Source organism: Sapajus apella, unplaced genomic scaffold (assembly GCF_009761245.1).
Source record: "Sapajus apella isolate SASKATOON/1434 unplaced genomic scaffold, GSC_monkey_1.0 scaffold2, whole genome shotgun sequence".
NCBI lineage: Eukaryota > Metazoa > Chordata > Mammalia > Primates > Cebidae > Sapajus > Sapajus apella.
This window is the reverse complement of record NW_022436942.1, coordinates 13,002,090-13,290,447: the sequence shown is the minus strand read 5'-3', so window position 1 is coordinate 13,290,447 and position 288,358 is coordinate 13,002,090. Positions and strand designations below refer to the sequence as shown.

Here is a 288,358-nt window from a genome sequence, read left to right as displayed (position 1 = left end):
AAGGGCTCTGAGAAGCCTTAACTGTAACCTATTTTACTTTATATTTTAAAGCTGCATTTGAGAGTCTAATTAGTCTTCTTTACATGAATTCCTTAAGATAAAGGAGCCTCCCAAACTATGTAGTTTCCCTAATAATCAGTTGTGGCTCAGACACCAATCAAGATTAAGACGTTTTTTAAAAAACATTTTCAGTCATGTAGGGGGTTCTAAAGATCTGGGGGGCTGGGGCTGATCAGGAAAATACACATGACCACAAGGTGGCAGTAGCATACACATCTTCACTGTGCAGCACTTCACTTTGACAGATTTACATGATGAGGAAGTCCCTCACAACAGCAGTCTATCTGGAGGCTACAGGTTGATTACTACTCACAAAGGGAGGAGGACAAGGGAACTCTTGAGTAAGACAGAAATTTAGAAGGTGGCTCTGTGTCTAGGCAATGTCAGCAGCCCAAACAGGGACTCAACAGAGAGTTCCAAAACGCTGCATAGCTTACAGTCTTTATGGCTCCAGGCTTATCTTACAATTTGCTAGCAGAGATTTGGCACAGTTTCACAGAATATTCGAAGCAGGCAGGCTCTAAATGGCTAAAACTGTGCAGATTTGATATTTGTTTCAAACAGATGTGTAAAAATTATAATTTGCTCTGCTGCTCAGCCTGCACTAAAGAAATATTAATAAATAGCCAGATGATCAATATACAGAGGCCATCTGTCTTAGTCTATTTCTGCTGCTACAACAAAATACTACAGACTGTATGATTTATAATGAACAGAAATGTATTTGCCTCATGATTCTGGAGGCTGGGAAGTTCAAGATTGAGGGACCTCATCTAGTGAGGGCCTCGTTGCTGTGTCATAACATGGTAGAAGGTGTCACATGGTGAGAGAGAGACAGAGAGAGAGAGAGAGAGATGGAAGCCAAACTCATCCTTTTATCAGGAACACACCCCCTTGATAACCAACTAAATAATGGCATTAATCCATTCATGAGGGCAGAGCCTTCATAACATAATCACCTCTTAAAGATCCCACCTCTCAAGACTGTTGCACTAGGGATTAAGTTTCCAGCACATGAATTGGAGGACACATTCAAACCACAGCACCATCTTTGGCTCATTAACATCACAAGTCATATTACACTACTAGCAATAGTAGTTCCAATCTATTTGTCCTAAACTAATTTCTCCTTTGTTTCAAGGTATTCTGCAAACATACTAGTTCAAATATAACAATATTTGATGAATCAATCATTAAAAATATTATAAGCAAAGGCTCTGAAGTCAGACCTGGGATGTGAGTCTAGGAAATTGCTTAGTCTCAATGTCTTCCTCTGTGAAATGACAGTAATAGTGCCTTGGCTTATAAAGGTGTTGTGCATGTTAAATATGATTATATAAGCAACTAGCTTAGCATTAGTGCTCAATATATTTTCATTTCCTTTTTCTGCTATCATTATTTTGGCTTTATTTATATTTCCTAGTCTTTCTTAGTTCCTCTCAACTCTCTACACTAAAGACCCTAATATTTGAAGTTAGTCTTCATTCAACAGCCCCTCAGGCACATTGTCTTGAATCAAAGAGATAATTGTAATTGTCACTTTTCTTGACCCTGTCCAACAATATCATAAGTTTCTTAAATTGCAGAAATCAAGATTGCCCAAGGAGTTTCTAGTAATAGCCACTAAACCTAAGCTCAACTTCTTATACCTGTCATTATTTCATTATTTGAAAGGATATTTGCACATGGATAGGACAATGTTTGTCTGTACTTTCCATTATAGATTCTGATCAGGGTTACAGTTTTGTTGCCCTTCTTAGGTATAGCAGAATATTCAGCTGACAACAGAGTTTCTCATGATTCAGAATCCTGCTCTGGGTAATAAATGAGGACTTATGACCTTTCATCTTTGAATATAACCACAGTTGTTTTCCCCTAAGTGTCCTTCCTTTCCTTCCCTCGTTGGCACATCTAACACTTTTCAGCCCACTCTCACTCTCTTGGGATATTCTTCTCACTTGGATATTCCTTTTTCAAAAAGATATTGGTACCCTCTGTATCCATGGAAATTATATTATGCCACCCTCTGAAATAAAACTAGTGTCAAAGGAACCTGTTAATGTTGCTTAAATTCATCTGAACAGTTGATTGATCCTGTTTGTTCTTTTTAAGCCATTCTATCTACAACTAAATAAAATGGCCCCTGATCCGTTCATGTCTGCTGTGTGCTAGGTACTGTTCTAGGCACTGGGAATATTGAAGTGAATGAGGTAGCAGTCTTGATCTCATGGACTTTAGTTTCTAGTGATGAGATACTGACAGTAGACAAGTCAGCATAAAACTAAACAAGATAATTTCAAACAAGGATAAATACCTTAACTGTTGTGTGTCTGACGAGGAAAAAAAAGAATCAGAGAGGAAACAAAAAGTTTAGAAAATTGCAGGGACTCTATGCCTTTCCCAGAGAAAGCCAAGGTGGAATGTCAGAGGTTATAGGACCCTAGGCAGATCTGAAGACTTAGGAGAATAAGACCCATGTCCCTTTCCTGAATAGGGCACAGAAAAAAGGCAAGATTACAGAATTTCCTTCAGGCCCTGCATGTTTCAAGAACAAAAGAAATGTCAATTTATGATGTCCATGTAGATGATCTGAGACACCTTCACAGAGTATTGTGTTTTCCAAGATGCAGAGATGCAGAAAGGGCATTAATACACAGAGTATTGTTTTTCACAAAAATGCAGATGCAGAAAGGGCATTAATATTCCATAGATCACTGGTAGGCCAAATAAGTCTTGTAATTGGAGCATGGATCTTGACCTTGAGAGATGCTTTTTTATTCTACTTTGCAATCTTGCTTTTAACCCCAATTGGTGTGATACAGGAAACAACTCCACCATTACAAAAAAACAATGTACTAAAGTAGAATGGAAAAATAGAAAAAAAAATGCCGAAAAATTAAAAGCAACGCTGTAGATAATTAAAAACAGTTCCCCAATTAAACTTCAGATCACGTAGCAGTGCTTGTGAAATTGACCTTCAAAAAGATAGCTGCCTGTACACATTTCATGATTTTTACAAAGGAAAAGTTGTTTTTTCCAGTCCTCTTTAGAAGTGCACAAAACGTTAAATGTATGAACATTTTCAGCCACCGACACACACTCCTACCTAGATAATTAATTCTTAAGTCTATTAGATTAACTTGACCATGGCCAAAGGAGAATAATTGATTGTGATTTTACAGATTAACTGAGTTTCTTTGGTGCTGAAGCTAAAATACCATTATGGGAGCAAGGTCCCTGGCAGAGGACTGGAAGAGGACAAGTGCTCGCACTCTGGGAGCTCTGTGTCACTTTCCATTCTCATCCTCTCTTTCTTCTCTCTTGATTCTCTAGTCTTGGAAATGGAATTTTTTTGAAGTCCAGTGAAATAGTATTGCTAAAGTCAAAAATTCTGAGAAAAGCCAATAATATTTACAGGTTTGCAGACTTAATATATGTGGGTTTTGTTTGCAGAAAACAAAGATAAAAACATAATAAAATAAAACAGAAAACAAAACAAACAATATCTACTCCTGAAGAAATAGGAAATGAGTATGATGAGTGGACAGAACAGTCATGGTATCATAAAAATAAAATTTAGTGTGTCTGTAGAAAAGAAAAAGTAAACAATTGGAAAGGACAATGACATGACTGTATGTGAGAAAACAAGTATATGTGTTTTTATTCACTATCCTTCACAATCAAGAAGGGCTTTTGAAACATACTTAGTTTTGTTTTTTTGTTGTTGTTGTTTTTACTTGTGAGCTTATTATTTTTATGGCTAATGACTACTTTTCCAAACATTTACAATTTTGTTAGACATATTTTGAAGTTGAAAACTCTGGAAATAAAGAAATTAGTTTTTAAGTATTTTTTTTTAAAAAAGACTCCAACACATGGTTTAATGACTTTGAAAGACAAGTGTGACAGGCTTATAAATATGGAAGAACACCAGCCTCCTACTAGAGATAACAAGAGATTATGTCGTCGTAAAGATAGACACCTTCCTGCAAGCTCTGACCCTGGAAGAATTCATTTTCAACCACTGAAAGCAGTGAATTCAACTAGTGAATTCTAGCATCAGCATATGACAAACATAAATGGAATTTAGGTATGATGTCAGGCCCCTTGCCTTTATGTGCTTGAAGTATATACTATGTTCAGGTTGCTACTAATTTTGTGACTTGGCAAAGTCTACCCATTCTTTATAGATTTTACTAGCTCTCCAGAGACCTGACTCATGGTTTCTTCTGCCTCCTAGTCCTGGTGGACTGTGTTGCTTCAGATGTCAAATAGACCTCTTCATTCTTCTCTGGGTTAAAACCGTTCCTAGCACACATGTTGCAGATACAAGACGGATATATGGGAATCATGAAAAAATAAGCATAATTATGGAATATTTAGCCTTCAATCTTCTCTTTCTGCCCTCTTCTCACTTTACCTCCTTCTCTCTTTCAGGAATAAAGTGAATCCTTCTCTGTGCCTCATGTGGAACAACTAAGCACTATTTTTATTGATTAAGAATGCCTTAGGGTCTCATTCTGCATAGCAATAACTTATGAAAGTATGCCTTCCATGCAAGCAATCTGTTGCCCAAAAGAGAACCTCTGGAGAGTAAAATTTTCTACCTCAGTATATAAATATGCTTTACACATCACTCAAGTATTTACTAAGCTGCTAGTGTCTGCCAGACACTTCCTATTACGTGTGATTCCCTATTATAAGCACTGGGGATGTGTTGGGGAAGACAGACAAGTGGCTGACCTCACAAAGCTGATGTGCCATGGGTGTGGGGTGGGGAGGGATGACAGATGGCAAACACAGACATCTGCAAACATATGCACAGATATAATGCAGTTCTACATAGCGATCGTTAGTATGCCGATGATAAAGCAGTGTAATGGAATAGAGACTGACTGGAAAACAGGAGTAGGTCTCCTGTCTTTTGTGTCTGTAGATGTGGGGATTAGGAAAAACATTTTCAGAAGAGGTAAGATTTCCATTGATATGTAAATGTGGAGAAGCAGCCAGCCATGCAAAGGTATTGGAGGAGGACACTGCAAGCAGAGGACTCTGAGTACAAACATCCTAAGAAAGGAACATGTCATGGTCAAGGGACAGAGTATATAATTTGGGTGGATGGACAAATGTGAGCCAGGGAAAGAGAGGTAAGAGATCAAGCTGGGGATAGAAGCAGGTGCCAAACACAAAGGGCCTTCTGGGTTCCAGTAAGAAGTTTGAGTTATACTCAAATTACAATGGAAAAATACTGGAAAATTTGGAGGAGGAATATGACACAATATGATTGTTACTTTTTAAAAGATTATTTCAGCTGCTGCGGGTGAAAAGAATATGAGGGCAAATGCAGAATCCAGGAGTCCATTTGAGGGGCTACTATAGGGTCACTTGGGTGGGGATGGTAACAGCAGAATTAGTGAGAAAGGGTCAAGTTGGGTTATGTTTTTGAGGTAGATCCTATGAAGCTTGGTGACAGAGTGTCATGTCATGCGTGACAAGGGAATGAACAAAATCAGGAATGGCTCCAGGGTCCTTCATATGTAACAGAGAAAGAAGCATAACTAAGGCATCTCCCACTGCTTGGTATAGGAACATTATATTTAGATTGTGTTATAATGAGATTTTTCTAGAAGGCAACAGAGTCAGATAAAGAGATAAAATTTGAAGTCAGACTCAGGTTTGAATTCTGACTCTGCTGCTGCCTCATGTACCTTAGTCACACTGTTTGACCTCCCTGAGCAAATGGAAATAATAATATGTATCTCATAAATTGTTGAAAAGACCCAATGAGATATTTTATGTAAATTGCTTGCCACATAGTAGAGATGTAAAAATATCAATCCCTTTCTTTTTGGTTTGTCTGGTAATTACCATCCAAAGAATAACAGTAGTGGGAGTAGTAACATTTCCGAATTTCTTTTTATATGCCACAGGGCTAGAGGTACAAGCTTACTTGCACAAACCGTTCCTGTTAAATTGCTCATGTTTTGCCACTTCTGGAAATCCAAGTTTCTTATTGTGTTGTATTGTTCAGTTTTTCTTCTATTTCTTTCATGTGGTTTGTCTTTGTGCATATGGCTTTCATATCACGCTACTGAGTTGTCTTCAGTTGTATGGTCTGATATCTACTGTGTTATTCATGTAGATAGCTTTATAGATTTTCTTTTGACATGTTTTTCTTTTATCACTAAAATTGTCCTGTGCCTCATGGCCCAATGTTACGCTTTTACACGTTCCTTTTCTCTAGTCTGGAAAATACTTTAGTGTCTGCCGAGGCCGGGATACAAATCAACAACAACAACAAAAGCCCACACACATTCCAGAGGTTTTTAGACCCTAATCACTTGAAGGGCAAATGGTACATTCAGCCCAAGTATTCTCTGCCTTTTACAATTGGCTTCCATGCAATCAGCTGGAAAAATATAATAAAATGCAAGTAAGGTCAAGCCAGGAAGGCTATCCCAAGTTCCTTCAGGCCACCCAAGTAATCACTTAGAAACCAAGGCCAAAGTAGCCCTGTGTAACCTGTAGTACGAGCACTACCTGGCTGTTGATCATCACAGAAGTCTCACTAAACAACAAGCCTAGAGGATAACTTTATCACAGGAAACAGAAAGGAAAGATGAGCTACTTCTCTTCCCAACTCTGGTGTCTTCTCTCAACTTCAAATGCCTTTAAATATATTTTTCACTCATTCATTTTTTTTCCATATATTCATTTGCTCTTTATTTAAGGAAACATACAGTAAATACTACTTATAGACCAGGTCTTAGGAATTTGCCAATTAGTAAACCCAACTTTGTGTGCTAGAGAAATTCAGCAAACTGGAAATGTAAGCAAATAAACAAATGACAGTCTGACATGCATATAAGTTTAAAAAGGTGCGGTAGTGGGAGGTGAAGAGAGAGCAGGCAGCAGGGAGATGCTAGAACAGCTTGGCAGAGATGTCACAAGCACTGAGCCTGAGGAAGGGGAAGGCTGAAGAGGCACCAAGAAATGTGCGAGTGAAGTGTCATCACATATACAGGGATACTGAGGGATCTGCTGTGAGTAGAGACAAGAATTGGTTCATCAAGTCAAGAAGAGAGGATTGGGAAAAAAAAAGCTTGGAAAAAGCTGGGAAAAAAGAAAGCTGGGAAATTAGGTACAACCAGCTTTTGAAATATGAGAAGATGGCATACAGGGACGATGAAAACATCATTGTTTTGTATGTAAGCTGGGCTACTTAGCTGCATGAACTTGGATTTAACATCTCTAAGCTTAATATCTCTGAACCCTAATTTATTTGCTTGTCAAGTGAGGCCAAGAGTCAGGATTGAGCTATAAATGAAATATGGTTTTTTTTCTTTTATTGTTCTTTAAGTTCTGGGGTACGTGTGCAGATTGTGCAGGTTTATTACATAGGTATACATGTGCCATGGTGGTGGTTTGCTGCATCCATCAACCCTAATGTCATCTACATTAGGTATTTCTCCTAATGCTGTCCCTCCCCAGCCCCCTACCACCTGATAGGCCCTGGTGTGTGATGTTCCCCTCCCTGTGTCCATGTGTTCTCATTGTTCAACTCTCACTTATGAGTGAGAACATGCGGTATTTGGTTTTCTGTTCTTGTGTCAGTTTGCTGAGAATGATGGTTTCCAGCTTCATCCATGTCCCTGTAAAGGACATGAACTCCTCCTTTTCTATGGCTGCGTAGTATTCTGTGGTATATATGTGCCACATTTTCTTTATCCAGTCTGTCATTGATGGGCATTTGGGTTGGTTCCAGGTCTTTGCTATTGTGAACAGTGCTGCAATAAACATACGTGTGCATGTGTCTTTATAGTAGATGATTTATAATCCTTTGGATATATACCTAGTAACGGGATTACTGAGTCATATGGTATTTCTATTTCTCGATCCTTGTGGAATCCCCACACTGTCTTCAGCAATGATTGGACTAATTTACTCTCCCACCAACAGTGTAAAAGTGTTCCTATTTCTACAAATCCTCTCCAGCATCTGTTGTCTCCTGACTTTTTAATGATCATCATTCTAACTGGTATGAGATGGTATCTCAATGTGATTTGGAAATTACCAGGACTGTTGTTCCAGAAGAACAAAGAGACGAGCTATAGTTGAAATTGCTGCCATTGGGGTTTACACTAGGTAGGAAAGGAGCAACTTCAGGAAGGAGTCAGAGAATGGAGGTGGAGGGTACAGAGGACTGAGCTCTGAAGGTTTAGGAGCAGTAACTCCGAGTGCGGCCACAGACAGCACTGGCATCACCTGGAGCTTGTTAGAAATGCGGAATCTTTCATCCCACTCCAAACCTACTGAATCAGAACACACATTTTAATAAGATTTCCAGATGTATATGTACATTCAGGTTTAAGGTGCACTGGTCTAGAAAGAAAAAAGATTTAGTGTTAGAGTATGAAAGATATCAGCAAAACAAAAGATTAGCCTAATAGTGTAAAATACTGAAGTTTGATATTTTAGAGATGATCTTTTTTTTTCTCCTTCTATCTTTATTTATTTTCTATCTTTTTCTTTCTTTATTTTTATAAATAAAAAATAAATGACAGAGCCTTGCTCTGTCATCCAGGCTGGAGTACAGTGACATGATTTTAGCTGACTGCAGCCTCTGCCTCCCAGGTCCGAGCATTTCTCCTGACTGAGCCTCCAGAGTAGCTGGGGTTACAGGCCTGCCACTATGCCTGGCTAATTTTTGTATTTTTAGTAGAGACAGGGTTTCACCGTATTGGCCAGGCTGGTCTCAAACTCCTGACCTCAAGTTATCTGACCACCTCAGCCTCCCAAAGTGCTACAGGGGTGAGCCAGCGGGCCTGGCCCTAGAGGTAATTTTTCTAAGCATGACACCATTAAAGGTAAAACCGTAATAAAAAGGCTAATAATTTAAAAACATAAAAATGTATGACTTCTGTGCAGAAAACCTTATAAAGGATATAAAGAAAAGGTTTAAATCAGATTATAAGAAAAATTACAAATTGGGAGAAGGAATTAATAGCTCTTAAAAAATCAAGAATGAGCAAAGCACATTAACAAGCTGTTCATAAAAGCAGTGACACAAATAGCTAATAAACACAGTAAGGGTGACCAAGCTGGTAAGCAATCAAAGAATTACAAGTTAAAAGGGTAAAGTAATATTTTGTTTCACTTGCCACAAAGCAACATTAAAAAGATTAACAATACCTGGAAGTAGACAGGATATCAGGAAATGGCATTTATGCTGTTTCAATGGTATTCTACATTAATACAATCTTTCTGGAGGGAAATCTGGGAATAGATGTCAACATTTTAAATGTGACATTCCTTGCTAGAAATTTATACTGTAGAAGTAATTTAAAGATGTGCTGAGTTTGTATATGTTAAGAGCTTCATAAGTTCTGCTTCTTTAAATTGTGACAAAGTAGATAAAACCTAAATGTCAAACAATAGCAGATTGGTTAGATCAGTGGTTCTCAGCTTGAGGCAGCATTGCCCACAGCAGACATTTGGCAATATCTGGAGACATTTTTGATGGTCATCACTAGGGTTGGGAGCTACTGGCATCTAGTACTGATACAGAGGACAGGGAGGCTATTAAATATCCTTCAGTGCACAACACAGCCTCCCACAGCAAAGAATTATCCAGCCCGAAATGTCAATAGTGCTGAAGTTGAGACACCCTCAAATATAAAGAATATTATAGCTATACAATTAATTATTTTTAAGTCATAATAATTTCAATATACATCTATATTTACTGACTAGGAAAGATAAATTGTTCAGTAGCAAAAAGCAGATAATAAAAGTAAAATGAATAGTAAGATCTCATTTAGATGAAGCAAACAGAAAACTATTCCTAGCAATATGTTTTTAAGGTGACCAACATGCTGAGTGCTAATCCACAAGCTGCAATGTTTTAATTTTCTTTTTTCAATCTTTCTGTATTTTCTGAAAAGTTTTTCCAGTGAACATGCATTCTTTTTTAAATCAGAAAAACAACAAAAGCATTTTCATCTAAAAGCAAAGCAGAGAAAAAAGCCCAAAAGTGTTAGAGAGGACCAATGACTAATTCTGAATGAAAACAGGATCAAAATGTCTTAGAGTGAATTACAACAGTGCAGAGGAGGTAAATATCACTGGAAATGGGAAATTCAGGAATGAAAAGGCCAGAGTGTTGGATCAGTTCTGTTTAAGGGCTCTAAATTCCCTAAGATAGTAGCAGGAATTGGGACAGAGGGAAAAATTATAGTCAGTGGCTAAGCCCCTCAATAGATGTCAACAAGAATAAGAACAGTAGAGCTAGACTTTGTGACTTTCAAACTTTTTTCTTTTGAAACTGTCACAAGAAAATATGAACAAGATAAAAGAAAAATTTTAAACTTATAAATTTTATGTACCTGGAAACAGCCGTTCTTTTTTTTTTTTTTTTTGAGATGGAGTTTCACCCATGTTACCCAGGCTGGAGTGCAATGGCGCGATCTCGGCTCACTGCAACCTCCGCCTCCTGGGTTCAGGCAATTCTCCTGCCTCAGCCTCCTGAGTAGCTGGGATTACAGGCACGCACCACCATGCCCAGCTAATTTTTTGTATTTTTAGTAGAGACGGGGTTTCACCATGTTGACCAGGATGGTCTCGATCTCTTGACCTCGTGATCCACCCGCCTTGGCCTCCCAAAGTGCTGGGATTACAGGCTTGAGCCACCGCGCCCGGCCAACAGCCGTTCTTAAAACATATTTAGGGGCAGGGCATGGTGGCACACACCTGTAGTCCCAGCTACTCAGGAGGCTGGGGCAGGAGGATTTCTTGAGCCCAGGAGTTTGAAGTTGCAGTGAGCCACGATCATGGCACTGCACTCCAGCTTGGGTAACAGAATGAGATTCTCTCTAAAAAAAAAAAAGAAAAAAAAAAAAAAAACTTCAAAACAAACACACACACATAGGTATTCATCAGTGCCCTAATGTCACATATTTATTTCTGATATTTCATTATGATACACAACACATCTATAAACATTCTCAGAGCTAAATCTTTGATCACCTCAGTACCTCCTTAGGATCAATTCTTTCTTTATTTATTTTTATTGTGTTTGGACTCTGGGTTACATGTGCATGTCCTGCATCCTGCAGGATTGTTCTATAGGTACATACATGCCATGGTGGTTTGCTGTCTCCTTCCCCCGCCAATCCCCGGCCCCATCACTTACATCAGGCATTTATCCCAATGTTATCCCTCCCCATCCTCCACGCCACCCCCCGCTGTCCCTCCCCTCCACCCCCCCACTTAGCCCTGTGAATGTTGTTCTCTTCCCTGTGCCCAAGTGTTCTCATTGTTCATCACCAGTCTATGAGTGAAAACATATGGCGTTTGATTTTCTGTTCTTCTGTCAGTTTTCTGAGAATGATGGTTTCTAGGTTCATCCATATCTCTACAAAGGACACGAACTCATCGTTTTTAATGGCTGCATAGTATTCCATGGTATATGTGTGAGACATTTTTTTTGTCTAGTCTATCATTGATGGGCATTTGGGTTGGTTCCAGGTCTTTGCTATCATCAACAGTGTCACAGTGAACATATGTGTACATGTGTCTTTATGATAGAATGATTTATAATCCTTTGGGTATATACCCAGTAATGGGATTGCTGGGTCAAATGGAATTTCTATTTCTAGGTCCTTGAGGAAGCACTGCACTGTCTTCCACAATGGTTGAATTAATTTACACTCCCACCAATGTGTAAAAGTGTTCTATTTCTCCATATCCTCTCCAGCATCTGTTGTCTACAGATTTTTTAATGATTGTCATTCTAACTGGCCTGAGATGCTATCTCAATGTGGTTTTGATTTGCATTTCTCTAACTACCAGTGATGATGAGCATTTTTTTATATGTTTATTGGCCGAATATTTATCTTCTTTTGAAAAGTGTCTGTTCATATCCTTTGCCCACTTTTGAATGGGTTTGTTTTTTCTTGTAAATCTGCTTTAGTTATTTGTAGATTATGGATATTAGCCCTTTGGCTGATGGGTAGATTGCAAAAATTTTTTTCCATTCTGTTGGTTGCCGGTTCACTCTAATGACTGTTTCTTTTGCTGTGCAGAAACTCTTAAGTTTAATTAGGTCCCATTTGTCTATTTTGGCTTTTGTTACCATTGCTTTTGGTGTTTTAGTCATGAAGCCCTTGCCTGTGCCTATGTCATGAAAACCTTGCCTAGGTTTTCTTCTAGGGTTTTTATGGTGTTAGTTCTTATGTTTAAATCTTTAATCCATCTGGAGTTAATTTTTGTATAAGGTGTAAGGAAGGGGTCCAGTTTCAGCTTCCTGCCTATGGCTAGCCAGTTTTCCCAACACCATTTATTAAACAGGGAATCCTTTCCCCATTGCTTTTGTCCAGTTTGTCAAAGATCAGACGGTTGCAGATGTGTGGCATTGCTGCTGAGGCCTCTGTTGTGTTCCATTGGTCCATATCTCCGTTTTGGTACCAGTACCATGCTGTTTTGATTATTGTAGCCTTGTAGTATAGTTTGAAGTTGGGTAGTGTGATGCCTCTACCTAAAAAACAAAGGAAAGCTTTGTTCTTTTTGATTAGGATTGTCTTGGCTATGCAGGCTCTCTTTTGGTTCTATATGAAGTTTAAAGTGGTTTTTTCCAGTTCTGTGAAGAAGGTCAATGGTAGCTTGATGGGGATAGCATTGAATCTATAAATTACTTTGGGCATTATGGCCATTTTCACAATATTGATTCTTCCTAACCATGACCATGGAATGTTTTTCCATCTGTTTATGTTTCTCTTATTTCTTTGATCAGTGGTTTGTAGTTCTCCTTGAAGAGATCTTTCCTTTGTTAGTTGTATTCCTAGGTATTTTATTTTCTTTGTAGCAATTGTGAATAGGAGTTTGCTTATGATTCGGCTATTTGTCTGTTATTGGTGTATAGGAATGCTTGTGATTTCTGCACATTGATTTTGTATCCTGAGACTTTGCCAAAGTTGCTTATCAGCTTAAGGAGCTTTTGGGCTGAGAAGATGGAGTCTTCTAAATATAAGATCATGTCATCTGCAAATAGGGACTCTTTGATTTCTTCTTTTCCTCATTGCATGTCCTTTATTTCTTTTTCTTGCCTAATTGCTCTGGCTTGAAATTCTAATACTATATTGAATAGGAGTGGTGAGAAAGGGCATCCTTGTTGTCTAGTGCCAGTTTTTAAAGGGAACGCTTCTAATTTTTGCCCATTCAGTATGATATTGGCTGTGGGTTTGTGGTAAATAACTTTTATGGTTTTGAGATATGTTCCATCAATACCTAGTTTATTAAGAGTTTTTAGCATAAAGGGCTGTTGAATTTTGTCGAAGGCCTTCTCTGCATTTATTGAGATAATCATGTGGTTTTTGTCTTTGGTTCTCTTTATGTGGTGAATTACGTTTATAGATTTGCGTATGTTGAACCAGCCTTGCATCCCCGGGATGAAGCCTGCTTGATTGTGGTGGATAAGCTTTTTGATGTGTAGCTGGATTCGGTTTGCCAGTATTTTATTGAAGATTTTTGCATCAGTGTTCATCATGGATATTGGCCTGTAGTTTTCTTTTTTAGTTGTGTCCCTGCCAGATTTTGGTATGATGTTGGTCTCATAGAAAGAGTTAGGGAGGATTCCCTCTTTTTGTATTGTTCAGAATAGTTTCCACAGGAATGGTACCAGCTCCTCTTTGTGTCTGGTAAAATTCAGCTGTGAACCTATCTGGACCTGGACTTTTTTTGGTCAGTAAGCTATTAATTGCTGCCTTGACTTCACACCTTGTTGTTGGTCTATTCAGAGTTTCAACTTCTTGGGTTAGTCTTGGGAGTGTGTAAGTGTCTAGGAATTTTCCATTTCTTCGAGATTTGCTGGTTTATGTGCATAGTTGTTTGTAGTCATCTCAGATGGTAGTTTGCATTTCCAAGGAATCAGTGGTGATCTCCCCTTTATTGTTTTTTATTGCATCGATTCAATTCTTCTCTCTTTTCTTTTTTATTAGTCTAGCTAGTGGTCTATTTTGTTGATCTTTTTAAAAAAACCAGCTCCTGGATTTATTGATTTTTTGATGGTTTGTGTGTGTGTGTGTGTATGTCTCTATCTCCTTCAGTTCTGCTCTGATCTTAGTTATTTCTTGTCTTCTGCTTGCTTTTCAGTTTTTTTATTTTATCTTGCTCTTCTAGCTCTTTCAATTTTGACAACAGGGTGTCGATTTTAGATCTTTCCTTGTTTCTCATGTGGGCATTTATTGCTATAAATTTCCCTATAGACACTGCTTTAAATGTGTCCCTTAGGATCTGGTACGTTGTGTCTTCATTCTTGTTGGTTTCAAAGAACATCTTTATTTCTGCCTTCATTTCATTGTTTATCTATTCATCATTCAGGAGCAAGTTGTTCAGTGTCCACGTGATTGTGTGGTTTTGAGTGCTTTTCTTAATCCTGAGTTCTAATTTGATTGTGCTGTCGTCTGAGACACTGTTTGTTATGATTTCTGTTCTTTTGCATTTGCTGAGGAGTGATTTACTTCCAATTATGTGCTCAATTTTGGAGTAAGTGCAATGTGATGCTGAGAAAAATGTGTATTCTGTGGATTTGGGGTGGAGTGTCCTGTAAATGTCTATGAGGTCTGCTTGGTCCAAATCTGCGTTCAAGTCCTGGATCTTCTTGTTGACTTTCTGTCTCATTTATCTATCCAATATTGTCAGTGGAGTGTTAATGTCTCCCACTAATATTGTGCAGGAGTCTAAGTCTCTTTGTATGTCTATAAGTATTTGCTTTATGTATCTGGGTGCTCCTGCATTGGGTGCATAAATATTTAGGACAGTTAGCTCTTCTTGTTGCATTGATCCATGATCAATTCTTAGACACGCAATTGCTAGGTTAAAAAGCACATATATTTTTAAGACTTAACATATTTGGCCAAGTTTACTCCTATAAAATGTCAAATGCATAATTTAAAAAATGTTAAAAAGGATTCTCATACAAATGTAGAGTAGGCACAGGCCAAGTTTTTATTTAATTCATTAATGAGAAAACCAGGAGGATAACAAAGCCAGTTCAAAGAAAGACATGAGAAATTAAGTGTGTATACATGCACACACACACACACACACACACACACACAATGTGTATCTTTCTATATGTATACATATGTATATTTGTCTATATATGTCTATACATATGTATAACTATTAAGTATATACATCTATTATGTACATATAAGTATATACATATATTATGTACATATATCTATATATGTGTATACATGACTGTATATACATATATTATGTATACATATCTATACATATATACATGTATTATGTATACATCTATAATATATACATAATATATGCATATATATGCATATAGATCCCATAATCTATATGATATATATACATATAGTATGTATTTTATGTATATATATACTACAGAATATACACATACATAAAATTTACATATATACATACATACCTAAGAAAAAGAATACTAAAATTATTATAAATTACTGCTAAATTAGATATACATCTGATGAATGTCCTACAGGGTGATAAACCATAACTTTTGGTGCTATCTTCTTTACAGAGCAGAAATCATTTTTGTCTGTGCAGGACAGAAATTTTCTCTCTATTGGATAAAAATACTAACACTTTACCAATTTTCTACAAGCTGACATCTGAATTTACAGTTGTAAAATGTGCAAATCAATAACAACAAGTCAGGATTCAATTCACCTTAGATGGGCTAGTTAGGCATTGCCCTAACATGAAAATGAATTATTCAATCATATTTCACCTTCCAAGTTTTGGAAAATCTTTTTCTGACCAAAGGTCATCCCAATTTACAGTCCTCACTGGTCATATGTGAAAGAGTCTGTTTGGCCCCTTGTGATTACTGTTATCTCTTTTAAAAATGTTTGCCAATTTCACAGATAAAAATAATATCACATAATTTTTAGTATTAATGTGACTGAACATTTTTCTCATAGTCTTATTAAACATTTATTGTTAATATCTTTTGCTCATTGTTCTAGTGGTGTATTTGTATTAGCCTTTTCCTTCTTGATTCATGTTTTTTGATATAGTCCTACCAGATTTTTTCTTAAATTATATATTGATTTATATTTTCTTCTATTTTTACTTCCTTAGCATTTTTATTTTTTCATTTACTTTTTCTTCTTTCATCTCATTTTTTAAAATGAATTTTTAGAGCAGTTTGAGGTTTGCAAAAAAATTGAACAGAAAATATAGAGTTCCCATATACCCTTTTCCTGCCCCACCCACAGACACAGTGTCCTCTATTATTAACACCTGGCATTAGTGCGGCGTATCTGTTACAATTGATGAGCCAATACTAATACATTATCAACTAAATCATAGTTCACATTATGTATGCTATGAGTTTTTTTAAATAGGAAAACTAGCTGATTTTATTATCAATGCCAAACAAATCTCTAAATCAACTAAAATTTATTTAATTCCGCATAAGGTAACTTTCACATTTTTCTACAACCACAGTAAATACAGTGCTTGTCATAAAGACACAGCCTTTAGAATTCAAAGCTTCCCCGCCTGCAAGATTACACATATGAAACTCTCACTATTGTTTATATAATGGTGGATTAATCAAATTAAAATAGTTATACAATCTAGAATAAAATAAAACAGAAATAATTTACTCATAAGATTCATACTTAAATCATCTTTATTTATAAAGTTCTAGCCTGGAATTATAATGCCATTAAGCTTCCATTTTAGCAAAAGTGTAAGTAAATATAAGTAACAGTTATACAGTAATAGCAGTTACTTTAAATTGAAAAAAATATCAGTCAAAATCATTTTTGAAGAGAGCAAAAAATATCGTGCAGTTTCTTGTTGTGGTCCTGGATGTTCAGTAGCAGGCTCGTTTGAAGATGGAATCAGCCCTGAAGGACTCGCTTCTGGATTGGAGGTGGGAGGAAAAATCCAGGTCTTGTGGAAGGTGAGGAGGAAAACTCCTCGGTGGATACACATTTCTCTGTTCAAAGAGATTGGTAAAAGATGTTTTATAACTTTGAGAACCTGCACTGTGCCCTAATAAATCATTAAGTTTATAACTTCCATTACCTATTATTTTATTTTAAAATTGACACCAGAATAATTACTTGATCTAACAAACTAATTTTTACAACATTGAGAAAAATGTGCCTCTTCAAATACAGATGATTATAGGAAATATCATTAATTTTTAATGTAATTTTTGTCCTATCTTAACACCTCTTTTAAAAAATTGGAATTATTTCAAAATATATAAAAATTGCCAGAAAAATAATATTTTTTCTTTCATTATCAAGGTCCTTCTCAAGGAACATTTCATGTAATGTAATTTTCACCAAACTTAAAATTCATATCAGTGATTCCTAATTCTGATTTGATATTACACTAAAACATTTCCAGTTATATCAGAAACCACTTTAAAATTCCCCCAAAGAAAATTCATTTTAATTCACTTTACACTTTAAAAAGAGAGGAGAAACAAGGGAAGGAATGACTAGATGAGACATTCATAGGCAAAGCCTAGTATTTGGTAACCACATATTTATTCTGCAGAACCCTATAGTTCAAAATGGTAAAGTATGAATATAAAAGCAATATATTACTCATTTTTCTTATGTGAAGCTTTAAAAGAATTCAACAAATTCAACAGTTAGTTCAAACATAATAAATGCATTTTAAGTTTTAAATAAGTAGGACTACATCAGAACTACTTATGAAAAAGCCTTTAAAAAATATCATAGCCAGTAATTTTAATGCTGGAATATAAATTTTAATTATTTTAACTAACTGCCAGAATAACAAATTGCTACCAAATAAGATACAAATAATTTTAGTTTTATAAGACCTGCAAAAAGTCAATTATTTTCTTGACAACCAAAATACAGAAATAATTCTATATTATTAAGATGAATCAATGTGAAACCTCAACATTCCACTTATGGCTGCCTGCCTTCCCCATTCAGAAAAGTAATGGTACACTCACAGAATGCTAGAACACTTTTTCCTCCTATGCGTTACTACATGAACAGATAGTAAAATTAATATCTCTAATTAATAAAACACATATTGAGCTTTGAAAAAAATTTTTAAAAACCAAGCATACTTGCAAATGGAGCATGTTGGTGGACCTGGGAGATCCCTTGGTGGAAAATCATCTCCAGAAGCTCCCTTTTCCCACAGAGGTGACAGGGGCCCAGTGTCAGAAGGACGCCTGTGAGAATCGGTTAACATATCAGAGCTTGAGTCTCCTCCTTCATTGGTAATCTGATGGTCCAGAGGATTGCCTGGGCCTTTTGAGCCTCTTCCTTCTCTCCTTGAAAGCAAAGGTGAGATTCTGGGTGGACCCTCCAATGAAGTTGGAGGAGACAGAAAAGCTCTTGTTTCAGATGAAGGCTGACCCAATGGTGAGGAGCCATATGGGGAAGGCTCTCTGCAAAATAGTGCTTTTGGAACATCCAATAAATGCAGATTTTTTTCAAAAAGTTCAAATTTATACTCTAGTTCAGTTAATTTTTGTCTGCTGTGAGCATTTTCTTTCCTTAAATCATGGAGATGTCTTTCAGCAGTTCGAGCTGCAAACCAATTATCATGCACTTTGTTCTCATAGGAAATAGTGCGCTTTTGATAATAATGCATCGTTCTCTCCAATTCTTCTTCAAGATCGTTGGCTCTCTTTCTATAGGTCTCCAGCTTTGCAGTGGCATGGCTGATCCTTTTGTCTACCTTAGAAAGTTTCTCTTCTGTCTCTAACCGGCAATTTTCCTCTGTTGTTAATTTCCCATAGAGTTTCATTTCATTTTCTTGATATAATTCAGTCATTACTTTAAGTTTCTGTTGAAGCTTCTGATTCTCACTTTCAAAACGTGTGTTTTCTGACTGCAAAGATGCTTGTTCAGTCTCAAGATTTTTAATACGTTCTGTAAGTTCTTCCTTCATTTTATCAACTTCAGATAACTGAATATTAATTTGGGATCTTTCTCCTTCTAAGCTTTTGAAAGAAGCATTGAACTTAGCAGCATGAATCAGTTTCTTCAAAGCTCTGTTTGGCGGATGATCTAAGTATGCAACATTTTCTGATTCACTGTTCATTTCTGACTCCAAATTGTCTTCATGTCTTCTGTCTTCTCCAAGTATAGCCGCCCAATCGTTCATCTTCAGCAAGTGTTCAGTCAGAGTCTTGATGTGACTGTCTTTATCACTGAGAACTTGTTCTGCGTGCACTTTGGAGTCTTCCAATGTTATTTTCTGTTTATTAAGTTCACTCACTTGTTCTTTCCACACTTCAACTTCTTGCAAAAGCTGTCTCTGGCTTTCCTGAAGTTGAGAATTTTCATCCAAAGCATCTTTTATTGCTATCTTCAGTGATTCTTCGTTCATTGGAAATAAAGTCTTGAAGGTCATTTTAGCTTCAGCGACTTGTGATTTGAGGGATTTTGACTCATCTTCTAGACACTGTATCTGTTTTGAAATATCCACCATCAGTTCATTTTGTTCAGACTGTTTCGATTTCTCTTCTTTTAACTCTCTTACTAGACATAACATTTCTTCCTCAAGTTCTGCATTGGACCTGCTCAACTTTTCACAGGTTGCCTCCAAGCTTTGTGCCTCTGTTGCCTCCTTCTCAAAGCTGGCATCCTTTAAAGATGACTCCACTTCATGGCCTTCATACTCTTTTTGAATAATGCTCAGTTTTTCAAGTAGTTGACATTTTTCCTCAATTAGTCTAGACAGGTTTTCAGCAAGCTTTTTCTCTCTTCCCACATAACGCCAACTCCTAACTGATCTAAAACCTCTCCACACAAAAAAGAAAACAGCAAAAAATCCAAACATAGCCGCCCATATCACCCATTCCCATGGAAAACCATAAGAATTAGAATCTGCTCCCATACTTTGACGCAGTGCTGCCACAACCCTGTGTAGCACCTCCAGAACCAGCCTCAAGTATGGCTGAGGGGTAGCCTGGGGCTCCTCCACAGTGCCAAGGCTTCTCTGGTGGTCGCCGCAGTAACCGGGGCCTGTGGGGGCCACAACAAAGGGCAGAGAACAGTCAGCCTTCTATCTGGAACCTGAATCTGCAGGGGGCAACTGGAGCGGACCACTGCAGAGGAGGCTGGGGGTGGAGCTGGAGACACGGGGGGAGCTGTGGGACGCGGGCACCCACATGCCTCACAGGCCCATGCTGCCTTTTTCTCTTTTATTTTCACTTTATTTTTAGATTGGGGTCTTGTCATGTTGTCCAGGCTGGTCTTGAACTTCTAGCCTCCAGTGATCGTCCCACCTTCCTCACCTAATTTTGGCATTTCAACTTCTACACTTCCCCCTAACTAGAATAATTTCACAGTTTCAAATTTGTATTCATTGTTCTTTGACTAAGCCTTTGTCAATACCATAACTGAAAAGGCTCTTCTACGTTTGATTATCCTTACTACTTCTCTAATACTGAAATGCATAGTCTCGTACATAAATTATGCAAAATACAGTTTTGCTCGCATATTTCTCATCTGAATTATATATACTTTTGACCTGAGACCTGTCTTACTCATCTTTTTATGTCTACATTAGTAAAATGGAAGTAACATGACACAACACTTATGATACTTATGGGTTTTTTTTTTTTTAGAAAAATGTCTCAAGTCATAGATATATATTTTTTAAATAAACTTTGAGATTTCCTTTTAAAGAGTCTTTAGACAGTTTTTTAAAAAGTCTGTAGCTGCTCATCTGATTCCTCATTTCAGGGCTTCAATAAATAACATAATACCTAATAAATAAGTAATACCCAATAAGACCTTCAGGCCCATATTTGCTGTCAGTGGCTAAGGGCAGGAGCATATATGAAGTAGAGGCTACAGCTGGAAAAAGCCTGGCAGTCAGGATATGACTTATTCTACACTTGCCACCAAGTAGCTAATTTAACACTTACACGCATCATTTAATTTTTGCTTTTAAGACAGAGCCTTACTCTGTCGCCCAAGCTGGAATGCAGTGATGCAATCCAGGCTCACTGCAACCTCCACCTTCGGGGTTCAAACGATTCTCGTGCCTCAGCCTCCCAAGTAATTGTGATTACAGGCATCCACCACCACATCAGGCTGATTTTTATATTTTTAGTGGAGATGGGGTTTCACCATATTGGCCAGGCTGGTCTTGAACTCCTGACCTCTAGTGATCCGCCACCTTAGCCTCCCAAAGTGCTGGGATTACAGTCATGGGCGACTGTGCCCAGCCCATATCATTTAACATCTAAAGGCTATAGCTACTTCATCTAGAAAATGAGTTTAGATTAAATGACTTCCCTATGCACCTCAGTTCTAAAAACAGAAACAAAGTATATTCTTTTTTTTTTCTTTTTGTCCTTTAGAGTCTGGGGTACATGTGCAGATCACACAAGATTGTTGCATAGGTACATACATGGCAAGGTGGTTTGTTGGCACCATCCCCCCATCACCTATGCCTGACATTTCTCCCCACATTATCCCTCCCCCACCCTCCCTCCTACTATCCCTCCCATAGCCACCCCCAACGGACCCCAGTGTGTGATGCTCCCTCCTTTGTGCCCAAGTGTTCTCATTGTTCAACACCCACCTATGAGTGAAAACATGCGGTGTTTGATTTTCTGTTCTTGTGTCACTTTTCTGAGAATGATTGTTTCTAGGTTCATCCATGTCTCTACAAAGGACACTAACTCATCGTTTTTTATGGCTGCATAGTATTCCATGGTGTATATGTGCCACATTTTCTTTGTCCAGTCTACAATTGATGGGCATTTGGGTTGGTTCCAGGTCTTTGCTATTGTAAACAGTGCCGCTACGGACATACGTGTGCATGTGTCTTTATAATAGAATGATTTGTAATCCTTTGGGTATATACCCAGTAATGGGATTGCTGGGTCAAACGGAATTTCTATTTCTAGGTCCTTGAGGAAGCACCACACTGTCTTCCACAATGGTTGAACTAATTTACACTCCCACCAACAGTGTAAAAGCATTCCTATTTCTCCACATCCTCTCCAGCATCTGTTGTCTTCAGACTTTTTAATGATTGCCATTCTAAATGGCATGAGATGGTATCTCAGTGTGGTTTTGATTTGCATTTCTCTAATGACCAGTGATGATGAGCTTTTTTTCATGTTTGTTGGCTGCACAAATGTCTTCTGTTAAAAAGTGTCTGTTCATATTTTTCACCCACTTTTTGATGGGTTTTTTGTTTGTGTAAATGTGTTTTAGTTCTTTGTAGGCTATGTGTATTAGCCCTTTGTCAGATGGGTAGAATGCAAAATTTTTTTCCCATTCTGTTGGTTGCTGGCTCACTCTAATGATTGTTTCTTTGGCTGTGCAGAAGCTCTTAAGTTTAATTAGGTCCCATTTGTCCATTTTGGCTTTTTTTGCCAATGGTTTTGGTGTTTTAGTCATGAAGTCCTTGCCTATGCCTATATCCTGAATGGTTTTGCCTAGGTTTTCTTCTAGGGTTTTTATGGTGTTAGGTCTTATGTTTAAGTCTTTAATCCATCTGGAGTTAATTTTAGTGTAAGGTATCAGGAAGGGGTCCAGTTTCTGCTTTCTGCACACTGCTAGCCAGTTTTTCCAACACCATTTATTAAACAGGGAATCCTTTCCCCCATTGCTTTTGTCCAGTTTGTCAAAGATCAGATGGTTGTAGATGTATGGTGTTGCCTCCAAGGCCTCTGTTCTGTTCCATTGGTCTATATCTCTGTTTTGGTACAAGTACCATGCTGTTTTGATTACTGTAGCCTTGTAGTATATTTTGAAATCAGGCGTCATGATGCCTCCAGCTTTGTTCTTTTTGCTTAGGATTGTCTTGGCTATGCTGGCTCTCTTTTGGTTCCCTATTAAGTTTAAAGTGTTTTTTTGTTTTTGTTTTTGTTTTTGTTTTTTTCAGTTCTGTGAAGAAGGTCATTGGTAGTTTGATGGGGATAGCATTAAATCTGTAAATTACTTTGGGCAGTATGGCCATTTTCACAATATTGATTCTTCCTAACCATGAGCATGGAATTTTTTCCATCTGTTTGTGTCTTCTCTTATTTCTTTGAGCAGTGGTTTGTAGTTCTCCTTGAAGAAGTCCTTTATATCCTTTGTTAGTTGTATTCCTAGGTATTTTACTCTTCTTGTAGCAGTTGTGAATTGGGAGTTAATTCTTGATTTGGCTCTCTGTCTGTTATTGGTGTATAAGAATGCTTGTGATTTCTGCACATTGATTTTGTATCCTGAGACTTTGCTGAAGTTGCTTATCAGTTTCAGGAAATTCTGGGTTGAGACAGTGGGCTCTTCTAAATATACAATCATGTTGTCTGCAAATAGAGACAATTTGACTTCCTCTTTCCCTAAACGAATACCCTTTATTTCTTTTTCTTGCCTGATTGCTCTGGCTAGAACTTCCAATACTATATTGAATAAGAGTGGAGAGAGAGGGCATCCTTGTCTAGTGCCAGATTTCAAAACGAATGCTTCCATTTTTTTGTCCATTCCATATTATACTGGCAGTGGGTTTGTCATAAATAGCTTTTATTATTTTGTGATAGGTTCCATCGATACCTAGTTTATTGAGAGTTTTTAGCATAAAGGGCTGTTGAATTTTGTCAAAGGCCTTCTCTGCATCCATTGAGATAATCATGTGGTTTTGTCTTTGGTTCTATTTATGTGGTGGGTTACATTTATGGACTTGCGTGTTTTGAACCAGCCTTGCATCCCAAGGATGGAGCCTACTTGATCATTATGCATAAGCTTTTTAATGTGCTGTTGCAATCAGTTTGCCAGTATTTTATTGAAGATTTTTCCGTCTGTGTTCATCATGGAGATTGGCCTGAAGTTTTCTTTTTTTGTTGAGTCTCTGCCGCGTTTTGATATCAGGATGATGTTGGTCTCATAAAATGAGATCAGGAGGATTCCCTCTTTTTGTATTGTTTGAAATAGTTTCAGAATGATTGGCACCAGCTCCTCTTTGTACATGTCATAGAATTCAGCTGTGAACCTGTCTGGACCTAGACTTTTTTGGTTGGTAGGCTGTTATTTGCTACCTCAACTTCGGCCCTTGTTACTGGTCTATTCAAGGTTTCAACTTCTTCCTGGTGTAGGCTTGGGAGGGTACAAGTATCCAGGAATTTATTGGTGCATAGAGCTGTTTGTAGTAATCTCTGATGGCAGTTTGTATTTCTGTGGAATTGGTGGTGATATCCCCTTAACGTTTTTTATTGCATCTATTTGATTCTTCTCTCTTTTCTTTTTTATTAATCTGGCTAGCTGTCTGTCTATGTTGTTCATCTTTTCAAAAAATCAGCTCCTGGATTTATTGATTTTTTGAAGGGTTTTTTGTGTCTCTATCTCCTTCAGTACTGCTCTGATCTTAGTTATTTCTTGTCTTCTGCTAGCTTTTGAGTTTTTTCAATGTTGCTTCTCTAGCTCTTTTAATTTTGATGATAGGGTGTCAATTTTAGATCTTGCCTCATTTCTCATGTGGGCATTTATTGCTATATATTTTCCTCTAGACACTGCTTTAAATGTGTCCCAGAGATTCTGGTATGTTGTGTCTTCGTTCTCATTGGTTTCGAGGAACATCTTTATTTCTGCCTTCATTCCATTGTTTATCCAGTCAACATTCAGGAGCCAGTTGTTCAGTTTCCATGAAGTTGTGCAGTTTTGAGTTAGTTTCTTAATCCTGAGATCTAATTTGATTGCCCTGTGGTCTGAGAGACTGTTTGTTATGATTTCCGGTTTTTTGCATATGCTGAGGAGCGATTTACTTCCAATTATGTGGTCAATTTTAGAGTAAATGTCATGTAGTGCTGAGAAGAATGTATATTCTGTGGCTGTGGGGTGGAGAGTTTTCTGGATGTCTATTGGGTCTGCTTGTTCCAGTTCTGCGTTTTAGTCCTGGATATCCTTATTGATTTTCTGTCTCATTGATCTGACTGTTGTTGACAGTGGAATGTTAAAGTCTCCCACTTTTGTTGTGTGGGAGTTTAAGTCTCTTTGTAGGTCACTTAGAACTTTCTTTATGTATCTGGGCACTTTTGTATTGGGTGCATATATATTTGGGATAGTTAGCTCTTCTTGTTGTATTGATCCTTTCACCATTATGTAGTGTCCTTCTTTGCCTCTTCTGGTCTTTGTTGGTTTAAAGTCAATTTTGTCAGAGACTAAAATTGCAACCCCTGCTTTTTTTTGCTCTCCATTTACATTGGTAGATCTTTTTCCATCCCTTCATTTTGAGTCTATTTGTGTCTTTGCATGTTATATGGGTCTCCTGAATACAGCACAGCGATGGGTTTTGACTTTTTATCCAGCTTGCCAGTCTGTGTCTTTTGATTGGGCATTTAGGCCATTTACATTTAAGGTTAATATTGTTATGTGTGAATTTGATCCTACCATTTTCTTACTGGTTGTTTGTTTTGCCCATTGTTCAATGCAGTTTCCTCATTACATCATTGGTCTTTACCGTTTGGATCATTTTTGCAGTGGCTGATACCAGATTTTTTTTCTGCATTTAGTGCTTCTTTCAGGAGTTCTTGTAGGGCAGGTATGGTGGCAGTGAAATCTCTCAGTAATTGCTTGTCTGTAAAGGATTTTATTTCTCCTTCACTTACAAAGCTTAGTTTGGCTGGATATAAAATTCTGGGTTGAAAGTTCTTTTCTTTAAGGATGTTGAATATTGGTCCCCACTCTCTTCTGGCTTGTAGGGTGTCTGCTGGGAGATCCACCATGAGTCTGATAGGCATCCTTTGTGGGTATCCTGAACTTTCTCTCTGGCTGCTCTTAGCATTTTTTCCTTCATTTCAACCCTGGTGAATCTGACGATTATATACCTAGGGGTTGCTCTTCTCAACTTGAGGAGTATCTCTGTGGTGTTTTTTGTATTTTCTATATTTGAATGTTGGCCTGCCTTGCTAGGTTGGGGAAATTCCCCTGGATAATATTTTGAAGAGTGTTGTCCAGCTTGGATTCATTTTCCCTGTTCTCTTCAGTTACACCGATCAAGCGCAGATTAGGTCTTTTCACATAATCCCATATTTCTTGGCATCTTTGTTCATTTCTTTTCACTCTTTTTTCTCTTTTATTGCCTTCTCTTTTTATTTCATTGAGTTGATTGTCAATCTCTGATATCCTTTCTTCTGCTTGATTGATTCAGCTATTGAAACTTGTGTATGCTTCACAAAGTTCTTGTGCTGTGTTTTTCAACTCCATCAAGTCATGTATGTTCTCCTCTAGGCTCGTTATTCTAATTAGCATTTCATCTAATCTTTTTTCAAGGTTCTTAGTTTCTTTGCATTGGGTTAAAACATGTTGTTTTAGCTCAGAGAAGTTTGTTATTACCCATCTCCTGAAGCCTGCTTCTGTCAGCTCGTCAAAATAGTTTTCTGACATGTTTTGTCGCCTTTCTGGTGAGTCATTGTGATCTCTCTGGAGAGGAGAGGCGTTCTGGATTTTGATGTTTTCATCCTTTTTGCGCTGGTTTCTTCCCATCTTCTCTGAGTGGACGTCCCTTCTGTTAAAGTTGGGGTTATTTCTCCTGTGTGAGGCTTTTTTTTTTTTCTAACACAGGTGTTTGTGTGCCACTTGAGACAGTCTGTCCATTGTCTGCCTGTGGAGGCGCTGCTGGGCTGCCTCAGTCTCAGCCAGGCTGCTGTTTATTCTTTTTTTTTTTTTTTTGGGGGGTGTGTGTGTGTATGTGTGTGTGTGTGTGTGTGTGTGTGTGTGTGTGTCAGAGTTTCGCTCTTGTTACCCAGGCTGGAGTGCGATGGCACGATCTTAGCTCACCGCAACCTCCACTTCCTGGGTTCAGGCAATTCTCCTGCCTCAGCCTCCTGAGTAGCTGGGATTACAGGCATGCGCCACCATGCCCAGCTAATTTTTTGTATTTTTAGTAGAGACGGGGTTTCACCATGTTGACCGGGATGGTCTCGATCTCTTGACCTCGTGATCCACCCACCTCGGCCTCCCAAAGTGCTGGGATTACAGGTGTGAGCCACCGCGCCTCACCCAGGCTGCTGTTTATTCTTTGCCTGGTTTCCATAATGGTGGGGTTAGCTCCACCTTCCCAATGGCAGGCTCTTTCCCTCTGCCAAGCCTGCTGTTCCCGGGTGGAGGATGTGTTAACCTTGAAACTCTCCCAGGAGAGGGACCCCGGTTGCTGGATCTTGTGGGGAAGGGGCCTGTCTGGTTGTATTCCCTTCCCGACTTTGAACGCTCCCTTTTGTGGTATGGGGAGTTCCTTTTTGCAAGCTTTCTCAGTATTAGTGCAAATCTTTGCCCTGGTCTGCGTTAACAAGGCACCAGTCTGGCTGGGGCTGCCGGCCTGGGCTGTCGTCCGGGTCTGTGACTCTGGGTGGTTCTCAGCAAGGCAGCCTTTTCCTGGTCTGTGTGCTGCCAAGGTCTCAGAGTGAATTGCTGTATCTGCTTCAGAGAACCAAGGAGGTGATGCCCACCCCCCATCCTCCGTGACTGATACACTTTCTAGGTGGGGCAGTGCCCCACCTTGCCTCGGCTGGATGGCTTTGGGCTGCTTTCACTGCCTTTTTGGGGGGTTAATCCCGCTGTTCAACTAGTCTCTTTAAAACAAAAGTGGTACCTCCCTCGGAGATGTGGTTATCACTCTGGTTCTGTCCCTCTGGGTGGTAGCTGAACTCTGGAGAAGCTTCCTTTCATCCATCTTCCCCCACTTCAAGATCAAGACCCTCACAAAGTATATTCTTTTATGGCCTCTGATGTCAAAACACTTTTGTAGAGTCATGCTAGGAAATAGTAAAAGCAACATTCATCAAGCTTCAGCTCTCATTCCTAACAAGGGCTCTGCTGACATTCGGGTTAGAATCACAAGGCAAGTTAGGATAGAATTAACATCTCAAACAAAGTAACCCAACAAACCAAACACTTCAACTAACCCAAGTCCTTAGTGCACTAATTTTAGAATAAGGGGGTAAATCACAAAAAACATTAAGTCTCAGAAAACATACTCCTGGAAGGGGTCTGCAAACTGTGGCCCATCACCCACCTATTTGTATAAATAAAGTTTGATTGAGCATAGCCATGCCCATGTGTTTACTTGTTGTCCATGGATGCTCCTGCATTACAAGAGTGGGGCTGAGTAGCTGTGACAGAAAACATGGCCCTGCAGAGCCCAAATATTTAACTATCTGGCTCTTTGCAGAAGGTTTGCCAACTCCTGTCCTACAGTACTATAAAAAAATGCAATTGGGAGTGGTTTTAAGAAGTTTTGGCTAGTGTTCACAAAAGAATGCCCCATAAACTATTAAATACTATATGTTTCAAAAGCATCAGGCTGGGAGTGGTGGCTCATGCCTGTCATCCCAACACTCTGGGAGCCAGTGCAGGGGAATCACTTAAGCCCGGCAGTTTCAGACCAGCCTGGGCAACAGCCTGAGACCTCATCTCTGAAAAATAAAAATAAAAAAAATTAGCCAGGTGTGGTGGTGCACACCTGTAGTCCTAGCTAACTCTCAAGGCTGAGGAGGAAGGATTGCTTGAACCCAGGAGATAAAGGTTGCAGTAAGCCATGATCATGCCACTGCACTCCAGCCTGGGCAACAGACTGAAAGGCTGTCTGAAAAATAAAAAGATATTTAAAAAGCATCAGATAGGCTTGCTCTGCAAAGATCTTAGATTTTTGTAGTCAGAAATACCTAGAATTGTTTGAATTTCAATTGTGACAATGAGTTGTAGAAACAAGTTATTTAAAACCCCCAGTCTTAGCTGAAAATGGAATTTGAGGCTGCAAAGATGACAATAGATCACAACATAAACTGCGTGGTGTACAGTCTAGAACACAACCTTAGTTTCCCACAATTTCCTAAATCCCAAAGAAAGAAAAGATGGGAGAGAAAAGCACTTTCACAAACCAATGAATGATGGCTCCCAATGATGACTATAACATTCTCAAATGAGAGAAATTAAAATTAAGAAGACAAAAAACCTGGCCCTACCAAAAGCTTTCACAACTAGGGACTTAGACTGGAAATGAAAGATTTTTAATAGGATTTTTTAAGAGAATGCAGGACAGGGCTAACAAAAAGAAAAAAAGCAATACCGTTCTACTCCACTTTGATAACATGGTAGGAGTTATTAAGAAATTATTTTAGGCAAACAGAAAGGAAAAGGGGTCCTTGGAAGGTTTTTCACAGCTTTTTGTCTAGCATAAAAGCCCTGGGTCTTAGACTCAGACTGGTAACCTTTAAGATGCAAATGCAAGCCATTAAAAACTGAGTTCACCCAAGTTGATGATTCCCACCGTTGTCCTCTTGCCCTTGCCCCAACATGTGCCTAACAGCATAGCCTCCCCCTCATATCAGCACGAGGGTAAAACATCAGGGCGCCCTGCATATGCATCTTAAAGGACGTTGTTTTATCTAATTCAACTCAAAATCCTGGTGTTCCTCCACTTATCAAAGCTGCATCAGTAACAAGGCAGTGTCCCAGGTACAAAGCAAGAACAAGGACTCTAAATATCATTCTGATATAACTTTAACAAAGGCTATACATTAAATGGGGGACCGGGCTCAGTAGCTCAAGTCTGTAATCACAACACTTTGGGTGGCCAAGGCGGGTGGATCACTTGAGGTCAGGAGTTCAAGACCAGCCTGGCCAATATAGTGAAATCCTGCCTCTACTAAATATTTAAAAAAATTAGCTAGGTATGGCAGCGGGCACCTATAATCCCAGCTACTCAGGAGGCTGAGACATGAAAATCACTTAAACCCGGAAGGCAGAAGTTGCAGTGAGCCAAGATTGCACCAGTGCACTCTAGCCTGGACAATAGAGTGAGAGTCAATCTAAATAAATAAATAAATAATCAATCTCAATAAATAAATAAATGGATGAATGAATAGATAGGTAGATAGATAACTTATCTTTTTAATGAAACTTGTAGTTTGTGTACTTATCAAGTTTTAAGTGGATCTAATTTTCAGATCACACATATTTGCGCTCAAGAACCTGTGTTTTTCATTGGATTTATTAAATATTTTCTTTTTTATCATTAATAATCTATCTCCCCATGAAGGCAAGAGCCGTATCTACCTTGACTACCACTGTCTCTCCAGTGCCATCTCAGCTGTATGGAATCTGGTAGAAACTTAAATATCCACAAATGAAGAACCTGTTCTTAGACTGAGCGGGAGCTCATCCTGCCATCTAGCGGTCCACATGAGTAACAGCTCCGTTAAATACGGTAGAGGGCAGGTATGCGTTCATACAGTCACTACTTTGGAAGAGAAAATTTTAAAGACAATACAGGAAATAACAAGAATAGGTAAGAGGTAAAAGACTAGGATGACTATCACAATTGGTTCCATCTCCTACATCTTCTAGAGAACTACGCAATGATCACTGATATCCAGAATAATGACCATGAGACACTGTCACATTAGCAAAAAAAGTATCCAATCTTTTGGCTTCCCTGGGTGACTTTGGAAAAAGAAGAATTGTCTTGGGACACACGTAAAATATGCTTAACACTAACAATAGCTGATGAGCGGGAAAAAATGTAAAAAGAAATCTTATAATATTTTAAGAAAGTTTATGAATTTGCATTGGTCTACATTCAAAGCCATCCTGCTATATGGCCCATGGGGTGTGGTTGGACAAGCTTATTTTAAAACATACAAAAGAAAATATTCCATTTGTCAAGGATTCTTGTTAACAAAAATTTTTTTTACTAAACTTCTTTCAGTGACATATCTTAAGAAATTCTGCTCACTAATGTTTTGGAATTCTGTATTTGTAATCAGAAAGTACCAATACTCTCCCATCATCCATGCAGTAATAAACCTGTATCTCACAGTGTTAGTAAATAGAGCTTACCTGATGTCTAGACCTATTTGGCAAATGTTAAGCTCAGACTATGCTGACTTTTTTGCTGAGGGCTGTCATAAAAGTTTTTGTTTTTTAGAGTTAAAGTGTATTTCTTTTTTTTTTCCCCATTTATTTATTTTATTGCATTTTAGGTTTTGGGGTACATGTGAAGAACATGCAAAATTGTTGCATAGGAACACACGTGGCAGTGTGATTTGCTGCCTTCCTCCCCATCACCTACATCTGGCATTTCTCCCCTTGCTATCTCTCCCCAGCTTCCCACCCCCCACCCTCCCTCCCCTATTTCCCCCCAACTGACCCCAGTGTGTAGTGCTCCCCTCCCTGTGTCCATGTGTTCTCATTGTTCAACACCCGCCTATGAGTGAGAACATGCGGTGTTTGATCTTCTGCTCTTCTGTCAGTTTGCTGAGAATGATGGTTTCCAGGTTCATCCATGTCCCTACAAAGGACCCAAACTCATCGTTTTTGATGGCTGCATAATATTCCATGGTGTATATGTGCCACATTTTCCCTATCCAGTCTATCGTCGATGGGCATTTGGGTTGGTTCCAGGTCTTTGCTATTGTAAACAGTGCTGCAATGAACATTCGTGTGCACGTGTCCTTACAGTAGAACGATTTGTAATCTTTTGGATATATACCCAGTAATGGGATTGCTGGGTCAAATGGAATTTCTATTTCTAGGTCCTTGAGGAATCGCCACACTGTCTTCCACAATGGTTGAACTAATTTACACTCCCACCAACAGTGCAAAAGTGTTCCTATTTCTCCACATCCTCTCCAGCATCTGTTGTCTCCAGATTTTTTAATGATCGCCATTCTAACCGGCGTGAGATGGTATCTCAATGTAGTTTTGATTTGCATTTCTCTGATGACCAGTGAGGATGAGCATTTTTTCGTATGTTTGTTGGCCTCATGTATGTCTTCTTTTGTAAAGTGTCTGTTCATATCCTTTGCCCACTTTTGAATGGGCTTGTTAGTTTTTTTCTTGTAAATCTGCTTTAGTTCTTTGTAAATTTTGGATATCAGCCCTTTGTCAGATGGGTAAACTGCAAAAATTTTTTCCCAATCTGTTGGTTGCCGATTCACTCTAATGATTGTTTCTTTTGCTGTGCAGAAGCTGTGGAGTTTGATTAGGTCCCATTTGTCTATTTTGGCTTTTGTTGTCAATGCTTTTGGTGTTTTGGTCATGAAGTCCTTGCCTACACCTACGTCCTGAATGGTTTTGCCTAGATTTTCTTCTAGGGTTTTTATGGTGTTAGGTCTTATGTTTAAGTCTTTAATCCATCTGGAGTTAATTTTAGTGTAAGGTGTCAGGAAGGGGTCCAGTTTCTGCTTTCTGCACATGGCTAGCCAGCTTTCCCAACACCATTTATTGAACAGGGAATCCTTTCCCCATTGCTTGTTTTTGTCTGGTTTGTCAAAGATCTGATGGTTGTAGATGTGTTGTGTTGCCTCTGAGACCTCTGTTCTGTTCCATTGGTCTATATCTCTGTTTTGGTACCAGTACCATGCTGTTTTGATTACTGTAGCCTTGTAGTATAGTTTGAAGTCTGGTAGTGTGATGCCCCCCGCTTTGTTCTTTTTGCTTAGAATTGACTTGGCTATGCGGGCTCTCTTTTGGTTCCATATGAAGTTTAAGGTGGTTTTTTCCAGTTCTGCGAAGAAGGTCATTGGTAGCTTGATGGGGATAGCATTGAATCTGTAAATTACTTTGGGCAGTATGGCCATTTTCACGATATTGATTCTTCCTAACCATGAACATGGAATGTTTCTCCATCTGTTTGTGTCCTCTCTTATTTCGTTGAGCAGTGGCTTGTAGTTCTCCTTGAAGAGGTCCTTTACATTCCTTGTTAGTTGTATTCCTAGGTATTTTATTCTCTTTGTGGCAATTGTGAATGGAAGTTTGTTCTTGATTTGGCTCTCTTTAAGTCTGTTATTGGTGTATAGGAATGCATGTGATTTTTGCACATTGATTTTGTATCCTGAGACTTTGCTGAAGTTGCTTATCAGTTTCAGGAGGTTTGGGGCTGAGACGATGGGGTCTTCTAGATATACAATCATGTCGTCTGCAAATAGAGACAATTTGACTTCCTCCTTTCCTATTTGAATGCCCTTTATTTCTTTTTCTTGCCTGATTGCCCTGGCTAGAACTTCTAATACTATATTGAATAGCAGTGGTGAGAGCGGGCATCCTTGTCTGGTGCCACATTTCAAGGGAAATGCTTCCAGTTTTTGCCCATTCAGTATGATATTGGCTGTTGGTTTGTCATAAATAGCTTTTATTATTTTGAGATACGTTCCATTGATACCTAGCTTATTGAGTGTTTTTAGCATAAAGGGCTGTTGAACTTTGTCAAAGGCCTTCTCTGCATCAATTGAGATAAACATGTGGTTTTTGTCTTTGGTTCTGTTTATGTGGTGAATTACGTTTATAGACTTGCGTATGTTGAACCAGCCTTGCATCCCCGGGATGAAGCCTACTTGATCATGGTGGATAAGCTTTTTGATGTGCTGTTGCAATCGGCTTGTCAGTATTTTATTGAAGATTTTTGCATCTATGTTCATCATGGATATTGGCCTGTAGTTTTCTTTTCTTGTTGAGTCTCTGCCGGGTTTTGGAATCAGGATGATGTTGGTGTCATAAAATGATTTGGGAAGAATTCCCTCTTTTTGTATTGTTCGGAATAGTTTCAGAAGAAATGGTACCAGCTCCTCTTTGTATGTCTGGTAGAATTCGGCTGTGAACCCGTCTGGACCTGGGCTTTTTTTGGGTGGTAAGCTCTTAATTGCTGCCTCAACCTCAGAACTTGTTATGGGTCTGTTCAGGGTTTCGGCTTCTTCCTGGTTTAGGCTTGGCAGGAGGCAAGTGTCCAGGAATTTATCCATTTCTTCCAGGTTTATTAGTTTGTGTGCGTAGAGTTGTTTGTAATAATCTCTGATGATGGTTTGAATTTCTGTGGAATCTGTGGTGATATCCCCTTGATCGTTTTTTATTGCATCAATTTGGTTATTCTCTCTTTTCTTTTTTATTAATCTGGCTAGTGGTCTGTCTATTTTGTTGATCTTTTCAAAAAACTAGCTCTTGGATTTATTGATTTTTTGAAGGGTTTTTTGTGTCTCTATCTCCTTCAGTTCTGCTCTGATCTTAGCTATTTCTTGTCTTCTGCTAGACTTTGAGTTTTTTTGATCTTGCTCCTCTAGCTCTTTCAGTTTTGACGATAGGGTGTCAATTTTTGATCTCTCCTTGCTTCTCATGTGGGCACTTATTGCTATATATTTTCCTCTAGAGACTGCTTTAAATGTGTCCCAGAGATTCTGGTATGTCGTGTCTTCATTCTCGTTGGTTTCGAAGAACATCTTTATTTCTGCCTTCATTTCATTGTTTATCCAGTCAACATTCAAGAGCAAGTTGTTCAGTTTCCATGAAGCTGTGCGGTTCTGAGTTAGTTTTTGAATTCTGAGTTCTAACTTGATTGCACTGTGGTCTGAGAGACTGTTTGTTACGATTTCCGTTCTTTTGCATTTGCTGAGGAGTGATTTACTCCCAATTATGTGGTCAATTTTAGAGTAGGTGTGATGTGATGCTGAGAAGAATGTATATTCTGTGGATTTGGGGTGGAGAGTTCTGTAAATGTCTATTAGGTTTGCTTGGTCCAGGTCTGAGTTCAAGTCCTGGATATCCTTGTTAATTTTCTGTCTGGTTGATCTGTCTAATGTTGACAATGGGGTGTTAAAGTCTCCCACTATTATTGTGTGGGAGTCTATGTCTCTTTGTAAGTCAGATTAAGAACTTGCCTTGTGTATCTGGGTGCTCCTGTATTGGGTGCATATATATTTAGGATCGTTAGCTCTTCTTGTTGCATTGATCCTTTTACCATTATGTAATGTCCCTCTTTGTCTCTTATGATCTTTGTTGCTTTAAAGTCTAATTTATCAGAGATGAGAATTGCAACTCCTGCTTTTTTTTTTGCTCTCCATTTGCTTGGTAAATCTTCCTCCATCCCTTTATTTTGAGCCTTTGTGTATCCTTGCACGTGAGATGGGTTTCCTGGATACAGCACACCGATGGGTTTTGGCTTTTGATCCAATTTGCCAGTCTGTGTCTTTTGATTGGGGCATTTAGTCCATTTACATTTAGGGTTAATATTGTTATGTGTGAATTGGATACTGCCATTTTGGTGCTAGCTGGCTGTTTTGCCCTTTAGTTGAGCTGGTACTTGTTGTTCCTTTATATGTGTAGAGCCTCTTTCAGGAGCTCTTGTAGAGCTGGCCTGGTGGTGACGAAATCTCTGAGTACTTGCATGTTCTCAAAGGATTTTATTTTTCCTTCACTTATGAAGCTTAGTTTGGCTGGATAGGAGATTCTGGGTTGAAAGTTCTTTTCTTTAAGGATGTTGAATATTGGCCCCCATTCTCTTCTGGCTTGTAGGGTTTCTGCTGAGAGATCTGCTGTGAGTCTGATGGGCTTCCCTTTATGGGTAACCCAACCTTTCTCTCTGGCTGCCCTTAGTATTTTCTCCTTCATTTCGACCCTGGTGAATCTAACGATTATGTGCCTTGGGGTTGCTCTTCTTGACGAATATCTTTGTGGTGTTCTGTGTATTTCCTGGACTTGAATGTTTGCCTGCCTTGCTAGGTTGGGGAAGTTTTCCTGGATAATATCCTGAAGAGTATTTTCCAGCTTGGATTCATTCTCTTCGTCGCATTCGGGTACGCCTATCAAACGTAGATTAGGTCTTTTCACATAGTCCCACATTTCTTGGAGACTTTGTTCATTCCTTTTTACCCTTTTTTCTCCAGTCTTGCCTTCCCGTTTTATTTCATTGAGTTGATCTTCGACCTCTGATATCCTTTCTTCTGCTTGGTCCATTCGGCTGTTGATACTTGTGCACGTTTCACGAAGTTCTCGTGTTGCGTTTTTCAGCTCCATCAATTCACTTATATTCCTTTCTATTTTGTCCATTCTTGTTAGCATTTCGTCAAATCTTTTTTCAAGGTTCTTAGTTTCTTTGCATTTGGTTAGAACATGTTCTTTAAGTTCACAGAAGTTTCTTACTACCCACCTTCTGAATTCTGATTCTGTCATTTCATCACACTCGTTCTCCATCCAACCTTGTTCCCTTGCTGGTGAGGAGTTGTGATCCCTTTTAGGAGGAGAGGTGTTCTGGTGTCGGGTGTTTTCATCCTTTTTGCGCTGGTTTCTTCCCATCTTTAAGGATTTATCCACCTGTCGACTTTGTAGTTGCTGGCTTTCAGATTGGGTCTCAAATCTTTCAGATTGATGTTCTGTTTGTTGATGATGAGGTTATTTCTGTTTCTTGGTTTTCCTTCTGACAGTCTGGCCCCCCTGCTGTAGGTCTGCTGAGGTTCACTCCAGGCCCTGCTAGCCTGGGGTTCATCTGCAGCAGCTGCTGAACAGCAAGGGTTGTTACCAGTTTTCTTCTTCTGCTATCTTTGTCCCAGAAGGATACCCGCCTAGTGTCAATCTGATCTCTGTTTTATGAGGTGTCTTTTTGGATATATAGGGGTCAGGGAGCTGCTTGAGGAGACGATCTCTTCTTTATAGGAGCTCAAATGGTGAGCTGCGAGCTCTGTTGTTGTTCATTCAGAGCTGCTGGGCAGGTACTTTTAGGTCTGCTGCAGCAGAACTCATAAACTGCTTTTTGTTCCCAGGTGCTCTGTCCCAGGGATTTAGGGCTTTATTTATGAGTTTCCGTTATGCTGCCGCCTTCTTTTTTTTTTTTTTTCCCCTTCAGACCTGCCCAGCCCAGCAAGGAGGCAGCCTAGTCACTGTCGGCCTATAGCAGCTTTGCTGAGCTGCTGTGGGCTCCGCCCCGCTGACGAGTGAACTTCCCTGCAGTCCTGTTTATATGGGTGTAGTTAGAACTGCTTTGGGGATGGTGGCCCGCCTCTGTTGGGGCGGAGTCTCTGCTGTGGCGGGTTGCCTTGGCAACGGCGGGCTGCCTCAGCAATGGCGGGTTGCCTTGGCAACGGCGGGCTGCCTCGGTAATGGCGGACGCCCCTCCCCCACAGAGCTGGACCGTCCCGGGTTCAGCTGCGCTTGCTGTGAAACTCTCAATCCAGAGTTTCTGGTTGCTGTTCTTTTGTGGGGGTGGGACCAGCCGAGCCTGATCGCCTGGCTCCCTGCCTCAGAGCCTTTTTTAAGTTGGTGTTCCTGTCGCCTGTTGAAGAGGCGCCGGGGTCTGTTTGTTTTCCCCTGCGGCCACTCACTGCGCTGGCTTAAACAGCAGCACTGAGGTTTGCGGCGCTTTTTTTTCTTTTTTTTGCCCTGGAATCTACTGTCCTGGTTCTCTGCTCAGTCCCCTTTTTTTGAACCAGCGTATGGGCGACTTCCCGTGGCTCCAATCGCCAGCCAAAAGGGCCCCCGGACCGGTGTATTTTGTACGGAGAACCGTGGCTCCGGGGCGCCGACAAAGCAGCCGCACGGGGCAAAGCAGCGGCCCCGGCCGGCACAGCCGCGCTGGCCGAAACAGTTGCGCTGGCGACCGTGGAGCTCCTCTGCCCGGGAATTTCCTAGTCTGTGGGCAATAAAAACGCGGCGTCCACTCACCCTCTGTGCTTTCACTGGGAGCTGCAATCCTGAGCTGTTCCTAAACGGCCATCTTCCATAAAAGTTATTTTTATTCTAAAGTCAAGACAAATTTGCCTTAAAGTGCTGAAATATTTAACTGAACTAAATGTTTTGTTTTGTTCATTTTTTAAAAAGTACAACTTCAAAATTCTCAAACAATTCTATACTCCAATTTATTTGAATGTACTGTTGGTGCAGTGGTCCATAAATATGATCTAATACTCTGTGACATTGATAATGACTAATACTACTGCTAATTTTACCAATACCAACTACTGCACTATTTTCCACATTCCTCACAATACCTGGGGTTGAAGGTGGAGATCAATACAGTTTTATTGTAAAGTAAAATTTAGCTCTGTGTTTTGTATCAATCTCATAAGACACACACATTCTATCAATATGCTTATTAGGACTGGCAGGACTAGACTTTAACAGTAAGAGTCTTTTTTACTGAAAATGAGAACATTACCAGATTCACTGCTACTGCTTCTTTCACAGCACATCTCCCTTATTACACACAGAGCCAGGCTTTCATCAAAAGAAAGGGAAATACTATCAGATTTGTGGCATTTTCTTTGTTGTTCACCAGATAATTCATCTGAATTTTCTTCTGGTTATGTAAAGAAAAATAAATGAATTGCTGTACTGTGATTTAGAAAATTTAGCTGTTTTGAGTACCTATTTGCACAGAAATTTAGTTTCAATAAAATTCGTTTCAAAAGTAAACACTGTTTATTCAATCTGTCCAACTATGAGTTACAGCAGAACACTATCTGTGTGTATTTGTTTATACTAAAAATACAAAAATGAGCTGGGCTTGGTGGTGGGCACCTGTAATCACAGCTACTCAGGAGGCTGAGACAGGAGAATTTTCTGAACCCAGGAGACAGAGGGTCCAGTGAGCTGACACCGAACCACTGCACTCCCGTCTGGACCACAGATTGAGACTCCATCTCAAAACAAAACAAAACAAAATCAACGTAGTGGAAGAGGAAGATAAAAAATGAGTAGGAAAAATATTGAAGTCAGAATTGAATGTAGACTCTAAATGTTATGGTTGCCTATGAATCTATAATTCCATATCCCAAATTTTCTTTCTTTCTTTCTTTCTTTTTGAGATGGGGTCTCACTCTGTCACCCATGCTAGAATACAGTGGTGCAATCTCAGCTCACCTCCGCCTCAACCTCCTGGGCAGCACAAGTGATCCTCTATATCAGCCTCCTGAGTAGCTGGGGCCACAGGTGTGTGCCACCATGTCTGGCTAATTTTTATTTTTTAAATTAATTTATTTTTTGAGATGGAGTTTCGCTCTTGTTGTCCAGACTGGAGTGCAATGGACGGCACGATCTCGGCTCACTGCAACCTCCACCTCCCGAATTCAAGAGATTCTCCTGCTTCTGTCTACCAAGTAGCTGGGATTACAGACATGCACCACCATACCCAGCTAATTTTGTATTTATAGTAGAGACAGGGTTTCTCCATGTTAGGCTGGTCTCGAATTCCCAAGCTCAGGTGATCTGCCTGCCTCGGCCTCCCAAAGTGCTGGGTTTACAGGCGTGAGCCACTGAGCCCAGCAAATTTTTTATTTTATGTAGAGATGGGATCTTGCTACATTACTCAGGCTCAACTAGAACTCCTGGGCTTAAGTGAGCCACCTGCCTAGGCCTCCCAAAGTGTTGGGATTACAGGCGTGAGCCACTGCCCAGCCCCAAGTTTTCTTAGTCCCAGTTTTAATTTTCTGTGTTCATTAGGATAACTAATTTTTTAAATGTGGTCTCTTTATGTGCCAGTGAGGGAATCAAGTAAGGAGTTGTCATCCAAGGATCACTTGTCCTTTGTCACAATGTTGAGGTCCTACAGTGAAGTCATTAAATGGAAATTCCTCTGAGGCTCCATGAAATCTTTCCCTGCACGTGAATGTCTCTGCAGCACTCTCCTGATTTACTCACCCGCTGCCCTGAGTTTTCCTTTACCAACCCTCAACAACATTGGCTCTTCTGAAGCAGATTCCTTGAACCTAGAATGACAGGGAGAACTCCATGTAGTCTAAGCAGAAAGGCTGAAATTTACACTCATATTTTTAAATAAGAAAAATAATCTCTCTCCTGGGCAGAGATTAGAAAGCAGGATCTCTCACAGACCTTCAATTTCCCAGTCCTTGTTGATATGTAAGCTAATTTTAGGTGGATATGACGGTTTTTAACATTTTAATAGTCATGCTTTTATTTAATGTATATTAGAAATATATATCTCGAAAAGTGGTAAAGATATGAAGTTTCATTTTAAGGTAAGTAAAAAGTGAACCAGTTTTTTAAAAAATACAAAGTAAAAGATAGTATATAGATAATATGCAGATACAGCAAAGAATTATGAGGATGATGTACAAATGACTAAAGTTTCAGAAACATGAGAATGTGGAAATCAGAATACATTGATATGGCCAAAATTGCACACATGTGCAAGAGAACCAGGAAATAGGCAAATGTAAAAATCAGAAACCTCTTTATGCTTATCACAAACTTGGATTTTCCCTATAAAAATCTGTAGTCTGATACAATAGCACACATCTGTAGTCCCAGCTACTTGGGAGGCTAAGGTGGGAGAATCACTTGAGCTCAAGAGTTGGAAGCTGACTGAGCAACATAGAGAGACCCTGTCTTAAAAAAAAAGGAATCTACAATGTGATGGTTCTAAGTCTGTTATCCACCAATACATACATGGTAAGCTTCATATGCACCATGTATTCTCATGGAAATACATGATTCCTGTGCTTCTTTGTAATGCCACCTCTCTCTACTACTCCAGAAGATGCTTTGGAAGGCAAGCAAATGGAAATTGTTATAATAAGAATCACTGTTCCAGCTGAGCACAGTGGTTCACCTCTGTAATCCCAGCATTTTGGGAGGCCGAGGCAGGTGGGTCACTTGAGATAGGAGTTCGAGACCACCCTGGCCAACACAGTGAAACCCCGTCTCTACTAAAAATATAAAAATTGCCTGGGCATGGTGGCATGCCACCAGCTACTCAGGAAACTGAGGCAGGAGAACCACTTGAACCCAGGAGATGGAGTTTGCAGTGAGCAGAGATCGCACCACTGCACTTCAGCCCAAGCAACAGAGTGAGACTGTCTCAAAAAAAAGAAAAAGAAGCATTATTCCACTCTAATTCATTTTTGTAATGTGTAAGCTATTAACAAATAGGTACTTTAACTCTTACTAACATTTTCAGCACACTCCATGACTGACTGACACCTGGTTGCCACTTGTCACAGCATAAGCATGCCTTATGGGTCTGAGACATCATGTGTGCAGACCCCTGTTGGGGAATTTGCACTGTAGGGGCTGCTTTCCTTATTGTCTCTGACCTAATACTGTCCTCTTTTCTCTTTACACATACAGACTGTTGAGCGGGAACTGCTGCTCCATCTGATTGATCGACTGTCTCGTAACCAGTGATTGCAGAGACCCTGAAATCACAAATCTGATCGACAGTACCCGGATACACATCATGCCTTCCATGAACCCAGATGGATTCGAAGCCGTCAAAAAGCCTGACTGTTATTACAGCATCAGAAGGTAAAGAGGGGCTGGCCTATCTTTATTTCAACACAACACAACACAAAGGCTCCCGCCAGGCACCTGTTGGCCTTGGCAAGAGGAGTGTGTCATGGTGGCAGCCCTCAGAGCCGGTGTCATGTCACTCATGTGCCAAAGCTCGAGGCTCATCAGGGCTGTGCCCGGCTCGCAGGAGGAAATGCCAATCAGGCTACTTTGCACAGGTGTCAACCTAGCCTCTCCATCTTCACTTGCCACTCCCTCGCCCTCCCCTGCCTCCACCCCTCTGGGCCTCCCTGTCCTGGAAAGACCAGGCGCTTTCTCACCTCAGTGATTTACATACTCCATTTCCTCCCACTGCCTAAATAGCATTTCCTCCAACTCTTTCTTCCCAACCTGTCATACACTAGATGCCCTGATAAACTCTCAGATCACTTTCCTTTCAGAGCACAACTTTCAATATCTAATTTCTTGCTTCATGTCTCTCTCCCCACTACGACACAAGCTACCTGCAGGCAGGAATCCTGTCCATTGTGTTTACCGTTGTTAGATCCCCAATGCCTGGCAGAGCACCCAGGCCCTTGGTAATGACCGGCTGATTTATTAAGCCAATAGTCCAAGACCTAACCGTAACCAAGAGCGGGTCTTGAAGAAGCTCTGATTTAAACAGTTTATTTTGTTTCAAGCTGCCTTTGGAGATTTGGAATTTCTCAGCTGTTTAATATACATTTGTATTTATGCAGTTTATAAATGTGTTTGCTTTACCAAAGCTGAACAAAATCTCACCACTTGATTCCCTCCAAGTTTTTCTAGCATATTTAAACACGGCCATTCCACTTTTCACAAATACACTTATGTCAACTAATGTGTTTACTGTTGTTTCTGTCATCAGTTGCTACATAATGAACCACTCCAAATTAGTGACTCAGAGCAACAGCCTTTTTATTTGCTATTGATTCCATAGGTCAGGAATTTGGGCAGAGCAGAGCAGGGATGGCTACTCTCTGTGCCACAGGTCTGGGGCTCAGCTCTGGTCTTTCTGAGACAGATGACCTGGAGCCGTGTGTTTGGAGTCTTAGCTCTGGCTGTCACCTGGGCTCCTCGTTTCTCCACAGGGACTCTCCACGTGGATACCATTAGGGTCTCAGGGTCATAAAAGGGAGAATGTAAGAGCAGAAGTCCCAAAATACAGACACTTACCAAAACTGTGCCTGCATCACAATAGCTAGTGTCTCGTTGGTGAGAGCAGATCATGAGGGAGGGGATGCCATGGGGTGAAAGTGCCAAGTGTGGGTCATGGCAGGCCACTAGGTCAGCCATCACCACACCCACACTCACATTTGGACAGACACCTGGAACCTAAAACAAAGGACCTGACACTGTAAGAATCCACTCCCTTATGCCCTATCAGCAAGCCCTAAAATATTCTTTCTTTTAAAGGGAAAATTACAACCAGCATGACTTGCATCGAAATTTCCCTGATGCTATTGAATATAATAATGTCTCAAGGCAGCCTGAAACTGTGGCAGTCATGAAGTGGCTGAACACGGAGACGTTCGTCCCGTCTGGAAACCTCCACGGTGAGTTACTCATTCGATAATGGTGTTCAAGGTAAGCAGGTGCAGGCCCGGTCCTGGGTTCCTAAGTCCAGAGTGGGACTGAAAACTACCTCTTTGCCTCTGGACGAGGACCGACTATCCCTTCCCCACTTAACTTCTCTGACAGGGTGAAAAGAGCTTCCTGTTCCCAAGCCTAGCCATCCTTCCTGTGACTCTTCAACAGCAGATGAGCAGTGTAGCTGAACTGACAACCCACAACTGGACATGCGTTGGTGAAATAGCGAAATTTACATTCCAGATGATAGGATAGAAGATAGGATCTAAATAGTCAGATTTAGACTCTCTGACAAGAGACAACATAACTAAAGTAACATAAAACTGGAACAACTCGCCTTTTCTGGCTAATCATATGAATGGTAATTGTTGACTCTTCTAAAACTCTGTGGAATGAGGACCCAAAATAGTACAGTACTTTTATTTCACCCCCATAATACCTAAGGAAATTGTCCTTACCTCCAGAAATTAGCAAGAGGGACTGAGAGAACATTTAGTTTTTAAGTTGATTTGGGAGTTTGGATTTGTATCTGACTTACTTGGGGGCTATCACCTTGTTCATTGTAGCTTTGTTTCTTATAAAGTAGATGAATAGAAGAAGCATTCATCAAGGTGGATGGAGGATTTCTCTGTAGGGAAATTGGAGGATCTGTGTGTCATGTGATTATGTATTTGCTAATGTGGTGTTTGTGTTTCCTCTTACTCGAAAGTCAGTTTAAAGGTCTTGCTTCATCTTTTAAATGCAGCAAAGGGCATTATACTCCCGAAGCTTAACTCCTGATGGTGAGGTTTTTCAATATCTTGCATATACCTGTGCTTTAAGAAATCCCAACATGAAGAAAGGAGATGAGAGTAAAAACGAAATGAACTTTCCTAATGGGGTTACAAATGGCTACTCTTGGTATCCACTCCAAGGGGAGTTTCTCTTCATTTCTTCCATTCTCCTTATTGCCTTCACCCAGAAGTGCCTGCTGGTTTATTTTGATCCGGCAGTGGTTAAAACACCTTTAGGCACAATAGGCCCTTCATTGTGTCCTTACCGGCTAATATCATAGAAGCAGTGGAGATGATTAATGGCTTGAGATGCTCAGACATGTTCCTTATTACCAAGGGCCTCCTTCATTCATTCAGATGCTTATTTTGCATCTGCCTACTGTGAGCCAGGAACTGTACCAAGACAGATGAACAAGACATACAGCTCACCCTGGAGTTGAATAGGGGAGACAGATATGCAGATAAGTAGTTGTGATAGCAGTGTAATTAGAATAAAAAACAGATTTAGAAAAGGCGCAGTGTGCCCCCAGGGTGCACAAAGCCAAAATACAATAGGGAGTAGCGAAGACCTTGGAGAAATGTAATGCTTACCTCACATCTAACAGGGTCAGCTGCTACTAGATCCAGCTAATTATTGCCATGCAACCGTGGGGAGCCAATACTGCCAGATCTTTCAGTTTGTAACAAGAAACTGGATTTGTACATGAAGTATCATGGTTCATAAGCCATTTTGCAGGCTCAACAAAGGAGCTCTTCAGACAGGATACTGCAGGAGGAGGGCCCCCAGTTCTCCACCCTCAGAATAAGATGGCCAGGTAAGGGAAAGGATGAAATTGCTATGTAGGCAACATGGAAGAAGAAACATTCTCTTTTTTTTTTTGAGACGGAGTCTCGCTTTGTTGCCCAGGTTGGAGTGCAATGGCGTGACCTTGGCTCACTGCAAACTCCAGCTCACTACAAACTCCAGCTCCCGGGGTCTAGCAATTCTCCTGCCTCAGCCTCCTGAGTAGCTGGGACTACAGGCACATACCACCACCCCTGGCTAATTTTTGTATTTTTAGTAGAGACGGGGTTTCACCATCTTTGTTTTTCTCATTTTTAACTTAATGAGACCGAGTTTCTCTCTTGTTACCCAGGCTGGAGTGCAATGGCGCGATCTCGGCTCACCGCAACCTCCGCCTCCTGGGTTCAGGCAATTCTCCCGCCTCAGCCTCCTGAGTAGCTGGGATTACAGGCACGCGCCACCATGTCCAGCTAACTTTTTGTATTTTTAGTAGAGACGGGGTTTCACCATGTTGACCAGGATGGTCTCGATCTCTTGACCTCGTGATCCACCCGCCTCGGCCTCCCAAAGTGCTGGGATTACAGGCTTGAGCCACCGCGCCCGGCCGGTTTCACCATCTTAGCCAGGATGGTCTTGATCTCCTGACCTTGTGATTCACCTGCCTCGGCCTCCCAAAGTCCTGGGATTACAGGCGTGAGCCACCGTGCCCAGCAGAGAGATACTCTTATTAGAGGGAACAATATAAACAGAAACCTAGGGTGGGAGGACAGGAGGGGAGACGGTAGACTGGAACTGGATTTCCAGCCTCAGCTGAAAACATTCCCTTCTAGACTAATTAACCTGACCCCACCAACCCCAAGCTGCAGCATGCATTTCTGCATGCAGGCCACTTCCAAAGGTACCTTCCCTAATGGTCACTTTGGATGCACAAGCTTTCAGGTAATTTTGCACAAGCTGCCATTTTTGGGCCTGGGCAGCTTTCTGTCAGTTTTCCAAGTAACATAAATAAACATAGGCCACAACTGATAGGCAGCAGGCCCAGGCAGCATCCAAACCTCTCTCGTGTCCAAGATACAGACCCAACCCCTACCCCTTAGGGCTCCTGCATAGTCTCTGCTTTCCACAACCTGTAGCTAAGAAAGGGTCCATCCTGTCCAGTGGCAGAGCTGGCCTCCATGTTCACTGTCTAACTTTCAAGGCAAATCCAGATGTGTAGGAAATTAGCTGGGAATGGTTGCTGCTGGGAATTGTTCCCTAGTGTTCCTGTGTGTGAGCTGTGTATTATTCTTAGACAAAAACAGGTGAAGCTAGCTGCCTTGAGGAGCCCAGAAGAATGTTTCTGGCCCCACCTGGAGGTTTTGTTGGCCAGGCATGACACACCTTATCCAAAACTGCTTTCTCCATGCTTGGCATTCTCAATACTGGCTGCTTTGCTAGGGATCCATAATGCCGCCTGTTTTCCTATTTTTTTGTACCTGAGACACATCCAGCCTTGGGGTTTGTCTTGTTTTCTTTCCTCTTTTCTTTTTCCTTCTACTATTTTTTGGTGAAAATGAGGTCAGAGAAATGTAAAACCTGCAAGGTAAGTTAAAGAAATAGAAAGGACAGAGAAATTCTTCCTGACTGGAATCTGGGCCTACATAGTTATTACTTAATATTTAGATAATATTTTTATATAATATTTTGACCACTTTCTTACCATTAATATTTTTTTAAATTATACTTTATGTTCTGGGGTACATGTGCAGAATGTGCAGGCTTGTTACATAGGTATACATGTGCCATGGTGGGGTTTGCTGCAATGATATCTCCCCTAGCTCCCCACCCTCCAACATGCCCCAGTGTGTAATGTTCCCCTCCCTGTGTGTGTCCATGTGTTCTCATTATTCAACACCCACTTATGAGTGAGAACATGCGGTGTTGGTTTTTTGTTCTTGTGTCAGTTTGCTGAGAATGATGGTTTCCAGCTTCATCCATGTCCCTGCAGAGGACAAGAACTCATCCTTTTCTATGGCTGCATAGTATTCCATGTTGTATATGTGCCACATTTTCTTTATCCAGTCTATCATTGATGGGCATTTGGGTTGGTTCCAAGTCTTTGCTATTGTAAACAGTGCTGCAATGAACATATGTGTACATGTGGCTTTATAACAGAATGATTTATAGTCCTTTGGGTTTATACCCAGTAATGGGATTGCTGGGTCAAACAGTATTTATAGTTCTAGATCCTTGAGGAATCCCCACATTGTCTTCCACAATGGTTGAACTAGTTTACACTCCCATCAACAGTGTAAAAGCATTCCTATTTCTCCCCATCCTCTCTAGCATCTGTTGTCTTCAGATTTTTTATTGCCATTCTAACTGGCATGAGATGGTATCTCAGTGTGGTTTTGATTTGCATTTCTCTAATGACCAGTGAAGATGAGCTTTTTTTTCATGTTTGTTGGCTGCACAAATGTCTTCTGTTGAAAAGTGTCTGTTCATAGTTTTCACCCACTTTTTGATGGGGTTTTTTTTTTTTTGTAAATGTGTTTCAGTTCTTTGTAGTTTATTAGTCCTTTGTCAGATGGGTAGATTGCAAAAATTTTTCCCCATTCTGTTGGTTGCTGGCTCACTCTGATAGTTTCTTTTGCTGTGCAGAAGCTCTTAAGCTTAATTAGATCTCACTTGTCAATTTTAGCTTTTGTTGCCATTGCTTTTAGTGTTTTAGTTATGAAGTCCTTGCCTATGCCTATGTCCTGAATGGTATGCCCAGGTTTCCTGTATATCTATCTATATGTATATTATGTATATCTATATATGTATATACATATAAGTATATACATATATACATATGCTGTGTACATAAATCTAAGTATATATGTATATGATGTACATGTATCTATATATGTATATGCATATCTATATATGTACATATATCTATATATCTATGCATAGATATCTATATCTGTGTATGTACATACATCTATATATACATATATTATGCACATGTATTATGTATATATTATATATAATGTATATATACATCACATAATGTATATGTATATATTGCATATAGCATGTATATTATGTATATATACAAGATACATATACATAATATATATACATACATAAGAAAAATACTAAAATCATTATAAATTATTACTTAATGAGATATAAATCTGATTAATGTCCTACAGGGTGATAAACCATAACTTTTGGTGCTATCTCCTTTACAGAGTAGAAATCATTTTTCTCTGTGCAGGACAGAAATTATATCTCTAGTGAACAAAAATATTATCTTACCAACTTTCTATAAGCTAACATCTGAATTTACAGTTGTAAAATGTGCAAATCAATAACAACAAGTCAGGATTCAATTCACCTTAGATGGGCTAGTTAGGCAATGCCCTAACTTGAAAACAAATTATGCAATCATATTTTACCTTCCAAGTTTTGGAAAATATTTTTCTGACCAAAGGTCATCTCAATTTACAGTCCTCACTGGTCATATGTGAAAGGGCCTGTTTGGCCCCTTGTGATTACTGTTATCTCTTTTAAAACCGTTAGCCAATTTCATAGATAAAAATCAAATCATAATTTTAAAAGTTTTAGTATTAACGTGACTGAACATTTTTCTCATAGTCTTATTGAACATTTATTGTTCTGCTTTAAAAAAAAAAAAAAAAAAAAAAAAAAAAAAAAAAGTCTATTAATGGCTGGGCCCAGTAGCTTAAGCCTGTAATCCCAGCACTTTGGGAGGCCAAGTTGGGTGGATCACATGAGGTAGGGAGTTCTAGACCAGCCTAACTAACATGGAGAAACCCCGTCTCTACTAAAAATTCAAAATTAGCCAGTTGTGGTGGGGCATGCCTATAATCCCAGCTACTTAGGAGGCTGAGGCAGGAGAATTGCTTGAACCCAGGAGGCAGAGGTTGCCATGAGCCAAGATTGCACCACTGCACTCCAGCCTTGGCAACAAGAGTGAAACTCCATCTCAAAAAAAAAAAAAGTCTTTTATTATCTATTGCTCATTTTTCCAGTGGTGTATTAGTCTTTTCCTTCTTGATTCATGTTTTTTGATGTATTCCTACAAGTTTATTCTTAAATTATGTATTAATTTATATTTTCTTCTATTTTTCTTTGGCATTTTTTCATTTAGTTTTCTTACCTCTCATTTCTTCAATGAATTTTTAGAGCAGTTTGAGGGTTGCAGAAAAATTGAACAGAAAGTATGGAGTTCCCATATACCCTTTTCCTGCCCCACCCACAGACACAGTTTCCCCTATTATTAACATTTGGCATTAATGTGGCGTATCTGTTATAATTGATGAGCTGATACTGATACATTATTATTAATTAAGCTCACAGTTCCCTTTAGGGTTCACATTACATATGCTATGAGTTTTGTCTACTAGAAAAACTAGCTGTTTTTATTATCAATGCCAAACAAGTCTTTAAGTCAACTAAAATTTATTTAATTCAGCATAAAGTTACTTTCATATTTGCCGAAAACCACAGTAAATACAGTTCTTGGCATAAAGACACAGCCTTTAGAATTCAAAGCCTCCGCAGCTGCAAGATTACATATATAAAACTCCGACTATTGTTTATATAATAGTGAATTAGATAAATTAAAACATTTATGCCATCTTTTTTTAAATGATCTTTTCTGACTGCATAAAATATACTCTCTAGAATAAAATAAAATGAAAATAATTTACTTATACGATTCATATTTAAATCATCTTCATTTACAAAATACTAGCCTGAGATTTATAATTCCTTTAAGCTTGAATTTTAGTGAAAGCCTAAGTAAAGTATAAGTTATACCGTAACTGCAGTTACTTTAAATTGAAAATGAGATCAGTCAGAATTATTTTTGAAGAGAGCAAAAATAATGTCAGGTTTCTTGCTGTGGTCCTGGATGTTCAGTAGCAGGCTCATTTGAAGGTGGAATCAGCCCTGAAGGACTCGCTTCTGGAGTGGAGGTGGGAGGAAAAATCCAGGTCTTGGGGAAGGTGAGGAGGAAAACTCCTCAGTGAATACACATTTCTCACTGTTCAAAGAGATTGGTAAAAGATGTTTTATAACTTTGAGAACCAGCACTGTGCTCTAATAAATCATTAAGTTTATAACTTCCATTACCTATTCTTTTATTTGAAAATTGACACCAGAATAATTGATCTAACAAACTAATTTTTACAACATTGAGAAAAGTGTACCCCTTCAAATACCCTTTAAAGGAAATATCACAAATTTTTAATGTAATTTTTGTCCTAACACCTGTTTTTAAAAAGAGAAGGGGTATTTCAAAATATATAAAATTTACTGTAAAAATATTTTTTTATTGTCAAAGTCCTTCTCAAAGAACATTTTTCATGTAATACAATTTTCACCAAACTTAAAAAACTCACATCAATGATTCCCAATTCTGATTTGATATTATACTAAGTCATTTCCAGTTATATCAAAGACCACCTTAAACTTCCTCCCAAAAATTCATTTTAATTCACTTTAAACTTTAAAAACAGAGGCAAAACAAGGGAAGGAATGACTAGATAAGACATTCATAGGCAAAGCCTAGTATTTGATAACCACATAGTTATCCTGCAGAACGTAAAGTATGAATATGAAAGCAATGTATTATTCCCTTTGTTATGTGAAGCTTTAAAATAATTCAATACATTCAAAAATTAGGTCAAACATAAATGCATTTTAAGTTTTAAATAAGTAGCAGTACATCAAAACTATTTATGAAAAAGACTTAAAAATATCTTAACCATTAATTTTAATGCTAGAATATAAATTTTAATTTTTTTAAATTCTGGCCAGAATACCCAGTTACTACCAATAAGATACAGATAATTTTAGTTTCATAAAACCTGCAAAAAGTCAATGATTTTCTTGACTACCAAAATACAGAAATCTAAATTATTAAGATGAATCAATGTGAAACCTCATTACATTCCATTTATGGCTGGCTGCCTTCCCACTTCAGAAGTTTCCTCCACTGTGTTACTACATGAACAGATAGTAAAATTAGCATCTCTGATTAATAAAACATATTGAGCTTTAAAAAAAAAATTTTAAAAAAACAAGCATACTTGCAAATGGAGCATGTTGGTGGACCTGGGAAATCCCTTGGTGGAAAATCATCTCCAGAAGCTCTCTTTTTCCACAGAGGTGACAGGGGCCCAGTGTCAGAAGGACCCCTGTGAGAATCGGTTAACACATAAGAGCTTGATTCTCCCCTTTCATTGGTAATCTGATGGTCCAGTGGATTCTCTGGGCCTCTTGAGCCTCTTCCTCCTCTCCTTGTGAGCAAAAGCGAGAATGTGGGTGGACCCTCCAATGAAGTTGGAGGAGACAGAAAAGCTCTCATTTCAGATGAAGGCTGACCCAATGGTGAGGGGCCATATGAGGAAGGCTCTCTGCGAAATAGTGTATTTGGAACATCCAGTGCATATGGATTTTTTTCTAAAAGTTCAAATTTAAACTCTAGTTCAGCTAATTTTTGTCTGTTGCGAGCATTTTCTTTCCTTAAATCATGGAGATGTCTTTCAGCAGTTCGAGGTGCAAACCAGTTATCACGTGCTTTGTTCTCATAGGAAATAATGCGCTTTTGATAATAATGCATCGTTCTCTCCAATTCTTCTTCAAGATCGTTGGCTCGCTTTCTATAGGTCTCCAGCTTTGCGGTGGCATGGCTGATCCTTTTGTCTACCTTAGAAAGTTTCTCTTCTGTCTCTAACTGGCAATTTTCCTCTGTTGTTAATTTCCTGTAGAGTTTCATTTTCTTGATTCAGTCATTAAGTTTCTGTTGAAGCTTCTGATTCTCACTTTCAAAATGTGTGTTTTCTGACTGCAAAGATGCTTGTTCAGTCTCAAGATTTTTAATACGTTCTGTAAGTTCTTCCTTCATTTTATCAACTTCAGATAACTGAATATTAATTTGGGATCTTTCTCCTTCTAAGCTTTTGAAAGAAGCATTGAACTTAGCTGCATGAATCAGTTTCTTCAAAGCTCCATTTGGAGGACGATCTAAGTATGCAACATTTTCTGATTCACTGTTCATTTCTGACTCCAAGTTATCTTCATGTCTTCTGTCTTCTCCAAGTATAGCCGCCCAATCGTTCATCTTCAGCAAGTGTTCAGTCAGAGTCTTGATGTGACCGTCTTTATCACTGAGAACTTGTTCTGCGTGCACTTTGGAGTCTTCCAACGTTATTTTCTGTTTATTAAGTTCACTCACTTGTTCTTTCCACACTTCAACTTCTTGCAAAAGCTGTCTCTGGCTTTCCTGAAGTTGAGAATTTTTATCCAAAGTATCTTTTATTGCTGTCATCAGTGGTTCTGCATTCATTGGAAATAAACTCTTGAAGGTCATTTTGGCTTCAGTGACTTGTGATTTGAGGGATTTTGACTCATCTTCTAGAGACTGTATCTGTTTTGAAATATCTGCCATCAGTTCATTTTGTTCAGACTGTTTCGATTTCTCTCCTTTTAACTCTCTGACTAGACATAGTATTTCTTCCTCAAGTTCCACATTGGACCTGCTCAGCTTTTCACAGGTTGCCTCCAAGCTTTGTGCCTCTGTTGCCTCCTTCTCAAAGCTGGCATCCTTTAAAGATGACTCCACTTCATGGCCTTCATACTCTTTTTCAATAATGCTCAGTTTTTCAAGTAGTTGACATTTTTCCTCAATTAGTCTAGACAGGTTTTCAGCAAGCTTTTTCTCTCTTCCCACATAACGCCAACTCCTAACTGATCTAAAACCTCTCCACACAAAAAAGAAAACAGCAAAAAATCCAAAAACAGCTGCCCATATCACCCATTCCCATGGAAAACCATAAGAATTAGAATCTGCTCCCATACTTTGGCGCAGTGCTGCCACAACCCTGTGTAGCACCTCCAGAACCAGCCTCAAGTATGGCTGAGGGGTAGCCTGGGGCTCCTCCACAGTGCCAAGGCTGCTCTGGTGGTCGCCGCAGTAACCGGGGCCTGTGGGGGCCACAACAAAGGGCAGAGAACAGTCAGCCTTCTGTCTGGAACCTGAATTCACAGGGGGCAACCAGAGCGGACCACTGCAGAGCAGGCTGCGGGGGAGCTGGGGGACGTGGGCACCCAGAGGCCTCACAGGCCCATGCTGCCTTTTTCTTTTTTTTTTTTTACTTTATTTTTAGAGATGGGGTCTTGTCATGTTGTCCAGGCTGGTCTTGAACTTCTAGCCTCCAGGAATCCTCCCGCCTTTGCCTTCCAAAATGCTATGAATATAGGCATAAGCCACAGTAGCTGGGCTAAAATTTTTTTCTACTTCAGTACATCCAAAATACCCTGATGAAACAGAATAAATATTTTCTTGGGCAGGTATCAAGCGTTAAAAATTATTTTCAGAAACTACTTTCTTAAAAGTTATTGTATTTCATCAAATCCAAAATACTGTTAATTATAAATCCCAGTGTACCACCAAGAAAAAAAGAAAAGATTTTCAGTTAAAGACATGATGTGTTTAGCCATAAACATTTTTAAGATGCATCCCAATTCAGAGACATTAAAATATAAAAAATATTGCATCTTAGGCCAGCAGCAGCAGCTCACGCTTATAATCCTAGCACCTTTGGAGGCCAAGGTGTGAAGATTGCCGGAGCTCAGGAGTTCGAGACGACTCTGGGCAACATGATGAAACTCCGTCTCTACCAAAAAAAAGTTAGCCAGGTGTGGTATTGCACACCTGTGGTCCCAGCTACTCGGGAGGCTGAGGCAGGAGAATCGCTTGAACCTGGGAGGCACAGGTTGCAGTGAGCCAAGATCGCACCACTGCACTCCAGCCCAGGCAAAAGTGCTAGACTGCATCTCAAAAAAAAGGAGCAAATTAAAAAGAAAATGGCAAAGATAACATTAGAAATCAATTAAATAGAAAACTGTACACCAAGAGGAAAAGGTATAAACCAATGATGGTACATTCGTGTGACAGAATTCTACTAGCATTAAAAGGGAACCATTGATACTTGAATTAGTGAGAAAAAATTTCGAAAATACTGTTTTCTTTTTTTTCAAAGAAAGGGCTAATTTTAATTTTTTAATAGCCAACTGAAAAATACAATCTTTTTTTTTTTTGAGGAATCCTAATGACTAAAGTAGATGATGCTGTTAGCAGATATTGAAGTAATTAGACTTAAGACATAAAATGATTGAAGCAAAGAAAGCACTGATTTGAAATTATCTTTTAAATTTAGATGCATAATTAAAAATGTATTAATTCAAAGTTCCAAGCATGAAATCCATAAATGTCATGTTTTGTACTTGCTTCTTGAAGATAAACTCAGTAGTTGGTAAGAATCCACACTCTAACAAAGCAGCAAACCACAAAACAGTTGTCTGCATGAAGAAGCCAGTAACTTTGCATTTGTATGTTTTTTAATTTTACTTTAAGTTTTGGGATACATGTGCAGAAAGTACAGGTTACTTTCATAGGTATACATGTGCTGTGGTGGTTTTCTGCACCTATTGACCTGTCCTCTAAGTTCCCTACCCTCCCCCCTGACCCCCAGCAGGCACTAGTGTGTGATGCTCCCCTCCCTGTGTCCATGTGTTCTAATTGTTCAACACCCACTTTTGAGTGAGAACATGTGGTGTTCGGATTTCTGTTCCTGTGTTAGTTTGCTGAGGATGATGGCTTCCAGCTCCATCCATGTCCCTGCAAAGGACATGATTTCATTCCTTTTTGTGGTTGCACAGTATTCCATAGTGTATATGTACCACATTTTCTTTATCCAGTCTATCATGGGTGGGCATTTGGGTTGGTTCCATGATTTTGCTATTGTAAATAGTGCCTCAGTAAACATACATGTGCATGTGTCTTTATAGTACAATGATTTGTATTCCTTTGGGTATATACCCAGTCATGGAATTGCTGGGTCAAATGGCATTTCTGGTTCTAAATCCTTGAGAAATTGCCATAGTGTCTTCCACAATGTTTGAACTAATTTATATTCCCACCAACAGTATAAAAACTTTGCATTTTATATTTCCATCTTCCAATTCATTCCCAGCTGTTCAAGATTTGGATTCCTGAAGGCTTCTTCGGAAAAAAAAAAAAATACAATTTTCAACAAATTATACCTGGCACAAAGAGTAGACATTGTATTATTCTATTTATTATAATGCTCAAGACGAGGCTAGCGCATCATGACATAAGTCACAAAATAGTACGTGTAGAAATGTTGGCAGGAAAAGAAGCACAAGGGCACTTTCCAGGTGGTTGACAGTGTTCTGCATCCTGGACTGGAAGGTGCTTACAAATGTGTATGTGAAGGCAAATATCAAACTATACAGTTAATATTTGTACATTTTACTGTTTATGAATTATACCTCAATTTAAAATAAAAACTCACTAGGATAGCCAGGCAGCATTTAAGCAACATGTTCCACATGGGGGACATAGGATATATATTGGAATTGTTCATATGTAAGGATATATATGTGGATGTGTTTGAGACACCTGTTAGATGAACAAGTGGGAATGTTGAACACATCATCAGTAATTATTTCAGCAGAGTCACGAGAATGAAAACTAAATAAAATTGAGTTGAGAAGAAAATAGGAAGCTACTGAAGAGACAACAAATGCAAACAACGTTTTGAGAAGTTTCATGATATGGGAGGGAAGAAATACAGGGAAAGGCATGAGAATGAGAGAAGAGAGGGAGAATTTCATGAAAGGAAAGAGAACATTAATTTTTGGCATGTAGTCTTCATGTAGGTGAGACAGGTTGGGACCCTAGTGGAGGGTAAGAGTCGAGATAAGAACAGGGACAATTTTCCATTGTCACAGAAGAGAAACTATGATACATAGGCACAGATGCTGAGAAGTTGACATATTTGCCCTTGGAAAGATTATGTAATTCTTATCTGGTGGCCACTTCTTTCTCAGTGAAGCATGAGATGAATTCATCAGCTGAGAGAGAAAGGAAAAGAACATGGGAGATTTGAGGAAAGAAAAGAAAATGTAAAATAATCATGTGAGAATACAAAAGTAATTATTAGAGAAGTGTCAGACTTGTTGGCCCATTTGAGATCAGTGATCATAAGTTTTAAATGATGCAGAGTTGTGTAGTTTTTTCAACAACATTCAGCTGCCCTGGGCTGCATGTTGTTCTGGATGTAAGAGTTGGGTGTTCTATCATAGGATAATTTTAACTAATGGGTTACTCAGACAGTTAGGTGTTGAGTCACAAAATTCAGAAATAATTTTACTCTTCACCTCCATAATAGATTCAATGTATTAACGTTACTAGTTCAGTAATCTTCACTCCATTTTTAAAGTTGTTAGTTCTATTTTTAAAGGGAAATGTAAAACAAAAGTGTCCTAAAACTGTTAGTTCCTCTTTTACATCCAGGAAAGTTTTAATTTTATTTTGTATTTTGAGTAAAAAAGACTAAAATGGAGTTTTTGTGCTTTTTAACTATATATATGGTAACATGTTTTATTTTAAGCTTTGATATTTTCTTCAATGTGCTGGAATAGTGTCTATAAATTCAATCCATGCCAGACATAGCAGAAGTGTGTAATATGAAAACAAAGGCATCTCAGAAGAAACTACAAGTTGTTGTAAAATAAGGCAAATTTGGGGGCCCAGTTTCACATAAATGCTCTGAATAAAAAATAAATTGTAGTGATAATTTAAGTGACTGTTTACCATACATAGAAGAAAAATGTGAGACTCAGTTCTCAAAAAGCAGGAGAAAATGGGCAAAGAGAGGAACTAATATGTGGCAAACTCTTACTTTGTCCCAAGTACTATATCAAGCACATTTAACAGGATCCTATTATCCATGGTTCATCTCACCCAAGTGCAGAAAACTAGGTTTGTTCCTGAAAACTCTTGTCATTTATGTGAAAGCATGGCCTGATGTGCATTTTCTTTATTATGCAGATGTACAAATCAACTAATTCTATTAACAATTATAAAAAGACCACAGATGCTTTTACCCAGAGAAGCAGGTAGAAAGATAAAAAATTTCTAATTTATTTCAATCACTATTTCCCACATAAAAATTCAGCTTAATCTGACATACACATGTCCAACAAGCATATTAAAAAAATATTCAGCATCACTAATAATCAGAAAAATGCAAATCAAAACCACACTGAAATACCATCTCACGCCAGTCAGAATGGGTGTGATTAAAAAGTGAAAAAACAACAGATGCTGGCAGGGTTATGGGGAAAAGGGAAAACTTATACATTGTTCATGGGAATGTAAATTAGTTCAGCCATTGTGGAAAGCAATGTGGCGATTTCTCAAAGAACTAAAAACAGAACTACCATTCAATCCAGCAATGCTATTACTGGGTGTGTTCCCAAAGGAATATAAATCTTTCTGCCATAAAGACACATGCACATGTATGTTCATTGCAGCACTGTTCACAATGTGAAAGACTTGAAATCAACCTAAATTCCCATCAACAGCAGGCAGGATAAAGAAAATGTGGTACATATACGCCATGGAATACTATACAGCCATACAAAAGAACAAGATCATATCCTTTGCAGCAACACAGATAGAGCTGGAGGCCATTATCCTACATGAACTAACGTAGGAATGAAAAACCAAATACGGCACGTTCCCACTTGTAAGTGAGAGCTAAACGTTAAGAACACATGGACACAAAGAAAGGAACAGCAGCCACCAGGACCCACTTAAGTGAGGAGGGTACGAGGAGGGAGAGAAGCAAAAAACTACCTATCAGGCACTATGCTTATTACATGGGTGACAGAATAATCTGTAGATCAAATCCCCATGATACACAATTTTCCTGCACAGGTGCCCATGAACCTGAAATAAATGTTTAAAAACTTAAACTAAAATTCAGCTTAAGCTGCTTTGTCATATAACTTGAATTGTTTGGGCCAATTCTTGCTTAAGTTTGTCTACATTGCATGACATACTACATATTTTTACTTTAATAGCTATGCAGCTATTAAAATTTTTAAATGGCCGGGTGTGGTGGCTCAAGCCTGTAATCCCAGCACTTTGGTAGGCCGAGGTGGTGGATCACGAGGTCAAGAGATCGAGACCATTCTGGTCAACATGGTGAAACCCCATCTCTACTCAAAATATAATAAATTAGCTGGGCATGGTGGCACATGCCTGTAATCCCAGCTACTCAGGAGGCTGAGGCAGGAGAACTGCCTGAACCCAGGAGGCGGAGGTTGCGGTGAGCTGAGATCGCGCCATTGCACTCCAGCCTGGGTAACAAGAGCGAATCTCCGTCTCAAAAAAAAAAAAAATTTTTAAATGGAAACGAAATGGAAAAATTAGGATATTATGTGGCTTGGTTGCTCTGAATAAAACACTTTGCTCCTTTTACAAGAAATCATAGTGGTAAACATGCCCTTTATAAAGCAACAGTGTGTGTTTATAACAGAAGTGCTTTAAGATCTTTTAAATGAGGCCAAGAGAAGTTTAGATATAAACTTCGTGCTGGTTTCAAAGATTTATAAATCCAGTCCATTGGCTGGGTTCAGTGGCTCATGCCTGTAATCCTAGCACTTTGGGAGGCTGAGGTGGGTGGATCACCTGAGGTTAGGAGTTTGAGACCAGCCTGGCCAACATGGTGAAACCCAGCTTCTACTAAAATTACAAAAAATTACCCAGACGAAGTGGTGGGCTCATGTAATCCCAGCCACTTGGGAGGCTGAGGTGGGAGAATTGCTTGAACCTGGGAGGCGGATGTTGCAGTGGCCAAGATGGTGCCATCGCACTCCAGCCTGGGCAACAAGAGTGAAATTCAGTCTCAAAAAAAAAGTCCATTTTAGAATTTTTTTCTCAGCTGAAACTTGGTTGTGAGTATATATGAGCAGCATCAACTAATAGATCTGTGCTATATTTTTTTTAAATCTCTATTTGTCATAAAAATCCATTCAATCAATTTCACTAAGACAAATTAGATTCAATATGTAAACCCACTTGTTCTTCATCAAAGTTCTAAATTTTGCAAATGATCAAATATCTTTCAACCAATTTGTAAACATATTAGCAATAAGATAACATGATTCATGGCTTTAGCAAGGTAAAATGGTTCAGCAAAGAATTTTTCATAATATATTTTAGGGACCAGCAATCTTTGGACATCATATTTTCAAAACTAAAAATCATCCCATTCTAGCTTGTGGAATTGTCTTTTAGTAAGTGTATAATGCTAACACTCCTAGAGATAGTTAAAGAAAATATCACATGGCCTATTATAGTTATTAATGGTAAGAGCTAAATTTTAAGACATTTAGGTGAGCCACAATGCATGGCAGTGGTCATTTCTAGCAGTTGTTATGAACAACTTTGAGGTTTAATGCAACATATTCTACATGTATTTCAGAAAATTACATATATACTGGAATTAATATTTATCTTAATGCTTTACAGTTAACAAAGTATTTTTTTCGTCATTAACTCATTCTTCCCTCACAACCAGCCCATGGCGTAGATGTTGTCATTCCTGTTTTTTAGGATAACAACATAATTAGAAAGTTGTGGAATTGAAACTCAAACACACATACTCCACTTTGTGACTCCTAAGCCAAGCTTTTCTCCACTGAATTATTCTGAATGTCTATTGAGATGACAGGCTCCATCTGTACCATGTATGGAAATATTGACATAAGATTTGGATTCCAAAATCATTGAGAAGTCTGTACAATGAAAATAGAAAGCCACAAAGTTGCTATAATGTTGTGTGATGTGGGGAACCTATCTTAATGTGGCAAGAGGCAAATTGCAATTGAAGACTATTTTTAGAGAATGGCTATGTGAGTTTTGTAAACTTAAAAATACTAGCATATGAAGGCTTTTTTCCCTATATTACAGATGGTGGCAGAGATTTTAACTAAATGAATGTGAAACATGCCTCAGTAATAATTACGTCCTAAAATTGTTTCTTATTTAAAAAACATGTATTTAGTGCCTCGTCTTTTCAAAACATGTGCTTGATATTAGGGTACAAAGTGAACAAACATAATAATTTTAAAAGCATACTCTTGTTTATTGGTGTATCTCTGGCAATGTTCTAAGGGCTTTATATAAATTAATAAATTTATCTGAGATTTCAAAACTTATGTTCATTACAATTAATTTCCATTTATTACTCTCAAATAACTCTTATAAATGGAGCAAAAAGATGAACAGAAATCAAAATGATTGACACACAGTCAAATGTGGAATGAGAACAGTAAGACAGCTGTGACCTGTAAGGGGGTGTGGTGGTCACGGTTCTCCAGAGAAACAAGAAAAATAGACATATTTGTACAAAGAAAAAGATTTATTATAAGAAATTGATGTACACAATTGTGAAGGCTAAGAAATCCCATGATCTTCACCTTGCAAGCTACAGATCCAGGAGAGCTGATCTGGGCACCTCATGGCCCAGTCAAATTGATGCATAAAATTAAATAAACATTGCAAGGAGAAAGAGCTTTGAACCTGTCCTGAATTCTGAATCATGTTCCATCACTAAGTAGCCATGTGATCTTGGGAAAGTTAACCATTCTAAACTTAGAAACCTAACAGCTGTCATCTGGTGTTGGGAAAGTTTGTAAGATGATATATACAAAGTCCCTAGCAGTGCTAGTCCCTAGTGGACAGGTATGGTACCCTGGCTCCTAATTAAATGTGCCTTCTCTAGCCATTCTAAAGCTTAATTCTGTATGACCATCTTGAGTCCTTCAGGTATGGTGGTAGCTGAGAAGAAAGCAAGAGAGGAAAACTAGGGCAGCCCCTTGGATGTGAGCCAAATGGCAGAGTGCATTTTCAGTCCAAGTGAATTCACACTTTATCTCCTAACCTCTTTAAAAACTAAGTAGGTATTCAAAGAATTTTCTCAAGAGAAAAGTACAGAAAGCAGAAGCTGGACCCCTTCCTGACACCTTACACTAAAATTAACTCCAGATGGATTATAGACTTAAACATAAGACCTAACACCATAAAAACCCTAGAAGAAAACCTAGGCGAAACCATTCAGGACATAGGCATAGGCAAGGACTTCATGACTAGAACACCAAAAGCACTGGCAACAAAAGCCAAGATGGACAAATGGGACCTAATCAAACTCCACAGCTTCTGCACAGCAAAAGAAATAATCATTAGAGTGAACCAGCAACTAACAGAATGGGAAAAAATTTTTGCAATCTACCCGTCTGACAAAGGGCTAATATCCAGCATCTACAAAGAACTAAAACAGATTTACAGGAAAACAAACAAACAAACAAACAAACCCATCCAAAAGTGGGAGAAGGATATGAACAGACACTTTTCAAAAGAAGACATATAAGGCCAACAAACATATGAAAAAATGCTCATCATCACTGGTCATCAGAGAAATGCAAATCAAAACAACATTGAGATACCATCTCACGCCAGTTAGAATGGCAATCATTAAAAAATCAGGAGACAACAGATGCTGGAGAGGATGTGGAGAAATAGGAATACTTTTACACTGTTGGTGGGAGTGTACATTAGTTCAACCATTGTGGAACATAGTGTGGCAATTCCTCAGGGACCTAGAAATAGAAATACCATTTGACCCAGCAATCCCATTACTGGGTATATATCCAAAGGGTTATAAATCGTTCTATTATAAGGACACATGCACACGAATGTTCATTGCAGCACTGTTTACAATAGCAAAGACCTGGAACCAACCCAAATGCCCATCGAGGATACACTGGACAGGGAAAATGTGGCACATATACAACATGGAATACTACACAGCCATAAAAAAGGATTAGTTCATGTCCTTTGTAGGGACATGAATGAACCTGGAAACCATCATTCTCAGCAAACTGACACAAGAACAGAAAATCAAACACCACATGTTCTCACTCATAGGCGGGTGTTGAGCAATGAGAACACATGGACAGAGGAAGGGAGCATCACACACTGGGGTCTTTAGAGGGTGTGGGGAGCTACAGGAGGGACAGTGGGGGGTGTGGGAAGTTGGGGAAGGATAACACGGGGAGAAATGCCAGATATAGGTGATGGGGAGGAAGGCAGCAAACCACATTGCCATGTATGTACCTATGCAACAATCTTGCATGTTCTTCACATGTACCCCAAAACCTAAAACACAATAAAATATATATTTAAAAAAAAGAGAGAGAGAAAAGTATTATAAGGAGTTAATAGCGCTTGGAGTTACTGATTTAATGGCACCTTATTTAATTAAGGAGTAGAGAAGCACATTGAGAGAGTCATAGATTGGAGCTTATAATTGAAGGATAACTCCAGGTAAGAATTACCTTTTTGTCCCTTTATCTCTGCTCTGCCTATTGAAATTTATACTTAAACATTATGGAAATATATATACCTAGGAAAAAGTAAAAGATCAACATCAAAGTTCTTAGTTTAAAAAGAGAGACCAAATTCACTTAGGATCTCAGAGTTGGTCTTCTTAGACTATGTGGAGACAAGAAAGAGAATAACAAAAATGAAAATCGCATAGGCCAGGAGGATGACCTCTGTCTGCTAACTAGTTATTACAAACAAAACTATCATGGCCATGATATAATTTGGTGGCCTGAGTCTCTGCAATGAGGTTGCTGCCTGGAAACAATGGGGTTTCACAGCTGGGGGGTGACCATAGAAGCTGAGGTCTAGTGCTCCCCGTCATCTACCAAATGAATTGAAATAAGAAAGATCGAAGTCAAAGTCATATAGAAACAGCAGAAATTAGGGCTAGAAGAGATTTATACAGATGTCTGATCCCACATGCATGTCAATATTCAGAAAAAAAAAAAAAAAAAAAAAGCTTTAAAAAGTGGGAAGAGGCTGGGCATGGTGGCTCAGGCCTGTGGGAGGCCGAGGCAGGTGGGTCACCTGGGCAACATGGTGAAACACCATCTCTATTAAATATACAAAAAAATTAGCTGGGCTTGGGGGCGCATGCCTATAATCCCAGCTACTTGAGAGGCTGAGGCATGTGAACTGCTCGAACCTGGGAGATGGAGGTTGCTGTGAGCCAACATCCTGGCACTGCATCCCAGCCTGCGCAACAGAGTGAGACTTTGTCTCAAACAAACAAACAAACAAAAACAAAGTGGAAAGAAAACTAGATAGAATTGCATCAAAAGATGCACATACAGTACTGTCTTTGTGACTTCAGGCAAATTACCTGATGCTCTTAGCCTCATTGTCCACAGTCATCAAATAGCAATGATAAAAATTACTTTGTGGCATTCTTATCAGGATTCATGAAACAAATGATGTAAAAATGCAAAACTATCTTTAAACTATTTAATACAAGGTCATAAATTGGCAGCCCCAAGGTATTTGTTTAGCCTGAAGAGTTTTTGTAAGCTTTTTTAAAAACTGTTGTTTGTATTTTGAAAATTTATATATGTCACATAAAATATAGAATTTGGATATCTCTTTAAAATAAGAAAGTCTAGCAATACAGAATTTGCATTTTCCCATAGCCGCAATCAGCTAGATATGAATAAAAGTCCTCATCACCATACATACTCGGGCAGTCTCCATTTGCAACAGTTCCCACCCAGCCCATGTCATTCATCAGTGTATATTCCTGGCCCTTGCTGGCATATACGATGCTCGCCCTTGATTAAGGCTTGATTAAAATATTAGGTTTTGTTATGTTTCAGCCACAGGGGTCTTAATGATCACTACAGGCTGATACATGTGTGTACTTTCCATGGAACAATGCAGAATAAAATAAATGTAGAATACATATTTTTTTAATCACATAGGTAGGAGTACAGAAGAAGCATTTGTGGAATATAAACTATTCTTGCAAAAAAAAAGTCCTAAACATATGACCCAACCATATTTCTCTTATATCTAGTGTAAATTTATCTATTTATAAAGAGAACCAAACAGTGGCAAAAACCCCAAGTCTGTCAGTTAAACTTCATTTCTTGAATAATGGGAAGAGTTGACTCAGGAGCACCCAGAGAAGCCAGGTGCTGGAATGTCTTCAATTGTGTGGCTCCATCTCCTGGTTTCAAATAGCTAGAAGGCAAATGAGGAACTCAGAAAGGAAATATAAAAAGTAGAAAATAAAAACTGCTGTACTCTCTGGTCTGCAAGTATATTGGTTTTTCTCTTTCTTGAATTTGGAAATTGAGCAATCTCTTCCTGCAGAATGGATAACATATAACAGGTACTTTTACAATGTAAAAAAAAAAAGTTTCTGTTAATTTTGGAATACATGATATTATCATTTCATTAGGCACATCACAAATTAATCTTATTTTATGGTTGGCCATGAATATAGAAAAGCAATCTTTTACTACCTCTCAATAAGCCCTTTCACCTATGTGATTTTGAGGATTAGAATTCACTTTAACAGAGATGATATAATATTATTGGACATGTGTGGCAGACATTACTAACTTCTCAGCAATATGGTCACACAAGAGAATTATACCTTCCTGCCACAATGGCTAACTTGCTTTGGACTTGAACAAAGTGACACATGTCATTCTGGGTAAAAGTATTTAACTGCTGGTCCTCAGTGCTCCGCTTCATTTTTCGCCATGTACTAGAGAGGCAGAAGCCCCCAACAGCCTGGGGAATCTGAATGACTAATGAGGAAGTCACTTCTGCTGATCCTCAGTGGACAGGTAGCAGGGGCAAAAATATGAACTTCTATGGTTTTAAGTCATTGAAATATTGGAGGATGTTTGTTACTAATGAATAGCATAATTTATTTTAACTAATTTAGATATGTAAAAGGACTCAAACTAGATATTTATTTCTGCACAATAATTTAAGGGAATTTGAGGATGGGAGTATATTTTCTTTCTTTGTTTCTTATGTGTTGATATTGGACAGTCTCAAAGATGATAAATACGCTATAATAGAAGAAAGTGCCCGTCTTGACACACATATGAACAAGTGTAGAAATCTCTTAAATTTCTGAATCCAAGCAACTTATGAAAAGACAAGTGTTAGGAAGAATGTAAAGAAGTTGAAACCCTGTGAACTGTTGGTGGAAAGGCAAAATGGTGCAGACACTACATAAGAAAGGATAACGGTACCTCAAAAAATTAAAAACACAAGCAGTATGTGATCTAGGTATTTATCCAAAAGAACTGAAAGTAGGATCTTGAAGAGATTAGCACCCTGGTGATTATTGCAGCATTATTCCTAATACCTACTATGTAGAAACATCTAAATGGCCATCAAAAGCTCAATAGATGAAGAAACTGTGGTATATGCAATGAAATATTATTCAGGCTTAAAAAGGATATGCAACAACATGGATGAACCTTGAAGACATTATGCTAAGCAAAATAAGCCAGTTACAGCAGGACAAATAGCACATGATTCCACTTATATGAGGTATCTAAAGGAGTCAAATTCAGAATCAGAGAGTGGAAACGTGGTTAACAGGGGTAAGAGTAGTGGGAAGTTGTTAATCGGTGGGCATAAACTTTTAATTATACAAGATTAATATGTTCTAGAGATCTTCTATACAACACTGAACCTATAGTTAACTTATTAATAGTTAAGTGTTTTGATTGTAAATTTAAAATTTTGTTAAGAGGGTAGACCTCATGTTTCACACTCTTACTACAATAAAATTTAAAATGTGTAAAATTTTAAAAGAAAAAAATGCATCTTTGCTTCTGGAGCTCTTAGATGCAGTGTTTCAGTCTATCTGAACATACTCTATCTAATACAATATGAGGATACTTCCTAAAGTTTATTTGAGAAAATTTTTTCCAGGTCATAAAATGGCTACAGTTACATTGTTTTAAAAAGCAAGAATTCAGGCCGGGCATGGTGGCTCACACCTCTAATCCCAGCAGTTTGGGAGGCCAAAGCAGGCAGATTGCTTGGGGTCAGGAGTTCGAGACGAGCCTGGCCAAGATGGTGAAACCCTGTCTCTACTAAAAATATAAAAATTAGGCGTGGTGGCAGGCGCCTGTAGTCCCAGTTATTCAGGAGGCTGAGGCAGGAGAATTGCTTGAACCCCAGAGGCGGATGTTGCAGTGAGCCAAGGTAGTATCACTGCACTCCAGCCTGGGCGACAGAGTGAGACTCCATCTCAACAACAGCAGCAAAAAAAAAAAAAAAAGAATTCTGCAAAGTATAAATAAAACAAATCATCATCTACCTTTCTACCACACCTGTTGTATTTCCTTCATTTGGTGTATCTGTGCATATAAATCAGTTTCATGTCTAGATTTCTCCACAATATTTTATCATAGGTATTTCTTAATGACAATATTCTCTAAAATTATGTATTCATCTATCTATAACAGTAATAATAATAGCAGCTACCATTCATTGAGCTCTGCTGTTGAGGAATTCTAGGTATTGTATATAGCACCTTACATATATTATCAGTTATTCCTTAGAATAGCCTTGTGTGGCAGGCATTTTTGAAGTTAAGTAACTTGCTCAAGGACATAATGTTTATTAGAAAGTGAGATTCAGATCACATCTGCATCCTCCAAGGCTGATGGTCTTAAGTACAATATTCTATGGAATAAAAATTCATTTTTAGGTACTTCTAAATTTTAACAATAAAAAACATCTTTATAAAAATTCTATGTACATTTTAAGTATCTTCTTAGGATTGTCTGAAGTAGAATTAACAATCTGAGGATTTCAGCATGTATGACATACTTGATATATATGACCAAGTTGACCTTAAAGATTATATTAATTTATTTTCCAACCAGCAATGAAAGTGATTTTCATTTTACTTAGCCCCCAACAAAAAATAGTTTTTTGAAAAGTCTTTCTCTATTGTAACTTACTGTCTTATTTTTAAATTATTTTATGACTACTAAGTTTATATGTATATATCATCTTTTCTTTCTCCAATGTCCTATTCATGCTTTTACCCATGTTTCTATTAAGGAGCACATAGTTTACTTAATAATTTGCGAGTGTTTTTGTTGTCTTAAAGATAGGAAACATCTGTCAGTCATATATGTTGCAAATACTTCCCCAGTTTGCCTTCTAATTTTGAAGTATTTTATGTAGAAAAATGTATCAATATTTTATTTATTTATTTATTTTTTTTTTTGCTTTTAGGCTTGGAAAAGATTTTATATTTTAAAATTTTCATAGCTTCTTAATTTTACTTTGAGCTCTTTAAACTCTCAGGAATTTCAACAAAGGCATGAGGGAAAATCTATTTTTTTGTCCAAACGATGCTATATTTCCTGTTTTACTTATTAAATGATCTTTCCATTCATCAAGTTAAAATGCCACCTTTAGCTTAGTATAAATTTCTATATTTTTTAGAGTCTATTTCTTGCCTTTCTATTCTGCATCTGTGATTTATTCTTTTGTCACTATTATGGTACATTAATAACTGAAGTTTTATAATATGTTTTAATATTTTCAAATGAAAGTTCAATTTCACACATTTTTCTCTCTCAGAATGTTTTTGGACATTCTCATCTGTTTGTTCTTCCAGATGATTTTAGAAGTGATTATGTCAACCCTGACAAAAAAAGCCTGTGAAGATTAAATTACATTAAACATACAAATTATTTTGCAGAGAATTATATTCTTAAAATAGCTTGTCTCCCGGGTATTCCAATGTTCTTAAACCCTAAGTCATCCTATTCTAAATCAGGACTATTTTTATGAACTTGAAGCTTCCTAGGAAATATTTCACAGTCCCGTCTCCAGCCCTAATAAACGTGGCCATTGCCACGTATGTCCCATTACAGCAAAGGATATAATAATATAGAATTATAACAGTAATATCAGGCTTTTTAATTATCCAGGTTGGCTTCAATGTCCTCTAACATTAAAACATGGAAACTCCATGCCCTTTGGTGATAAGAATCTAATATGTACATAATATATCAAAGCTAAAAATCTAAAGTCTATAAGCATTTCCCAGTTTGCAAAATCTTGAAAGGAATTAGCAGTCTCCTTTTCATTTTTTCCACAGAGGAAACTGGGAAGTTTTAATAGTATTTTTTATTTTCTCATAATCACTATAGTGTCCTGTTTCATGGCCTTATGTAGTATACATATAATTATAAAATTTTCCCATCAAGCAACTTAAAATACATTTGCCTTACCCTGAGTCAGGGAACTCTAAAAAATTAGTAATACAGAATGGGATCTATAGCAGACACAGTTTCCCTGAGGAATAACTGGCATTGCCAAATCCATAAAAAGAACATTCCAAGAATTGGGGACCAAAAACGTCCAAGAATGAATGAGCTGTCTGCTTCCCACATACCTCAAATCCCTGAGCAGCTTTGTGGGTATAGGACTGTGTGACTATAGCTAGAAGCTCATTAAATTATTGTGTATAAAACAGTGGTCAAATTTTAGACCACTATTATATATGTCTCTAGCAGAAAAAGAACTGTTTTGTAGTAAGGCAGGACTTACTAAAGGGTGTTCTGCTTTAATGTGTACATAAAAGGTGGTTCTGAATACGTTTGAAGAAGGCAGAGTTTAAGTTAAATAGGCCTCTTTACGATGGGATTTCACAAGGTCTTTAATATACAAATGTGAAGCTTCAGAATAAAAAGAATTTGCAGCACTTTCTGAACAACTGACACAGAATACTTTTTTAAGGTAGTCACTAACGATCCAAGGAAACTTTTCAGGAATACTAACTATTGGGATAGAAGCCACATTAGAAAGTTTTCTAGTTTTCCACCAAATAATAACAGCTGTTACTCACAATCATACATTTGCCTATAGAAAATAGAAATGTAATTACATGCTGGATTCATTAGTGAGTTTTCATCTCTGAATTTGGGTTACAAACTCACCCCACCACTTACTGGCAATATGTGTCCCTAGTTAATTTCAGATTTCTCATGTATAAAATGAAAGAAATAATAATATCTCATAGAACTTGTACAAAGATTAAAATAACAAATGCAAAAATGACTTTTTAAACTGTAAAAAAAAGTCTGTACATAATGTATTATACACCTGTTTACCTTGATAGAAGAGAAAATAGACATTTACACTGGAAAACTGCACATGATGAAATGATTCTCTTTCATAAACTAGTTAATGAAATCTACAAGGAAAAATGAGGGTAAATGCATTTTAAAACCCGAAAATGTTTCCATTATATTCACCCTCTATTCTAGTACCATATTGATTATTGTGTTAGTTCTATTGCCTTAGCTACTAAAAGATAACTCAAAATACTAGTGACTTAAGACAGAAGTTTAGTTTCCTTTTCTGTATCTGAGCGAGGGCAATTGAGAAGTAATGCAATGTCAAAGCCTGAGGCTCCTTCTGGTGGCTTTGCCAGAACTTGAGGGTCATATTCACCCACAAGGACCCAGAAGGAAAGGGGAAGGAAAAAAAAAGCAGTTGTATACATCACTCCTGCTTACATACTTTTGACCAAATATAGATGGCCACAACTAGCTGCAAGGAAGGCAAGTAATTATGGTCTTTATTCTGGGTGTCCATGTGGCCAGTTGAAATTTGAAAGGTCTATCATAAAAGGAAAAGGGAGAGAACATATAGTGAAAGACCATGGCCATTCACTTCCAAAATTATGTTATCTATTAATAGTATTAGGATCCTGAAGATTTTGTAATTATTTGCCCTGCATTTCTCAGATAATTATTATGTATACTAATCCTTGGAAATAAAGTTACTGCAGAGGATGTTTGCCCTCTATTTTAAATACTTCAACCTAATTTCCTAAATATCATATATCAGAGGTCTCCATGTCAATTAGGCCAATCATGGAGGGACGAGAGAAAGGCGAAGCCCAATGCAAGGAAATCCAAAAAATGATACAAGAAGTGAAGGGAGAAATATTCAAGGAAATAGATAGCTTAAAGAAGAAAAAAAAAAAAAATCAGGAAACTGGCTAGGCACAGTGGCTCACGCCTGTAACCCCAGCACTTTGAGAGGCCAAGGAGGAAGGAACACCTAAGGTCAGGAGTTTGAGACCACCTTGGCCAACACAGTGAAATCCTGACTTTATTTAAAAATGCAGAAATTAGCCAGGCATGGTGGTGGGTACCTGTAATCCCAACTGCTCTTGCGAGGCTGAACCAGGAAAATCACTTGAACCCAGGAGGCAAAGGTTGCAGGGAGTCAGCCTGGGCAACAGAGCAAGACTCCGTCTCAAAAAAAAATGAAGAAACTTTGGACACACTTTTAGAAATGTAAATACTCTGGGAAGGCTCAACAATAGAATGGAACAAGTAGAAGAAATAAATTCAGAACTCAAAGACAAGGTCTTCTAATTAACCCAATCCAATGAAAAAGTAAAAAGAGTAAGAAAATCTGAACAAAACCTCCAAGAAGTCTGGGAGTATGTTAAATGACCAAACATGATAATAATCAGTGTTCCTGAGGAAGAAGATAAATCTAAAAACTTGGAAAACATAATCGGGAGAATAATTGAGGAAAACTTCCCCAGCCTTGCTAGAGACCTAGACATCCAAAAACAAGAAGCACAAAAACACCTGGAAAATTCATCACAGAAAGATCTTCACCTAGGCACAAAGTCATCAGGTTATCCAAAGTCAAGACAAAGGAAAGAAACATAAAAGCTGCCAGATTAATAAAAAAAGGGAGAAGAATCAAATAGATGCAATAAAAAACGATAAAGGGATATCACCACTGATTCCACAGAAATACAAACTACCATCAGGGATTACTACAAACAACTCTATGCACATAAACCAGTAAACCTGGAAGAAATTGATAAATTCCTGGACACCTGCACTCTCCCAAGACTAAACCAGGAAGAACTTGAAACCTTGAACAGACCAATAACAAGGGCTGAAGTTGAGGCAGAAATTAATAGCCTGCCAATCAAAAAAAGTCCCAGTCCAGATGGGTTCAAAGCTGAATTCTACCAGATGTACAAAGAGGAGCTGGTACCATTTCTTCTGAAACTATTCCAAGCAATACAAAAAGAGGGAATCTTCCCTAACTCTTTTTTATGACACCAACATCATCCTGATACCAAAACCCAGCGGAGACTCAACAAGAAAAGAAAACTTCAGGCCAATAACCGTGATGAGCATAGATGCAAAAATCTTCAATAAAATACTGGCAAACTGATTGCAACAGCACATCAAAAAGCTTATCCACGACGATCAAGTAGGCTTCATTCTGGAGATGCAAGGCTGGTTCAACATATGCAAATCTGTAAATGTAATCCACCACATAAACAGAACCAAAGACAAAAACCACATGATTATCTCAATAGATGCAGAGAAGGCAGAAGAAACAATCATTAGAGTGAACTGGCAACCAAGATAATGGGAAAAAATTTTTGCAATCTACCCATCTGACAAAGGGCTAATATCCAGAATCTACAAAGAACTAAAACAGATTTACAGGAAAGCAAACAAACAAACCCATCCAAAAGTGGGAGCAGGATATGAACAGACATTTTTCAAAAGAAGACATATGAGGCCAGCAACCATATGAAAAAATGCTCATCATCACTGGTCATCACAGAAATGCAAATCAAAACCACATTGAGATATCATCTCATGCCAGTTAGAATGGCGATCATTAAAAAACCTGGAGACAACAGATGCTGGAGAGGATGTGGAGAAATAGGAACACTTTTACACTGTTGGTGGGAGTGTAAACTAGTTCAACCATTGTGGAAGACAGTGTGGCACTTCCTGAAGGACCTAGAAATAGAAATTCCATTTGACCCAGCAATCCCATTACTGGGTATATACCCAAAGGATTATAAATAGCTCTACTATAAAGACACATGCACACATATGTTCATAGCAGCACTGTTTACAATAGCAAAGACCTGGAACCAACCCAAATGCCCATTAATGATAGACTGGACAAGGAAAATGTGGCACATATACACCATGGAATACTGTGCAGCCATCAAAAATGACGAGTTTGTGTCCTTTGTAGGGACATGGATGAAGGTGGAAACCATCATTTTCAGCAAACAAAACAAGAACAGAAAATCAAACACCATATGTTCTCACTCAGAGGCGGGTGTTGAACAATGAGAACACATGGACAGAGGGAGGGGAGCATCACACACTGGGGTCTGTTGTGGAGGCCAATGGAGGGACAGCAGTGGGGTGGAGAGGTCAGGGAGGGATAACATGGGGAGAAATGCCAGATGTAGGTGACGGGGGTATGGAGGCAGCAAACCACATTGCCATGTGTCTACCTATGCAACAATCCTGCATGATCCACACGTGTACCCTAGAACCTAAAGTACAATTTAAAAAAAGCTGTGAGACAGAAGTACTAGGTAACCTATAAAGGAAAACCTATCAGATTAACAGCAGATTTCTCAGTAGAAACCCTACAAGCTAGAAGGGATTGGGTCACTATCTTTAGCCTCCTCAAACAAAACAATTATCAGTCATGAATTTTGTATCCAGTGAAACCAAGCATCATATATGAAGGAAAGATACAGTCATTTTCAGACAAACAAATACCAAGAGAATTCGCCATTACCAAGCCACCACTACAAGAACTGCTAAAAGGAGTTCTAAATCTTGAAACAAATCCTGAAAACACATCAAAACAGAACCTCTTTAAAACAGAAATCACACAGAACCTATAAAACAAAAAATACATATTAAAAAGCAAACAACAACAAAAAAAAACAAAAGTACACAGGCAACAAGAAACACAGTGAATACAAAGGTACCTCACATTTCAATACTAACATTGAATGTAAATGGCCTAAATCCTCCACTTACAAGATACAGAACATTCTTTTACCACAGAATGGGTAAAAGCTCATGAACCAACTGTCTGCTGCCTTCAGGAGACTCACCTAGCACATAAGGACTCACATAAACTTAAAGGGATGGAAAAAGGCATTTCATGCAAATGGACACCAAAAGCAAGCAGGGATAACTAAGAAATGAGACAGATAGCAACACAATAATAATGGGGGACTTCAATACTCCACAGACAGCAATAGACAGGACATCAAACAGAAAGTGAATAAAGAAACAATGGATTTAAACTATACCTTGGAACAAATGGACTTAACAGATAAATACAGAACATTTCATCCAGCAACCGCCAAATACATCCGGATGGGTAGAATTAATATTGTGAAAATGACCGTACTGCCAAAAGCGATCTACTAATTCAGTGCAATCCCCATCAAAATGCCACCATCACTCTTCACAGAATTAGAAGAAAGAATTCTAAAATTCATATGGAATCAAAAAAAGAGCCTGCATAGCCAAAGCAAGTCTAAGCAAAAAGAACAAATCTGGTGGCATTTAGGCACGCCACCTTGCCTAAAATAACAGTTCTTTACTCTCTGTGTCCAGTCAGCCCTCCAATAACACCTTACTCTATTCATTCCTCTGTATTTTTCCTCATATAGCATGTATCACCACCTCACATCCTATTATATATTATATTTTGTGTGTGCATGTGTGGATGTGTATATATGCATGTTTTTGGTATACTAACTAGTATGTACATCCATGAAGATAGAAACTTTTATTCTTATATCCACAACAGTTCTAAGTACATAGCAGACACAAAATAAATATTAATTCAATTGGTGAATAAATGAATCTTATTTTACCAGTTGAATATCAAGATATAAAAGAGAAAATGTAAAGTCCTAGGATCAAGGTTTAAAAAAAAGAAAGAAAAAAAAGACAAAGGTACAGTTTTGCTACTACTTGCAAAATCACTACTCTTATGATGATGACCTTACTATGTCTTTGAAGCCTTATATCTAATTTTGTAGAAAAGGGAACTATATCTACCAAAATAATTTCTGAATCTTAGAAATGTTTGTCAGAGCAATCAAAAAATGGAAAACTATGCAAAAGATAGAGTCAGGTGATTTATATTTTTAGGTATGTTCAGTTAACAATTTATAGTTTATAAAAACTTTGACTCTCGTAAGAAAAATGGTATCAGAGAAATTTCCAGGCTTTTAAAATATATATATATACACATATATATAATGAGTATCTACTAGTAATATAGAATTATGAAAAATTATGTTTCCTGACCTGTAAAAAGAGAACACATTCATGCCAATTTCATGGGTCTACCAAGACAAAAAAATCAACTTTTCACTTTGCTCACTACAGAAAAACATTGAGTGCCATTGTGGTGGCAAGAATGAACAACATTCATTCGTTGTTATTTTTCCTTTTGATCCTTTACAGTTGTCAGAGCAGTGATCCTAGCATGGTTCCACGCAGTCAAATCATACTCAACTTCTTTGTCATTATGTAGCTTCTTTTAGACAAGAAGAAATTTTAGCAGGTTTCATTATAATGTATATGCTGAATTCTTCATCGTTTACTCTGACACACAGGGATACTAAACACAATTTATTATTGTTCAGACCAATACCAGTGAAGAGAAATCCTCGGTGTTCACAAGTCATGAACCTTTATTCTTCATTTCAATAAGCACAATCAGCAACTCCTCTGATGAGGAAATTACAGGGCAGAAGACTTTCAGTTTCCTACAATAAGAAGTCGCTCAAAGCCTGGACACACCATATTTTAAATGTCTTACCCAAAAGTCCCACAGAAAAGTTATGTATGAAAATGATATTATTGGCCAGGCATGGTAGCCCATGTCTGTAATCCCAGCACTTTGGGAGGCTGAGGTGGCAGATAGCCTGAGGTCAGGAGTTCGAGACCAGCCTGGCCAATATGGTGAAACCCTGTCTCCACCAAGAAATACAAAAATTAGCTGAGCATGATGGCACCCATCTGTCATCCCAGCTACTCGGGAGGTTGAGGCAGGAGAATCACTTGAACCCAGGAAGCAGAGGTTGCAGTGAACTGAGATCATGCCACCTCACTACAGCCTGGGCAACAAAGCAAAACTCTGGTTTGGAAAGAAAGAGAGGAAAGAAAGAGAGAAAGGTGGGGGAGAGAGAGAGGGAGGGAGGGGGAGAGAGAGAGGGAGGGAGGGAGAAAGAGAGAGAGAGAAAGAAAGGAGGGAGGGAGAAGGGAAGGAAGGAGAAAGGAAGAAAGGAGAAAGGAAAAGGAGGTAGAGAAGGGAGAAAGGAAAAGGGAGGGTGTGAAGGAAGGGAAGGAGGGAGGGAGGGAAGAAAAATGATATCATTAACAATTTGCAAGGTATTGAGTATCTTGATCATAGAGAGATTTCAGAGACCCAGTACCTCAGTACTGGCTGACATGGGGACTCTGACAGAAGAGTGGACATCCGTGCTGTAGATGCTTCAGTGGTGTCATCACAGGCATAGTTTGATCTCACCTGACACAAAACGTGATTATAGTTTTAAGTAATAATCATAAAGGCAAGAAATTTACGTTTCAGTCTAATAAAAACACTAAGATCTTCCTTAGCCAAGCAGCTGAAATCCTGCTAATGAGATTCATCACTGGCCTGCTTAATTACCTCATACATCTTTATCTGCTGATTCCAGCTCTCTACACATGCAGATATACACATCATTCCTCATAGATTATGTGAATCTCCTAAGAGTAAAACATTCCTGAACAAAACACTATATGCTTAGGTAATGTAGCAGAATGATCTTTGAAGAACCCATCAAGAGATTTAACTATTAAGTCTGTTCCTGGACAAGTTATTTTTCAATTAATGTTCCATGAGTAAATCTATTGGAAGCACTGTGGTGGTTAACGCTGGAGAACAGAAAGATCACTCTGATGATAGTTTGGACCTCCACGTCAAGGATATGGGCACATCCTACTGTATATGTATTTCTACAGTCTCATAGAAAAATAGGATATGGCCACAGAGAATTATAGTATTACTGTATTCACTGCCACAGTAAGATGCATTTTTTATGAATTAAGAATCTCTCCATCTTTAACTATAGTCTCTAAAAGTCTAAAACATCTATTCTTTGAATATTTCATATCACTGGCCTGTAAAACTCCCTTGGCCTGATGCTTTGGTGGTGCTGACTGGAGAAAGAGCTCCATTTTTAACAGTCATTATTATTTGTTTTATGTTTGTTTTCTTGGGTTTTGTACATCATTATCAATTTGCTTCTGAATTTTAACAATATATTTAACTCAATATATCTAAAATCCTATCATTTCAACATATAATCAAAATTTAAAATTTTTAATGAGACATTTTACATTCTTAGTAAATAATGTCTCCTAAGTCCAGTACATGTTCTACACTACAGTACATCTCAATTCAGACTGTACACATTTCAAGTGCTCATAGTCCCACGTGGCTAGAGACTACCGCATCAAACAGGGCAGCTGCAAATCTTACCTCCACTGACTTTTGAAACCTAGTGATTCTCACACTACCTTGTTTTGTAGTGACTCTGCTGGAAATACCTTGTCTAGATTCTGACATGATTTCCCATTTCTAAGCTACTGTTCCCACTGAACTTTTAACTCCTGAATCACCGATTCCAGAAATGGATACTTTGCTTGGTTTTCTCAATTCCTGTTCCCTGTCTGACTAACATTGTCCTGCTGCTACATAGCTGGCATGACATCAAGTAATTATTTAGTCTTTGCTCATCAGAAGAGAGTTCTATTTTTATAGAAAATGTATCATTGAGTGGAAGAAAATGCTGAATTCTCTGTGGATTCTTTAGATTTACCTATGGGGAGCCTAACTATTTGGACTATAAAACTATTATCTGGTTCCCAGATCTACTCATGGCTACTAACTGCTTGCTGACATAGTACACAGAAGAAAACAGCTTTTAAACATCAGATGCTAAATATTATCTGGGTCTCTCTCTTTAAATTTGTTCAGTGAAAAATTCCAAATTTGTTCTTACAGGCCAATGAATGACTCAATGTTTCAAGTAGGATGGGGCCAATGTTACCCTCTGAGAAAGACAGAGTAAAAAAAAAGTAGAGGATCGATCCAAGATGGCCATTTAGGAACATCTCAGGATTGCAGCTCCCAGTGAAAGTGCAGAGGGTGAGTGGATGCTGCATTTTTATTGCCCACAGACTAGGAAATTCCCAGGCGGAGGAGCTCCACAGGTGGCCAGCGCGGCTGTGCCGCTGGCGGCGCCGCTGCTTTGCCCCACACAGCTGCTTTTCCAGCGCCCTGGAGCAGCGGTTCTCCGTACAAAATACACCAGTCCAGGTGCCCTTTTGGCTGGCGATTGGAGCCACGGGAAGTTGCCCATTCGTCTATTTAAAAAGGAGACTGAGCAGGGAGCCAGGACAGTAGATTCCAGGGCAAAAAAAAGCTCCCCGAATCTCAGTGCCGCTGTTTAAGCCAGCGCAGTGACTTGTCGCAGGGGAAAACACTCAGACCCGGCGCCTTTTCAATAGGCGACTGGAACACCAACTTAAAAAAAAAAAAAAAAAAGCCTCTGAGGCAGGGAGCCAGGTGATCAGGCTCGGCTAGTCCCACCCCCACAAAAGAACAGCAATCAGAAACTCTCTGGATTGAGAGTTTCACAGAATGCACTGCTGAACACGTGATGGTCCAGCTCTGTGGGGGAGGGGCGCCCGCCATTACCAAGGCAGCCTACCACTACGGAGGTAGCCAGCCAATGCTGAGGCAGCCTGCCGTTGCCAAGGCAACCCACCACTGCAGAGAGACTCCACCCCAACAGAGGTGGGCCACCATTGCCAAGGCAGTTCTAACTACACCCATATAAACAGGATTTTGGGGAAGTTCACTCAGCAGCTGGGCAGAGCCCACAGCAGCTCAGCAAAGCCACTACAGGCAGACAGTGACTAGGCTGCCTCCTTGCTGGGCAGGGCAGCTCTGAAGGAAAAAAAAAGAAGGCAGCAGCATAACGGAAACTCATAAAGCCCTAAACCCTTGGGACAGAGCACCTGGGAACAAAAAGCGGTTTATGAGTTCTGCTGCAGCACACCTAAACGTACCTGCCCAGCAGCTCCGAATGAACAACGGAGCTCACAGCTCAGCATTTGAGCTCCCATAAAGAAGAGACCATCTCCTGAAGCAGCTCCCTGACCGCTGTATATCCAAAGAGCCACCTCATAAAGGAGAGATCAGATTGACACTTGGCGGGTATCCTTCTGGGACAAAGATAGCAAAAGAAGAAAACTGGTAACCGCCCTTACTGTTCAGCAGCTGCTGCAGGTGATCCCCAGGCAAGCAGCACCTGGAGTGGACCTCAGCACACCTACAGCAGAGGGGCCAGACTATCAGAAGGAAAACCAAGAAACAGAAATAACCTCATCATCAACAAACTTAACATCCACTCAGAGACCCAATCTGAAAGCCAGCAACTACAAAGATGACAGGTGGATAAATCCATAAAGATGGGAAGAAACCAGCACAAAAAGGATGAAAACACCCGAAACCAGAACACCTCTCCTCCTACAAGGGATCACAACTCCTCACCAGCAAGGGAACAAGGTTGGATGGAGAACGAGTGTGATGAAATGACAGAATCAGACTTCAGAAGGTGGGTAGTAAGAAATTTCTGTGAACTAAAAGAATATGTTCTAACCCAATGCAAAGAAACTAGAACCTTGAAAAAAGATTTGACGAAATGCTAACGAGAATGGACAAAATAGAAAGGGATATAAGTGAAATGATGGAGCTCAAAAACACAACATGAGAACTTCGCGAAGCATGCACAAGTATCAACAGCCGAATTGACCAAGCAGAAGAAAGGATATCAGAGGTCGAAGATCAACTCAATGAAATAAAACAGGAAGGCAAGAATAGAGAAAAAAGGGTAAAAATGAATGAATAAAGTCTCCAAGAAATGTGGGACTATGTGAAAAGACCTAATCTACGTTTCATAGGCGTACCTGAATGCGACGAAGAGAATGAATCCAAGCTGGAAAATACTCTTCAGGATATCATCCAGGAAAACTTCCCCAACCTAGCAAGGCAGGCAAATATTCAAGTCCAGGAAATACACAGAACACCACAAAGATATTCGTCAAGAAGAGCAACCCCAAGGCACATAATCATCAGATTCACCAGGGTTGAAATGAAGGAGAAAATACTAAGTAAAGCCAGAGAGAAAGGTCGGGTTACCCACAAAGGGAAGCCCATCAGACTCACAGCAGATCTCTCAGCAGAAACCCTACAAGCCAGAAGAGAGTGGGGGCCAATATTCAACATCCTTAAAGAAAAGAACTTTCAACCCAGAATCTCCTACCCAGCCAAACTAAGCTTCATAAGTGAAGGAAAAATAAAATCCTTTGTGAACATGCAAGTACTCAGAGATTTCATCACCACCAGGCCAGCTTTACAAGAGCTCCTGAAAGAGGCTCTACACATATAAAGGAACAACCAGTACCAGCCACTCCAAAAACATGCCAAATGGTAAAGAGAATCAACACAATGAAGAATCTGCATCAACTATTGGGCAAAACAGCCAGCTAGCACCAAAATGGCAGGATCAAATTCACACATAACAATATTAACCCTAAATGTAAATGGACTAAATGCCCCAATCAAAAGACACAGACTGGCAAATTGGATAAAAAGACAAAATCCATTGGTGTGCTGTATCCAGGAAACCCATCTCACATGCAAGGATACACAAAGGCTCAAAATAAAGGGATGGAGGAAGATTTACCAAGCAAATGGAGAGCAAAAAAAAGCAGGAGTTGCAATTCTCATCTTTGATAAATTAGACTTTAAAGCAACAAAGATCAAAAGAGACAAAGAAGGACATTACATAATGGTAAAAGGATCAATGCAACAAGAAGAGCTAAGGATCCTAAATATATAAACACCCAATATGGGAGCACCCAGATACATAAGGGAAGTTATTAATGACTTACAAAGAGACATAGACTCCCACACAATTATTCTGGGAGACTTTAACACCCCATTGTCAATATTAAACAGATCAACCAGACAGAAAATTAACAAGGATATCCAAGACTTGAACTCAGACCTGGACCAAGCAAACCTAATAGACATTTACAGAACTCTCCACCCCAAATCCACAGAATATACATTCTTCTCAGCACCACATCACACATACTCTAAAACTGACCACATAATTGGGAGTAAATCACTCCTCAGCAAATGCAAAAGAACGGAAATCATAACAAACAGTCTCTCAGACCACAGTGCAATCAAGTTAGAACTCAGAATTCAAAAACTAACCCAGAACCGCACAGCTTCATGGAAACTGAACAACTTGCTCTTGAATGTTGACTGAATAAACAATGAAATGAAGACAGAAATAAAGATGTTCTTCGAAACCAACGAGAATGAAGACACAACATACCAGAATCTCTGGGACACATATAAAGCAGTCTCTAGAGGAAAATATATAGCAATAAGTGCCCACATGAAAAGCAAGGAGAGATCAAAAATTGACACCCTATCATCAAAACTGAATGAACTAGAGGAGCAAGATCCAAAAAAACTCAAAGTCTAGCAGAAGACAAGAAATAGCTAAGATGAGAGCACAACTGAAGGAGATAGAGACACAAAAAACCCTTCAAAAAATCAATCAATGCAGGAGCTGGTTTTTTGAAAAGATCAACAAAATAGACAGACCACTAGCCAGATTAATAAAAAAGAGAGAATAACCAAATTGATGCAATAAAAAACGATAAAGGGGATATCACCAGATTCCACAGAAATTCAAACCATCATCAGAAATTATTACAAACAACTCTATGCACATAAACTAGTAAATCTGGAAGAAATGGATAAATTCCTGGACACTTGCCTCCTCCCAAGCCTAAACCAGGAAGAAGCCAAAACCCTGAACAGACCCATAACAAGGTCTGAAATTGAGGCAGCAATTAAGAGCTTACCACCCAAAAAAAGCCCAGGTCCAGACGGGTTCACAGCCGAATTCTACCAGACATACAAAGAGGAGCTGGTACCATTCCTTCTGAAACTATTCCAAACAACACAAAAAGAGGGAATTCTTCCCAAATCATTTTATGAGACCAACATCATCCTGATTGCAAAACCCGGCAGAGACTCAACAAGAAAATAAAACGTCAGGCCAATGATTGCAAAACCCGGCAGATACTCAACAAGAAAAGAAAGCCAATATCCATGATGAACATAGATGCAAAAATCTTCAATAAAATACTGACAAGCCGATTGCAACAGCACATCAAAAAGCTTATCCACCATGATCAAGTAGGCTTCATCCCGGGGATGCAAGGCTGGTTCAACATACGCAAGTCTATAAACGTAATTCACCACATAAACAGAACCAAAGACAAAAACCACATGATTATCTCAATTGATGCAGAGAAGGCCTTTGACAAAATTCAACAGCCCTTTATGCTAAAAACCCTCAATAAGCTAGGTATTGACGGAACGTATCTCAAAATAATAAAAGCTATTTACGACAAACCAACAGCCAATATCATACTGAATGGGCAAAAACTGGAAGCATTCCCCTTGAAATGTGGCACCAGACAAGGATGCCCGCTCTCACCACTCCTATTCAATATGGTACTAGACGTTCTAGCCAGAACGATCAGGCAAGAAAAAGAAATAAAGGGTATTCAAATAGGAAAGGAGGAAGTCAAATTGTCTCTATTTGCAGACAGCATGATTGTATATCTAGAAGACCCCATCGTCTCAGCCCCAAATCTCCTGAAACAGATAAGCAAGCTCAGCAAAGTCTCAGGATACAAAATCAATGTGCAAAAATCACATGCATTCCTATACACCAATAACAGACTGAAAGAGAGCCAAATCAAGAACAAACTTCCATTCACAATTGCCACAAAGAGAATAAAATACCTAGGAATACAACTAACAAGGAATGTAAAGGATCTCTTCAAGGAGAACTACAAGCCACTGCTCAACGAAGTAAGAGAGGACACAAACAGATGGAGAAACATTCCATGTTCATGGTTAGGAAGAATCAATATTGTGAAAATGGCCATACTGCCCAAAGTAATTTACAGATTCAATGCTATCCCCATCAAGCTACCAATGACCTTCTTCACAGAACTGGAAAAAACCACCTTAAACTTCATATGGAACTAAAAGAGAGCCCGCATAGCCAAGTCAATTCTAAGCAAAAAGAACAAAGCGGGAGGCATCACACTACCAGACTTCAAACTATACTACAAGGCTATAGTAATCAAAACAGCATGGTACTGGTACCAAAATAGAGATCTAGACCAATGGAACAGAACAGAGGTCTTGGAAGCAACGCAACATATATACAACCATCTGATCTTTGACAAGCCAGACAAAAACAAGCAATGGGGAAAGGATTCCCTGTTTAATAAATGGTGTTGGGAAAACTGGCTAGCCATGTGCAGAAGGCAGAAACTGGACCCCTTCCTGACACCTTACACTAAAATTAACTCCAGATGGATTAAAGACTTAAACATAAGACCTAACACCATAAAAACTCTAGAAGAAAATCTAGGCAAAACCATTCAGGACATAGGTGTAGGCGAGGACTTCATGACCAAAACACAAAAAGCATTGACAACAAAAGCCAAAATAGACATACGGGACCTAATCAAACGCCACATCTTCTGCACAGCAAAAGAAACAGTCATTAGAGTGAATCGGCAACCAACAGAATGGGAAAAAATGTTTGCAGTTTACCCATCTACAAAGGGCTGATATCCAGAATTTACAAAGAACAATAACAGATTTACAAGAAAAAAACTAACAAACCCATTCAAAAGTGGGCAAAGGACATGAACAAACACTTTACAAAAGAAGACATACATGAGGCCAACAAACATATGAAAAAATGCTTATCATCACTGGTCATCACAGAAATGCAAATCAAAACAACATTGAGATACCATCTCATGCCAGTTAGAATGGCGATCATTAAAAAATCTGGAGACAACAGATGCTGGAGAGGATGTGGAGAAATAGGAACACTTTTACACTGTTGGTGGGAGTGTACATTAGTTCAACCATTGTGGAAGACAGTGTGGCCTTCCTGAAGGACATAGAAATAGAAATTCCATTTGACCCAGCAATCCCATTACCGGGTATATATCCAAAGATTATAAATCGTTCTGCTATAAGGACACGTGCACACGAATGTTCATTGCAGCACAATAGCAAAGACCTGGAACCAACCCAAATGCCCATCGATGATAGACTGGACAGGGAAAATGTGGCACATATACACCATGGAATATTATGCAGCCATCAAAAACGATGAGTTTGGGTCCTTTGTAGGGACATGGATGAACCTGGAAACCACCATTCTCAGCAAACTGACAGAAGAGCAGAAGATCAAACGCCGCATATTCTCACTCATAGGCGGGTGTTGAACAATGAGAACACATGGACACAGGGAGGGGAGTACTACACACTGGGGTCAGTTGGGCAGAAATAGGGGAGGGACAGTGGGGGGTGGAGAGCTGGGGAGAGATAGCAAGGGGAGAGATGCCAGATGTAGGTGATGGGGAGGAAGGCAGCAAATCACACTGCCACGTGTGTACCCATGCAACAATCTTGCTTGTTCTTCACATGTACCCCCAAACCTAAAATGCAATAAAATAAATGGGGAAAAAACAAGTATGTCAATAATTTTCAAAATATACCTAACTCTCTAACCCCCAGTTAACTTGGAAACCTTAATAGTGTTTTATAGTCTTTTAACTTCTATTTTACCTTTGAAGGCAAACCTCTGTGGTTACAAGCGTATGCTCACAGGCCAACTTTAACCTTGAAGATGTGTTTTGTTGAGTCACACATTGTTTAAAATTCATCTAAACCTACATTTTAAAATTGCGAGCACTCGGCTAGGTACAGTGGCTCACACTTCTAATCCCAGCACTTTGGGAAGCTGAGACAGGTGGATCCTTTGAGGTCAGGAGTTCGAGACCAGCTTGGCCAATGTAGTGAGACCCTATCTCTACTAAAAGTACAAAACTTAGCCAAGCATGGTGGCACACGCCTGTAATCCCAGCTGCTCAGGAGGCTGAGGTAGGAGAATCTCTTCAACCCAGGAGGTGGAGGCTGCAATGAGCCAAGAGCGCACCGCTGCACTCCAGCTTGGGCAACAGAAACTGTGTCTCAAAAAAAGAAAGAAAGAAGAAACTGGGAGCTTTCATATAAACATTTAGCTTTCTAGCTTCCTTTAAAAAGTTGTAAGGTTTATTCACACCGCATTCTTCCCGCATGGTACTTTTTGGCTGAGCTGGACCTCTCAAGAGGTACCACACTCTTTCTATTTGGATATATCCATTTTTATTTTTTTAAGGAACACATCTGTTTCAACTAAAGATTGAAATTTATTGGAATAAAGCCATGTGAAAATTATTTTAATAAGTATTTTGCTATAAAATAGAACAAAATGTATGAGACATAGATTCTCAGTTTATTATCAAATGGGCACCTATATCATCACAATTCAAACTATAACATGTCGCCGGCACCAAGGACCCCTCCATTTGTCCATTCGCAATCAGGCCTCTACCTTCCCTAGGGAAACAACCAGTCTTTTAACTCTTGAAATTTTTTTTGTTCATTTTGCTTTTCCAAGTAGATATTCACATTGGCAACAATGAGCAAAACCCTGAGGACAAAGTAGCATCTATACTCCCCCTTACATCTCTAACTTCCCAAATCCATTTTTACTTTATCCAAGAGCCTCCAAAAATGTATGCAGCCCTGAGGACACCTTGCTTTTAGCCCAGTGAGACCTGTTTTAGACTTCTAGAAAGTCAGATAGTAAATTTATGGTGTTGTAAGCCACTAAATTTGTGATAATTTGTTACAACAATGATGAAAACATAAAAGGCCTTTTAAAATCTTTGTATTCCTAACATGTTTGCTCTGTAATTTTTGCATCAAGATACAAACATCTCATACCATACGGCATTATAATTAACGTAATGGCCTGGTGCTATGCAATCCTTTCCACCGTGAATGTTTTTTTCTAATTTTAATATTACCGCAACTTTATTATCATTTTGCTGTTTTATTGTTACCTATCTGTTTTTATTTTCAAACTTCCTGATCATTGTTATTCTGTTTAACAATTTCTGTGATTTAATAATTGTTGTTCACAGTAACATGTAAGTTGTGCCTTATTTCTGCAATTTTGTCTCATGTTCTGATTGTTTATATTTTTCTCTCCTTTTTCTTTCATGTTGGATTAATCAGGACTTTGGGGCAAGGTGGGGGCTGTTCATTGGTTCTTTGTTTTCTCTAGTTATTCATTCTATTTCTGGCAATTTCCCTTTTTTACTTTCTTCTTTAGTTCCTTCCTTTCTTTTTTCCTTTACCAGAAGACATTAATAATCAGCTTTTGAGGGAAAAAAATAGCAGGGTTTTGACTTCTTTCTCTCCTGAACACATCTTCATAACCACTTTAACAATATTTTCATATCATGAGTTCCCCTTTTTTCAATTCATTTTTACTTTTCCTGGATTTTTCTGGATTCCTGCCTCAAGGAATTCTCCCAAAGGGTATTTAGATGGTAAACTTTCTGAGACTAACAAGTCTGAAAATGTCTTTATTTTACTTTCACACTGAACACCAATTTTCTGTATAAAGGTATTGGCTAAAACAATAGCATTGTCTCAAATTCTGAGGATATTCCTGCCTTATCTTCATGCATCTGGTGTTACTAATGAGTGAGTAGTGTGGTTTTGTCTGATATTTTTATGACAGGCACTTTGCATTTTGTTTTTTGTGGTTCTTGCTATTTTCTTTATCTTTGGCTTTCAGACATGTCACCACACTGTTTATAGGCATAGATGTGCTGTCCCCGTCCCCCGTGGCCCCAAATCTGTTCAATCTAAAGATTAGAGTCATTATTCTGTTTCCTCAATTATTTGCTCATCTTCCCCATGCTGTTCTTTCTCAGTACCTCCATAAAACCATATGTTTCTCTAGATCTGCCCTCCATGACCCTTACCTTTGCTCTCACATGTGGTTGCCTTAGCTCTTTGCACTCAGCTCTGGATGTAGCCCTCCAAACCATCACCCGTTTCAGTAATGCAGGCTTCAGTAATGTCCACTGTGCTATTTAGCCCGATTATTTCTTTCCCTTTTTTATCAAAAAGTTTTTAACTTCCAAGAACATTGCTTCTTTCTCATAATAGACTTTTCTTTTTTATAGACAAAGTATGCTTCAAATCTCCAGGATACTTATTTTGTTTATTCTAAAATTTTCTCTTTTCCCTGTATTAACTCTGTTCCCTTGGGGCATTTCTTTTCCTGTTTCTTGAATCTGAACCTCTCCTTCATGATCTGACTTTTCTCAAATAAGTGCTAATTTTTAATTACCTATTCCTATTTATATATTTGTAGGAGGACATTTCAATTGTACAGTGAGACTTAAGCACTCTTTCAGGGTATCTTTGGCATCAAAACTCCCACTTTAGAGAAATTTTACTAGTGGGCTTTGTTCTGAGAGTGGGGGAATGAACACAACTGTTATTCCATTCTTAAATTAAAATGTTGAGTTATTTATTCTCAACTGGAGTTGAGGGTATTCTAGGATTCTTCTGGGAAAATTCACATTTTATTTCCTTTACTTAGAAGGGATTATGTATTCTTCATCTGTTTTATATCTTCCAGAAATTTCTTATTGTTGTCGTCTTTTCTCTCTTAATTCTCATAATAACCTAGTGAAATAAATACAACATCATGTCCACTTTAAAAAGAGAAAACTAAGGGACAAAACCTTTAAGAAGCTAGCCTCAGATATCACAGTTAATAAGTGTCGGGATCAATATTTAAAATCAGATCTTGAGACCATGCACTGACTACATTCACCATTCAGAGCAGAGCAGAAAAGCTTCCCAGTATGTTTCATTTAGCTTTTGACTGTACAATATTAGGAAACATTAACAGGAAACTTAAAGTGACCTCCAGCCCACAAGGTTCAAGGAAGCTGACCTTTGCTTCTAAATCTGGGAAAAATAAACATCCCAATTGCCCAGCAAGATATGAACTTACTCACTTAAGACAATGAATGAATGAATGAATGAATGAATGAATGAATGTAGGTTTTCTCTAAGACTTGAAACGAACCTGAATAGACTGTATTTAAAGTTTGAAAAAATTCAAGGATTTCTTTGCAATGGTTCTCAAGTATCTATTAAGTTTCTTATTTGCTTAAATGGAAGTTCTGAAATAGTCACGTATGCCATACTTGTGACTAAAGCCAAAAACATACAGGAAATTGACCATCAGCTTTCTCATGAGAAATTTCAAGTGTATTTTTTGCAGTTAGGATACTCCAATGAGTGGATTACATACATACCAAAAAGAAACAGAAATCTTCTGTTTCTTAAACAGTTAAGAAACTTCCAATGTTTTAAGGTATTATTTTTCATATATGTATACATTTCATGTTTTTTCTGCCAAACATAATTTTGTATTCTCTATACTCTCATTTCTCTTTTTTAAGTGAAAATAGTTATATTTGGTTTGAGGGACTATGTTATATATTTGTTTGCTTATGTTACATAATAATTATATAATGTTAATATAGAAATGGTACAATTAGCTATAAACATAGTACCCAAAGATAACCATGTTTTTCAATACATAGATGGATAATGCTTAGACAGGCAAAATGGCTACTTTAAAAAATAGCAACAACATAGAATAGCCCTACACACACACACACACACACACACACACACACACACACACACACACAGCTATACATATATACATACATATACATACTGAATAGACTGTATTTAAAGTTTGAAAAAAATCAAGGATTTCTTTGCAGTGGTTCTTAACTATCTATGAAGTTTCTTATTTGCTTAAATGGAAGTTCTGAAATAGTGACGTATCCCATACACATATGTATGTATATATGTATAGCTATTCTATGTTGTTGTTGAATATATATTGTGTGTGGCATGTATGTATATGTATATAAACAGTAAATGTATCCATATATATGTTGTAGCTGAAAAAAATTTGCATACTGTGTGTGTATATATACACATATCTATGGTGTGTACATATATACAGTGCATATATACACTATATATTTTGCATATATTTTCATGGCATAAATAACCCACAGTATAGTGGCTGTATACTAGTCTATCTTACAGTTGTATACCACAGTTTAAACTATGCCCTCCTAATAATCATTTAAGATAGTCCTGATTTTTCTTAATTTTACACAATCCTGCAATTGGCTTCTAGCCCGGCACTGATTCTTTGTATGTATCAGACAAACTAATGTATTATCGTATCAGACAAACAAATATATTATCAATTGTTTGTCTGATACATACAAAGAATCAGTGTCTGGCTAGAAGAGAGTACTGTTCCAGTCAACTTTAATACAGAGAAATCATTACAATTTAAACTCCCAGAAAGAAGACATGAAAGGATACACATAAGTGGTAAAACATTAAAAACTGCTAGCAATGGTGATCATGAAAGTCCAAATAGTTCAGGAGGAGAGATGAAGTTCTCTTTCTTGAACTGGGGAGTGGTTGGATGGGACTCAGTTTATGATAATGAGCGTATATAAATGTGATATGCACTTTATCGATGTTTTGATGCCAGCATGTTTTTTGTTTGTGAGTTGTTTGTTTGTTTGCCTGTACTAGTATTTGTTCCCACTTCATCTATACTCCCCCTCTAATTTTATACACTGGACACCTAACAGCTATACTTTCCAGAATCCCTTGCCAGCAGAATTCATTTTAGATTCTTCCAATGATAAACACCCATGAGATGTGAAAGGCGAAAAGGAAGCAAAAACTATTGTTGCTCCTTTGGAGTAGCAGGCACATGTATGGGCTTCAGAAGACAGCCAACAGGAAGCTCTGCAGCAGCTAAGCTAGTAGGGGCTTTGCAAATCATTGACTCTGATGGTACTGGCCACCAAGATCATTCATGACATTTTTTCAATTATCTCTGCATCTTTCTGATTTCCCAAAAGCAAACTGTAACTTTAAATTTTATTGCCCCAGCCTTTCTCCTGGTGCTGTAATATCCTATTTCAAATCCACTCCCATTTGAAACATCTAGACATGTTTCTGTTTTCCTGACCATCCTATCACTTATACAGTGTTATTCTGTCACAGTCAAAATTTTTGAAAGTAAGCCAAAAAAAAAAAAAATGCGGCTTCTCTTATATAGTTTAATGCACCAATTAAGTGTTGACATTTGGTATTTCTACAGTCTCCGTAATTTAGTAAAAAAATTTACACTTTTCAAGATGCTTTCTTATTCATTATTGTATTTAATGCTAGATTTCTTGTTTTCACAAGTATTTATTTCTAAACACACAGAAGAATAATTTTGTAAAACTTTGCAATTTGCAAATTATCTCTGTCAACTCTTGCTCTAAGGCTAGTTTTTTTATATTCACCATTTTTGGCTAATAAAACTGAACTTGTTTATATCATAATTATTTTATTTAAGTGAGTAAACAAATGGTGTCAGTGCAGTTCTGCATTTTGGCAATGGATATATGTTTGTGTTTTAATCTATCTCAACTTTAATCCTCCTGATATTTTAAATTGTCAAATAGACTTGGCATAGATGTTAGGAAATTATGAATATTTTAAACAAAAGAATTTTTAATATTTATTTTAGCCTATTGAATCTAAGATAATAGTCTCAGATCTATAAAATAGTGAGTTAGAACAAAATTATATCTAGATTTTCTTTTCAGTTCTGTACACTATTCAAGCTTTAAGTGGAAATGACTTAAACTCAGGGAACATAAAATTCTTCAAGGGTCAAACATGTAAGAACTCTGCAATGGAAATGAAGACAAATATAAGAGAAATTTAAGAAGAGGTGTGAAGATTCAAAAAAACCCATGTACTCACCTCAGTTTCTCAATAATGCGTTCTAATTCTACTCGAACGGAAGAAACACTTAATATTTTAGGATGCGTAATATATTGCAGACAGTTTCCTACACTAGCTGACTTAATGATTTAACATTAGCTGGTTAAATAAATAACACTATAGAATACTTATCGCCTCCATTTTCACAGATCAGAGAACCAAGACAAAAAATGCTCCATCTATGTATAAAGGCCTCTAGCTTCGTATATTCCTCTGAGAACTTTGGGCTTGAGGCCTCAGCGTTCAAGTTGGAAGCTAATTGGAGGGTTTGATCATTCCGAAAAATCAAGTTGTTTTCCAAAGGTTTGAGGAGACCATTAATGTTTCTCACAGTTCTGCGTTTCTTCTGAAAAGAGGTTTGGCAGCGACTATCATGTTTTTAGTTTTTATTTTGTTTTGTTTTGAGACGGAGTCTTGCTCTGTCACACAGGCTGTAGTGCAGTGGCACGATCTTGGCTCACAGCATCCTCCACCACCCAGGTTCAAGTGATTCCCCTGCCTTAGCCTCCTGAGTAGCTGGGACTACAGGTGGGTGCTACCACACCTGGCTAATTTTTGTATTTTAGTAGAGATGGGGTTTCACCATGTTGGCCAGGATCTCCTGACCTTGTGATCCACCCATCTCGACCTCCCAAAGTGCTGGCATTACAGGCGTGAGCCACTGCACCGAGACTGTACTATAATTTTGTAGCAAATAACCATGGAAGTTAGTGATGGTATCTCCTTCTAGAGCAGAGGATAGATTTGCTTGCTTTTCAGAATAATAAAGAAAATGTCCTTCCACTATTTACAATAGCAAAGACTTGGAACCAACCCAAATGCCCATCAATGATAGACTGGATTTTTTTAAAATGTGGCATATATAGACCATGGAATACTATGCAGCCATTAAAAAGAATGAGTTTATGTCCTTTGCAGGGACATGGATAAAGCTGGAAGCCATTATTCTCAATAAACTAACACAGGAACAGAAATCCAAACACCGCATGTTTTCACTCATAAGTGGGAGTTGAAAAAAGGACTTCCACCAAGATGGCCAAATAGGAATAGCTCTGGAGCACAGTTCCCAGCCAGAGAGACTCAGAAGGTGAGTGATCTCTACATTTCCAACTGAGGTACCAAGTTCATCTCAACGGGACTGGTTGAACAGTGAGTGTAGCCCAAGGAGGGCAGATTGAGGCAGTGGGGGCACTGCCTCACCTGGGAAGTGCAACTGGCTGGAGGGCCCTCCCTCCCACCCAACAGAGGCCATCGGGGACATCTCCCACCACCCTGGAGCTCCAGTTTGGATGCTGCACTTCTCCTGTGGTCTTTGCAGCCCACAGACTAGCAGACTCCAACAGGTGCAGTGGGTTTCCAGGGCAAATCTGGGTGGCCAATTCAGCCAGTGCCCCAAGTTCCCAGCAAAAATCTGAGCAGACACTTTGACTGGCACCTGGAGCACCTGTGAGACAGAGTAGCCCATACTCCTGAGAGAAAGAGGGCTAAAGGCAGGTAGCCAGATGATCTGGCTCCACAGGCCCCACCCCCACCCGCACAGAGACCAGCAAACTGAATCCCACTGCCTTGGGATTTTCTTAGCCAGCACAGCAGTTTGAACTTGACCCTGGACGGTAGAGCTCGGTGGTGGGGAGGGGGCATCCACCATTACCAAGGCATCTGTAACTTTACTTGTGTAAACAAAAGCACAAAGAAGTTTACACAGCTGCTGGGGGAGCCCACAGCAGCTCAACAATGCCTCTGCAGGCAGGTTGTGACTAGACCCCCTCCTTGCTTGGCAGGGCATCTCTGAAAAAAGGGAGCAGCCTGTCAGGACTTATAAATAAAGCCACACCTTCCTGGGACAGAGCACCAGCACTTGAGCTCTGATAAGGGACACATTGCCTCTTAAAGTGGCTCCCTGATCCCCATTTATCCTAAGAGACACCTCATACAGGACAGCCCTGGCTGACATCTGGCAGGTACCCTTCTGGGATGAAGCTACCAGAAGAAGGAACAGGCAGCAATCCCTGCTGTTCTGCAGCCCCCATGGGTTACTCCCAGGCAAGCAGGGTCTGGAGTGGACTTCCAGCTGTCCCACAGCAGAGGAAAACTAAAAAGGAAATAAATAGCCTCAAAATCAACAAAAAGGACGTCCACTCAGAGACCCCATCCAAAAGTCACCAACTTCAAAGACCAAAGATAGATAAATCCATGAAGATGGGAAGAAACCAGCACAGAAACGATGAAAACACCAAAAACTGGAATGCCTCTACACCTCCAAGGGATCACAACTCCTCACCAGAAAGGGAACAAAACTATATAGAGAATGAGTTTGACAAATAGACAGAAGGAGGCTTCAGAAGGTAGGTAATAACAAACTTCTCTGAGCTAAAGGAATATGTTCTAACCCAATGCAAAGAAGCTAAGAACCTTGAAAAAAGGTTAGATGAAATACTAACTAGAATAACCAGCTTAGAGAAGAACATAAACAACTTCATGGAGCTGAAAACCACAGCACGAGAACTTCGGTTCGAAGCATACATAAGTTTCAATAGCTGAATTGATCAGGCAGAAGAAAGGATCTCAGAGATTGAAGATCAGCTCAATGAAATAAAATGAGAAAGAAAGAATAGAGAAAAAAGAGTGAAAAGAAATAAACAAAAGTCCTCCAAGAAATATGGGATTATGTGAAAAGACATAATCTACATTTGATCAGTGTACCTGACTGTGATGGAGAGAATGAATCCAAGCTGAAAAACACTCTTCAGGATATTATCCAGGAGAACTTCCCCAACCTACAGGCCAACATTCAAATCCAAGAAATACAAAGAACACCACAAAGTTATTCCTCAAGAAGAGCAACCCCAAGGCACATAATCGTCAGATTCACCAGGGTTGAAATGAAGGAAAAAATGCTAAGGGCAGCAAGAGAGAAAGGTTGGGTTACAAACAAGGGAAGCCTATCAAACTCACAACAGATCTTTTAGCAGAAACCCTACAAGCCAGAAGAGAGTGAGGGCCAATATTCAACGTCCTTAAAGAAAAGAACTTTCAACCCAGAATTTCATATCCCACCAAACTAAGCTTCATAAGTGAAGGAGAAATAAAATCCTTTATGGACAAGCAATTGCTGAGAGATTTTGTCACCACTAGGCCTGCCTTACAAGAGCTCCTAAAGGAAGCACTAAGCATGGAAAGGAAAAACCAGTACCAGCCACTCCAAAAATGTACCAAATAGTAAAGACCATCGACACAATGAAGAAACTATGTAAACTAACGGACAAAACAACCAGCTAGTATCAAAATGGCAGGATCAAATTCACACATAACAATATTTACCTTAAAGTAAAGGGGCTAAATGTCCCAATCGAAAGACACAGACTGACAAACTGGATAAAAAGTCAAGACACATTGGTGTGCTGTATTGAGGAGACCGACGTCGTGTGCAAAGACACACAGAGACTCAAAAAAAGGGATGGAGGAAGATTTACCAAGCAAATGGAGAGAAAAAAAAAAAAGAAAAAAGAAAAAAAAAACAGGGGTAGCCATCCTAGTCTCTGAAAAAAACAGAATTTAAACCAACAAAGATCAAAAGACACAAAGAAGGGCATTACATAACAGCAAAGGGATCAGTGCAACAAGAAGAGCTGACTATCCTAAATATACAGAAGCACCCAGATACATATGGCAAGTTTGTCATGACCTACAAAGAGACTTAGACTCCCACACAATAACAGTGGGAGACTTTAACACTCCACTGTCAATATTAGATCAACGAGACAGAAAATTACCAAGGATATCCAGAACTTGAACTCAGATCTGAACCAAGCAGACCTAATAGACATCTACAGAACTCTCCACCCCAAATCCACAGATTATACATTCTCCTCAGGACCACATTGCACTTACCCTAAAACTGATCACATAAGTTGAAGTAAATCACTCCTCAGCAAATGCAAAACAATGGAAGTCATAACAACCAGTCTCTCAGACCACAGTGTAATCAAATTAGAACTCAAGATTAAGAAATTCACTCAAAACTGCACAACTACATGGAAACTGAACAACCTGATTCTGAATGACTACTGGATACATAATGAAATGAAGACAGAAATAAAGATGTTCTTCAAAACCAATGAGAATGAAGACACAATGTACCAGAATCTCTGGGACACATTTAAAGTAGTGTCTAGAGGGAAATTTATAGTACCAAATCCACACATGAGAAGCAAGGAAACATCTCAAATTGACATCCTATCATCATGATTACAAGAACTAGAGGAGGAAGATCAAACAAATTCAAAAGCTAGCAGAAGACAGGAAATAACTAAGATCAGAGCAGAACTGAAGGAGACAGAGATACAAAAAACCCTTCAAAGAAATCAATAAATCAAAGAGCTGGTTTTTTTAAAAAAAACATCAACAAAATAGGTAGACCACTAGCCAGACTAATAGAAAAGAGAGAAGAATTGAATAGATGCAATAAAAATTGATAAAGGGGCTGTCACCACAAAATCCACAGAAATACAAACTACCATCAGATATTACTACAAATGACTCTATGCACATAAACCAGTAAATCTAGAAGAAATGGATAAATTTCTAGACACACCCTCCCAAGACTAAACCAGGAAGAAGTTGAATCCCTGAATAGACTAATAACAAGGTCTGAAGTTGAGGCAGCAATTAATAGCCTACCAACCAAAAAAAGTCCAGGTCCAGATGGGTTTACAGCCAAATTCTACCAGATGTACAAAGAGGATCTGGTACCATTCCTTCTGAAACTATTCCAAACAATACAAAAAGAGGGAATCTTTCCTAACTCTTTTTATGAGACCAACATCATCCTGACACCAAAACCTGGCACAGACACAACTAAAAAAGAAAATTTCAGGCCAATATCCATGATGAACATCCATGCAAAAATCTTCAAAAAAATACTGGCAAACCAAATGCAACAGCACATCAAAAAGCTTATGAAACATGATCAAGTAGGCTTCCTCCCAGGGATGTAAGGCTGTTTCAACTTATGCAAATATATATACATAATCCATAAAATTAACAGAACCAAAGACAAAAACCACATGATTATCTCAATAGATGCAGACAAGACCTTCGACAAAATTCAACAGCCCTTTATTTTTCTATTTTTTTTCCCTGAAGTTTGTGGACCTATGTCTAGAAATCAACAGCCCTTTATGCTAAAAACTCTAAATAAACTAGGTATTGATGGAACATATCTCAAAATAAGAAAAGCTATCTACGACAAGCCCACAGCTAATATCATACTGAATGGGCAAAAACTAGAAGCATTCCCTTTGAAACCTGGCACTAGACAAGGGTGCCCTCTCTCACCATTCCTAGTCAACATAATATTGGAAGTTCTAGCCAGAGCAATCAGGCAAGAAAAAGAAATAACAGATGTTTAATTAGGAAAACAGGAAGTCAAATAGTCTCTATTTGCAGACAACATGATTGTATATTTAGAAGACCTCATCATCTCAGCCCAAAATCTCCTTAAGATAAGCAACCTCAGCAAATTCTCAGGATATAAAATCAATGTGCAAAAATCATAAGCATTCCTATGCACCAATAACAGACTAATAGAGCACCAAATCAAGAGTGAACTCCCATTCACAAGTGCTACAAAGAGAATAAAATATCTAGGAATACAACTAACAAAGGATATAAAGGACCTCTTCAAGGAGAACTACAAACCAATGCTCAATGAACAGACAGATGGAAAAACATCCCATGCTCATGGTTAGGAAGAATCAATATCGTGAAAATAGCCATGCTGCCCAAGGTAATTTATAGATTCAATGCTATCCCCATCAAGCTACAACTGGCCTTCTTCACAGAACTTGAATAAACCATCTTAAACTTCATATGGAGCTAAAAAAGAGCCCACATAGCCAAGACAATCCTAAACAAAAAGAACAAAGCTGGAGGCATCACACTACCTGACGTCAAACTATACTATAAGTCTATAGTAATCACAACAGCATGGTAGTGGTACCAAAACAGAGATATAGACCAATGGAACAGAACAGAGGCCTCAGAAGTAACACCACACACCTACAACTATCTGATCATTGACAAACCTGACAAAAACAAGCAATGGGGAAAAGATTCCCTGTTTAATAAATGATGTTGGGAAAACTGGCTAACCACGTGCAGAAAGCTGAAACTGAACCCATTCCTTACACCTTATACAAAAAAATCACTCCACATGGATTAAAGAGTTAAACATAAGACCTAACACCATAAAACCCCTAGAAGAAAACCTAGGCAAAACCATTCAGGACATAGGCATAGGCAAGGACTTCATAATGAAAACACCAAAAGCAATGGCAACAAAAGCTGAAATAGACAAATGAGATCTAATTAAACCTAAGAGCTTCTGCACAGCAAAAGAAACAATCATTAGAGTGAACTGGCAACCAACAGAATGGGAAAAATTTTTGCAATCTACCCATCTGACAAAGGGCTAATATCCATAATCTATAAAGAATGAAAAGAAATTTACAAGAAAAAAACAACCCCATCAAAAAGTGGGTGAAGGATATGAACAGGTGCTTTTCAAAAGAAGACATTCATGCAGCCAACAAACATACGAATAAAAGCTCAAAACTGGTCATTAGAGAAATGCAAATCAAAACCACATTGAGATACCATCTCACACCAGTTAGAATGGCAATCATTAAAAAATCTGAAGACAACAGATGCTGGAGAGGATGTGGAGAAACAGAAATGCTTTTACACTGTTGGAGGGAGTAATTAGTGCAGCCATCATGGAAGACAATGTGGCAATTCCTCAAGGATCTAGAACTAGAAATACCATTTGATCCAGCAATCCCATTACTGGGTATATACCCAAAGGATTATAAATCATTTTATTATGAAGACACATGCACAAGTATGTTCATTGTGGCACTGTTTACAATAGCAAAGATTTAGAACCAACCCAAATGCCCATCAATGACAGACTGGATAAGGAAAATGTGGCACATATACACCATGGAATTCTATGCAGCCGTAAAAACGGATGAGCTCATGTCCTTTGCAGGGACATGTATGACTCTGGAAACCATCATTCTTAGCAAACTGATACAGGAATAGAAAACCAAACACCACATGTTCTCATTTACAAGTGGTTGTTGAACAATGAGAACACATGGACACAGGGAGGGGAACATCACACACTGGGGTCTGTAGGGGGGTGCGGGGCTAGGGGAAGGATAGCAGGGGGTGGGGAGGTTGGGAAGGAATAACATTAGGAGGAATACCTAATGTGGGTGACAAGGGGAAAGAGGCAGCAAACTACCATGGAATGTGTATACCTATGTAACAATCCTGTAAGATCTGCACATGTACCCCAGAACCTAAAGTATAATGAGGGGAGGGGAGGGGAGGGGAGGGGGGAGGGGGGAGGGGGAGGGGAGGGGGAAAGGGGGGAGTTGAGCAATGAGAACATATCGGGGGAGGGGACATCACATACTGGGGACTGTCAGGGCATGGGGAGCAAGGGAGGGAGAGCATTAGGACAAACACCTAATGCATGTGGGGCTTAAAACCTAGATGACAGGTTGACAGGTGACACAAACCACCATGGCACATGTATACCTATGTAACAAACCTGCACATCAGCACATGTAGTCCATAAAGTAAAATTTAAAAATAAATAAATAATAATAATATCCTTCTCTGAGGCACAAGTTGGGCAGGCTTTCTAGAAACTCCTTTAAAAAAATTCAGGTTTCCTCAGCTAAGGATCCCTCAGCTATAACACAAACTATTGTGGTGGCTGTGTCACTTTTCCTGAAACATGGGGGCAAGGGGAAACTAGACTGACATGAAGCTCACACTGTCTGCTTGCTATGAGTAAGAAAGTCCTTTGTCACTGATTCCAGGGTCTCTTGTCTTCTGCTGGTCTCCATAAGATTGTGGCAGTCTAACTTGCTAGCTTCAAAGTGGCATAAAAATCTCAAACTCTCCATGGTTTGTGGTGCAAGATTGCTATTAAGTGGTGGTATTTTTACTAAACCTAAACTTCTCTAACTGAAAATCTGTACACTTAACCAATACATGACACTAGCCTAAAATGACAGTAAGAAAGTAATCTTGACATAAGTATATTGGCCAGTACCTAAATGTGGGTAGTAAACTAGTCCTGGAGAATAATGGAGCCATTTTTTTTAAAAAAATTTCTTCTCCTTGAGATTCAAGTTTGTGTTCTTACATGCATTTTCTTGATACCATTGACTTCTTACATCATTCAGGAAGGATTTCCAGTAAATATTCCCCTCACTGTACACTAAACCCCCCAATTCCCGAAATTCACTTTTTCTCTTACCTATGAGGGAATTCAAATAATCTTTCATTACGATGTCCTTGTACTGATGCTTTGTTGTTGAGTTATTTCTTGGATAGGCTAAGGCCTATCCTTGGATAGGGATAAGTCCCTCATTTAGATTCTAATATCTTCATGGGAATTTTTTTTCTATTTTGCATTTTTCTTAATGCTTTACATTACCCCACATGGAATATCCTACAGGTAGTTACTTGTCAACTGATAAGCCTCCAACGAAGACAATTTGAACACACTCTTTAGTTGTCTGTGAATCTCTGCCTTCTCTATTGTTTACATTTCAGCATCTGAAAATAGTTGGACAAAACCATACACCTGAGTAAACTATTTCACTTTGCATTCATCATCTCAGATCTAATACGGCCCATCAAATTTATCTAGCAATCCTACTCTCTCAGGTAAGTCTTCTGTCTTACTCTCCTCCCACCACTTACTTTTCCCCCCTTCTCCTTATTCTCAGCTAGCAACTTTGCCTCTAATCTACATCATTACAAAAACTAAGGCTGTCAGATGACAATCCCTTCATCTTGCAACCACCAACTCTACCAATTTAACCTTCAACCTTCTTCATCTTCATGTTCCTATCAATCACATCTGGCAAGAAATAGATCTCATCTTTTGCGGAACTCATCAATTGTATCCTTTTTAAGAATATTAAAAATAAAAAAATTAAAAAAGATGTTCATCATATGCTGTTAGTTCAAAAAGCTAGTTACAAAGCAGCATATGTAAAAATTGTATATTTGTATGCACAGAAGAAACTTGAGCTATATAAAATTTTTAAGAGGGGTTTTTTTGTTTGTTTGTTTTTTTATATTTCAGTAGAGACAGGGTTTTACCATGTTGGCCAGGATGGTGTTGATCTCCTGACCTCATGATCCATGCACTCGGCCTCCCAAAATGCTAGGATTACAGGCGTGAGCCACTGCACTGGCTTATTTTCTTCTTAATAATCTTTTATATGCTCTAATTATTTTCACTACAATGTGCTACTTGTATAATAAAAGTGTTGATTTTAAAAACAATAGAAAAGTAGAACTTGGTACTATGGAAAGGAATCTTTTTTGATGTTTCTATCCATTGAGCTTACTATTTTATTTTGAATGGCTTCTTTTCACTAGGTAGATAGATAGATAATTTGCAAGAATTTGCTAGAAGATAACATTTGGAAATTATTAAATGGTAACCACTAAACTGCCCTCCAATCTCCACCACCATATTCAGCTACAACATCCCACCCACTTTATACCATTACCATGCTCTACTTTTTAAAATTTTTTCCTTTTATCCTTCTACGTGACGTCATTTATACATTAGCCTACTTGTCTATTTTTCTCCACCATGATGTAATCTCCAGGAGATCAGGGACTTGCTCATGGTCCCAGGTATGGGGACATCCTCAAAGCTATATCCCAGTACCTGGAGCACCAACTGGTATATAGTAGATGCTCAATAAATATGTGTTGAATTAAAAAAAGAGAAAGAATGTTAAACCTTGGGTCACTTTCCAGTCATGCATTCTCAGTCTTTTCCCTCTTACTGATGGACCATTCCTATTAACATGCATATGTGCGTTAGTGACGAGCTGCTTGTAGCTTTGTTCTGTATCATATTTCTTAGTCTGTTGAATTTCATTTTCCTCAAAATCAAAATGTAATCTAATAACTTAAAGAATATAACATGTCAGCTTTTCTACACAATGATTTTGCTGAAACAAAATCTTTGGAGTATCAATTCTGTGTCAGTAATAGGATGCTTAGAACTGACTTTCTATTTTAACCTTGAAAGCTAAAGACCTCTTCATTCTCATCTTATTTCTTCCATCTGTTTTAATGTTGATGACAATAATAATTTGCTTTTTCCTCCTTCACTCTCATGTGTCTTTATAAAATTAATAGCATGTTCTTTGATATACTGTTTTATTTTTACTATGTCAGACTCTTTAAAGTTTCTTTATATTCCTGTGTCATATCTTTGAAAATAATTTTTCATTATATCGATATTAAGATAATATCAAAGATAACTTTTTATTTTAAAAAATAGTTGCAATTGCTTTAATAATAGTTCCACATGGTTTTTAAAAATCAAATATTACCAAAAGATACATCCAAAAAAGCACTTATCCTCCCAACCACATGCCACCCCCAGTTACTGCCCTCAGACAGTAACTCTGCAACTATTTTGCTGTTTTTTACTTCCTCTGTACTTCTAAATGTGTGTATGCTACTTCTGGATTTATCAGTTTTGTCATTACTTTTTGACTCCTTGATATGGTCTCCTTCACCTCATACCCTTTCCCTATCCTTCCAATGGGGTCATAGTGCTTATATTATCATGAGTCATATTCCTGACTTATAGAACTTTCCCTTAATTGTAGAATTCTCTTCCCAAAGCCCAAACATATCAAATAATACAGCAATTTCCCTTCATTCCCGTGTTGTTCTTTCTCTTGGATAACCCATCCTCCTACTTCAGTCAGGATTTTTTTTCTGACCCTCACTCAGCATAGCTGTTATCCTGAAATTTTCTTTGCTGTTTTCCTGTGCAGAATTCTCTGTTTTCTTCATCCCAAGTCTTTCTATCACTTAGTTTATGCTCTCACTTTGCTAAAGCATATAGTCTAGGAACTCCCTGAGAGTAGGGTACATATGAATTAAACTTGGAGTTTTAACATATATAAATATTTCTTTGTTTTCCATCATTACACTTGATTAATAGCTCCTCTAAGTTTAAAGTTCAAGTTTGTAAAATATTTTCTTTCAAATTTTTGATGACTTGGCCTTATGATCATCCAATTTCCAGCACTGATATTGAGAAATCTAAAACCATTCTAATGTATTTGTATATAGCTGGTTTATTTTCTTGAAAGCTTTTAGGAACATCGCCTTATTCTTGTTTCTCTGAAATTTCACATGATATAAAATTGATGTAAACCCTTAAACATTTATTGTCTTGGACATTTGGTATGCCCTATCAATCTTGATTTGGATGCCCTTGAGAGTTTTTGGAAACTTTTTTGTTATTTAATTTTCTCCCCTACATTTTTTCTGTTTTTGCTTCCTATGACTACTAGTGGTAAGCTTTTGGCCCTCCAAGATAAGTCTTCAATTTTCCTACCTTTTATCTGTTATGCTCCAAATTATCTGGCATTTTATCCAGCTTTCCGAGAGATTTCTTCAACTTTTAAATTCACCATGTGATTTAATCTCATGTTTTATTGCTTATCTTAATCAGGGAAATGCAAGTCAAAATCACAATGACATATTACCTCATAACTTTTAGAATGGCCATTATAAAAAAGATGAAAGATAGCCAGTGTTGGTAAGGCTGTGGAGAAAAGGTAATTCTTGTACACTGTTGGTAGGAATGTAAACTGGTACCACCTTTGTGGAAAAGTAGTATGGATGTTGCTCAAAAAACTGAAAATGAAACTACCATATAATCCAGCAATCTCACTACCACATATATATCCAAAGGAAATGAAATCAGTATGTTGAAGAGATATATCTGCCTTCCCATATTCGTAGCAGCATTATTCACAGTAGCCAAGATGGAATCAACCTTAATGTCCATCAACAAATGAATTTAACAAGAAAATGTGATACACACACATATAACCACACACACATACACAAATAGAATATTATTCAGCCTTTTTGTCTGTTTGTTTGATACAGAGTCTCACTCTGTTACCCAGACTGGAGTGCAGTGATGCCATCTCGGCTCACTGCAACCTTCACCTCCTGGGTTCAAGCCATTCTTGTACCTCAGCCACCCAAGCAGGTGGTATTACAGGTATGCACCACCATATTGAGCTAAATTTTGTATTTTTAGTAGAGATGGGGATTCACCATGTTGGTGGCCAGGGTGGTCTCAAACACAAACCTCAAGTGATCTACCTGTCTCAGCCTCCCAAAATGCTGGGATTACAGGAGTGAGCCACTGCACCTGGCCTATTCAGCCTTTACAAAAGAAGAAAATCCTGTCATCTGCAACAACATGGATGAAGCTGGAAGACATTATGCTAAGTGAAATAAACCAGCCACAGAAAGACAAATACTACATAATCTCACTTTTATAAGGAACCTTAAAAAGTTGAATTCATAGAAACAGAGAGCAGAATGGTGGTTTTCAGGGGTTAGGGAGTAGGGAACATGAAGAAATGTTGGTCAAATGTATAAAGTTTAAGTTGTGCAGGATAAATGAATTCTAGAGACCTAATGTAAAGCATGGTGAATATAGTTAATAATACTGTGTTATAATACATGAAATTTGCTGAGTAGATCTTAAATGTTCTCACCAACCCCTCTCCCCAAAAATGAAAGACAACTATGTAAGATAGTAGATACTTTTATTGGCTTGGTTGTAGTCATCATTTCACAATGTATATGAATATCAAAACATCATGTTGTGCATTGTAAATATATATAATTTTTATGCATCTTATACTTCAATAAAGCCTGGGGTAAGGGAGGATAAATGATCAAGAGACATTAAGAAAGGATGCTGGTGGCTTCCATACTAGAAGGAGTTGAGCTGTGTGTGTGTGTGTGTGTGTGTGTGCGCGCGTGCACATGCAGGAGGTAACAGCCTGGCTATTCAATTTTCCCCAAAGAAGATCCCTCTTACCCTTCTTTACCTGGTTCTCATGTAATCCACAGTACAGATATCTGTAACTAAGATATTTATGAGAGGATTTACTGGCAAACAGGATGAAATCCAGCACCTTTGCAATCTTTAGACATCCAATATTTCAGAGACAAACTAATGGATATACCTACTACCTCATCATCTAGCATGTTCCAGTACTATCCTTGTATTATGTAAGCTTAAGCAGCGAAGTGCCTGGAAATGATGTCCTCTGCTTGTTTGAAGTATTAATATAAGAACTGCTTCATTAAACAGAAAAGAAAAGAAAGAGAAAGGCAGGAAGGGAAAAAAGAAAAGAAAGGAAGAAAGAAAGAAATTTACTTTTCACCATATAGTCATCTATACTATTAAAATTGTGTGCCAGAATTATGGATTATTTATTAAAAATGAGCATTTTTTACACTGAATTTATCAACCTCCTCATGAACCCACCTATCCCACCTTAGAAATTTTTCTTTTGGTAAAAGGCATCACCATTCGCCTAGTCACTCATATTAGACAGGTCAATATTTTCTTCAACTTTTATGTCAGCCTCAATATTTACATCTCATGAGGCACCAAATCAAGTCAAGTTTTATAGGACTGATTTGCATATCTAGTCTCTTTATCCTTATTGTCCCCACTTCATTTCAAGCCTTCAAAATGTCTAGTGGGACTAGTGAAACCAGCTTTTGTCTGGCTTTTCCTCCATCAACTCCTCCTGGTTCCTATCCACTTTCCAAATTGCCACTAGTTATAATTTGAAAACAATTTTAGTATGTCACTACTTCTTATAAGGCTTCCACATAGATACTCAATAAACACCCTATCCATTTGAGTTGATGAACTGAAAGAAACTGCAGAAAGAAAAATTCTATAAAACAAAAATAAAAAAATGCTAGGATTTCTTTTCATCTTTTCTAGGCAAGCCTGAAAAAGAAACTATTTTTTGAATCCCAATTTGTCAATATAAAAATAAAATACCACATTAACTGATAAGTGAATTTGCTAATGATTGCAGAGCATATGGAAGCTTTAAATTAAGCTCCAAAACATTTATTAAGTCATAGGTTTCAGTTACCTGTTTAATTACCATTTACAATGAATTATTCTCCATTTATTTTGAGAAGCAGTCAAATAGATGTTTGAATTATACTACAATTTGGCCAATTATAATTTAGTGATTGCTACATTTGAATTTTAAGTATGTCTGAATATGTATAAGACAGAAATCTCACCCAAAAAACACTTATACTTTAATAAACTGAACTTTATTTAAATTTTAGTAATTCAATAAGAGGAGCAGAAACGTATGTGACATTAGATTTTATGCTTGGTTAGTACTTAGGAAAACAGGACCTATAAACAAAGTCAACAATAAATCTGAAAGGAAACAATTTCAGAATAAAGATCATAACACTTTGTACATGAAATGGGGAAAAATGTATAGCAACAAAATCGTCAAACCTTTTTTATCCAAAGACAATTTAAAAACACACAAATATTTACAATGAAAATGAAAATAAAAGTATGCATGCTTTTTAAAATTGCTATAATGGTTCTCTCTCCTCCCTACTATGAGGGTTCCATCAGTAGACAAAATTTTGTTATCCTCCACTCTTGTGGGAAAGACATCACAGACTAAGTCTAAAATAAACCCTTTCTTGGCCAGGCACAGTGGCTCATGCCTGTAACCCCAGCACTTTAGGAAACTGAGGTGGGCGGATCACTTGATGTCAGGAGTTCAAGACGAGCCTGGCCACATGGCAAAACCCAGTCTCTACTAAACAATACAAAACTTAGTCAGGGCTGGGGGCAGTGGCTCATGCCTGTAATCTTAGCACTTTGGTAGTTTGAGGCCGATGAATCACAAGGTCAAGAGTTTGAGACCACCCTGGCCAACATGGTGAAATCCCATCTCTATTAAAAATACAAAAAATTAGCTGGGCATGGTGGCAGGCACCTGTAATCCCAGCTACTCAGGAGGCTGAGGCTGGAGAACCACTTCAACCCAGGAGATGGAGGTTGTAGTGAGCTGAGATCATGCCACTGCACTACAGCCTGGGTGACAGAGTGAGACTCCCTCTTAAAAATAAATAAATACACGGGTGTGGCCAAATGGCAGAAGAAGAGGCAGCTCTGGAATGCAGCTCCCAGTGAGAGAGACCCAGAAACAAAGTGGTCTCCACAATTCCAAACGAGGTACCAGGTTCATTTTGTGGGTCTGGTTGCACAGCGGGTATAAACCAAATAGGGCAAGTTGAGGCAAGGCGGGGCACTGCCCCATCCAGGATGTGCATGCAACTGACCAGAGGACCAGGGATCTCCCCCTCTGGGACTTTGGTTCATATAGAGCACTCCACCCGAGCCCTCTACAACCCACAGAACAGATCTTCACCAGGCTGAAAAGCCTCTGTCAGCACAGATCTAGGTGGAAGCACTGGCTGATGCTGAGAAAGCCAGAAAGGCAGCAGGACGGAGCTACCCACCTCTCAGAAAGAAGGGGAACTGAAAGCAGGGAAATAGGCCACATGGCAGGATGGGTCTCTCCCCCACAAAGCCTAGCAGTCTAAAAAACTCTTAACTTCAGAGTTTCGCAGCCAGAACATCAGTTAGAGAGTGACCAGGAATGATCGAGCTTGGCGGGGGGAAGGGCAACCGCCATTGCAGAAGCCGGCCTAATTTTCCTAAGTAAAGATGGAAGAAAAATACATAGCAGCTCCACTGAATCCATGGCAGCCCAGCAGTGCTTCTGCAGGCAGACAAAGGAAAGCCTGCCTCCCCAAGCAGCTACCTGAGATCAAAGCTAGATAAATCCAAAAAGATGGGAAGAAACCAGCACAAAAAGGATGAAACCATCAAAAACCAGAACGCCTCTCCCTCACCACGAGATCATAACTCCTCACAAGCAAGGGAACAAAGCAGGACAGACAATGAATTTGATGAAGTGACAGAAGCAGGCTTCAGAAGGTGGGTAATAACAAATTTCTCTGAGCTAAAGGAATATGTTCTATCCCAATGCAAAGAAACTAAGAACCTTGAAAAAATGTTACATGAGATGCTAACTAGAATAAACAGCTTAGAGAAGACTATAAATGACTTGATAGAGCTGAAAAACACAGCATGAGAGCTTTGTGAAACATACATGAATTTCAACAGCCAAATCAATGAAGCAGAAGAAAGGATATCAGAGATTGAAGATCAGTTCAATGAAATAAAACAAGAAGGCAAGAAAAGAGAAAAAAGAGGGAAAAGAAATGAAAGAAGCCTCCAAGAAATATGGGATTATATGAAAAGATCTAATCTACACATGATCTGTGTACCGGAAGATGACAGGGAGAACGAATCCACACTGGAAAACCCTCTTCAGGATATTCTAGGAGAATTTCCCCAACCTAGTTAGGCAGGCCAATATTCAAATAGAGGAAATACAGAGAACACTACAACACTCCTCTAGAAGAGCAACCCCAAAGCATATAATCATCAGATTCACCAAGGTTAAAACGAAGGAAAAAATGCTAAGGGCAACCAGTGAGAAAGGATGGGTCACCCAAAAAGGGAAGCCCATCAGACTCAAAGCAGATCTCTCAGTAGAAACCCTACAAGCCAGAAGACAGTGGGGGCCAATATCCAACATCTTTAAGAAAAGAACTTTCAACCCAGAATTTCATATCCAGCCAAACTAAGCTTCATAGGTGAAGGAGAAAGAAAATCCTTTATGAACAAGCAATTGCTGAGAGATTTCGTCACTAACAACTGAAGGAAGCACTAAACACGGAAGGGAACAACCAGTACCAACCACTGCAAAAAAGAACCAAATTGTAAAGACCAATGACAAAATGAAGAAATTATGCCAACCAAAGGGCAAAACAACCAACCAGTAACAAAATGGCAAGATCAAATTCACACAACAATATTAACATTAAATGTAAATGGACTAAATGCCCCAGTCAAAAGACACAGACTGGCAAATTGAGTAAAAAGCCAAGAACCATTGGTGGGCTGTATTCAGGAGACCCAGCTCACATGCAAAGATGCACATAGGCTCAAAATAAAGGGATGGAATAAGATTTACCAAGCAAATGGAGAGCAAAAAAAAAGCAGGGGTGGCAATCCTAATCTCTGATAAAATGGACTTTAAACCAACAAAAATCAAAAGAAACAAAGAAGGGCATTACATAATGGTAAAAGGATCCATAAAACAAAAAGAGCTAACGATCCTAAATATATATGCACCCAATACAGGAGCACCCAGATACATAAAGCAAGTCCCTAATGACCTACAAAGAGACTTAGGCACCCGCACAATAACAGTGGAAGACTTTAACACACCACTGTCAATATTAGACAGATCAATAAGACAGAAAATCACAAGGAAATCCGGGACTTGAACACAGATCTGGACCAAATAAACTTCATAGACATTTACAGAACTCCCCACCCCAAATCCACAGAATTTACGTTCTTCCCAGCACCACATTGCACTTACTCTAAAATCAACCACATAATTAGAAGGAAATCACTCCTCAGCAAATGCAAAAGAATAGAAATCATAACAAGCAGTCTTTTAAACCACAGTGCAATCAAATTACAACTCAAGATTTGGAAACTGCACAACTTCATGGAAACTGAACAACTGACCCCTGAATGTCAACTGGATAAACAATGAAATGAAGGCAGAAACAAAGATGTTCTTCAAAACCAACAAGAAAGAAGACACAACATACCAGAATCTGGAACACATTTAAAACAGTTTCTAGAGTGAAATTCATAGCAATAAATGCCAACATGAGGAACAAGGAAATTTCTAAAATCGACACCCTATCATCAAAATTGAAAGAGCTAGAGGATCAAGATCAAAAAAACTCAAAAGCTAGCAGAAGACAAGAAATAACTAAGAGCAGAACAGAAGGAGAGAGAGACACAAGAAAACCCTTCAAAAAAAATCAATGAATCCAGCAGCTGATTTTTGAAAAGATCAACAAAACAGACTGCTAGCCAAATTAATAAAAAATAAAAGAGAGAAGAATCAAATAGATGCAATAAAAAATGATAAAGGGGACATCACCACCAATTCTACAGAAATACAAACTACCATCAGAGGTTACTACAAACAACTCTATGCACACAAACCAGTAAATCTGGAAGAAATGGATAAATTCCTGGACACTTGCACTCTCCCAAGACTAAACCAGGAAGAAGTTGAATTCCTGAATAGACCAATAACAAGGGCTCAAGTTGAAGCAGCAATTAATAGCCTACCAACCAAAAAAAGACCAGGACTAGATGGGCGCAAAGCTGAATTCTACCAGATGTACAAAGAGGAGCTGGTACCATTCCTTCTGAAACTATTCCAAGCAATACAAAAAGAGAGAATCTTCCCTAACTCTTTTTTTTTTTTTTTTTTTTTTTTTGAGACGGAGTTTCGCTCTTGTTACCCAGGCTGGAGGGCAATGGCGCGATTTCGGCTCACCGCAACCTCCGCCTCCTGGGTTCAGGCAATTCTCCTGCCTCAACCTCCTCAGTAGCTGGGATTACAGGCACGCGCCACCATGCCCAGCTAATGTTTTTGTATTTTTAGTAGAGACGGGGTTTCACCATGTTGACCAGGATGGTCTCGATCTCTTGACCTCGTGATCCACCCGCCTCGGCCTCCCAAAGTGCTGGGATTACAGGCTTGAGCCACCGTGCCCGGCCTCCCTAACTCTTTTTATGAGACCAACATCATCCTGATAGCAAAACCCAGCAGACACTCAACAAGAAAAGAAAACTTCAGGCCAATATCCATGATGAACATCAACACAAAAATCTTCAATAAAATACTGGCAAACTGATTGCAACAGCACGTCAAAAAGCTTATTCATTACGATCAAGTAGGCTTCATCCCAGGGATGCAAGGCTGGTTCAACATACACAAGTCTATAAACATAATCCATCACATAAACAGAACCAAAGACAAAAACCACATGATTATCTCAATAGATGCAGAGAAGGCCTTTGACAACATTCAACAGTGCTTTGTGCTAAAAACCCTCAATAAACTAGGCATCAATGGAACATATCACAAAATAATAAAAGCTATTTACAACAAACCCACAGCCAATATCATAATGAATGGGCAAAAACTGGAAGCATTCCCTTTGAAATCCGGCACAAGACAAGGATGCCTTCTCTAACCACTCCTATTCAATACAGTATTGGAAGTTCTAGCCAGAGCAATTAGGCAAGAAAAAGAAATAAAGGGTATCAGTTTAGGGAAAGAGGAAGTCAAATTGTCTCTATTTGCAGACAACATGATTGCATATTTAAAAGACCCCATTGTCTCAGCCCCAAATCTCCTGAAACAGATAAGCAACTTCAGCAAAGTCTCAGGATACAAAATCAATGAGCAGAAATCACAAGCATTCCTATACACCAATAACAGAGAGCCAAATCAAAAGTGAACTCCCATTCACAATTGCTACAAAGAAAGAGAATAAAATACCTAGGAATACAACTAACAAAAGATGTGAAGGACCTCTTCAAGAAAAACTACAAACCACTGCTCAAGGAAATAAGAGAGGACACAAACAGATGCAAAAACTTTCCATGTTCGTGGTTAGGAAGAATCACTATCATGAAAATCATACTGCCCAAGGTAATTTATAGATTCAATGCTATCCCCATCAAGCTACCTATGGCCCTCATCACAGAACTGGGAAAAAAACCACTCAACTTCATACAGACCCAAAAGAGAGCCTGCATAGCCAAAATAATCCTAAACAAAAAGAACAAAGCTGGAGGCATCACACTGCCTGATTTCAAACCATGCTACAGGACACAGTAATCAAAACAGCATGGTACTGGTACCAAAACAGAGACATAGACCAATGGAACCGAAGAAAGGCCTCAGAAGCAACACCACACATCTACAATCATCTGATTTTTTACAAACCTGACAAAAACAAGCAATGGGAAAAGGATTCCCTGTTTAATAAATGGTGTTGGGAAAACTGGCTAGCAGTGTGCAGAAAGCAGAAACTGGACCCCTCTCTGACACCTTACACTAAAATTAACTCCAGATGGATTATAGACTTAAACATAAGTCCTAACACCATAAAAACCCTAGAAGAAAACCTGGGCAAAACCATTCAGGACATAGGCGTAGCAAAGACTTCATGACTAAAACACCAAAAGCATTGACAACAAAAGCCAAAATAGAGAAATGGGATCTAATTAAATGGTGTTGGGAAAACTAGCTAGCCATGTGCAGAAAGCACAGTCTGGACACCTTCCTTATATCTTACAGTAAAATTAACTCCAGATGGATTAAAGACTTAAACATAAGACCTAACACCATAAAAATCTGGAGACAACAGATGCTGGAGAGGATGTGGAGAAAAAGGAACACTTTTACACTGTTATGGGAGCATAAATTAGTTCAACCATTGTGGAAGACAGTATGGTGATTCCTCAATGACCTAGAAATAGACATACCATTTGATCCAGCAATCCCATTACTGGGTATATATGCAAAGGATGATAAATTGTTCTATTATAAAGACACATGCTCATGTATGTTCATTACAGCACTGTTTACAATAGAAAAGACCTGGAACCAACCCAAATGTCCATCAACAATAGACTGAATAAAGAAAATGTGGCACATGTACACCATGAATACTATGCAGCCATAAAAAATAATGAGTTCATGTCCTTCATAGGGACATGGATCAATCTGGAAACAATCCTTCTCAGCAAACTGACACAAGAACAGAAAACCAAACACCACATGTTCTCACTCACAGGAGGGTGTTGAACAATGACAACAAGTGGACACAGGGAGGGGAGCATCACACACTGCGGTCAGTTGGGGGGTACTAGGGGAGGGACAGTAGGGGGTGAGGAGGGTGGGGAGGGATAACATGGGGAGAAATACCAGATATAGGTCATGGGGGGATGAAGGCAGCAAACCACCTTGCTATGTATGTATCTATGCACCAATCCTGCATGATCTGCACATATACCCCAGAACCTAAAGTACAATAAAAATGAATAAATAAATAATAAATGTTTTCTCATTTATTAAGGATGGTATTGCATGAAGAAAATGGGAAACGCACTTACTAACCAATAGTTGGAGAGCTACCAACATATCCAATACCTTAAAACCTCAAAATTACAGGCTTCATTTTATCTTTAGGGAGAAGTTAAGACTCCTTTAGAAAACTGCCTTGTATTTGGCTCTTCTTGCAGAAGCAGGTCTCCTTAGACTCCCACAGTGGAGGAGAGGCTTTATTGTACTAAGTGGAGGGAAAATGCTGTGATACCAGGAGGAAGAAAGGATAGTCATAAGTAAGCAAATGTCAAAACCTCATGTTAAGTGGTGCTGATAGCATAGTCTATCAGATAGACAACATAGGGCCATAGTGTTTGTCCAGTAAAGCATAAGGGGTCTATTATTTGTTGAGAACAGCGTTATTCCTCTAACTGGTATGCTATGTCATGCTTAGCAGCTCTTCCGTTTTGAGGAGGGTAGGAGTGGTTTCTTCATCCTCCCTTTCCTCTCACACCTACCCCCGCCTGAATGGCTACTCAAGTCACACATGAAATGCCTGTGTATACATGTGTATTACCCATGCTTTACCCATCTATTAATGTTTTTCACCAAAGCAAAAGACACTTGAAAGAGAGGAACATGAGAAGTCAGCTCCTCAGAACTTTCCCAGTCCAGGTCAGAAGTTGGAAGCTTATTTGAATCTCCATGCAGGCCTCCCATATTCCCTCAGCACTCAGTCTGTGCAGATGCCAATGGCAATGCCCTTTCCCCTCTAGGCTGAAGCTGTTACAAGGAAGTAAAAACCTGGGGACTCCAATCTCACTCAAATTTAGCTTGAAAAATATATTCTTTGATCCATTAACAAATTGTTACAATAACTTTCAAAGAGCCTGTGAATATTTGGTCCTATTTGCAAATCTTATTTAAAATATTGCAATGTTATAAACTAATTAAAGATCCCTTTTACTATAAAAAAAATTTTAATGCTAATACATTTCCCTTTTAACTACTTTGCTCATCAAGTAAAACCTCTGTAAGCACGACATAATACTAATGTATCTAACAAATTGAACTTTTAATAAGCTGAATCTAAACATTTATTTTTATATTAAACATAAATTTTATAAGATATCAACTTAATATCATAAATCTCAAACAGTTAATTGGATACTTCAGATTAGAGCTATAAGCCTGACTGTATTTGATCAAGTTCTCTTATGTATGACAAGTAACAATGGTAACAGCAAATACTTATATAGTGGCTGTCATGTGCCAAACACTGTACAAAACAGTGTTTGTCCAACAAATATCATTGTGTTGAATTCGATTTTTTGTGTATGAATTACTTGAATGGGTATTTTTGTATGTGAATGTCTGTTTCCAGAAATAGTCTATTTCCATGTGCCAAATACCATACAAAAGGCTATAAAATAACAAATACATAAACATTTATGACTACTTGAACCCACCTATACATAATGTTATATCTTTCCACAGCTAGGGGAAGCATACTAGTCAATAAAGACAGTTTTCATTTCATTTGTTAGTTATGCTATAAGAGATTTTGGCAATGAAGTAAGAGATGGAGGCATCCAAAGCAATTTCTCTCATGACCAACAAAGAATACCGTGACAACACTGACATCATCCCAAGTAATTCTCAGTTACCTTCTGAGCATGCTTGAAAATACCAGTAACCAGAGATTTAAACCAAGACACTAATGAGATTATTGGTGATCCTACTGATAGAATTCACTAAGCTGTGTGTTGCAACTTGCCACAACGTAAGCTTCAGAACCTGAATAAAGAGATTGCCTTTAGGAGTCCGAGGCCCATGTCCTTGGACTGAATTTATATTAGCACTCCCTGATTATTTTGCATGCACTCAGAAATTTCATGGCTCACATTGAGATTCTTCCCCCTGAAGACTTGTAAATGCATCTCTCCTTATAACATAAAGACTGCAAAAATCCTCCCAGCAAAGGACCATACACTTAAATATTAAATGAATCACAGTACCCAGTTTCTTTATGCTGTAACTAAATCTAATAATTATACTATTTAAAAACAAGTAGGTCATTGAGACCAACAAACATGAGAATGCTAACATCACTAATGTTATTATTTCAACATCACTAATAATCAGGGAAATGCAAATCAAAACCATAATGTGATACCACCTTGCTTCTGGAAAAATGGCCATAATCAAAGAATCAAAAAACAGTAAACATTGATGTGGATGCAATGAACAGGAAACACTTCTATACTGCTGGTGGGAATGTAAACTAGTACAACCACTATGGAAAACAGTGTAGAGATCCCTTAAAGAATTAAAACTAGAACTACCATTTGATCCAGCAATTCCACTATTGGGTATCTACCCAAAGGAAAAGAAGTCATTATATGAAAAAGATACTTGCACACACATGTTTATAGCAGCACAATTTGCAATTGCAAAAATGTGGAACCAACCCAAATGCCCATCAATCAATGAGTGGATAAACTGTTTTATACATACATACATATATGTGTGTGTGTACCACATGTGTGTGTGTGTCACACACACACACACACACACACACACACACACACGGGGGTGGGGGGAATACTTCTTAGCCATAAAAAGAAAAGTGTAAGAGTGCCATATATAATGAAGAACTAGTCCTAGGCAACAAATATTTGTAGAACTCATCTTATTGAAACAACTTCCAACTCCTCCCAAAACTTTATCAAATGCCTCCCACATGGAAAGCGTTGTCCCCTTTAAGAAACACCATTGGGTCCCTCTTCTCCTATCAGCACTGAAGTGATCTAATACTATCCTATGCCACCCAACACTAATAATCTTACTATGAATACATCTAATATTAATAGTAACTTGATATATTTAATCTAATACTAATATCTAATTTATCCAATATTGTTAGTATGTAATGTAATACCAATCTAACACTCATTTAATACACCTACTACTATTGTTGCTAACATATCTAGTACTAACACCAATACTCTCACTCATAGTTTATAGAGTATATACAAACCACCCATCCACAGGGTGCCAGGGACTCTTCCATCGGATTGCTTCAATGCAAAATTGCTAAATTCCCTGAATCCTCAGGAAGACACATCATAGAAATAAGGGATTTCAAACACCCAGCATCCCTTCAGAAGTTCTCTTTTCCAGTGGAGGTTGTCACTCTTTAAAAAGTGGCTAAAGACTTCTTCCGAGAAGACTATCTCTCTAAAAGAAACTCTTGCAACAACCAACTCTTAATTTTAGTAATGAGAAATAGAACAAACTGGAGCAACTTTTCCCTCAGAGTAAACCTGCATTGTTAAAAGCCAGAGGGTAGAGAATTGTTTGTATTAGATGTAAATAATCCTTTTGTTGCAGGAAGCAATGTGTAGAAACTGACATTTAAATAAATATAACTGTAAACAATTCTTGCATATTATTGATCATTGTTTTACATGTTAAAGCCTTTATTCAGCCCAAAAAAAATCCTCGGGTGCTGTGATTCATACAGGTATATTACATAGTTATTGAAGTAGACACTTTGTTCAGAGGTTTCAGGGTCTTAATCATATTGATCTCTTTGGAAAGATACCCTCCAAAAAATAATTTTAAGGTTTAACTAAAAACCTGAAGATTTTATAGAAAGAAGTGGTTTTAAAAATTGTGTTGAATTCCATTTTTTTGTCTATGAATGACTTGATTGGGCTTTTTGTGTATAAATATCTATATCCAGAAATACAATACTATACTGATGTGTTTTTATGAAGCTAAAATTATATGTATTATGTGTTTTAAAACTAATTTTTTTATTTTTGCTGGCTTAGTCTTATGCCTAAAAAGAAGAGTTAATTCTAGACTAATAAGAAAATGGCTAAGGAAATACTAAAAGCTTGACTGCCCCAACCCTGAAGGTTAAAAACAAAGGCAGCAGAAAATCATGCCTAATACCAAAAGCAACATTCTAGAAAGATGGAGATCAAAGCAACCAGTCTCCCTCTTTCTTTAAAAATTAAAATTAAGGCTAGCCCCAGTGTCTCACACCTGCTATCCCAGCACTTTGGGAGGCCAAGGCAGGCAGACCGCTTAAGCCCAAGAGTTCAAAATCAACCTGGGCAACACAGTGAAGTCCCATCAACCCCAAAACAGAATTTAAAAATTGATAGAGGATCCAAGATGGCAGAATAGGAATAGCTCCAGAGTGCAGTTCCCAGCAAGAACAACACAGAGGGTGAGTGCCCACTGCATTTGCAAACAAATTTTCACTGCCCACAGACCAGGAGATTCCTGGGCCAAAAAGCACCATGAGTTTTCAGCATGGCAGTTTCAGCCATGAGATGCAGTTTTGCTCTGTAGCCCAGGCTGGAGTGCAGTGGTGCAATCTTGGCTTATTGCAACCTCCGCCTCCTGAGTCCCAGTTCAAGCAATTCTCCTACCTCAGCCTCCCAAGTAGCTAGGATTATAGGCACGAGCAACCATGCCCAGCTAATTTTTCTATTTTTTAGTAGAGATGAGGTTTCACCATGTTGGCCAGTCTGGTCTTGAACTCCTGACCTCGTGATCCACCCGCCTCAGCCTCCCAAAGTGCTGGGATTACAGGCCTGAGCCACCAAACCTGGCCCCTAATCTACATTTGAAAGGTGTACCTGAATATGATGGAAAGAATGAATCCAAGATGGAAAACATTCTTCAGGATATTATCCAGGAAAACTTCCCCAACCTAGCAAGCCAGGCCACAATTCAAGTCCAAGGAATACAGAGACCACCACAAAGATATTCGTCCAGAAGAGCAACCCCAAGGCACATAATTGTCAGATTCACCAGGGTTGAAATGAAGGAAAAAACGGTAAGCGCAGCCAAAGAGAAAGATTGAGTTACCCACAAAGGGAAGCCCATCAGACTCACAGTGGATCTCTCTGCAGAAACCCTACAAGCCAGAAGAGAGTGGGGGGTCAATATTCAACATCCTTAAAGAAAAGCACTTTCAACCTAGAATTTCATATCCAGCCAAACTAAGCTTCATAAGCGAAGGAGAAAGAAAATCCTTTATGGACAAGCAATTGCTGAGAGATTTCATCACCACCAGGCCTGCCTTACAAGAGCTCCTGAAAGAAGCACTAAACAAGGAAAGGAACAACCAGTACCAGTCACTCCAAAAATGTACCAAATGGTAAAGACCATTGACACAATGAAAAAAATGCGTCAACTAATGGGCAAAACATCCAGCTAGCATCAAAATGACAGGATCAAATTCACACATAACAATATTAACCTTAAATGTAAATGGGCTAAATGCCCCAATCAAGACACAGACTGGCAAACAGGATAAATAGTCAAGACCCATCGGTGTGCTGTATTCAGGAAACCCATCTCACATGTAAGGACAAACATAGGCTAAAAATAAAGGGATGGAGGAAGATTTATCAAGCAAATAGAGAGCAAAAAAAAAAAGGAGTTGCAATCCTAATCTCTGATAAAATGGACTTTAAATCAACAAAGATCAAAAGAGACAAAGAAGGGCATTACATAATGGTAAAAAGATCAATGCATCAAGAACACCTAATGATCCTAAATATGTATGCACCCAATACAGGAGCACCCGGGTATATAAAGCAAGTTCTTAACGACCTACAAGGAGACTTAGACTCCCACACAATAATAGTGGGAGATTTTAACACTCCACTGTCAATATTAGACAGATCAATGAGAGAGAAAATTAACAAGGATATCCAGGACTTGAACTCAAATCTGGACCAAGAAGACTAATAGGCATCTACAGAAATCTCCACCCCAAATCCACAGAATATACATTCTTCTCAGCACCGCATTGTACCTACTCTAAAACTGACCACATAAATGGAAGTAAATCACTCCTCAGCAAATGAAAAAGGATGGAAATCATTAATCAAATCTCTCCGACCACAGGGCAATCAAATTAGAACTCAGGATTAAGAAACTAACTAAGGCCGGGCGCGGTGGCTCACGCCTGTAATCCCAGCACTTTGGAAGGCCGAGGCGGGTGGATCACGAGGTCAGGAGATCGAGACCATCCTGGTTAACATGGTGAAACCCCGTCTCTACTAAAAATACAAAAAATCAGCTGGGCATGGTGGCACGTGCCTGTAATCCCAGCTACTCAGGAGGCTGAGGCAGGAGAATTGCCTGAACCCAGGAGGCGGAGGTTGTGGTGAGCTGAGATCACGCCATTGCACTGCAGCCTGGGTAACAAGAGCGAAACTCCGTCTCAAAAAAAAAAAAAAAAAACTAACTAAGAACCTCACAGCTTCATGGAAACTGAACAACTGGCTCCTGAATGTCGAATGGATAAACAATGAAATTAAGGCAAAAATAAAGATGTTCTTTGAAACCAAGGAGAATGACACAACATTCTCCTTGTGTACCAGAATATCTGGGACACATTTAAAACAGTGTCTAGAGGGAAATTTATAGCAATAAATGACCACATGAGAAGCCAGGAAAGATCTAAAATCGACACCCTATCATCAAAATTGAAAGAGCTAGAGAAGCAAGATCAAAAAATGCAAAAGCTAGCAGAAGACAAGAAGTAACTAAGATCAGAGCAGAACTGAAGGAGATAGAGATACAAAAAACCCTTAGAAAAATCAATAAATCCAGGAGCTGGTTTTTTGAAAAGATCAACAAAATAGAATGCTAGCCAGATTAATCAAAAAGAAAAGAGAAGAATCAAATAGATACAATAAAAAACAATAAAGGGGATATCACCGCAGATTCCACAGCAATATAAACCATCATCAGAGATTACTACAAACAACTCTATGCACATAAACCAGTAAACCTGGAAGAAATGGATAAATTCCTGGACACTTGCACCCTCCAAGCCTAAACCAGGAAGAAGGTGAAACCTTGAAAAGACCAATAACAAGGGCTGAAGTTGAGGTAGAAATTACTAGCCTACCAACCAAAAAAGTCCAGGCCCAGACAGGTTCACAGCCAAATTCTACCAGATGTACAAAGAGGAGCTGGTAACATTCCTTCTGAAACTATTCCAAACAACGCAAAAAGAGGGAATCCTTCCCAAATCATTTTATGAGACCAACATCATCCTGATACCAAAACCCAGCAGATACTCAACAAAAAAAGAAAACTTCAGGCCAGTATCCATGATGAACACAGATGCAAAAATATTCAACAAAATTCTGGCAAACCAATTGCAACAGCACATCAAAAAGCTTATCCATCACGATCAAGTAGGCTTCATCCCGGGGATGCAAGGCTGGTTCAACATACGCAAGTCTATAAATGTAATCCACCACATAAACAGAACCAAAGACAAAAACCACATGATTATCTCAATAAATGCAGAGAAGGCCTTCGACAAAATTCAACAGCCCTTTATGCTAAAAACTCTCAATGAACTAGGTATCGAAGGAACATATCTCAAAATTATAAAAGCTATTTATGACAAGCCTACAGCCAGTATCATACTGAATGGGCAAAAACTGGAAGCATTCCCTTTGAAATCCAGCACAAGACAAGGATGCCCTCTCTCACCACTCCTATTCAATATAGTATTGGAAGTTCTAGCCAGAGCAATTAGGCAAGAAAAAAATAAATAAATACAGGGTATTCATTTATAAAAAGAGGAAGTCAAATTGTCTCTATTTGTAGATGACATGACTGTATATTTAGAAGACCCCATTGTCTCAGCCAAAAATCTGAAACTGATAAGCAACTTCAGCAAAGTCTCAGGATACAAAATCAATGTGCAGAAATCATAAGCATTTCTATATGCCAATAACAGACTAACAGAGAGCCAAATCATGAGCAAACTCCCATTCACAATTGCAACAAAGAGTATAAAACACCTCGGAATTCAACTAACAAAGGATATAAAGGACCTCTTCAAGAACTACAAACCAATGCTCAAGGAAATAAGAGAAGACACAAACAGATGGAGAAACATTCCATGCTCATGGTTAAGAAGAATCAATATCATGAACATGACCATACTGCCCAAAGTAATTTATAGATTCAATGCTATCCCCATCAAGCTACCAATGACCTTCACAGAACTGGAAAAAAACACCTTAAACTTCATATGGAACCAAAAGAGATCCCACATAGCCAAGACAATCCTAAGCAAAAAGAACAAAGCTGGAGGCACCACACTACCTGATTTCAAACTATACAACAAGGCTACAGTAATCCAAACAGCATGGTACTGGGCCAAAACAGAGATATAGACCAATAGAACAGAACAGAGGCCCTGGAGGCAACAGCAGACATCTGCAACCGTTTGATCTTTGACAAACCTGACAAAAACAAGCAATGGGGAAAGGATTCCCTGTTTAATAAATGGTGTTGGGAAAACTGGCTAGCAATGTACAGACAGGAGAAACTGGACCCCTTCCTGACACCTTACACTAAAATTAACTCCAGATGGACTAAAGACTTAAATATAAGACCTAACACCATAAAAAACCTAGAAGAAAACCTAGGCAAAACCATTCAGGATATTGGCATAGGCAAGGACTTCATGACTTAAACACCAAAAGCAATGGCAACAAAAGCCAAAATGGACAAATGGGACCTAATTAAATTCCAGACCTTCTGTACAGCAAAAGAAACAATCATTAGAGTAAACTGGCAACCAAGAGAATGGGAAAAAATTTTTGCAATCTACCCATCTGACAAAGGGCTAATATCCAGAACATACAAAGAACTAAAAGAGATTTACAAGAAAAAAAAAACAAACAAACCCATCCAATTTTGGGAGAAGGATATGAACAGACACTTTTCAAAAGAAGACATATATGAGGCCAACAAATATCTGAAAAAATGCCATCATCACTGATTATTAGAGAAATGCAAATCAAAACCACACTGAGATACCATCTCATGCCAGTTAGAATGGCGATCATTAAAAAATCTGGAGACAACAGATGCTGGAGAGAATGTGGAGAAATAGGAACACTTTTACACTGTTGGTGGGAGTGTAAACTAGTTCAACCATTGTGGAAGACAATGTGGGGATTCCTCAAGGATCTAGAACTATAAATACTGTTTGACCCAGCAATCCCATTACTGGGTATATACCCAAAGGATTATAAATCATTCTATTATAAAGACACATGCACACATATGTTCATAGCAGCACTGTTTACAATAGCAAATACCTGGAACCAACCCAAATGCCCATCAAAGACAGACTGGACAAGGAAAATGTGGCACATATACATCATAGAATACTGTGCAGCCATAAAAAGTTACAAGTTTGTGCCCTTTTAAGGACATCGATGAATCTGGAAACCATCATTTTCAGCAAACTGACACAAGAGCAGAAAATCAGACACTGCATGTTCTCACTCATAGGTGGGTGATGAACAATGAAAACACATAGACACAGGGAGGGGAGCATCACACACTGGGTTCTGCTGTGGGGGTCCAAGGGAGGGACAGTGTTAGGGTGGGGAGGTTGGGGAGGGATAACATGGGGAGAAATGCCAGATGTAGGTGACAGGGGGATGGAGGCAGCAAACCACATTGCCATGTGTGTACCTATCCAACAATCCTGCATGATCTGCACATATACCCCAGAACCTAAAGTACAATTAAAAAAAAAAAAAGATGTAAAAATTAGCTGCATGTAGTGGTGTGTATCTGTGGTCTCAGCTACTAGGGAAGCTGAGGTGGGAGGATCACTTGAGCTCAGGAGGCAGAGACCACAGTAAGCCAAGATCATGCCACTGCACTCCAGCCTGGGTGACAGAACGAGACTCCATCTCAAAAAAAAACAAAACAAAAAATTAAAAATAAATAGGCATTTTTTCTCTGAATTATTTTTATATTTTGGGCAGTTTTTTAATTATTTTTTTAAATTTCAAAATAAAATAACATAGTCTAATGAAACTGGGAAATACAATTAGTTTTATTTCTTTTGTTTCGTTTTTACTGGTGAAGAATCTTTGAAGTAGTTTTGCAATCCCTGTTGGATACATCTGTGGAAAGCAATCAAAAATTTTGTCTTTTTTTTCCAAGGCTTATCTTCCCACAGGTATCACCATTCTACTTAGCTAGAGTGGAATTTTCCAGATTTTCTCTTAGATGTTTTCTAACTTTATAGTATAGGAGCTATCAAGAAGAAACTATAAGTTTAGCATCCTAACACAATATTATCTTCTGATTTTATTGTTAGTGGCAGATTAAGTCTTAAAAACTGTAATGATTCAATTCTTCACATTATAATGAAGAATTTCAGAACTCCCAGAGCAACAGGAGCATAGCAGCAACCTGCCTTTATTCTGATAGACTGGATTATGTGTTTTCTAGAGGGTTCACATTAGCTTTTCAACTTTAAAAAAATTATTTTCAAGTTAAGATTCATAACTGGAAAGAAAACTCACAGTCCTGTCATTCCCAACAATGCTGGCTTTCACCCAACATACACCAAGACCTGTATTAAAAACTTAGAGGCTATGATGGAATACAAGGCATCCATATATTTACAGAAGCATATTTACTGACATGAAAAGATGTGTGAAATATACTGTAGACTGAAATTACAAAAGATAATTCACCCTGTAGCCCTATTTTCCATAAGTATGTAGAAGTGAAAATTTTATGTAGTAAATGTTTGTCTCCCATCATCAAGTTGTATGGCCTTGAGTCCGTCTTACTCAACTACTGTAAACTTGTTTTCCATTTGAAATATAAGGAAAAGAAAGGTAGAGTCAGAAGCAATCATTAGCTATAGAACCAATTTGGACAGGCAACATGTTGTAAATTTCTATTTCCCTTTTAATGACTAGCGTATAGCTAAGTGTTAGGAGATTTTCAACAAATATTGTATTATATTTAACTTAATCAGATTGAATGGATGACATTTGTGTAGCCCACCTTACTCTGTAAAAGACAGTGTAAATTATCTGAGAAATGCAAATCAAAACCACAATGAGATACCAATCAGTCAGTCAGATTGGTATAATGTGAAGAATTGAATCATTACAGTTTTTAAGATCTAATCTACCACTAACAATAAAATCAGAAGATAATGTTGTGTTAGGATGCTAAACTTACAGTTTCTTCTTGATAGCTCCTAGACCATAAAGTTAGAAAACATCTAAGAGACAATCTGGAAAATTCCACTCTAGCTAAGTAGAATAGTGATACTTGTGGGAAGATAAGCCTTGGGAAAAAAAAAGACAATAATAGCCAATCAGTCAGAATGGCTATTATTAAAAAACCAAGATATAATAGATGTTGGTGAGGCTGCAGAGAAAAGGGAATGCTTATATACTGTTGGTGGGAATGGAATTTAGTTCAGCCACTATGGAAAGCAGCAGTTTTGAGACTTCTCAAATAACTAAAACTAGAACCACCATTTGACCCAGCAATCCCATTACCAAGTATACACCCAAAAAAAAATATCAGTCGTTCTGCCATAAAGACAAATGCATGCCTGTGTTCACCACAATGCTATTCACAATAGCAAAGACACAGCATCACCCTAGGTGCCCAGCCACAGTGGACTGGGTAAAGAAAATGTGTACCCAATGGAATATCATGCAGCCATCAAAAAGAATGAAATCATGTTCTTTGCAGCAATATGCATGGACCTGGAGGCCATTATCCTAAGCAATGTAACACAGAAACAGAAAACCAAATAGCACATGTTCTTACTTATAAGTGGAAAATAAATCTTGAGAACACACAGACATAAAAATAGGAACAATAGATACTTTGGATTCTAAAAGGAGAGAGAAAGGGAGGGTGGCTGTGGTAAAAAGCTTCCTATTGGGTACCATGCTCACTATCTGTGCGATGGGATCAATAGGAGCCCAAACCTCAGCATCACACAACATACCCTTGTAACAAACTGCACATGTACACCTGAATCTAAAATAAAAAAGTAAAGTTTTAAAGCCTCTCAGTCATCATCTATGTTATTCTGCCTCCTCCCAGCTGCGTGTATTATATTATGAATCAGACAGAAAGCTCTGGGAAGATAAACAGAAACCTACTCATCTAAGCAGTAACTGCAATGCTCAGAATTGCCTCTGCCCCCTCCAATGACTGTTTTTGTTTTGTATTGATGCTTGCCTGTTCTCCTCCCTCAAGGTGAGTTCTCAGTCCTTCCTTCCCTGAGGCTCCTCACCTTCACATAAATAGATATTGATTGACTCACCTCATCAACCTTCCAGGTATTTCTTTTTTTAAATATTTAAATGTACTGTATTTTATTACGTAAAAGTACAGTTAGTAAAGTAATATACTTATTTCAATATACTTTTTTAAAATTAGGGTACATGTGTAGATCACACAGGATTGTTGCATAGGTACATACATCCTGCCAGGTATTTCTAACTCCCAGTGGAATAAAGGATTTAGAAATACCTGGCAGATTGATGATTTAGGTATAAGCTAGACACTCCTCCCCACCATCATGTCATGTGTTTATATAGTTTATAAATGTATTGGTCATTAAAATTTCTTTTTTAAAATTCTTTCTTTTTTATTGATACATAATGGCTGTACATATTTTTGTGGGTCATGTAATAATTTCATGCATTCATATCAAATCAGGGTAATTGTCACCTTAATATTTAAATATTTATCTTTTCTTTGTACCTGAACCATTTGAATTATTCTCAAATAATTCAGGTACAAAGAATTTGAATTATTCTCTTCTCACTATTTTGACATGTACAATCAATGAATGTTAACTATGGTCACTCTATGGTCACTCTACTGATCTATCCACCAAGTTTTCTTTTTTCTATCTAAGTGGATATTTGTACTCATTAATCAACTTCTCTTCACCCACCCCTGCCCCAACCTTTCCTGGCTTCTGGCAACCACCAATCTCAATCTCAATCTCAATATCTCTCTCTCTCTCTCTCTCTTTTTCTCTCTCTCTTCATGAGATCCAATTTTTGTTTAACCTCCCACATATGAATGAGGACAGGCAGTATTTGTCTTTCCGTGCTTGGCTTATTTCACTTAACATAATGACCTCCAGTTATTTCTATGATGCTGCAAATGACCGAGTTTATTATTTTTATGGATGAATGATATTCTATAGCATATATATACCACATTTTATCTATTCATTCACTAATGGACACTTAAATTCCATATTTTGTCCACTTTGAGTTTTTTTTTTTGCAATAAACATGTACATACAGGTATCTCTTTAACATACTGAATTTCCTTGCTTTTGTATATATACCTAGTAGTGGAACTGCTGAATCATACGGTAGTTCTATTTTCAGTTTTTTTAAAAAACCTACATACCATTCTTCATAGTAGCTGTACTAATTTATATTCCCACCAACAGTGTACAAGGAGTCGCCTTTATCTACACCCTTACCAGCATCTTTTATTCCCTGTCTTTTTTTGATAAAAAGCGTCTCTAAACTGGAGTGAGAGATCTCATTGCAGTTTTGTGTACATCTCCCTAATGATTAGTGATGTTGAGCATATATATACATACATACATACATGCATACATACATTTGGCCATTTGTATGTCTTTTTTGGAGAAATGCCTATCCAGATCCTTTGCTCATTTGAATTAGATTATCTGTTTGTTTTTTGGTTTTTGTTTCTTTACTATTGAATTGTTTGAGCTTCTCATGTATCCTGGTTATTAATCCCTTATCAGATGGATATTGCTCCTATTCTGTGTGTCTCTTTGTTGATGGTTTCCTTAGCTGTTCAAAAGCTTTTTAGCTTAACATAATTCCATTTATCTATTTTTGCTTTTGTTTCCTGTGCTTTTGAGGTCTTACACAAAAAATCATTGTCCAGATCAATATCCTGGAGCATTATCTCAACATTTTCTTCTAGTAGTGTCTTCTTTTCAGGTCTTCAAGTCTTTAATTCATTTTTATTTGATTTTTGTATATTCTGTTCCATTGGTCCATGGGTTTGTTTTTATGCCAATACCATGATGATTTGGTTACCATAGCTTTGTAGTATATTTTGAAGTCAAGTAGTGTGACACTTGCAGCTTTGGTCTTCTTACTCAGGATTGCTTTGACTATTTGGGGTTTCACATAAATATAGGACTGTCTATTCTAGTTCTGTAGAGAATGTCACTGCTACTTGATAGGGATTGCATTAAGCCTATAAACTGCTCTGGGTAGTATAGTCATTGTAAAACTATTCATTCTTCTAATTCATGAGCATGTAATATCCTTTTTTGTGTATCCTCTTCAATTTTTTCATCAGTGTTTTATGGTTTTTCTGGTAAAGATCTTTCAAATTTGGGGTTAAATTGATTTCTAGGTATTTTATATTATTTGTAGCTATTGTAAATGAAATTGCTTTCTTGATTTCTTTTTCAGATTGTTTGCTGTTGGCATATAGAAATGCTACTGATGTTGTAGGTTGGCTATCCTGCAACTTTACTAAATTTGTATATCAATTCTAACAGCTTTGAGGAGAGTCTTTAGCTTTTTCTAAATATAAGATCATGTTGTCTATATACAAGGCTAATTTTACTTCTTTTCCAATTTGCAAATGTATAAAATTATACTTGTGGTGAGGTGGGAAGTGTGAAAGTGAGAGGGAGATCCCTGTATTTTAAAGTCCTGTATGTATACACACACATACACACACACACACACATATATATGCACACATATATTAGTAAGGTATTAATATTAAGTAAGTGCAAGGAAAACTGCAGGTTGATTTACTGGATTGAGTCATAGAATTCACTGGAGCAGCTTACACTAAGTTATGAATTACTTCCCTCTCATTACTCTTCCTGGACCCCTTACATCAGCTTCTCCACTCAACTCCAGGATACCAGAGCTGATGTACGGGGTGCAGGGAGAATAATGATAGGGAAATCCAAGCATAAACAGAAAATAAAGAAAAAATATACTGGACCTTTAAAAATCTATAAAATTGTATTACTTATATATTTAGCTAAAATTATGTGTGTGTAACTTTTAAAGCATATAAAGCTTTTGAATATATATCATATTTATAAAGAAATAAATTCCTGAAAATTGAGGTAAAGTTCATATAATAGTTAGCTATAAAAATGCATTATAAAAGTATAGACCATAATCAAGGAGAAATTTATTATACTCTGACATTAAGGTTATTAAGTGGTCAAGGGTAAAATATAATTGGTAATACGTTATCCAACTAACACGCTGTTTATGTCAAAGATCAGTACAAACTATCCAAAAAATGTTAAAAGAAGTTTTAATAGGTCAAATCTCTGAAATTAAAATCTTTAATAAATGAACATGCAAAGCAAAAGCAGAATGGCATTTATGGTACTAAATCATTTGTAGCTTGTTCATAATGATAAAACTGAAAAGATTATTAAGAATTTCTTTCTTCCTTTTTTCTTTTTTTTCAGACAGGGTCTCACTCTGTCACCCAGGCTGGAGCGTAGTGGTGCAATCATGGCTCACTGCAATCTTGACCTCCCAGGCTCAAGCGATTCTCCTGCCTCAGCCTCCTGAGTAGCTGGGACTGCAGATGTGCATCACCACACCTGGCTAATTTTTTTTTTTTTTTTAATTTAAGAGATGGTGTCTTGTCATGTTGCCCAAGCTGGTTTCAAACTCCGAGGGTCCAGTGATCTGCCTGCCTGGGCCTCCCAAAGTGCTGGGATTACAAGTGTGAGCCACTGCACCCAACCAAGAGTTTCAATAATAAGCTTTAGGTTAAAGGAGGCCTCAGGTTAATCTCAAGGAAATCAAATTTCCTGGGGAAAAAAAAATATCTGTTTAGATTTTTCTGTCTAACTGGTATATTCCATGAAGATAATACTTGACAAATAAAATATGGTAGCAGTAAAACTGTGCATAAAACTTAAGGTATAGAATGATTTACCTTTAGAATGTCCCAGATTATTAAAAATAATTTATAAAGAAAATGGTACTGAGAACATCAGCAGAGCCTTTTAAAAATGCAAAACATGTTCTAAGAGGTGAACTGTAAAACAGAAAGGCAAGAAAGTATTGAGAAGTAAAGCTAAGCTATAAATCAAGGGGATGGGGTTTAAAAGAATCCAGAGTATAATCAGAAAAGCAACATCTCTTAAATTAAAAAATAATAATACAGTAATAAGCTGGATGCGGGGCTCACGCCTGTAATCCCAGCACTTTGGGAGGCCAAGGCAGGCTGATCTCTTGAGGCCAGAAGTTTGAGACCAGGCTGGACAACATGGTGAAACCCCATCTCCACTAAAAGTACAAAAATTAGCCAGGCGTGGTGACAGACACCTGAAATCCCAGCTAATACTCAGGAGGCTGAAGCACAAGAATCGCTTCAACTGGGAGGTGGAGGTTGCAGTGAGCCGAGATTGTGCCACTGCATTCCAACCTGAGCAACAGAATGAGACTTGGTCTCAAAAAAACAAAAAAAGTAATAAGGTTCAGTTTCCAAAATTTGCATTCAGCTCTCCCATGTTAACCTTCCTTTTTTAGCTGTCCCTACCTCCAGGACTGTATTTATTTAGCAGTAGAAGGAATGAAATATAATACGAGTGGAAGACATATTTTTCCCACTGCTCTGTCATGGGACAACTGTCTACTCCTTCCTGATATAAAATTCTCAAAACTAGATTAGCACTGCCTTAGAGACTAGACACCATATTTATTAGATGGTCAAAATTATTTTCTGATTGTTTCCTATATTTACACATTGTCACCTTGAAATACACAGAATAAGATTATTTTAAATGGACATTCTTGGCCTGGTACGGTGGCTCACACCTATAATCCCAGCACTTTGGGAGGCCAACGTGGGTAGATCACTTGAGGTCAGGAGTTCAAGATCGGCCTGGACCAATATGATGAAACCCCATCTCTACTAAAAATACAAAATTAGCCAGATGTGGTGCATGCCTGTAATCCCAGCTATTCACGATGCTAAGACAGGAGAATCACTTCAACCCAGAAGGCAGAGGTTGCAGTGAGCTGAGATTGTGCCACTGCACTCTAGCCTGGGCAACAGACCAAGGCTCTGTCTCCAACGTGTACATTAGTAAAAAGAGAAAAGAATACCACCTTTCTAGAGCAGCCAGTATTACCTTAAGTCAGATTTTTGATTGCATATTAAGCTTGTCCAAGACAAGTGGTCCTCAGAGGTTGAAGAACCCACTCTGGAAATAAATGGGTAGTGAGTATCCTCTTTACTTTTCTCTGGGGCCAATGGAAAAGGCATAGGGAGGAGTGTTCAAATACTGTCATACTATCTTCAGGTGAGTTTCCAGCAGGCAATATCTACTAGTTAGCAATTTCCTTTTGTAGAATTCGTGTTTTGGTATCAGCAATTCTCCTGCAGTACTACAGACCTATATCCCTAAAACTGAGTAAGCAGTCTGCGTGCAATAGCTCATGTCTGTAATCCTAGTACTTTGGGAAGCCAAAGTGGGAGGATCGCTTGAGGCCAGGAGTTCAAGACCAGCCTCTGTAACATAGTAAGACCCTGTAGCTACCAAAAAAAAAAAAAAAAAAAAATGATGTTTTAATTAGCCGGCCATGGTGATGCACACCTGCAGTCCCAGCTACTTCAGAGGCAGAGGCAGGAAGATCACTTGAGCCCAGAAGTTTGAGGCTGCAGTGAGCTCTGGATGCTCCACTCTACTACAGCCTGGGCGACAGCAAGACCCTATCAAAATAAAATAATAAATAAATAGAGCATGCAGAACTTATGGTGCCTGTTCAAAACACAGCTGCATTTTTTTTCACAGCCTTTCAGTGGGACTAGGTAGTTCACTGAACTTAAAAACATTTAGAGCAACTTCTACAACTTTGATGGTCACTTTTAGGCAATAAAAAATTTTCAATCACTTAGCCAAAAATATAAACTGATTTCAGTAACTGATATGTCCAATCCACTGAAATAGTCAAAAACTTTAAATCTTAAAGGTTAATTTTCAAGTCTCCCTGAGTTTGGATTGCCTAGGAAAGAAAAAGGGACATTCTTGGCTTCTACCCATCTTTTCAGGTAGACTGTTAGCCAAGTTTATGGTCTTTGGAGGCAGATGGTTTGAAGGAGGAATGAGGAGAAAAAAGATCTAATTGACTGATGGCACTTGTTTTCTCATGAGCAGCTTCAGTGAGTTCTTTTGGAGGCTGATCACAGGGACTCTCCCTTGTATTCCTTTCCCTAGAGTTAACCAGTTTTTCTGGGTGGTCACTTACAGCTTTCCCCTTATGCCCTGGACATCTAGCATATATCTCTACTTTCTTTTCTCTCAGTTCTCACCTTTCTCAAGGCAGCGCCCTTGGACAAGATAAATGCAATCCCAAGGCTGGAAGAAATCCCACTCACCCACCCTTCTGCTTTTGGGGAGGAGAATGTAAGAGCTGCTAGGACAAAACAGCCCTCTCAGAATCCTCCTCCAATCTTCCAACTTCTAACTCACTTATAACCTTATGTGGAAGAGTAATTTAGGCATCATACAATGAGTGTTTGTTCAACTCTTTAACAGCTCAAGTATCTCACATTTCCTGTTGGAATGCAGCACCTACCATCTTGGAAACTTAGCCAGAACTGAAAATAAAATAATTTAAACAGCTTATGATCCTTGCTTAATTAAGCAAGTTTCTCAATTAAATGTTATTACCAGCTGGTTATGCTTTGATATCCACATATAAGGCATGTTGGGTTTTTTTTTTTTTTTTTTTTTTTTTTTTTAAGACAGAGTCTCACTCTGTCACCCAGGCTAGAGTGCAGTGTGGTAATCTTGGTTCAGGGCAACCTCTGCCTCCTGGATTCAACTAATTCTCCTGTCTCAGCCTCTCAAGTAGCTGGGGTTGCAGGTACCTGCCACCACACCAGGTTAATTTTTGTATTTTTAGTAGAGACAGGTTTTGCCATGTTGGCCAGGCTGGTCTTGAACTCCTGACCTCAGGTGATCCACCCACCTCAGCCTCCCAAAGTACTGGGATTACAAGCCTGAGCCATCGCACCTGGCCAGTCAATATGTTTTGAAAGTTGGTTTAGTTTTCTTATTTTGTTTTTTAATGAAATTTAGCCTTCAGATTAAATTGTTCCACATTTTAAATGCTATTGTGTTCATAAAGTTACAATAAATGTTGGGCAACGAATTTAATCTCTCTTTATTAAGGAAATTGTTGCTTATAGGTGTTTTCTGTAGGTGCCATTCTTCTCCACTCTATTTAGTAGCTAGTAGTCAACAGGGCTTTTGATATCATGGCAAACTATTTGGTAACCCATTTATTAGGAAAATATAGCAAGGCACCTTGGGTCTGTAGATTTTATAATTTATTTGTGTTTTCAGTGGGTAAAGGGGAAGGAATACAATATGGAAAACTCTTGAGTGTCTGAGTAGTGGAATTATAGACCCATCATGGGTGGGTGTTAATGTCAGAGCTTCCGGACATCTGAGGCAGAAGAGGAGGTTAGCAGGCCAGGGAGGGCCAACTCCTGAGGATGGATGGCCCTAGTGCTAGGCACTCATCTCCATGAGCCTCCTCCATTCTTGTAATTCTTTCAGGGAATACCATCTCATTCCCCTGAGTACCACAAAGTGGCTAGAAATATGGAGAATTTGCAACCTCTATCCCTTGAATTCTTTGGAAATACTGGCTGCCTCACAGTACTCACTGTTCCTATGCTGATAGTGAACATTTGCAAAACGAGCAAACAGCATTAAACAAAGGCAAGGTTCATTTACTTTGAACTTTCCAATACTCACTAAATTTATCTTGATTACCTTTAGGCTTCAGCCCACAGGAAAATGTTTTTCTTCCATGATTGTTGAATGTGAATCAGTGATTCTCAGATTTTGCTACACATTAGAATCACTTAGGCGCTTTCAAGAATCCCAATGCCCAGGGCTCCTTAAGCCAATTAAAGCAGAACTCCTAGGAATGAAACCCAGGCATCAGTATTTTTTTTAAAACTCCCCAGGCAATTCCAATATAGCGCCAAATTTAAAAATTAGGGCTGCAGTGTAAGTGACTCTGGGCCATGGTGGAAATAAAGGAAGGATACATAGGAAAGTTCTTCTTTAGCTTTTATGAATGACAACCAACAAAGATTACAAGTATATGCTGCTTTCAAAAATCCAACAAAGAAAAGCCAAAATTTATAAAATGATGATTTAAGGCTGAGCACGGTAGCTCACACCTGTAATCCCAGCAATTTGGAAGGCCAAGGCAAGCAGATCTGTTAAGGCCAGGAGTTCAACACCAGCCTGGCCAACATGGCAAAACCTCTTCTCTATTAAAAATACAAAATTAGCTGGGCATGGTGGCACATGCCTGTAATCCCAGCTACTCAGGAAGCTGAAGCAGGAGAATCTCCTGAACCTGAGAGGCAGAAGTTGCAGTGAGCTGAGACGGTGCCTCTGCACTCCAGCCTGGGTGACAGAGTGAGACCCTGTCTTAAATATATATACATATTTATATTCAAATATCTTTTTTTGGCTGGGCGCAGTGGCTCACACCTATAATCCTAGCACTTTGGGAAGCCAAGGTGGGTGGATTGCTTGAGCCCAGGAGTTCGAGACAAGCCTGGGCAACATGGCAAAATCCTGTTTCTACCAAAGTAATACAAAAATTACCCAGGTGTGAACCTTGAAAACATTGTGCTAAGTAAAGGAAGCCAGACGTAAAAGGCTGCATATCGTATGATTGCACTTAACATGAAATGTCCAGAATAGACAAACCTATACATAGAGAAAATAGATTAGTGGTTTCCAGGAGTTGGAGAAAGAGGGAAATGGGTAGTTACTGCCAGCAGGTATGAGGTTTATTTATGGGGGGGAGGGGCACTGAAACTTCTGGAATTAGTGTTAATGGTCGTACAATCTTAATATACTGAAAATCACTGAATTATATACCTTTAGAGGGTGAATTTTATGGTATGTGAATGACATCTGAATAAATGTTTTTAACCATGCCAATATGGAAGATGTATGTAACATAATGTGGAAGAGAAAAGTAAGGAACAAAATTACATAAAGGACAACAAAAATGTCTCAAGTATAAAAGAAGTTTTTAGAAGAACAGAATGTACTGATACACTGATAGGAAAAACCCTGATAGGAAAAAAAAAACTGATAGAAAAAGAAAGTACTTTTTCAGGCAGTTTATACAAAGTTAGGTGAAATATCTTTATTAATGCACAACCATATTAATGTAAAGCTGTGTTTCGGAAGGAGTTATTGAAACCACCCCATAATACTCCCCGTGACTTCGTCTCCCTGAACAAATGCCAGTTTATACTTAGACTTTATTTTCCTGGGCATCACATACAAATACTCGGTTGACAAGCTGGCTGAAAACAACTTAATAATGTAGCTTTTTTAATTTAGGCATCTATTCTATGAATTATAAGAACACAATTGGCTTTCATTATATATTGTTAAAGAACTGGTGATGATTTGTGCCTGAGCAGACAAGTCCCCAAGTTGGTGCCTAGTCTGAATAAGAGTCAGGAAGGACACTCCATGACTGGCCCCACACCAGGGAATCCCTGGTGGCCACACTGCTGGTGACACTGAGACAACACAGTCCACATCATGTCCACACCTCTACTGTCAATCAATGCTTCTCCATCTCTGATAAAACTGACCCCACCAAACCAATCAGGAAGTACCAATTTCCTTTAGAAACCCGCAGACTGCCAAGAGGACCCAACCCTCTTCTTCCACACCAGCATGAGCTAAATTCTCCCTTGAGTAAAAAGAAACTGTACCCTCCATCTCTCCCCTTTATTTTTTGTGCAAAAAATGTTCATAGCAACTTTATCTATGAAAACTAAAACTGGAAACAACCCAAATGTCCATCAACAGAACATCCATGCTCCATTCATTCTGAAGAATAAACTGTGGTACATTCTTCTCCTTAGCTAGCATTTCCACCTTCATTCTCCACCGGACCTCAGAAAAGGATAGCTGAAGCAATAAAGCCTGCTAACTTTATTTGTACCTTGTGGGTTGGTATTTCTGAGGAAAGGCATACTCATGTTAAGGAAAGGAAAAAGAATCTGCTGCTAACTTCCACCTGTTACTAGAAAATGCATTCTTTATCAGAGTAATATGCCTAAAATTGCCTAAGCCGTACAAGTATTGATAAAACGTAAAACTAAGAGCCACATGTTTGGGGCTTGCTGTTTTATTTTAATCAATAAAGTTTTTCCATTTTAAAAGACGATTTCCATTAAGAGAGTCTCTCAGAAGCTTTCTGGATTTGTTATGAATTATAAGGGCCAATGAGAAAAACATTTGAGTCAATATTTCCAGGAATCACAAAACTGTTCACACAGTGATGTAAGGAATTTGACAAGTGAATGTACAGCCTATGCCATGTTATTTTTATTTTTAGAGCATGTTGAGAAGTTGTTAAAGCTTCAAATATGCATCAGACATATTCCCAAGCACTCATTTGCTGGGAATAAATTCACAGATTTAACTCATCTGTGCTGTTTTAAGGATCCAAGACATATTCTAAAGAACAAGAGAATGAATCTTAAACACAAAATAGAAATTTCCCTAGGAATTATTTTTTCATATACTATTCCTGATGTGTATTCCATCCACAATCTGCTAAGTAAGCTGCTCATTGCTCAAACCAGTAAGGATAATAGTAGACCAGAGGTCTACTCTGGAGACCTAGAATCAAATCCATGTCCATTCTATTTCTGTATGTGTTCTTGGATAACGTTCTCAACTTTCCTGGTCCATAAAATAGGAAGTTACTTTTTTCTTTAGGGATACACATATATACAGTATATATAAGTGAGTCTCTGTGTGTGTGTGTGTGTGTGTGTGTGTGTGTGTGTGTGTGTGTGTAATTCCTTTGGGTATTGTATTAGAGTTCTGCAGAGAAACAGAACCAAGAGGGTGGGTGGATGGAAGGATAAATAAATGGATGGATGGATGGATGGATAGATAGATAGATAATCAGTAATTTGCTCATGCAGTTATAGAGTCTAAGTCCCAAGGTCTGCAGTCAGGAGCTGGAGATCCAGCAAAGCCAATCTATAGTTTCATCCTGAGTCCAAAGTCTTGAGCACCCGGAGAGCCAGGTTCTCTCCAGAAGAGCCAAGGTTCAATATGAAAGCAGCAGGCCTGAGACTCAAGAAGAGCCAATGTTTCCGTCTGACTCTAAAGGCCAGAAAAGACCAATGTCCTAGCTCAAAGCATTCAGGGAGGAGTAGTTCCCTCATATTTGAAGAAGAGTCAGCCTTTTTGTTCTACTCAAGCCTTAAATGATTGGATGAACCCTATCCACATTAAAAAGGGCAATCTGCTTTACTCAGTCTACCAAGCTAGATGTTAATTTCATCCCAAAACACAGATACCCAAAATGTTTGACCAAATATCCAGATACCCCGTGGCCCAGTCAAGTTGACAATACAAAATTCACCACCACAGATGGAATATATATTTTCCTTTGGGAGAGATTGATGCATGTTTTCACCTCTCTGAATCACTTAAAACTATGTCGAAAAGCAACAGTGAAAAAAGATGTTAGTTATAGGTTTGAGTGAGAGAGTGACTAGAAGGGGAAAGGTATGTACAATACTAAATAAAAACCGTCTGTCAAGGCAGAAAACCCCATACAGAGCAAGTGGGTAGGGAGGTCCCACAAATAGATGAGGAGATATCTTCCACTCAGGATAGAGACCCTAAAACTGGACAGAGAATGGTCTTCTGGCTATCACTTTACTTGCCAAGCCACATATCAATAAGGATATTTAAAATCTTGAACAACCAGCCCCAAGATAGAGCAGCTTCATGAACACACACTCTAGTTTTAGGGCTTACTTGTTTCACTTTTGGCATCACTAAATATCATGCAAGAGCCAGTAAAGAGTTCTATAAACTTCCTCCTCCTTTTCTCTCCCTTCTTGTTCTCTAAATATATAGAAGAATGCATTAAAGCACTGTTCATTGACGTTTAGATGCTCTCCCTTTGTTCTAAATACATCTCAATGTCTTTTGTACAGAACTGACTTTCAAGGTGGAAACAAAAAGGAAGCTTAACTGAAGTTTTAGTTTTAAAATTCAAACCCAGTGCAGTTGTCATGAGTATTGATGCGGTAATTCACTTAAAATACTTAGCAGGGTGTGTGGGTAAACATTCAGTGGATGCTGGTGGTCTTTTTTTAATTATTATTATATTCAGAGTCTTAACTAGTATCCTGGTCCACTGAATAGGTTAAGCTCCCCATCAAGCAGTAGTTACCTGCTTTCTTTACACTGGAAAGATATACAAATATCCTTCTTTACATTAGAAAGACATACAAAAATTTTTCTTTTTCCATTCAAAGCTCAGAAAATTAACTCTCATATAGCTGGATTATGGAAGTCTAGAGTTTCAAATGCAAAGTTTTCTTGGAGGGATTAAAATTGTTATTTATATTAAAATGTCTTTTAATAATAGAATTTGTTTAGGGGAGTACAATTCTTTTGCCCAGACACCTTGGATGGAAAAAATCAGCCATAGTATTATGAATTATAAATAAGTAAACCCATATACCAGTTTTTTGGGGGTTTTGAAGCAATTATTAAATACTGAGAAAAGTTCTTTTTTGCTTTAATAGAATCAAATATAAATAGCACTTGAGTTTCTCATATGGCATATTATTTATGATAAAATATATAATAAAATTATCCTTTTGTTTCTTCCATGTAAATAAATTATCATAGACAACTGAGTACTTTTTTTTGCATTACATTCATTTTCTTTTTGTCTGTCAAATGTATATTGTAAGTAGAGAAATATGATGAAATTTGCTTTGAATGCACTCTACTTGTGTGTGTGTGTGTGTGTGTGTGTGTGTCTGTGTGTGTGTCAGGGTTTCACTCTGCCATCCAGGGCAGAGTGCAGTGGCACAATCACAGTTCACTGTAGCCTCAACATCCCAGGCTCAAGAGGTTCCTCAGCATCCTAAGTAGCTGGGATTACAAGCATGTGTCACCATACCCGGCTAATTTTTGCTTTTTGTAGAGACGGGGTCTCATTATGTTGCCCAGGCTGGTCTCAAACTCCTGGATGCAAGTGATCCTCCTGCCTCAGCTTCCCAAAGTATTGGGATTACAGGCATGAAGCACAACACCCAGCCACTTCACAATATTTTTCCAATTCATAATTAAGTTATAATATAAAAGTCCCTAATATAGAGACATAGAATGATTTAGTAAGAAGAGGCTGAGATTCCTAGCCTGAGTTTGAATCTGAACTGCTTAATTTCTGAGTGTCCTAACACACATTCCTTCATCCTGTTTTGTCTCTTTTCTCATTTGTAAAATGAAAACTATCAGTACCTACCAATTAGGTATTATATAAGGAAACAAATATAAAACACCTGGCTCAGGCTGGGCACGGTGGCTCAAGCCTGTAATCCCAGCGCTTTGGGAGGCCGAGGTGGGTGGATCACAAGGTCAAGAGATCGAGACCATCCTGGTCAATATGGTGAAACCCCGTCTCTACTAAAAATACAAAAAATTAGCTGGGCATGGTGGCGCGTGCCTGTAATCCCAGCTACTCAGGAGGCTGAGGCAGGAGAATTGCCTGAACCCAGGAGGTGGAAGTTGCGGTGAGCCGAGATCGCGCCATTGCACTCCAGCCTGGGTAACAAGAACGAAACTCCGTCTCAAAAAAAAAAAACACCTGGCTCACTGCTTGGACTATAGCATTTGCTTAATAAATTGTAGTTATTGTGATTATTGGCAGAGTAAATCAATGTGATAACTGGTGGAGTTAAGATTGAAAATTATCTCCATTATCTGAAATAACAGTCTATTTTCAACCAAATTAAATGTAATGTTGCTTTTAGCCTTGTCCAAGCACATTCGTATGGTTCAAGATCTGGGAAAATGAAGACTAACAATCTAGTACCTCACATCCTTGAACATTTTTAAATAAAGTGTTATAGACCTGAGTCATTCACTATCCACACTCCATATTCCAGAATCCATGCAAAATTGAACATGATTAACAAATCATTTTTAAATTATTTAATTAATCAATTGTAGAGGATTGATTGTTTTTGAAGGCCAAAGGGTGGCTTCCCAGCACCTAGTTCTCCTTCCTAAACACATCTAAATTTCATCTTGAAAACCTAATTCTATACCCACTGGACATGGTCCAGTAGGCATATAGTCAGACTCCCAGCTCCCACTAGACAAAGGAGAGACCCATGCCCCAAAACGCACCATTCAAACATTCCCTCCTGGAAATGTGATTCTTGAGTGGAGTGACATAGAAATTAAAAATGGAACAGTTGATTTTTTTCCAAGTAGTAGAATCCTGTCTGTACTTTCCCTGTAATAAATCCAATGTGCTTTTATCTCGCAAGCAGCCTTGGAGACACCAGTTTCCAGCTTAGTTCCTCACCTTCCTATAAATTATGTGAGCCTGTAAGACTCTTGCAATAGATTCCTTCTTTCTCAGATTAGCCAAAATCATCTATTTCTGTTGTTTACAACCAAGAGTCCCCACTAATATATAAATCCAATGTATTGAGTGTTTCCTCAGCTAGGTCATTATTGGGATTACAAGCATGAGCCACAACGCCCAACCACTTCACCTTAACCAAAGAGATTCGTGAAGCTTGGTGCCCACTCCTACTTCACTGAGGAAACAGAACATAAAAAGAAATCGCTATTTAAGACAATGAGTAATAAGTGACAAATGAATAGTAAAAGCAGTATTTTGTAGGAGTTCATAGGAAAAATGTATTTCTGAGAGGCAGTGCTTTATTGCGGTAAAAATACAGAATTTGGAGTGCTTTCTAGTCCCAGCTCTACCACTTTTCATTTTAACTCTGCCACATTTCTCAATGACTCTAATCCCTCTCCCTTGCTGGGTCAAGCGAGTTAGTGGAGTTGAAAGCATACTATAACTGGGAAAGTACCACATAAATATTAGTTACTAATTATTTCTGTGAGCTGGGCATGGTCAGCAATTTCATGAGGTGAGCTATTCTATGTAAAAACTAACATTCATTGCATGTCTAATATACACCATGTGCTGTGCCAAATACAAAATTAGAATCTTAAAACCATCCTAGGAGGTATGTGTCATTATTTCCCTTTTACAAACTGAAAAATAAGATCTGTGGACATGTGGTAATTTGCCAAAGGTCAGATAGCTAGTAATTGATAAATCCTGGATTTGAGCTCCATCTGTCTGACTCCTAGTTCTACGTCATTTCCACATGCTACTACTTCCCTTAGAATGTTTTTAGAAAGCATAGGTCTCCAAGAAAGCAGAATACTGAGAACAAAGATATGCAGCTGGACCTCTTCACTCTCATTTCCTACACATGTTCACATCCTCCTGATCATCTCATCAAGTCTGTCACTGACCATCTCTCAAAGGCAAACAGAGAAATCCCACAGTTTGTCAGTCACAGAAGCCATGGACTTTGTAACAAGTTCATTCGGAGCCAGATGTAGTCTAGATTTCCAGATATGATACCAGTGAGGACACAGAGTAGGTGTGTGTCCTTGGGAAATGCTGTATTTTACCCTGGCATGTACTTGAGACATGGGCTTAGTAATGCTGCAAAAGTTCTATGCTACTACGAATATTCTACTGTATTTTCCCTCAAACCGAAATACATTACTAGCTCTAATTTCTAGCAAGTAGTAAGAATGTAAGATTTCTATTGGCAAAAGTTACTTGTTTTACTAAAAGTGAACTACTAACTTGCGATCGTTCAGCTCAGATCCGAAGAGACAACATAGGTATTGCTGTTGCACCAACTTTAAAAGACCGAAGGAAGAGTCTGGATATCTTTGGATCCTGACAGCCATATTCCAATAGGTTATTTTATGAAGTCAGGGGGCTGGGCTTTTCCTACAAAACTGAATGGAATTAAATCCACAGTTAGTCAAGGCCAACCAGAGGAAATCGCTTTTTGCTGAGTGATTAAGATCTCACAGCATGTTCTCTTTTTTTCCTTTGGAGCAGTTTTACAATGGTTCCACTTAGATTCAGCACTGTTTCCTGGTCATTAGAATACCTTAAATGGCCAACAATGTAGTGATTGGGATACTAATCTTATCCTGCTTATTACATAGAGGTTCATAAAAACAATTATTTAATGGCACAAACTTTTTAATTACTTGTGCTGCACTGATTGTACAACTGAATGTGGTTGTCCATTTTATGAATAAGGTTGAGCAGATTACTAGATTGCATAAGTCAGGATTATAATTCTACAGAACTTAACATATTATTCAGTCAAAAATATCCAGGAGCTATGCAAGGTAATATAGCAGACATGGATCTGAAGTTAGTAACCATCTGACTTACACTAGGAGAGGTATTATTACACTTCTGGGGAATAAAACATGATTCTTTAAATCTTACATCTAATACTTGCTGAAATAAAACAACATCCATACATCTGAGTCATTCTCAACAACAAAGTCTCTCCTTTGTTGTTGCTGCCAAAAGCCATAAGTTAAATGTTTAAATGAAAGCTCAGTCTTTCCACATATTGCTTTCACAGGAAAAGATGATAAAACCTAATATTTCCTGTCTAGTTTAACAGTATGGTCAATTATAAAGATTTAAACATAAAACCTAACACCATAAAAATCCTAGAAGAAAACCTCGACAAAACCATTCAGGACATAGGCATAGGCAAGGACTTCATGACTAAAACACCAAAAGCAATGGCAACAAAAGCCAAAATAGACAAACGGGATCTAATTAAATTTAAGACTTTCTGCACAGCAAAAGAAACAATCGTTACAGTGAACCAGCAATCAACAGAATGGGAAAAAATTTTTGCAATCTACCCATCTGACAAAGGTGTAATATCCAGAATCTACAAAGAACTAAAGCAGATTTACAAGAAAAGAACAAACCCATTCAAAAGTGGGAGAAAGAGACGAACACTTTTCAAAAGTAGACATTTATGAGGCCAACAAACATATGAAAAAATGTTCATCATCACTTGTCATCAGAGAAATACAAATCAAAACTACATTGAGATACCATCTTATGCCAGTTAGAATGGTAATGATTAAAAAAATCAGGAGGCGACAGATGCTGGAGAGGATGTGGAGAAAAAAGAACACTTTTACACTGTTGATGGGAGTGTAAATTAGTTCTACCACTGTGGACGACAGTGTGGCAATTCCTCAAGGATCTAGAACTATAAATACCATTTGATCCAGAAATCCCATTACTGGGTATATACCAAAGGATTATAAATCATTCTATTATAAAGACACATGCACATGTATGTTCACTACGGCACTGTTTACAATAGCAAAGATCTGGAACCAACCCAAATGCCCATTAGTGATAGACTAGACAAAGAAAATGTGGCACATATACATCATGGAATACTACACAGCCACAAAAAAGGATGAGTTCATGTTTTGTAGGGACATGGATGAATCTGGAAACCATCATTCTCAGCAAACTGATACAAGAACAGAAAACCAAATACCATGTTCTCACTCATAGGTGGGTGTTGAACAATGAGAACACGTAGGCACAAGGAGGGGAGCATCACACACTTGGGTCCGTTGTGGGGGCTAAGGGAGGGACAGCAGGGGTTGGGGAGGTTGGGAAGGGATAATATGGGGAAAAATGCCAGATATAGATGACAGGGGGGCGGTGGAGGCAGCAAAACGCCTTGCCATGTATGTACCTATGCAACAATCCTGCATGATCTGCACATGTACCCAAGAACCTAAAGTACAATAAAAAAGATTTATCTACATTAAAAAACAACTGAGAAACTAAAAAAAAAAAAAAAAGACGAATTTATCTTTACACACGTATTTGTTACCAGAATTTATCTTCAGAGACATAAATGATAAATTAATTTAGGAGGTTATGATTTGGCCTAGACAATATCACTTACAGTCAAAGAATTAAACAACAAATAGGCAACAAAAACGCACCTGTATATTGCCGATGTCCTGGCCCAGACTTCTTCCTGACTTCAGGACCATCAAGTTATCCACTGTTTAATCATGCTCCCAATAGCCACCACATGCTCCTTAATGTAGCAGTGATCTACAAAAACAATTTCAAGAAAGAGCATTTTCATTTATATTTAATAGCCCAGCCTTAATTTAACTAGATGTATATGGCTTTACTAGCCTTATAATCTTCATCTTCCCATCTATAATTTCGTCTGCTGTATCAGTTATCAATTGTTGCTTAACAAATTACTCTGAAATACAGCAGCTCAAATCAACAAACATTTAGTAACTGTCTCACTGGATCAGGAATCTTGGCACAACTTTGCTGGGGTCTCAGGCTCAAGGCATCTCACAAGGCTACAATCAAGGCATCAGCTGGGCTGCCATCATCTAAAGGCTTGACTGGGGAAGGATCTGCTTCCACATTCACTCATATGGCTTTTGGCAGGGTTCAGTCCCTCATAGGTTGTTGTCTAGAGGCCTCCCTCAGTGTTTTCACACTTGGATGTCTCCATAGGGAAGCTCACAACAGAGCATCTTGTTCTCATCAAAGCAAGTGCAAAAGAGAGAGAGGGTGAGCAAGATGGAAAACAGAATCTTTTTTGTCTTCCATCTTTGAATCTCAGAAATGACAGCCCATAACTATTTCCACATTCTACTAGAAGCATGTCACTGGGCCAACCCACACTCAAGAGAAGATTACACAAAGGCATGGGTACCAGGAGATGGGATCATTATTTGGGAGCCATGTGAGAAACTGCTTCCCACATCTACCAACAGAAATGGGCAAGGCTTGCCCAGTGCAGTCTCTACTCTAATTACACTCAAAGACACAAATACAATTATTAAGATACTGGAAAACAAAGTGTAATTTTAATTTAATCTGGATTCCCTTGTACTTCAAATGTATCTGTCTCTCTGATTTCCTGCTAGCCACTCCAACACCCTATTAATGGATTTTGATCAAATTCAGTGCATTACTATGAAGAATCAGAATACAGTATAGCTTAAGTATCTTCTGAGAGAAAAATGTTAATAAAAGGGTTTTAGAGATAAAATGATAGCATTAAGTCAGTTTAAGTATAGCTGACAAAGGCTGGTTGTTCTACTGCTTTTATACAGTTTTTTACTTCTTCCCTCTGGTAAATTTTAATTCTTCAATTTTAATGAAAGTAAATAAGTTGTTTAACGGGACAATAGAGGAGAGGTAAGATAAAGTGTTTGTTTATATCCAACTAAGAATACTTTCCTGGTACTCAAGGAAGAAGTGAAGATTACACGGCAAAAACAAAATCAGAAACTCAGAGTCTTGGCTGGGCACAGTGGCTCATCCCTGTAATCCCAGCATTTTGGGAGGCCGAGGCAGGCAGATCACTTGAGCTCAGAAGTTAGAGGCCAGCCTAGCTAACATGGTAAAATCCTGTCTCTACTAAAAACACACACACACAAAATTAGCTAGACATGGTGGCATGTACCTGTAATCCCAGCTACATGGGAGGCTGAGGCAAGAGAATCTCTTGAACATGAGAAGCAGAGGTGCAGTAAGCCAAGAGGGCACCCCTGCACTCCAGCCTGGGTGACAGAGTAAGACTCCATCTCAAAAAAAATAAAATAAAAAAGAAATTCAGAAGTCTTTTAGGACTCAGCCTTTTCAATGCAGCCCTTCTTCGAGATAATTCTGGGGGTTTTTTGTTTCATTTTTTAAGAGAGGGTCTTGCCATGTTGCCCAGGCTGGTCTCGAACTCTGAGCTCCAGAAATCCTCCCACCTCAGCGTCCCAAAGTTTTGGGATTACAGGTGTGAGCCACCATGCCAGGCCCTCTTCTAGATAATTCTTAAACCTAGTAAATGTCACATAAATCTTCTGGAATGCTTCCACCAATGCCATCTATGAGTCAGGCTACTCCTAAAAGAAAATATGTATGTATACATTTTAGGCAACACACAGTAATATTTATTATACATATATACACACATTCTTTCATACTTGGCCAATTTCTTTATGTATATAATTTATAAAGCTCTAATGGCTTCCTTCCCACTCTAGAAAATGAAGAAAGCGTGAGCAATGCTGACCCTGTTCTGTAAAAGTAATGTATTAGTCAGAGTATGCTAACGCCTATAACAAGTAAACCCAAAACTAATGGCCTAACACAAGAGAAGTTCATTTTTTCCTCTCACGGATGATTTTTGTCCTTACTCAAACAAGGACAGCCAAATCCTGCCACTAGATTATTGTCATTATCATTGCCTTGAGTGAATCTTTCCTGCATGGTGCTTCTGAAGCAGCCAACGAAAAAGAGCTAGAACTTTATCTAATTTACAGGTTGCAAGGCTTTCTCAGGCCAGTATTCTAATAAATATCTGTTAATATAACAGTATGGGCTTTTGTTGTAACATATTACCTAGTAGAGGGGATGGGGGTGTGGAGGAGACCCATAAACCTCACCTACCTTCAAACATTAGATATAATCTATATCTCTATCAAAAAATAATCTAAAAATTATAAATGCCCAAAAGACTTGTGTCAGTTTTCATGACAATAGTGTACAACTCTATTTTAAGAGGGAGTCTTGCTCTGTCGCACAGGCTAGAGTGCAGTGGTGTGATCTTGCCTCACTGCAATCTCTGCCTCCCAGGTTAAAGTGATTCTCCTGTCTTGGCCTCCCCAGTAGCTAGGATTATAGGTGTGCACCACCATACCTGGCTAATTTTTATATTTTTAGTAGAGAGGGGTTTCACCATGTTGGCCAGGCTGGTCTCAAACTCCTGACCTCAACTTATCTGCCCACCTCAGCCCCTTAAAGTGCTGGGATTACAGGCATGAGCCACCATGCCCAGCTGTATTATTTTTAAAACATGGCATCTTTTCCCAGCCTTCTTTACCCATATGCGGTTTCATATCCATATGCAGTTTCAGTGGTATGGAACAAATCCCCTATTTATTTGGCGTTATTGTTTACAGATTCCATAATGATAACTTAACGGCACTTAAGGGCACTGGTGCTCAGATAATTAGACATTTTAACAACAATGTTTTACTTTTCGTGACTCCAGAAGATTTTGCATTTGTCTAGACTCTTTTGGAAAAGTTATCATCATAGAAGTAAAAGCCAGTGCAACTTCAACAGCTTTTTAAAAAAATCAGAGTGAAATATTCATCTCTGTTGTCAGCAAACCAAGAAAGTCACAGATTAGACATACTATCCAGCAGCCTGCTTTGATTTTTCTTTATAATACTGCATATATTTCTTTCTTGAACAGAAATCAAAGTGGTAATGTACCTTTCACTCTAGTTTGGTCATGGATTCAACAGAAACCAAATTTAGAGACTACAGACTGACTTTACATTTTAATAGGTGGTGAAGGAATAATCTGTCATTGCCACTGCATTCTAAAGAAATGGAAATCAGAAACTCAAAACATTTAAACATCAAATTCACGACTGTTTTAGAAAAATCACTCCAAGAAAATCTAACTTTATAGCTTTTCTTTTGGCAGATGATATCATAATGCTATTCACTGGAATACACTTCATAATTTGTGAAAGATAATTTTTCTATACATTTAACACTTCTACTGCTTTTATTTTCCTGCTGTTGAAGGATTAATAACAAAGTCTGCATAGGCCCACTGGAGGTATGAATAATAACCCAAAATCCTCTTAAAAATCTGGAACAGTCACAACATCATAAATTTTTATTGAATAGGAATTTATTCTTATGAAGGCTTCTGACAAGCATTTTCACCCTTTGTACCTAAGATTTTATTTGATCCATATGATTTAAGCATATAAAACAAATGAGTAAAAATGACTTCGTTTTCTCTGAAGACAGGGTCAACAGTTCAGAATTGCTTTTTTCCTCTTATAATTCTATCATATTCATTTAGTGTCACCATGGAAAAGTTAATTTGAAAAATATGTGACTGTATCTTTCAGTCCAGTTCTCTGTGTTTCAGAAAAGAATGGTGTACACCCCATGGTGCAAGTGAGAGGATGAACTTTCTTGCTATAGCTCCCCTCCTGTCCTCACGTATATCTTGACAGAAATGGCGGGGCAGGGGTTAAATTTTAAAACTCTAAGGTTCTCAATAGTTTTCTTTAAAATAGGTAATTTGGCTGGGTGCCTTAGCTCACAGGATTCTAGCACTTTGGGAGTCCAAGGAGGGTGGATCACCTGAGGTCAGGAACTTGAGACCAACCTGGCCAACATGGAGAAACCCCATCTCTAGTAAAAAGACAAAAATTAGCTGGGCATGGTGGTGGGGGGCTTATAATCCCAGCTGCTCAGGAGGCTGAGGCAGGTGAATCACTTGAACCCAGGAGGCAGAGGTTGCAGTGAGCAGAGATAGCGCCATTGCACTCCAGCCTGGGCAACAAAAGTGAAACTCGTCTCAAAAAATAGAAATAAATAAATAAATTAGGTAATTTTCTCCAAATCTGCATAGAAATTAAAAAGAAAACTCAGATACATCGCATCTCTAAAAGATTTTGCTTTATTCCTTCATCTGCCCCCATTAAGCAAGGAAAATTTGAAAGATAGAGAGAGAGAAAATGATACAGGAACTAGAAAAAAATTATTTAGGCAGTTAGTGAGGAAAAGAAAGTCCTTGACAAGGTTTCCCTTTTAATGCAAAGTGGCCCCAAAATGTTTCTAACAAAGAGCAACCTGAAAAATCAAGCTGCAAACAGAAAGCAAGCTAAAAGCTTGCACAGGTGAATGCTGGCAGCTGTGCCCATAGGAAAAGGCTCCAGGTATATTCAACACGGAGGCTCCATCTTCCCTTTTGTCAACCACATGTACAGTAAAGAAGCAGGCAACATGGTGTCAGCCAGGTAGAGAACCCATTTATATAATAAAAAATTAGGGTGAGGTGGCCAGCTTCTTCGTGTGCTATGCAAACAGCACACCTGGTCCAATCAATGTTGAGATACATTAAGTTTACCCTGCCCCCATGGCTCCTTCGAGGAGGATACCTTTTAGTTTGTAATTAGTGGCAGGCAGGTAACAGCTGCCTACTTGGTATATTCTAGAGTTATAGGTAATACAGAACACCTGTGTATTAATAAGAATCACCTGTCAAAGAGGAGCTAAATACCTGGATGAATCTCTGCTCAGGGCCTTTACTCTGGAGAGGTATCAGCCCTGCAGGCTCTTAAGCTGTTGGTCCCCCAGATAGATCCACTCTGCTGTTCTATCTGGGTGTCTGCCTCTCAATACCTTCAGCCCACCTGGGTGGAGGTCTCCTGACTGAGCTGTTTCTCCGTAAATCAGTATCTCAGGCTCCCTGTAAATCAGACACCACATCCTCAAGCTCGTCTATAAAACACCGTGCATTTCCCCACGAAACTGGAAGACCCACGAGGGAGCCGCGCTCTCCCTCTCTGCAGGAGAGAACGCTTTTCTCTTTTACCTATTAAACCTCTGCTCTTAAACTCACTCCTTGTGTGTGTCACATCCTCTATTTCCTTGGCATATGGCAACGAACCTCCCACACAAATGACGCCATTTCAAAAGGACAAAGGGTTTTTTCTTCAGGCTCAGGGCACAAAAGATAGAACCCCACTACCACTCCTCACACCCTAAGAGGCTCTCCCAGGTGCTCACAGGCAGAGAGCAGGTAGGAGGGTGCCCAGTCAGACCTCAAAGTGGAGGGGCCGCAGAAGCTGCTCTACCTGGGGCAGTTCACTGACTGCTTTCATCCCCGCTCTGGCTGCAGTTGGACTCCTTTCCAGCCCCTTGGGAATTCTGTTTCAGAGACTTCTCATCTGCATTCCCTTGCCTAAGATTCCCTCATAGCTCACTTCCTCAGCTACTCCAAGGCTTTGCGTAAATATCGCAATCTTGTTGATTTAGGCCTCCTCTGATACCCCTGTTTCAGAATGTCAGTCCCTTACCCATTTCCTTCTTGTCTTTCTTTCCTACTTTTTTTTTCCCCCCATAGCACTTACCGTCGTCTGCCCTGAATGTCTTCCAGTTCCAGCCCCACATTCACTTGGCACCTTCTCAGCCCTGCCGTGTTCACCAGGAGGCTGACCCGATGCTCTCCATCAACAAGCTCTGGGGTCCTTCCGCTTCCTGTCGGGTCTGACCAATAAAAGCCAGCAGAAGGAGATTCAGGGAGGGAAGAGAAAGAGGCTGGGAATTTATTCTCCCAGCTCCGCTCCTGCCAAGTCCCTGTGTGTTGGCTGCCTCCTTTTGTTTTTGTTGTTGTTGTTGTTTGTTTGTTTTCTATTTTCTTGAGATGGAGTCTCGCTCTGTCACCCAGGCTGGAGTTCAATGGTGCGATCTCGGCTCACTGCAACCTCTGTCTCCCAGGTTCAAGCAATTCTCCTGCCTCAGCCTCCTGAGTAGCTGAGACTACAGGCACCTGCCACACCACGCCCAACTAATTTTTCTGTGCTTTTTTTTTTTCCCCCATAGAGGCAGGGTTTCACCATGTTGGCCAGCTGCCAGGCTGGTCTTGAACTCCCAACCTCAGGTGATCCACATGCCTTGGCCTCCCAAAGTTCTGGGATTACAGTCATGAGACTCCACAGCCAGCCGGCTACCTCACTTTTGTGAGGACCACAATCTACTGTCAGGTGACTCCCTCCCTTCAGCTCCCCTCTCTGAGTAACTTCTCCCAGCCCTTGTTTTCAGGTGTCAGATGTTAAGAGCTTCTCCCTGCTACTAGCTCCAGGACACAGCATATCCCTTGTGCTTTAAGCACTGTTTTATTAATTACTAACCTTTATTAAGCTCTTTATTATCTATTAACTACATTAAGTTAATTAGACTTCTCACATTGCCCATTTTGACAGTAACCTTTACTTTCCAAACTGCGGCATCATCTGGCATCTTACGTATTTTAACTACTTTTCTCCCTCCATTAAAATGTAGGCTTCGTGAAGTCGAAAAGATTTGTCCCTTTTGCATACTGCTGTATTCTCAGCACCCACGAGAGAACAAGGAACATAGTAAGAGATGTGTAAAGAAGCACTGGATAAATGACTGAATCATGAGTGAACATATACCTTAGGAACGGACATAGAAAGTAAAGTCTGTAACTCCCCATCTCCTCTGTATGCTGGATCTCTGCCTTTTCAGATGGTGTTTCCTTCCTTCCTCTTTTTTTTGCTCTGTCTCTTTTAATTTTTAATTTTTGTAGGTACATAGGTGTACATATTTATGGGGTACATGAGATATATTGACACAGGCATGCAACGTGTAATAATCATCACACAGGGGAAATGGAGTACTCATCTCCTGAAGCATTTATCCTTTGTGTTACAAACAATCCAGTTTTACTCTTTTAGTTATTTTTAAATGTACAATAAATTGATGATAGTCAGCCTGTTGTTCTATTGAATACTAGATCTTTTCATTCTATCTAATAATATTTTTGTACCCTTTTTCAAAATTTTGGTTAGTGTGGAAAACAAATATTTCTCTGGCATTATTTCAGCTCCCAATTTATACTTAACATTTTTACAAAACATCATCTGGCAACATTTTAGAGGATTCACATAAATAAATCCATGTAATTATAATCTGGCATCACTTCCTACTTCAAGATGTTCATAAATAGCATTGCTAAGCCAGAGGTGGAATCATTGGAAAAAAAAAAAAAAAAGAGCAGTCCAACAACAAGTGAAAGCTCACCACCAAACCTAACTTCATGGACAATAATAGCAAGCAACTCTGAAGTGTAGGTTCCAATACTCTATTTAGAAATATGAGCTAGAATGTAAACTTCATGAGAAAAGACTTTGTCTGCTGATGTAGTCCAAGTACTAAGAACAAAAAATACAGTATACATTTGATTCTCAGTAGGTGTTGAATTCATGAATGAATAAACTAATGTCACCCTGTACTAGGGAAATATTTTGAAATGACAATATATTAAATAATTGTTTCCAAATCCTTGCTCCCTATTTGGTTTGGGTTCCCCCCACCCTTTGGTTTTGTTTGTTTGATTGTTTGTTTGTTTGCTTGTTTGTTTGTTCGTTTTGAGACAGAGTCTCACTCTCATCCAGGATGAGGTGCAGTGGCACAATCTCGGCTCACTGCAACCTCTGCCTCCTGGGCATAAGCAATTCTCGTGCCTCAGCCTCCTGAGTAGCTGAGATTACAAGCGTGTTCCACCATGCCCAGCTAATTTTTGTATTTTTAGTAAAGATGGGGTTTTTCCATGCTGACCAGGCTGGTCTCCCAATGTGCTGGGATTATAGGCATAAGCCACTGTGCTCAGCCCCTCTTTGTAATAGGATGTCCTACCCCCACTCTTTGACAGGTAAGGTGGTCACTATGAAAGGAGTATTTCTTCTCACTTCATTGATTTGGGGAGTTGGCCATATGATATTGTGACACACTTTGGCCAACAGGATGTGAGCAGAAGTAGCAGTGTGCCAACTCTGAGCAAAAGCTTTAAGCACCATTGCTTGATGCATCACAGCTTGCTGTTCCCATCTTCTGCCTTGATAGAACGGCATATGCAGCAAGAGGTGGCTTTTTCGGACCAAGTCCCAAACTAAGAAGACACATGGAGCCAACCCTCAGTCATCTGCAGCCTGGAGCCACATGTATTGTAAAAATAAATACATTTAGCTGTTTTTATGCAGCATTACCACAGCAAAAACTGACTCAAAAACTGGTACCTAGAAGTGAGGTGTTGAGGCTGAGCACAGTGGCTTACACCTGTAATCCCAGCACTTTGGGAGACCGAGGTGGTTAGATCATGAGGTCAAGAGATAGAGACCATCCTGGCCAACATAGGAAACCCCGTGTCTACTAAAAATACAAAAATTAGCTGGGCATGGTGGCGCCTGTGTAGCCCCAGGTACTCTGGAGGCTGAGGCAGGAGAATCTCTTAAACTCAGGAGGCAGAGGTTGCAGTAAGCCAAGACTGTGCCATTGCCCTCCAGCCTGGCAACAGAGCAAGACTCCGTCTCAAAAAAAAAAGAAAAGAAGTGAGGTGTTGATGGAACAAAAACCATGTAGGTAGGGGAGGAGGCAAGGAAACTGTTACAGGAAACAGAAAAATGACAACTCATATTATGCCATGACAAAACATTTGGTAAAATGATCACATATATAATTTTCTTGCCTGAGGTAACCTTTTGTGGTAAGGCTGTGAGGCTATTGCTGCCATTTTTATACCAGTGAGCCCTTCTTGACATCATTTTAGGGCAACTTGATTATCTGTCTCTGGCAGTACTATTCAATGAGTATATGCAAAATAATAATACTATAGTATGTTATTTAGGAACTAGTTTGTCATTTGCATTGGAAGTAGAGATATGATAATCTTCATCCCATGAAGGCATTTTTAATCCTCACAAAATTCATTTTTGTACCATATCCTAGAAGAAATTCAGTGTGACAGGTATCTCCATGGATTTGAAGATGCTGAATATATAATTGTCTCTTTAAATTCCTTCTCTTTCAGAGTATGTAGTGGTAAATTTCGAGACATTTACTTTTGATTTCTGCCAGATGGTAATATTTGAGAATAAGGAGCTTGTTAAAACAGTAATATTAGTAAATACAAGATCACAGTGGTCTCCTATATCAGCTTTGTCATGCAGTCTCTTAAGGAAGTTTCAACACTTTGTCTGCTTTCTTGATTTTCCAACTTCAGGATAAGCTCATTTGAAGATAGAGAACCTGCCAAGTCACAGTTATTTTCTACTGTATGTGATGGGATTTTCTCAATCTAATTTTTTTCAGTGAAATATGACACTGTCTGAAGGATTTATTTCAGTCATTTTCCAAAAGGAGTTTGTATTTCTGACTCAGAACTTTGCTCTCTATGCTTTCCTCAATCATCATCCTTGGTAATTTTGTGAGATTTTAGACACCTTGGATTTATATTACCTAAATCTTCTCAGAACTACTTTGGGTCTTCAAATGGTCACATTTTGGCCTGGAATAAAGATATAGATGTAGGTACAGACACAGGTACAAGTACAGACAGATGCAGATATATAGATGTGTAAATATCTATACACACATCTATTTTTATTTATATAATTTCTATTTATTTCTTTTTTCCTCTGTTAGCCCCATTCCTAACCCCTTAACCTATCTCCCCATCCCTTACTCTCCTTTCATTCTCAAACTTTGTAAAGTTTACACAGGCTATTTTTGGGGTTTTCTCACCACTCCTCAATCTCACGACCTGGCCCTTATCCACGTATCTGTCATGGAAATGGAAACTTTCAAATGAGTTTCTAATCACAAATCCAGTGACCTTTGTTGTAAGGAACGGAGGCATAAAACATTTGAAGATTTTGGCCACAGACACCGATGCAGAGAATGAGGAATTTGGGACAAACAAGCTTAAGGGACATGGGGTGGAGGAATGGAAACTCAGTTTCAGGATTTGCTCAATGTCTGAAGGCGAATCCAAGGCAAAAGTCTAAGTAGAGTATTGTTTCAGCTAGCTATTGCTGCATAATAAAATACCCAAAAATTTAGTGGCTTAAAACAACAACAATTTTATTACTTACGACTCTGTGGGTTAGAAATTCCGGCAAAAATCAGCTGAGGTGGCTCTTCTCCACTCCATATGATGCTGTCTGAGGCCCTCAACTAGGGCTGGAGGGTCCAAAATGGTCTTGCTCCTCCATCTGGGGCTTTGGTGCTGGCTGCCAACCTGGGTCCATTGTTTCTGCTCTGCATGGTCTCTCTGTCTTTACAAAGTCTCTTATTCTCTGTAGATAGAGAGATATCAGGACTTGATGCAGACTGGACTTTAAGTCTAATGAGTCATTAGATGACGCTTTAGCAGGTAGAGAGAGGGAAAGGAGGTTGGGTGTGTATTGCCCATGGTAGAGGTATGAATTGTTGTGGCAGAGGACACATTGAGGAAAATTGTCTGTGAAGACGGCCACCAACATGCATGTTGCCTCTGCCATCAAGAGGTAGAGTCTATCTTTCTTCCCTTTGAATCTAGGTTCACTTGTGACTTGTTTTGGCCAAGAAAATGTAGCAGCAATAGCTCGGTGCCAGTTTGGGTCCATCCTTTCATAGACCTGGCGGCTTCCATTTTCACTGTGTTAGAGTCCAGCCAGCATGGAAGCAAGAGTTGTGCTATTAAATGATAATGGATTTCCAGGAGGCAGAAAGAGAGATCCAGCCAGCCCTCAGCCATTCCAGTCACACTTAGCCTAGGCGCCATGTGAGTGAAGCTGTCTTGAATGTCAGAGCCCCAGCTGAGCTCCCAGCTGAATGTAACAGCATGTGTGACCCCAGCTGACACCACATGGAAAGGAAATGAGACATATCCAGTGAACCCCACCTAATTCCTAACTCACAGAATTATGACTAAAATTGTTTTAAGCCACTGTTTTTGGATACTTTGTGACAAAGAATCAAACTTAGATCAGTATCTTACTGGACTCCTGTGTCCTTCCTTATAGAATGCAATGTTAACAAGAATCCTGCCAAGTCTGTTTAGCCAGAACTCCCCATCCTCGATATCTGATCATGTTCCTCCCCCTCCGTGAGCACCTAGATGATGTCCGATCAGCCCCGCCTGCCTTCAGCAAGAATCCTGTCAGGTCAATTCAGCCAGAATCTTCCCTTACCCCTGATGTTTCCAGTTAGTAATTTTTCACCCACTGTCCCCACCCTACTTTTTCTAGACAAAAATGTCCATTTTTCTTTGTTGTTTGAGGTTGAGCACAATCTCTCTCCCCTACCGCAAGACCCCATCGTGCCATCCCTTCACCTATCAAGATGGTTCTGAAAAATGTCTGCCTTACTGCAGGTTACCGAGTATCACAAATAATTTTTTTCTTTGGCATTTGTTAGGCAACAATAGATAACTTAAGCAGATGTTATCACTCTAGCCAAATGAACTGGAACTCCTGACAAGGCCTCAGTCTTGGTGAGAAAATAGAGTGCTAAGCAAAGAAAATGACGCAGAAGTCTACTCACAGGAGTTTGGAGGGAATTTAAGGAAGGCTGGTCGCAATCTTCATTTCTTCCACATGGAGGAATTAACTCTCAGCTAGGGTAAAGAAGGAAGATGTCTTTCTAGTGGTTTGGGTCTTTGGTGTGTCCCTGCTCATGTGCTATGCTACCTATGCTGAAATATTCACTTCTTGTTTCACAGTTCTTAGTACACAGCAGACAGGTTACCATGAAGCTAATGAAGTTAATGTTCATGTCCCCTCATTTCCACAGCCCCGTTCAAAACCTTGGAAGATGTTTTAGCAATGTGTTCACCTAAACAAATACTTCTTAAAATTTTGCAAAATTTCACGTTCAGTGGCATGGAAGTTACCACAAGAATTTTGCAGATCTAGTTAAGGGGAAATTCAATTCATCATATATTTAGTTTCTGTTCTGGAGAATGTTTCTGTTTTGTAGTCACTCCTTTGTAGAAGTAATCTATTTTTAGGCATTCCAATGTTGACCTCCAGGAATGCTCCAGTCATCATGAAAACTCACCAGCTATCATAACATGAAGTTGCAGGCCGGAACTAATATCTTGACAGAGGCTTTCCCAAATTTGACAATAATACTAAAAATGTGTATAATACTACCCTGATGAGTTGCAAAGCAGAAATAAATATTTCTAAATGATTAATAATAAAAAACTTCAATCAACTATGCTAAATATTATATTATCTATTATCTCAATAATATTAAACTTTATATATGAAAATGCAATCAAAGAACATATAGCCCAAAAAGAAAGAAAAAATTTTATAGAGGTATATTAAGCTCAGTTTTCTTAAGGTATCTTGCTACATTTTGTATTTTATGATTATACCCTATGGTATAGCAAAGGATGCAAGAGGAAAATTGTCTTCTTTTAGAAAACACTGTAAGTGACAGACTTAGGATGACTGTCCCAGGCTAATTAGTAAAGATTAGTTCTCATTCAAGCAAAAAGATTCCGCAAGAATGTAAGCGACTAGTCCCTCATTCACTAAAAAATAACAACTCTGCTCAACTCTCATAGTTCTTCAAAAGGATAATGAATGTCTCTCTTCATCCACATGAAAAAGAGTGAAGTATGCCTTGCAATGTTAGCCTGATAACTTCCCTTTAAGCCACAGATGGCCTGAAGATTTATTTTCTCCCTGGGGGTGTTCAGAGCATGGGGTTTTACAGCCAGAATGTTTCTGGTTCCACTTTTCACTTTGAGTAGCTAAAGCCTGAAGTCTACCAACCATTTCCACTCATATTCCCCAGATACTTCCATTTTCGTATGTACAAAACGGATCCTATCTCCCCTCACTTCTATGGCCCAATGAATGGTTCTACTATCAGAAATCTAGAAATAATCCCACACTCCTCCCTCCATATCCCACTGGTTGCTATGTACCTATGATCCTATCACCTAAATTTTTCTCATGTCCTCTTATTCTTTCACTCTCGTCATTTCTCACCTGGACTACAGCAATTCCCAAATAACTATTGCCTTGCCTCCATCTAACTTATATTTCATAGTGTAATAAAATGAATCTTTCAAAGTGAAAATCTGATCAGTTTAATTCAAATCTCTTAGCAGGGAATCAAAGGCCTATTAGGATCTATTCCATGATTACCTCTCTAATGCCATCTCTTGGTACTTCATCTCATACCCTACACAGCAGCCTAATAAAACCAACAGCAATTTACTGAATGAATCCTGCTCCATCCTACCTTCATACCTTTCCCTAGCAAGCGCTTTTCTCTCTTTGCCTGGAAAACCACCATTTACGCCTCAACACTTAATTGATGCATCACCACCTTCAGGAATGCTAAATTGATTCTGCCCCCAAGGAGCAATATATCATGATATTTAAGAGCAGGGGATCATGAGCTCAAGCTGCTGGCTCAGTGACCTTTGTCAAATAATTTAACCTCTCTGTGCCTCGGTTTCCTCATTTGTAACTTGGGGATAATTTCTTATAGAATTATTGAGAAAATTGAACAAGTCACTACATATAAAAGTGGTTTGAACTGTTGCTGGAATATAGTAAGCACTTAATATATATGAGCTGTTTTTCTTTCCAAGATTATGTTTAATTTCTTAGTTTTATGGTCCCAGGCTTTCATGACCTACCCAAATGTGATGGAAACTGTGGACTGACTCACAAAGTCTTATCAACTTGGCCTGTAGTTGGAGAAATTTAAAAGCTAAAAATGTTATACTTGCTCTTTTCAGCTAACACTCTGCATGTAACCTATGCCTAATGGGTAAGATTTAAAGAGCAGGAACCAATCACAGGTCATCTTCCAGTCAGTTCTTACAGTAGTCTTTGCGAGCAAATATCACCTTGCAAATGATTATGTTTCAGCTGGTTCCTTGTGAGCAGTTTTGAGTATTGATTCTTTGGTTTCCTGGGTGCCAGAGGCAAAAGTGGCAGCAGAGGTGTTGGTGGCAGTCTAGATTTTAGAACAGCCTTTATGTGGCCTCAAGGAAGCCCTCCTGTAAGTGAGATTGCTATTGTTCTGAAGACATTGCTGGATCCATAAGACACAGTGAATCTTAACTAACAATCTAGGTCAACCCTAGTATAATCTTTCATTTCTCCCATCATAAACTCTGCAATCCAGTCAGGGTGCTTCCCTACTTTCCAAATATTCCATGCTTTCCTCATCTTCTCAGTTTTCTTATGCCATTTCCACCTCACTCCCTCCCCTCTAGAATCATTCTTGTAATCCCAAATCTTCCATTTGAAACTACCTTTTAGAAAGTTCCTTAGTTTATATGCAGTCATAGCTCTAATATAAACACTTTTTATTTTGCAATTTTTGGCAAAAGTAATCTGCAACAGTAAAACACGGATTAGGCAAGTTTACATACATATGATCACAATCTAGCCAAGAAAACTTCATCAATCATTTCCAGATTTCCAAAGAGGGCATAATTTAACTTGGAGATCTTTTTCTCAGGACTTTGTAGGCCTTTTCAAAGTTTATTTAATGCCTCTTACTTCTGGTAAAAGAAATTTCTGCAGCCCCAAGTTCAACATATAAATAATTTTAAGCTAACTTACATCACCCTTGGGGAATACAATATTTTGAATCAAAAGAGCCCAGTTTAGGCCAGGCATGGTGGCTCTCATCTGTAATCCTCATGTTTTTGGAGGCCAAGTCAGGAGAATGACTTGAGCCCAGGAGTTCAAGACCAAACTAGGCAATATGGCAAGACCCTGCCTCAATTTTTTTAATTAAATTTTTTTAAAAATTCAAAAGAGCCAGTTTAGACCAAATATGTGTTTCAAGATGCACCACTTGTAAGTAATGCTGAATTTCAACACCCTTTTATTAGACTAGGGAATAGACCACAACCTACAATCAGGTTATATGTTTTAAACCTAGAGATACAGGTTTTGAATCTACTTTGTTCAGTGGTCTTAGGTAAGTAGTTTAAACTATCTGAGTAAATTATACAATTCAAGTAGAAGTCAGCAACATAAAAACACTGCAATTCTAAAGCTACTGAGGTTGCTTTAGAAACATGTTCCTCTAAAACTTAGGTTCTTCTACCATGTCTTCTCTGAAGTGGCTGTTTTACTGTCTAAGCCGTTTTGAATATCTGGGTTCCAATATGCTTCAGTAGAAACCTACCTCTGAGGAAAGTGACCCTAACTTAGTTTTTTATAAGCTCTGCTACATGCACTATAAACAAAAACAAAAACAGCATCTGATGGTTTCAAAAAGTCTTATGTAAATTTTTGTGTAACAGCCCAGGATTTTTAGATTCCCTCTCTATTGAAGATGAAGGCTTCAGCATGAGTGAAAGGCACTAACATTACACATAATTTAAGTAGATACACAAAACTAGACACTCAAAGTTGTCTCTGTTTCTGATACTGCCACACTGTAAGGAAAACCCTAAGTACCCCAACTCTCTTTTCTCTTAAGCCCAGTGCATTCCCAGGAAGCATCTTAGTCATGACACCCCTGGTGGCCCATCCTTCCAGCCTCCACACATGAACAGTATATTCCTTTTGTATTGCTGATTTAAGAAATTACCATAAATGTAGTAGCTTACAACACCACCCATGCTTTATCTCATAGTTCTACAGGTCAGAATTCCAGGAGATGCTCAGCTGGGTCCTCTGGTCAGAGGTCATCAAGGGGAAGAACCCGCTTCCATGCTCATTCAGGTTGCCAGTACAGTGGGTCCTGTTGTCTTGCTGGCTGTGGGCCAGGGCTCATTTTCAGCTTCTGGAAGTTGCCAGCTGTCCTTGGGGTTATGCTCTGCTCCTTCAAAGCCAGCAACAGTGCTTCAATTCCTTCTTAAATTTCAAATCAATCCGATGTCTTCAGTTGCATCTCTGTAACTTCCTGCCTTCCTCTTCTGCCTTATTCTTCTGGTTTTAGGGTTCATGTGATTACATTGGGTCTACCCAGAAAATCCAGGTATCTCCTATTTTAAGATTAAATAATTTAGTAACTCTATGTATATCTGCAAAGTTCCCCTTGCCATGTAACATAATATATTCATGCTCCCGGGGATTAGGGGCTTTCATTGGGGGCTTTAATTCTGCCTACCACAATCTGACATGTCTGAAACCAAGGCTTTCCAGCTGGAGCACCTAGTTCTTACAGCATTCAGTGGACCAGGGGGGAAAAAAAATCTCTATCTGCAAGTGTCCACTTAAAATCCATGAAGGATAAAATTTGTTTGTTAAATATTAGAATGATTGCATAACAATAAATGTATTTACACCCTCCTATCCAGTATCCTTTATCAAAAAATGTAGAAATTCATTTGATTATATAAAAATTACAATTACAAGGTCAATATTCTGGATAAGACATTATGAATGTTTGGTTTTGTGTGACAATTGAATTACATGTGAGTTTTTGTATCTATGTGTGTATAAATATAGAGAAAGTCAATGTAACATAGTTGAGGGAAACAGATTGGACAAACAGACTTCTAAATTCTGGTATGAGTTCTGCTACAAACTACCTGTGTGACTTTAAACAAGTCACCTAAGGAACTCTCATCCTAGTCTTTTCTCTTGTAAAGTTGGCTGTTTCATCAGGTTGACCTCCAGCTGAAGAGTCTGTATCTCACATAATTTATATTTATTATAAAGTAAAACGGCTCAGAAACCCAGAAATCAACTCCTTAGAACCATTTATTCACAGAATAGTAAGGAGAATTTAAATTTGTATTAAAATCTATGAAGTATTTTTCAATTCTTCCTAGAAAAATCACCAAATTTTGTTTCTCTTTCAAATCATTTTGCTGCTAACAAAAGGAAAATTCACAAGTTTAAAATCCGTTCCTCAAGAAACAAAGTGAAATTTTAGTTTTAAAGAAGAGGTTGAACATCTCAAGATTAATACACATCCTAATGCAAAACAGATGGTTATCAAAATGTCTTCCTAAGAAGGCAACATAAGCAGAACAAATCCTGCACGAGATTTTGCCCATCATATTTTTCCTGTGATGAATTCTGATACATCATCACTCTTCCTCTTAAGTTTACAGCAAGTTCCCTTTGCTCCAGTTCACTGCATCTATTTTCCAGTACACCAGCAATTGCACAAAACATATTTTTAGTAAAACATACGTAACATGTGTTTTGGGTATAAGAGTCAGCTCTTATTTCTGGACTCAAAACCACAGTTTCAACAACAGTGACCTCACCTAACAGTTATCTACAATTAATGTGAAAAAATGTTTGTTGAAGGTAGTCAAAGTGTCCACATTAACAGAATCCAATTTTTTTCCCCTGAAAGAGATTCATGGGTTCAAAAGCTCTTACATACCAAGTAATCTTACAAGCTTACATTTTCTTTATTAGGTTTTATATCCAAAATGTGTTTATTGGGATGGTTTCCTATTTATCCTGATTCACGGTGCTTTTAGTGCTGCTTCCATCTGAAGGAACATTCTTCTGTAAGCCTTGCTTTTCTCCCTGTATGCTGACAGAGGACAGTGGAGCAGACCACCCACAAAACTACCATCTGTGTACGGCTAACAATCGTGCTGATCTTATAGCATCCTGGGCATTTCACATCCATGAAGTAGGAATTGAGGCTCTGCACCAGGCACTGCCTCTTGTATTGCCTCCCCTCCATTTCTAGAGAACAATGAAGGAAATGTTTCCCAAGAGGCATGCTCTCCTGGGGAGGCTATCACCACCAGAAAAAACGAGTTTACAATTTCTGTCACTTGCTTTCACTTCGAACTCTTTAAATGACACTTAGTTTTGTTTAGTTGAATTAGTACAATTTGTTTCTCAAAAAGTAGTTTGCACTTGCTGGTAATTGTTGCTGATATTCAGATTTTTTTAACCTCATAAGTAAAGCAAAAAAGCACAGCACCCCTAATTTGCATTGTATATTTTATTTCCATAGGACATACACAGACTATTTCCCTTATGGTTATGTGAATATATTTCAAAAAGCAGAAACCATCTCTAGCTCTGATAGCACTCAAAGCACAGGACTTTGCACATTGTGGTTGCTCAATAAATATTTTTGCATAATTTATTAATCAAATTCATGAAATTCCATAGAGCATATAGCAAAGTAGAGAACAGTCCAGTTCTAGCTAATGCTATTAGTACCAAAGCAGCAAGTTCTCCTCTGTTCTGGGACCACATTTTCAATCAATTTTTTATTGAAAAATTTTAAAAATTATATTAATATACAATTTACATACAGTTAAACACACTCATTTTAAGGGTTGATTTTTGACAAACGCATCATCTAAATATAACTCACCAGCATAATCAAGATATGTATGTATGTATACATTTATATATATGCATATGTATATGTTATGCAAATGTATATAGAGGGTGGTCATTGGGGGATTATGGGTGTTGATTTGGTAAGGTATTTTTGGAGTACAGATCTGAGTTTTAAGACCAGTATAGATTCATGTCACCATCTTCACAATCAAGATACTGAACAATGCCTTTACCCCAAAAGAATTCCCTCATGCTGCCCCTTGTGGTCAAGCACTTCCCAGATTCCTAGACCCTGACAACCACTGGTCTATTCTGTGTTCTGATATTTTTGCCTTGTCCAGAATGTCATTTTCATTGCATTATACAGTGTAACAATCTGAGACTGGCTTCTTTCACTCAGCATAATGCTTCTGAGATTCATTCGTGTGTGCATCAATAGTTCATTCCTTTATATTGTTAAGTTGTATTCTATTATATGGATAGACCACAGTTTATACATTCACCCACTGAAAGACATTTGGGTTCTGTCAAGTATGTGGCAATTATGAATAAAACTGCTATAAACTTCTTTGTACAGTTTTGTGTGTGAACATAAGTTTTCAGTTCTCTGGGATAAATACATAGGAATAAAATTTCTGGGTCATATTGTAAATGTATGTTTAAATTTATAAAAAACTGGCAAACTATTTTCCATCTTGCATTTTGCATTTCCAACAGTAATATATGAGAGTTCCGGTTACTCCACTTATTTGCACTTGGTATTGCTTGGGATGGTTTTGGTTGGTTTAATTAATTGTAGTTTTAATTTGCATTTCCCTAATGGCTAATGATGTTCAACATCTTTCACAAACTTATTCGCCATTTGTATGTCTTATCCAATGACTGTTCAAATTATTTGCCCATTTTTAATTGGCATTTGTTTTCTTATCATTGAATTTTGAGAGTTTTTAAAAATATATTTTGGATACATTGTTTTATTATATCTATGATTTGTGAATTGTTTTTCCCAATCTGTAGCTTGTCTTATCATTCTCCTAATGGTGTCTTTTGCAGAGCACATGTTTTTAATTTGTATGAAGCCCAATTTATCAATGTTTTTTGAAGATTATGCTTTGGGTATCATATCAAAAACTCTTTTGCCAAAAACTCTTTGCCAAACTCAAGATCAACTAGATTTTCTTCTATATTTACTACTAAAACCTTTATAATTTTATATCTACAATCTACTTCAAGTTAACATTTGTATAGATATAAAAATTAGGACTTTTTTGATATGGCTGTGCAATTATTCCAACATCATTTGTTGAAAAAAATACTCTTCATTGAATTGCTTTTGCACCTTTGTCAAAGTCACTTAACTATCTAGTTATGCATCTGTTTTTGGGCTCTAGTCCTTGTCATTGATCTGTGAGCCCATGATTTCACACATACCACACTGCCTTGATTACTGTGACTTTATCAGAATTCTTAAAATCAAATACTGTACTTTCTCAAAATTTATTCTTTTTTTTCCTTCAAAATTGTTTTGGCTATTTTAGTTCCTTTGTCTTTTTAGGTAACTTTAAAATCAGCTTGTCTATTTCTACAAAATATCCTGCTTGGATTTTTATTTGAATTTGTTTAAATCTATATATCAATTAGAAAATGATTGATATGTTAATTATATTAAGTCTTTCAATCCATGAACACAGTTATCACTCTTCACTTATTTATTTAGGTCTTTTATTTTATTTTATTTTTTCTTTGAGATAAGGTCTGGCTGTGTCACTGAAGCTGGAGTGCAATGGCACGATCACAGTCCACTGCAACCCTAGCCTCCCAGACTCAAACCATCCCCCTACTTCAGCGTCCTGAATAGCTGGGACTGTAGGCATGCACCATTATGCCTGGATAATTTTTGTATTTTTGGTAGAGATAGGGTTTTGCCATGTCGCCCAGGCAGGTAGTGATTCTTTAGTTTTCAGAATACATATCCTAGATACTTTTAAGTTAGATTTATACTTAAATTCTTTCTTTTTTGGGGGGCAAAGGAACTACTGTAAATTGTATAGTTATTAATATTTTTCCCATTTACAACCATACATTGCTAGTGAATAGAAATATAGGACTGGCCACAGTGGCTCATGCCTGTAATCCCAGCACTTTGGGAGGCCGAGGTAAGAGGATCATTTGAGCCCAGGAGCTCGAGACCAGCCTGGGCAACAAAGCAAGACCCCCATCTCCACAAAAAATAATAATAATAAATAAAAATTAGTTGGGCATTGTGGCATGCACCTGTAGCTACTTGGGAGGCTGGGACAAGAGGATTACTTGAGCCCAAGAGTTCTTGGGTCCAGTGAGCTATGATCATGCCACTGTACTCCAGCCTCGGTGACAGAGTGAGATACTGTCAAGAAGGAAAGAAGAGGAAAGAAAGAGAGAGAGAGAAGGAAGGAAGGAAGGAAGGAAGGAAGGAAGGAAGGAAGGAAGGAAGGAAGGAAGGAAGGAAGGAAGGAAGGAAGGAAGGAAGGAAGGAAGGGGAGAGAGAGAAGAGAGAAAGGGAGAAAGAGAGAGAGAGAGAGAAGGAGGGAGGGAGGGAGGGAAGGAAGGAAGGAGAAAGAGAGAGGGAGAGAAAGAGAAAGGAAAGAAGAAAGGAGGAAAGAAAAGAAGGAAAAAAATGAGATGCTACATTGTATAGTAAAACTTTTTAAGAGGAAAGTATAGGATGGTGATCAGACTCAAAACCACACCACTTAAAGCAACTGAAAAAATTTTAGCTCATAGAGAAGACTCAGGGAGATAAAATAGACTATCATGGGTGACTTCAAATATGTGAAATACTGTGTGTAACTTTAGGAGTTATATATGTATTTTAGGAAGACAAGGTCCCAATGCAGTTTAATATTAATAGGAGATTAATAGGAAAATCAGAATTTCAACAACCTAATATTTTAAAAGATTAACCTGTCAAAACTGAAACTCTCAGAAAATATGATCTGTGAATATCTTATCACAGTCTTTTCCATCAGAAATCAGTCAACAATTAAACAGCCTACACTAATGAATCTATGCTTATGTGTTATTATTTATAAAATCTTTCGTATTGACTTGGTATTCTTCAAAGGGAATCTTAATGCAGGGAAGCTTATAAATCTTTCTCAAAGGCAGAATCAGAAACTGTAAGGATTTGAGATCTCCTCTTCCTTGTAAGCTAATAAATTAGCCTGCCACAGTTCTACGGATGCTGGCAGTAGACAGAAGGCACCTGGGTCAAAGACCAAAGCGCAGCAAGTAGCCTCAAGATCATGTTTCGTGCCAGTTCCCCTTGCCTCTACCTCTTCCAGGCAACCCAGAGGGGTCCAAGTGGACGCTGCTCATGCAGGAGGTTTGCCTCGCAGCTGAGGATCATTAAGCTTGGGAAACCCAAATCTTTTGTGATGGGCAGTAAGCCTCCTTGAACTTTTCGCCCCAAAGAAAGTCATTCTCTTTATCACAGTGGGCAGTAAATAACCTTGCTTTTTTTCTCCAGAGGAAAACACGACCTCCATCTTCCAAGGCTGTTTGCTAACAAACATCCTTGAAAAAACAGTCCAGAACAAAGATGGCCCAATGCCTTTCCTCACAAGACATACAAAAACATGAGACCCATGGAAAATTGTTGAAAGAGAAGAAGGAGAGGGGAAGGGAGGGGAGGGGAGGGGAGAGGAAGGGAGGGGAGGGGAGGAAGGGAAGGGAGAAAGGAAAGGGAAGGAAGAGAGGGAGGAAGGAAAAATGGATGAATGGAAGAAAGCGTTTAAAGCATTTGCAAGTTTTCATATACACATTCCAAAGGGAACAAATTACCTCTAGAAATAAACGTTATCTAAATTGAGCTTGTACATATGTATAGAATACAATTGATGGGAGACCAGAGAGCAATATAGCACAGATCTGTGTATGTATCTGACTGGCCAAAGAAAAAAAAAAATTATAGAGAATAGGTTATTCGAGGAATGGCTGCTGAAGAGATATTTACCTTCAGCTCCATGAAACAAGCTCAAACTAGATTACATTATCTCAGATAAACACAGTACTAGGGGTCCCTCTCCCTCTCTGACTTTTGCAAAGAATGGCAATACAATGGTCCTAAAATCTTTGCAAGATCCAAGCTCAATTTTAAACAGCCTATATATGGGCAAGACTGGGCATATTTTGAGGCCTGGTGGTAATAAAACTAAATAGATCTATTTAGGATGAAAAATAAGAAGAGGATAAAGGCGCTGTATATAAGCAGCACTTGGACAATATTTTGTATAGTCAGCGGATACCATACCAGCAGTATTGGCAGTGACAAGAGACCATTGGCACCAATATTAATATTAGTACCACCCATATCAATATGGCAGGGCCGTGTCAGTGTAGACATTTCCCAGCAGCAATAGTGAAGGCAACTTCCCTGAGCTTTACCTAGGTGTTTCATACATAAGATGAAGATGGCACACCAAGGTGAAGGAGGAGGTGAATAACAAAAGCTACAGGGGATGAGATATTTGTAGCAGGAATATCAAGGAGGAGACAAGCATTCATGCAAAGTGATGATGGCAGAGCCAAGAAATCTTTCTTTTTTAAAATTGTTCTTATTAATTCATTTTGACTACTTGATTGGTATAACTTGAGAAACACGGTTTACTTATGAAAGCATGACCTTGGCCAGGCGTGTAGCTCACATTTGTAATCCCAGCACTTTGGGAGGCAGAGGTGGGAGAACTGCATGAGCCCAGAAGCTCAGGACCAAGCTAAGCAACATACAGTGGCCTCATCTCTAAAATTTAAAAAAAAAAAAGAAAAAGAAAGAAAAAAAAATTTAACTAGCTGGACATGGTGGTACTTGCCTGTAGTCCCAGCTACTCAAGAGGCTGAGGTGGAAGGATTGCCTGACCCCAGGAAGTCAAGGCTGCAGTGAGCCACGATCACACCACTGCACTCAAGCCTTGGTGACAGAGCAAGACCCTGTCTCAAAATTAAAATTAAATTAAATTAAAAAGTGGCCTCACACAAAAAAAAAGAATTTAGAAAAAGTGACATCTTTAGCAGACATCTTTAATAACAAACCTAGCACGTATCTTTAATAACAACCTAGAATTAACCTTATAACATTCTTTTTTTAACCTGCAAGCAAATATCTCCAATTCATAGATACATAAACATACAATTTTTATGTGTAATACATTTTTTTAATAATGTATACATTTATATTAGCATATATCAGAAATCTCTAATATAAAAGTAGTGATATGCCTGTAGTTAAAATTCTACCTACAGCTCCCTCCTTTGTTCACTTTCTCTAAATGCAGTTTTTAAAAACTGCATTTTGGAATAATTCATCTTGTTTTATCCCAAAATTTTCAGTGATTTTTTTTTTTTTTGGACAATGACACCTTTATTAACCTTTTTCTTTTTGCTAACTCAAGAAGCTACGTTGTCAGAGCAAGGAGCACAAAGTCTACTACAGAATGCATTTAAATTTCCCTCATCAAAACCCCCAACATTTATTTTAATCATAGATAAATTTCAAGCATATACTATTTTTTCTTTAAACTGGAAAATTGGGTCATATGATTCAGATATTGTTTTTCCAGGCTGACTGTACAACACATTTTGAACATAACTACATACATACTTGTGGCATGAATTACACCAACTGTTGTTCAAACATTACTCATAGTCACTTTTAAGACAATAAGCAAGGATAGTCCCTTCAGAAGCTATTGAGTTGGCTGTGCGTGTATTAGCACAGTGTCAGGAACACAGCTTGTCATTTTGCCACAAAGAAATTTCATTTGAAAGCCAGGCATAGTAGCTCACACCTTTAATCCCAGTACTATGAGAGGCTGAGGCAGGAGGATCACTTGATTCCAGGAATTCAAGACCAGCCTGAGCAACAAGGCAAAACCTGGCCTCTATTAAAAAAAAAAAAAAATTAGCCAGGTATGGTGGCATGCACCTGTTGTCCCAGCTGAGACTGAGATGGGAGGATTGCTTCAGCCTCCCAAAAAGAAAAAAATAATTAAAAAAAAAAAAAAAAAGAAATTTCACTTGAGCAGGAAGTCTGTTTTGCTCACAGCAGGTGCTCCATGACTAAAAATATAATAAGCACATAATTATTGCTTGATAAATACTTGTTGAATGAATAAATGAATGCTTAAGACCATACACCAGATTCCCACTGTCTTCAGGGTAGAGACAAAACTCTTAATTCTTGAATATTTGGCTCTTAAGGACCTCTGTAACTGTCTCTTGAAGGTATCACTAATTTCTGTCCTGGACAGTAGAACTGCTTTGCTCCACAACAGTTCTTGAACATTCCAGAAACACATCTGCAATCTCTTGCTTCACTAATGAAATAGATAGGTCACCACCTTGTGAGTAGATTTTACCATATTAATTTACTATTAGCAAACTCATTTACAAGCTCTTGTTAGACTTCAAATATCATCATATCAGGCTGGGAAGCTAAGTAAGGCTGAGGTAACAAGTAATCCTAAAATCTTAGTGGCCCATAAAAACTGAGGTTAGTTTTTCTTGTTCACGCCACATGTTGATGGCTGATCAGAAGGAGGGATCTGTTCACAATAGACACAATGCAGCAGCACCCAGCTGAGGGAACAGAAACCACCTAGAACATAGCAAGCACAGTGACCTATGGGCAAGAGGATGGCAGAGCCTGTGCCGGCTCCTGAAGCTCTGCCAGTAGTGCCACACAGATGCTTCCACTCAAAATTTTATTAGCCAAAGCAAGTCACGTGGCCACGCCTGAGTTCAGGCAATAGGGCAAGCATGGGTAATTCTCCTGTGAGCAGGTGGCACAAATATTGTGAACAGTAACACATCCTACCACTGCTGATACAATGTATCATGTCAAGTCAGTGATTTTGTGGCATCTGGTTCTAAACCCAGATCATCCTCACAAAGAGTAGGAAGAAAACGATCAAAATATACCATTTTGCTTTTATTTTGATAACTAGAGAAATGTGGGCTAGATGTTATTTTCATTAAAACAAAACTTATGAAAACTATTCAAGAATTAAAAGTTTCCGAGTTTCTTCCAAATCACTGGAGAAGACAAAAGCAAATTAAATAAAACTTATGTAGCAAAATATCAAAAACAAAAGAAAGAGCAAGGATACATAATAAATATGGAATGTGGCAAAAAAATAGCAGATTACCTGTAGCAATTATAATCTCAAACACAAAAGTTATAAAAGCTCATAATGAAAGGCAAATACTAGTTAAAGAGTAAAAGCAACTATGTGCTGCTTGAGAGACAAACCCGAAGTAAAATAAAACAAATGAAAAAAAACATAAAAATAAAGGAATGAAAGATCCAATTTGTAAACACAAACAGAAAGCTGTCATGCTCTGTTTGGACTTCTATAACAAACTACAATAGACTGGGTGGCTTCAATAATAAACATTTATTTCTCATTTCTAAAGGCTGAGAAGTCCAAGATCAAGGTAACAGCAGATTCAGTGTCTAGGGAGGGACATCTTCTTGACTGAGATAGCCATCTTTTCAGAAGGGGTGGGGGAGCTCGCTAAGGTCTTTGTCATAAGGGCACTAATTCCATTTATGAGGGCCTAACCCTCATGACCTAATCACCTTTCAAAGGCCCATCCTCCTAATACTACCATATGGGAGATTTGGATTTCAACATATAAATTCTGTGAAGACACAAACATTCAGTCTATCACAAAAGCCAACAAGGAAATATTAATTTAGGTAAAGTTTAAATCAAAAAGAATTAAATGGAATAAACAGGGTTAATTTTATAATAATAAAAAGAAAAATTCACAATGGAGAGAAAGTAGTTATTAACTAATACATATCAAATATGTCCCTGACAGAACAGGAGATATACCTTCAGGCCTGTGTGAAGCAAGGGAATAGAAGTGAACCTCTTGCATAATATCTAGAATATCAGTTCATCCCATTCATGAAAAATGAGGAACTCTTCCAAGAGTAGTAGGAAGATATAAATTAGTTTGTGAGCTACTCAGAAATTTGTAAGAAAGTAAAACCTACCTAGAAAAATAGAAAGACCTGCCTAGATTAAGAATCAAAAGCTAAGACAAATATTAAAACTAATCCAGGTAAATAAATTGTGGTACCTTCCCACAGTGAAATGTTATACAGCCATGAGAATGATGATCAACACTACTACATGCAAATACAGATGAACCTCACAAATAAAATGTGGAATGAATGAAGCTATTCAGAAAACTACACGAAGTTTATTTGTAAGCTATAAATCCAGGTTCCCACAACCTCTTCCCTGGGTTTGACAAATTTTCTAAAACACCTTGTTATAACCCAAGGAAATTACTTTGATGAGTTTATTTTAAAGAATATTACAAGGGATACAGATGAAGACATGCATGGAAAAGGCATGTGGGAAGAGGCACAGTGCTTTCCTGTCCTCTCTGGGGGCGCCACCCTCTAGGAACTTCCTCATGTTTAGTTTTCCAAACCCTGTCCTTTAGGAATTTTATGAAAGTTTAATTACAGCCGGGTGTGGTGGCTCGCGCCTGTAATCCCAGCACTCTGGGAGGTCGAGGCAGGTTGATCACCTGAGGGCAGGAGTTTGAGATCAGCCTGGCCAACATGGTGAAATCCCATCTCTACTAAAAATACAAAAATTAGCCAGGCATAGTGAATGTGCTCCTGTAGTCCCAGCTATTCAGAAGGCTGAGGCACAAGAATCACTTGAACCCAGGAGGCAGACGTTGCAGTGAGCTGAGATCACGCCACTGCACTGCACTCCAGCCTGGACCACAGAGTGAGACTCTGTCTCCAAAAAAAAAAAAAAAAAAAGCATAATTACATAGGCAGGCATGATTGATTAAATTATTGACCATTGATCAGCTTTACCTTCAGCCCCTCCCTCCTTCCTGGAGAGGAAAGTTCCAACCTTTTTTCTTCTTTTGTTTTTTTGAGACAAGAGTTTCACTCTGGTTGCTCAGGCTGGAGTGCAATGGCGCAATCTCTGCTCACTGCAACCTCTGCCTCCCAGGTTCAAGTGATTCTCCTGCCTCAGCCTCCAGAGTAGCTGGAATTACAGATGCCTGCAACCACGCCCAGCTAATATTTTGTATTTTTAGTAGAGACAGATTTTCACCATGTTGGCCAGGTTGGTCTTGAACTCCTGACCTCAGGTGATCCGCCCACCTCAGCCTCCCAAAGTGTCGCGATTGCAGGCGTAAGCCACCATGCCCAGTGCAAGTTCCAACCCTCTAATCCTGCTTTGGTCTTTCCAGCGGCCAGCGCCCAACCTGAAGCTACTACCTAAGGAGCTACCAGCCACCAGTCATCTCAAGGATTTTAGTTGTATGCCCAAGAAACTGGAGGGGGAAAGTCAAACAGATATTTCACAATTACCACAGGAGGCAAGTGAAGAATTTACTTCATTCAAAACTTTTATGTAGTGTAAAATAGATTTCTATTTTTTTTGAATCACTGGTATTTTGAGTCTCTGCTATACATAGCCAATCCTATTTTAGAAAATCCAATAAAATATATGCAAATTGTATGGATAAAATTATAAAGCTGTATTGAAAGACATTAAGTTGGACCTAAATACTATCTTACTATCCACTTCCTTCTGTGGCTTACTTTTATCAATCAATGTTAATTTTTTTTTACATTTTTCTATTGACATATCCATGTTGGGAGCTGTGCCCTGGAGGATGTCACACTTGGGAATAAGGAGACAAACACAATGGTGTTCCCTGAATCATTAATTATAAAAAATTAAATAGGACACAATTTGAGTGTCCATAAATAGAATTAAAAATTCAATATTATATAAAAAGTCAATTATTCCCCAAGTTATCCCAGAAATGCAATAAAATGCCTATTACTGCCCGCACCTGTAATCCCAGCATTTTGGGAAGCCAAGGCAGGCAGGTCACAAGGTCAGGCATTTGAGACCACCAGCCTGGCCAACATAGTGAAACCCTGTCTCTACTAAAAATACAAAAATCAGCCAGGCATGGTGGTACCTGCCTGTAGTCCCAGTTACTTAGGAGCCTGAGGCAGGAGAATCGCTTGAACCTGGGAGGCAGAGGTTGCAGGGAGCCGAGATCGAGTCACTTCATTCCAGCCTGGGTGACAGAGCAAGACTCCATCTCAAAAATTTGAATTAAATAAAATGCCAATTACCATTCACGAGTGTTTTTTTAGTAAAACTTAAAAAGTTAATTCTAAAACGTACAGGGAAATTAAGAATAGCCATGACAGTTTTAAAATATAAAATAAAAGAGCAAATTGGAGAGGTTGTCTTTCCAAATATGAAGACTTATAAAGCTATAGTAACTATGATATGATAGTAGTAATATGAAATTGAGACAAGAAAGGCAGAGAGGTCAGAACTAAACCACATAGACAAGAAAGCCTGGTGTTCACAGATGAGGTACTGCAGATCAGTCATTAAAGGACGGCCTATCAATAATTGGTACTGGGATAATTTGTAATACATCTGGGTGGAATAACTCAATATTGTAACTTGTTTATTCTTCCCAAATTATTCTATAAATTTAATGCAATTTTAGTTAAGATTCTAATAGGAATATGCATGCATGTTTTTCTTAAAGAATACACAGATGCACAGCACCATATACACATACATGCACCCCAAACTGTAAAGGAAAAGACTAGTAAATTGAGCTGTACTAAAATTTAGAATGTCTTCACAATTAATGCAAATAAAAATAAAATATGGCTGGGCACAATGGCTCATGTCTTTAGTCCCAGCACTTTGGGCCAAGGTGGGTGATCACTTGAGCTTAGGAGTTTGAGATCAGCCTGGCCAACATGGTGAAACTCCGTCTCTGCTAAAAATACAAAACTTAGCTGGTGTGGTGGCGAACACTTGTAATCCCAACTATTTGGGAGGCTGAGGCAGGAGAATCACTTGAACCCAGTAGGCACAGATTGCAGTAAGCCCAGACCACACCATTGTACTCCAGCCTAGATGACACAGCAAGACTCTGTCTAAAAAATAAGAAAAATTTAAAAATATATATAAATAGACTAGCCAAAAATTAGAAGAATATATCTAGTATGTATAGAGAAATGATTGCTGTATAAAGCAAATAGAAATTCTACAATCAATAGTAAAAGATAAGCAACAAATAGAAAACTATACAAAACATAAGAACAGAAGATTAAAAAAACAATAAATATATTAAAAGATACTCAACCTCATTATTAACCAGAGAACTAAAAATTACAACAATAAAAGTCCATTGCAGCCATCATATTGGTAAAAATTTTAAAGTCGGATCTAACAAAATGTTTATTACTTGGTCATTAAAATATCACATGCTCTCTCCTATAATCTGCACTGGATCGAATAAAAAATCTAAATAGCAAAGAGTAAAAATACTGCTTTCAGAATGCAGAGGTAAATTAATCAGTTTATATGATTTCGTTATCAAGAAGAAATGATAAAGTGTTAAACCAACTGTCCAATTAAGAAAGTTAGAGAAAAGATCAAACAAAGAGGAAAACAGAAAAAAGAAAATAATGAAAAATAATGCACAATCTAGTAATTGCCACATAAACAAAACTGATAAATAAATCCAAAGATAGTTGGAAGGAGAGGGGAAAACCAATAATAAAATAATAAAATTAAATAAAAATCTGATCAACATAAAAAAGAAAAACTCAAAAAAATAAAATAAGGAATGAAAGAAAAGCTGTATCTGAATCCTTTTTAATCCTAATGAGGTAAACTGGTTTCTTGGAAAATAAACATTGCCAAAACAGACTTAAGAAGTATTAATATTACAAGCAAGAACAAACCAAATGAATGTTATTAAAGAACTATTTCCAAAAATAGTTCTAGGGCCAATGAATGCTACTGAAAAGTGCAATCAGATGTTCACAGACATAGTCTTTTCCATGCTATATAAACTGTTCAAGGACCGAAATGCTATCCAACCCATTTGAGACAATTAGCAATAATCCTGATATAAAATAAACATAGCAAAGTTCATTAAAATAAAGATGAATCTCAGATTATTGAAGGTGCATTATTAATCAGATGTGTCTATTCTGTTGGAAAAGAATAAATTTGTTGAGTTAACAGAAATGTAAATGCATAAAGTTGAGCACATTCACAGGAATATGTATAAGCCATCAAGACCTTGTGATGAAAAGTCAAAATTAGGAGAGGAAATAAATCAAATATTTACATTCTTACAACTATAAAATGAAGTGAGCACAAAGCACAGAAAGACTTCACTAAATGAGGCTAAGAAAGTTTGAAAGGGCAATAACAAATGCTGGCAAAGATGTGGAGAAAAGGGAACCCTCAGACACTGTTGGTGAAACTGTAAATTAGTAAGGAAGTTCCTGAAAAATTAAAAGCAGAGCTACCACAAGAGCCAGCAATCCCACTCCTAGGTACATACTCTAAAGAAAGGAAATCAGTATATTGAAGAGATATCTGCACTCCCATGTTTATTGCATCACTATTCAAGCCAAGATGTGGAATAGCAATAGCCAAGATGTGGAAGCAACCTAAATGTTCAGCAGCAGATGAATGGATAAAGAAAATGTGGTAGACATTTCACAGAGTGCTATTCTGCCATAAAAAAGAATGAGAGCTTGCATTTTGTAACAACATGGATGAAAATGAAGGTCATTGTGTTAAGTAATCCAGGTAAAGAAAGACAAACTTTGCATATTCTCACTTATTTGTGGGAGCTAAAAATCAAAGAAATTGAGGCTAGGCACAGTGGTTCACACTTGTAATCCCAGCACTTTGGAAGCTCAAGGCAAGTGGATCAGTTGAGCCCAGGAGCTCGAGACATACATGAGAAACAATGAGAGCCTGTCTCTAATTTTAAATAAATAAATAACTCAAACAAACAACTGAACTTATGGAGAAAGAAAATAGAAGGATGGTTACTAGAGGCTGTGAAGGGTAGTGGGGGCAGGTGGGGCAGAGAGTGGGGATAGTTAATGCATACAAGAAATAGAAAGAATGAATAAGACCTAGTATTTGCTAGTACAACAGGGTGACTGTAGTACAAAATAATTTAATCGTACATTTTAAAATAATTCAGAGTACAATTGCCTTGTTTGTAACACAAAGGATGAATGCTTCAGTGTTATATATACCCTATTTACTCTGATGTGATTATTACACATTACGTGCCTATATCAAAATATCTCATGTAACCCATAAATACATACACAACTACGATGTACTCACAAAAATTTTTTTTTTAATTTTTAAGAGGTTGAAACACATTTGTATCACTCCTAGGGCCCTTCAGTAGCCTCCTATACCAAGTTGATGATAATATCACTAGAGAAACACCATACGCAAACAAAATTCAGTGGTAAATGACAGATGGAGTCACATGGGTTCAAACTGTTTTGAATCACTCTCTGAGGCTATCACTGTGATGGTACCCACTCATAAGGGCTTTTAGTAGAACAGAGTTTATAGACAACTATCACACTGGTTAAAGCCAGTAGATCACATGTAATACATAAACAAAAAATTGGTGATGAAATGTTACACCAATTATGAAATTGTGCATAGGCTTTAGAGGGTGTGAGGAAGGGGAAATACGTGAGAGAAAGATTCACAGAGGAAGTAATATTTGCACAGAATCTGCTTCCGCTCATCTGCTTTAATTTCACCTCAGGGCTGTTCTGTCTTTAACCTTCAAATCCTAGTTTTGTTTGGTTGGTTATTAGTATGCTGTTTGGTTGATTATTTAAAGAAGGCATTATGATTTGCTTACTATTTCCCAGTGCCAATACATTTCTGTAGAAATGAATTTTTTTTTCCAGGTTTCACTTTAACAGAATACTCTTAACTATTCTGTACAAATTGAAAACACTGTATTGAGTTACAAATGTGTTCTAAGTTTAGGCTGTGCGGACACGGCCATCTACGACTGCCGGAGAGCGCCATCACCCACTGGAAACCCCACCCGCCAGCCGCCAACAGGTCACACCGAAGCCAGGACCCTCAGACAGGATGAATGGTGGGGCCCAGCAAGGGGGCTCCTGAGAAAGCAGGACTTGACGCTCATACGGTCAACTGAAACCCAGGGCTCATTTCTAGGGCTCATTTTTGTGAGCATTGCGCTTACAAGAAAGAGAAAAATGTATCTTCTTAGGACTGATTCTTACAAATTTGATACAGCTATAATTTATAACTTACATGGCCAAGCCCTGCTAGAAGTATCTTACAAAGGGTTTGACACAAAAGCTTGACCAAGCTGTGAAAAATCTCTCAAAGTAGTTAATACACTTCTTGACACTATTACTGGAAACTTGATAAACTAAGAAGAGAAAAATCTCTCAAAGTTGTTAGTACACTTCTTAAGTATTACTGGAAACTTGATAAACTAAGAAGAGAATTTTGACCAGGTATCACAAGAAATTTGTATTGGAGACTTCTAAGAATAAGCGTGTACTACCTCACACAGTCAGCTACAAGAAGGTGTCAGGACATTAGTGCTATTTTCTTAACATCTTGTTGATTAATAATTCTTCCCTTTGCACACAAGGTAGAAAATTTTACCAAGTAAAGATTTTAGACTTGCTTTAGTTTAATTCATCTCGCATTCCTTCATTTCTATCCTCCCTCTCATATATTTCCTTCTCAGGTCTGATTCCCTAAATGTGGAGCTTCAACCCCCAGAGGATTTTTTTTTTTTTTAAGAGACAGAGTCTTGCTTTGTTGCCCAGGCTAGAGTGCAGTGGCATGATCTAGGCTCACTGCAACCTCTGCCTCCCGGGTTCAAGCGATTATCCTGCCTCAGCTTCCTGAGTAGCTGGGATTACAGACACCAACAACCGCACCCAGCTAATTTTTGTATTTTTAGTAGAGACGGGGATTTCACCATCTTAGCCAGGCTGCTCTTGAACTCCTGACCTCATAATCCACCCTCCTAGGCTTCCCAAAGTACTGGGATTACAGGCATGAGACACCGTGCCAGACCCCCAGAGAATAATTAACCTTGTCTCCTCCACCATACTGCTGCATTCCCTGACACTTCTCTTTCCCTCTCTTGCCATCCGCCTGAGGAGATGAGAGCAGTACACAGAAAGTAGCTCCCAGCTGTAGCTCAACCGTTAAACACCAAGAGAAAGGAAAATGAACTCTGCCAGACTTAGATCAATTAGAAGATTCCTTTGAAACCTAAACACATTTTTAATTTTCACAGCCCTCTTCCCTACTCAAGATGACATCAACCTCATATTAGTTTTACCTTGTATGCATTTCTCAATAGTAAAACCATTAGTCAGTAGCATCTGAATGTACATTGACACAGTGGGTGTTTTGTAGTAATTATAAGGTAATTACTTCCTATCCTTAAATAAGTGTCATTTTCACGAACAAAATAGGATAAACAACAATACAGTGTACATAAAACAACTACCATCTGCCCAAGAGACACCAGAACAGCCTGTTAATCAAAGAAAGCTAAATTTACTAAATCTACTACAGTAAGGGAGGCCACACTTTGATGGAAGCTTGGCAGTCTTAGAAAGAGAAGGATGGGGTGATATTTATAGGATTTGGGGAGTCTCAGCAAAAATGGTTTAAAACAGGTCTTTTGAGGCACGGAACTGTTTGAGAGGATTAGGTAAAGTGTTTGACCTACTAGTTAAGGGTCAGTGACAGAGTAATCAACTTTTCCTTATTTCCTAGGACTTTCCCAAGTTTAGCACTAAAAATCCTCCAAGTGGAGAATCCTTACAGTCCTGGGCAAACTAGGACCATTGGTCCCCCTAATTAGTGGGCACACCGTTGCAAGATTGCCGGATAATTTGAGCAGCAATACCAGATGCAACTGACAAAACATAGCAGCCCATCTTCCCAAGGCTGAACACAAAGTTTATTGACGCATTCCCATTTCCAGCCTCTATTTGACAAAATACTGCATGCCTATGTGCGTTCAACCCACATCCTAGTAATAAAACTTAATTTAAAAAATATTTGTATTGCGGTAATGTATATAAAACATGCATTAGACATTTTAACTACTTCTATGCATACAAGTGAGTGGCATTAATTACATTCACAATGATGAGCGACCATCACTTAATTTTTTTAAAGGACGTTTATATTCACTCATCTGTCAATGTAGTAGGCCCTGTCCTAGGCGCTAGGAATTCCATGTTTAGCAAAAAACGTCACGAACAACAACATGCCTTCACATGGCCTTCATGGACCACCGCAGGTGCTCTTTTTCCCCCGAGTCTTTATGTACTTGGGAAAAGTGGCCAAGGTTGAAAGATGCAATGGGTACACGACGATGTCAGAGAGGTTCCCACCCAGCCCCGCGTCTAGAGGCAGTGCGGTGCAGGGACCGTTCCACAACTCCCATTCCAGAGTCGGAGGTGGGCAGGCCCTCCGCCCCGCTTAGGAGGTGCGACTGGCGGGGGCGGGGCCTGGGCAGAGGCAGTGGGCGTTCCCGGGGCGGGGCTGTGCCGGGGGTGGGGCGGCAAAGCCGCGGATGGGGACTGACCTGGGCCTGCGCCGGACGCCACCGGGGCCGCTGTCGCGGTCGCGGCCTGGTGCTGCAGTTTCTCTTTCCTTCCGCTCTATGGCGGTGGCGGCCTGACTAGGAGCCGGAGTGGGATGCGGCTGACGCGGAAGCGGCTCTGCTCGTTTCTTATCGCTCTGTACTGCCTCTTCTCCCTCTACGCTGCCTACCACGTCTTCTTTGGGCGCCGCCGCCAGGCCCCGGCCGGGTCCCCGCGGGGCCTCAGGAAGGGGGCGGCCCCCGCAAGGGAGAGGCACGGTCGAGGTAGGACGTTGGCGGCAGCTTACCTAGCGCGCTGGCTCGGCAGGTCCAGGGCCGGGGTTGGTCGGAGCGAGCCGCGCAGCCGCGGACTCTGCTCTCAGGTCCGGGATTACCTGCCGGGCCTGAGACCCGCCCTGTCCCCCAAAGCCTCTCGAGCCAGCCCTGGGGTGGGGATTGAAGAATGGTCTTTATTCTTACCCGCATCTCAAAGGCCGTCCCCGCTCCCCATCCCAGGGGGTGACAGGCGCGCAAGCCTTTCGAACACGTGTTAAAATCCAAGACGTCTCAAATGCCAGAGATTTGCGGGAATACTGGAAGGCCCCAAATCGCTGCAAGGTTTAAGACATCCGTTTCCATGTTGAAACAGAGCCTTCTCTAATTCTGCAGTGACCATAAGGCAGGCTTTACCTCCAAATTCTGGTCCCCTGTCCTGTGTTTTAACTTGTGTTAGGATCAGACTCAGCTTCTCTCTCCATTAGGAGTTTTGCACAATAGTATTTAAGACTGGTGGACACTACACTCTGAATTCAGGTTTTTTTATGCACAGGTTACCTGTATACAATGGATAAATAATTGCAAGCAAGCCTGTAACTTGATACATATTATCCATTTTTTTTTAATCTGGTTTTTGAAGGTTTTGTTTTTGTGAAGAGAATTTTCCTGTCTCAAGTTAGCATTTTATTTCTAAGACCTTGCAGAGTAAAAAAGTTAAGTAAAAAATTGCTGATTTTCTTTTTTAATTGTGTGAGTATAACCAGTTTAAATTCAGTTGCTCTATCTCTGAAAAATTAAAGTTAGGATGAAATTAGAACTAACACTTAATGTAAATGATTTGAATTTATCTACAACTGTAATAATACCTTACTGGTAAACACTGTTACTCTTTTTAAAACAGAACAGTCCACTTTGGGAAGTGAAGAATGGAATCCTTGGGAAGGAGATGAAAAAAATGAGCAACAACACAGATTTAAAACTAGCCTTCAAATATTAAATAAATCCACGAAAGGAAAAACAGACCTCAATGTACAAATCTGGGGCAAAGCTGCCATTGGTAAGTTAATATGTAGAAGGAAGACATGTAAAACGCATTGTAAAATGTACTTTATTGATATGAAATTATTTTAATAATTTATCTCATAATTTGTTAATTAAGGCATATTTTTTTCTCACTTTTTGTCAATAATGCCTTTCTCCTTTCAAGTAGACAACATCTGTTTGCAAATGTACACCCATACATATTCCACTGTTGGTCTTTAGCAGAGCATAGCTTCATTTATCAATACAGTGAGTAGGCTGTATAGTGTCATTAGATTGCAATATATATGCAAACTGAATTTTCATGACTCTGAATTTTTTTGGACCCTTGATACACAAGTACAAGATGCGGCCTCTGCCCTTGATGGCCAAAGACATTTGGGAAGCACTGAAGAGAACAAAGCTAAACAGTGTTCTTCATTGCAGGCCTATCTCAAGAGCCTTTAATATGACAGTGTTCATTGTATTAATATAGTATGTAGTTGATTAAACTTGATTGCCCACAGAAGCATTTTTGCTGTGAATATCATGAGAGTGTAGTGTTCTAAGGTATATATTATGCTCAATTAGAGAATGGGGCTATGAGGGTTAGAAGAGTCACAAAGAATTTAGTGACTTAGCAAGCGCTTTATTTAGCCTTTGAACATGAGTTGGGTTTATGTACAATAAGGGATATGGATGGAAAGTGCCAGATGAGACGAAAATGTACAGAGCATAGTGCTCTGCTCATGGTATTTCATAAATTCGTTCAAACTTACATACACATGTACATCCTTGAAAATTACCACCAACCTCTAAATTTCAAGTACCTGAACTCAGGCCTTCAGCCATCAAGTTCTAACAATTTTTTTAAAATAAAGTCTCTAATATTAATTTTTTCTTTTAAATCTCAGATTTTTATTTCCAGACTTCTCTCTTTTCAATCTGATAAGTGCAAAGTGGTCAAGTGAATTTCATCAAATGCTACCTTTTTTTTTTAACACCTCTTCTGCAGGAATTAGGTATGAAAAAGAAAAAGAAAACACCTCTGCTGGCAGGAAAAATGTTACTTTCATCAGCCTATTCTCTAGGCACAGTTATAAAATACCAGTTATAGACATTCCCATTCAAAAAGGGGGAAAAAATGGAAGTAAAAAAGTATCACTCGTCCGAGCAATTTTGAAATCTAAATTCCATCTAAATGGCCAGCTCCATTAGATGATATTTCAGGCCTAGGAATAATCTGTGGCTTGTACAGCTTTGCCCTCTGGCATTTCAGCTACACTCCTGAAGTCATCTTTCCTTCTTCATAAAAAGTAGCACAAGTTTGCAGCTTAGTAATTTTATCAGCCTGTTGCCAGCTGGTAAAATTTTCAGAGCCCATCAGCCACCTTTCATTGTGACCTCTCTCTGTCTTTTTTAGTCCAAGCTGGCAGTGTTTCTGCTCATATAACATTCTGAAGAACCTTGTGGGCCTCCTGTGTATGTCACAGGATTCACTCCATTAGATGGGAAGCTCTTCTACAGATCATTTCTAAGTAATCCCATCTTCATTCCTGGCTTCTGCTGAGATGCCTGAGGAAACCTGTAAGTCACATGTATAATCTCTTCAAAGAGATCTCTGTGTGAATGAATATTCAGATCTTCTGATCCTTCTGAGACACTAGCAAAAGGTTGTGCAGCCACATCCTTGGTCTTCCTTCTGGAACACCCTTTCCTGACAGTAAATCCAATTTTTCACTTGTTTTGCAATCTTAATGGTCCAAGAAGTTTCCAGATCATCAAAATCTGATTCCCTTTTGCCTAACAAATTTTTCCTTCAATCTCTTTCTTACATTTCACTAATCAGCAAGAAGAAACCAGTCCATACCTTTCACTTTGCTTGGAACCCTCCAGCTAGTTACTGAAGTTTATCACAAGTTCTGCTTTCCACATAACTGCAGGATACAATCCAGCTAAGCGTGTTATTATTATATAACAAGGATCCTCATCCTTCCAGTTTCTAATAACACATTTCTGATTTTCTTCTGAGCCCTGAGCAGCATTTCTTTAATTTGTATATTCTAGGTATGGTTTCTCACGCCTGTAATCCCAGCACTTTGGGAGGCCAAGGCAGGTGGATCACTTGAGGCCAGGAGTTCAAGACCAGCCTGGCCATCATGGTGAAACCCAGTCTCTACCAAAAATACAAAAATTAGCCGAGCATTGTGGTGCGTGCCTGTAATCCCAGCTACTCGGGAGGCTGAGGCAGGTGAATCGCGTGAACCCGGGAGGTAGAAGTTGCAGTGAGCCAAGATCATGCCACTGCATTACAGCCCGGATGACAGAGCAAGACTGTCTCAAAAAAAAAAAAAAAAAAGCATATTCTTACCAACAATCTGCTTATGATCATTTAGATATCCTCTAAGACAAAGGTTTTCTCTACTTTGCCTTACTTTCTTGTGTCTTCACTAGCTGAGTCATTAAACTCCATATTTCTATCTGCAGTTTATTCAAGGCAGTCTAATCTAGGCTTTTAAAAATCATGTCCTCACAGTTCTCCCAGCCTTTCCCCATTACCCAATTTCAGAGTCATATCCGCATTTTTAAGTATTTGTTACAGTAGCACCCCATTTTCAGGTACCCTAATCTTAACTGCGTAATCCACAGCATCCTATTGCAGCCATAACAAATTTCCACAAATTTAGTATCCTACCTTTCTGAAGGCAGAACTCTAAAATGTGAGGGGGCTGTGTTACTTTTAGAGGCTCTAGAGAAGAACCTGTTTCCTTTCCATTTAGAGTTTCCAGGGGCTACCCGTATTCCTTCACTTATAGCCCCACATCACTCTGACCTCTGCTTCCATCTTTACATATCCCTTTCCTCATTCTGACCCTCCTGCCTCCCTTGTGTGAGGACTCTTGAGATTACATAGGGCCCACCCAGATAATCCACGATAATCTCTTCACCTCAGCATCTTTAACTTAATCATATTTTAAAGTGTTTTGCCATTCAAGGTAACATATTCATAGATTCTAGAGATTAGAATATGGACATCTTTGCTGATTGGACAGGGAGAATTATTTAACCAATCACATTTGGAAAGCTTTATCTAATTGGCCACATTTTAAATGGTGATTTGGGTTTCCTTTAGTACCAGGGTACAATGTGAGTGGAACAAAATACATCTCTGAGTGTAACCAAAACAGGGTTCCCTGAGGTGTTGTATGGTCTCCATATTGCCTCACTGCTCTCTTCTACCCTTAGAGCTTTCATTCAGGTGAAATCATGATAAAACAGGGGCTGCCATAAAGACAAAGATGTTGTGGCATTTGTCTGTGAAGGGGATCATGCATTCAGAGATACATGTTCAAGTGAGGAGGAGGTAATATCCCCTTGACATATTAATATATGTAAATACCTGAGCTCCTCTGGCTCCATTTGGCACAAAATGGCAACTCCCCCTAAGTTATAAAAATAGTTATAATCATACAGTAGTTTACTTTGTAATATAATACATTTCATTTCAGAATAAGACAGGTAGTAAACATCCAGACAAATTAGGGGGGGGTTCTCAAATCTAGAGTAGGAGAGGTCTTTAATATTAACTCACATTTTGCCACATTTTACACACTGACAGCTTCTGAACTCTGTCTCTCATTAGCTGCCATGTTGATGATTTGGAGCTGTTGCTTACTAGCACTGCCTGCCAAAGACTCAAAGAGTATGAGTTCTGGTTTTATAGTCTATGAGTAAACGAACAGAAAATAAACTTGTCTCATGCACCAGAGTAGATAAGATAGTAAATTGTTCTGATTTTGTTTTTGTTGTTGATTACCAGGATTATATCTCTGGGAGCATATTTTTGAAGGCTTACTTGATCCCAACGATGTGACTGCTCAATGGAGAGAAGGAAAGTCAATTGTAGGAAGAACGCAATACAGGTATTAGTTATATTAGTTGTGCAACATTAATCTTTGATATCTTGCTCTACAATATTTTATATAAATACAAGAAAAATAAGAAAATATATTTATAAAAATATTTCTATTTCAACTTGTAAAGCATAGAGAAGTAAATCTCATAAATATGTACTCATAGTTAAGCTTACTTGGACATCTTCTTATGAAATTGGATATAACAGAATATTCCTTTTTTGGCATCATGTGTCTCTTTTATTTTTATCTAATTATATGGAAAAGTTCATGGTCCACACCTTACATCATTTGAATAGTGACAACCATTTAAAACATTCTATATCTTGGAGGAATAATGTGTAAACTTAAAAGTATTTTCATTTTTCTCTTTCATATAATAGTCATGTTCACTTTTTAAAATATTTAGGTGGTATCAAAGCTGTTGGTATCACTTTTCAGATTTTTATTAAAACAAATTTGATGAGTTCTATCAGGATGTAATGGCATAGATTACCATTTTCCTGAAATTATATGTGTGTGTGTGTGTGTGTGTGTGTGTGTGTGTGTATGTATATTTTAGATTTACTAAAACCAGTGTATAGCTTAGACTTTTTTGGCCTTTTTACATAACTTCTATCTGTGACTGCATATTTTCTGAGTGTTTTTAATATGTTAGGATTATTTTATTTAGGAAAACTATAATTTTATATGAAATAATGCTATTTTATCAGATTTTGCTTATTAAAACTTTATTTTTAAATGTTTATTTTATATAACAATTATATTATTGGGGGAAAGTGTGAACTACGTTTTTGGAATATTCTGAATCCTTTATTGTCATTTCACCAATGTTCATAGAATCGTATCTTCACCAGAAGTAGATGCCATGTCAGGAAACCACCTTGTTTGCTCATTCATAAAACGCAACTCCTCATCTGTTAAAGTTTTATCATGAGATTGCAGCAATTCAGTCAGATCTTCAGGTTCCACTTCTAACTCTGTTTTTGCCATTTCTACCACATCCTCCACTTAAATCTTGAACTCCTCAAAGTCATCCATGAGAGTTTAAATCAGCTTCCCCCAAATTCCTTATAATGTTGATATTTTGACCTCATCCCATGAATCATGAATGTTCAGGGTATCCAGAAGGTTGTCAGTTGGCCCAGATCCCTCAGAGGAATCACTGTCTGTGGCAGCTGTAGCCTTATAAAAAGTATTTCTTTTGTTGCTATTGTTTTTTTTTTTTGTTTTGTTTTTTTGAGACAGAGTCTTACTTTGTTATCCAGGCTGGACGGCAGTGGCACAATCTCAGCTCACTGCAACCTCCACCTCCTTGGTTCAAGTGATTCTCGTGCCTCAGCCTCCCAAGTAGCTGGGACTATAGGCTGGCGCCACCACACCCAGCTAATTTTTGTATTTTTAGTAGAGATGGGGTTTCACCATGTTGGCCAGGCTGGTCTCGGACTCCTGACCCCAAGTGATCCACTCGCCTCAGCCTCCCAAAGTGCTGGGATTACAGGCATGAGCCACCATGCCTGGCCAAAAAGTATTTCTTAAATGAGACTCGAAAGTCAAAATTACTCCTTGATCCATGGGCTGCAGAATGGATATTTTGTTAGTAGGTATGAGGACATTAATCTCCTCTGCATCTCCATCAGAGCTGTTGGGTGACCAGGTGCATCGTCACTGAGCAGTAATATGTTGAAAGGAATCTTTTTTTCCGAGCAGTACTTCTCAACAGTAAGCTTAAAATATTCAGTAAACCATGCTGTGAACAAATGTTGCTGTCATCTAGGCTTTGTTTTTCCATTTATAGGGCACAGGCAGAGTAGATTTAGGTTAGTTCTTAAAGGTCCTGGGATTTCCAGAATGATAAATGAGCACTGGCTTCAATTTAAAGTCACCAGCTACATTTAGCTTCTAATAAGAGTCCTTTGAAGCTTTGAAGCCAGGCATTGACACTTCTCTCTAGCAATGAAAGCCCTAGATGTCTTCTCCTGATATAAAGCTGTTTCATCTGCACTGAAAATCTGTTGTTTAGGGTAGCCACCTTCATCAATGATCTTAGCTAGATCTTCTGGATAACTTGCTGCAGCTTCTACATTAGTACTTGCTGTCTCACCTTGCACTTTTATGTTACAGAGATAGCTTCTTTCCTTAAACCCCATGAATCACCCTCTGGTAACTTCCGACTTTTCTTCTGCAGCTTCCTCACCTTTCTCAACCATCATATAATTGAAAAGACTGGAGGCCTTGCTCGGGATTAGGCTTTGGCTAAGGGAATGTTGTGGCTGGTTTGATCCTCTATCCAGACCATTAAACCTTTCTACATACAAGCAATAAGACTGTTTCACCTTCATGTCATTCGTTGTTCACTGGAGTAGCACTTTTTACTTCAAGAACTTTTCCTTTGCATTCCCACCTTGGCTGTTTGGCACAAGAAGCCTAGCTTTCAGTTTGTCTCAGCTTTCAACATTCCTTCCTCACTAAGTTTATTTCTAGCGTTTGGTTGCAAGCCTGTCCAACTCGCCTTATTTTGTTGTTGTTATTCTGTTTTGTTTTGTCTTAGGCTTTTAGCAGCCTGAAGCCATGGCTTTTAGTTTCTTTAGTAATAAGCAGAAAAGAGGGATAAGGAAGGGGCTTTACTGGCCCAACCAGAAACAGAAACCAAGAATCCATGACTGTATTCTTTCCCTTGGACACTCCTGAAAGTGAGAGACTTGCAACTCTTCCTTTCACCTGAACGCTTAGAGGGCATTATAGGGTTATTAATTGGCCTAATAGTGTTATGTCTCAGAGAATAGGGAGGCCCAAGGAGATGGGGAGAAATCGGGGAACACTGGTTGGTGGAGCAGTTAGACCCCACAAACAGCATTTATCTATTAAGTTTGCCATCTGTATTAATATTTTTTCATCCTGCTGATAAAGCCTGGGCAATTTACAAAGAATGAAGTTTAATGGACTCACAGTTCCACATGGCTGGGGAGGCCGCATAATCATGGCAGAAGGTGAAAGGCATGTCTCACATGGTGGCAGACAAAAGAAGAAAGCTTGTGCAGGGAAACTCCCCTTTATAAAACCATCAGATCTTGCAAGACTTATTCATTGTCACGATAATAGCATGAAAAAGACCCGCCTCCATGATTCAGTTACCTCCTACTGGGCACCTCCCACAACACAGGAATTGCGGGAGCCACAATTCAAGATGAGATTTGGGTGGTGGCACAGGCAAACAATATCATCATCTCATAGTGAGCACATGCTACTGGAAAAATGGTACCAATAGAAGTGCTTGACTGGGGGTCACCACAAACTTTCAATTTGTAAAAAATGCATTATTTGCAAAGTACAATAAAGTGAAGCACAGTAAAATAAGGTATACTGGTATTATGGCCAGACAGTAATACCATTTCCTCTTAGGATTTAAGATAACTATATTCAAGGAAGGTCACCATTATATGAGATTTTTATAAACAGCCTGTTAAAGTTTTAGGTTCTTGAAAAGTAGCATATTTAATTTATCCACAATTAATAAACTTTTATGAAATTGCAAGTTTTGAGTTGCATCAGCTATATGGGTACCAACTTAAGTGTTTCCATACATTCACCATCCTTATTTGACCAAAAGTGAATCAGAAGTAATGGCTTACCTTGAAGATATTGAAAGAATTTCTAAGTATTGTTAAGATACTTGTTGAAAAGAAGTATAAATACATTTTGTTTAAATAAACAGATGAGCTTATGTCATTTGATAGTAGCCTCAAGACAATTCTAAGACAGAAGTAGAAAGGGTATCATCAGTGTTCCAGGGCTCATCAGGCTCAGGAATGCTGATTTTCATCAACACATAGGTCCAAAGAATGTATTCCAGCATACCAAATACATGATACAGAATGGAAAGAGAGCTGTCAGTTAGGCCATGCATTTGTATTGGTTTGACTGACACTTTCTTTCCATACAGGCAGGCTACAAGTGATAACCAGTTAAATGAGGGTTGATTACTTATGGAACCATAAAATGGGATTTAATTATATGTAGTGCTTTTAACTGTTTCAGAAAGACAGAAATATGACTCCTTGTTCACCACTGAATCAGTACCATCATCCATAGGCTGTGCTCAGAATATGAATGCATGAATACATACAGGGTTAACTGAACTTCTGGATAAGCCTGATGAAGCCCCATCACCTGTGGGCAGTGTAGCATGTGACTGAGTTATTGAAAGCACAGACTCTTAAGCCAGACTATCTTAGTTCAAATTCTTTTATTTTTTTGAGACAGAGTCTTGCTCTGTTGCCCAGGGTGGAACGCAGTGGCACCATCTTGGCTCACTGCAACTTCTACCTCCCAGGTTCAAGCAATTCTCCTGCCTCAGCCTCCCAAATGGCTGGAATCCCAGGTACCCACCACTACAACCTTTTTTTTTTTTTTTTTTTTTTTTTTCTATTTTTAGTAGGGACAGGCTTTCACCATGTTGGCCAGGCTTATCTCGAACTCGTGACCTCGTGATCTGCCCACCTTGGCCTCCCAAACTGCTGGAATTACTGGTGTGAGCCACCACGCCTGGCCTAGTTCAAATTCTTGTTCTGTCACTTTGCTGTCTGACCTTGGGCAAGTTTCTTAACCTTTCTGTTTCAGTTTCCTCAAGTTTAAGGCAAATAACAGTTCGTATTTCACAAGATTATTCCAAAGATTAAATGTGTTAATAAATTACAGGGCTTAGAATAGTATCTGACACATAGTAATCACTGTAGAAGTCTTGTTGCTATTTTATTATTTTTAGTGTTACTTAACTAAGTACTGCAACATCTTCCTAGCTAGAGCAGTTCCCCTTTTTCTGTTTCCATTACCGTCTCATATCCCTCCATCATATACCTGCCCACAAATGCCTCATTGATACATTCTTTATATTAATATGTTCAATTAAGTTTTGAGCTAGCCTGAGAGCTATTCTGTCTCTTGAAGGAACTTTGCCTACCACCACTCATATCCATCATCTGTTGATTTATAGTTTAATCTCAGAGGACAACTTTATTTTTAATTTCTTAGGAGTACCCTTACTTCTACTCTTCATGGCTTTTGCTCATCCCCCAAAAGACTGCCTTCAGAATCTTATAATTTCTGTGTATAGTCATTCCTACAGGCTATATAAATGTCTACCCATTTGGTAAAACAAAAAGGTAAATCATAAATTAATAATTCATTGTTATCAAGATTCAATTATAACATGTCCAATGAGCATCTGCTATTTATGAAAGAGATTACCTTATTTCCAAAGATCATGGTAGAATAAAACATGTCAGATAGCATTTTTAGAATGTCCAGACATTACTTTTATGAGACATTAGCTCACTGTGAGTGAAAGCTTTTATAGAAAACACTAATGGTTACTGACATGGCATTTAGGTCAAATGCTGGAGCATAAATCAGTGCATGTCCCAAATAAAATTTTCATTGGCAAACAAAAAATAGTTTTTCAAAATGTCACATTTATTCTTCTAATGTTAAAATATCCTTTAAAAAATAGTGGTGATAGTGATGGCTGACGCTTATAAAGAGCTATGAGCCAAACAGTTCTATATGCTTAATAACTTTTAATTTGTTGAATCCTTACCACAACCCTATGAAGTATCATTGTTTAAATTTTGCAAGTTAGGAAACTAAGACACAAAGAGATTAAAGAACTTGCCCAAAGCCACAAACTAGTGATTATAACAAATAACATCCTATATTTACATAGCTCTTACTATGCGTGAGACACTATTTTCAGTGCTCACAGGATCCATGAGGCAGGTGCTGTGCTTTTCCTCGTTTTACAGATAAGGAAATTGAACACTGAAAGGCTAAGTACCTGGCCTAAGTTTACACACTTCTAATTAGTGGATAAAGCCAAAAGTCAAGCACTACACTCTTGAATAAAGTAAGAGACAGTCAGGAGATTTTTATTTGTTAATGTCTTAAAAAATTGGTGACTCTATATTGGTCCTTAAAGGTCACTGTCAGTTTTTTTTAATAAATGGAATCTTAAAATCTAAGAACTGATGAACTAAGCAGTGTCCTAGAGTAGCAACTCTGAGTTCACACCTTATCCAGTGTAATATTTAAAAACCGTCTTTGTTTAAAAAATGCACTATTTTGATACATTTTTGGTTTGTCAGAAGAGAAGTGCTGAAACTCTTTCTCTCATCACTCCTGTTCAGCCAATGTCTCCACCCAAGCCCATGTAGTCAAGATAAAGAAATGAGAAATTGCCAGCTCTTGGCCCTTATGCCTCTTCAAAGATTAATGAGCATTCAGACTGCTTAGAAGGCTTCCAGCTTAGCAGAGAAAACACTGAGGCACACAGTCTTGTCCCAGCTGTGCTGCTGGTGTGCTACGAGATTTCCCAGCCTTGTGGGGTCTTACTGTCTTATTTTAAAATAGAATCCTGAGTCAACAAGAAGTGGTTGCAGTGTTCCAGGAGCTTTTATAGATATTAGCTCAGTGAATTTTAATCTTCACAACCACCCTGTGTGGCTGGTGGTATTACTCATATTTTGCAGATGAAAACCTTGATGTTCTGAGAGATTTAATGACTAGTAAAGATGGGATTGAACCATGGTCCTCCCTTTAACATGATAGATGAGTCCACATCATCTAGAAGTCACCTCCAATGTTAAATATATTCGATTGCATGATTTCATGTTGAATTCTTTTCTTGCTATGTTGCCCAGACTCGAGTGCAGTGACTGTTCACAGGCAAGATCATAGCATGCTACAGCCTCGAACTCCTGGGCTCAAGAGATCCTCCCACCCCAGCCTTCTGAGTAGCTGGGAATATAAGTATGCAACTCTGGCCTGGCATCATGCTGAATTCTTAAAAGGGGTCATTTTTAGAGATTCTTTTGATGCTTTGGGTCTAGAATTATTTTCCTAATCTGCTACAACCTAGTTATAACCTTATCTTGACTTTTAAATGTTTTTAGATTTTAATATCCTCTTTATGGTAATTTAATTACCATTTTGCCATAATCCCTTTTATCTATTTAACTTTTACATATCGAATGTGCCTAATTCTTTATCTTTTAATGTTTTAAATTTTTTTAATTGTGTGATTTTTCAGGGCTGTGTTTACTACTTAGTGAATTTCAGGCACAAGGTGCACAGTGCAGGTAGATACTTGCAGGGTTCTCTGATGCTTTTGCCTACACAGACTAAATTAATAGCCCACTTTTGGTATGCTCATAATTTTGAAAAAAAGAGTGAAGTGCTGCAATAAGAGTATACCTGATGTGTGAAATTAGAAGCAAGTAAAAACATTTTTTTTCTCCCCTAAATCTAATATATATTATTTCTACAATAGAAATTAATCTGTTGGTGATACATTTAGGAGATTTTATATGCTTAGGAAACTAAAACTGCCTTTAGCTGCAGGTAAGCTGCCTAAACAATAGCAGAAACAGACAGGAGTGAGGTGGAAAACAATCATTTATGACCAAAAGGAATAAGAACTTAGCTGTCTTTGAAAAGATAAGTTTCATTCACATAGGATAGTAATTATATTATTTTCTCTTCAGAACACAATTTCTCATAGAATGAATCATAAATAGCCTGAATGAACACTGAATAATTTTTTTTTAGGTTTATCACCCTTACCTAAAAAGAACTTTGGGATAGATAAAAATTAGAACATCAAGTGAACAACTTCCTACAATACCAAAAACTACTTAAGAGAAATGCTATTGCTTGAATCAGTCATCGGCTGATGACTCGTCTCTTAAATTAGACCTCAACTACAGAGCAAAGAGATCCTTGCTTGGAGGGTTATATATAAGAGAAAGGAAGTCACCATCAGTGAAAGGACTTTCTTGTAGCCTTTAAGTGATAACCTTTTGTCTTACTGATACATTCTAGTAGCATTCTCTGGGGCCAGCCAAATCCAGCTAACATGAACTCGAAAATGCGCCATCATAGGTAGACGATTCACAATTGGAGGTCTAGCCCTTACTCCCATTTCCTCTCTCTGTTGATGTGTAGCTGTTGTAGGATACTCAGATCTCTATTATAGTCCACTGTGTTCTGTTCATAGGAAATGGTTTCTCCACAGTTCTTGTTCTCAGTTTCTAAGTTGTCAGCTATATTGCTTAAAACTTTGACCACCAACATATCATTGCTCCCTAGCTTTGGAAAATGTATTTATACAGGTATTAAATGCATAATTCTTCAAAAATTAAAATATTAAATAAGTGCAGAGATCAGAGTATCCAATAATTCATTTTCTACCAAGTAATTGTTGAGCACCTTCTAATATTTAGTTTCCCCTTTTCTCCTTCCCAGTCTATGGAAATGGGCATTAATGTCTCCTTGCAAACTCAAATGAACTAATAGCTGAAGGGGGTAGTGGATTTATTTATAAAGTTATTAATTTATGTACTGCTTAGAGCAACAAAAGTAATATTCCTAAAGGGCCTTTCAGCTGGGCACAGTGGCTCACCCCCATAATCCCAGCAATTTGGGAGGCCAAGGCAGGAGGATCACTTGAGCTTAGGAGTTTGAGGTCAGCCTGGGCAACATAGTGAGACCCCATCTTTTTTCACTTAAAAAATTTTTTTTAAATAAAAGAGGACCTTTCCATAGTTTTGACTATAGTAGACTAAATAAATATCTAATTTGTCACCAAAATATGTGAAAGCAAGATCTAACAATAACTTCACCTGGGAAGTAAAAAATATCTGTATTTTGGTATGTTAATATATGGGTGACAGAACAAGCTGCAGATGGGACTAAAAATTTTATTTTTAAAGTATCAAAACATAGCCTGGGTGTGGTAGCTCCCACGTGTAACCCCAGCACTTTGGGAGGCCAAAGCGGGCAGCATGTTTGAGCTCAGGAGTTTGAGACCAGCTTAGGCAACATGGCGAAACTATGTCTCTATAAAAAATGTAAAAATTAGTGCCTGTAGTCCCAGCTCCTTGGGGGACTGAGGTGGGAGGATAGCTTGAGCCTCGGAGGTCAAGGCTGCAGTGAGCTATGATCACATGACTGCATTCCTGCCTGGGTGACAGTGAGACCCTGTGTCAAAGAAAAAGGAAGAGTTGGACATACTAGCTGACACCTGGAATCCTAGCACTTTAGGAGGCTGAGGTAGGAGGATTGCTTGAGCCCAGGAGTTCAAGACCAGCCTAGGAAACATGGTGAAACACTGTCTCTACAAAAAAACACAAACACTGTTTGTGCATGGCAGCATATACCTGTAGTCCCAGCTGCTAGGGAGGATGGCTTGAGCCCATGGGATCAAGGCTGTAGTGAGCCTAGATTGCACCTCTGCACTCCAGCCTGGGTGACAGAGCAAGACTCTGTCTCCAAAAAAAAATATATATATATTTTATATATATTAAAATATAAAATTTGGGCTATTTCTATGTTTGTAACACCTTTCCTTAATGATTAGAGCTGAATTTATAGGCTATGTCATTCAAAATGTATAATAATTGAACCCAATTATAAATATAAGGCCAGACTCATTTCTCCTCTATTTGAGCATTTATGTATATGAACTTTAATCTACAGCCACTTAAACTGCTAATATTTAAATATACCCAAATTATTTCCTATAAAATTATGACATAGTTGTTTTTTAATGTCTTAATTTTTTAACTTATTTTTGAAATAATTTTAGACAAAATATTGCAAAAATGGTACCAAAAAATTCCCTTATACCTTTCACCCAAATTCCTCAAATGCTAACATCTTATATAATCACAGTATAATTATTTTCAGGAAAATACCATTGATACAAAACTATTATCTAATTTACAGATATTCACATTGCCACTACCAGCCCTTTTCTGGCCCAGTTTCCAATCTAGAATCACCCAGTGTGCTTAGTTTCATATCTCCCTGGCTATACCCAGACTGTGATAGTTTCTCAGTCTTTGTTGACCTTGTGACTTATGAAGAGTACTGTCCATTTATTTTGTAGAATATTCTTTAGTTTGGGTTTGTCTGATGTTTCCTTACAAATAAATTGAGGTTATATATTTTGGTTCAGAATACCTCAGAAGCAACATTGTGTCATCCTCAATGTCATACTTGTTCCCATTACCGATTCTGTTTAACTTTGATCACTTGGCTAAGGTGCAGTCTGCCTGGTTTGTTCACTGTAAAATCACTGTTTTTTCCTTTGTGATTAATTATTTTACTAGGAGATTCTCTGGGACCATGTAAATAACCTGTTTTTCAATATGATTACAAGGTGCCAGAGTATCTCCTTTCACCCACAAATTTTAGCATACACATAAATACCCAAAGACAAATAATAAGACAAATGCCATTCATTGAATCGGTTATCAGCTGATTATTCATCTCTTAAATTAGGCCTCATCTTCAGGGCAAGGAGTAAAATGTTTAGTAGTCTTAAACGTTTCGATTTCAAGAAGCAAAAGTAAAAAGAGCACATAATTTGAATGTGATGAATTATTGTGGAACAAAGAATTTTTTGTTATATGCAAATAAATACATTAAAAAAAAGAAAAAAGAAAACCTCATAAAAATCCATTTATAATGCCATGCTCCATTTCTCAGTTTGTCAACACTTCCTCATCCATTGATTCAAATGAAGAGTATAATAGCAGCTCACACCATAAAAGGGTGGAGAACTACTAACTTTAAACACCTTTCTGGTTTGAACTATAACATTATTTTACAGAGTTCCATGCTATTCAATTTTGTTTCTTTGCTTAAGAGTTTAAATTGTAGCCAGCATTTATTTTCAGTGTAGTTAAAAAACAAAACAAAAAAAAAGGTCAGGCATGGTGGCTCATGCCTGTAATCCCAATACTTTGGGAGACTGAGGCAGGTGGATTGCTTCAGCCAAGGAGTTCAAGACCAGCCTAGGCAACATGGTGAAACCCTATCTCTACAAATAAATATAAACTGCAGGGCGTGGTAGCCCACACCTATAGTCTCAGCTCCTCAGGAGGCTGAGGTGGGAGGATCACCTGAGCCAGGGAAGTTGAGGCTGCAGTGAGCCAAGATTGCACTACTGCACTCCAGCCTGGGCTACAAGAGTTGAGACCCTGCCTAAAATTAAAAAAAAAAAACTACCACGTTTTGTATTATCATATGCAAGTTGATCTGTCTACAACCAAAGCTTACCATTAATCTACAGCTATGCCCCATCATTCATTCAGATTTATTCCAAAGAAACTGTATTATAGAAATTTTATTTCTAGAAAGAATATGGATTAAGTCTCATTATAGATTTTGTATAAAATGATGAAGAATTTCTGATACCAAATACCTTTGTTCAGGCTTTGTTGTTTGTCTCTTGTTTTTGTTGTGTTGTTTTTAACAGCTTCATCACTGGTCCAGCTGTAATACCAGGATACTTCTCCGTTGACGTGAATAATTTGGTACTCATTTTAAATGGAAGAGAAAAAGCAAAGATCTTTTATGCCACCCAGTGGTTACTTTATGCACAAAATTTAGTGCAAATTCAAAAACTCCAGCATCTCGCTGTTGTATTGCTTGGAAATGAACATTGTAATAATGAGTGGATAAACCCATTCCTCAAAAGAAATGGAGGCTTTGTGGAGCTGCTTTTCATAACATATGACAGCCCCTGGATTAATGACGTGGATGTTTTTCAGTGGCCTTTAGGAGTAGCAACGTAAGTACAAAATATGATTAAACATTTTTAGGCACTAACACCTGAATTTCTGAACCAGGAAGATTTATTCACAATTGTAATAAATTTAGTTCTTCTGGGATTATTGAGGCCAGGTACAATCTTAGAGATAAAAATAGAGTGTGGTCTCATGCCTCAATAACAATTATGATGTTTTTAGAGTATTTTGTTATTTTATAAGGAATGAGTTACTTTTTTTGTTTTAAAACCCCAAGGCATAGGATGGATTTTTCAAGCTTATTAGGAGTGCCATAAAATATATATTTAGCAGAGAAATGGCAGATAGACTTTTTTTAAAAACAATGGTAGTATCTATATAATTTATAGTTAAAAAAAGGTAATATTATTATATCAGGAATATACTGTAACATTTGGGACTGGTTGAGTTTATACAAATCCTTTCTATAAAAGGAGGGATTAATTAAATAATAGCTCAGGTTTCTCAAGATACATTTTTTTAGGCCGGGCACAGAGGCTCGATGCTTCTAATCCTAGCACTTTGGGAGGCCAAGGCAGGCAGATCACTTGAGTCCAAAAGTTCAAAGACAGCTTGAGCAACATGGCAAAATCCTGTCTCTACAAAAAAAAAAAAAATGCAAAAATTAGCAAGGCGTGGTGGCACGCACTTGTAGTCCCAGCTAGTCAAAAGGTTGAGGTGGGAAGATCACTTAAGCCCAGGAGATTGAGCTGAGATTGCACCACTGCACTCCCACCTGGGCCACAGAGTGAGATGAGACTGTGTCTCAAAAAAAAAAGATATAGTCTTTCTCCAGCTATAAAATGGAAAACGTATATTTTTATCTTTCTTTTAATAGAATGTTTTTAATTAAGAGCAAGTTGATTTTAAGGTAAGTTGCCACTAGCATATAAACCTCCTGAGAGCAGGGATTTTTGTCTCTTTTGTTCACTTCTCTAGCCACAGAACCTAACACAGCACCTGCACAGAGTAGGCATTCTGTATTTGTTGAGTAGATAAATTATGAAAAATCTCACTGACATGATTTTTTAATCGTACATTCATTATTCATTATTCTGTCACTGGTTGCTGAATGTGGCTTAGACTGCTGCCTAGTTAGCGATACAGTCACCAGCACAGTAATGAGATATATTCCCAGGCCTACTCCTATAGCATCTCGACTCAGTAGGTTTGGGGTAGGGCCAGACAAAAAGGTTTTTGTTAAGTAAAGCCAGCTTTAAAACCCTCTTAAAAATCTATTTTTTGAGCAGAGCCTGCATTTGTAAAATGTTTTCATATAGTATAAGATGGAACCTCTTGGCGTTCTTGCACTAGGCCAGTATATTTCTTATATAGGTCAGTGGTTCTCAACCAGGGGGCATTTGGCAGTATATGGAGACTTTTTTTTTTTTTTTTTTTTTTTTGAAACGGAGTCTTGCTCTGTCACCCCAGCCAGAGTGCAGTGGCATGATCTCGGCTCACTGCAACCTCTGCCTCCCAGGTTCAAGCGATTCTTCTGCCTCAGCCTCCCAAGTAGCTGGGATTACAAATGGGCACCACCACTCCTGGCTAATTTTATATTTTTTGTAGAGATGCGGTTTCACCATGTTGGCCAGGCTGGTCTTGAATTCCTGACCTCAAGTGATCTGCTTGCCTCAGCTTCCCAAAGTGCTGGGATTACAGGCATGAGCCACTGTGTCTGGCCTGGAGACATTTTTGATTGTCACAACTGGAGGGAAGAGATTGTCACAACTGGTAGCTAGCAGGTAGAGCCCATGGATGCAGCTGAACACCCCACAACATATAAGACAGCCTCCACAAGAAAAAATTAACCCAAATGTCAGTAATGTTGAGGTTAAGAAACCCTGTTACATACTGTTAGATAAAATTTTGTTCTCATGTTAAGGTTATATTTCAGGTACACAGTTTAATCCCTGGTATTTCCAAATGCCCATAAAAATAGGTCACTTGCAACAAGACTCTCCTGTATGGCATACTGTGTTTTTTTCTGTCAGTTCATTTTAATCTACTTGAAAAGCCCTTGGGATTAATTTTTAGAGCCCTTTGCAATAGCAAAATATATACTCTTTCCTTTTTTTAATTGACAAATAGTAATTGTATGTTAATGGGGTACAGATGATGTTTTGAAATGTTTGCAATCGAGAATGCTTAAATCAGACTAATAAGTCTATCACCTTACATACTTAACAATTTTAGTGGTGAAAACATAAAATCTGTTTTAGCAATTTTGAAATATACAGCACATTATTATTTATTATAGTCACCCTATTCTGTGTGATAGATCACTAAAGCTTATTCCTCCTGTCCAACTGAAACTTCATACTCTTTGATCCACATCTTCCTTTTCCCCATCCATCTCCCTCTTCTGGAGTATTCTGTAATCTTTTCATCACCTGCCTAAAACACTGGTTAAATCACAATCATTATGAGTACAGAAGAGTCTTTATACTTTGAAGGTTTTGAATGTAACATGCCTAACAGCTGCAGATGGGTAATGCAAGTTAAAGAATGTCAAAAACAAAGAACTTTAGGTACAAAATTTCTATAACAATTTTGTAAGAGATGTCAATATGAAATTCATTTTTTTTAAGTCAGATTCAGGGACTTTTCCAAAGTATGCATGGAAAACTACAATTTGAGATTTAGAAATCACATTTTAAACCTCTTCTTTATACTTGCTACCTAAGAGGCTGGGTTATGGGGATTTTTGCCAATTCAATATCCTATATTAACTCATGTGTATTCATTTTTATAGATACAGGAATTTTCCTGTGGTGGAGGCAAGTTGGTCAATGCTGCATGATCAGAGGCCATATTTATGTAATTTCTTAGGAACGATTTATGAAAATTCATCCAGACAGGCACTAATGAATATTTTGAAAAAAGATGGGAATGATAAGCTTTGTTGGGTTTCACCAAGAGAACAGTAAGTTCTATGCTTATTTAATTCATTCATTTTGTTCTCTAGTCTGAGAGTTGCTTTGTGGTTTCCAAAGAAGCATTGTTCTCTATTTGTACCAATCTTTCCCCAGAAGATACATTAGTAATTAAAACTGTGAAAAGACTGGGTTGTACATATTTAAAATAGGGAGAACCTCCTATGGCTTGTAGTCCATCTTGAAGAGGAATACTGGTAACTGTCATTTGCGAATTTCAGTTGTTAAGGTTTTCTCAATAATATTTGTTAGTCACACAGAAGATTATAAATGCCACTAGATTCTTAGGTTCATCCCTGAGATGATATGCAGTGGACCAATTCAATGTTCTAAGACCAGTATGCAATACCTCTCACATATTCAGGAATTCAGGAACCTGAAACCATCTTCAGGACAGGGACCTTGTATTCGTCTTCTGTGAATCCCCAGATCTAACATAGGACCTTGCACAAAGGGGCCTAGGATAAATGGTGAGTGGATGAATGGTTGGATAGGGAGACTCAGTAGGGTTAAATTTCTTCTTTTATGTAGTAACCAAAAAACAGGTATTTAAGGAGTGAAGGAAGTAAATGTGCAATCATTTTTTTGTTTTTAAATAGGCAAGTCAAGTTTTCAAATAAAGTATAAGGCAGAGTCACCAGGGAAGTAATGCCTTAAAAATGTCTGGTTAGGCCTGGAATTTATTTTACTTTTTAAATTATAGCAGGTACTGTCTTCTAGAATGTGTAATTCCTAACTTTATTGCTAATGTAATCATATCATATTCATTCAGTCAGCATTTACCAAGCAATTGCTATATGCTAGAAACTGTTTACCCACAGTAAATACAGCAGTAAACAAAACAATCAAAGTCCATGTCCTCCTGGCACTTAAATGATTGTTGGAGGAGACAAGCAAGTAAAATATATTGTGTGTCAGAAGATGATAAATGCCCTATAAAAATTAAGCAGAAGAATGGCACAGAGAGGGCTTGGGTGTTTTTGGTGGAGCATTTGCTATTTTGAAATAGCCAAGGAAGGCATTCATTAGAAGGTTACATTTATGCACAGGCCTTAAGAATGTACACAGGTGAGTCTTATGTATGTCTGGGAGACGACTATTCCAGACAGAGGGAAGAGAAAATGAAAACTGCATTGTTTTTCTGATTTTCTAGGTGGCAGCCTCAGGAAACAAATGAAAGTCTTAAGAATTACCAAGATGCCTTGCTTCAGAGTGATCTCACATTGTGCCCTGTCGGAGTAAACACAGAATGCTATCGAATCTATGAGGCTTGTTCCTATGGCTCCATTCCTGTGGTGGAAGACGTGATGACAGCTGGCAGCTGTGGAAACACATCTGTCCACCACAGTGCTCCTCTGCAGTTACTGAAGTCCATGGGTGCTCCCTTTATTTTTATCAAGAACTGGAAGGAACTTCCTGCTGTTTTAGAAAAAGAGAAAACTATAATTTTACAAGAAAAAATTGAAAGAAGAAAAATGTTACTTCAGTGGTATCAGCACTTCAAGACAGAGCTTAAAATGAAATTTACTAATATTTTAGAAAGTTCATTTTTAATGAATAGTAAAATTTAACTTAAATATCTTTTTGACCTAAGACGTGATTTTTAAAATCATTTTGACTACTGGGTGTATGTGTGTTTGTGTATGTATGTATTGATGGATGTTCTTTAAGGTACCCTTGTAAACTGTAGATTATGTATGTCACACTGACCATGTGCTCCCTTATTGGGCCACTCCTGTGTACAAGCAAAAAATGTAGTTAAATTGTTACTGAGATTCACTTCTACGTAGTTGAATGATTCAACATTTACCAACTATTCTCACCCATTTAAACCCACTCTATAAAATGGGGCTTCAGGGGCTGGGGTTATTGAAACAGTTGGGGAAGTGGGGCTATGTCTGCCAAAGGATACAAAATTTCAGTAACACAGGAGGAGTAAGTTCAGGAAATCTATTGTACAACATGGTGACTATAGTTAATGACAATATATTACATTCTTGAAAAATGCTGAGAGTGGATGTTAAGTGTTCTCACCACAAAACTGTGAGGTAATGCATATGTTAATTAGCTTTAGTCAATCAACTATATTCTTCAAAATATATTGTACATAGTAAATACATACTATTTTATCTGTCAATTTATAAAGAACTACCAGAAGACAGACAAACCCACTCTAGGACACAGCATTACATAGTTAAAACATTGCCTCTGCACCTTCTAACCAAGGACCTTGGGCAAGCCACCTAAGCATTCTGAGTCTTACTTCCTTTTCTTATAAAATGGAGATAATTTATCTCACAAGTTTGGTTGGAAATATGAAATGAAATATAAAGTACCTCGTGTGTGTGTGTGTGTGTGTGTGTGTGTGTGTGTGTGTGTGTGTATTACACACTAGGTACACACACTAGGTACTTTATATATGTTGGCCAGGTGGGTATTAAACTCCTGACCTCAGGTGATCCACCTGCCTTGGCCTCCCAAAGTGCTGGGATTACAGATGTGAGCCACCATGCATGGCCAGAAAAATATTTTCTTATAAATTTAGTGTAGCCTAAGTATACAGTGTTTTATAAAGTCTACAGTAGTTTACAGTGATGTCCTAGATCTTCACACTCACCACTCACTCAGAGCAACTACCAGGCCTGCGAGCTCCATTCATAAGAACTCTACACAGATGTACCATTTTAATCTTTTATATCGTATTTTTACTGTACCTTTTCTATGTTTAGCTACACAAATACTTAACATTTATGTTACAGTTGCCTACAGTATTCAGTATAGTGACATGCTGTACATAGAGGTTTGCATCCGAGGAGCCATAGCCTACACCATGCAGCCTAGGAGTGTAGTAGGCTATACTATTCAGGTTTGCATACATGCACTCTATGATGTGTTGAATACAGTGAGTTCCTCTTCAAAGGTTCCACTTGTTCAACTCCTTCATTCTTTGTTCTCTATTTTCAAAGCCTAACTTCCTTAATCCTTGTGCCTCCTCGCCCCTAGTTACAATAAACAACCTTCCAGTCATTCCCACTCTATAACCCACATCCATTCCCAATCTGTAACCCATATCTGTTCCTTATTTGACACTCTTAGTTCTGAAACTGCTCTTCTCACCACTGTGGTCCCCACCCCTGCTCCATTTGAAATAGCCAATCGGGATCAGCTTAGATTGTGTAGTCTGACTCCAATGAGGACCAGACACAGTAGAAGGGACTGGCTGCATTAGGGATAGAAACCCCTTCCTTCTTTTGTTTGGTGTGCTCTTGCACTGGCCAAAAGTACAGGCAGCACCTTTCTGCAGAAGTAAATTTGCCTTGCTGAGAAATCCTTTATTTGAGTGCTCATTTTCTTTTCAACTCGGAGCTCTTATTTCCAACAGATGTTTGCATGACAAAATCATGTAAGGATGTATTTCTTAGGACATATCCCTGTCATTAACCTACTCATGGCTGTAGATCTTTAGTATGCTCAGAAAGAATTAGAGTCCTGCTTGCTGTAAGTTGTCTGGCAAATGACTTGGCATCCTCAGTGTGTTATAGGTCCTCAAATGGCTCTTTTAGCCCCACCTACATGTCTTTTGGGCACTTAAACCACTTAACTAAAACTGTATTCATTGTCTTCTTCCAAAATACACACACACACAAATCTATTTCCTCTCATTTAATCTCTATAAATGGTTTCACTAGTTATTTCCCAAGCTACAATCTAACATATTTCTCCCTATTCCTCCAATTAATCACCAAATTCTGTGCCTTTTACCCCCCAAGTCTTCCTAGAATAAGGCCTCTCCTTCCATCCCCACCACCTCTCCCTCATTTTTAGACCACAACTGTGTGTCTTCCCTGCCTCTCAATTCTCAGCCGTGCCTTAGTTTCATGGGTGCAAGTTAATCATTTCCAATTTCAACAAACTTTAAATCTGAAATGTCACGTTCATTGAAAGAAAAATGCCATAAAATAATAGGTCAGGCTCGGTGCCTTGTGCCTTGTAATCCAGGAGTTTTGAAAGGCCAGTGCAGGAAGATCACTTGAGGCCAGGAGATCAAAACCAGCCTGGGTAACATAGTGAGACCCATCTTTACAAAAAAAAAAATCTTAATTAGTGAAGTGCTGTGGCATGCAGCTGTATTTCCAGATACTTGAGAGGCTGAAGCAGCAATGAGCAATGTTCACACCACTGCACTCCAGCCTGAGTGACAGAGTGAGATCTGTCTTTTAAAAAGAAGAAGAAAACACACATACATACTCCTAAAATATAAGTACTATCAGGTCACAATCCTAATTAAAGGCATCTGTGGCATTTTGTTGCCTATAATATAATCTTTTTTTTTCTTTTTGAGACAGACTCACTTTGTTGCCCAGGCTGGAGTACAGTGGTGCAATCTTGACTCACTGCAACCTCCACCTCCCAGGTTCAAGCAGTCCTCCTGCTTCAGCTTCCTGAGTAGCTGGGATTACAGGCATGTGCCACCATGCCTGGCTAATTTTGTATTTTTAGAGGAGATGGAGTTTTTACCATGTTGGCCAGGCTGGTCTCAAACTCCCTACCTCAAGTGATCCACCTGCTTTAGTCTCCCAAAGTGCTGGGATTACAGGCACAGGCCACCACATTTAGCTAAAGTTAACATTTTATAAATTGTTATTACAAGATCCTTCACAATCTGACTCAACTTATTTCTCTAGTCTTGTCTTCTTCCACCCCTCAACAAGTGCTCTAGCCTTCCCTCATTATATGTTCAGTAAACATGCTCTCTTGGGCACTTTTACATAAGCTTTTTTCTCTTCTAGAATAAAAATGTGTCATCCATACCACTTTTAATAGCTAATTTGTTTCATTCAGTTACTGAACATATTTATTTGTTAGTTTACCTCCTTCCACTGTAATATAAAACTCTAGCAGAAAAGGAGCTTTGAACGTTTTTTTCACCTTTATTGTGTATAAGCCACTGTAATTTTGAGTCTCTAACAAAGCAATGGAATCTATATCATAACAAGTACATCCAAACATATTTTTGAGGTATTATATTCTAAAAGTATGTTTTAATCAACATGATGCCAGGAAGCTGTTTCTATACCATGAGTGAATTCTTACTTCACAACAGAGACTATGTTTTGTCCTAGAGTAAAAGAATGAATCAAACAACTCTCCCTTTTATTTCTAACAATGAAGCTGAAGAACTTAAATAGCACTCTTGCTTTAACACTCAAACATTTAAATTGATGAAATCCGTCAAGCATGGTGACTCATGCCTGTAATCCCAGCAGTTTTAGAGGCCGAGGCAGGCAGATCGCTTGAGCTCAGGAGTTCAAAACCAGCTTGGGCAACATGGTGAAACCCCAACTCTACAAAAAATACTAAAGTTAACCAAGTATGGTGGCACATGCCTGCAGTCTCAACTACTCGGGAGGCTAAGGTGGCATGATCACTCGAGCCCAGGGGGTTGAGGCTGCAGTGAGCCATGATCATGCCACTGTACTTCACTCTAGGCAACAGAGCAAGGCCATATCTGAAAAAAAATTATATTAATAAACTCATGAAATCCTATACTGTTTTTCAAATTTATATTTTATTTAGGCAGATTTTTAAATAATAAAGTAATATTTTTTCAGGTAGTAAATTTCTACCACAAAAACAATTTGATGTTACTGAGATTAATTACAAATTGAAGAAACTATCAGGTGCTGCATAAAAAAATCTTACCTATGAGATATATTATTTGATCTACAAAATAATTTGAGATTTAAAGCCATAACTAGTAAGTAGAACTTCTAAAATATAAAGTTTACTACCATATCAACAATTTCTGACATAAGACCTTTATAAATGTAAAACGACAGCTTAAACGTCTATGAAAAATCAGTATTCACAAGCATCACGAATTATTGATATTTAATCATTTGTTACCATGAAAACAGTAATTAAAACACTATTTTTTTTTTTTAATACGGAGTCTCTGTCACCCAGGCTGGAGTACAGTGGCACAATCTCAGTTCACTGGAAACTCCACCTCCTAGGTTTAAGTGATTCTCCTGCCTCAAACTCCTGAGTAGCTGGAATTACAGGTGCATGCCACCACGCTTGGCTAATTTTTCTATTTTAGTGGAGACAGGGTTACACCATGTTGATCAGGCCAGTCTGGAACTCCTGACCTCAAAAGATCCTCGGCCTCCCAAAGTGCTGGTGTAGGGACGCCTGGCTAATTTTTTTTCTATTTTTAGTGGAGACAGGGTTACACCATGTTGATCAGGCCAGTCTGGAACTCCTGACCTCAAAAGATCTACTCACCTCAGCCTCCCAAAGTGCTGGGATTACAGGTGACCCACTGCACCCAGCCTAAAACACTGCATTAAGGTCTGTAGAGGATTGCTTGAGCCCAAAACTTCGAGGCTGCAGTGACTTATGATTGCATCAAGGCACTCAAGTCTGGGCTACAAAATTAGATCTTGTCTCATATATATACACACACACATATATATATATATGACTATTCATACAATATGAAAAAATTTATATTACAGAAATTATATCCTCATAGGAATATATAATTTCATATATTCATATTCATAAATTAATGTTTATACATTATTTTATATATATCATACATATATGAAAAATAACTTGATAACTTTGAGATAGGGAAATTTTTTTTTTTTTTTTTTTTTTTTGTGAATTTTTACTCTGTTTCCCCGGCTGGAATATAATAGCACAATCTCGGCTTACTGCAACTTCCACCACCCAGGTTCAAGCAATTCTCCTGCCTCAGTCTCCTGAGTAGCTGGGATCACAGGCGTGCACCACCACACCTGGCTAATATTTGTATTTTCAGTAGCAACAGGGTTTCACCATGTTGGCCAGGTTGGTCTTGAACTTCTTACCTCAGGTGATCCACCCGCCTTGGCCTCCCAAAGTGCTGGGATTACAGGCATGAGACACTGCCCCTAGCCAAAAGATTTCCTTTAAAAGACACAATGGGCAGAAGTCATAAGGCAAAGTTGATAAATTTCACACACAAAAAGAAGCTGGAAGAGGAGGGGCCACAGTTGCTCACGCCTGTAATCCCAGAACTTTGGAAGGCTAAGGTGGGAGGACTGCTTGAGGCCAGGAGTTTGAGACCAGCCTGGGCAACATAAAAAGACCCTGTCTCTACCAAACAAAAAAAAAAAGAAAAGAAAAATTAATACATTTGACAGTATCAAAAGGTACCATTCAGAGAGGGAATAGATTAACCACAAACAGAAGATATATATAGCAAATACAACTGGCAAAGAATTGGAATTCAGAATATATGAATAGCTGTGATTCAAAAAGAAAAATATCTAATAGAAAAATAAGCAAAAGAAATAAGTAGCAACAGCCCAGAAGAAAAAGATAAATGGCCCATACATCTCATTAGTAATCAGCAGGTCTCTCAATACTTGACAGATCTACACATTGTGCCCAAGCATTCATCACTATTATACTGAAGAGCGTGAATTCAAACTCAGAATGTTAGGCTCCAGAGCTTGTTCTCAATTGCGATATCCAACTTCGTCCTACAACTCAAGTCTTGAAATGTAATTTTTTAAGTGAAATCAGTGATGCAAATTTCAAAAAAGGAGCAAATTTTGGACTGGTCTGAAAACTCTGCGGCTGGGTGCTGTGGCTCATGCCTGTAGTCCCGGCACTTTGGAAGGCCAAGATAGAGGGGACTGCATGAGCCCAGGAATTCGATACCAACAAGGACAATACAGTGAGACCCAGTCTCTACAAAAAATTAAAAATTAGTCAGCCATGGTGGCATACACCTGTAGTCCGAGCTACTCAGGAGGCTAAGTGGGGGGATTGTTTGAGCTCAGGAGGTAGAGGCTACAGGAAGCCATCCACCACTGCACTCTAGCCTGGATGACAGAGCAAGAACCTGCCTCAAAAACAAATAAAAAGAAGAAGAAAAAACCTCTGAGCCAAATGTTTGGTTTTATGCAGTAAAAAGGGGTAATTTTACAGCTGAATATTTGATTTGTAGTAAAAATACAACCATTACCTCAGAGTTAGTTGCACTGCATATTTCTGCTGAAGCATCCACACTCATGTTCAGAGGAGTTTTCTTTCATTCCAACTGTGTGTGTAGGCCACATGTGGTAGCTCATGCCTGCAATCCCAGCACTTTGGGAAGCCAATACAGAAGAATCATTTGAAACCAGAGTCCAAGACCAGCCTGGACAACATGGTGAAAACCCATCTCTACAAAAATTAGTTGGGGGTGGGCTCACACTTGTGGTCCCAGCTACTCAAGAGACTGAAGTAGGAGGATTGCTTGAGCCCAGAAAGTCGAGGATGCAGGAAGCTGTGATCGTGCCACTGCACTCCAGCCTGGATGACAAGAGTGAAATCCTGTCTAAAAAGACAAAAAAAATTTTTTTATCTGTGAGATAGAAACAGTACCAGTTGTTTTATTTTACAGATAGAAAATGGAAGCAATTGGCAGCAAACCCCAGGACAGCGTAAACTAAATTGATAACACCGGCTAGGTGCGGTGGCTCATGCCTGTAATCCTAGCACTTTGGGAGACCGAAGCAGGCAGATCACCCGAGGTCAGAAGTTCAAGACCAGCCTAGTCAACATGGTGAAACCCCATCTCAATTAAAAATACAAAAACTAGCTAGACATGGTGGCTCACGCCTGTAGTCACAGCTACTCAGGAGACTGAGACACGAGAATCACTTAAACCCGGGAAGCAGAGGTTGCAGTGAACTGAGATCACACCACTGCACTCCAGTCTGGGTAACAGAGTGAGACTCGGTCTCAATCAATCAATCAATCAATACCACCACCAACAGTTAATTATGAGAGTCTCTTAGAAGCACCATAGTATTAAAGTCCATTCACAAAAGTGCTAATGCTGGATGTTGTAGTTATCCCTTGAGACCATGAACACCATCTTTTCTGGATACTCCATAGCCTTGGTTTTTCATGTGTGTGTTTGCTTGCTTGCTTATTTATTTGAGACATGGTCCCACTCTGTCACCCAGACTGGAGTTCGGTAGCATGATCACAGCTCACTGCAGTCTCCACCTCACAGACTCAAGTAATCCTTCTACCTCAGTCTCCCAGATAGCTGGGACTACAGGCCCATGCAATCATGCCCAGATAACTTTTTGGTTTTTTTGTTTGTTTGTTTTGTAGAGATGGGGTTTTACCATGTTGCCTAGACTGGGCTCAAACTCCTGGGCTCAAGCAATCCTCCTGCCTTGACTTCCCAAAGTGCTGGGATTACAAGCATGAGCCAAAATGCCTGGCCTTCTGTAAGTTTAATGCTCAATGACTGACTTGCAGTATGGTCAGCATGTTGCTGATGCAGCTCTGCCCATCTGTGGTAAATGGCTGAACACTTACTTGAAGCAGCAGAGGTTCTGTACTCATTCATTCATTCATTCTTCATTCCCCTACATTTGGACCTCATCTACTAAGTGACATTTATAAATCACTGAAGATACTTAGAGCTTATTTGAAGATGCTTATTTGCACACAAATCACGAAAAGTGGCAGCATGGGAAAACAGAAAGTGCACTGATCAGGGATTGAAAACCCACTGGTTTTGAGAACTAGCTCTGCCAACATCCAGATTCTTTTCTGGAACAAGTAACTTCATCTCTTTGAATCTCAGCTTTCTTACCTGTTAGTGGGAATGAAAGTTGGGCACCCAAGGTAGATCAAACAGCATGAAAAGGCAGAGAATCAGAAAACCTTGAGAAGAAACAAAACTGGGGATGCATTTTAGTTAGACCAGCCCAGATTCTTAAAGCTAGCTACCCATTACGGCCACCTGAGGAAATTTTTTAGTTACTCCACATTTGAGATTCTATTCATTTGTCTGGGACAGGGCTTAAGTATTAGTATTCCAATACAACAATTTTCCAACTTTAGCAAGCATCAGAGTCACCGGAAGAGCTTGGTAAAACACAGACAGGTCAGGCACAGTGGCTCACTGCCTGTAATCACAGGGCTTTTGGAAGCCGAGATGAAAGGATCATTTGAGGCCAGGAGTTTGAGACCAGTCTGGGCAACAAAACAAGGCCTTGTCTCTACAAAAATATTTTTAAATTAGCTGGACGTAGTCGTGCACCTATAATCCTAGCTAAGGCAAGAAGATCACTTGAGCCCAGGCGTTTGAGGCTGCAGTGGTCTTTGATCATACCACTGCAGTCTAGCCTGGGAAACAGAGAAGAGTCCCTGTCTCAAAAACAAACAAACTAAAATCCACATAGATAGTTGGGCCCCACCCCCAGAGTTTCTGATTCAATAGGTCTGGGGCACTCCTAAGAACTGCAGGTCTAGCAAGTTCCCAGGTGATGCTGAGACGCTGATGTTGGAGATCTACTCACCTGGAGAACCACTCAAAGTGTGTGCAGAAAGGATTAGTAGAAAATGCCAAAGGCCAAGCATGGTGGCTCACACATGTAATCCCATCATTTTGAGAAGCTGAGGTGGGAGGACGGTTTGAGGCCAGGAGTTAACCAGACCAGCTGCAGCAACATAGCAAGACCCTGTGGCTACAAAAAAAAAAAAAAAAAAGGAAGAATTAGCTGGGTGTGGTGGCACAGTTCTGTAGTCCTAGCTGCATGGCACACTGAGGTGGAAGGATGGCCAGAGCCCAGGAGATGGAGGCTGCAGTCAGTTATGATCATCCCATTGCACTCTAGCCGGGATAACAAAGCAAGACCCTGTTTCTGAAAAAGGAAGGGAAAGGAGGAAGAGGAAGGGGAATGGGGAAGGGGGAAGGGGGAAAGGGAGACGGGGGACGGGGGACGGGAGAGAAAGGAAAGAAAGAACCGAAAGGAAAGGAAGAAAGAGCCGAAAGGAAAGGAAGAAAGAAAACGGAAAAAAGAAGAGAAAAGGTGGGTGTGGTGGCTCACACCTGTAATCCCAGCAGGCGGAGCGGATCACCTAAGGTCAGGAGTTCCAGACCAGCCTGGCCAATAAGGCGAAACCCCGTCCATACTAAAAATACAAAAATTAGCCCCTTCTCTCCCGCGGTTAGTGCTGAGAGTGCGGAGTGTGTGCTCTGGGCTCGGAAAACACATTTATTATTTTTAAAATCCAAAAACGTCTTTTAAAAAATCTTTTCAAACCTCTGCCCGCCAAAAAAAAATTTGCAAAACTCCGCGTCTCCTACGCCAGAGAATTTTTTCTCTTCCTCTTTTATAAAATAACCCGGTGAAGGGGCTGAGGCCGACCCGGCCGCCCGCGACCCCGAAGCAGCTCCAAGAAGGAACTCAAGAGACCGAGTGCTTCCCGATACCTGGAGCCAACACCTCCATCCTCGCTCCCCGCCGGGAACTGGAAGTTGGAAGCTGGAAACCGGAAACCGGGAGCCGGAAGCCGGAAGCCGGGAGCTGGGATCCGGAAGCCGGAAGCCAGCAGCAGCGGATCTACACCGTTCTGTGGCGGTTGAGCAGCCTTCGATTCCGGTTGATTTTTGTCCCTCTGAGCTTGCGCTTGCCGCAACTCCACTATCCGCTGGTTCCAGCCCTGGCACTCGCTGTCCTCCTCTGACGGGAAGGTCGTGGCCTGTGGCCCTGCGGCCAACTGTGCCGAGTGGAGCTCCAGCGTCCCCCCACTACCCCATGGCCTCGCTTTACGTGGGAGACCTCCACCCCGACGTGACCGAGGCGATGCTCTACGAGAAGTTTAGCCCCGCCGGGCCCATCCTCTCCATCCGGGTCTGCAGGGACATGATCACTTGCCACTCCTTGGGCTACGCGTATGTGAACTTCCAGCAGCAGGCGGACGCGGAGCGTGCTGTGAACACCATGAATTTTGATGTTATAAAGGGCAAGCCAGTACGTATCCTGTGGTCTCAGCATGATCCATCGCTTCGAAAAAGTGGAGAGGGCTTCATATTCATTAAAAATCTGGACAGATCCATTGATAATAAAGCACTGTATGATACATTTTCTGCTTTTGGTAACATCCTTTCATGTAAGGTGGTTTGTGATGAAAATTGTTCCAAGGACTATGGATTTGTACACTTTGAGGCACAGGAAGCAGCTGAAAGAGCCATTGAAAAAATGAATGGAATCCTCCTAAATGATCGCAAAGTATGTATTGGAAGATTTAAGTCTCTTAAAGAACGAGAAGCTGAACTTGGAGCTGTGGCAAAAAAGTTCACCAATGTTTACATCAAGAATTTTGGAGAAGACATGGATGATGAGCGCCTTAAGGAACTCTTTGGCAAGTTTGGGCCTCCCTTAAGTGTGAAAGTAATGACTGATGAAAGTGGAAAATCCAAAGGAATTGGATTTGTAAGCTTTGAAAGGCATGAGGATGCACAGAAAGCTGTGGATGAGATGAATGGAAAGGACCTCAATGGAAAACAAATTTACGTTGGTCGAGCTCAGAAAAAAGTGGAACGGCAGATGGAACTTAAGTGCAAATTTGAACAGGTGAAGCAAGATAAGATCACTAGATACCACGGTGTTAATCTTTATGTGGAAAATCTTGATGATGGTATTGATGATGAACATCTCCAGAAAGTGTTTTCTCCATTTGGTACAATTACTAGTGCAAAGGTTATGATGGAGAGTGGTCTCAGCAAAGGGGTTGGTTTTGTTTGTTTCTCCTCACCAGAAGCAGCCACTAAAGCAGTTACAGAAATGAACGGTAGAATTGTGGCCACGAAGCCATTGTATGTAACTTTAGCTCAGCGCAAAGGATTGCGCCAGGCTCACCTCACTAACCAGTATATGCAGAGAATGGCAAGTGTACAAGCTGTGCCCAACCCTGTAATCAACCCCTACCAGCCAGCACCACTTTCAGGTTACTTCATGGCCGCTATCCCACAGACTCAGAACCATGCTGCATACTCTCCTCCTAGCCAAATTGCTCAACTAAGACCAAGTCCACACTGGAATGCTCAGGGTGCCAGACCTCATCCATTCCAAAATATGCCAGGTGCTATCGGCCCAGCTGCTTCTAGACCACCATGTAGTACTATGAGACCAGCTTCTTCACAGGTTCCACAAGTCATGTCAGCACAGTATGTTGCTAACACATCAACACGGACAATGGGTCCATGTCCTGCAGCTGCAGCTGCAGCTGCTGCAGCTAATTCTGGAGTTCGCAATCCTCAGCAACATCTTCATGCACAGCTACAGTTTACAATGCAGCAGCCTGCTGTTCATGTACAAGGTCAGGAACCTTTGATTGCTTCCATGTTGGCATTTGCCCCCCCTCAAGAGCAAAAGCAAATGTTGGGTGAACGGCTGTTTCCTCTTGTTCAAGCCATACACCCTACTCTTGCTGGTAAAATCACTGGCATGTTGTCAGAGACTGATGTTCAGAACTTCTTCCTATGTTCGAGTCTCCAGAGTCACTCTGTTTAAGGTTGATGAAGCTCTAGCTGTACTACAAGCCCACCAAGCTAAAGAGACTGCCCAGAACGCAGTTAACAGTGCCACCACTGTTCGAACTGTTTAAAATTGATCAGGGACCATGAAAAGAGACTTGTGCTTCACTGAAGAAAAATATCTAAACATTAAAAAATGTAAATATTATGGAAAAAATTGCAAATAAATAAAGGAAACTTTGAACCTTATGTACCTAGCAAATATCAGGTCTAGCAAACACAATGCTAGTCCTAGATTACTTATTGATTTAAACACACACACACACACAAAATAGTAAAATATAAAAACAAATTAATGTTTTATAGACCCTGGGGAAAAGAATTTTCAGTAAAGTACAAAAATTTAAAGCATTCTTTCCTTTAATTGTGCAATTTTTTTTTAATTGCATTTTAGGTTTTGGGGTACATGTGAAGAACATGCAAGATTGTTCCATAGGTACACACACGGCAGCGTGATTTGCTGCCTTCCTCCCCTTTACCGATATCTGGCATTTCTCCCCATGCTATCTCTCCCCAACTCCCCACCCCCCACTGTCCCTCCCCTATTTCCCCCCCAACAGACCCCAGTGTGTGATGTTCCGCTCCCTGTGTCCATGTGTTCTCTTTATTCAACACCTGCCTATGAGTGAGAACATGCGGTGTTTGATTTTCTGTTCTTGTGTCAGTTTGCTGAGAATGATGGTTTCCATCATCCATGTCCTTAAAAGGACACAAACTCGTCTTTTTTGATGGCTGCATAATATTCCATGGTGTATTCTGTTTTAAGTAACAATTGATAACTGAGCAAGGAAATGTAATTTGGGTTATAAAATTCTTGCTGTAATAAAAATTCCTTAAACAGTGAAAAGAATGATAAATAAAAATACAAAATTTAGCTGGATACAGTGGCACACGCCCGTAATCCCAGCTATTTGGGAGACTGAGGCAAGATAATCAGTTGAACACAGGAGGCGGAGGTTGCAGTGAGCTGAGATCATGTCACTGCACTCCAGCCTGGGTGACAGAGCAAGACTCCATCTCAAAAAAGAAGGAAAAAGAAAATGCCAGAAGGGTATTTTAGTGCATATGCTTTTTTCTTTGCATTAAATGAGGAACATAATATCACCCTGAAATTCCACTCCATTTTGTTAACCATCTGCAGAGGATTTCGCTTTTAAAATACATGTGTTAAGGAACAGGCAACAGAGATTGTCCCTTAGGCAGGAAGCTGATGAGTAAAGCAGACTTTTCCCCCCACTGTATACATTTGATACTGCATTAATTTGCATCATATGCATGTATCAACTAATTAATTGTAAAGCCAACAAAACCTTCGCTCAACTTAATGAATAACAAAAGTAATAGAGGGACCCTCTGACTTATATATGGCTATTAGCTACCGCATAGATTCTGTTATCCCAATATACCTTGCACTATAGCAAGGAACACGTGATCATTTGTGATCATTTCAGTAGTTACAAAAGATTACAAAAAGGGGAGAAAGGAGGAAAGGAAGAAAGGGAAAGAGGGAAGAATAGAAAGGAAAGGAAAATACAGGCTGGTATAATGAAGTTGGTGCCGGGCGTGGTGGCTCACACCTGTAATCACAACACCCTGGGAGGTCACGGTGGGTGGATCACTTGGTCTCAGGAATTCTGAGACCAGCCTGGGCAACATGGAGAAACCCCATCTCAATGAAAAATACAAAAATTAGCCGGGCATAGTGGTGCACGCCTGCAGTCCCAGGTACTCAGGAGGCTGAGGTGGGAGGATCACTTGAGCCCAAGAGGTTAAGGCTGCAGTGAGTGGTGATTGCACCACCACACTCCAGCCTTTTGAAACAGCGAGAGCTTGTCTCAAAAATAGTGGCTCACACCTGTAATCCCAGCACTTCGGGAGGCCAAGGCAGGCAGATCATTTGAGGTCAGGAGTTCAAGACCAGCCTGACCAACATGGCGAAACCCTGTTTCTAATAAAAATACAAAAAATTAGCTGAGAGTGGTGTCACGTGCCTGTAATACCAGCTACCCAGGAGGCTGAGCCAGGAGAATCGCTTGAACTGGGGAGGTGGAGGTTGCAGTGAGCCAAGATTGTGCCACTGCACTCCAGCCTGGGCTACAGAGCAAAAGTCTGTCTCAATAATAATAATAAAATAAAGTTAGTGATTTGTGCTAAGCCAATTTCCCTTTCGGGGAAAAATATCACATCAGAAAACTAAAAAATATTATGATTAAAAAGTATGAAACAGAATTTAAGAAAAAGACATGAAGTCAAGGGTAAGTTGCCAATTGATAACAATATTTTAAAATACTTTGTGGAGGGAAGATCCATGTCATAAAGACTTAGAAAAAACAGAGAAGAAAAACAAGCCTATCACCTGTATCTATCTAAATCTCTAGTCATATCTCTATCATCTATCTACCTATCTATATTTATATACCTATGGCAGATAGTATGTCTAGATTAAATATATAGATACATAAAAATATTCATTCGAAGTCATTCTATACTAAATATCATTCGATAGTTTTGATTACAAAGTCAAAATACAGAAACGGAAGTCTTATATTATGCCATGGAAAGTGGATGACTCTCATCGTGCAAGTGCAGTCTGTGTCCAAAAGAGGGAGCAGTGAAATCACAGATAGCATCATTTCTGACTTTTTGCTTCTGATATTTCTCAACTTAAGAGCCAGAGGACAGTAGGGAACTGGGAAAGGAGAGTATCAGCATTTGGGTGAACAGATCTTTGGAGTGAGCGGTTGTCTCGCACACTGCAGCTTTAGAAGCACTGAGCAGAACACCCACCCACCTGTGATTTTCTAAGTCCTTTCCTCTAACCTAAGAATTAAATACTTTTAAACATTCAATCATTATCAGGATGATATCCTTGTTGCTAGAAGATTTTCGTTCTTCTTCTTCTTTTTTCCTTTTTTTAATAGAGACAGGGTTTCACCATGTTGGCCAGGCTGGTCTCAAACTCCTGACTTCAGGTGATCCACCCACCTCGGCCTCCCAAAGTGCTGGGATTACAGGTGTGAGCCACTGTGCCCTGTCACTTTTCATTCTTCTTAAATGAACTGGTTAGAATCTAAAATATGTTCATTGTTTAATGAAAAATGGGTTCATGTTCTTGACTTTGATTGCTAAATCAGAAACATAAAAAGTAGGACATGTTGGCCATATGCAGTGGCTCACGCCTGCAATCCCAGCACTTTGGAAGGCCAAGGCAGGAGGATCACTTGATGTCAGGAATTCGAGACCAGCCTGGCCAACGTAGTGAAACTCCATCTCTACTAAAAATATGCAACTTAGCCAGGCATGGTGGCGGGCACCTGTAATCCTAGCTATTCAGAAGGCTGACACAGAAGAATCTCTTGAACCCAGGAGGCAGAGTTTGCAGTGAGCCGAGATCACGCCACTGCACTCCAGTCTGGCAACAGAGTGAGACTCCATCTTAAATAAATAAATAAATAAATAGAAAAAGTAGGACGTGTTTGTCAAAAGAGCCATGTTAAAATTTCTCAGAGCTTCAATAACTTTAAATTCTTCTTGATATGAAAAGACAAGTTTACTACTTAGATTTTATTAAGTGATATATTCATGATACATTTTATTAAATACTACATTCATGAGTTCCTCATGTAAATTTCACTTAAAGTTACTTAAATTTAATAAATACTATTTAAATAACCATCAAGGCCTGTGGGGGTACAGTACATTTTCATATTGGTGTTGTCCTGCATGTTGGGTCTCATGTTGTTCTGCATTATCCAGACAATTCAAGGAACAGGAGAGGCAGATGGCCAATAAACATACGTAAACATATTCATCCTTTCTAGTAATCAGGGAAATTCACGTTAGAATAAAAAGGAGAGGCCATTTTATACTCATCACACTGGCAAACATTTTAAAGTCAAATTTGAATTTGTAGGAAAAGGGACAGTTTTATGTATTACCAGAGGAGGTTAAATTATTAGAACCACTTTGGAGAGCAATTTAGTCCATATAATAAAGTGAATGATGCATACTTCCTACAATCCAGCAATTCCACTCCCCTTCAGTTAAAAACCTGGCTGCACATTAGATTCATTATCCCAGTGGGTTATCAACCCATTGCTCTATTAAGAAAATATTTTTGTTTCTTTTGAGGCAGGGTCTTGTGCTGTTGCCCAGGCTGGAGTACAGTGGAACGATCAAGACCCACTGCAGCGTTGACCTCCTGAGCTCAAGTGATCTTTCCACTTCAAGCTCCTGAATAGCTAAGACTACTGGCGCATGCCACTATGCCCAGTTAGTTTTTTAATTTTTTGTGGAGATGAGATCTCGCTATGTTTCCCAGGCTGGCCTTGAACTCCTGGGCTCAAGTGATACTCCCATCTTGGCCTCTCAAAGTGCTGGGATTGCAGGTGTGAGCCACTGTGCCCAGCCCCATGAGAAATTCTTGCACATGTACATAAGAAAACAAATTCAAAAATTTTCATAACATTGCTTATAACAAAAAAATGGAAATAACATAATGTCCATCAACATAAGTATAGAGAAATAAAATGTTGTATAGTCATTCAGCAGAAAACTAATAAAACTGTGGACAACTCTGGCACATGCAGCATGATTAAATCTCCCAAATACAGTTTTGAGAAGTAATAGGCAAAGAACACATACAGTGGAATTCTACATAGCAATGAAAATGAATAAACTAAACCTATAAATCAATCCTGTCCTAGTTTTCTACAGCGTCTATTAAAAAAGTTACTAGGCCAGGCATGGTGGCTCATGCCTATAAGTAATCCCAGCACTTCGGGAGGCCAAGGCGGGTGGATCACCTGAGGTCAGGAGTTCGAGACCAGCCTGGCCAACATGGCAAAACCCCAACTCTACTAAAAATACAAAAATTAGCTGGGCTTGATGGCGGGAGCCTATAATCCCAGCTATTCAGGAGGCTAAGGCAGGAGAATCGCTTGAATCCGGGAGGTGGAGGTTGCAGTGAGCCAAGATGGCACCATTGCACTCCAGCTTAGGTGACAGAGTGAGACTGTCTCAAAATAAGTAAACAAATGACAAAGATAAAGGGATAAGAATGTATCAACCTAACTTACTCTTGCCTTAGAGAACAAAGAAACAGGAAAATTAAGTCAAATCTACTCCTTTGTACTTCTTTCTCTTTTTAAATCAAGTCTAACTTCATGTATTCTCCTTTTGCTTTTTTTGAATTTTCTTCATTTGTATTCAAAGATAAATACAGGTCATATATAGGTAAGTACATATGTAACATATATTTAAATTACAATCCATGAAACTATAATTATCATCTGCAAACCAATCGCCCCATGAATAATTTTTGCATAGGGAAGGCAAAACTTTATTTTCATCCTCTTACTGTTTCTGGCTGGACCTTAGAATTGAATTGACATAGATTTACAGGAGAAATGCATATGGATTTTTATACATACTTGGGAATCCCCATAGAAAAATAAAAACCCAAAGGAGTAGCAAAACCTAAGTGCTTACATTCTTGATCGAACAAAGAGAGACAATTGTGGAAAAGTACCTACCATATGTGAGAAGACAAAAGGAAGATGATGGTTACTTTAACATCATGTTTGTGTAGATTTCTCTTGGCCTAGACTCCCCATCTCTTGGTGATGTTTCCTTCCTCCTGATGTAAGGAGGGCATCTTTCATATGAGATTTTTATCTCCTTTCAGGAAAAAAAGGGGAGGTGAGAGTGTCCTCCAAGCACCTGCTTTTTCCAAGAGCCTCTACCTCAAGGTAATCCGTAGGCCAGAGTAGCATATTTCGGGACACCATAGACTGCATCTGCCAGTATGTTTCTCCTTTTTCTGATACTTGCGTCCCCTTTTCAGAAGTAAGCACTATTCTGAATTTTATCATTTTGCTGTCTTAAAAAAATTTTTTTTAGGCTGGGCAAGGTGGCTCATGCCTATAGTCCCAGTACTTTGGGAAGCCAATGTGGGTGGATCACCTGAGGTCAGGAGTTCGAGACCAGCCTGATCGACATGGTGAAACCCCGTCTCTACTAAATACAAAAAATTAGCCAGGTGTGGTGGCAGGTGCCTTTAATCCCAGCTACTTGGGAGGCTGAGACAAAAGAATCGCTTCAACCCACGAGGCGGAGGTTTCAGCGAGCCGAGATTGCACCATTGCATTCCAGCCTGGGAAACAAGAGAGAAACTCCATCTCAAAAAATAATTTTTTTTGATGTATGAATGCCTAAGCACATATTGTTGATTTCACATTTTTGGAGCTTTCTTTTTGTTTTTTGTTTTTTGTTTTTTGCGGGGGGTGGTTGGAGACAGAGTATTGCTCTGCTGTCCAGGTGGACAATCGCAACTCACTGCAATGCCCACCTCCAGGGTTCAAGCGATTCTCCTGCCTCAGCCTCCCAAGTAGCTGGGATGACAGGTATGCACCATCATACCTGGTTAATTTTTTGTATTTTATCATAGATTTTGTATTTTATGATAGATCTGCCCACCTTGGCCTCCCAAAGTGCTAGAATTACGGGCGTGAGCCACCACGATTGGCCATGTTTTTGAGCTTTCTAAGGATGGTTTCAGGAAATACTATGAAGGTCAGAGAAGGTCAGGTCATAGTCTTTTGTAACTTGCGTGGTTGGTTGTTGTTTTTTTTGGGGGGGGATTTGTTAGTTGGTTTTTTTTTGTTTGTTTTTTCTCAACATCATGTTTCCAAGATTCATCTTGTTGAGTTACCATATCATTGTATACAGTTGGTTTGTTTTTCTTTTCTTTTCTTTTTTTGGAGACAGAGTCTCTCATTCTGTCACCCAGGCTGGAGTGCAATGGTGTGATCTCAGCTCACTGCAACCTCCACCTCCCAGGTTCAAGCGATTCTCCTGTTTCAGCCTCCCAAGTAGCTTGGATTACAGGCAGACACCACCATACCTGGCTAATTTTTGTATTTTTGTAGAGACGGGGTTTCACCATATTGGCCAGGCTGGTCTTGAACTCCTGACCTCAGGTGATCCACCTGCCTCGACCTCCCAAAGTGCTGAGATTACAGACATGAGCCCCCACACCCAGCCGTTAATTTGTTTTCACTGCAGTATTTAATTGCATTATGTGAAAAGATTAAAATGTATTTTTGCTCTCTCCTGACAAGGGGTATTTGGCTTGTTTCTAGTCTGGGGCTGGTACAAACAGGGATGCTGAGAATGTTCTTGACCATGATACTCATGAGCAGAAGCTTTTCTGGACAGCGGTCTTCACGCTGGGCCACAAGAACCTCAGTGGTTGTCATCACAGAGAATTTTAAGGAAATCAATTTTCAGATTCTCAGTTTCCACATACACTCTTGTCTAAAGTCATTTGCCTAAAGCACATGCCAGTGCTGGAAGCTCAGGCTCACCTTTACCACTGAGCTTTTCACAGTCACCTTTCAGCCAAAGGTGCACTGCCCTCCATCCAGAATCTTCTTCCAGTGCCTGGGCCACCAGTGTAAAAACCTCTGCCAAAAAAGTAGGCAACTGGAAGTACCAGTGCCAGAGTTGAGAACATAGATACTCTATTGACTGGGGGTTAAAGTTGGTTGTCAGTTGACAGACTATTAAGTTATCCTATTACAGGGTTGTCATACAATTGATTCATAATGAATTCAAAGAATGGAAAGCCATTCCTTTTATACATTTTTTGGTAAAAAATATTTTTCACTTCTTACGTTTGTCAAAAGCAAAAGAAAAATAGAAAGTGAATCGATGCTAAACTCTACTGTATTTTAGAAATAAGTAAAAATCATCCAAAGACGGCTGAGTGCAGTGGCATGCTGACACCCAGGCTGGAGTGCAGAGGTGCAATTATGGCTCACTATACCCTCGACCTCCCAGCCTCAAGTGATCCTCCCACCTTAGCCTCCTGAGTAGCTGAGACTACAGATGTGCACCACCATGCCCAGCTAATTTTTGTATTTTTTGTAGAGACAGGATCTCACCATGTTGCCCAGGCTGGTCTCAAACTCCTGGGCTCAAGCTGTCCACCAGCCTCTGCCTCCCAAAGTGCTGGGATTACAGACGTGAGCCACCGCACCTGGCCTGGCACCTGAATTTTCTGATGAGCTAGCTGAATTTCCCGGAAGTCGGAAAGGTTTCTATTTGTCACTAAGGTTTTAGTGTTCTTGAAGTCCTGTTTCTTGGTTAATGCCAAAAGCAAGACCCTAGTCAAATGTAGACCTTCATCTATTTGTGAAGTGTTTTCAACATCTCAGCTTTTGTGTACACCATTCCCTCTGCCTCAGATGCCACCATCCACTGAGCCCCCACCCAGTCATCACTCCATGCTCTGGTCTCAGCTCAAATGTCATTTCCTCCCAAAGGCCTTCAGCAACTATCCTATCTAAGGCTTCCTAATTCTCCATCACAGAACCCTATAAAGCTTATTTGAATTGGTTTCCTTGTTCATAGATTATCTCCTGCACTTGACTGTAAGCTCCTTGAAGATACTCGGTCTCAAAAAGAATAAATGAATGAATAAATAAATAAATAAATAAATAATTTTTTAAAATTATAGATCCCCATTCAAATTCCCCCAACTCCTACTCCTTTTATTCCCCATCTTGCTTCTCTTAAAAATCTCTTCATTTTCTCTCTAAGTAATAGATTCAATTCTAAGAAAATGGGAAAATTTGGCAATGTTGTAAGTGAAAAAAGAAAATTCCTCTTTTGTCTTCTCGACCCTCCAGCTCCAAGTTTGCAGGCAGCTCTGTTTGACTGTCAGGATTGCACAGCAATCAATAGCTAAGATACACTGTCACCAATTCTTCTGGTATAAGAGCAAGCCAGACAAACCAAAGACCCAAAACCAAACACAGGATCAACAATGTTGCCTCTCAAGAAAAACGCCAAGCAGACAGATGGTTTTTCTGACTGCCCTCGTCTTAGATCTTATTAGAATAAGCACCTCTTTGTCTCCTTATATAAGTTTCTCAAGTATGCACTGTCATCCTAAGCCCACATTTTTAAAACATCACATTTGTGAGAGAGAATAAAATTTTAATTCTGTCTAAATCAAATTTCCAATGTTTGGGTGTGTGTCTATATCAGAATCTCCCTTTTATGTTGTTATAGATTTATCTATACTGTCTTATCTCAATTTCCAAAGAGTTACATGTACATTATTTCCTTTAATTTATTTTAGACAAAATGACTTCTAGACAGGCCAACCTAAGCCCTTGCAGGATGAGAAGGCTGACAGCGCCTCCTCCAGTCCCGTGTACATGTCTTCTCTGTGGGTCGAAGCAGTGGCACTGCCAGTGCCTGGCAAACACCAAGCCAAGAGTCTACCCCCAGCTGCTCTTCAGGCAAAGGATGCTGCCCCTCATCCATCCTCACCTAGAAGAATTTGCACTATGATAAATGAATTACAGCTAAGCCCTAATACCTATAAATAGCCGTTATGGCTTAGTATCTTGCTCCCATGTAATGACACCCATTTTTTTCTTTTTTTTGAGACGGAGTTTCACTCTTGTTGCCTAGGCTGGAGTGCAATAGTGCAATCTCAGCTCACTGAAACCTCCGCCTTTTAGGGACAAGCAATTCTCCTGCCTCAGTCTCCCAAATAACTTGGATTACAGGCATGCAACACCATGGCCAGCTAATTTTTTTTTGTATTTAGTAGCGATCGGGTTTCACCATGTTACTCAGGCTGGTCGCTAACTCTTGACCTCAGGTGATCCACCTGCCTCAGCCTCCCAAAGTGCTGGGACTACAGTCATGCACCATCGCGCCCAGCCCATAATGACACCTTTATTTTAGCAAGAACCTCTCATGCCTTAATTTGAGTATTTCAGGATCTGGCACACTTAGGGCCACCTTTCCACTCTGAGCCAGACTGGACTTCGATTTCTTTTTAATTGCAAGTAAATAGACATTAAGAGACACACAAATGCACAGATCAGACAAAAGGTTTGAACCTCCCTTTACTTCTTGAAACAGGAGTACCCAAAATCCTGACTATTTTCTGCTCTGCTCCTGTCTTCTGCCTACAGTGATCCAAATGGCCCAGGGCTCAGGACTGGCTCCACTCATGGGGTCTTTGGGGGCAGATGAGAGAGGGACTGTCCTGTACCTGCCACTGAGCCTCTGCGACGCAAGTGGGTAACCACTAAAAAGAGAGCAAACTGTTGGGCATTGCACAGGAAGGGAAATGTTCTGGCCTATTTTTTTCTTTCCTTCAGAGAAGACTTTGTGGGCTAATGGTGACATCTAATTACAATCTAATCATGGGGAGCCCAGAGGGAAAGGTTTAGTTCCCTTCATTCTATAATGGAAACATTAAAAAGCAAGCTAACACAGTTTTTTAAATAAGAAGGGGCATGGGGAAGCACAGACCAACTGTTCACAGGGAATTAACAAACAGTTACATATTCTGCCCCATTCTCACAATTATATAGCCAACAACATAGTGAGTTAGGTATTAGACTCAAGAGCTGGTTCTGGTTCCAGCTTTGCTACCTACTAGCTCTATGTTCTTTGGAAAGACTTGTCACATTCCATACTTTATGTCTTCCTCCATGAAATGTGGTGACAAAGGCAACACCAAACTCCCGGGGCTGTAATGAAGATTAAATGGGTCAATGTATATAAACTACTTGGAATTACACAGGTACACATCCATACATCTACATGAATCTTCATTGTTCTTATGATTTGTGTTGTTCTGGGAAGGAAAAGACAGATTCTTGTGGAGCCTTGGTTAAGAATTATAGGCTGGAGGTGGTGACGCACACCTGTAGGCCCACCTGCTTGGGAGGCTGAGGCAGAAGGATTGCTTGAGTCCGGCAGTTCCCGGCTGCAGTGAGCTATGGTTGTGTTGCTACGCCAGCCAGAGTGACAGAGTAAGACCCTGTCTCTAAAAAACAAAAATAAGAAAATGTATTTAGATAACAGTGCAAGATTTCTTGTTCCAAGTAGGATGTTGGATCCTACCAAAGAGATTGATTTTCCTTTCCTGAGTCATCTAGAATAATGGTCTCCAATTCTATCCAAGTTGCTGCAAATACCATTATTTCACTCCTTTTTACTGCTGAGTAGTATTCCATGGTGTGTCTGTGTGTGTGTGTGTGCACACGTGTGCACACACACGCATATCACATTTTCTTTATCCACTCATTGATTGCTGGTCATTTGGGCTGGTTCTATATTTTTGCAATTGGGAATTGGGAATGCACTCTTTCAATTTAAATTGGAATCACTGGTTTGGTTTGCTGCAAATTTTTGGTGGGTTGCCTAAACCCAGAGCAGGCAAGCTGTCTGGGTGAAACTGGGGTTTCCAGTTCCATTTGTGTACTGTGTAGAGGCATAGCCACAAGCTGTGGATTAGTACCTGAGATCACAGTGAAGCATGAGGATGTAGATCAAGTAACTGCTGAAGTGGCATGATTCCAGGGCCCCTGAGAAGCTCCTCCACCAGAATGGCTCTCTGATTGGCCTTTCTACAGTGCTTAGAATACTACTCAGCCATAAAAAGGAGCAGAATAATGGCATTTGCAGCAACCTGGATAGAATTGGAGACCATTATTCTAAGTGAAGTGACTCAGGAACGGAAAACCAAACATCATATACTCTCATTCATAAGTGGGAGCCAAGCTATGAGGACGCAAAGGCATAAGAAGGAGACAATGGACTTTGGGGATTCAGGGGAAATGGTGGGAGGCAGGTAAGGGATAAAAGACTACACACTGGGTACAATGCACACTGCTCAGCTGATAGGTGACCAAAATCTCAGAAATTATCACTAAAGAACTTATCTATATAACCAAACACCAGTTATTCCCCAAAAACCTATTGAAATAAAAAGAAAAAATAAAGGAAGAGTGCATCGCAAGAAAGTGGACTATTGAAGGGCTTGATGTCTCCCCAAGCATCTTCACATGAAATGCTTCCACCGTCTCTGGTTGAATCAGATTCTCCTGTGCTGTATTCGCAAATCACTTCACACTCTGTACAGCGCTCTGAAGTTTACAATGTCATTTCAAATACATTCTCTCTGTCTATAGCTCATAAATTACGTATTCTTTCCTCATTCCATAGGCAAGAAAACAAAGGGTCAAAGAGTGAAAGTGACAGAGCGGGAAGCGAAGCTCAAATCTTCTGCTTCCCAGTGAGGGCTCTTTCTCTATACCACACTTGCCTAGAATTTCACAGCTCCTACTCTCACAGACTTCAGCTAAAGGCACTTCAGTAGATGCAATCCATCTTACTTTCATCCTGCGTGCCATGGCTCTTTACTTTGGTTCATTGTTCTTCATTTTGCTGTGTTAACCTCAACAAACTTAATTAAGGGAAGGACTCTGAGAAGATGGCAGAGCTGGAAGCACCAAAAGTCTGTCCTTTTTCCTACACACAACAACAGCACTGGCAGAATCTGTCTACCCCATCTTACACCACCCACAAAAATTAAATCAAAATGGACTAGAGACTTAAGTGTAAGATCTGAAACACAAAACTCCTAGAAGAAAACATGTAGAAAATGCTTCCTGACACTGGTCTTGACAATGATAAATTGACAATGGTAAATTTTATATGTATTTACAATTCCACAATTCTTAAAAATTAAAAAAAAAAACTAATCAAGCCACGTTTTCAAGTACAAGGAATGTCCTCTGAAAAGAGTTCCATATTCAAATTATGCAGTTTGCCAAAATAATATTATCATTGTATTAGGCCATTCTTGCAGTGCTATTAAAAAAAAAAAAACCCGAAACGGGATGATTTATAGAGAAAAGAGTTTTAATCACCTCACAGTTCTGCAGGCTTTACAGGGAGCATGGTGCTGGCATCTGCTTAGCTTCTAGGGAAGCCTCAGGAAGCTTACAATCATGGCAGAAGGTGAAAGGGGACTAGGCACATCACATGGGGAAAGGAGGAAAGCAGGAGAGATGGAGAGGGGTGAGAGAGAGAGAGGGAGAGTAAGAGAGAGAGGAGGGGAGGCACCACATAGTTTTAAATGATAGATCCTGCAAGAACTCACCATTACAAACATAGCACCAAGCCATGAGGGATCTGCCCCACGACCCAAACATCTCCTACCAGGCCCCACCTCCAGCATTGGGGATTATAATTCAATATGAGATTTGGGCGGGAACAAATATTCAAACAATATAACCATTCATACATGTTTTCTTTCCTCTCTCTCCCTTCTTTCTTTCTCTTTTTCGTTTCTTTTTTTGAGACAGAATCTCACTCTGTCACCCAGGCAGGAGTACAGTGGTGCCATCTCAGCTCACTGCAACCTCCACTTCCCAGGTTCAAGCCACCTGAGTAGCTGGGATTACAGGTGTATGCCACCACAACTGGCCAAATATTTGTATTTTTTAGTAGAGAAGGGATTTCATCATGTTGGCCAGACTGGTCTCAAACTCCTGACCTCAGATCTGCCTGCCTCAGCCTCCCAAAGTCCTAGGATTACTTGTGCAAGCCACTGCATCTAGCGCATTCATGTTTTCAATAGACATTTATGGAGCACCCACCATATGGCAGAAACAGTACTCAAGCATGCTTCATCAATTTATAGGTCAGAAGTAAGACCAGAAATGAATAACAAGAACACAGTGTACTGAATGCTCTGACCAAATGATTCCTGAGGTACTGGGGAGACATTGGAAGGGGACTCGATGTGGCCTTGAGAAGGGTGTGAAGGGAAAGTTTCCCAGGATGATGCTACAGCTGTTTTAAAGGTTGAAAAGGCTGGATGCAGTGGCTCACGCCTGTAATCCCGACACTTAAGGAGGCCAAGGCAGGTGGATGGCTTGGAGCCTAGGAGAAAATAGAAAAAAAAATAGTCAGGCATGTGGCATGTGTGTATGGGTCCAGCTAGTCAGGAGGCTGAGGTGAGAGGATTGCTTGAGGCAGGAGGTCGAGGCTGCAGTGGGCCTTCTTAGAGCCACTACACCTCAGCTCGGGTGACAGAACAAGACCCTGTCGCATAAATGAATAAATAAATAAATAAAGGTTGAAAAGATGTTAGCCAGGCAAAACAATGCCGGTAGGGTGGGTATAGTGTATGTTTGCATGCATGTGGGGTGTGTGTGTGTGTGTTCTGCGGGGAACCACTTGGAGCTCCAGAGTTGCTATGAAGATTACTTTATGCTGAAGACAGTTGAAAGTCAAAGGTTGCAGAAAGAAGCCTCTCAGAGCTTTTCTTATCTGAATCAAAGTGGCAATTTCTGGGAAAGGGGGCTACTATAAATCTCTTCTCCAGAGGATTTTCATGGCTGTGAGGGATGTGGAAAGACCACTTGCACCTGCAAAAACAAACATCATCACAACTTTCTTATTTCCCATTTGCTCACCTAAAATCCCATTTGTCTTTCCGAAAGAAACGTATTGGTTCTTCCCAGAGAAGACTCTTCTCCACATTCCCTTTTTCCTACTAAGTTAGGCAAATAAACCTCTAACTCTAACCATGAGGGAGTGAACTACTTCTTCGGTTAGCTATTATGTATGACACTTTTCTTCCTCCAGCGAATCTGTATTTTATTAGTTTAACTCACACACCTCTGGAGAATGAACCTAAGAGCGTACAGGAAAATTTTTTCCTCCCTGACAGTTTGAAGCAGAGGCACGGTCCCTGCAAAACTGTGAAGGTGACTGGGGGGTACAAGACACATAGTGGGGAGCAGTGAGAGTTGAGTAGGGCAGGAGCCAATACAAGGAGGAGTGGTGGCTGGATTGTTACGAAGATCAGTCATGAAGGGCCCTCATGTCTGTCACAAATGTACCTCATCCAAAATAACAAGAGTCACTGCTGGAGGTCAGGCACATTACACCTGTAATCCCAGCACTTTGGGAGGCTGAAGCGAGCAGATCACTTGAGACCAGGAATTCAAGACCAGCCTAGCCAACATGGTAAAACCCCGTCTCTAGTAAAATTACAAAACATTTGGCCGGGCATGGTGGTGGGCACCTGTAATCCCAGGTACACAGGAAGCTGAGACAGGAGAATGGCTTGAACCTGGGAGGCGGAGGGTGCAGTGAGCTGACGTCGTGCCACTGCACTCCAGCTTGGGCAACAGAGTGAGACTCCCTCTCGAAAACAAAATAAAACAAAACAAAACAAGAATTACTGCTGGCACCTCAGGAATCTGAAAGGATGTAATATACGGTCAAAGTCAGCTGGGCACGGTGGCTCACACCTGTAATCTCAGCACTTTGGAAAGCCAAGGCGGGTGGATCACAAGGTCAGGAGTTCAAGACCAGACTGACCAACATGGTGAAAACCTGTCTCTACTAAAAATTCAAAAATTAGCTGGGCGAGGTGGCACACACCTGTAATCCCAGCCACTCAGGAGGCTCAGGCAGGAGAATCGCTTGAACCTGGGAGAGGAAGTTTGCAGTGAGCTGAGATAACACCACTGTATTCCAGCCTGGGCAACAGAGGGAGACTCCATCTCAAAAAAAAAAAAAAAAAAAAAAAAAGATATGGCCAAAGTAAAAGACAAGTTGTGTCTGCTACTCTGTATCTGAGTGTACTTATAGAAAGGGATTTGCAAACTATTTTTTATCATAACCCCATCAGTAAAAATTTTTGAACATGCAATCTCAATATCTGCATACTTATTATTATAAACTACATCTAGGTACTACTGTGGTAATGCTTTCTTTACAAAATACAACATACTCAAAAGTAGAAATTAAATAAAGAACATAGACATTGCAATATTGTCTTTCCAAACTCCAACAGATCATCTTATATCCCATAAGATGAAGGTTTCTCACTATGGAAAATGCTGACCCACAGCATATGGAATAAGACATACATCAAATTCTGAGGTCTTTTAAGAAAAATTCGGGCTGGGTGCAGTGGCTTACGTCTGTAATTCCAGCACTTTGGGAGGCTAAGGCAGGCAGATCACCTGAAGTCAGGAGTTTGAGACCAGCTTAACCAACATGGCGAAACCCGGTCTCTACTAAAATACAAAAGTTAGCCAGGCGTGGTGGCACCTGGGTGAGAAATGAGAATTGCTTGAACCCAAGAGGTGGAGGTTGCTGTGAGTCAAGATGGTACCACTGCACTCCAACCTGGATGACGAAATAAGACTAAGGTGACCAACATGCTGAGTGCTAATCCACAAGCTGCAATGTTTTAATTTTTTTTTATTTTTTTATTTTTTATTTATTTTTTTTTTTTGAGACGGAGTTTCACTCATGTTACCCAGGCTGGAGTGCAATGGTACGATCTCGGCTCACCGCAACCTCCGCTTCCTGGGTTCAGGCAATTCTCCTGCCTCAGCCTCCTGAGTAGCTGGGATTACAGGCACACACCACCATGCCCAGATAATTTTTTGTATTTTTAGTAGAGACGGGGATTCACCGTGTTGACCAGGATGGTCTCGATCTCTTGACCTCGTGATCCACCCGCCTCGGCCTCCCAAAGTGCTGGGATTACAGGCTTGAGCCACCGCGCCCGGCCTAATTTTCTTTTTTAAATCTTTCTGTATTTTCTGAAAAGTTTTTCCAGTAAACATGCATTCTTTTTTAAATGGGAAAAACAACGAAAGCATTTTCATCTAAAAGCAAAGCAGAGAAAAAAGCCCAAAAGTGTTAGAGAGGACCAATGACTAATTCTGAATGAAAACAGGATCAAAATGTCTTAGAGTGAATTACAAAAGTGCAGTGGAGGTAAAGATCACTGGAAATGGGAAATTCAGGAACGTAAAAGCCAGGGTGTTGGATCAGTTCTGTGTAAGGGCTCTGAATTCCCTAAGATAGCAGCAGCAATTGGGACAGAGGGAAAAACTATAGTCAGGGGCTAAGCCCCTCAATAGATAGCAACCAGAATGAAAACAGTAGAATCAGACTTTGTGACTTTCAAACTTTTTTCTTTTCAAAATGTCACAAGAAAATATGAACAACATAAAAGAAAACTTTTAAAATTACAAATTTTATGTGCCTGGAAACAACCGTTCTTAAAACATATTTAGGGGTGGGGCATGGTGGCACACACCTATAGTCCCAGCTACTCAGGAGGCTGGGGCAGGAGGATTGCTTGAGCCCAAGAGTTTGAAGTTGCAGTGAGCCATGATCACAGCACTGCACTCCAGCTTGGGTGATAGAATGAGATTACGTCAAAACAAAACAAAACAAAACAAAACAAAAACCGAAACTCCAAAACAAACACAAACACACGTAGGTATTAATCAGTGCCCTAGTGTTGTACATTTGTTTCTGATATTTCATTGTTATACACAGCACATCTATAAACATTCTCAGAGCTCCATCTTTGAGTACCTCAGTACCTCCTTAGGAAAGATTTTTAGACATGCAATTGCGAGGTTAAAAAGCATGTACATTTTTAAGACTTAACATATTTGGTCAAGTTTACTCCTCTAAAAGGTCAAATGTATAATTTTTAAATGTTAAAAAGTATTCTCATATAAATATAGAGTAAGTGCAGGTCAAGTTTTTAACTCATTAATGAGGAAACCAGGAGGAGAACAAAGCCAGTTCAAAGAAAGACATGAGAAATTATGTGTGTGTACACACACACACACACACACACACACAAACACACACACAAAAGCAATGTATATCTATCTATATGTATATATATATTATGCATATCTGTCAATATATGTATATACATATAATATGAATAAGTATATACATATATTATGCACCTATATGTATTACATATGAATCTGTGTGTATATATTATGTACATATATCTATAGAGGCATATATTATGTGCATGTATTATGTATAAATCTATAATATATACACTATATATACATATATTTTGTATATATGTATACACAATATACATATTGTGTACATATATGTATGGGATATACATATATTACATATATTACATATGTACATATATATTACATATATTACATATATTACATATATGTATATCCCACAATGTATATGATATATATACACATATGGTATGTATATTATGTATATATACTACAGAATATACATATACATAATATATACTTACATACATACATATCTAAGAAAAATAATAGTAAAATCATTAAAAATTTATTGCTAAATTAGATATACATCTGATTAATGTCCTACAGGGTGATAAACCATAACTTTTGGTGCTATCTTCTTTACAGAGCAGAAGTCATATTTGTGCAGGACAGAAATTATCTCTCTATTGGACAAAAATATTAACATTTTACCAAGGTAACATCTGAATTTACAGTTGCAAAATGTGCAAATCAATAATAAGAAGTCAGGATTCAATTCACCTTAGATGGGCTAGTTATGCAATGCCCTGACATAAAAACGAATTGTGCAATCATATTTTACCTTCCAAGTTCTGGAAAATCTTTTACTGACCAAAGGTCATCCCAATTTACAGTCCTCACTGGTCATATGTGAAAGGACCTGTTTGGCCCCTCGTGATTACTATTATCTCTTTTAAAAATTTTTGCCAATTTCATAGAGAAAAATGAAATCTCATATTTTAAGTTTTAGTGTTAATGTGATTGAACATTTATCTCATAGTCGAATCGAATATTTACTGTTCTTTAAAAAAAATCTATTGATATCTTTTGCTCATTGTTCTAGTGGTGTATTAGTCTTTTCCTTCTTGATTCATGTTTTTTGATATAGTCCTACCAAGTTTTTTCTGAAATTATACATTAATTTATATTTTCTTCTACTTTTATTTCCTTGGAATTTTTTTCATTTACTTTTTCTTCTTTCATCTCATTTTTTTAAATGAATTTTTAGAGCATTTGAGGTTTGCAGAAAAAGCGAGCAGAAAGTATAGAGTTCCCATATACCCTTTTCCTGCCCCACCCACAGACACAGTTTCCCCCATTATTAATATCTGGCATTAGTGCGGCGTATCTGTTACAACTGATGGACCAATGCTGGTACATTATTATCAGCTAAACTCATAGTTCACATTAGGGTTTTTAATAGAAAAATTAGCTGATTTTATTGTTATCAATGCCAAACAAGTCTTTAAATCAACTAAAACTTATTTAATTCAGCATAAAGTTACTTTCACATTTGTCTACAACCACAATAAATACAGTTCTTGGCATAAAGACACAGCCTTTAGAATTCAAAGCTTCCCTATCTGCAAGATTACATATATAAAACTCTCACTATTGTTTATATAATGGTGGATTAATCAAATTAAAATATACTATCTAGAATAAAAGAAAATGAAAATCATTTACTCATAAGATTTATATTTAAATCTGTTGTTGTTTTTTTTTTTTTTTTTTTTCAGACGGAGTTTCGCTCTTGTTACCCAGGCTGGAGTGCAATGGCGCGATCTCGGCTCACCGCAACCTCAGCCTCCTGGGTTCAGGCAATTCTCCTGCCTCAGCCTCCTGAGTAGCTGGGATTACAGGCTAAATCATCTTTATTTATAAAATACTAGCCTGGAATTATAATGCCATTAAGCTTCCATTTTAGCAAAAGTGTAAGTAAAGCAAATATAAGTAACAGTTATACAGTAACAGCAGTTACTTTAAATTGAAAATGATATCAGTCAAAATCATTTTTTAAGAGAGCAAAAAATATTGTGAAGTTTCTTGCTGTGGTCCTGGATGTTCAGTAGCAGGCTCATTTGAAGGTGGAATCAGCCCTGAAGGACTCACTTCTGGAGTGGAGGTGGGAGGAAAAATCCAGGTCTTGGGGAAGGTGAGGAGGAAAACTCCTCAGTGAATACACATTTCTCACTGTTCAAAGAGATTGGTGAAAGATGTTTTATAACTTTGAGAACCTGCACTGTGCCCTAATAAATCATTAGGTTTACAACTTCCATTACCTATTCTTTTATTTGAAAATTGACACCAGAATAGTTATTTGATCTAACAAACTAATTTTTACAACATTGAGAAAAATGTATCTCTTCAAATACAGGTGATTAAAGGAAAATCATTAATTTTTAATGTAATTTTTGTCCTATCTTAATACCTCTTTTAAAAAAGAGGAACTATGTCAAAATATATAGAACTTACTGTAAAAATAATATTTTTTCTTTCATTATCAGAGTCCTTCTCAAAGAACATTTTCATGTAGTATAATTTTCACCAAACTTAAAATTCGTATCAGTGATTCCCGATTCTGATTTGATATTACACTAAAACATCTCCAGTTATATCAAAGACCACCTTAAAATTCCCCCAAACAAAATTAATTTTAATTCACTTTAAGCTTTAAAAAGAGAGGAGAAACAAGGGAAGGAATGTCTAGATGAGATGTTCATAGGCAAACTTAGTATTTGCTAACCACATATTTCTTCTGCAGAAACCTATAGTTCAAAACAGTAAAGTATGAATATAAAACCAATATATTATTCCTTTTTTTCTTATGTGAAGCTTTAAAAGAATTCAGTAAATCCAACAATTAGTTCAAACATAATAAATGCATTTTAAGTTTTAAATAAGTAGGACTACATCAGAACTACTTATGAAAAAGACTTTAAAAAATATCATAGCCCGTAATTCTAATCCTAGAATATAAATTTTAATTATTTTAACTAACTGCTAGAATAACAAATTGCTACCAAATAAGAAATAAAGAATTTTAGTTTTATAAGACCTGCAAAAAGTCAATTATTTTCTTGACAACCAAAATACAGAAATAATTCTATATTATCAAGATGAATCAATGTGAAACCTCATTACATTCCACTTATGGCTGCCTGCCTTCCCACTTCAGAAGAGTAATGGTACACTCACAGAATGCTAGAAAAGTTTTTCCTCCACTGTGTTACTTCATGAACAGATAGTAAAATTAATATCTCTGATTAACAAAACACATATTGAACTTTAAAAAAAATTTTTTTAAAAACAAGCATACTTGCAAATGGAGCATGTGGTGGACCTGGGAAATCCCTTGGTGGAAAATCATCTCCAGAAGCTCCCTTTTCCCATAGAGGTGACAGGGGCCCAGTGTCAGAAGGACCCCTGTGAGAATCGTTAACATATCAGAGCTTGAGTCTCCTCTTTCACTGGTAATCTGATGGTCCAGAGGATTGCCTGGGCCTTTTGAGCCTCTTCCTTCTCTCCTTGGAAGCAAAGGTGAGACTCTGGGTGGACCTTCCAATGAAGTTGGAGACAGAAAAGCTCTTGTTTCAGATGAAGGCTGACCCAATGGTGAGGGGCCATATAGGGAAGACTCTCTGTGAAATGGTGCTTTTGGAACATCCAATGAATGCAGATTTTTTTCAAAAAGTTCAAATTTAAACTCTAGTTCAGCTAATTTTTGTCTGCTGTGAGCATTTTCTTTCCTTAAATCATGGAGATGTCTTTCAGCAGTTTGAGCTGCAAACCAGTTATCATGCGCTTTGTTCTCATAGGAAATAATGCGCTTTAGATAATAATGCATCGTTCTCTCCAATTCTTCTTCAAGATCGTTGGTTCTCTTTCTATAGGTCTCCAGCTTTGCGGTGGCATGGCTGATCCTTTTGTCTACCTTAGAAAGTTTCTCTTCTGTCTCTAACTGGCAATTTTCCTCTGTTGTTAATTTCCCATAGAGTTTCATTTCATTTTCTTGATATAATTCAGTCATTACTTTAAGTTTCTGTTGAAGCTTCTGATTCTCACTTTCAAAATGTGTGTTTTCTGACTACAAAGATGCTTGTTCAGTCTCAAGATTTTTAATACGTTCTGTAAGTTCTTCCTTCATTTTATCAACTTCAGATAACTGAATATAAATTTGGGTTCTTTCTTCTTCTAAGCTTTTGAAAGAAGCATTGAACTCAGCAGCATGAATCAGTTTCTTCAAAGCTCCATTTGGAGGATGATTTAAGTACACACCATTTTCTGATTCACTGTTCAGTTCTAACTCCACGTTGTCTTCATCCGTTCTGTCTTCTCCTAGCATAGCTGCCCAATCATTCATCTTCAGCAAGTGTTCAGTCAGAGTCTTGATGTGATTGTCTTTATCACTGAGAACTTGTTCTGTGTGCACTTTGGAGTCTTCCAATGTTATTTTCTGTTTATTAAGTTCACTCACGTGTTCTTTCCACGCTTCAACTTCTTGCAAAAGCTGTCTCTGGCTTTCCTGAAGTTGAGAATTTTCATCCAAAGCATCTTTTATTGCTATCTTCAGTGGTTCTTCATTCATTGGAAAGAAAGTATTGAAGGTCATTTTGGCTTCAGCGACTTGTGATTTGAGGGATTTTGACTCATCTTCTAGACACTGTATCTGTTTTGAAATATCCACCATCAGTTCATTTTGTTCAGACTGTTTCGATTTCTCTTCTTTTAACTCTCTTACTAGACATAGTATTTCTTCCTCAAGTTCCACATTGGACCTGCTCAGCTTTTCACAGGTTGCCTCCAAGCTTTGTGCCTCTGTTGCCTCCTTCTCAAAGCTGGCATCCTTTAAAGATGACTCCACTTCATGGCCTTCATACTCTTTTTGAATAATGCTCAGTTTTTCAAGTAGTTGACATTTTTCCTCAATTAGTCTAGACAGCGTTTCAGCAAGCTTTTTCTCCCTTCGCACATAAAGCTGACTCCTAACTGATCTAAAACCTCTCCACAAAAAAAAGAGAACAGCAAAAAATCCAAACATAGCTGCCCATATCACCCATTCCCATGGAAAACCATAAGAATTAGAATCTGCTCCCATACTTTGACGCAGTGCTGCCACAACCCTGTGTAGCACCTCCAGAACCAGCCTCAAGTATGGCTCAGGGGTAGCCTGGGGCTCCTCCACAGTGCCAAGGCTGCTCTGGTGGTCGCCGCAGTAACCAGGGCCTGTGGGGGCCACAACAAAGGGCAGAGAACAGGCAGCCTTCTGTCTGGAACCTGAACCCACAGGGGCAGCTGGAGCGGACCACTGCAGAGCTGGCTGTGGGGGGAGCTGGGAAACGCTGGGGAGCTGGAAGACGAAGTGGGGATCTGGGGGATGCAGGCACCCACAGGCCTCACTGGCCCACGCTGCCTTTTTCTTTTATTTTTACTTTATTTTTAGATTGGGGTCTTGTCATGTTGTCCAGGCTGGTCTTGAACTCGTAGCCTCCAGCGATCCACCACCTTCCTCAACTAATTTTGGCATTTCAACTTCCACACTTCTCCCCAGCTAGAATAATTTCACAGTTTCAAAATCATATTCATTATTTTTTGACTAAGCGTTTGTCAGTACCATAACTGAAAAGGCTCTTCCACCGTTAATTATCCTTACTACTTGTGTAATACTGAATTACATAGTCTCACACATAAATTATGCAAAACACAATTTTGCAGGCATGTTTCTCACTGAATTATATATACTTTTGAGCTAAGACCTGTCTTACTCATCTTTATACGTCCACATTAGTAGAATGCAAGTAACAAGACACAACACTTATGATACTTATGGGGTTTTTTCCTTAGAAAAATGTCTCAAGTCATAGATACATATGATTTTTAATAAATTTTGAGATTTCCTTTTAAAGAGCCTTTAGACAATTTTTTTAAAAGTCTGTAGCTGCTCATCTGATTCCTCATTTCAGGACTTCAATAAATAAGACAATACCTAATAAATAAATAAGTAAGATCCAATAAGACCTTCAGGCCCTATTTGCTGTCAGCGGCTAAGGGTAGGAGCACATATGAAGCAGAAGACTACAGCTGGAAAAAATCTGGCAGTCAGGATATGACTTATTCTACACTTGCCACTAAGTAGCTAATTTAACACTTACACGCATCATTTAACTTTTTTTTTTTTTTTTTTTAAAAGACAGAGCCTTACTCTGTTGCCCAAGCTGGAATGCAGTGGTGCAAACCAGGCTCACTGCGACTTCCACCTTCGGGGTTCAAGCGATCCTCCTGCCTCAGCCTCCCAAGTAGCTGTGATTACGGGCATCCACCACCACACCAAACTAATTTTTATATTTTTAGTGGAGATGAGGTTTCACCATGTTGGCCGGGCTGGTCTTGAACTCCTGACCTCTAGTGATCCACCACATCAGCCTCCCAAAGTACTGGGATTACAGTCATGGGCGACCGTGCCCAGCCCATATCATTTAGCTTCTAAAGGCTATAGCTACTTCATCTAGAAAAGGAGTTTAGATTAAATGACTTCCATATCTACCTCAGTTCTAATAACAGAAACAAAGTATATTCTTTTACAGCCTCTGATGTCAAAAGACTTCTGTAGAGTCATGTTAGGAAAGAGTAGTAAATACAATATTCATAAGCATCAGCTCTAACTCCTAAAAAGGGCTCTGCTGACATTCTCGTTAGAATCACGAGGCAAGTTAGGATACAATTAACATCTCTAACAACACAACCCAACAAACCAAATACTTCAACTAACACAAATCGTTAGTTCACTAATTTTAGAATAAGGGGGTACACCACAAGAAACATTAAGTCTCAGAAAACATACTCCGTGGTAGGGGTCTGCACCTATGGCCCATCACCAGTCTATTTGTATAAATAAAGTTTGATTGAGCACAGCCATGCCCATGTGTTTACTTGTTGTCTATGGATGCTCCTGTATTACAAGAGCGGGGCTGAGTAGCTGTCACAGAAAACAAGGCCCTGCAGAGCCCAAATATTTAACTATCTGGCTCTTTGCAGAAAGTTTGCCAACTCCTGTCCTAGGGAACCCTAAAAAATGCAATTGGGAGTGGTTTTAAGAAGTTTTGGCTAATGTTCACAAAAGAATGCCCCAGAAACTATTAAATACTATATGTTTCAAAAGCATCAGGCTGGGAGTGGTGGCTCATGCCTGTCAACCCAACACTCTGGGAGCCAGTGCAGGGGAATCACTTAAGCCTGGCAGTTTCAGACCAGCCTGGGCAACAGCCTGAGACCCCATCTCTGAAAAAAAAAAAAGTAAAAATAATTAGTCAGGTGTGGTGGTTCACACCTGTAGTCCTAGCTAACTGTCAAGGCTGAGGAGGAAGGATTGCTTGAACCCAGGAGGTAAAGGTTGCAGTAAGCCATGATCATGCCACTGCACTCCAGCCTGGGCGACAGACTGAGGGGCTGTCTCAAAAATAAAAAATATTTAAAAAGCATCAGATAGGCTTGCTCTGCAAAGATCTTAGATTTTCGTAGTCAGAAATACCTAGAATTGTTTGAATTTCAATCGTGACCAGTTATTTAAAACCCCCAGTCTTAGCTAAAAATGGAATTTGAGGCTGCAAAGGTGACAATAGATCATAACATAAACTGTGTGGTGTACAGTCTAGAACAGTCTTAGTTTCCCACAATTTCTTAAACTCCAAAGAAAGCAAAGATGGGAGAGGAATGCACTTTCACAAACTGGTGAATGATGCCACCCAGTGAGGACTATAACATTCTCAAATGAGAGAAATTAAAATTAAGAAGAAAAAAAAAAAAACTGGCCCTACAAAGAACTTTCACAACTAGGGACTTAGCCTGAAAAACAGAGATTTTTAATAGATAGGATTTTTTAAGGAAAAAGATATACCATTTTGCTCCGCTTTGATAATGTAGTAGGAGTTATTAAGAAATTATTTTAGGCAAATAGAAAGGAAAAGGGGTCCTTGGAATGTTTTTTACAGCTCCAAAAACATTTCTTGTCTAGCATAAAAGCTCTGGCTCTGCAGGGCACAGTGGCTCACGCCTGTAATCCTAGCACTTTGGGAGGCCGAGGTGGGTGGATCATCTGAGGTCAGGAGTTCAAGACCAGCCTGGCCATCATGATGAAACCCCAACTTAAAAAAAAAAAAAAAAAAAAAAAAAAAAGATGTAAATGCAAGCCCTTAAAAACTGGGTCCACCCAACTTTGTGATTCCCGTGATTCCCACCGTTGCCATTTGCCCTTGCTCCAACATGTGCCTAACAGCATGGCCTCCCACACAGATCACTACATGGAGGTTGTTTTATCTAATTCAACTCAAAACAAAAATCTGGTGTTCCTCCACTCATCAAAGCCGCATCAGTAACAAGGCAGTATCCCAAGTACAAAGCAAGAACAAGGACTCTAAATATCACTCAGCCAGAATTCTGATATAATTTTAACAAAGGCTATACATTAAATGGGGGTCCAGTCTCAGTGGTTGAAGTCTGTAATCACAACACTTTGGGTAGCCAAGGCGGGCGGATCACTTGAGGTCAGGAGTTCAAGACCAGCCTGGCCAACATAATGAAACCCCGTCTCTACTAAAAATAGAAAAATTAGCCAGATATGGCAGTGGGCGTCTGTAATCCCAGCTACTCAGGAGGCTGAATCACAAACCGCTTGAACCTGGGAGGCAGAAGTTGCAGTGAGCCAAGATTGCACCACTGCACTCCAGCCAGGGCGATAGAGTGAGACGCAATCTAAATAAATAAATAAATAGAGTGAGACTCAATCTCAATAAATAAATAAATGGATGGATGGATGGATGGATGGTTAGATCGATATGGTAATTATCTTTTCAATCAAACTTGTAGTTTGTGTACTCATCAAGTTTTAAGTGGATCTGATTTTCAGATCACACATATTTGCTCTCAAGAACCTGTGTTTTTCATTGGATTTATTTAATGTTTTCATTTTTATCATGAATGATCTATCTCCCCATGAAGGTAAACTGTATCTACCTTGACTACCATTGTCGCTCCAGTGCCATCTCAGCTGTATGGAATCTGGTAGAAACTTAAATATCTACAAATGAAGAACCTGCTCTCAGACTGCGCGGGAGCTCATCCTGCCATCTAGCGGTCTATATGAGTAACAGCTCCGTTAAATACAGTACTTACACGAGAGGGCAGATATGCTTCATACAGTCACTCTTTTGGAAGAGAAAAATTTTACGATAATACAAGAAGTAACAAGAATGGGTAAGAGGTAAAAGACTAGGATGACTATCACAATTGGTTCCATCTCCTACATCTTCTAGAGAACTATTCAATGATCACTGATATCCAGAATAATGAGCATGAGACAGTGTCACATTAGCAAAAAAGGTATCCAATCTTTTGGCTTCTCTGGGTCACATCGGAAAAAGAAGAGTTGTCTTGGGCCACATGTAAAATACACTTAACACTGACAATGGCTGACAAGCAGAAAAAAAATTGTAAAAAAAAATCTTATTATATGTATATATATATATATATATATATATATATATATATATATTTAACGTGTGCACTTTATTCAACTGGTCTCAAGTCAGTGTACAGGTAAGCCCTGGCTGCCTCCACCCACTCCCAGGGAGACCAAAAGCCTTCATACATCTCAAGCTGAGGGACAAAAAAGGGGTAGCCACAGAGTCTAAAATCTTTCAAAATAAAACAAAATTTAAAAAGTATTAAGGCGAAATTTTAAAAATTTTTCATTACATAATTTACAACAAAAGCAATGCTGTTACCTCCCTTGTGTGGACTCGGGAGAGGACTGGGCCATTTTCCTTAGAGAGAAGTGGGGTGGCTTTTGGGAGGGCAAGGGACTTCCTGTAACAATGCATCTCACGATATTTGGAATGACTTTCAAGAAAAAAACAATGTACACAACCAAGTCCTCAGCCACATTGTAGAACTCTGGGAGATGCTCGCTCCAACCGACTGCTGTCACCTTCACTGTTCCAGTTTTTAAATCCTGAGTCAAGCAAAATAAATAAATAAATAAATAAATAAATAAAATAAAGCCATGCCAATCTCATCTTGTTTTCTGCACAAGTTAGGTTTTATCAAGAAAGGGTGTAACGCAACTAAGTCACAGTCCATGTAGAAGCATTTGCGGTGGATGATGGAGGGGCCAGACTCATCGTACTCCTGCTTGCTGATCCACAACTGCTGGAAGGTGGACAGCAAGGCCAGGTTGGAGCCACCGATCCACATGGAGTACTTGTGCTTGGAAGGAGCAATGATCTTGTTCTTCATCGTGCTAGGTGCCAGGGCAGTGATCTCCTTCTGCATCCTGTCAGCGATGCCAGGGTACATGGTGGTACCGCCAGACAGCACTGTGTTGGCATACAGGTCTTTGCGGATGTCCACATCATACTTCATGATGGAGTTGAAAGTAGTTTCGTGGATGCCACAAGATTCCATGCCCAGGAAAGAAGGTTAGAAGAGCGCCTCAGGGCAACAGAACCACTCGTTGCCGATGGTGATGACCTGACCATTGGGCAGCTCATAGCTCTTCTCCAGGGAGGAGCTGGAGGCCACCGTGGCCATCTCCTGCTTGAAGTCCAGGGCAACATAGCACAGCTTCTCCTTGATGTCACGCACGATTTCCCACTCAGCCGTAGTGGTGAAGCTGTAGCCGCGCTCGTTGAGGATCTTCATGAGGTAGTCAGTCAGGTCCCGGCCAGCCAGGTCCAGACGCAGGATGGTGTGGGGGAGGGCATACCCCTCATAGATGCGCACAATGTGGGTGACCCCGTTAGTGGAGTCCATCACAATGCCAGTGGTACGGCCAGAGGCGTACAAGGAAAGCACAGCCTGGATGGCCACATACATGGCTGGGGTGCTGAAGGTCTCAAACATGATCTAGGTCATCTTCTCGCAGTTGGCCTTGGGGTTCAGGGGTGCCTCAGTAAGCAGCACGGGGTGCTCCTCAGGAGCCACATGCAGCTCGTAGAAAGTGTGGTGCCAGATCTTCTCCATGTCATCCTAGTTGGTGACAATGCCGTGCTCAATGGGGTACTTCAGGGTCAGGATGCCTCTCTTGCTCTGGGCCTCATCACCCACGTAGGAGTCCTTCTGACCCATGCTCACCATCACGCCCTGGTGCCTGGGGTGCCCCAAGATGGAAGGGAAGATGGCCCGGGGAGCATCGTCGCCCACGAAGCTGGCCTTGCACATGCGGGAGCTGTTGTCGACAACAAGTGCAGCGATATCATCATCCATGGTGAGCTGGCGGCGGGTGTGGATGGGCGGCGGAATGGCAAGGGCAAGGCTCTGTGCTCGCAGGGTGGACACAGTCTCAGCGGTCAATCTTATAATATTTTAAGAAAGTTTATGAATTTGTATTGGGCCACATTCAAACCCATCCTGCCAATATGGCTCACGGGGCGTGAGTTGGACAAGCTTGTTTAAAAACATACTAAAGAAAATATTCTATTTGTCAAGCATTCTTGTTAACAAAAAATTTTTTTACCAAACTTCTTTCAGTGACATCTCTTAAGAAATTCTGCTCACTAATGTTTTAGAATTCTATATTCATAATTAGAAAATACCAATATGCTCCCGTCATCCATGCAATAATAAACCTGTATTTCACAGTGTTATTAAATAGAGCTTACCTGATATCTAGACCTATTTGGCAAATGTTAAGCTCAGCCTATGCTGACTTTTCTGCTAATGGCTGTAATAAAAGTTATTTTTACTCTACATAGTCAAGCCAAAAATGCTAAAATATTGGGATTCTGCCAAGATGACCAAATAGAAACAGCTTCAGCGCATGAGAGAGACGCAGAAAGCAAGTAATCTCCGCATCTCCAAATGAGGTACCAGGTTAATTTCAATGGGACTGGTTGGACAGTGGGCATAGCCAAAAGAGGACAAACCAAGATGGGGCGGGGCACTGTTGGTTTGTGTCAAATGCACACCCGGGAAGTGCATTTGACTGGAGCATCAGGGGCTTCCCCCCTCTGGCACACCAGTGCAGATACTGTGCTTCACCCAAAGTCTCTGCAACCCATAGACCAGGAGATCTTCACTGGGCTGAAAAGCACCCGAGTTACCTGCGCAGAGCTGAATAGCAGCCCTGGTTGGTGCCGCAGATTGTTGGCACAGATCTAGGTGGATGCCTTGGCAGGCTGGGGAAGCCTGCAGGACAGAGCTACTGGTCCCCTGGAGAGAAGGGGTGTTAAAAGCAGGGAGACAGGCAATAAGATGGGGGGGCCCTCCCCCACAAAGCCCAGCAGGCTGAAGCCCTCTCACTTGAGGGTTTCACAGCCAGCACATCAGTTTGAGCCAATATGCATGATGAACATCGATGCAAAAATCTTCAATAAAATACTGGCAAAGCAAATGCATCAAAAAGCTTATCCACCATGAACAAGTAGACTTTATCCAGAGAATGCAAGGCTGGTTCAACATATGCAAATCTTATAAACGTAAACCATCACATAAACAGAACCAAAGACAAAAACCATATGATCATCTCAATAAATGCAGAGAAGGCTTTTGACAAAATAAAAGTCCTTTATGCCAAAAACTCTCAATAAACTATGTATTGATGGAACATATCTCAAAATAATAAAAGCTATTTACAGCCAGGCGCGGTGGCTCACGCCTGTAATCCCAGCACTTTGGGAGGCCGAGGTGGGCAGATCACGAGGTCAAAAGATCGAGACCATCCTGGCCAACATGGTGAAAACCTGTCTCTACTAAAAATACAAAAAATAGCCAGGCATGGTGGCACATGCTTGTGGTCCCAGCTACTCGGGAGGCTGAGGCGTAAGAATCGCTTGAACCCGGGAAGCAGAAGTTGCAGTGAGCCGAGTTTGCGCCACTGCACTCCAGCCTGGCGACAGAGCTAGACTCCGTCTCAAAAAAAAAAAAAAAAAAAAAAGCCATTTACAAGAAACCCACAGCCAATATTATACTGAATGGGCAAAAACTGGAAGCATTCGCTTTGAAAACTGGCACTAGACAACAATGCCCTCTCTCACCATTCATATTCAATATAGTACTGGAAGTTCTAACCAGAGCAATCAGGCAAGAAAAAGAAATAAAGGGTATTCAATTAGGAAAAGAGGAGGTCAAATTGTCTCTATTTGCAGGCGACATGATTATATATTTAGAAGACCCCATTGTCTCAGCCCAAAATCTCCTTGAACTGATAAGCAACTTCAGCAAAGTTCCAGCATACAAAATCAATGTGCAAAAATCACAAGCATTCCTATATACCAATAACAGACAGAGAGCCAAATCATGAGTGAACTCCCATTCACAATTGCCACAAAGAGAATAATTTTATTAGGAATACAACTAGGAATACAACTAACAAAGGATACGAAGGATCCCTTCAAGGAAACTGCAAACCACTGCTCAAGGAAATAAGAGAGGACACAAACAGATGGAAAAACACTCCATGCTCATGATCAGGAAGAATCAATATCATGAAAATGGCCACCATATTGCTCAAAGTAATTTATAGATTCAGTGCTATCCCAATCAAACTACCATTGATTTTCTTCACAGAATTGGAAAAAAACACTTTAAACTTCATATGGAACCAAAAGAGAGCCCACATAGCCAAGGCAATCCAAAGCAAAAAGAACAAAGATGGAGGCATCACACTACCTGATTTCAAACTATACTATAAGGCTACTGTAATCAAAACAGCATAGTACTGTTACTAAAACAGAGATATAGACCAATGGAACAGAACAGAGGCCACGGAGGAAATGTCACACATCTACAACCATCTGATCTTTGACAAACCTGACAAAAACAAGCAATGGGGAAAGGATTCCCTGTTTAATAAATGGTGTTGGGAAAACTGGCTAGCCATCTGCAGAAAGCTGAAACTGGACCCCTTCCTTACACCCTACACTGAAATTAACTCCAGATGGATTAAACATTTAAACATAAAACCTAACACCATAAAAATCCTGGACGAAAACCTAGGTAAAATCATTCAGGGCATAGGCATAGGCAAGGACTTCATGACTAAAACACCAAAAGCAATGACAACAAAAGCCAAAATAGACACAAGGGATCTAATTAAACTTAAGAATTTCTGCACAGCAAAAGAAACAATCATTAGAGTGAACCGGCAACCAACAGAATGGGAAAAAAATTTTGCAATCTACCCATCTGACAAAGGCCTAATATCCAGAATCTACAAAGAACTAAAGCAGATTTACAAGAAACAAACAAGCCCATTCAAAAGTGGGTGAAAGATATGAACAGACATTTTTTCAAAAGAAGACATTTATGAGGCCAATAAACATATGAAAAAATGCTCATCATCACTGATCATCAGAGAAATGCAAATCAAAACCACATTGAGATACCATCTTACACCAGTTAGAATGGCGATCATTAAAAAATCAGGAGACAACAGATGCTGGAGAGGATGTGGAGAAATAGGAACACTTTTACACTGTTGGTGGGAGTGTAAATTAGTTCAACCATTGTGGACAACAGTGTAGCGATTCCTCAAGGATCTAGAAATAGAAATATCATTTGACCTGGCAATCCCATTACCGGGTATATATCCAAAGGATTATAAATCATTCTGTCATAAAGACATGCACACGTATGTTCATTGCAGCACTGTTTACAATAGCAAAGACTTGGAACCAACCCAAATGCCCATCAATGATAGACTGGACAAAGAAAATGTGGCACCTATACACCATGGAATACTATGTAGCCATAAAAAAGGATGAGTTCATGTTCTTTGTAGGGACATGGATAAATCTGGAAACCATCATTCTCAGCAAATTGACGCAGGAACAGAAAATCAAATACCACATGTTCTCGCTCATAGGCAAGTGTCGAACAATGAGAACACATGAACACAGGAGGAAAGCATCACACACTGGGGTCTGTTCGGTGGGGGGCTAAGGGAGGAACAGCAGGATATGGGGAAGTTGGGGAGGTATAACATGGGGAGAAATGCCAGATGTAGATGAAGAGGGGATGGAGGCAGCAAACCACCTTGCCATGTGTGTACTTATGCAGCAATCCTGCATGATCTGCACATGTACCCCAGAACCTAAAGTACAATTTAAAAAAAAGAAAGAAAAAAAAGAAAGAAAGAAAGAAAAAAAGAAAGAAAGAAAAAAAAAGAAAGAAAGGAAGAAAGAAAGAAAGAAAAAAGAAAGAAAGAAAAGAAAGAAGGAAGGAAGGAAGGAAAAGAAAAGAAAAGAAAGAATGAAAAGAAAGGAAAAAGAATAATATTCAGATGATGGGCCAGGACAGAAAAAATTGTTGAGGTAAAAAACCTGAAGGAGACAATGGTGACACTAGTCTCTATAGTTGCACTAGACTTTCAATAGTGTGGTTTTCAGTAGAAATGTAATTGCTTCTTAGTGGCCAAAGGAAGCTGAATTGCTTCTTTTTTGAACAAGTAAGGGGGTCTTTTGGTTTGTCTCAATATTTTAGGAAGGAAGGATATTAGCATTTAGTGGATGGGTTCAATGTTAAATTATCCCACCAGGTGTTCATGTTTATGAAATATTGATTTAAATCATCTAAGCATTCATGCATACCTCTTTTATTGCCTTGTTTTTTGTTTTTTATTTTTTTGAGACAGGATCTCACTCTGTTGCCCAGGCTAGAATGCAGTGGTGCAATCTCAGCTCACTGCAACCTCTACTTCCTGGGCTCAAGTGATCCTCCCACCTCAGCCTCCTGAGAACCTGGGACAACAGACACCCACCACCATGCCCAGCTAATTTTTGTATTTTTGGTAGAGACAGGGCTTCACTATGTTGCCCAGACTGCTCTCAAATGCCTGAGGTTAAGGGATCTGCCTGCCTTAGCCTCCTAATGTGTTGGGATTACAGATATGAGCCATCATGCCTGGCCTACCTTGTAAATCTTGTATAGAGTATATTCTGGTCTTATTACTTCTTTCTCTCTCTTTTTTTAGAGGATATTCTGGTCTGATTATGTCTCTCTCTCCTGCATGTTCTTTTTTTCTTTTCTTTCTTTTTTTTTTTTTTTTTTTGGAGACAGGGTGTCACTGTGTTGCTCCTGGTCTCAGGCAATCCTCCTGCCTCAGCCTCCGGTGTCTGGTGTAGCTAGGACTTCAGGCAAACACCACTACACTGGCTAATTTTTGATTTTTTGTAGAGAAGGGTTTTCACTGTGTTGTCCAAGCTGGTCTTAAACTCCTGGGCTCAAGTGATCTGCTTGCCTGGGCCTCCCAAAGTGCTAGGATTACAGGTGGGAGCCACTATGCCTGTTCTACTTCTCTTCTATCTACATTTATTAATTATAAGTAGGTGCAAGCCTCTGACTGCTTCATTAAGTTTTCTATTGCAATTAGATCTGAGTATTTACTAAAATATCTATCATTTAATCATGATTCACTTTCTTTTAATGTCTCCATATTATAGTCAAATATTATATTGACTTTATGAAGAAAACTACAAGGCAGATACATTTTATTTTTTCTTGCCTTTTTTTTTTTTTTAAGAGACAGGGTCACACTCTGTCACCCAGGCTGGAGTGCAATGGTGCAATATTAGCTCACTGCAGTCTTGAACTCCTGAGCTCACACAATCCTCCTACCTCAGCCTCCCAAGTAGTTGAGACTATTGGCACATGTCACCATGCCCAACCAGCTTTTTTGTTTTGTTTCGTTTTTTAATTTTTTTTTTTTTTAGAGACACGGGTTTCTCTATGTTGCCCAGGCTGGTCTTGAACTCCTGGCCTCAAGTGATCTTCTTGCTTTGGCCTCCCAAAGTGCTAGGGTTACAGGTGTGAGCCACCATGCACGTCTCATTTTATTTTCTATAAATTTTCTTTTGGAATAGTATATGGGGTGTTACAAAATTTTTATTATAAAAAGGGATTTCAGGCTGGGCGTGGTGGCTTATGCCTGTAATTCCAGCACTTTGGGAGGCCCAGGCGGGCAGATCACCTGATGTCAGGAGTTCAAGACCAGCCTGACCAACATAGTGAAACCCCATCTCTACTAAAAATACAAAAAACTTAAAAAATTAGCTGGGTGTGGTGGCAGATACCTGTACTCCCAGCTACTTGGGAAGGTGAGGCAGGAGAATTGCTTGAACCCAGGAGGGAGGCGGAGGTTGCAGTGAGCTAAGATCATTCCATTGCACTCCAGCCTGGGCAACAACAGTGCAATTCCATCTCAAAAAAAAGGGGGATTTCAAATTCTATAAAAGTAGGGCAGTGAAACTCCTCTGTATGATACTGTTTTAGTGGATACATGTCATTATACATTTGTCAAAACCCATGGAATGCACAACACAAAGAGTGAACCCTAATGTAAACTATGGGCTTCAGTTAACAATCATGTATCAATATTGATTTGTCAAGTAACAAATGTATCACACAAACACAAGATGTTTATAATAGGGGAAATGGCAGGGTGAGCAAGTTTATAGGAACTCTCTTGTACTTTCTGCCCAATTTTTCTGTAAACTTAAAAATGCAATAATTTATTCCTTTTTTTCATTTAAGAAAGCATTGGTTCTGATTGGTTTGAGAACAGCTACTTTAAGAAAGACCTACTTCATAAAAATTCAAATTTATACCAAAAATCTAGGACAGGTGATAATTGTTTTCCAAAAATGTTCTTTTCTTTACAAAAAACGATACCATGAGATTCTTTCAAACAACAAATGTCGGTTACATTTAAATAGGACTCTACCAAAGCTAGATTTCCCTTGCACACTCAACACAGCAGATCTGTGTGTACAATGAGGAATAACTCCACAGACTTTCTCTGTAGAAGAGGTGACAGAATTAGGCAGCCTCAAAATGTCTGCTGCCAAAGTATAATGGCAAGAAAAGAGGGAGTCTGTCATTTATTTCCTAAAATATAAGCATTAGAGAGATACATGTATTTCTTGGTATAATAAATCTTTTGTTACAGCTTGCTTTATATACCAATTTATCTCTAACTCTGACAACTGAATTACAACTGCCATTTCTTGTCTAACTTTGGCTATTTTCCTCTGAGTAATAGTACAATCTTGTGTGTGTGTGTTTTTTTTTTTTTTTTTGTATAAGAGATGGGATTTAATACTTCCATCAGAATGGGTTCATTGAATATTCATATTCTGCTTATATTGTGCAGATCCACATGGGAAGCTGTAGTAGAATTTCAAAAGCAGAAAATAGTAGCTTTGATGAGAAGGCTGTTATGTGTGGGTGTTTAGAAGTTATTAATATGAGATTAAACAAAGCAAATTCTGTTTTAATAATGATTTGTGCAAAGTGGAAACAGGTGATTTTGAGCAGATGGCTAAAAATATTATAGAGCATCTTCATTCAAACAAAAGAGTTTAAAGCCCTGATTCATTTTAGCTTTAAATAGTTTTCTTGAAAATCAGAGACAAGTTTTTTTAGGAGGAGGGGAATTATACAATTGAACATTTTTGAATAATCATTCATTTAATTGCTCTCTTTTGCCTTTTCTCTGTTGTGACTTTCCATTTCTTTACCTCTTTCTTTCCTGTCCTTTCTGTTTCCTCCTGTCTGTCATCAGACTCTCCTGCAACAATCTTTTTAGGGCCTCATCAAAACTCACCTTTATTGTTTCATTCTATCCTCTTTCCTGCCAGAGAAAGTGCATCAGAACGGAATTGGCAAGATCATTTGACAGCTTGTCTTTACTATTCTGCTGCCAAAAGAGGAAAAATGGATATTTATACGGTCCATTTAGATGGTCCATTTAGACAAGCTGCTGTTAAATTATGGGCCAAGTTTCTTTTAAAACAATAATTATTATTTCTTGATTGACTAGCTGGCAAACTACACTGGACTAATCCAACCTATGAATGAATGGGATTTCCCTAGGTTTGTGCAGTTGAACCCTGCGCAAATCTATTCAGAAGTGGCTTTTTTTATTGCTGGATTTTGTTCACACCAATCACAAAGTGTAAGGCTCATGCTGCTGGGTTGAATAATATGATATTGCCATTTTTATGTCAAAAATGAGAAAATATCAGCAACGTTATGTGGTTCAACTTAATAGATAATAAATATCTGCTGATTTGAATTGAATAGACTATACAAATCATTCTATAAAAGATTTGAGGTACTGTATAATAAAGTGTGGATGTACAGTAAGCTAATAATAAGCTACAAAACAAGCCCATTAAAATCAAAGAAATCCTCAACTAACATAGAAAGTTCCAACAAGAAGGTAAATAGGACAGATAAATAAGCTACAAGGTCCTCGACAACTGCAATGATTCTACTATAAATTTAGACCTTTTCATTCTACATCAAAGTAATACCAGTGACAATGACAACAACTAACATTTATTTCTGCCAGACTTAGTGCTAAGTGCTTTATATATACTTTGCATTTAGTGTCTACCACAACCTGTTAGGGTAATTACCTCTATCTCACAGATAAAATCATCATCATCATCATCTTCGAGAAAATCATCCAATTTCTCAGGGACACATTAAATGGAAACGAAAGTGTTGACAACGTCCTCAGTGTTACTTGAGTAAATGTAGCAAATCTTTTATAAGGATATTCTTTTAACATCCTTTAGCCTTGAGCAAAGATTATCATGCATAAGAATCACATGAGAACTTCCCAGGCACCCAAAATTCAGACCCTTTTTCCTTGCTCTTCCACATGTGATCTTTATGACATCGTTATTGACATGGCCTAGGAAGTTTTGAGAAAAGCAGGATCTTAAGCCTCATTCCAGAAGAAATCAGAACTGCATTTTAACAAGATCCCCAGGTGATTTGTATGCACATCAAAGTTGAGAAGGGTCACTTTAAAAAGTGTAAAGTAGGTCTCATGTGTCCAAATATGACACAGTTTCCCAAAGTGATTCTGATGTATGTGATCAATGGTAAGGTCATATTTGATAACACGTTGTCCCAGGAAATGATACCAAAAGGCAATCCCCTGAAAGCAATACTGCAAATAATTTGAGAAGCCAAAGGGTTACAGAATCAAGACAATATAAGACAGGTGTGCAGAGCAATCTGCATTCTGAAGCTCTGGCTGGATCCAGAAATAAAACCTAGGATACTGGTAGGGGAGAGTGTATCCTTTATGTTAAGAGAAGTAGCAGAATGGCTCATTTCAGACATGACTTTTTTTTTTTTTTTTTTTTTTTTTTGAGACAGAGTTTCCCTCTGTCACCAGGCTGGAGTGCATGGCTCGATCTTGGCTCACTGAAACTTCTGCCTGCTGGGTTCAAGTGATTCTCCTGCCTCAGCCTCCCAAGTAGCTGGGACTACAGGCGTGAGCCACCACACTCAGCTAATTTTTGTGTTTTTAGTAGAGACGGGGTTTTACTATGTTGGCCAGGATGATCAGACATGAAATTCTTAAAGGCTAATACCGCACAGCTAGCCAGGCCTGGTGGCTCATGCCTGTAATCTCGCACTTTGGGAGGCTGAGGCAGGTGGATTGCTTGAACTTGGGAGTTCAAGACCAGCCTGGGCAATGTGAAATCTGGTCTCTGTCAAAAAAATACAGAAATTAGCCAGCTGTGGTGGTGAATACTTGTAGTCCCAGTTCCTTGGGAGGCTGAGGCAGGAAGATTGCCTGGACCCGGGAGGTGATTGTGCCGCTGTGTACTCCAGCCTGGGTGATAAAGTGAGATCCTGTCTCAAGAAAAAAAAAAACAAAAACCTACAAACAAAAAACCTGCGTGAATTTGGCATTGACTCTTTAAAATTTGTGTTAATTTTTAGAAAATAATTTTAATTATTTACCACTGGGCCAAAGTGATGTTGCAGTAGGGCACATGATTTATTTTATGGCTGAAGGGACTCCCATGCATACTCTCACTAATGTCAGGGCATATGGTCAAGAGGTAAATTAACTTCTACATATGGAAACTTGGAGGTGGTCTAAAAAGGACCACGCTAGATAACAGAGTACATTAGTATGTAGCAGGGGTCCCAACCATCAGGCACTCCAAATTTCTCACCTGACCCTAAAGAAAGGGAGTGTGGCAGGAGAGAGGCAGGTTTTCTGGGGCCAAGTGCAGTCTTTCTTGTTTTATAGCTAGAAAAGAGCTACCACAAGGTGGAGCAAAGTCACAGAGAACCAGTGTGAGAGCCAGAACCAGGGTTTCCTGTCTCCCAAACTTGGGTCGCCTTGGCTTTCTGGATTTAAAGTCACAAGTATTCTCCATACCCAACTTTGCAAACTGAAAGGGGCTATTAGCTATGGGAAAGATAAAGGAAACCTGAAAAGATAAAATTATGGAAAGTCTGGTGGGCGTGGTGGCTCATGCCTATAATCCCAGGACTTTGGGAGGCCTAGAAGGGCAGATCACCTGAGGCCAGGAGTTTGAGTCCAGCCTGGCCAACATGGTAAAACCACATCTCTACTAAACATATAAAAATTAGCCGGGTGTGGTGGTGTGTGCCTATAGTCCCAGCTACTTGGGAGGCTGAGGAAGGAGAATCACTTGAACCCAGTAGGCAGAGGTTGCAGTGAGCCAAGATCATGCCTCTGTACTCCAGCCTGGACAAGTGAGACTCTATCTCAAAAACAAAAAGAAAATTATGGAAAGACTAATAGACTTGTTAATTACACTGAACAGCTGAATCAGAAAAGAGATCCATCAATAGAAACCCATGAGTTAGTCACACATATTTGACTTATTTGAATTCACTTCACAAGTTTAAATGAATCATAAGTTCATAGGAAGCAGAATGGACAATTGGAAAGAGTACCTACTTTGGAAATAGGCAGATGCGAACTGGAATTCCGACGCTGCCAGGCCAGACTTTTACTTAACCTTCTGAGCCTCCAGATTCTCATCTGTAAAATGAGGACAATGGTGTCCACATGTAGGATTCTTCTGATAATGTGTGCAAAATTCTTACCTTAGTGGGTATATCCCATCTTCAACAACAATAAAATGGTGGCCTACTAATGATGGCATTGATATTCAATACATTTATTGACTGTGTATTGGACACCATAATAAAATTAAAGATGTAGTATTATCTCTGATCTTTATTCTTTGTAGAAATGAGGTCTTGCTGTGTTGCTGAGGCTGGTCTTGTACTTCCAGACTCCAGCAAGCCTCCCACCTCTAAGTGTATAAATTACAGGCTATCTCTGATTTTTAGATAGCTTCCTATTAAGAAGAATAAAACTGAGATAATAATAATAAAGAAAACTAACATTCACTGGGTGTATATCACGGCCTACAAGTACTTCTAAGGGTTTATCTCAGTAAGTGCTTATAACATCCCCAGTACTTAGGCATTAACCAATTTTACAGGTGAGGATAGTTTGAAACCCATTTTGCAAAGTAGGACCTAGAGAGAAATAGTAATTTTTACCAGATCCCTTAGGAAACAGCAGATTTAGGATTCACTTCTGGGCACCCTGTCTCTGGGGCTTGTTTGTACCACACTGGTTTAGGTCTAGACTCAGGCAACAATTCATTTCTAAGCACTGCAATATCTGCTCTCAACTTGTGCTTCCCAGGTGCAAATATGAAACAAATCTCAACAGCACCATGGATATATATGAATCCCATTTAGATGTGACTATGATTATCACCTAAGTGGGCTGCCTGCCTGGTCTCTTTCTCCATGGCTAACCCATTCTTCCACACTGCCAACAGTTATCTTTATAAAACACAAATCTGATCGTGATACTTCTCTACTTAAAAGGCTCCCTGCTGTCTGCAGAACCGTGTCCAAGATCTCAGCATGGCACAGGAGGACTCCCCCAGCTGGTTCTAACCTTCCTTTCCAGCCTCTGCTTTGGACTTTCTGGCTCTTCAGCATACACTCACATAAGACAGCTCCACGTGAAAAAAGGGCAGCTAGGGGTGCCGTAGTATAACCTCCTGTGTGGTAAAATGAAAAAAACCTTTAAAAAATTGGCATTTTTTTCTTTACATATATTTTGTTGTTGTAAAGTAAAAAGACTTCCTAAAAATTATACTTTAAAAAAGCAGTGCAATTAACAATGTCTACACACTGTCAGCTGATACATGCATATATTAAATTTTTTTGGTTATTTTTCACCATCTATCAGAGATCTGGTATCTTAGTGGAAGATATCTTGTCACTCTATTTGCAATTCCTCTGGAGTATAACACTCTTCCTTTTCCCTGGAATGCATCCCTTTTCCTCTCTAAGATTGCCAGCTACTTACAATTCATCCTTTAAATCCAGCTTAAATACCACTCCTCTGCGAACTCTTACACCCAAACCTCTTATGCAGTTTGTTTTTCCATCCTCAGTGCTCCCAAGACTGGGAGCATTTCTCTCTCTTACAGCATTATTGTTCTGCTTGTAATTATTTATTTATACAACAATAGACTGTGTGATCCTTTCCGGAAGTCTTAATCTCTGAATCCCTAGTTCCTAGCTTGGTGTTTGGCACACAGTTAAGAACGGGAAAGCCGATCACTAAATACATGAAGAAATGATCAAAGTCTGAAAGTTCCTGCTTTCTTTAGATCTTGCAGGGAAACACTTGAAAGGGGACACACTTTTGAACACATCATTTAGATAAATCAGGCCCATAACATTTGAGAATTGATTTGAAAGGGGTCAGTAAATATCTCAAGAGGTAAGCATGAATCAAAAAGGCTAACAAAACCAGGCGTGGTGGCTGATGCCCATAACCCCAGTGCTTTGAGAGGCTGAGGTTGGAGGATCTTTTGAGGCCAGGAGTTTGAAACCAGCCTGGGCAATATAGCAAGGCCTCATCTCTACAAAAAATAAAAACAATAAAAATTTTTTACAAGGCTGGCAAAGATGGATTTAAAGAACTTAAATCCAATACCTGAACCATGCGAGGATAGCAAGGTAAATTCTTTGTTCTAGACAGTAGAGTTTGAGACCAGCCTGGACAGCATAGAGAGACCCCCATCTGTACTAAAAACAAACAAACAAAATAAAACGAGACTATATACGATAGATCTTGTAAAATATGAAAAACATGGCCAGGCGCCGAAGCTCATACCTGTAATCCTACCACTTTGGGAGGCTGAGGTGGGCAGATCAACTTCAGGTCAGGAGTTCAAGACCAGCCTGGCCAACATGGCAAAAACCCCATCTCTACTAAAAATACAAAAATTAACCAGGCATGGTAGCAGGTGCCTGTAGCCGCAGCTACTTGGGAGGTTGAGGCAGGAGAATTGCTTGAACCCGGGAGGTGGAGGTTGCAGTGAGTTGAGATCATGCCATTGCACTCCAGCCTGGGCGAGAGTGAGGCTCCATCTCAACCCCTCACCCCCCTCAAAACCAAAACAAAACAAAACCCCAACCGTAAAGTACTAAATGCAATGTGGTATCCTATGTTGGATCTTGAAACGGAAAAAAAATGACACCAGGGGAAAAAAACTGGTAAAATGGGAATAAAATCTGGAGTTTAGTAAATAAATAAGTAAGCTAACATACATTAAGTGTGACCTGTTCCCATGCCATTGCTTTCCCACCATCCTAGCCTCCCTAGCACTTGTAAGAACAGAGGATATGGAGTTCAAGGTGGGTGTTTTTCTCAGTCTCGATTAAAAAGCTTCTCGCTCTTTGGATTAACAACCAGGTCATTCACAATTCAGTGTTCAGTTTTTCTATCGGGGTTCCCCGTCTAGGAGTAACACCCCTTTCTGTCATGGAGACATCCAACTCTAGACTTCCCGTTTAGATTCTGGCAAAAGCCCTACCAGAGCCCTCTCCAGAGCCTGAAGGCGGTCCCTCAGGTCGGGAAGGGGCTTTCCTGCTCCTGGAGCCGCGACCGCGGCCAAAGGCTGGGCTGAGCGTCGGCGGAGGGAGGTGCGGGGGGCGCCGCCCACGGCCTCCTGGGTTCTGCGCGCGGGGCTGAGCTGCGGTTGGCCACAAGAGGCATCCATCTTCCCGGACCAGCCCCGCGTTTCCTCGCGGAGCAGGGGCGGAGGCTTGGGCGGAGAAGGGCACGGCCCGGAGCGCCGTCCGCTCCCGCGAGTCCCGCCCCGCTCGGAGGAGCCCGGAGCTGCCGCCCTGGCCGCCGCCGCCCGCAGATTGCTCGCCCGGCGCCCGCGAGGCGCGAGCCGTGTGCGCACCCACAACTTTGCGGCCGCCGGGGGCGCGGCTCCCGCGTGCGTGTGCGAGTGTGCCTGTCACCAGCGGCCTCCTGGGGGCAGCAGCGGAAAGGGAGACGCGGAGAAAGGCAGCCTCGGCGCCCCGCGGCCAGGGAGGCAGAGGCCCCTCGCGGCGCCGGCTCTGGAGACCTAAACTCCGCCGGAGCTGTGCCCAGGGCGCGTCTGAGCGTCGCCGCCTTCACTCTCCCAGCAGCCGCGGGGACTCGCGTTAGGACTGCGCTTCCTTTCGCCTGCCGGGCTGTAGCGGCGGTGTCTGCGGGCAGAGGAGCGGCGGCCGTGGCAGCAGCATCCCCGGCCCGGGCGGGACCATTGAACGCCGGAGCCGGCGGCTGGAGGCAGGAAGGGAGGGTCGTGGCGCCCTAGCTGGGCGCGTTCCCGGCGCCTGCCCTCGGCTCCTGGCCCTGTCCCGGGCGCTCGGTGCGGGTCTCGAACAATGGTGTGGAGCGCCGGCGCGAGCCCCGCGCCCGCGCAGCGGTGGTAGAGGAAGTGGCCGGGCTCCCGGCGAGGTGGGCAGGGAGACGTCCCCCACTACTCGCTCGCTGGAGTTTGCCTGCGCGTCCGGCCTCTCCAGTCCCGACCCCCGGGATCCCCTGGGATCACCGACGGAGCTCAATTCCGAGAGTATGGTGCCGGCGCCCGGGTTGATCTAGTCCTCTCTACTCGCTCCTTTTTCCCTCCTCCTCCTCCTCTTCTCCCTCCTCCCTTCCCTCGGGTCGGCGCTGCCTCTGGGTTCCCGGCGTGTGGGAGTACAACTCTGCCTCTCTAAGGAGAGCGGGGTTGTGGCCGCTGAACAGAACTTGCCCATTGAAAGCAAACCTGGAACAGCTGGATAATGTCCACCCCGAGCCGATTCAAGAAGGACAAAGAGATCATAGCCGAGTATGAAAGTCAAGTCAAAGGTAAGGATGGGAGCGGCTGCCTTGCTCCTTTTGTGTGCCTTCTTGTCATTGTGCTCGTGGAGTTGCGTTTCTAACTTGGTGTCTGCGTTGGAGGAAGGTGGTGAGGGGACAGCTCGAGCCCTGGCTGAGCCACCCGGGCTTCCTACAAGCCAGTTCCCAGTTCCAATCCTAGTTCCGTCAAACCCACGGGGAGCTGGAAGCCGGGTGACTTCCCCTAGCCAGCTGCCGGCCCGAATCTCAGGTGGGGAGAGAACTGACTTTAACTTAACCACCTTCAGCTGGGCTGGGCAACTTAATGGGAAGCAGGCAGCAGTGGGGGACCCTGTCCAGCTGTTATTATCATCGTCTTGATTCTTTTTAAATGGTATGATTGTCACTATGTAATTTTTCTACAGAATCATTTTTGTAAAGTCTATGAACACCAAGCGGTCCACAGCCTCATTGAGTGCAGGCTATTTCAGATATTTACACCGCTCACAATTTATTAGGGCGAGTTCCCCTTTTATTAAATAGCTCCCTAAAAGCCTGGCAGTTAAACGAAGCAGTGACTAGTGGAATCTGACTCCTCCTTTATAATGGGCCAGAATTCAGTGCCATCTTTCACACTCACATGGGAATATTGCTTTATCATTTGCTGGAAGCCACTTGCATGTAAAATGAAGGTTTAAATATTTGAGTAGTAGTTTTAGTCCGTTTACATTGTCAACTAATGAAAGAAACCTAATTAAGTCTGATTAATTGTTTTTACTTTCCATGCATTGTGATTAAAAAATAAATAAATTATATAAATATATATATATATATGTATTCTCTCCAATACAAGTATTTGGTTTTGCTACTGAAGTGTTTCATAAACATATATGTTAGTTGGATTTTTTTCTCCTCTTTCCTGACGTCTCAGGAGTAGCTTTCCTGATTGAGACAATGGATGGAATGTTGGGGTCCCCGCTGTTCTTGGACACATTCAATGCAAAGTTTATAAAGATTGTTATGTACACACCTGTGTTTGTCTATGCACAGTCTTATGAAAGGGCTACAGAGAAAGGCATCACTGTACTTGCCTTGAGCAAGGGAGGAGCAGCCTGAGTGTTCTTTTGTGTGGTCAAGTTGTGAAAATGCCTGAGTCTGAGAGGACCATGGAGAAATCCTGTATCATCCAGTGTGAATCCAGACCAACTCATTGTGGCCACAGCAAACACAATATGCAAGATAACTTAGGTTACCTTTAAGCTGACCCCTATAATGAAGTTAAACTAAACATTGTTCAGGACACACAGATTTTTATCTGCCTGGAATTGTGATAATTTATACTTACAGGAACATGTTTCATTGCTATGGAACTTGTGTTAGCAGATAAGTAATTATTTCCTTAGAGCCAGGTAAACTTTCTAATGAGATGAACCTTTCTTTTTTTAGTGAGTCCAACACAGCCTAAAACCTTTCATTCCAAGGCAGTACTGTTGTTCACAACCACCATTTCTCTGTGCAGTTTTTCCACATGTCTCTTTGTGGCAGGTCTTCAAGGGGTGGCGGTCTGGTTTTTCTGCCGCCTGGAGCACTAATTGGCAAATGCACTTCCAAATGCTGATTTCGTTATCTTTGCTCTAAGGTCATTTGCCGGAGATCAAGTTCCTTATTTGAAAATCAGCGAACTGGGATGCGTTGCAATGTGTCTATCAAATTCAAACCAAAGAAAAATTATATACATGGTGAAAATCATATTTAGAACTAAGTCTGTCCCACAGAAAGTGACCTTCTCCCAATTTCCTTTAACCCTTCTCCCTTCACACACGCAGGAGTCCCTAGGCTGCTTTAGGACTCTTCACTGCACCTGCCCTGCCCTGCCCTGTGTCTAGGCTTTACCTCCTCCTCCAATAACCTACACAACCAGTGTCTAACCTAGATCACTACATCCATACACAAACTTGGGAATAAGGGAATATCATGGAGTCAGATCATATACGCATTAAATGACACAAATTCACTTGATACTTCTAGGCAAATCAAGAAGAGAGTGGGAGAAAAATAGCAGGTAAATAGTGCATGTGGCCAGCTATCTAATACAGGGAGAATAGGCACCTTAGTAAGGATAGCATGGGAGACAAGGCTCTCGTTTTTCTGTACCTTCACAGAGTGCTAGTCTTTTATTTAAAGGTATGTGTTTTGGGGCTAGGTGCAGTGGCTCATGCTTGTAACCCCAGCATTTCGAGAGGCTGAGGCAGGCAGATCACTTGGGATCAGGAGTTCAAGACCAGCCTGGCCAATATTTTGTTAGAAAAACTCCGTCTCTATCAAAAAATACAAAAATTAGCTAGGTGTGGTGGCGTGCACTTGTGGTCCCAGTGTGCCTGTGGTTCCACTTGAATCCAGGAGGTGGAGGTTGCACTGAGCCAAGGCCACATCACTGCACTCCAGCCTGGGTGACAGACTGAGACTTTGTCAAATGAATGAATGAATGAATGAATTAACCAATTAATTAACATGTATTTGGAACAACCTACTTGTTAAATTACACCCAGTAACTTTATCTGATGATAAAAAAATTTGTTTTATTGCTGAAGGAAAACCCAGCTTGTGGGACTCATTAAGACATAAGTCTAGACTAGGCATGGTGACTCATGCCTGTAATCCCAGCACTTTGGGAGGTCGAGGTGGGTAAATCACTTGAGACCAGGAGTTCGAGACCAGCTTGGGCAACATGGTGAAACCCTGTGTCTACTAAAAATACAAGCCAGACTGGTGGTGCATACCTGTAGTCCCAGCTACTCTGGAGGCCAAGTCAGGAGAATTGCTTGAACCTGGGAAGCAGAAGTTGCAGTGAGCCAAGATTGCACCACTGCACTCCAGCCTGGCTGACAGAGTAAGACTCCGTCCCAAGAAAAACACAATGAATAAACACACATATTGGACTCTATAGGTGACTTAGTTGTGGGTGATTTTAAGAGTCATTTTGATTATATGTATTTTTTTAACCTTCCAACTTAGAACCTAACACTCTATTTTCTCTTCTCACTCCCTTCCATTTTCTCTAGTAACATCTCTATCTCAGACTTTTTTCTTTTGAGACAAAGTTTTGCTCTTGTTGCCCAGGCTGGAGTGTAATGGCACGATCTCAGCTCACTACAACCTCCACCTCCCGGGTTCAAGCGATTCTCCTGCCTCAGCCTCCCTAGTAGCTGAGATTACAGGCATGTGCCACCACACCTAACTAATTTTGTATTTTTAGGAGAGATGGGGTTTCTCTACTAAACCCCATCTCTACTAAACATGTTGGTCAGGCTGGTCTCAAACTCTGGACCTCAGGTGATCCGCCTGGCCTCAGAAGTTTTGAGATAATCTTTTGATCTAAAGGAATGACTTCAGATACGGAATTTTGTTTGTTTAGAAGGCATCTCCCTCTGTCACCCAGGGTGGAGTGCAGTGGTGTGATCTGGGCTTACTGCAACCTCTGCCTCCTGAGTTCAAGTGATTCTCCTGCCTCAGTCTCCAGAGTAGCTGAAATTATCTGCATGTGCCAGCATGCCCAACTAATTTTTGTATTTTTAGTAAAGACGGAGTTTCAACATGTTGAAACACATGTTGAAAGAACTCCTGACCTCAGGTGATCTGCCCACCTCAGCATCCCAAAATGCTGAGATTACAGGTGTGAGCCGCCGCATCTGGCCCAAATATGGAATTTTGCCATTGTGGCTGCCTGCACAGGTTTTGGGAACAGACTTCATGGGGCTATTCTTAACTGTGGAAAGAACCGTTCCTGGTGATAATTTGTGATTTTATATATAAGATCATAAATGTATCTAGTTACGTGTATCATTTTGGGCAAGTCACTTAGCCTCTCCCTGGGTTTTGGTTTTCTTATCTATGAGATAAAGAGTTGGGGTTCTCTTCATCCTAAGTATCTTTTTTTTTTTTTTTTTCCTGAGAGTGTCTCACTCTGTCACCCAGGCTGGAGTGCAGTGGCCCAATCTCTGCTCTCTGCAGCCTCCTGCCTCCCGGGTTCAAGTGATTCTCATGCCTCAGCCTCCCAAGTAGCTGGGTCTACAGGCATGCACCACCATGCCTGACTAATTTCTGTAATCCTAAGTGTCTTTGAATCTAACCGAAGATGTCATATTAGTTCATATTAATGGCTTCATAAAGTTTTCAAGCTTTCAAAATTTTCTCTTGGCTACTCTGTTTTGGGGAGAATCATTTTTGCTTTCACTTTTTTTCATAAGTTCATGGACACTATGTATCAAATGAGTTATTGGATAATTAAAATATATACAATAAACAATACAGAAAAACAGTAATCAAAACCACATGCAGAGAAGTGTAGCACAGAATCATTAAGACAGAAAAGAATCAGGAATGATATAAGTGGTTAAACAATGGGTAGGTTTAAATCAGGGACAAAAGGCGCCCCAAGCAACAATTTTAAAGAATGAATTGAACATTTCATGCTTCTTGGTCAAATTCTCAAAGACTTAGAATTAAGAGAAATAAATCCCTTATTTGAATAGGCCATTAAAAAGCAAGCATGTCTGGAAAAGTGTATGAAACTCAAACCAGTTGACTGTGCTATTTGTTAGCATCTCTGGCAAATAGGTTAGCGGTGGAAGGGATTGAACAATTGGCTAACAGAAGGTTTTGAGATTATCTGTGGACTTTAGTGATCTATGTAATTCTCCTTATATTCTGCAGCAAAAATATTGTGGAGCTACACATATGGAAACAAGACTCAAAAGACATGTTTTATGAAGTGAAACTTATAGATGAGAGGCTGTGTTTGTTTTTAATAATGCGCGTTGCTAGTTGCTAAAAATTGACAGTTATTATTTGTAGTATTTGCTAGAGATAGCATCGTATTTGTCAACATGCAATATGTACAGAGCGCGCCAAGAAAATCTGTTGTTTTTTGACCACGCTGCAGCCTAACATACAAATAATACATTTTGGTAGCAGTTGGAACATGAAGAAATGCCAGTTTAATTTGGTATGGCCCTGCGTCATGCCATAGTAATATGAAACCTGTGTCTGCGTCTTACGTTCTTTAACCTAGAATAGGAAGTGACAGCAATTTAAGTTATGAATTAAAACTTTGTAGCTGGGAGGGACTTTCAACATTTCTTCTCCAACCTACTCGTTACATGATGCATGTAGCCTAATGACAGAGTTGTACAATTAATGATCACGTACCTGGGACCAGAACCCAGGTCATTTTCTTTTCAGTACTGACAATTCACTTTTAGACTCCTCATAAATTAGATATCTACATAGGAGATAGTATAGTTACCTATTTAGACTTTACATTCATGGAAGGAATTATAGTTGGACCTAGAAGAGAATAGAAACCCCAGTCTGTGAACAGGAGTTAATTACACTGATCTCTATCCAAGTTGTGTTTTTTCACCAAGACCATTTCAAGAGACCACAATACCCAGGCAGCAGCTTCACATGGTGGCCTTTAAGGGTTAGAAAAACAACATGGTTGATATGTACAAATAGGATTTGCTTGATGTTTTGGTGAATCCAATTGCAGCTATTGCAACAAAGCCTTTACAGTGCCTTGAAAACCTGATTTGTTAAATAAACTTCAGAATATATTAAGGAATAGTTATGGAGAAAATTTTGAGTGAAGCAAGACCTTCTGAAACACACGAGGGCTGGATTATAATACAGGGAAGTAAATCTCAGCTCTGACAATCTAGAGTGATTTGTTTACTCCTGTGCTATGTTGACCAGTTTAGGAGCCGGACAATTTCAGGTCTGTTCCAGGTTTTAGAGTCTTTGTGAATTGGCCAGACAATTTTTTTTTTTCCCATCAAGATGGGGTCTCACTTTGTCACCCAGGCTGGAGTACAGTGGGCAAACAAGGCTCACTGCAGCCTTGACCTCCTTGGCTCAAGCGATTTTTCTGCCTCTGCACCTCTAGCTGGGACTATAGGTACACACTACCATACATGACTATTTTTTGGTTTCTTGTTTTTGTAGAGATAGGGTTTTGCCGTGTTGCTCAGACTGGTCTCAAACTCCTAAGCTCCTGCCTTAGCCTCCCAGAGTGCTGTGATTAGGGGCATGAGCCACCGCTTAAAAAATTTCATTCATGCTACCTACTTTCACTTCAATTCAAACAGCTAACAATTAAGGTAAAGAAAAGGGAATAAATCGATTAGTCTATTTATGCTTTAGCAGTGTGAAGGCAGAAATTTGGATGAGAAGATGGGCATGGTGGCTCATGCCTGTAATCAATCCTGGTATTTTGGGAGGCCGAGGTGGGTGGATTGTTTGAGTCCAGGAGTTTGAGACCAGCCTGGGCAACATGTCGAAACCCTGTCTCTACTAAAAACACAAAAATTACTGGGTGTGGCGGTGCATGTCTGTAATCCCAGCTACTCTGGAAGCTGAGGTATGAGAATCACTTGAATCCAGGAGGTGGGGTTTGCAGTGAGCTGAGATTGTGCCACTGCACTCCTGCCTAGGTGACAGAGTAAGACTCCGTCTCAGAATAAAACGAAGTTTGAATTAGAGACAGTTATGTAAAAGTATTTTTGTCAGTTCAGAACTACTTTCTAATTTATTGACAGCATTATCTACTCTCCCCTGTTGATGTCTTAGACTGGGAAGAAACAGAAAATAGTGTTTAAAACCAGGAACTCTGGGCCAGGCACAGTGGCTAACACCTGTAATCTCAGCACTTTGCGGGGCGGAGATGGAAGGATCACTTGAGACTAGGAGCTTGAGACCAGCTTGGTCAACATGGTGAGATACCATCCCTATTTAAAATAATAATAAAGTGGGAACATCGGTGTTAGCAGTCTGGCCTTGTTACTGATTAGTTGTGTGACCTCTAAGAGTCAATTTCTTCATCTGTAAATTAGAGATAATAGTAGTACTTAACCTTGTTGTCCTGTCCTTCCCTTTCCCTTTCCCTTTTTCCCTTTTTTTCCCTTTCCCTTTCTTTTCTTTCTTTCTTCTTTTTTGGTGTAGTCTTGCTTTGCTCTGTCACCCAGACTGGAATGCAGTGGTGTGATCTTGCCTCACTGCGACCTTCACCTCTCAGGTTCAAGTGATCCTCCCACCTCAGCCTCCCATGTAGCTAGGATTACAGGTGTGCACCACCATGCCTGGCTAATTTTTTTGTATGTTTAGTAGAGACTGAGTTTTACTGTGTTGGTCAAGCTGGTCTCAAACTTCTGACCTCAAGTGATCCACCCACCTCAGCCTCCCAAAGTGCTGGGATTACAGGTGTGAACCACTGCACCTGGCCTCCCTGTTGTCTTTGTGAGGTTGCAGTGAGGAAAACATTTATCATAGGTTTGACACATTATAATTAACAAATGTTCGTCGTCATTGTTATCTGTTTAATGTTGGTTTTCTTTCTATCTATTGTATCTTTTTTTTTTTTTTTTTGAGATAGGATCTCACCCTGTTGCTTAGGCTGGAGTGCAGTGGCCCAATCTTGGCTCCGCTCACTGCAGCCTTGGCCTCCCCAAGCTCAGGTGATCCTCCTGGGTGGCTGGGACTATATGCACCTGCCATCATGCCTGGCTAATTTTTGTATTTTTTTGTAGAGATGGGTTTTAGCCATGTTGCTCAGGCTCATTTCACTCCTAAGCTCAAGTCATCTGTCTGCTTGGGCCTTGGGCCTCCCAAAGTGCTGGGATTACAGGCTTGCGCCACCTCACCCAGCCTGTTCTATCTGCTGTATCTTGTTGCATTCTGATTTAGATAAGTTTTTGAAATTCAGATACATAATTGCCAGTCTTTTTACCAGAATGAATTACAAAATGGACTCATCTTGAATTATCCTAAGAGAGTGCCATGTGCTTTTAAAATGGAGTGAGTTTCATGATGCAATTTAAAAGGGAAATAGAATAGGCAAAGCATACAGATTCCCAGCTCATTATAAGGTGGATTTTATATTGTGTCATTATTTTTCATCCAAGTGCAAGTAACGAAGCCTAAAAACATACTTCCTGGCCCTAGGCTGCCATGTATTTAAGAATAACTTTTAAATTGTCTCCACCTCTGTTCAGTGATGCTGTGTGGAAAATGAAAACTGTAGTTCAGTCAGTGGATTTTATTTACCTGTGGGTGAGAAAGATTCTTATGATATCAGATAAAGTCACTGACTTAATCTCATAGTCTTGAGAAAAGTATTTTCTTTTAAAATCAATGTAGGAATGAAAATTTCACTTATGACTGCTAATTTGCTTCTGCTTCACTAGAAGGCACGTTGATATTAGAAATCATTGTCTGTGTATCTTTCACACCCTTTAGTACAAGGCCTCATTAAACATTTATTACATGAGAAGAGGAATAATTTGAAATAATAATTCCTTTATACTGCAAACAAACATGGTGATTATTCAGAATTATCTAGGATGTCCAAACAAGTTTTACCACAAAATTTTAAGTTGAATTCAAATGGTTTGTAATTGTTTTTTTTTTTTTTTGAGCTGGAGTCTTGCTCTGTCACCAGGCTGGAGTGCAGTGGCACGATCTCGGCTCACTGCAACCTCCGCCTCTCGGTTTCAAGTGATTCTCCTGCCTCAGCCTCCTGAGTAGCTGGGACTACAGGTGCGTGCCACCACACCCAGCTAATTTTTGTATTTTTAGTAGAGATGGGGTTTTATTATGTTGGCCAGGATGTTCTCAATCTCTTGACCTCGTGATCTGCCTGCCTTGGCCTCCCAAAGTGCTGGGATTACAGGCATCAGGTGCTGTGCCTGGCCAAATGGTTTATAATTTCTGCAGAAAGTCACACAGCTGAAAACATTCTACATGTCCCCAGCAGTGGGGAATGGTTAACTAAATTCTACTGGTAAATTGTTAACCAACTTTATACATTCAGTGTTACACAGTCTTTACCAATGGTTTTTGAACAACATTTTATGATAGGGTTAATTGTTTTATAATAATTTAAGAAAAACTGTAAAATGGAAGGTGAAATAATAATTAAAGATCATCATTAAAGATAATAAAGATAACCAGATAAATAAATCATTAAAGATAATAAAGATAACCAGAGCTAATAGTTTTGAGCACCCACAGTGAGCCAGTCACCATTGCTTAATGGGTATACTGAGGGATACACTGAATTTTGTATGTGCAAAAGAAGTTCTAATACACAGGAGGAGGAATTTCTGCTTAATTTTCCTATTTAGTATACTTAGTACTTCCTGTATCTTTAGGCCACAGGATAACTGACCCTTGGTAAATTTTCAGGCTAACTCTAAGAATCCGACTTGCAACTGTACCCTCCTTGAGTATGGCAGTGGGCAAGGTAAATCCATGCAAAGCTTAGCCTCTGGACTGAACCTCTGAAAATCAGATTTGTCCATGGATAACCGGATTTCTTGTTTGTTTACAACTCACTGATGTACTTTGGTTTTTCCTAGCTTTGAGTTTAGTTAGCATGTGTGTTTGGGAAAGCAAGTTTACTTGCTTATTTGCTTGCTTGCTTTCTGAAATATATATACAAACATGTACAGAAAATGATTATTTACAATTTAAAGAATAATAGCAGTGAACACCTCGGTATTAGCCACCCAGGTTAGGAAATAGAAAATTACCAGTGCCTTAGTAACCCCCATGGAATGTCCCTTTCCTGGTAAATCTCCCTTCATCCCACTGCCACTCAACAATTCTGAATTTAGTATTAATCATTCCCTTGTTTTCTGTAAAGCTTTACTATCATTTTGTAGCTTTCTTTATAGTTTTGATTATAATGCATTCATATGTCAAGAATATAGACCATTTGAACACTTTCTAAATTTTTAATAATATTGAGGAATTGGTATAAATTTTCAAAATTGGAATAATAGTGTTTTGGCATGTATAACAAATCTTTATCTTTTAAAGATACATCCTGAGTAATAATGGATGAAATTAGGACTTCTGGGGTTTTCTTTAAAATAATCTTGGGGAGGGAAGAAATAGGTAGAGATACAGATAAAATACAATTGGCCATGAACTGATATTCAGTGGGTATGTGAGTTTAATTATATTCTTCTCTTTATTTTTGCATATGCTTGAAATTTTCCCTAATAAAAAATTTATAACACGTGTTCTTATGACTTCAGTTTTTTAGTCAATATTATTGTTAAGGTTAATCTACATTAATGTATGTATAATATATAATGTATGTAACTGTAATTGCACTATCAGACTGTGTGCTTTCACTGGTGTATAATATTCCAGTGCATAAACAAAGTTATTAGCTATTTATTCAATCTATATGACATTTGAGTTATTTAGAGTTTTTTGTTATCATGCATATTAATAGTGTATAAAATACTGTAGGTGTCTCCTGGTATACATGTACAAGAAGAGTTTCTCTAGGTGTATACTTGCTAGGTCATAGGGAATGTGCATGTTTAACTTTACCAGGTAACGTCAAGCCTTTCTCTTATCAGCAGGGGAGGAGAGTTCCACAACCTGAAAAACACTTAGGATTGCGCAATGTATGAGTTAAGGTAGACGCTAAGCTGTTATAATAAAGAGAGCCCCCCTACGAACAGTGACTTTTTTTATTTCTCTGGTAACAGCCTGTAGATGTCCAATCCAGGCCACCAGGACATCTTTGCCCCATTAAATTATTAACGTTCCTTCCATCTTGTGGTTCTGCCATCACCTAGAGGAATGAACTACTCTTTGAAACCAGGTTTTAAGTATTTCAGTGTTTTAGCTTGTAGGAAGGAAAATGAGCCTTAAGGAGCACATGTCCAAGGTTTTCAAACCCAGCCATTAGTAGTACAGATAATTTCCACTTGTTTAACCAGTGGGAACTTAATAACATGGCCACATCTTGCCACAAGGGTAGCTGGGAAGTATAGTTTCTGTGGATAGTCCTGTTTCTAATTATAACCTGATGGTCATGGCATGAAAGAACAGATTTTGGTGGACAAGCAGCAGTCACCATGAAAAACTTTTTTTTTTCTTTTTGAGCATGAGTCTCACTCTATCAGCCAGGCTAGGGTACAGTGGCGCCATCTCGACTCTCTGCAACCTCCACCTCCCATATTCAGGTGATTCTTCTTCTTCAGCCTCCCAAGTAGCTGGAACTACAGGCGTGCACCACCACACCCAGCTAATTTTTGTATTTTTTAGTAGAGATGGGGTGTCATCATGTTGCCCAGGCTGGTCTTGAACACCTGGGTTCAAGTGATCCACCAGCCTCGGCCTCCCAAAATGCTGGGATTATAGGCATGAGCTACCGTGCCTGGCCGGAATGATTTTCTTTCTTTTTATTTTTAACTTTTGTGGGTGTGTATGTCTTACTGATTTGTGAGTTTTGTTTTGTTTTAATATGTTCGTGATATTAATCTATTGCCAATTATATCTGTGGCAAATATCTGCCCCCAGTCTGTAGATTGTATTTTCACTTTTAAAAAGATGTTCTAGGCTGGGTGTGGTGGCTTTTGCCTGTAATCCCAGCACTTTGGAAGGCTGAGGCAGGTGATCAGCTGAGGTCAGGAGTTTGAGAACAGCCTGGCCAACGTAGTGAAACGCCATCTCTACTAAAAATACAAAAACTAGCTGGGCATGGTGGTGGGTGCTGGTAATCCCAGCTACGTGGGAGGGTGAGGCAGGAGAATCATCTGAACACAGGAGGCGGAGGTTGCAATGAACCAAGATTGTACCATTGCACTCCAGCCTGGGCAACAAGAGTGAAACTCTGTCTTAAAAGTAAATAATTTAAATAAATATATAAATAAATCTTCTTAATAAATAAAAGTTATTCATTTTTAATTTGTTCACTTGTATCAATTATTCCTTTTATATTTAGTGTTTAAATAGAAAAATATCTATGTCATATTCTAAATGTTTTAAAATTTTGCTTTTGACATATGTTTTTAATTCATCTGAAGTTTATTTTTCGTATTGTGTAAGCTAGGGATTTTTTAAAGTTATTTTCATATAAATGAACTTAAAATTTTGTGTTCCATTTGCCAATAGTCTTTTTTCAGAAATGATATGCTAGCTGCTTCTGTTTTGATGAAAATTTCACATAAGCACAACTCTATTTTCGGGCACTCCGTTGTGTTCTGTTGATTAATTTATTCTCCCACCAATACCAATCACACTATCTTAACTACTATAGCTTTATAATAAGTCTTTATGTCTGATAAGCTAAATCTTCCCTCCTTCTTCTTTTTCGGAAGTATCTTGTGATCTTGCTCCTTTCTCTTCCAAAGAAATTTTGGAATTAGTTTGCCTTCCATTGAAAACACATTGGCATTTTGATTGAGTCCAGGAATTTGAGACCAGCCTGGGCAACACAGTGAGACAGTGTCTCTATTAAAAAATTTAAAAATTGGCTGGGTGAGGTTGCTCACGCTTGTAATCCCAGCACTTAGGGAGACCAAGGCAGGTGGATCACCTGAGGTCAGGAGTTTGTGACCAGCTTGGCCTGCGTGGTAAAACCCTGTCTCTACTAATAATACAAAAATTAGCCGGGCATGGTGGCACACGCCTATAATCCCAACTACTTGGGAGGCTGAGGCAGGAGAATTGCTTGAACCCAGGGGGCGGAGGTTGCAATGAGCTGAGATCATGCCATTGTACTCCAGCCTGGGCGACAAGAGTGATACTGTGGTTAAAAGTGCATTTAAATGCTGTTTCAGATTATAAACCTCTATCTCTCTGGCTCATCCTATTTCCTTCCCCTGTTATGTCTCTCCAGAGCACTTACTATCATTTGGTCTATTTTGTACTGTCTTGATCTTGCTATGGGGCCCTTAAAGTTCTCTACTTATGTGAAAGCTCAGTGAGGTGGTTAAAAGTACATTGAAAATAATCCAGCATTTTAATTTCAATGAGAAGGGTCATATGGGGTATGTATCTATATTTACTATAGGAAGTCAAAATCCAATATCCAGTCATGTTTTTTTTAGTTCATCAATAATTAGAATTGTTTAAATTTATCCAGTATCTATTTTAGTATAGTTCAAGTTACTATGGGAAGAATAAGTCTGTGTTTTTATTTCGTAAAGATCGTTCCTTGGCTCAGGTCCTTGCTATCTTGAATGATGTTTATAATCCAAGAGCTACACACTGAGAAACACGCACGTACAGGAGAGCAAAAAAAAAAAAATGTTGCACGAACACTTTCAAGTTTTCCATGTTTAGGTTTGTGTCTGCATATGGAAGAATCCAGGATATGTGGAAAAGTGGGGAAAATATGTTATGAGGATCAGTGAAAGGCTCTGATACGAGCAGAACATGAACACATACGCATTTTTCTGAACAATCTGAGATGGTGTTGGGAAATCTCTGGGGTCTTGGAATTGCAGTTAGACAGTGTGGTCTTTCATTGCAGTTTGCAGATGGCAACATTCCTTTCCTTGTAGAGCTGCTTCTACCAGTTTATCCCCTGTGATTCTTTCCCTACTCCAAGGCTGGCTGTGCAGACCTATGACAATGTTTTTCCTCCCCCAAGGGGGAGGTGCCACTCTGCAGGCCTTTTGGTGTCACAGCCAACTTGGCACAAGAAGAACATTTACAAAGGTTCCAGCAGTTCTTAAAGCATTCAATGTCACAGTTCCTGGACTGTCATTTCTGACTCCCTTCTCAACTGGTCTGTGGAAGACGTGTGGACTTTTGCCCTTCACTTTTATTATTCTGAAGGCACAGCTCCCTCTCACAGACCTCCAGCAATTAAGACAGAACAATAGGTGTCTGCTTATCTTAAGTCAGACCTTTTTCATTTCTCAAGATATCCAGATTTTAATCTGGCTGTGAAATTAGCACGTTTTCACCGATGGAATTCAGCTTTGGAACAGTATTTTCCAAGGAGAAGGAGTAGGAAGACATAGTTTTGCTCATCTTGTTTTACTTATGTAATGGCTCTGTGTATTGTCTTTTGATGTCTTCTCAATGCAGTTCACAAAGTTTTCTTTCAAAGTGATGGCTTTACCCTTCTGTTCATATTGATTACCACAGTTCAAGTACCATTTAGTTAAATTATAATCCCCAAGCACCAGGGGACTGATCATTGCTGCAGGACTGAGTTCTGCCCATTCCCTATCCTTAGAGGAGAGACAGGGAAAAAGAGCACCTTTTTAGAAACTTGCACTAGAAAAGGCAAGGACTGTTTTCATTAACCCCAGGGCTTGATTAATTTGCTTCCTATTTCTTTGGCTGTGACCAGTTTTCAGTTTTATTTACATCCTTACAGACAATGGAAACGTTGCTTGATAATGATGTGGCACAGAAGGCAGGTAGGTTTTGAGAATTTAGAAAAGAGAATTTGTTAGTTTTTGTGTCCCTTAGAAAAGAGTTTTCTGAATAAAGTATTACAAAAAAGGAATGAATGCCTTTTCAAATGATTTCTCCTTTTTATTTTTTTTGAGACAGTTTCTCACCTTATTGCCCAGGCCTAGAGTGCAGTGGCATGACCTGGGCTCACTGCAGCCTCTGCCTTCCTGGTTCAAGCAATTCTCAGGCCTCAGCCTCCTGAATAACTGGGATAACAGGCATGTACCACCATGCCTGGCTAATTTTGTGTCTTTAGTAGAGAGGAGTTTTTACCATATTGGCCAGGCTGGTCTCGAACTCCTGGCCTCAAGTGATCTGCCTGCCTTGGCCTCCCAAAGTGCTGGGATTACAGGTGTGAGCCACCGCGCCCAGCCACAGTTGCTCCATTTTAAATTAAATTTCTATTGCACTTGTATTGACAGTGTTTATGGGAACTCTCAAATGTGTCACCAAAAATCTATATTTGAAAGATTTCCAGACTGTGTTATTCTAGATCTAAGAGTTTTAATTATACACATCTATCTGTATTGTTAAAATTAAAACTTTAAACAATTTAAATTTAACACAGTTTGAGCAAAGAACAATTTGTGAATTGGACTGCCTCCCAAGCCAGAGTAACCTCAGAGAGACTCCAGTGCAGCCACATGGTGGAAGAAGATTTATGGACAGAAGGGAAAGTGATGTATAAAAAATGGAAGTGAGGCACAGAAACACCTGAATTAGTTACAACTCAGCATTTGCCTTATTAGAATGCAGTTTGAATACCCAGTCACCTTTAATTGGCCAAAACTTGGTGATTGGCACAAGAGTAGGTTATAGTCTTTATATTTCCAGTAAGATTTCAGTTTTCTATGTCTGGAGAAACCTTTAGGCTAAACTTAAAATATCTGAGGAGGCACCTTTAGGCTAAACTTAATTTAACAACATTCTCTGAATACCTGATCTGTGAATAAGTATCTTTTTTGAAGCGGGAACTGTACTTCAGGTTTTCTGTTCAGCATCTAATTCCAAGATTTCCTCCAGCAATTGCAGAATTAGTTGTGAAATAATTTACAGAAAGCCTTGTGCACTGTGAAACAAAATAAAAATTACTTTTATTATCATTGTAGTTATTCGTCTTTTGGGTATTTCACAATCTCGTAATACCATGTCCCATTTTCAGATGCCATATAATACTCTGAAATAAGCACACTCACGTAGATTTGTATATTATCTCATGTAACCTAGTAGTTTATAGCATGGCCTCAGGAGTCAGACTGCTAGGGTCTAAATCTCCGAGCTCAGCTGCTTTCTTTTAGTTTAACTATGGGCAGATTATGCTTAATCTCACCCTGCCTCACTTTCCTTGCCATTAAAATAGCAATAATGATAGTACCCATTTCAGAGCATTATTGAGACAAGTAGAGTGTTGAACTGTCTATCACATAGAGTGCTCAAAATATGTGAATGTATGACCACTTTTATAAACTCTGCCCCTCAAAGCAATGATAATAAATGTTAGGTTGCACCAGACTTAGTAGCCAAGAGGCGCCAAAGGAGTACATGAGGATTAAACGTAATATGGTATCTAGATAGGATCCTGCAACAGAAAGATAACCTTAGGTGAAAACAAAGGAAATTCAAATAAAGGATCAACTTTAGTGAATTAGAAAAAATTGTTAGCCTGGGAAAATAAAACATTTTCTGGTTTTTTTTTTTTTTTTAATTCCACTCATGTAACTTTATGGTTATATAAAAAAACGAACTTGTTAATAAGGCGAAAAATGGAAGTTCTCCCCTTTCCAAACATAACTATACTCTTAATGGTTCAGAGTATTATGTTGGTGCAAAAGTAATTGCAGTTTTGCACCAGGAATTTTAAATCATTATAACTAAGCTCAAACACATTTTTATTAATCAAATTAGGAACCATTACAGTCAACACAGTTTTGCCAATGAGAAATATGTTTGTTTATTCCGGTAGAGTAAAAATCCGTGGGCCAAATGCAGTGTGGCTCACGCCTGTAATCCCAGTACTTTGGGAGGCTGAGGCAGGTGGTTCATATGAGGTCAGGAGTTTGAGACCAGCCTGGACAACATGGCAAAACCCCGTCTCTACTAAAAATACTAAAAATTAGCTGGACATGGCGGCGGGCACCTGTAATCTCAGCTATTTGGGAGGCTGAGGCAGGAGAATCACTTGAACCCAGGAGACAGAGGTTGCAGTCAGCCAAGACCCTGCCACTGCACTCCAGCCTGGGTGATAGAGCGAAATTCAGTCTTAAAACGAAAAAAAAAAAAAAAAAAATCTATGCTTCATGATTCAACAAATTATTGAAAAGCAATTTTCTGCATCCTGCTGGTTGTGGAAGTGTTTTCTCTGCAAAAAGCCATCGAGATGCTTGAAGAAGTGACAGTTTGGCGAGAGGTCAGGTGAATATGGCGGATGAGGCAAAACTTTGTAACTCAATTCCTTCAACTTTTGGTTGTACAATGTGCGTTTGGCCATTGTCATGGAGAAGAACTGGGTCTTTCCTGTTGACCAATGCTGGCTGCAGACATTGTAGTTTTTGGTGCATCTCATCCATTTGCTGAGCATACATCTGAGATGTAGTGGTGTTGCAGGGATTCAGAAAGCTGTAGTGGATCAGACCAGGAGCAGATCACCACATAGTGACCATGACCTTTTCTGGTGCATGTTTGGTTTTGGGAAGTGCTTTGGAGCTTCTCTCAGTCCATCCACTAAGCTCATCATTACCAGTTGTTGCATAAAATTTTTTGTCACACGTCACAGTCCGATCGAGAAATGGTTTGTTGTTTCACAGAGTAAGAGAAGACGACACTTCAAAATCACGAGTCTTTTTATTTTTGCTCAGCTTATGAGGCACCCACTTATCAAGCCTTTTCATCTTTCTGATTTGCTTCAAATGCTGAATGACATAGAACGGTTGACGTTGAACTTTTTGGCAACTTCTTGTGTAGTAGTAAGACGATCAGCTTCGATGATTACTCTCAACTGGACTTTGTCAACTTCCCATGGCCGGCCACTATGCTCCTCATCTTTGAGGCTCTCATCTCCTTTGCATAACTTCTTGGCCTACCACTGCACTGTATGTTCGTAAGCAGTTCCTGGGCCAAATGTCTTGTTGATATTGCAAGTTGTCTCCACTGCTTTCTGACCCATTTTGAACTCCAATAAGACAGTCACGCGAATTTGCTTTTTGTCTAACATCATTTCATTGTCTAAAATAGTTATAAAATAAACAGCAAATAAGTCATTAGCAAGAAAACATAAAGTGAGAAACATGCAGTAAAATGATATATAACATAACCACATTTATGTAAAAATGTGTTCCAATATCAGACAGCAAATTTCAACAATGCAAAAACCGCAATTACATTTGCACCAACTGATCCTTCCAAAGGCATCATTTGTATTTATTTATATTTATAATAATTATTTACTTATTGAACAAATGAGATAATTTACAGAATAGTTAATGTAGACTTTTTTTTTTTGGCTGAAAAACACATCATCTATACCAGTGCTACTCGGGCATAGTTTTTAGACCAGTGCTGTGCTGGTCAGCAACATGTTTGTTACCCGTCCATGAGGAGACAAGGAAGGTGACAAGGTAAATCATGACATTTCTTTCTTTCTTTTTTTTCTTTTTTTTTTTTTTTGAGACAGGCTCTCACTCTGTTACCTGGGCTAGAATGCAGTGTCATGCTCGTGGCTCACTGCAGCCTCAATGTCCTGGACTCAAGTGATCCTCCCACCTCAGCCTTTCGAGTAGCTGGGACTACAAGTGTTCATTGCTATGCCCAGCTAATGTTTGTATTTTGCCATGTTTCCCAGGCTGGTCTCGAACTCCTGGGCTTAAGTGATCCTCCTACCTTGGCCTTCCAAAGTTTTGGGATTACAAGCGTGGGCCACCATGCCTGGTCTCGACACTGCTTTCGTTATTCAGAAAATCTTGCTACAAACCAGTGTCAGCTAAACTAAACAGTGCTTACTGATGTGATACTTTAGATTCTGACCTAAGCTGCTTATCTCGTTGTGGATCTGAAATGAATAGTTCACTGACCTTCATCTGAGTAGTGCTGGTCTGCACCATTCCATATAAACATATAAAGAGCTGCCTTATCCCTTTAAGAGTTATTGCTATTACTTGTTTTTCTTTTTTTGATTTAGAAACAAGATTGTCTTTCAAATGGAATAGTGGTGGCATCTACCAGTAGCCACCTCTGTACTTTTATCTGCATCAGTTTCAGTGATTGAGCTTCCTTTAAAGAGTCAGCACTGTAGAGGGTGAGACCTTGGATAAAGCCAATTCCAATTATGGCTACTCTGGAGCCTGAGTTGTTTTTTTTTTTGAAAAAGAGTCTTGCTCTATCTCCCAGGCAGGAGTGCAGTGGTGTGATCTCGGCTCACTGCAACCTCTGCCCCTGGGATTCAAGTGATTCTCCTGCCGCAGCCTCCCAAGTAGCTGGAGTGCACCACCATGTGCACCAAATAGCTGGGCACCACCATGCCCGGCTAATTTTTGTATTTTTAGTAGAGACGGGGTTTCACCATGTTAGTCAGTCTGGCCTCAAACTCCTGACCTTGTGATTTGCCCGCCTCAGCCTCCCAAAGTGCTGGGATTACAGGTGTGAGCCACCGCACTTGGCCTGGAACCTTAATTTTTTAATCTGAAAAACAAGTATGATGAATGAATCTCTTTTTTTTTTTTTTTTTGAGATAGAGTTCACTTTTGTTGCCCAGACTGGAGTGCAATGGTACGATCTCGGCTCACCGCAACCTCCGCCTCCTGGATTCAAGAGATTCTCCTACCTCAGCCTCCTGAGTAGCTGGGATTACAGGCTTGCACCACCATGCCTGGCTAGTTTTGTATTTTTAGTAGAGACTGGGTTTCACCACGTTGGTCAGACTGGTCTTGAATTCCTGACCTCAGGAGATTCACCCACCGTGGCCTCCGAAAGTGCTGGGATTACAGGCATGAGCCACCATGCCCAGCCTTCACAACAATCTTATAAGGTAGGTTCATCTTAAAAGATTCACTCATCATGATCAGGCTTAGTGGCTCATGCCTGTAATACCAGCATTTTGGGAGGCTGAGGCAGGTGGATCACCTGAGGTCAGGAGTTCGAAACCAGCCTGACCAACATGAAGAAACCCAATCTCTACTAAAAATACAAAAATTAGCAGGGTTTGGTGGCGCATGCCTGTAATCTTAGTTATTTGAGAGGCTGAGGCAGGAGAATCACTTGAAAAAGATTGTTGTGAGGATTAATGATTAAATGAAATTATACCTAAAAGAGCTTAACACTTTTTTTTTTCTTTGAGATGGAGTCTTGCTCTGTCGCCAGGCTGGAGTGCAGTGGTATGATCTCGCCTCACTGCAACCTCCGCCTCCTGGATTCAAGTGTTTCTCCTGCCTCAGCCTCCTGAGTAGCTGGGACTACAGGCATGTGCCACCATGCCCAGCAAATTTTTGTATATTTAGTAGAGATGGGGTTTCACCATGCTAGCCAGGATGGTCTCTTGACCTCCCAAAGTGTTGGGATTACAGGTGTGAGCCACTGTGCCCTTCCAGGCTTAACACTTTTTTTGGCTAGTAGTAAGGGCTCAGTAACAATGAGCTGCTATAATAATATCATTGACTACTACCAGAGGCTATTATGGTCTTACTTAGTGGCAATTTTTTTCCTAAATAATTTAAAACTCATCTCCAAAAAAGTTCAAACTTAACAGATTAAAATCTTGCAAAGCAAATACTTAAAAAATGTGGATTTTAATGGTGTTTTAGAAAAGCAGGGAGGTATTTATCACCAGAAGCTATGCTTTGCCCAGTGTTAAAGAATATTGTGTTGTTAGGCTTTCTATAACATTTGGCTACAAAGAGACATTTTGTTACAGTTTCTTATATCATTATTAAGAGAATCTCAAGGGCTAATAGATTTTATTTTCAAATAAATATATGTATATAGATTTTTTTTTTTTTTTTTTTTTGAGCTGTCTCTCGCCCAGGCTAGAGTACAGTGCCACAAGCTTGGCTCACTGCAACCCCCACCTCCCAGGTTCAAGTGATTCTCCTGCCTCAACTTCTCGAGTACCTGGTATTACAGGCATGTACCACCACATCCAGCTAGTTTTTTTGTAGTTTTGGTAGAGACAGGTGTCTCACCAGGTTAGCCAGCCTGGTCTCTAACTAACTCCTGACTTCAGGCGATCCACCCGCCTCAGCCTCTCAGTGCTGGGATTATAGGTGTGATCCATAGCGCCTGGCCGTATATATTTCTACAGGGTCTTGCTCTGTCGCCCAGGCTGGAGTGCAGTGGCATGATCTCAACTCACTGCAGTCTTGACTTCCTGGGCTCAAGTGATTTTCCCACTTCAGCCTCCCAAGTAGCTGAGTGCACCAGCAAGCTGTGCTAATTTTTTGTAGAGACGGACAGGGTTTTGCCATGTTGCTCAGGCTGGCCTTGCTATATGCCAGCCTTGACCTCCCAAAGTGCTAGGAGTATAGGCATGAGCCACTGCACCAGGCCTGAATTCATGTGCAATGGGGAAGCACTATATTAATAGGGGGAGAGGTGATATTTCAGTAAGGAGACCATTCTCACCATAAGATCTGTAAATGTCTCCTTAACTTTTAAGTGATAGCAATAGTTCCAAAAGGTCAGACCACTTCTTTATTCTCTTGATGTCTAGTTTTATCTGTTGATAAGATCTAGTTTTAGTATAATTTTCAGAAAAGTGAATTGCTATGATTTTATTGGTGGTGGTGGTATTGTTGCTATAGATATAGATTGCTCTTCTGTTAACCTGCACTGGTTGTTCACTAGTTGTGTCAAAAATAAATCAGCTGCCAGACAAATTTAAAAAACCAATAGTTATTCCATCTGGCTGTCAAAGGCATAATCCTCTCATATGCTTCCAGATAGGATATATATATACCTCCTGTTGAGACACTAAGGTCTGTTTTATGCTGCTGTAACAGAATACCACAGACCAGGTAATTTATAATGGAAATATATTTATTGGCTCACAGTTCTGGTTGCTGGGAAGTCCAAGATGGAATGTCTGGCATCTGATGAGGGCCTTCTTGCTACATCATCCTAGGGCGGAAAGGCAAAGAGAGGGTAAGAGATAGGGCAAGAGGGGACCAAGTGTATCTTTTATAAGGAGCCCACTCCAGAGATAACAATAATGGCATTAATCTATTCAGGAAGCCAAAGCCCTCATGGTCTGATCACCTCTTTAAAGTCCCACCTCCCAACACTACTGCACTGGGGACTGAGTTTCCAACACATGCTTTTTTGGGGACACATTCAAACCAGAGCACCCTTCTAAAACACCCAAAATAGATACTCACTGAATGCCCTTGGTCAGCTTATTCTCACAAGTCTTCTGTAACTTAACTCTGATTTTTCCTGTGTTCATCTATAAGTATTCACTATGCCATTAAAGTCTTTATAATTTGATTGTCTCCTTAATGATGAAGCAGAAGAAAGCCTGGGTTTATACTGATACTTGTAATCTAATCCAGAATGCCTGACATCCTATATAAAAGTTTACTATGAAGTTGGTGCAAAAGTAATGGCAAAAACGGAGATTACTTTTCATCAGCCTAGTAGATATAATATGAATGTGTGATATCGTGCTGGCCTAAAGCCAGAACCTGAGCAACGCCATCTTTACAAAATGCAAAACTGTTTTTTAAATAAGTTGCAACGGCTGCTCCCTTCTCCTCACAATAACTGCTGGCCCTTAGAATGTCCGGAGACCCCCACCCTCGTCTCCGCCCAGGAGGTGAATTACAAAATCCCCTGGCCCTTGGAATGTCTGAAACCTTTTCATCCCCATCCCCGCTCCTCACCCCGACTCCGAAGGTGGTTTTTCGGGTATAAAAAGTCTTGGCACCCTCCTTTCGACGCCACAGGTTGGAGAGATGTGAGTCCTCTGTGGTTGCCGGCATAATAAATGACCCTGCAATCTGGCATACTTTTGTCTTGGTGCTAACTTTCTACGCTCTGTTCAGTACAACAAATGTTGCCTGGGGTTATTGTTCATGTCTTAGTAACAGCAGCATACATTTACAGTGTGTTTTTTTAAGGGAGGTCATATTGGTGTCACATTACAGACAGGTAAAAAGAAACTCAAAACTTAGAAACTTGAGGTCATTTTCCCAAAGATCACATAGCTGCTAAATGGTGGAGCCACCAGGGTCCAAACCTGTGCTGTAACTGTCCTGCAGCGCTACATCAGGGTGCCATCTTAAAAAGAGGTTAAATACTTACCTTGCATGTAATTCATTCTGTTTAAACTTCCCAAACACTAGGAAGAATGATTGCCATCTTTGACCTAATAAATAGAGTTTATAAGTTCAGATAAAAGTCTGCATTTTTTTGTCTTTTGTTCAACAATTATGTGCTAACATACAGTTGTTGTTTTGTTATTACCTCAGTGGATTACTTGAGGAAACTCATGGTGGAGCTGCCTCTTCATATTCATTAGAAAAGGTGGTTTGGGTAGAACGTGCCTTGAGGAGAAGAAATAAATTTAAAATGAAAAAAAAAAAAAAAAGAGGCAGTTTGGGGAGAAATATTTTTTAAAATCCTAAATTGGAATGAATACTCTTGCTAAATGCAGTGTCCTGTTTCTGTGCATAATGGGAATCACTGCCTCAGCTCCTTGTTACTTCCACCACATGGCTTTGCTAGTTTCCAAATGAAGAGGTTTCTCCCTATCTTGATTTTATTTACTTATTTATTTATTTAGAGAGTCTTGCTCTGTGGCCCAGGCTGGAGTGCAGTGGTGCTGTCTCAGCTCACTGCAACCTCCGCTTCTGGGGTTCAAGTGGTTCTTCTGCCTCAACCTCCTGAGTAGCTGGGACTACTACTAAAAAATGACCAGCTAATTTTTGTATTTTTAATAGAGATGGAGGTTTTGCCATGTTGGCCAAGCTGGTCTTGAACTCCTAAACTCAAGCAATCTGCCCACCTTGGCCTCCCAAAGTGCTGGGATCAGGGATTATAGTAGCGAGCCACCACACTCAGCCTTCCTATCTTGATTTTCTTGGGAAATAAATTGTATCTCTTCAGTTTCTATCTCTTCTCTTGATTTTATTTAAGTGTTCATTCACCTTTTGTTGTTGGTCCTCTTTGAGTGGTGCTAGGAATTCTGGTAGAGCCACTTAACACTGGCCCCACCTCAAGCCCCCAAATTTGCATTTCTAACAAGTTACCGCCTGAGACTGTTGCCGTAGGTTAAGGACCACACTTTGGGAACCACTGCTGTAAAAATAAAGCGATTTTGTAACTTCCTTAAGTTAGTCAATTTAAATGCTAATTTCCTCCCAATTGCCCAAAGATCTTTTACCTTTCTCAGAGTTGCTCTCAGTGGATAGCAAATCCTGGCTATTTAAACTAAGATTCTTGAAAATGACTGTAGCTTCTTGCTTTTTGCTTTGCCGTTTTTCCTTCATTTTCATATCTTGTTACTTCCTCAAATTATAAAGCACCTTTTCATGCCACACCTGGGTACGTTGAACTCTAAAGTGGGCGCCTGATGAGCCCTTGAGGATTAACGGTTCAATTTCCCTGCAGATCTGCATGTGCCTTTGAACTAAGGAAAAAGAACACAGGGCAATGTAACCCTCCTTAGGGCTTCGAGAGCACATTTCGGTTTTCTACAGCTCTTAGGACAGGCATCACATTTGACACCTGACTCTAGAACTACCGAAGTGCAAAGTTTTTGTAGGTTATGGCTCACGCAAGTTAGTGTGAGGTTGGGAGTTTTTCTTTAAATAGAACATTTTGTTATGTTTCATGAGAGCTTTTGTTTGATTATTTTTGTACCATAGGTCTACTGGCAATTTATGAAATTGCTTTAGCAATAGTTACATGGGATTACAAGTTATATGAGGGGAAGGATCTCAAGTCAGACAACAAGGAGAAAACATTTTGTACAATAACCCTTGAAAATCCCCAAGTCACCAAGAAGTGCATCCATGAAAGCTCTAAAACCAGAAATTAACTTAAGTTTCCCTTTGCTTATAGGCTGTGGCCCCACACCTCCCCGTGGCCATGGTCTAGTTGAAAGAGGGAAAAGGATGTTAGGGAAAATAGGATTTTGCCCTTTCTCCTTTCTTCCCTTCCAAGTAAACATAGACATGTGGTTCAACGCCAATAAATTAAATGCGCTTGTACTGTGACTCCATTATATTGTTAAGATAATTGAATTACTTGATTCTGGATCACTGATTTAAATTCTTTTACAGTCATGCTGGAATTAAGTATCATAAGTTCATCCTTTCATTCAACAAACATCTATTGAATATCTTTATAAATTCATCAAGGACAGGGATTTGTTTTTTATTGGGGCACTTGTTTTTATAGTAGTCGCTCAGGCAGAGTTTGTTGAATGAACAGTTAAACACAGTCTATGTCTTTTTGTGGTTTGTATCCTGGTTTTAAGGTGGAAAAGTAAACAATTTGCCATAGAGTGTGTTAGAGATATGTTACTTTATGGAAATGTTGTGGAGGAAGAAATTCATTCTGCCTGCAAGAGTACAATACAAAGTCATGAGAGAGACATCTGGGCTGGACCTTGAGGGATGAGAAGGAGTTAGTTCTCTAGGAAAGGAGGGGCATTCCAGGTAGACGAAAACTTCTCAAAGGATTCTAAAATGTTTGCTTTCTAACAATCCTGAACTTAGTGTTTTAAGTGCCTTGAGCAGAGTAGTTTAAGAGATAAGAATAGAGAGGTAATAGCTCTTAGGCCTATAGTTTGTGCCTAGCAGTGTAAGTCAATTTTACATTATTTTGCTTAAATCTCACAAGAAATACTCACTACTAATCCCATTATCTCATTTTCTAGGTTAGAAAACAGGAAAATTGGCCGGGCATGGTGGCATATGCCTATAATCCCAGCACTTTGGGAGGCCAAGGCAGGTGGATCACCTGAGGTCAGGAGTTTGAGAACAGCCTGACTGATAAGGTGAAACCCAATCTCTACTAAAAATACAAAAAATTACCTGGTTGTAGTGGCGCATGCCTGTAATCCCAGCTATGGAGCCTGAGGCAGGAGAATTGCTTGAACCCAGGAGGCAGAGGTTGCAGTGAGCGGAGATCGTGCTATTGCACTCCAGCCTGGGTGTCAAGAGCAAAAATATGTCTCAAAAAAGAAAGAAAGAAAAAGAAAACAGGAAAGTTGAATTTACCAGAGATGACATAGCTAGTGACATAACATCTATTATGTTATATATGCCTTGGCTGAATGCCATATAAACGTTAGATTTTGTGAACAGTAGGGAGCTATTCAAAGTGGTAAGGTCAAATGTGAGTGTGAAGGATAGATTGAAAACCCTGAGTTGAGGGAGGCCAGTTTGAAAGTCTCCTTGTACTCTTTAGTAGCATGCTGAAGGCCTCAGTTTCATCTTGACCTTGAAAGATATGAAGGAGATATGAGAGGTGAATCAAGAGGACTTGATGACTCGTGGGAGGGAGAAGTGACTGATCTATCAGGTTTACAGGCATGAACCACCATGCCTGGCTAATTTTATTATTTTTATTTTTTTCTAAATTCAGGGTCTTGCTTTGTTCCCTGGACTTCATTTGTTATTTTAGTTATAATAATCATTAATGCCATCTTGATTTTGAGAAGGTGAGAAATTTGATTAGTTCAAAAGTCATGAAAAGATGCATTATCATAAAGAACTTTAAATGATTTCTAGTTTAAGGGAATTGACTCTTTTTTAAACATTTTATTTTATATGACATGAAATGGGTTACCTGACTGCATTGTAGCCCTATTGGTACTAAGTGGAAAGGAATGAGGGTAACTATTCCTTTTCATTTGGAATGTTCCCTTCATGGAGTTAATTATGTGATAAATGCATATGTATTTCTTTGGAATTAAGTATTTGAAGAAGAAGGATCAGCTCCATTGGAATCAAAATTATTTTTGCTCTTGTCATATTGTCTGTAGAGAAAAAGCATTTTATTTTTACTGAGAAATCTGCCACTTTCGGGGCTTTTACATCTTGATAGATGTGAACGCCCTTTAACACCTGCTAGCTAATGAAAGTGTATGGTTAGACTGCCAAACCGTGAGCTTTCTGAGGCCTGAAATCCAGTCTGAATTTTCTCTTTGTTACTGGCGCATGACACAGTGCCTGGCACTTAGAATGAAATAATTGTTGTCTGTTGACTGAAGGAAATGTCACTTATCACTGTATCCATTGATATATAGTGAATGCGGATTTATTAATAAATGTTGGGAGTTCTCTGCTGTATCTTCTAGGTAGAAAACTACATTTCAGATAAAGCATATACATTCAGGAAAAAGAAATAATTTTCCTCACAAATGTACAGAATTCTATTGAGTGCTTCTCTATTTAAGAACAATTAAAATGTAGGAAATGCTTTATCAACAGTAATTGTTCTTTAGAGTAATCTAGAAATTTTCCTCTGAAGAATGCATATATTCACTTGTCCCCTAACACTTTGGTAATGGGCGTGTTGCCAGGGTCCCTGACTGAACTCACTCAGTCCAGAATACCAGTCCTGTAGTCTCTACTTTTAGCTAACAATGGATAGCCATATATGCACATGTGTGTGTGCATGCATGTGTGTGTTTTAGGCTCTTTGAATTCTTCAGATTTAATCCAATATCATATTTCTTCAGAGATGAAGAATTTTCCCATTTCTTGTTTTTAATTTTTTTTTCCCAGTAAGCTCAGCTTTGCAGGGAGTTCATTATCTGTTGTATCAATTTTCTAGCAATTTCTTGGGCTCTTGAGGGACAAGCTGGGAAGAATTCAAGGCCAGATACAGTGTGGTGAAAGTATCCCCAGTTATGACTCTCAACATTTTTTGGAAAATGGTAGTAAATAATTTGGAAATGAAGGATGGTGAATTCTGTGTATTCCTTCTTTCCGTGGTGGAGTTGTTTATATACATAGTTTTTGCTATGTTTAGTTCCTCTCTGGTAAAATGCTCCTCTTCATTTTATTTCATTTGAGTCACTTTCTCAATCAGTATGTTTTGTTTGCCAAATTCCAGATCTTTATATTTTCTTCTACTGTTTTGCCATTTAGATGTCTCGACATAAATTTAATCTGAGAAAAAATAATCCTGATGTCCTGACTTCTTGTGGGAATTATTGCATTAAGGAACTTCAGTTTTACCAGCTTTTTCTGAAATCTAGAGCCTGATGTTTGCCACTTGAAGTTTTCTAAATCTAATTCCCATTTGATGTAAATTATTCCTTTTTGTTGGAGGAGTCTCGCTCTGTCACCCAGGCTGGAGTGCAGTGGCATAATCTCGGCTCACAGTAACCTCCATCTTCCGGGCTCAGGCAGTTAGTTCTCTTGCCTCAGCTGCCCAAGTAACTGGGATTACAGGCATGCACCACCATGCCTGGCTAATTATGTATTTTCAGTAGAGACAGAGTTTTGCCATGTTGGCCAGGCTGGTGTCGAACTCCTGACCTCATGTGATCTACCCTCAATTGCCTTGGCCTCCCAAAGCACTGGGATTAGAGGTGTGAGCCACACCATGCCCGGCCAAACTGTCTTCTTTAAAAAAAGTATGTTCCATGTTATATTGTCAATATGTTCCTTGTAGCTAAGGAGCATTTGCGGCATAGGTTGAACATACACAATGAGATGTAATTTTACTTTTCAGTTGGAATTTTTAGGATAATAGTTTATGTAGTTGAGGGTGGTATTATAAACATAATTTCTCACTAGGAGTGGGAGTGAAAATTGATACAGTCTTTCTAGAGTATAATTTGGCTCTGTAATCTTACTTTTAGAAGTCTTTCTAGAGGAAATAATCAGAGATGAGGATGAATATTATGCATTAGAATGCGCATCATAGTTTTCTTTAAAACGTCAAAGTTATGACTGGGAGCGGTGGCTCACACCTGTAATCCCAGCACTTTGAGAGGCTGAATTGGGAGGATCATTTGAGCCCAGGGAGTTCAAGACCAGCCTGGTAACACGATGAAACAGTCTCTACAAAAAATACAAAAATTAGCCAGGCATGGTGTTGTGTGCCTATGGTTGCATGTATCTACTCAGGAGGCTGAGGGGGAGGATCACTTGAGTCTGAGAGGTGGAGGTTTCAATAAGCTGAGAGATCTGCACCACTGCATTCTAGCCTGGGTGACCAGTGAGACTCTGTCAGAAAGAGAGAGAGAGGAAAGAAAGAAGGAAGAGACAAAGAAAGGAAAGAAAGAAAGAGAAAATGACAAGCCACATAAATATTCAGGAGCCAATGAATATATCAATTATGGTATGTAAAAGTGTAGGAATAATATGGAACCATTAGAAGGTGTGACTTTAGAAGAGTATTAAAGGAAAAAGAAACTATTTTAGAAATCCCATGAACAGGGAAAAATATGATGAATAAAATACAGTATATACCAGAATATATTACAGTTATTATTTCTGAGTAAATGGGATGGAGAGTTTTTTAAAAGCTTCTTCTTTGTGTGTTTGTTTATTTTCCAAATTTTCTATAACAAATGTATAATACATTGATGATTAAATGAATGAAGATATAAGCACTAGAAGGATGTCTGACCTTATAGTGAACTCTCAAATATGAGATTTTACTGTTGCTATAACGTAATTGCTTTTGTAATACATAAAATATTTTTAAAAACTCACTCTAACTATAATTAATTATTTGTGTAACTACTTGTTTAATGTTTGTCTTCTATCCTCCATCAACTTTGGTCCTTCATAAAAATTTTTTTGAGATAAGATCTTGCTGTGTTGCTCAGGCTAAAGTGTAGTTGCATGATCATAGTTCACTACAGCCTCAGTCTCCTGGGCTCAAAGGGTCCTCCCACCTCAGCCTCCTGAGTAGCTAGGACTACAAGCATCTGCCACCAAACCTAGCTAATTTTTTAGTTTTGTAGAGATGGGGTCTCACTGCATTGCCCAGGCTGATCTTGAACCCCTGAGCTCAAGTGATCCTCCCACCTTCGCCTCCCAAAGTGTTGGGGATTACAGGCATGAGCAGTCAGTCCTTAAAGACCATACCTGTCAAATACAAGCTGGCTCTAATATCCGGCACATAGTAAGTGCTCAGTCAATATTTGGTGTATGTGTGTGTGTATTTGTTTGGACCCCCAAAGATTAGGCTTCTAAATATTTTCTCTTTTTTTACTTCAGTTTTTTAGCAGGAAGGTTGCCAGTGAAAAAGCTGTACAAATGTTAGCTGCTCCCAATTGAGAATTTTTATGTTCTTATGAATGTTGAAACGTATGTAAATGAAATTGCACAGTGTTAAATGGTATGTTGTTGAACCAGAAATATGTTTATTGGCTTATTTTATGTAAAAAATGGCACTGAGATTTCTGTAAAAATTTTTAAAAAGTTATAGTTTTGAAAATTTACAACACAACTCAATAAATAAGATCATGACAAAGCTATCTTAGATATCCTTTTTGATTGGTCCTAAGATTATAACTTTAAGCAAGAATGGGGACACTTTTTTTTTTAAGAGACAGAGTCTCGCTCTGTCACCAGGCTGGAGTGTAGTGGCACGATCGCAGTTCACTGCAACCTCTACCTCCTGGGTTCAAGCGATTCTCCTGCCTCAGCCTTCTGAGTAGCTGGGACCACAGTTGTGTGCTACCACATCCAGCTAATTTTTTGTATTTTTAGTAGAGATGGGATTTCACCACATTAGCCAGGATGGTCTCTATCTCTTGACCTTGTGATCCGCCCACCTTGGCCTCCCAAAGTGTTGGGATTACAGGCATGAGCCACTGTGCCTGGCTGAATAGGGATACTTTTAACAGCTTGGAAGGTATTTTGGTGGGACAGTAGGAGTCTATTTGTTTATATGAAAACCTGTAATTCTATAAAAGAACGTAATTTGAATCTGTAGTGATTGCAAGTTTAAAGGCCTCTGCAATATACAAAGTTTTTTAGTTGTAGTCACTTCCCAAGACGTGCTGATCACTAAGAAATAAGGGAATTCAACTATAATTACCAGCTGCTGTTTATAAAACCAAATGATAAAATTCACTTAATGAAAGTAATGTGCTGACAGCAGTGTTTATTGTTTAAAACATAACAGTCATGTTTATTGTATCTCTCTGAGACAGCTTTGCTGAATATAAGTTAAATGTACCAGAGGAAATCCAGAGTAATTTGCTTTTTTTTTTTTAAGTGTGTTTGTTTACATGAAACCAACATAAAAAGTTTGAAGAATTCTTTGTCAGAGGTCTTAGTTTTCTAGAGTTAAACTGAAAAGATTGAAGAAATGGTAAGAAGCTACCATTTTTGGAAACAAGAAATTAAGAAGTACAAACTCAGAAAACACACTTGGGGAAAATTTTAATATCATGAAACTTAGACCTCTTGAACTTCGAAAGACCTTACAATCCACTTGATGGTGATATTTGGAATTTCAGATATAGTGTTCAAATACCATAGGATAGAAAAGAATAATCAGGGAGCTTAATGCAATCAGAACCTTGTAGCTTGTTATGGGAAGTATCATTTAGTTAAGCCTGCTAAGTTACTGTAAATGAATGTTAATCGCATTTTATCAGCTTCCGATACTATCTTTATTATATAATCTGAATATTTATGACCCTGGAAATATGTTTAACTGTGAAATTACAGTGTTTATGGAACTCAAATTCCAAAAAGCACACAACTCTCTGATGGAGAGGAGTTATATTTAAATACTACAAAATTCAAGATGTTTTACCATTTAACACTACTCTGTATCTTGTGGGAGAAGCATTGTTTTTGGCTAAAATACTGTGACAAACAAAATGATGTATGCTAATGTTGACTTCTGAGATAAGCATGTGATTTAGGTAATTTATTGTTTGCACAAAACTCAATCACTAACTAGAGTAACTTTTTAGGATCAGATGGGATTTAACTATTTTCTCAATATAGTTTCTATCATTTTGGTTAACTGAATCCTTATCTTCTTGGAAATTATTATTATTATTTTATTGCATTTTAGGTTTTGGGGTACATGTAAAGAACATGCAAGATTGTTGCATAGGTACACACATGCCAGTGTGATGTGCTGCCTTCCTCCCTTCACCTATATCTGGCATTTCTCCCCATGCTCTCTCTCCCCAACTCCCCACCCCCCGCTGTCCCTGCCCTGTTTCCCCCCAACAGACCCCAGTGTGTAGTGCTCCCCTCCCTGTGTCCATGTGTTCTCATTGTTCAACACCCGCCTATGAGTGAGAACTTGCGGTATTTGATTTTCTACTCTTGTGTCAGTTTGCTAAGAATGATGGTTTCCAGGTTCATTCATGTCCCTACAAAGGACCCAAACTCATCATTTTTGATGGCTGCATAATATTCCATGGTGTATATGTGCCACATTTTTACTGTCCAGTCTATCATCAATGGGCATCTGGGTTGGCTCCAGGTCTTTGCTATTGTAAACAGTGCCCCAATGAACATACATGTGCATGTATCTTTATAATAGAATAATTTATAATCCTTTGGATATGAAGTAATGGGATTGCTGGATCAAATAGAATTTCTATGTCTAGGTCCTTGAGGAATCGCCACACTGTCTTCCACAATGGTTGAACTAATTTACACTCCCATTAACAGTGTAAAAGTGTTACTATTTCTCCACATCCTCTCCAGCATCTGTTGTCTATGGATTTTTTAATGATCGCCATTCTAACTGGTGTGAGATGGCATCTCAATGTAGTTTTGATTTGCATTTCTCTAATGACCAGTGTTGATGAGCATTTTTTCATATGTTTGTTGGCCTCATGTATATCTTCTTTTGTAAAGTGTTGGTTCATGTCCTTTACCCACTTTTGAATGGGCTTGTTAGTTTTTTTCTTGTAAATCTGTTTTAGTTCTTTGTAAATTCTGGATATCAGCCCTTTGTCAGATGGGCAGACTGCAAAATTTTTTTCCCATTCTGTTGGTTGCCGATTCACTCTAATGACTGTTTCTTTTGCCTTGCAGAATCTGTGGAGTTTGATTAGGTCCCCTTTGTCTATTTTGGCTTTTGTTGCCAATGCTTTTGATGTTTTGGTCATGAAGTCCTTGCCTACGCCTATGTCCTGAATGGTTTTGCCTAGATTTTCTTCTAGGGTTTTTATGGTGTTAGGTCTTATGTTTAAGTCTTTAATCCATCTGGAGTTAATTTTAGTGTAAGGTGTCAGGAAGGGGTCCAGTTTCTGCTTTCTGCACATGGCTAGCCAGTTTTCCCAACACCATTTATTAAACAGGGAATCCTTTCCCCATCTTCTTGGAAATTATTAATGTACCTTTTAAAAAATATGAACCAGGCTTTGGACTTGAACTTCCCCTCCTAAAGCTGTAACGATATTGAAATTGAAAATAATAAGCTGGGCCCAGTGACTCATGGCTGTAATCCCAGCACTTTGGGAGGCCAAGGTGGGCGGATCATCTGAGACCAGGAGTTCGAGACCAGCCTGGCTAATGTGGTGAAACCCCATTTCTACTAAAAATACAAAAAATTAGCCGGGCATGGTGGTGCGTACCTGTAATCCCAGCTACTTGGAAGGCTGAGGCAGGAGAATCGCTTGAACCTGGAAGGAGGAGGTTGCAGTGAGCTGAGATCAGGCCATTGCACTCCAGCTTGGGCAACAAGAGTGAAACTCCCTCTCAAGAAAAAAAGAAAAAGAAAAAGAAAATAATGTATGGGAATGCTTCTTTAATTGTGTAATCTTTTTATATTGTGTGTATATATATACTTTGGGGAAAATTGATTCTCTGCTAATGCTTTCTTCTTTGCAAACATAAACCCATGAAAAGGTATTTTTCCCTTTGGGAAAAATTAAATGCACATTGTTCCTCTGGAAAATATAATCTGATAGGAAAATACAGTTCACGTTAGAACCAAAAAAAGCCTGTAATAAGAGGTGTCTTAGTCACATTTTCTTTCTGTCTTTTGTTAAAACCACAATAGGGACTCATTCAAGTAAAAAAAGTTGTTGGGTGGGTGGAACATTGTTTTCAAATGTTATAGTAATGTTATAGTGTTACAACTATCTGGTTACTTCATCTTGATTGCCAAAAATATTAAATTATCATTTTATAAAATTCGGATATAAAACTTTAAAACTTTATTTATGTTTTGAGGCTAATTTAGATGTGTGGTGGTGTCTGCTGTCAACATCAGCGAGGTTTTAGGGTCGGAGAGTGTTGAGACCAAATTCTGGATCCAGCACTCAGCTTAGATACCGTCTTTCTAATCAGGTTACTGAATCTTGCTGGGCATCAGTGGCTCTTCCTTCATAAGGTTGTTAGACAGATTACTGAAATCCTTACAAATATGTGGAAAGTGCCTGGAATGTTTACCTGGAGCCAATGATGATTGCACATACTGGTGTTACATAGTTGATGATGGAGCCTCTATGTTGTGGGTTACTTAAAACCCTTTGCCTTTCTGCCATCTAGATTTGGGAGAATTTGCTAGACAGTATACCCTCCTTTAAAAAGTTGACAAAAGAAAAACATAAAGAATGCAGGTCAGTCTCTCTTCATCTGATAACATTAGAGAAGTGTTGCTATATCATATTCTTGATCCTAATGCCTGAAATGGATCTTTTGTGATCCACTTGTGATCTCAAATGCCTGAGATTGGGCATTTGTTTATGGATATCGTTATCTATACTGCTGCCTCCTTTATTAGTATAAAGCAACAGTCTGCAAACTTTTCCTGTGAAGAGCCGGGGAGGAAATATTTGAGCCTTTGTGGGCTATTTAATTTTGGTCACAACCTCTCTATTGTACTGTTGTAGCCAAGACTAGTCATAGACAATATGGAAATGAATAGGATGACTGTATTCTAGTAAGGTTCTCTTTGTAAAAATGGATCATAGTTTTCTAATCTCTGTGACAGATAATTGAGAGCATGTTTGCATCTTCTTTTTAAAATCAGAGATAAATTCCTGCCCCCAAAGTTGTAATTGTTCATTATTTACTTCCTCTATTCGTGTGTGTGTGTGTGTGTGTGTGTGTATAGAGTATGTATATCTGATAAACTGTTAGCTTTTGATTTCTGAAGCTGTGCATAAATTGATTTTTATTTATTTATTTTAATTGCATTTTCAGTTTTGGGGTACATGTGAAGAACATGCAAGATTGTTGCATAGGTACACACATGACAGTGTGATGTGCTGCCTTCCCATCACCTGTATCTGGCATTTCTCCCCATGCTATCTCTCCCCAATTCCCCACCCCCTGCTGTCCCTCCCCTATTTCACGCCAGCAGACCCCAGTGTGTGATGCACCCCTCCCTGTGTCCGTGTGTTCTCATTGTTCAACACCCACCTATGACTGAGAACATGCGGTGTTTGATTTTCTGTTCTTGTGTCAGTTTGCTGAGAATGATGGTTTCCAGGTTTATCCATGTCCCTACAAAGGACACAAACTCATTGTTTTGGATGGCTGCATAGTATTCCATGGTGTATATGTGCCACATTTTCCCTGTCCAGTCTATCATCGATGGGCATTTGGGTTGGTTCCAGGTCTTTGCTATTGTAAACAGTGCTGCAATGAACATTCGTGTGCATGTGTCCTTATAGTAGAATGATTTATAATCCTTTGGATATATACCCAGTAATGAGATTGCTGGGTCAAATGGAATTTCTATGTCTAGATCCTTGAGGAATTGCCACACTGTCTTCCACAATGGTTGAACTAATTTACACTTCCACCAACAGTGTAAAAGTGTTCCTATTTCTCCACATCCTCTCCAGCATCTGTTGTCTCCAGATTTTTTAATGATCGCCATTCTAATTGGCGTGAGATGGTATCTCAATGTGGTTTTGATTTGCATTTCTCTAATGACCAGTGATGGTTAGCATTTTTTCATATGTTTGTTGGCCTCATGTATTTCTTCTTTTATAAAGTGTTGGTTCATGTCCTTTGCCCACTTTTGAATGGGCTTGTTAGTTTTTTTCTTGTAAATCTGTTTTAGTTCTTTGTAGATTCTGGATATCAGCCCTTTGTCAGATGGGTAGATTGCAAAAATTTTTTCCCATTCTGTTGGTTGCAGATTCACTCCAATGACTGTTTCTTTTGCCATGCAGAAGCTGTGGAGTTTGATTAGGTCCCCTTTGTCTATTTTGGCTTTTGTTGCCAATGCTTTTGGTGTTTTGGTCATGAAGTCCTTGCTTACGCCTGTGTCCTGAATGGTTTTGCCTAGATTTTCTTCTAGGGTTTTTATGGTGTTAGGTCTTATGTTTAAGTCTTTAATCCATCTGGAGTTAATTTTAGTTTAAGGTATCAGGAAGGGGTCCAGTTTCTGCTTTCTGCACATGGCTAGCCAGTTTTCCCAACACCATTATATTAAACAGGAACTCCTTTCCCTATTGCTTGTTTTTGTCAGGTTTGTCAAAGATTGGATAGTTGTAGATATGTTATGTTGCCTCCGAGGCCTTTGTTCTGTTCCATTGGTCTATATCTCTGTTTTGGTACCAGTACCATGCTGTTTTGAATACTGTAGTATAGTTTGATTACTTGTAGTATAGTTTGAAGTCCGGTACTGTGATGCCTCCCGCTTTGTTTTTTTTTTTTGCTCAGAATTGACTTGGCTATGCGGGCTTTCTTTCAGTTCCATATGAAGTTTAAGGTGGTTTTTTCCAGTTCTGTGAAGAAGGTCATTGGTGGCTTGATGGGGATAGCACTGAATCTGTAAATTACTTTTGGCAGTATGGCCATTTTCACGATATTGATTCTTCCTAACTATGGACATGGAATGTTTCTCCATCTGTTTGTGTCCTCTTTTATTTCGTTGAGCAGTGGCTTGTAGTTCTCCTTGAAGAGGTCCTTTACATCCTTTGTTGTATTCCCAGGTATTTTATTCTCTTTGTAGCAATTGTGAATGGCAGTTCGTTATTTATTTGGCTCTCTTTAAGTCTGTTATTGGTGTATAGGAATGCTTGTGATTTTTACACATTGATTTTGTATCCTGAGACTTTGCTGAAGCTGCTTATCAGTTTCAGGAGATTTTGAGCTGAGATGATGGGGTCTTCTAGATATACAATCATGTCGTCTGCAAATAGAGACAATTTGACTTCCTTCTTTCCTAACTGAATACCCTTTATTTCTTTTTCTTGCCTGATTGCTCTGGCCAGAACTTCCAATACTATATTGAATAGGAGAGGTGAGAGAGGGCATCCTTGTGTAGTGCCAGATTTCAAAGGGAATGCTTCCAGTTTTTGCCCATTCAGTATGATATTGGCTGTTGGTTTGTCATAAGTAGCTTTTATTATTTTGAGATACATTCCGTCAATACCTAGTTTATTGAGGGTTTTTAGCATAAAGGGCTGTTGAGTTTTGTCAGAGGCCGCCTCTGCATTTATTGAGATGATCATGTGGTTTTGTCTTTGGTTCTGTTCATGTGGTGAATTATGTTTATAGACAGACTTGCGTATGTTGAACCAGCCTTGCATCCCCGGAATGAAGCCTACTTGATCATGGT

General features: G+C 39.2%; 5 protein-coding genes, 1 long non-coding RNA gene and 2 pseudogenes across 12 annotated transcripts in view; 3 read left to right on the top strand and 5 right to left on the bottom strand.

Moving 5' to 3' along the window:
- Positions 1-18,135: 18,135 nt before the first annotated feature.
- LOC116557354 (melanoma inhibitory activity protein 2-like) lies at positions 18,136-20,060 on the bottom strand. The gene has a single exon (XM_032286817.1). It carries the CDS (start codon positions 19,969-19,971, stop codon positions 18,136-18,138), a length of 1,836 nt encoding a protein of 611 aa, XP_032142708.1. The 5' UTR covers positions 19,972-20,060.
- A 28,992-nt stretch (positions 20,061-49,052) lies between these two features.
- Positions 49,053-174,827, bottom strand: LOC116558636. Of its 2 annotated transcripts, none has more exons than XR_004272109.1 (4): positions 174,685-174,827; positions 158,707-158,711; positions 139,810-139,924; positions 49,053-49,287 (listed from the first exon to the last, which is right to left on the bottom strand). It is a non-coding gene; the product is annotated as an uncharacterized LOC116558636 (long non-coding RNA). The 2 variants fall into 2 exon arrangements; XR_004272110.1 differs by lacking the exon at positions 49,053-49,287 and adding an exon at positions 74,351-74,439.
- Positions 50,064-52,318, bottom strand: LOC116558592 (melanoma inhibitory activity protein 2-like). The gene is given in 1 exon segment (XM_032288605.1): positions 50,064-52,318. A coding segment is annotated over 1 exon segment (1,821 nt). The 5' UTR covers positions 52,105-52,318; the 3' UTR covers positions 50,064-50,283.
- A 129-nt stretch (positions 174,828-174,956) lies between the features above and the next one.
- RXYLT1 (ribitol xylosyltransferase 1) lies at positions 174,957-196,554 on the top strand. 3 transcript variants are annotated; one of them, XM_032288613.1, is made up of 7 exons: positions 175,011-175,287; positions 176,180-176,335; positions 177,722-177,885; positions 180,119-180,221; positions 191,530-191,844; positions 194,595-194,765; positions 195,929-196,554. In XM_032288613.1, the coding sequence occupies exons 6-7, from the start codon at positions 194,632-194,634 to the stop codon at positions 196,344-196,346; spliced, it is 552 nt and encodes a 183-aa protein (XP_032144504.1). In that variant the 5' UTR covers positions 175,011-175,287; positions 176,180-176,335; positions 177,722-177,885; positions 180,119-180,221; positions 191,530-191,844; positions 194,595-194,631; the 3' UTR covers positions 196,347-196,554. The 3 variants fall into 3 exon arrangements, with proteins under 3 accessions (XP_032144500.1, XP_032144502.1, XP_032144504.1); XM_032288609.1 differs by lacking the exon at positions 177,722-177,885 and having other exon boundaries at positions 174,957-175,287; XM_032288611.1 differs by lacking the exons at positions 177,722-177,885; positions 191,530-191,844 and having other exon boundaries at positions 174,990-175,287; positions 195,929-196,356.
- Positions 196,555-206,169: 9,615 nt separating this feature from the next.
- Positions 206,170-208,417, top strand: LOC116558581 (annotated as a pseudogene). Its single transcript, XR_004272082.1, has one exon. The product of XR_004272082.1 is annotated as a polyadenylate-binding protein 1 pseudogene (transcript).
- A 19,240-nt stretch (positions 208,418-227,657) lies between these two features.
- On the bottom strand, positions 227,658-230,934 carry LOC116558573 (melanoma inhibitory activity protein 2-like). Its single transcript, XM_032288593.1, is given in 3 exon segments — positions 227,658-227,832; positions 228,959-229,078; positions 229,081-230,934. Coding segments are annotated over 3 exon segments (1,893 nt in total). The 5' UTR covers positions 230,738-230,934; the 3' UTR covers positions 227,658-227,716.
- Positions 230,935-235,185: 4,251 nt separating this feature from the next.
- On the bottom strand, positions 235,186-236,996 carry LOC116558630 (annotated as a pseudogene). The gene has a single exon (XR_004272104.1). The product of XR_004272104.1 is annotated as an actin, cytoplasmic 1-like (transcript).
- A 13,958-nt stretch (positions 236,997-250,954) lies between these two features.
- Positions 250,955-288,358, top strand: part of SRGAP1 (SLIT-ROBO Rho GTPase activating protein 1) — a 320,796-nt gene continuing 283,392 nt past the window's right edge. For both annotated transcript variants that reach the window (XM_032288591.1, XM_032288590.1), the window contains exon 1: positions 250,955-251,647. In XM_032288591.1, the coding sequence (XP_032144482.1) occupies positions 251,581-251,647 (67 nt within the window). In that variant the 5' untranslated portion in view covers positions 250,955-251,580. The remainder of the gene's footprint in view (positions 251,648-288,358) is intronic.

Coding starts and splice junctions, on each gene's coding strand:
- LOC116557354 (XM_032286817.1), bottom strand. CDS start 19,971: ATGGGAGCAGATTCTAATTCTTATGGTTTTCCATGGGAATGGGTGATA.
- RXYLT1 (XM_032288609.1), top strand. CDS start 175,119: ATGCGGCTGACGCGGAAGCGGCTCTGCTCGTTTCTTATCGCTCTGTAC. Junction 176,336..180,118: donor CTGGGGCAAAGCTGCCATTG/GTAAGTTAATAT, acceptor GTTGATTACCAG/GATTATATCTCTGGGAGCAT. Junction 191,845..194,594: donor TGGCCTTTAGGAGTAGCAAC/GTAAGTACAAAA, acceptor TCATTTTTATAG/ATACAGGAATTTTCCTGTGG.